General features: G+C 37.1%; 2 protein-coding genes, 1 long non-coding RNA gene and 1 other non-coding gene across 17 annotated transcripts; 2 read left to right on the forward strand and 2 right to left on the reverse strand.

Moving 5' to 3' along the window:
• Positions 1-15,400: 15,400 nt before the first annotated feature.
• On the reverse strand, positions 15,401-15,472 carry TRNAE-UUC (transfer RNA glutamic acid (anticodon UUC)). The gene has a single exon. It is a non-coding gene; the product is annotated as a tRNA-Glu (tRNA).
• A 36,739-nt stretch (positions 15,473-52,211) lies between these two features.
• On the reverse strand, positions 52,212-180,522 carry CNOT6L (CCR4-NOT transcription complex subunit 6 like). Of its 8 annotated transcripts, none has more exons than XR_012332078.1 (13): positions 134,186-134,307; positions 131,573-131,759; positions 130,151-130,236; positions 106,555-106,644; positions 95,753-95,821; positions 92,935-93,092; positions 91,434-91,588; positions 81,723-81,836; positions 80,963-81,114; positions 77,924-78,151; positions 75,540-75,742; positions 62,279-62,415; positions 52,212-53,985 (listed from the first exon to the last, which is right to left on the reverse strand). XR_012332078.1 is itself a non-coding variant. In XM_019932767.3 (13 exons), the coding sequence occupies exons 2-13, from the start codon at positions 134,295-134,297 to the stop codon at positions 70,571-70,573; spliced, it is 1,767 nt and encodes a 588-aa protein (XP_019788326.1). In that variant the 5' UTR covers positions 134,298-134,307; positions 180,388-180,522; the 3' UTR covers positions 63,464-70,570. The 8 variants fall into 8 exon arrangements, 7 of the variants coding, with proteins under 7 accessions (XP_033713046.2, XP_019788326.1, XP_019788323.1 ...); XM_019932767.3 differs by lacking the exons at positions 52,212-53,985; positions 62,279-62,415 and adding exons at positions 63,464-70,783; positions 180,388-180,522; XM_019932764.3 differs by lacking the exons at positions 52,212-53,985; positions 62,279-62,415 and adding exons at positions 63,464-70,783; positions 180,095-180,220.
• On the forward strand, positions 127,128-163,464 carry LOC141278802 (uncharacterized). Its single transcript, XR_012332080.1, has 3 exons — positions 127,128-127,153; positions 148,519-148,656; positions 163,347-163,464. It is a non-coding gene; the product is annotated as an uncharacterized lncRNA (long non-coding RNA).
• Positions 180,523-213,239: 32,717 nt separating the features above from the next.
• MRPL1 (mitochondrial ribosomal protein L1) lies at positions 213,240-283,503 on the forward strand. 7 transcript variants are annotated; one of them, XR_012332079.1, is made up of 13 exons: positions 215,188-215,370; positions 223,935-224,046; positions 230,891-231,149; positions 233,540-233,623; positions 234,987-235,058; positions 238,419-238,530; positions 244,542-244,648; positions 268,404-268,485; positions 269,844-269,888; positions 271,760-271,813; positions 274,969-275,011; positions 278,559-278,598; positions 282,101-283,503. XR_012332079.1 is itself a non-coding variant. In XM_033857157.2 (12 exons), the coding sequence occupies exons 1-10, from the start codon at positions 215,331-215,333 to the stop codon at positions 275,007-275,009; spliced, it is 954 nt and encodes a 317-aa protein (XP_033713048.1). In that variant the 5' UTR covers positions 215,188-215,330; the 3' UTR covers positions 275,010-275,011; positions 278,559-278,598; positions 282,101-283,503. The 7 variants fall into 7 exon arrangements, 4 of the variants coding, with proteins under 4 accessions (XP_019788330.1, XP_033713048.1, XP_033713049.1 ...); XR_004526705.2 differs by having other exon boundaries at positions 282,659-283,503; XM_033857157.2 differs by lacking the exon at positions 271,760-271,813.
• The last annotated feature ends 4,855 nt before the right edge of the window (positions 283,504-288,358 follow it).

Here is a 288,358-nt window from a genome sequence, read left to right on the forward strand (position 1 = left end):
ACCAGGGCTCGAACCCACGTCCCCTGCATTAGCAGGCAGATTCTCAACCACTGCGCCACCAGGGAAGCCCCCTGATTCCCTGTTTTGATTGTCCTTTTAAATTCATTTTCTTGGTTTTCTATGTACCTATCATTTATTAATTCACAAACCCCCTAAGAAAATGTTGGTCTTCATTCAATAATTTCAAACACATCTGATAATCATTTCACCTTTTTCTTGGTGACATCTTTCCTGTTCTAATCTAGACTGGTTGGTGCACAGTTGTCATTCTAGGCTCTTCCTTCACCCCTTCCCATGTTGGAGCCACCAGCTACTCCCTTCTTTTGTTGGAGCACACTCTCTGATAGCTTTCTAAAAAGGAATGAATTTTTTTTTGAGATTTTGAGATCTAAAAATGGCTTAATTTTTGATTGATTGCATGAGTATCAAATTATAGGTTGGAATTATTATTTTCCTCATAAATTTAAAGACATTGCTCTTTTTTTCCAGCCTCCAGTGTTGGTATGAGTAAATTTGATATAATTCTAATTACTGATCATTTGTATATGACCCATTTTTTTTCTCTCTGAGAAGTTTAGAGATCTCCCATTCGACTCAGGGTTCAAATATGATGCTATGCCTTGATGTGAGTCTCTTCCCACAACTATTGTGTGAGGTTTTATGGAATGAATTGTCCCTCTTCAGGGTTTCCTCTTTTTTTCTTTTCTTTTTTTTAATAGATCTTTATTGGAGTATAATTGCTTCACAACACTGTGTTAGTTTCTGTGGCACACAAAGTGAATCAGCCATATGCATACATACACATGTCCCCATATCCCCTCCCTTTTGAGCCTCCCTCCCACCCTCCCTATCTCACCCCTCTAGATCATCGCAAAGCACGAAGCTGATCTCCCTGTGCTATGCTGCTGCTTCCCACCAGCCAACTATTTTACATTCAGTAGTGTATATGTGTCGATGCTACTCTTCAACCCAGCTTCCCCCTCCCACCCCACGTCCTCAAGTCCATTCTCTATGTCTACCTCTTTATTCCTGCCCTGCAACTAGGTTCATCAGTACCATTTTTTATTTTTATTTTTTTTTAGCTTTTAAAGAAGATGCTACTTTCTCTGGTCCACTAAGTCAGTTATCACTTGTCAATTTGTTATATAGCTTCCTTTTCCTCTCAGCATCTTTGCTCTTGGGTTTTTTACTTTTTAAAATGTTTTTAATAGCATTTTAGTGGGAGTTGAAGATTTCAGTCTCTGTTGAAGGATGGGCCACAGCACAACTGGAAGAGGGGTGGTGCTTGTCTGTTGGGGCCCAGGACAGGCTGGGCAGTTCCCCTTCCCTCTCAGAGCCAGGCTCCTCTTGCTCTATGATTTCTAGTGAGGCCTGAGGCCTGTGTCAGGCAGAACCAAGGCACTCCATTTCCAGGTTGCGAGACGGCCAAGGATGCTTCGGCCAAATCAGATGTTGACAGTTCTTCTTTTCAGTTCAGGCTTTTCTACCACAATATTGGAATTGAACACATTGGCCAAATAAAGTTGAAAATTCTTTTCAAAGGCAGAGTGAGAAAAAGAGGGACCTCGTTCAGCCTTGAAATCTATGGGCTCAGCCCCCAAAGCACTGGGAATCCATCCTCCCCAGTGAACAAAGGCAGCTACAGCTTTTTCTCCCCTTGGTCAGTAGTTCCAAATATTTTTGTTATCATAGTTCCTGTTTGTTGTATATAAGCTACCTCTTGCTACCTGCATTGTTTCTCACTTTTTTTTTACTGAACCCATCAATTTTCCTTTATTTATTTAACTACTCCCAAGCAAAAAACGAAAAACAAAAAAAAACCCAGTATGCTCATTACATTTTTCTTTAGTCAAACCAAGCTGTTAACAAGGTGAAGAGTGAATACACAAAATATTCAATAAAAATTATACAAAGCCACTCTAAAAATATCATTAGTGCAAATCCACTTGTGATTCACATTCTAAATAACTGGTGAAACCCAATGATCAGCATTTCATCCACCTTCAGCTTTTCTGCAACCATACCACGGATGGAATTATTGGCAGCTGCCTGATGACTGTGGCATGCAAAAACATGATGGATTTGGGGTAATGGCATATTCATCAGCTTCCCCCTGACAGCTGCTTTTCCTCGGAACTAGTCTCCCTCCCAGGACAAATGTGCTGCCTGGGTACAGAGAGCACCCAGCTGTCTCCTATCAACATCAAAGTGACGATAATACAGGTGGACAAAACTCACCCTGACTTACTCCCACGTGGGTCTCTCAGCCGTTTCACTCAATATCTGCTCTGAAGTCTGGGGAGGAAACATCTCGAGCCACCAAGCCAGTAACATACAGTGGAAAAAAGCAGGAATAACTAACCTGTCCTGGGAGAAAAAGTCCAGTTGTTAAACCTATTTATGCCCAATTTATCATTTTCAACTGGAAGATCCTATGTTTAGAATATTCCTGACCGACCTATTGGGTTGGACCATATTAAATTACCAGTTTCTGAACTATAAGAATGGTAATTTCATACAGTTCAACCCAAATCACTTCTACCTGTCCTTCAGGACTTGGCTCAGCTACCCCCTCATCAGGACTCCTTCTCTGGCTTCTCTGATTTAGATGCTACAATTCTGCTCCCATTGCATGTTGGGTATATCACTATGTAGTACTTATTTCTTCACAGTGGTATCTTGTGTTTACCTCTGTCTTTTCCACCAGAATTAAGGAACCATGTCTTATTTAACTTTGAATACCCTGCATGTAACTCAATGACTCATAAACAGTACGCACTCAATAAATGCTTAAGTAAATGAGAATATAAAAGAGAACAGCTAGCTGGACAGATTATGGCAGAGATCTATAATCTTCTCATCTAAATAAGGTCCAGGGGTGGATGAGTCTCCTTGGGTGTATCTCCTTAAATACAGCTACTTTGAGTACTGTTCCTCTCAATCTACAGATCTGTGAAACTAAAGAGATAGTTATCTATGTCACATACACCAAAATACAATGATCATGCAGGCATAGGGCAATTGCTACAGAAACTCCTACTCAAAAAGTGGGAAATGGGATACACAAAGGAGTTACTGCCCACAGCAATTCTGAAATCCAACAGAGGGAATGTTGCAAGCTCATCCCTTTGTTTTCAAGGCCTGGGAATAATTCTCCAGGGCTCTGAGCTCTATTCTGTAGGCTGTTCCACCCTCTGAGTCATCCTTACTTTTTCAAGAAAGGTAGCACTTGTTTGTGGTTAAATAATTTTCTCAGCCTGCTTCCTGCCAGTAGAATTTTGGAGGCTCAGTGGCCTCTTTCCATTCTGTCCTGTCTCTGTCCCTTTCAATCCAAGCTAGCAGTGTTTCTGTATATACAGTTTTCTCAAAAACTTTGTGGGACTTCTGTGCAATTCATTGGGGTTCACACCATTAGACACGTGTCACATCCATAAATCACTTCTAGATCAGCTCTTCTCTATGCTGGGCTCCTGCTGAGAAGAATGAGAGCCCACATTCTAAGCTTCCCTTGTTCCCTATTGTTTGAGAAGATTTGTGAGATGTGTCTTTAATCTCTTCAAAGGGCCCTTTGTGGACTAAATAACCTGGTCCTTTGATCTTTCGGGGGGCGTGATAAAATGTTGTACAGTTACTCCTTTGGCTTTATCTCTAGACCACATTTTCCTGATAGTACTCAGAGGTCATTTCTTTCTTTCTTTCTTTCTTTTTTTTTGTGGTACGCAGGCCTCTCACTGTTGTGGCCTCTCCTGTTGCAGAGCACAGGCTCCGGACGCGCAGGCTCAGCGGCCATGGCTCACGGGCCCAGCTGCTCCATGGCATGTGGGATCTTCCTGGTCCGAGGCACGAACCCGTGTCCCCTGCATCGGCAGGTAACAATTTTGTCATGCGGCAGATACACAGGCCAATTCAATGTATTTAACAGTGAAAATGTAATTCCTAGATAATAATTTACTAATTTCTGGGTCTCTTTGCAGAAGAGTGGCATATCAATTCTTCTCTTTTGCAAAACCTATTCCAGATAACTGTGTGTGGGGTGGAGGATGGGAGGTGGAGTCTGTGAATTTCCACCCACTGATTTCTTTTTGCTAATTCTTGCATTTGACCTCAGTCCTAGAAGGGATCATACAGGAGAAGTATAATTGATTTTATTAAACAATCAAACATTAAACAATAGAGTCCTATAATTGGGAATATCTTGAAAGAAAACTTCATGCTGCTAGAGCAGGGTAAAATGATTTCTGGCCTTGGATTAGAATCTAATACTACAGAGGGGTTTCTTCTGCAAATGACATGGGTATTAAATGCGATAGCCCAGGTAAATTAGTAATAGCACGAACGTTAGCTCCTATTATTATTTAGGTAAACACAAACGCATTACAGGTTTATGTACAGAATTCTCTATGAATGTATAGACTAAGTTATTGCCAATACTAATTCATACACATCTCACTTCTATTTATACAAGTACAGCTACTACTAAAATCAACGGTTCAATTCAAACTAATAAAGTAGTAGTTAAGCACTGCACAACCAGGGAAGCCCCCAGAGGTCATTTCTTAATTTTAGCATTTTTTGTTCTCTAGAGAGGAGAAGAGTTTTCAAAACTTTCAAGTTCAGGCTTCTTTCTATTTAACAGTCCTTCCCTCAAGTTATCTCTCTCCTCTTGCATTTCATTATGCGCAGCAAGGAGAAACTAGGCAGCACCTTCCACACTCTTGGAAATCTCCTTAGCTAAATTACCAAGTTCGTTCAGCACTTTTCCTGCTTTCCATCTAAGTGCAGATGACAGTTGACAGTGTTGCTAAGATTTCTGACAATACATAACAAGGATTCCCCTTCCTCCGGTTTCTAGTAACACGTTTCTCACTTCCTTTTGAACCCTCACAGGCAGCATCCTCAAGGTCTGGATTTCCACTGCCAGGTTGTTCAAGGTGACTTACGCTTCCTGTATCATGCTCCTCAAGATCTTTCCACCTCCCTCCCACTGCCTGGTTCCAAAGCAACTCTGAAAATTTTAAGTATTTGTTACAAAGGCACCCCACTTCTAGTAGCAATATATGTATTGGCTATGTAACACCACGTAACAAATGATCCCAAACTTAGTGGGTTAAAATAGCAAGTTACCGGATTCCTGGGTCATGAATCCAGGTGCGGCTTAGCTGGGTCCTCTGGCTCAGTGTCTCTCACAAGGCTCCAATGAAGGCATCAGAGGGGCTTCAATCATCTCAAGACTTGAATAGGGAAGAACCCTCTTCTCAGCTCACTTACATGTTTGTTAGCAGGATTCAGTTCCTGGCAGGCTGTTGGCCAGAGGACACCCAGTTTCTTGCCACATGGGACTCTCCATAGGGCAGCTCACAATGGCAGTTTGCTTTATCAGAATGAGCAAGAGGAAAGAGTCAGAGAGAGAGGGAGTGTGAGGAGACAGAAGTCACCGTCTTTCATGTCCCTATCTCGGATGTGACAGCCCATCACTTTTTCCATATTCTATTAATCATAAGCGAAACCGTGGGTAATCATTAGTCAAACCCATTTCACTTGCCTTCACTAATCAAGGTAGTTTTAAGACTTGCATGTTCTCCAAGCGGCATGTAACCTAAACAATAAGATGTTTGTCTGTTGTTTTCCAGGAACTTGGAGTCAGCTGTGTCTAGTTCGAGCTGAGCTGGTTAAGATTGGATAGGACCACCTACCCTCCAGCTGGGCATGTGCGAGTGTTCGCTTAGAGACTTTTTGACATCAGAGGGCTGAAAACTCCACCCTCAGATCGTGCTAAGTGCCTCCATTGTAGCTTAGTTACACCTGCCCGGAACAATGATTATCGCTTCTTTTTCCAGTCACCTTTCCCCACTCCTCCCCACACTCACCACACCTCAGACCGCCCTGCTTCTTTATTCTTTATCCCATAAAATCCCCGAGCTCCTTGCTTTCAGAGGGGCAGATCTGAGATGTGTTCTGCCATCGCCTCACTTGCCTGCCTTGTGAATAAACCCTCTCTTTGCTGTGAACCTCGGTATCTCAGAACTTAGCCTTGTTGCTCATTGAGCAAAACGAACCTGGGTAACTTAAGCAAGCCTGTCAGTCCAACCCACACTGAGGGAAGGGGATTACACATGAGCATGAATAAAAAGAGGCAGGGATCATGGGGACCCGTTTTAGAAGCTGCTGAACTAGAGCTTCATAGAGATGCATGAATGGGCAGTTATTATTATTTTAAATTTAATGTTTATTCAGAGTTTATTATGTGCCACACATTATTCTAAATGTTTTGCATACACTCATTCGATGCTTAAAACAACCCTCGGAGGAAAGCACTATTATCACCCCTATTTGACACATGAGTTATCTCAGGATTTAAGCTTAAATAATTTAAAGTTAAAGACCATAAATAACTTGCAAAGGATTTCCAGCAAGTAAATAGTTAAGCCAGTATTTATTTGTTTGTTTGTTTATTTATTTTTAAAATTTATTTTGGGCCACCTTGTGTCTTTGTTGCTGTGCACGGGCTTTCTCTAGTTGCAGCGAGCAGGGGCTACTCTTCATTGCGGTGGGCAGGCTTCTCATTGTGGTGGCTTCTCTTGTTGCAGAGCCCGGGCTCTAGGCGCGTGGGCTTCAGTAGTTGGGCAACAGATGGGCCCTAGAGTGTGTGGACTCAGTAGTTGTGGCACGCGGGCTCTAGAGCACAGGCTCAGTAGTTGTAGAACATGGGCTTAGTTGCTCCGCAGCATGAGTGATCTTCCTGGACCAGGGATCGAACCCATGTCCCCCTGCAATGGCAGGTGGATTCTTAACCACTGTGCCACCAGGGAAGTCCCTAAACCAGTATTTAAACCCAGGCAGTATGGCTCTAGAGCCTCTTAACCACCACAATCTACACCTTCTTATTCAAAAAGGTAGGACACTAGGGAGGAATAGATTTACAGCTGGATCCAGACATTGTGGAGTGCCCATTAAGTAAACAATTCTAGAGCAATTTTCTTTCTTCTGAACTTTTCATGGTGCTGTTGTAGAAGAGACAGGATGATAAATATCTCTATATTAACTTTAAATTTTCATAAACATTCTTTTTATAGGAAAAATTATGATTGGAGAGATTTGAGTGACTCGCCCTAAGACAGTACACTATGTGCTGCTTTTCTCATATTATATTCATAAATGTTTTCCCATATTATTAATCATTCTTGAAAAATGACAGTTAATATCTGTGCTTCTTGAGCTTTAATTCAATATTCATATCACACTCTTCATTCTGAGAGTGCTTGAAACATCTGGATTAAATTCTTTAAAGTCACAGTGTGCTGCTATGCAGAATTAGAAATTCTGGAGGAAAAATAATGTTTACAGCACGTTGGTAAAACACAATAGAGTGCCAGGCAATATGGAAGCTAGACTCTTCCCTCCCATGCCCTTTGAAATTCCCATTGAAATGGAGGACCCATTACAAAATAAGGGGGGCACAGCAACAACTCTGGAACCACTGTCCACATATAGGATTCTGTGAGGAATTTCTGTTAGATGCCATGGGGTGAAAATGGATTTTTATAGCACTGATTTCCTTCGTGAAATTATTACACAATAACGTTAAAGGTTTAAGAAAAATACATGTACTCAGGAGATTTGTGATATTACTGGAGACTCGCAGCATGTCTGCAGTCAAAGACCCTCTGCAAACTTCACCTATTGGGACAACCATAGTGAGGGGGAGCTGGGGCCACTGGAGGAATCCGCGAGTAGCTCCATCCATGTGGGTCAAGCTGGGGTGCAGATGGGCAATGAGTGCTGAGAGCTCTACTGCCTGAAGCCCCACATCCGGCCCAAGGGCACCATGCCCAGCGATACAGCTCTAGGGAGCAGCAATAACTCCAACACCTTCAATGAGACAGGGGCCGTCTTTGTGACCCTGTCATAGGTAGGGTAAGAACTGGCATATATAGGCAGCTCTTCCACCCTGAGCAGCTGAGGTATGACCAGGAAGATGCTGCCAGCAACTGTGCTGGAGGCTGCTACACTGAGGGGTCCCAAGGAGATGGATCATCAGTCGGGTGCTGGAGCAAATCCAAAAACTGGTGAGTGGACCAAGTGCTGTTAGCACCTGCAGGAGATCAATACATTCTTAAACCCCCCTCCCTGGCCTAGGAGGCTAGACACGTGTGGAAAAAGGGGACACCACAGGCCTGTGGCTGTGACTAGCATCTACAGTGCCCGCATGGTTCCTCCAGCCTGTCCCTCCACTTGGCTTGCCCTAGGGGTAGCTGTGTGTCCTGGTTTGGATCTAGGGTTAGAAGCTGGCTCTGCCCTGAGTCTGTGGACTCGGGCTTCTGCCCTGCCGATTCCTCGCTTTGCCAGGAATGATTGTCTGATCCAAGCCTTCTTTGAACTTTGATTCATCTCTAGCCTCAGCAGGTGGGAGGAAGCTGCCTGGCTGCTCAGTTGATTGTTCTTAGACTCCCAAGCAGAACTGCCCAGCTGGGAGAGGCTTCTGCTTAGCTTTTAACCGCTTCCCCAGTTCACCCCATCCCTTGCCCGAGAAACTAAGAACCAGAAGTAAGGCCAACTAGGAGTCAGCACTTTGGCAACTGGTCCTCTAGAGGGACTGTCCAGACATACTCCCTGCTGCTCAACAGACTGAGCATGAGTGGGAGGCCTGAGGAATGGGATTCTGTGTGAAAATAAAACAAAGCATCCCCTAGCCTTAGACCTTTCTTAAATGGAGAATTTGTTTTTAGTTATCAATTTGCATTAAGCCCGCTTTTCTTTTTTTTAATTTATTTTTACTGACATATAATTAATATATAACATACTAGTTTCAGGTGTACAACACAAGATTTGATATATCTATAAATTATGAATAAATGGAAAATTTTGTATTGTCCAAAAAACCCAAGTGCTTGGAAATTTATTTTCTTTTTCTAGTTGCTACTTTCTTTGTACCATCTAAGAAATCTTTTCCTACTCTAAAGTCACAGAGAATTTTCCTGTGTTTTCTCCTAAAAACTTGATAGTTAGCTTTTATGTTTAGGCCTTTGAGTCATCTCAAATTGAATTTTGTGCTAGATGTCAGGTAGAAGTCTAGATTCATTTTTTTAAAATATGAGCTTATTTTTTAGAAGCTGAAGATATCTTTCTGCCACACACTCTTTAATTAAAAAAAAATGAAGGCAATTCTCACCTTTTTATTTTTTTATTTTCCATGTTAAACATAGAAACTAATCTCAATATTTGTATCAGTTATGATTAGGTTTGACTGAATAATAGAGATCATAAAAACAGTAATTCAAGAGAGTTAAATGTTTCTTTCTCTCTCACATAAAACCAATCCAGAAGTTGACAGTCTCAAGCTTATATAGCACTTTAATGGTCATCAGAAACTCAGGCTCCTTCAAGCTTCATCTATGCCATCCTAAGCTGTTGCCTTCATTCTCATAATCCAATGTGGGGATGAATATCCAGCCAATATGTACATCTTCTCAACAACAGATTAGAGGATGGAAAAAAAGCATTTGAGCAACCTTTCAGGTGACTGACCAGAAATTCCATTTATATACCATAGGCCAGATTTTAGTCATTTCATCAAATCTAGCTACAAATCAGTATTTTAGCTAAGTGGCTAGCTAGGTTATCAACTAAAAGTTGGGGTTCTATTGCAGCATTATTCACAATAGCCAAGATATGGAAGCAACCTAAGTGCCCATCGATAGGTGAATGGATAAAGATGTGGTATATATATATATACAATGGAATATTTTTCAGCCATAAAAAAGAATAAAATCTTGCCTTTTGTGATAACATGGATGGGCATAGAGGATATTATGCTAAGTGAAATAAGTCAGACAGAGAAAGACAAGTACCATATGATCTTACCATATGTGGAATCTAAAAAGACAAAACAAATGAACAAACATAATGAAACAGAATCAGAATCATAGATACAGAGAACAGACAGGTTGTTGCCAGAGGGGAAGAGTAGGATGGGGTGATGAGTGAAATGGGTGAGGGAAATTAAGAGGTACAAACTTCCAGTTACAAAATAAATGAATCGTGGGGATGAAACGTACACCATGGGGAATATAGTCAATAATATTGTAGTATCTTTGTATGGTGAAGAAGCTGGTCAAAAGGTACAAACTTGCAGTTATAAGATAATTAAATACTAGGGATGTCATGTACAACATGATAAATGTAATCAACACTGCTGTGTGTTATATATGAAAGCTGGTTAAGAGAGTAAATCCTGAGTTCTCATCACAAGGAAAACATACATTTCTTTATCTTTTATTTTGTATTCATATGAGATGATGGACGTTCTCTAAACTTATTGTGGTAATCACTTCATGATGCATGTAAGTCAAATCATTACGTTGTTATACCTTACACTTATACGGTGCTGTATGTCAATTTATCTCAATAAAACCAGAAGAAAATAAAGGTAGAGGTTCTATTGAGAAAAAGGAGAGAATGAATATGAGAAGCACTTAGTACTCTCCTAATGGTATACAGCACTGGGACACTTTAGAAAAAGTGTCTAGCCATTCAGCTTTAAACAAAACAAAACAAAAGAGCCCATAAGCTTTTCTTCTTGGAAAAAAAATTAACATTTGTTTTTTTAATTTTCAATTAACTTTTCCAACATGTAAAGCCAATTAGAACAAAAGGTCATTTTCCTTACTTTGGCATCATTTCTATCCTTCCACAGCCTGTTAGAAGAAGCTTTAGAAAAAGTGTGACAACTAAGCAGCCCTGTGTGGAGAGAGGCTATTTATTTAATATCCACAAGGAAATGACCCCAGTAAAAACTGAACCTAAGGAAATAAAGCATCTGAGATCATTCTTAACCTCAATTTCCCTAAAATAGCAATTCATAAAATCTTAGAGGGGTTAATACCCTGGAGTTAAGGACTCTATAAAGCTTCATGACAAATATATACTGTTATTCCACTTTGCTTTGTTTTATTATTGCTGTTTTCCTGTCTCCCTGGACCCTAAAGAACTGTTTTGAAATCTCAACTGCTGTCAAATGTTGTCCAAAATGGTTGTATACACCAAAAGCACAAGCAACAAAAGCAAAGGTAAACAAGTGGAACTACACCAAACTAAAAAGCTTCTGCACAGCAGAAGAAACAGTCAACAAAATGAAAAGGCAGCCTACAGAATGGGAGAAAATATTTGCAAGTCATACATCTGATAAAGGGTAAATATTCAAAATATGTAAAAAACCCATGCAACTCAATAGCCCCCCAAAAATATGATTCAAAAATAGGCAGAGGAATTGAACAGACATTTTTCCAAAGAAGATACACCAATGGCCAATAGTACCTAAAAAGATGCTCAACATCACTAATTAGGGAAATTCAAATCAAAATCACAATATCGCCTCACACCTTTCAGAATGGCTATCATCAAAAAGACAAGAGATAAAAAGTGTAAGCAAGGGCACAGAGGAAAGGGAACCCCTGTACACTGCTGGTAGGAATGTAAATTGGTACAGCCACTGTGGAAAGCAGTATGGAGGTTCCTCAAGAAATTAAAAATAGAACTACCATATGATCCAGCAATCTTACTTCTGGGTATATAACTGAAGGAAGTGAAAACAGGATCTTGAAGAGATATCTGCACCCCCATATTTATTGCAGCATTATTCACGATAGCCAAGATATGGAAACTACCCAAATGTCCATCAACAGATAAATGGATAAAGATGTGAGATACAGCCATAGAGAAGAGACATGTAGTTGCTAAGGGGGTGGGGGAGGGAAGGATTGGGAGTTTGGGGTTAGCAGATGCAAACAATTACATATAGAATGGATAAAAACAAGGTCCTACTGTATAGGGAACTATATTCAATATCCTGTGACAAACCATAATGGATAAGAATATATACTTTACTGTATAGCCGAAATTAATACAACATTGTAAATCAACCATACATCAATAAAAATTTTAAAAAAGAAGATGTGAGATAGATACATATAAAATTATTAATATTATTATTATTATATGAAATATTATTCAGCCATGAAAAAAGGGAAATCCTGCCATTTGTGACAATATGGATGAACATAGAGGACATTGTGCTAAGTGAAATAAGTCAGACAGAGAAAGACAAATACTATATGACATCACTTATATGTGCAATCTGAAAAAAGCTTAACTCATAGAAACAGAGAATCGAGTAATGGTTACCCAGGGCCTGGGGGATGGGGAAATGGAAAGGTATTAGTTAAAAGGCACATATTTCTAGCTATACGATTAACAAGTTCTGGGAACAGCTTGGTGACTGTAGCTAATAATACTGTACTATATACCAGAAAGTTGCTGAGCGAGTACATCTTAAATGTTCTTACCACAAAAAAGAAATGGTAATTATGTGATGGGATGGAGGTGTTAGCTAATGTTATGGTGGTAATCATTTTGCAACATAAGTCAATCAAATCAATACATTGTACACCTTAAACTTATACAATGTTATATGTCAATTATATCTCAATAAGGTTGGAAAAAAATAAATGCAAATATTAAAGTCTAAAAAAAGGGGTCTTATAAACAACGTGTGGCAAAGACGGTAATGCTTACCAAATAGTACATTAGCTTCCTCCATACTCAGCCCCCTAGTCCTTCAGTTCACTCCATGTTCAACACCCTGGTCTGTTGGTTCCACATGTGCTCAGTCCCCTTGTAGTCAGGGAGGGGCAGGTGACTAGTTCTGACCAATGGGCTGTGAAGGAAGTGAATGTGCATTACTTCTGGGCTATGGCAGTGAAAGTCCACTTGAACTCTCCAGTGCTCTTCCCCATTCCTCTATGGATGCAGAAGAAGCTCCTTATTCAGAGAGAAAAACAAGAGGGTCAAAGCAGCTTAGATAGCTGAACCATTGCTGGAAAACAGGTGCCCTGAAGAGCCGTCTAGATTTACAGATGACTTTGCATTAGCAAGAAATAAACCCTTGTCTCCTAAAAAAACTTCTGTTTTGCAGTTGTTCATTGCTATAAACTTAGCTTATCCTAACATGCAACCCAACAGAGCAATACAAATGTTCAATAATAGGGAGATGGTAGGTATAGTATTCCACAACTATTTGATGAAGTATTATGTAGCCACTGAAAAGAACTGTCACAAAACTATTAACAACATTAAGAATTATTGGGCTTCCCTGGTGGCGCAGTGGTTGAGAGTCGGCCTGCCGATGCAGGGGACACGGGTTTGCGCCCCGGTCTGGGAAGATCCCACATGCTGCGGAGCGGTTAGGCCCGTGAGCCATGGCCGCTGAGCCTGCGCGTCCGGAGCCTGTGCTCCGCAGCGGGAGAGGTCTCAACAGTGAGAGGCCCGCGTACCGCAAAAAAAAAAAAAAAAAAAAAAAAAGAATTATTATATTATTAATTGGAAAAAAACACAAAAAACAAAAATATGATTAGAAAGGTAGATGGGAATAAAAGGCAGGGCTTTCCCAGTAAAATTGACAGAATGGATGAAATTGTGATTCAGAATTCTCCATAAAATGTTTTCCAGAAAACTACTGACATATCAGAATATGTGTATTTACTGGGGAGGGGGAGTGAGGATGAAGAACGGGGTGGTCCCAGCTGAGACTAAACCCATATTCAGGCTTGTTCAGATATATGTTGACTTTCTGCTAAAGAAGGAGCTTCTAGGAAAAAACCCATTTTAAGGACGGACAGAATAAAGACACACATTTTGTTCAATAACAATTTATCAGTCTTTGGCGTGAAGGAGAACTCATGCCTGAGCCCTTGAATTTGTTCTCTGACCCAGATTCCTTGGACTCATGTCAACACTTGAGAGCTGTTTGTCACATGTCTCGGTGTGCAATGTTAGAAGCCCAAGGCTGTGTTACTTTGGGAACAGGGTAGGGGTGGGAGTCAGAAATTCACTTGGATTCAGTGAAGGACAGCACTGATCCAGCATAACCTGGAGTCGGGGTGTAACAGAAGGTCGCCAATGTCAAGGGCACTGCAATGCCACCAGCAAGCCAAATTCCGGGGGCAGCAGGAGGGCTATACATGATAGGCTCAGCATGATCCCAAGGGTACCTGTGGCTGAGAGGTGCCAGCTAACTCAGCAGCAGTGGGAAGCAGGTTTTGAGCAAGGGGCAGCACTCCTAGTGCAGACATCAGTGTTGTGGATGGCCACCCTTAGTTCCGGGACGGTAGTGACCTCAGAGGTCAGTGGAAGCTGCAAGAATTTATTCATGAGCTTTTGTGAGTGGTATCCTGGGAACTCTCAGAAGACAGGGCAGGAAATTTGCAATAAGTCAGAGAGACACAGAAGAGGGCAGGAGATCCCACAGTAAGTGGGGAGAGCTAAGCCTAGCAACCTTGTTTATTATTGCAGTGACCCCCATTTTCTGCCCAGACCGAACAGCTTAGGACATGTATGTTTCCAAATGACAGATACTTTAACAGAAGAAAAGAGATTAACCTGGAAACGGACAAATGAGAGTCAGGGAGGCAGCATTTCCTAGAACTTATCCCTCCAGCACCGTCCACAGGAGAGAAACTGATCTGGGGAAAAGGCTTTAGATCACCAGAGAAGGGTTTGTCAGGTCTATATGGAATCCCCCTCTACTAACACCCATTTTGACATTCCAGGTTCGCTGATACTTGAAATATGCTGCTCAGGAGAGTAACATGAATATTTCAATCACTGCAAACGAATCCACTGGTATGGACAGTGAATGATCAATGATAGTACAAAGTACATGGTCCCTTTCATAATCTTTAAAAAATAAAGAGGCATTCTGGTTATCAGGTCAGTCTCTTGGTTAAAAAGAACCTGTTCTCAAAAGACTGAATGCCCTTGGGTTACACTGATCAGATCATTTTTGAACCTACAAAGCTGAGATTTGTGACTCCAAAGTAATGTCACTAGGAGAGATCTGATCAGAGCTGCTGTCTAAATTGCTGATATCATTGGCATACTCTATAGCTGCCACAAAAATTGTAAAAAAAAAAAAAAAAAAAAAAACAAAATCATCATTATTCAAATTTCTATAATAAATTAAATCGACATATATATGTACACATATATAAGAGAACAAAGGAAAATGCAGGAAAGAGGTGTGTTGGATACTGTTCCTCCACATTTAATCTCCACTCTTCCCCGCCCTTGGTGGATGGCTTCCACTGACTATATGAACCCAATCTTTTCTCTGTGAACTTTGTCTGTGATGTCCTTCCAGGAACAGTTGATAGGGTCAGTTCCATCAACATTTTACCCTACAGTTTATGCTTTTAGGCCCTTGTTTTAAAAGGCCTTTCCTATTCCAAAAATTACAAAAATATTCTCCTGTGCCTTCAACTATTAGCTCTATGGTTTTATTTCACATTTATGTCACTTTCGTTTATTTGTTTGTTTTGGCAGCACTGCGTGGCTTGTGGGATCTTAGTTCCCCAACCAGGGATTGAACCTGGGCCATGGCAGTGAAAGTGCCAAGTCCTAACCACTGGACCACCAGGGAAATCCCATATTTATGTTTTTAATCCTTCTGGGGTTCACCTTTATGTGGTGTAAGGCAGATATCCAACTTTTTCTCTACATAGTGAGCTACATATATAATATTTCTGGACTTTATTCTTTCATTATATTCTTTCCTCTCTATTTTTTTTTTTTTTTTTTTTTTTTTGCGGTACGCGGGCCTCTCACTGCCGTGGCCTCTCCCGTTGCGGAGCACAGGCTCCGGACGCACAGGCTCAGCGACCATGGCTCACGGGCCCAGCCGCTCTGCGGCATGTGGGATCTTCCCGGACCGGGGCACGAACCCACGTCCCCTGCATCGGCAGGCGGACTCTCAACCACCGCACCACCAGGGAAGCCCCTTTCCTCTCTATTTTGTTTCATTAGACTCTTTCACTGTTTTTATGAATACAGACTTAAGTATTCCTACTATCTGTCATATTTTCCAGAGTTGGCTTAGCAACTTTCATGGACCTTGATTTTTCCAAATTTTAGGATAAATTTGTTAAGTTTCTCAAATAAACTTGCTAGACTTTTCATTGGAATTGCACTGGGTTTATCAATCACTTTAGAGAGAATTAAATCTTTATAATACATACTAAATGAAGTAAGTCAGACAGAGAAAGACAAATATCATATGATATCACTGATATGTAGAATCTAAAAATATGATACAAATGAACTTATTTACAAAACAGAAACAGACTCAGAGACATAGAAAGCAAACTTATGGTTACCAAAGGGGAAATAGGGTTGGGGGGGGAGGAGAGATAAATTAGGAGTTTGAGATTAACAGATACACATTACTATATATAAAAAAGAAAAACAACAAGGACCTACTGTATAGCATAGGGAACTATATTCAATATCTTGTAGTAACCTATAATGGAATAGAATCTGAAAAAGAATATAATTTTGAATCACTTTGCTATACACCTGAAACTAACACAACATTGTATATCAACTATACTTCAATTTTTTTTTTTTTTTTTTTTTTTTTTTTGCAGTACGTGGGCCTCTCACTGTTGTGGCCTCTCCCATTGCGGAGCACAGGCTCCGGACGTGCAGGCTCAGCAGCCATGACTCACGGGCCCAGCCGCTCCGTGGCATGTGGGATCTTCCCGGACCGGGCACGAACCCATGTCCCCTGCATCGGCAGGTGGACTCCCAACCACTGCGCCACCAGGGAAGCCCAACTATACTTCAATTTTTAAAAATCTTTACAATATTATCTTGCCCTATCCAAGAATATGGAATGCTTCTGCATTTATGCCAGTATTCCTCTTTGTCACCTAAATGATTTTTAATTGCTCTTTTTAAAGGTATTGCGCATTTTTGTCAGGTTAACTCAATAATTTACATGTTTCTTGCTATAGGTAACAGTAAACCCTCTAAAACTGTTATAAAGAGGGTAAACTTTGGAAGTACATGTATACTTGAGAATTCTTTATTTCACTCTAAACTTAAATGATAGATTAGCTGGTTATAAAATTGTGGCTTCAGCATTCTTTTCATTTACTAATTTGAAATATTTTTTTCTCTCCAATATGTGTTTGGTATAATTCTTATTCATGGTTCTTAGTAGGAGGCCTTTATCTCTTGAGGTTTTGAGAATTTTTTTTTTTATCTTTGATTTTTTAAATTTCACGGGAATTCCCTGGCAGTCCAATGGTTAGGACTCCATGCTTTCACTGCCGTGGCCTGGGTTCAATCCCTGGTTGGGAAACTAAGGTCCCATAAGCCATGTGGTGTGGCTGAAAAATAAAAAATTTCACAATATAATGTACCTAAGGACTTCTAGGAAAAAACACTTTCAATCTGAGGTCTTTCACTTTCTTTAAATCTGGAGAAATTTTGGTCATTATCTCCTCAGATATTTTCTCTTCTTTGTATATATATATATTTTACTCTTTTTCTAGCTCTACAATAAAACAGATGTTTACATAACAACTATGATCTTCTTAATTTTTTCTCTCATATTTTCTAACTCTTTATCTCTGTCTGATACTTTATGGAAGAATTTCTTGGTTTCATCACCCAGCTCATTCATTTATTTTTCAAATTGCATGCATTTTGGGATTCATCTCTATTACTGTTTTCTATTTCAATCATTTAATTTGTATATACATTATATGAATAGGCTGTCTCTAATAAGCATCTTTCACCCCACATGGTCTCAGGATATAGAAGGTGAGGTCAGGGTGAGGAAATGTCCAGAGGCTGAGGGTCTGTGGTATCTTTGCTATCGCGTTTTCCTTCCAATCAAACTAGAATACTTGTCTGATATCACCCTATCATTGGGTTTGCTCTTCCTTTCAAGACCAAGTTGGTAGAAAAAAAAGGGCATGGATTATAAAGATTTTCCCTGGCCTTTCTGCATCAAAGGCACTAGATCCTCTTCCATTCTGGGGTACCATTATCTTCTACACCAGGACTCAACTACCTTTATAGTTTTACCTTAATTTTTCAGCTTTGTTGACTTTCTTCTACTTCTGTGGCTTCCACAGGGCTAAGTTTGAGTGAGGGGGTAACCCTTCTGGTTAGTTTGCCATCTTTGTTGAAGTGGAATGGGGAAATCCTTTCTAAGTTTAAATGCAGAATAGAAGCTGTTTTATAGATATGAATCTGGCAACATTTTGTAGACATTCCTTGGGAATTCGCTGGTTAGCAGACCTAAGTCCATTCACAAAGAGACATGTTAGCACTACTTAAAAAAAATAAAGTTATCTTCAGGGACATTCAATACAATTAGGAGTGTTGACTTTGGTAGTAGAACTCATCACTAAAAATGCTCTATTATAAAACTTCCAAAGAAAAGCTTTGAGAGTAAATGGGAGAAGAGGAATGTCAAGGGGTTCTCCTTACATCCCGTGGAGAACAACGGAAACAAAGGACTGGAGCTTCTGTGTTCTACTGTGCCCCACAGAGGAATAGTATAGCGAGCAGGTGGGGACTGAAGCCTTGGCAGTCACTACTAGCTGGAAGGTGGGTTGAAAAAGAGTGGGAGTGAAGAAGGAAGAAGACAGGATTGAGCAGCAATATGGTGGAAAAAACATGTATATGAATAGAACAGGAGATATATTTAATGGCTGGATGAATGTAGACATTTAGGGAATGGAAAGAATGATTAGAGGAAATCATTAGGAAGCCGTCTATGAGGTATGCTGTATAAACCCCCATAGGAAAGTCTATATTATTCCTCAAGACACCTGGAGTCTTATTTGTGTTTTCATTTCCTGTGACTCTATGTAGAGGCTAGGCTGCTAGATCCTTGGCTTTTATTAAAAATATTGATAAATAAAACCCTTGTCCAGGTGCAAATTTGTTTTACTTTGCTTTTCCAAGTCATCAGATCCTGAGTATCTCGTGTGTATACTTTAACACAGCACTTGCCAAAGTGAGTCCAGCAATTATAAATAAAGAGGGTTCTAGAGTCAAATAAGTTTGGGATGTGTAGGGTTATACAGTATTAACATGAGTTCTTTGCTTGCAGGATTTCTCAGAGCCATTAATATGCAAATATTACTATCATTTTCCAAGAAGGAGACATGGTATGCCCTATTTCTCAAATTTGACCATAGAATCATTTTTCTCAAGGCATCTTAAGATGCTACGGTTCCATGGACCAAACTACTCTGATGGATTGCCTACCTTTGCTTGAGTTATAATGTGGATTTAGCAGATGTAGTCAAGGGCAATTTTTTTGCAGCTGTTATGAAATAGCACCTTGCAAGATGCATTCTTCATGGTATTACAATCTAGCAATTGCTTTAACCATGAAAGTGTTATCTGTCATTTCCATCAATATGCATGATTATATTCAATTAGGTAATTTATTTCAAAGCCACTTGTATTGTTCTCTCTTTGTGGCACCTCATGTGGTTAGTCTTATTTTCCTAAGAGCGTGTAAGCTCTATAAAGGTAAGAATCATGCCTATTCCTTTACTGATTATGCATAGCACCTGGTGCAGTGCTAGATGCAAGATCAAGATTCAGTAAGTACACTTTGACTGGAAAAAATAAAACTTAAAATGCAGCAGAAGCAAACTATTATAAACTTCCTATGTATTTGGTAACATATCATCTAAATACTTTTGTGCTTTAATTATCACTCACCACTTCTTTTTTCTCTCTGTTCCTTTTCAGCACTAAATACACCCTGGAAGGAAAATGGGGACAATAAATCTAAGCAAAGCAGCCCTGAAAAGTTTTTTTCTATTTGTTCCAATATTAAGAATAAATCTTCGGCTAACAACTTCAAACTATTCTGACTCATCTTTTTGCTTGATTCCCTCCCAGTTTATTCATTAATTGTTCAACATTTTTGCTCCTACTTTTCCATGGCTGTGTTCTCCTTTAAATATAAAATTCAGTATCTTTCAGAAAGCTTTCTTTGCTTTGCAAGTCAGGAAAAATTTCCCTACCACCTCATTCTGAAAGCACTTGGCAGGTAAATTTCTATTATCATATCACTGTATATGAAGATCCTTAGCTTAGTCTAATGATGATTTGCCAAGTAAACAATTTATAGTCTATTATTTCCACTGGAAAGTCCCCTTTTCAAATTGAAGAATTTCACAATTAAAAAAAAAAACACTGGTCAAAGAAACCCCAAGTTCATCTTAGCATTGGTATTTGGGGTTTCAACTTAATGGGGTCATCATTCATAAGACCAGGTTGATGACACCAATATATCAAATTTACAATGGAAATTTAGGACCAAACAGTTCTCTCAACAGCTCCATTGTTCCCAGTTCCCTTGTCTGCCTGCTCCCTCCCACATCTCCTTCATCGATGGGCTCATTGGCCCCTCCATGGGAACCTCTCCAGATCCTGCCCTTGCTATTCCCTCAGCCTTACCCAGCCCGGAACTTGTCTCTTACCCTTGCTTCTTCCCATTATTGACCCTTGCTGGCTTCTTTCATTGTTCCTTCCCTTAACTCCATTAACTGTCCACATACTTCCTCTTTCTTCTCAAGTCTCTCAATTAGTGAGAGACTGTCTCCAACCCCAATCTAAACCCAAGCCAAGAGATGTGGCTGACATACTCCTCACTGGCGTTTCCAGACCATAGCACCAAACACTTTATCAATAATCCCACTTACTCTGCTCATGGATTCTTCCAACATTCCTACCACTGTCATTTCAGCCTCCAGGGCCAACCCTCAGCTTCGTTGATGCCAAGCTCACAGTTTTCATTCCTACTGCATTTCCTACCAGAGATGGAGTAGAGTATCAAAGTTGACTGTCCAACCAACATCCTGGCCTCCCAGCTTCAGACTTTTCCTCTTCTCTGACTTCCCAATCCACTCCAGCATGGTACCTCCCTACCACACATGCAAACACAGTCATGCCTTAGAGGTTTATATTGGGTGCTGACTAGGTCAAAGATCTTGTAATTGGCCTATCAAACAAGCTGGACTCAGTAGGGGTGACATTATAAACTAGCTTAATGTTTATTTTCACACAGCTGTCTTTGACTCCATTGCGCTTTTTCAGTCTTTGCCCTCCTGAATGAAATTTCAGGCAGATTCCACGTTTTCTCTGATTACTCTATTCCCAGCTATTAATAAATAGCTCCATCTTTGAGTTAGTAAAAAAATTCAATTAAATCTAAATCAAAACTTCAGTCTCTCAGTCCGTTCAAGTGTTTCCCTTCCCCTCTGTCAAGTTACTCTCCCTATTAATCTCCATCACAGGTTAATTAGCCACTCATTCTGATCCCTTGGGAAAATGAAGGGGATAGAAGGGAAAGATTTAAGGAAAAGGAGAAATATGACACTGATGCCACTGAAATCTCTGTGTTGCATGCCCCAATTCTGGCTCTTTTTCTTTTTAGTGTTTTATGAGTTTTTAGGAGACTCATTTACATTCTTTGGGCAAGGCTGATGTCTCCTCCTGGACTGTCACACATGGCATAGCTCTGCTCCTAACTTCTTGTGATCTTTGCTGGTCTGACCTTCCCACTCTTCCTAGGAGGCCTGTATGGCAGAGATTCTTTAAGACAACTCAGAAACAGCTACCCATAGCTCCACAATAACAAGACAAATGATCTATTTTTTAAAATGGACAAAGGGATTTGAATAAATTTCTTTAAAGAAAATATATAAATGGTCAGTCAACACGTGAAAAGATGCTCAACATCAATAATATTAGTGTAATGAAAATCAAAACCACAACCATATGTCACTTTATACTAAGGATAAAGCCACTAGGGTGGCTATAATTTTAAAAAGGTAGAAAATAACGAGCGTTGGCAAAGATGTAGAGAAGTTGGAGCTCTCATACACTACTTTCTCATTGTTGGTAGAATGTATAACGGTACAGAAGAACAGTCTGGAAGCTCCCCAAAAAGATGAACATAGAATTACATATAACTCAGCAATTTCACCCCCGGGTATATACTCAAGAGAATTGAAAACAGGCATTTAAACAAAAACTTGTAACACAAATGTTCCTAGCAACATTACTGATGAGGTCAAAAAAGTAGAAATAACCCAAATGTCCCTCAACTGATGAATGGATTAAAAATGGTATATCCGTACAATGGAATATTATTTGGCCATAAAAGGTCATGAAGCACTGATTCATGCTATGACATAGATGAAACTTAAAAATATTATGCTAAGTAAAAGAAGCCATACCCCCTCAAAAAGGCAATATATTGTATAATCCAGGGGTCCCCCAGGCTGTAGACCACTACTGTCCTCAGCCTGTTAGGAACCGGGCCGCACAGCAGGAGGCGAGCAGCGGGTGAGCAAGTGAAGCTTCATCCGCCGCTCCCCGTCGCTCGCATTACCACCTGAACTACCCCCTCCCCTCACCTCCCCGTCCGTGGAAAAATTGTCTTCCATGAAACCAGTCCCTGGTGCCAAAAAGGTTGGGGACCGCTGGTGTAATCTCACTTATATGAAATGCCCCAAATAGGCATATCTATAGAGGCAGAAAGTAGGTTAGATATTGACTAGGGCAGTGGGGTAGGAGGAATGGGGAGTGACTCTTAATGGGTACAGGGTCTCTTTTAGTGGAAATGAAAATATTCCACAATTAGAAAATGATGATGGTTCCATGACTCTGTAAATATATTAAAATACACTGAGTTACACACTTTAAAAGGGTGACTTTTCTGCTAAAATAAAGCTGTGAAGAAGGAGGATAAGGAAGAGAAGGGGAGAGCAGTGGCTATATCAGGTCCATATCGTCACTGCTGTGGTCCTCTCCTCACTCTAATGCCATTCACTCTCTAACAAGGCTTTCTCTTCTAGACTTTTTTTTCAGGAATGACTCAGGAACCAGTCCCTGTGTTATCCCAATTTCAGGAAGCATATGTTAAGCTCTCAAGTGATTCTTTTGATGTCTCCCTCTCTTGGCTTCAGTTTGAGAATGAGGATGGGGAAAGCATCGCTTTGCTTTGCCCCACGGAGATGTAGCACACTAATTCTCCAAAGGAATCCTTACTGTGTCTGAGTGATTGTGAATTCTTAGCCTCCTCTTAAGGAGCTGTTAATGGGCTACTGGTGGGAGAGTCGGATTAGAACCACCCTCTTTGCAAGTCCTTCATAGATGGTGTAGCGCATGGCTAAATCAGGGGTCGGCAAACTTTGTGTCAAGAAGCAGACAGTAAAGGTTTCAGGCTTTGTAGTCTCTATAGTCTCTGCTGCAACTCCTCAACTCAGCCACTGTAGTACGAAAGCAGTCATAGACAAAACGTAAATGAAGGAGCATGGCTGTGTTCCAACAAAACTTTCATTACAAAAACAAGTGGTGGCCAGATTTGGTCCATGAGCCTTAGTTTGCTGACCTCTGTTCTAGGGTCACTTGGAGGAGTTTAGATAGTGAAAGGGGATACTTGACGCCTTTTGTTTTGACTGAAGCAGAAGAGCCCATTTTAACATCCTGTTGTAGCATCAGATGATGAAAATCCTCTCTCCAACCATATTCTCTGGTCCAGCACGCTCAATGTTTTCCCAACCCTGAGCTTACACTGTGCTCTCCTTACCCGTCTTACAAGACGGCTCTCCTTACCCATCTTGTCCCTTCACACTCTCCCATTTAGCTGATTGATGAGGTAACTGCCTCATTTCAGTCAATTCCTCACATCCTGGTCTATGATCTCAACTTTGCTATACCTTCCTCCTAGATTCACTTAGCCCCTTGACCTCCTACCAAACCTTAAGAATTCCCAACTTTTAGAAAATCCAGCTATGTGCTATTTTTCCTGCTCCTGGACTGCCCAGAGCTGCCAGGGTAATCTCACAACCACAGTAGTAAATTCTAGCACATGGTTAACCCTCTAGCTACATCAAGGCCTTGTCATAAACCAGCAGACTTTTCTCTAACTCTCAATCAGGATGTTTTTTAATTGAAGTATAGTAGATATACAATATCATATTAGTTTCAGGTGTACAGCATAGTGATTGAGGATTTTTGCGGATTATATTCCATTAAAAGTTATTACAAGATAATGGCTATAATTCTCTGTGCTATACAATATATCCTTATTGTTTATCTATTTTTTACGTAGTAGTTTGCATCTGTTAATACCATACCACGAATGTGTCCCTCCCTCCTTCCCTTTCCCCTTAGGTAACCACTAGTCTGTTTTCTCTGTGAGTCTGTTTTGCTTATACATTCATTTGTATTATTTTTTAGATTCCGTATATAAGTAAGATCCATATAGTATTTCTCTTACTCTGTCTGGCTTATTTCACTAAGCATAATATTCTGTAGGTCCATCCATGTTGTTGCAAATGGTGAAATTTCATTCGTTTCTATGGCTAATATTCCATTGTATGTATGTGTGTGTGTATATGTGTGTGTGCGTATTTATATGTTGGATATTAACCCCTTGTTGGTCACACCATTTGAAAATATTTTCTCCCATTCCATAGGTTGTCTTTTTGTTTTGTCGATGGTTTTCTTTGGTGTGCAAAAGTTTTTAAGTTTACATAGGCCCTCAACCACGACTTTTGATCTCTCTTTTGCATTGATGGTAGAGACCACCTTTATGAACTCTCATCCTCCGATTTAAAAGTGCTCTGTATCTTAATCTATACCTGCATGCGTACCAATATGGTGGCCACAAGCTACTTGTGGTTACTGAGTACTTGAAAAACATCTAGCTTAACTGAGGAGCTAAATTTTAAATTTTTATTTACTTTTAATTCATTTAAATGTAAAAATTAAAGCAGTGTAAGATATTTTCTGCTAAACACATGTATTTGTTTTAGTTGGACTGTTTCACTTTAACCACTGAAAATGTAGCATCTGAATTAAGATGTGCTGTAACTGTAAAATACAGTTAATCCTTGAAGAACACAGGGCTAGGGGCACCAGTTCTCCACACAGTCAAAAATCTGGATATAACTTATAATGGGCCCTCTGCATATGTAAGTTTCCTCCCTATGCACAGTTTGGCAACTGCAGATTCAACCGACCGTGATCATGCAGCACTATGGTATTTACTACTGAAAAAAAAATCCACGTATAAGTGACCCACACAGTTCAAACCCATGTTGTTCAAGGGTCAGCTTACACTGAATTTCAAAGACTTAGAAAGAAAAAAAGAATGTAAAATAATTCATTAACAGTTTTATATTGATTACCTTTTGAAATGATCATTTTTTGGATATTATTTCTATTGGACAGTGCTATGCTATACTCTTCTCAGTTCTTCCTGTATCAGAAGAATAAGTCACTTCATTTTTTTCCTTCAGGGCTATCCCCCACAAAATTTATGAATCCTGAATCCATTTGCCCTATAGAATGTCACATAGAATTCCTTTTCTCAATTATCATCAATCATTTGCTCTCTACCAGTTCATTTTTATCAACAAAATATCAAAAAAGAAGGAAGGATGTTTAGTAGCAAGTTCTGCTGAGACTTCCAGGAGGCATGAAGAAAATGACTTGGAATCAACTCAAAGAGCCCAAAGCTAAGGGATGAAAGTCCAAATCAAATTTCTTTCCTTACCCAAGTGATTAGATATCAAAAACTGAAGGGCCCATTCCCAAAGACAAAATTGAAGAGACCCTCAGTACATGTGCATTACTACTGCATCTAGTTATACTGAGCTAAGTAATAAGGAGCTTGAATCAGAACTTAATCCAGAGTAGATTCTTAAAAATGGACTAATATTGTCTGCTAATTGGAATTTTGGAAAGGTGGCTACAAAAGGACATAACTACCTCCATTTCAGTGAAGGCCAACAACTATTAGTGTTTTGGGGCAATTTTTTACTGCTATTTCTTTTTTAATTTAATTTAATTTATTTTTAAAATCTTTATTAGAGTATAATTGCATTACAATGGTGTGTCAATTTCTGCTTTACAACAAAGTGAATCAGTTATACATATACATATGTCCCCATATCTCTTCCCTCTTGCATCTCCCGCCATCCCACCCTCCCTATCCCACCCCTCAAGGTGGTCACAAAGCACCAAGCTGATCTCCCTGTGCTATGCTGCTGCTTCCCACTAGCTATCGATTTTACATTTGGTAGTGTAGATATGTCCATGCCACTCTCTAACTTTGTTCCAGCTTACCCCCCCTCCCCGTATCCTCAAGTCCATTCTCTAGTAGATCTGCATCTTTATTCCCGTCTTGCCCCTAGCTTCTTCTGACCATTTTTATTTTTATTTTAGATTCCATATATATGTGTCAGCAAATGGTATTTGCTTTTCTCTTTCTGACTTACTTCACTCTGTATGACAGTCTCTAGATCCATCCACCTCACTACAAATAACTCAGTTTCGTTCCTTTGTATGGCTGAGTAATATTCCATTGTATATATGTGCCACATCTTCTTTATCCATTCATCTGTTGATGTACATTAAGGTTGCTTCCATGTCCTAGCTATTGTAAATAGAGCTACAATGAACATTTTGCTACATGACTCTTTTTGAATTATGGTTTTCTCAGGGTATATGCCTAGTAGTGGGATTGCTGGGTCATACGGTAGTTCTATTTTTAGTTTTTTAAGGAACCACCATACTGTTCTCCTTAGTGGATGTATCAATTTACATTCTCACCAACAGTGCAAGAGGGTTCCCTTTTCTCCACACACTCTCCAGCATTTATTGTTTGTAGAATTTTTGATAATGGCCATTCTGACCAGTGTGAGATGATATCGCATTGTAGTTTTGATTTGCATTTCTCTAATGATTAATGATATTGAGCATTCTTTCATGTGTTTGTTGGCAATCTGCATATCTTCTTTGGGGAAAGGTCTATTTAGGTCTTCTGTCCATTTATGGATTGGGTTTTTTGTTTTTTTGATATTGAGCTGCATGAGTTGCTTGTATGCTTTGGAGATTAATCCTTTGTCAGTTGCTTCATTTGAAAATATATTCTCCCATTCTGAGGGTTGTCTTTTCGTCTTGTTTATGGTTTCCTTTGCTGTGCAAAAACTTTGAAGCTTCATTAGGTCCCATTTGTTTATTTTTGTTTTTATTTCCATTTCCCTTGGAGGTGGGTCAAAAAGGATCTTGCTGTGATTTATGTCACAGAGTGTTCTGCCTATGTTTTCCTCTAAGAGTTTGAATGGTGTCTGGCCTTACATTTAGGTCTGTAATCCATTTTGAGTTTATTTTTGTGTATGGTATTAGGGAGTATTTAATTTCATTCTTTTACATGTAGCTGTCCAGTTTTCCCAGCATCACTTATTGAAGAGGCTGTCTTTTCTCCCCTGTATATTCTTGCCTCCTTTATCAAAGATAAGGGGACCATATGTGCATGGGTTTATCTCTGGGCTTTCTATCCTGTTCCATTCATCTATATTTCTGCTTTTGTGTCACTACCATACTGTCTTGATTAATGTAGCTTTGTAGTATAGTCTGAAGTCAGGGAGCCTGATTCCTCCAGCTCCATTTTTCTTTCTCAAGATTGCTTTGGCTATTTGGGGTCTTTTGTGTTTCCATACAAATTGTGAAATTTTTTTGTTCTAGTTCTGTGAAAAATGCCATTGGTAGTTTGATAGGGATTGCACTGAATCTGTAGATTGCTTTGGGTAGTAGAGTCATTTTCACAATGTTGATTCTTCCAATCCAAGAACATGGTATATCTTTCAATCTGTTTGTATCATCTTAATTTCTTTCACCAGTGTCTTATAATTTTCTGCATACAGGTCTTTTGTCTCCTTAGGTAGCTTTATTCCTAGATATTTTATTCTTTTTGTTGCAATGGTAAATGGGAGTGTTTCCTTAATTTCCCTTTCAGATTTTTCATCATTAGTGTATAGGAATGCAAGAGATTTCTGTGCATTAATTTTGTATCCTGCTACTTTACCAAATTAATTGATTAGCTCTAGTATTCTGGTAGCATCTTTAGGAATCTCTATGTATAGTATCATGTCATCTGCAAACAGTGACAGCTTTACTTCTTCTTTTCCAATTTCGATTCCTTTTATTTCTTTCTCTTCTCTGATTGTTGTGGCTAAAACTTCCAAAACTATGTTGAATGAGAGTGGTGAGAGTTGGCAACCTTGCCTTGTTCCTGATCTTAGTGGAAATGGTTTCAGCTTTTCACCATTGAGGACGATGTTGGCTGTGGGTTTGTCATATATGGCCTTTATTATGTTGAGGAAAGTTCCCTCTATGCCTACTTTCTGCAGGGTTTCTATCATAAATGGGTGTTGAATTTTGTTGAAAGCTTTCTCTGCATCTATCGAGATGATCATATGGTTTTTCTCTTTCAATTTGTTAATATGGTGTATCACGTTGATTGATTTGCGTATACTGAAGAATCGTTGCATTCCTGGGATAAACCCCACTTGATCATAGTGTATGATCCTTTTAATGTGCTACTGGATTCTGTTTGCTAGTATTTTGTTGAGGATTTTTGCATCTATGTTCACCAGTGATATTGGCCTGTAGTTTTCTATTTTCATGACATCTTTGTCTGGTTTTGGTATCAGAATGATGGTGGCCTCGTAAAATGAGTTGGGGAGTGTTCCTCCTTCTGCTATAATTTGGAAGAGTTTGAGAAGGATAGGTGTTAGCTCGTCTCTAAATGTTTGATAGAATTTGCCTGTGAAGCCATCTGGTTGTGGGCTTTTATTTATTGGAAGATTTTTAATCACAGTTTCAATTTCTGTGCTTGGAACTGATCTGTTCATATTTTCAATTTCTTCCTGGTTCAGTCTCAGAAGGTTGTGCTTTTCTAAGAATTTGTCCATTTCTTCCAGGTTGTCCATTTTATTGGAATATAGTTGCTTGTAGTAATCTCTCATGATCCTTGGTACTTCTGCAGTGTCAGTTTTTACGTCTCCCTATTCATTTCTGCTTCTATTGATTTGAGTCTTCCCCCTTTTTTTCTTGATGAGTCTGGCTAATGGTTTATCAATTTTGTTTATCTTCTCAAAGAACCAGCTTTTAGTTTTATTGATCTTTGCTATCATTTCCTTCACTTCTTTTTCATTTATTTCTGATCTGATCTTTATGATTTCTTTCCTTCTGCTAAGTTTGGGGTTTTTTTGTTCTTCTTTCTCTAATTGCTTTAGGTGTAAGGTTAGGTTGTTTATTTAAGATATTTCTTGTTTCTTACGGTAGGCTTGTATAGCTATAAACTTCCCGCTTAGAACTGCTTTTGCTGCATCCCATAGGTTTTGGGTCGTTGTGTTTTCATTGTCATTTGTTTCTAGGTATTTTTTGCTTTCCTCTTTGATTTCTTCAGTGATTTCTTTGTTATAAAGTAGTGTGTTGTTTAGCCTCCATGTGTTTGTATTTCTTACAGATTTTTTTTCCTGTAATTAATATCTAGTCTCATAGTATTGTGGTCGGAAAAGATACTTGATACAATTTCAATTTTCTTAAATTTACCAAGGCTTGATTTGTGACCCAAGATATGATCTATCCTGGAGAATGTTCCATATGCACTTGAGAGGAATGTGTATTCTGTTGTTTTTGGGTGGAATGTCCTATAAATATCAATTAAGTCCATCTTGTTTAATGTGTCATTTAAAGCTTGTGTTTCCTTATTTATTTTCATTTTGGATGATCTGTCCATTGGTGAAAGTGGGGTGTTAAGGTCCCCTACTGTGATTGTGTTACTGTTGATTTCCTCTTTTAGAGCTGTTACAGTTGCCTTATGTATTGAGGTGCTCCTATGTTGGGTGCATAAATAGTTACAATTGTTATATCTTCTTCTTGGATCAATCTCTTGATCATTATGTAGTGTTCTTCTTTGTCTCTTCTAATAGTCTTTGTTTTAAAGTCCATTTTGTCTGATATGAGAATTGCTACTCCAGCTTTCTTTTGATTTCCATTTGCATGGAATATCTTTTTCCACCCCCTCACTTTCAGTGTTATGTGTCCCTAGGTCTGAAGTGGGTCTCTTGTAGACAGCATATATACAGGTCTTGTTTTTGTATCCATTCTGCTAGTCTATGTCTTTTGGTTGGAGCATTTAATCCATTTACATTTAAGGTAATTATCGATATGTAAGCTCCTATTACCATTTTCTTAATTGTTTTGCATTTATTTTGTAGGTCTTTTCCTTCTCTTGTGTTTCCTCCCTAGAGAAGTTCCTTTAGCATTTGTTGTAAAGCTGGTTTGGTGGTGCTGAATTCTCTTAGCTCTTGCTTGTCTGTAATGCTTTTAATTTCTCCATAAAATCTGAATGAGATCCTGGCTGGGTAGAGTAATCTTGGTTGCAGATTTTTCTCTTTCATCACTTTAAATATGTCCTGCCACTCCCTTCTGGCTTGCAGAGTTTCTGCTGAAAGATCAGATGTTAACCTTATGGGGATTCCCTATGTGTTATTTATTGTTTTTCCCTTGCTGCTTTTAATATTTGTTCTTTGTATTTAATTTTTGACAGTTTGATTAATATGTGTCTTGGCGTATTTCTCCTTGGATTTATCCTGTATGGGACTCTCTGTGCTTCCTGGACTTGATTAACTATTTCCTTTCCCATATTAGGGAAGTTTTCAACTATAATCTCTTCAAATATTTTCTCAGTCCCTTTTATTTTCTCTTCTTCTTCTGGGACCACTATACTTCAAATGTTAGTGTGTTTAATCTTGTCCCAGAGGTCTCTGAGACTGTCCTCAATTCTTTTCATTCTTTTTTCTTTATTCTGCTCTGCAGTAGTTATTTCCATTATTTTATCTTCCAGGTCACTTATCCGTTCTTCTGCCTCAGTTATTCTGCTATTGATCCCTTCTAGAGAATTTTTAGTTTCATTTATTGTGTAGTTCATCTCTGTTTTTTGCTCTTTAGCTCTTCTAGGTTCTTGTTAAACATTTCTTGTATTTTCTCCATTCTATTTCCAAGATTTTGGATCATCTTTACTATCATTATTCTAAATTCTTTTTCAGGTAAACTGCCTATTTCCTCTTCATTTGTTAGGTCTGGCGGATTTTTGCCTTGCTTCTTCATCTGCCGTGTATTTCTCTGTCTTCTCATTTTGCTCAACTTACTGTGTTTGGGGTCTCCTTTTTGCAGGCTGCATGTTCGTAGTTTCCGTTGTTTTTGGTGTCTGTCCCCAGTGGCTAAGGTTGCTTCAGTGGGTTGTATAGGCTTGCTGATGGAGGGGGCTAGTGCCTGTGTTCTGGTGGATGAGGCTAGATCTTGTCTTTCTGGTGGGCAGGTCCACGTCTGGTGGTGTGTTTTGGGGTGTCTGTGGCCTTATTATGATTTTAGGCAGCCTCTGTGCTAATGGATGGGGTTGTGTTCCTGTCTTGCTAGTTATTTTGCATAGGGTGTCCTCACCTGTAGTTTGCTGGTCATTGAGTGGAGCTGGGTCTTGGCGTTGAGATGGAGATCTCTGGGAGATTTTTGCCATTTGATATTACGTGGAGCTGGGAGGTCTCTTGTGGATCAGTGTCCAGAAGTTGGCTCTCCCACCTCAATGGCACAGCCTTGATGCCTGGCTGGAGCACCAAGAGCCTGTCCTCCACACGGCTCAGAACAAAAGGGAGAAAAGAAAGAAAGAAAGAAGATGATAAAATAAAATAAAGTAAAATAAAATAAAGTTATTAAAATAAAAAATAATTATTAAGAAAAAAATTTTTAAGTAAAAAAACAAAAAAGAAAGAAAAAAAGCCAGACAGACAGAACCCTAGGAAAAATGGTAAAAACAAAGCTCTACAGACAAAATCACACACAGAAGCATACACATACACACTCACAAGAAGAGAAAAAGGGGAAAAAAACATATATATCGTTGCTCCCAAAGTCCACCTCCTCAATTTGGGATGATTTGTTGTCTATTCATATATTCCACAGATGCAGGGTACATAAAGTTGATTGTGGAGATTTAATCCGCTGCTCCTGAGGCTGCTGGGAGAGATTTCCCTTTCTCTTCTTTGTTCGCACAGCTCCCGGGGCTCAGCTTTGGATTTGGCCCCACCTGTGCGTGTACGTCGCCTGAAGGCATCTGTTCTTCGCTCAGACAGGACGGGGTTAAAGGAGCAGCTGATTCAGGGGCTCTGGCTCACTCAGGCTGGGGGGAGGGAGGGGAATGGATGTGGGGCGAGCCTGCAGCAGCAGAGGCCGACATGACGTTGCACCAGCCTGAGGCCCGCCGTGCGTTCTCCCGGGGGAGTTGTCCCTGGATCACGGGACCCTGGCAGTGGCGGGCTGCACAGGCTCCCCGGAAGTGGGGTGTGGATAGTGACCTGTGCTCGCACACAGGCTTCCTGGTGGCTGCAGTAGCAGCCTTAGCGTCTCATGCCCGTCTCTGGGGTCCGCGCTGATAGCCGCAGCTCGCGCCCGTCTCTGGAGCTCCTTTAAGCAACACTCTGAATCCCCTCTCCTCGCGCACCAGCAAACAAAGAGGCAAGAAACAGTCTCTTGCCTCTTCGGTAGTTCCAGACCTTTTCCCAGACTCCCTCCCGGCCAGCCGTGGCGCACCAGCCCCTTCAGGCTGTGTTCACGCCGCCAGTCCTCTCCCTGCGATCGACCGAAGCCCGAACCTCAGCTCGCAGCCCCGCCCACCCCGGCGGGTGAGCAGACAAGCCTCTCGGGCTGGTGAGTGCCGGTCGGCACTGATCTTTTGTGCGGGAATCTCTCCGCTTTGCCCCCCGCACCCCTGTTGCTGTGCTCTCCTCCGTGGCTTCGAAGCTCCCCCACTCCGCCACCATCAGTCTCCGCCAGCAAAAGGGCTTCCTAGTGTGTGGAAACCGTTCCTCCTTCACAGCTCCCTCCCACTGGTGCAGGTCCCGTCCCTATTCTTTTGTCTCTGTTTATTCTTTTTTCTTTTGCCCCACCCAGGTACATGGGGAGTTTCTTGCCTTTTGGGAGGTCTGAGGTCTTCTGCCAGCGTTCAGTAGGTGTTCTGTAGGAGTTGTTCCACATGTAGATGTATTTGTGATGTATTTGTGGGGAGGAAGGTGATCTCCATGTCTTACTCCTCCGCCATCTTGAAGCTCCTCCCACCACTGCTATTTCTTATTGTTAATACTATTATTTTTTATCCTCCTTTGAGGATGTACGATGGGAGGAAATTATTGATATATTTCTCTCCCCCTGAGACTGACTGGGAGCTTAACCCAGCTTCCAAATGGAAGTAGAGGCCAACAGGTCAAATACCTGGGGCTACCATAAAAAGGAACTGCTAATCTTTACAGAGATCCAAGCTGAGCTCTTGCAGGTCCCTGATTCCTTTACAAAAAGGAGTACTGGATCCATATTTTGCTATCATCTTATCGAAAGTCTATCAAAAAAATGGCTAATAAAAATTAAAAAATAAAGGGCTAGCAGATTGTTTCATCTCTGAGTTTCATCTTTGAATGTACCTGAATTTTAAACAATTTCTTTTCAAATCTATGGTTTCAATCTATAGTCCCTGATAAACTTCTGGTATAGAGAAAAGGTCTTGTTGTTGGCAGCCTGGATTTTGAATTTTGAGACCTCTTTGTGTAGACCTTTTTGGATTTCTTTATGTAGAAATAAGAGAGAAGGAGGGAATTTGTGTATTTACACATGTGCCTTCATGCATACCTATGTATGACACTGTACAGAAACTAATGCCAGAATAAAATTAAAATAGAACTGGCATTTCAGAGAAATTTGAGCTGCTCTCAAAAGTAGTTCATCTGACTTCCTTCCAAAGAGAACAGTATGGAAAGGGGGAGAAGGAGTGTCTTTACAGTAAAGAAACATGATAAACACTATCACCAAGCAGGTAGTCCAGTCAACATCAACAGTGATAAGCCATGTTGATAGTATGTACCCTTGATATGATGTAATGAGAATGGCCCTTTATCTCTGGGGCTTTCTTCCCCAAAACACATAACTCCAGTCTAGCCATGATTAAAAAAAAAATCAGAAAAATCCCAAATGGGGGACATTCTGCAAAGTATCTGATGAATACTCCTCAGAAGTGTCAAGGTCATCAAAAACAAGGAGAGTTTGAGAAACTGTCACAGCCAAGAGAAGCCTAAGTAGAATGACAACTATATGTAATGTGGTGTCCTGAATGTCATCTTGGAAAAGAAAAAGGATATTAGGTAAAAAACTAAGGAAATCTGAGTCAATTACAGATTTAAGCTAGTAATAATGCATCAATATTGATTCATTCATTATAGCAAATGTACCATACTAATACAAGATATTAACAATAGGGAAACTGAGTGCGGGGTATATGGGAACTCTCTATACCCATATTGTTCTAAAATGAAGTTTATTAAAAATTAAAAAAGAGAAATACTGCTTGTTTGTTCCAGTGTAATTTTTTTAAAAAAATTAAAAAGAGAAATGCTGCTTGTTTGTTTCAGTGTAATGCTGCTTGTTTGTTCCAGTGTAAATTATTAAAAATTATTTAATAAAGATTATTTATTAATATTTATTAAATAAATAAAATATTATTTATTTAATAATCCCTAGTAGATTATTAAATAAAATGAATATAAATGACTTGTTATGAACCTTGCTATAATAATGTCCTTGAGTTCATGCCATAGAACTACCTTATAAATATGATCATTGTAGGACAAGCTTCTGTTAGTGCCTTAGTAATTAAAAGTCCCAAATAGTATTACTCACCCCCAAGAAAAAGTGATGGATCCCTGGGTCACACAGGACTTAAACAGATAATAGCATCACCCTGGCCCATTGTATTGCCCATTCTGCTGCTGGCTGAAACCTACTGTTATTCATGACATTAATAATTGGATTTTCTTGGAAAAAATATTTCTCACTGTAATAAAAATACCATGAAATTCAACTCTGTGTAGTAACTCTTAATAACCCAATCTGCTCTCCATTGCAAAGTGAGCAAATTTGGAAAGAAGCTTGTAGACATACAGAATAAAGTATTTGTTTAATTTGCTAACCACAATTTTCTGTTCAGTTTTTCTCAATTTAGCTAATAAATTAAAGTTGCAGATTAACTAATACTACTTTCCAACTAAAAAGCAGAATCTCTATAATTTTAACCATTTCTTTTTTTTTTTTTTGCGGTACGCGGGCCTCTCACTGTTGCGGTCTCTCCCGTTGCGGAGCACAGGCTCCGGACGCGCAGGCTCAGCGGCCATGGCTCACGGACCCGGCCACTCCGCGGCATGTGGGCTCTTCCCGGACCGGGGCACGAACCCGTGTCCCCTGCATCGGCAGGCAGACTCTCAACCACTGAGCCACCAGGGAAGCCCCTTAACCACTTCTTTGATTTTAGAAAACAAAGCTAGAGATTTTTTTCAAAAGATGTTGCAAATTGAATAATTTGGTATTATGATTTCATGGAAGATTGCTTTCAGAAAGAGTTTAATTATCATTAGGAGTGTGTGCAGTTTTTTTTATTTAGAGCGCAGAAATATGGTAATGAGAAAAACAGATCATTCATGCTGCTTATTCAGCAAATACTGAAACAGTATCTGCTATGTCCCAGGCCCTGTGCTGAGCACATGAACATAACGGGGGCCAAAACAGATGCAGGCCATGCCTCTTGGTGCAGGATGACATTAACCAAGTAATTTATGTCAGACTATGTAACTAATTTGACTGAGCAGTCTCAACAACTTGGGTATAAACACAGAACTGTTTTATTTTTCCAGTAAATGTTTTCAATTCTGCTCTGTTAATCCTCCTTTTTACTGGGTAGTAGGACCCCTAATATCATCTCAGTTCTGTCCCTTTCAGTTGTTAAAACAGGATGTCTTTGGTTATTAGGACTCAGTTCTCTTTTTAAATTTCAATCACGTTTGATAGAGGCTCTCCTTTCCTACCTTGAAAGCTGACTTACAGCTTAGGTGGGTAGAGGTGGAATGTGATTGGACCTTTCACACCACACCCCTCCTTCCTTGAAGTTTCCCTCCTTCCAAGCCCAGAGTGATAAGAGAAAAAGACTTCTGCTTATGGGACAGACCAGGTGATGCTGATGTTCCCTTTCTCCCGGTCATCTGTACTGATCATGCTTGCTGCCCATAGACATGGTATTGACAACCAGTGCCCAACAAGTTCACTGATGAGGAATTTATCCCAAGTAACCTGCCTAGGTTTAGTGGTCCCTTGGGAGATTCAGCCATATCTTCCAGCTGGTGGCCTCAAACTGTACTCCTCTGATGTGCATGCCCCTGAAACAGCAAGCCTGCCACTCCAACTCTGATCCATGGTCCCAATTCTGGAGTGCATAGGAATGGGCAAAATTCATTTTCTGTACCTATCTGGAAACACAAATTTTCTACCTGGCTTGACATGACCAAACCTTATTTCCTCTCAGACCTCTTTCCTGATCTTTACCCTTCTTGGGCAGGAACAGGTCAACAAGTCTAGTAGCGAGAGTACATCCAAATAGGAAAGGAAATGTCAGTCTCCAGATGCCCTTTTAATTACCAGCAATTCTCTTGCCCACCACTCCCCACTTCCTGAGTTTCAGTGGAAACTAATCAAGCTTACCCCTTCCCTACAGAGAGATGAAAGAAAGGAAATATTCCACGCTGAGGCTTTCAATGGTCACTTAGTATATCAGCTAATTATGCAGTGGCCCATGCCCAGCCTGTGAGCTGCCTGAAGCTTCTGGGCCTCCAGAGAGGAAATGTGGGAAATTACAGATGAAACGTATGTGAAATGTGCGCAGGAAACAGAGCCTGAGCAATCCAGATGCAAAGCATCTGTTTTTCAGTATCTATTAGAGCTGAACACATGCCCACCATATGACACAGTGATTTTACTCCTAGGTGTATACTCAACAAAAATGAGTACATAAGCACCCCAAAGGCACAACAGTGTTCATAAAAGCATTTTTCATAATAGCCAACACTGAAAATAAATAGTAGAAATTTATTAGAAAGGCTAAACAAATTGTGGCATTCTTTGAAGCAAAGAAAAGAGACAAACTCCTGCTATATGCAACATGGATAAATTTCACAAATTATAATACGGAGAGAAAGAAACCAGAAGCAAAAGAAAAATACATAATGTATGATACCATTTATATGAAGTTCAAAAGTAGACAACACTAAATGATAGTGCTAGGTGTCAGGATAATGATTACCCCTGGGGAGGAAAAGTGTATTAAAGTAGAAGAATGGGTGCTTCAAATGCTCTATTTCTTTTTTTTTTTTTTTTTTGTTTTTTGTTTTTGCGGTACGTGGGCCTCTCACTGTCATGGCCTCTACCGTTGCGGAGCACAGGGTCTGGACGCGCAGGCTCAGTGACCATGGCTCATGGGCCCAGCCGCTCCGCGGCATGTGGGATCCTCCCGGACCAGGGTACGAACCCGTGTCCCCTGCATCAGCAGGTGGACTCTCAACCACTGTGCCACCAGGGAAGCTCCAAATGTTCTATTTCTTGATCCAAAGTGTTCACTGACCTCTACACTTATAATCTGTGCAGGCTCTTATGAAGTGCATGAATTACACTTCAACAGAATGATTGTTAAAAAAAAAAAAATTTAATTCCTTCTCAAAAAAGTTAGTAGCTGCTATATAAAAACTATGCCCAAAAAAGCTGATTTAACACACGCAGCCTCAGAAGTTAGTATTGATACTTATATATCTTCAGGTGAAGCATGACTTTTCATTTCATTTCATTTATGAGCAAACTCATAAATTATCTTGTTCTTTTTCAATTCTAAGTGTTCTTTGCATGTACCAAAGTGAAGTGAGAATGTGTTGACTCCAACAGCAGAAAAAGTGTTCAATTATGTCAGTTTTATATCAAAGACTCCAGATGCTTCAGAGAGAAAGTCAGTTAGGATAAGTCCAAGAATAGTTCATTGTTTTCCTCCACTGCAGGGGATCAAGGCTGGAAGTTCATTACAATAAGTTCATTCACAATTGTGAAGTTCATTCACAATTGTGAATGCTATTGTAAATTCAGTTTAAAATTTCAACATTGAAGATAAATTTACTTGGTTTCTACAGTTACAATATTTTGGTTTAATGCACATATATTTTTATTGTAAGTATTTTAAAATAGGACAATTTTATAGCCTATCAATATAACAAAACCAATATGTTACATGGTTAATAAATTCAAAAAAATTATATAATTTTAATGATTTTAACCATCCCCTCTCAATAGTGTACCAGTTATCTTATATGTTATATATAAAGTTCACTTTCAAAAGTGTCCCAAGGGCTTCCCTGGTGGCGCAGTGGTTGAGAGTCCACCTGCCGATGCAGGGGACATGGGTTCGTGCCCCAGTCTGGGAAGATCCCACATGCTGTGGAGCGGCTAGGCCCGTGAGCCATGGCCGCTGAGCCTGCGTGTCTGGAGCCTGTGCTCCGCAACGGGAGAGGCCACAGCAGTGAGAGGCCCGCCTACAGCCAAAAAAAAAAAGTGTCCCAAATAAGGAGTGACATGAACAAGATAACAGAATAAGAAGCCCCAAACCTCATTCCCCCACAGAGACAATTAACAACAATGTATGGTACAAAGGCTTTTTGAGAACTCCAGAAAATTGTTAAGAAGTCACAATACCCCAGGCAAGTGCAAAGCAAGAACAGCTGTATTGAAATGAGTGAAAAAAGCCGTTGCTTTTCACCTAAGATAAGCTTTCCTCCAAGCTAGCACACCTCAGTCTGATCAGGAGAAACTGCTCAGCTCATGGCTTCTCCCTCAGGAGGGAAAGACTAGTACATTCATCCAACATTCCAGCTTTTCAGGGGCTACCAAGGACTATTATCTGTCTAGCCTGATTTGGAACGCTGATGAAGAACTGACATACTTTGGGTGCCTGAGGGCCACTGAAAATGAAAGAGAGCTCAGTGGCTTGGTGCTGCACCAGAGAGCCTGAGGTCCAGAGAGACATCAGAGGGAGCAAGAGATTATGAGTGCCAGAAAAAGAAACAGGCAAACCTCTCTACCTGGGAAATTACATGTACAAGGCCAGAGAAGACATATCCTCAGAAAGTTTGAAAGGGCTCCAGAATCTCTACCCAGGCTGATTGGTGAAAGTCTTCCCCTGTACAAAGGCAGTCTGTAAAGAATAGGAGAGGTGGCTGTTCTTTCAAATACCCAAATCCCAGCAAAATATAACAAGGCATATGAAGCAACAGAGAAACATGACACAGTCAATGGAACCAAATAAATCTGCAGAAACTGACCCTAAGAAATGGAAATCAGTTAATTACGTGGTAAAGAATTTAAGATAACCATCTTAAAGAAGCTCAGTGGGCTACAAGATAACACAGACAACTAAAAAAAAAAAAAGAAAAAATCAGGAAATGATATACGACCCAAAATCAGAATATCAACAAAGAGACAGAAACTATTAAAAAGAACCGAAGAGAAAGTCTGGAGCTGAAGAATACAATAATTGAATTCAACGATTCAGTAGAGGGTTTCAAAAGCAGACTTGATCAAGCAGAAGAAAGTATCAGTGAACTCAAAGAATCTATAGGAAAGGAAACATTCCACTAGCAAAGGCAAACACATAATAAAAACTGTGGATTAACCACTTAAATAAGATAGTACAAAGATTAAAAGACAAAAAAATTGTAAAATCAACTATAACTACAATAAATAGTGAAGGGATAAACATGAAGATATAAAATATGACCTCAGAAACACAAAAGCAGGGACATCCCTGGTGGTCCAGTGGTTAAAACTTTGCCTTCCACTGCAGGGCGTGTGGGTTCGATCCCAGGTCGGGGAGCTAAGATCCCACATGCCTCATGGCCAATAAACCAAAACATAAAGCAGAAGCAATATTGTAACAAATTCAATAAAAGACTAAAACTGGTCTACATCAAAAAAAAAAAAAAGCTTAAAAAAACCCCACAAAAGTGGGGGAGGTGAGTAAAAAAATGTAAATCTTTTAGAATGTACTTGAACTTAAAGGACTACCAGTTTAAAACAAATAGATATAGTTATAGGTCAACACACGTGAACCCCGTGGTAACCAAAAACCAAAAACCTACCATAGATACACAAAAACAAGACATAAAGGAACACAAGTATATCACTAAGGGATCCATCAAACCACAAGGGAAGAAACTAAGAGAAGAAGAAATGAACAGAAAAGAACTAAAAAAACACCCAGAAAATAAGTAACAAAATGGCAATAAAAACATACCTATCAATAATCACTTTAAATGTCAGTGGACTAAATGCTCCAATCAAAAGACATAGGGTGACTGACTGGATTAACAAACAAGACCCATCTATATGCTGCTTACAAGAGACTCCCTTCAGAGCTAAAACACAGACTGAAAGTGAGGGAATGGAAAAAGATATTTCATGCATATGGAAATGACAAGAAAGTTGGGGTAGCAGTTCTCTCATATCAGACAAAATTGACTTTAAAACAAAGTCTATAACAGAAGACAAAGAAGGTCATTATATAATGACAAAAGGATTAATACAAGAAGAGGATATAACGCTTGTTAACATATATGCACCTAATACAGGAGTACCTAAATATATAAAGCAAATATTAACAGACATAAAAGGAGGAATTGACAGTAATAAAGTAATAGTAGGGGACTTTACCACTCCACTTACATCAATGAATAGTTCTTCCAGATAGAATCCAGACAGAAAATCCATAAGGAAACAGTGAACATAAATGACACATTAAACCAGTTGGACTTAATAGATATCTACAGGACAGTCCATCCCAAAACAGCAGAATACACATTCTTTCAAATGAACATGGAATGATCTCTAGGGTAGATCACAAAAGAAGTCTCAACAAATTTAAGAGGATAGAAACTATATCAAGCATTTCTTCTGACCACAGCATCATAAAACTAGAAATCAATTACAGGAAGAAAAATGAGAAAAACACAAACACATGGAAACTAAAACACATACTACTAAAAAAACCCACAATGGATCAATGAAGAAATCAAAGAGGAAATCAGAAAATACCCTGGGATAAATAAAAATGAAAACAAAACTTTTCAGATCTATGGGATGCAACAAAAATAGTTCTAAGAAGGAAGCATATAGCAATACAGGCCTACCTGAAGAAACAAGAAAAATCTCAAATGAACAACCTAACCCACCAACTAAAGGAATTAGAAAAAAAAAGAACAAACAAAGCCCAAAGTCAGCAGAAGGCAGGAAATAAAAAAGATCACAGAGGAAATAAATAAAATAGAGACCAATAAAACAATAGAAAAGGTCAATGAAACCAAGATCTAGTTTCTTGAAAAGATAAACAAAATTGGTAAGTCTCTAGCCAGGCTCATCAAGAAAAAAAGAGAGAGAAAATAAAATAAAGAATAAAATAAAGAAATAAAATAAATAAAGAAAATAAAAAATGAAAGAGGAGACATAACAATCAATACCACAGAGATTCAAAAAATCATTAAAGAATACTACAAACAGTTACATGACAACAAACTGGACAACCTAGAAGAAATGGACAAATTTCTACAAACACACAACCTTCCAAAACTGAATCATGAAGAAATAGACAAACTGAAAAGACTGCTCACTAGCAGTAAAATTGAATTTTTAATAAAAAAAAAAACCTCCCAGCACACAGAAGTCCAGGACCAACAGCTTCACAGAGGAATTCTACCAAAAATATAAAGAGGTAATACCTGCCCTTCTCAAACTATTCCAAAAAACATTAAAGAGCACAGAACATTCCCAAATTCATTATACAAGACCTCCATTACCCTGATACCAAAAGCAGACAAAGATACTTTTTAAAAAAGAAAGAGGGTTTCCCTGGTGGTGCAGTGGTTGAGAGTTCGCCTGCCGATGCAGGGGACGCAGGTTCATGCCCCGGTCCAGGAAGATCTCACATGCCGTGGAGCAGCTGGGCCCGTGAGCCATGGCTGCTGAGCCTGCAAGTCTGGAGTCTGTTTCTCCACAACAGGAGAGGCCACAACAGTGAGAGGCCCGTGTACCACAAAAAAAAAAAAAAAAAAAAAAAAAAGAAAAGAAAAGAAAATTACAGGCCAATATCTCTGATGAGTAAAGATGCAAAATCCTCAACAAATTATTAGCAAACCAAATTCAACAATATATAAAAAGGGTCACACACCATAATCAAGTGGGATTTGTTCCAGAGATGTGACATTGGTTCAATATTCTCAAATCAATCAATGTGATACATCATAATAACAAAGGAAGGATAAAAATCACATGATCAACTCAATAGACGCCAAAAAAGCATTTGACAAAATTCAACATCCATTCATTATAAAAACTCTCATCAATGTTTGTACAGAGGGAACATATTTCAACATAACAAAGGCCATTTATGACAAACCCACAGTTAACATCATACTCAAAAGTAAAAAAAGCTGAAAGCTTTTCCTCTAAAATCAGGAACAAGATAGGGATGCTCACTCTCACCACTTCTATTTAACATAGTATTGGCATTCCTAGCCACAGCAATCAGATAAGAAAAAGAAACAAAAGGCATCTAAATTGAAAGGGAAGTTAACTGTCACTATTTGCAGGTGACATGATTATATATATATAGAGAGAGAGAGAGAGAAAACCCTATAGTCTCACACACAAAAAAACTATTATAACTAATAAATTCAGTAAAGTTGCAGGATACAAGATTAATATACAGAATCTGTTGCTTTTCTATACAGTAATAATGAACCATCAGAAAGAGAATTCAAGAAAACAATCCGATGTATAATTGCATCAAAGAAAATAATATACCTAGGAATAAACTTAACCAAGGAGGTGAAAGACTTATACTCTGAAAACTATGAGACTGATAAAGGGAACTGAAAATGGCAGAAATAAATGTAAAGATATGCCATGTTCATGGATTGGAAGGATTAATATTGTTAAAATGTCCATACTACCCAAATGTAAACCCACATAAAAATACCCATGATTTTTTTCACAGAACTAGAACAAATAACCCAAAAATTTATATGGAACCACAAAAGACCCCAAATTGCCAAAGCAATCTTGAGAAAAAAGGACAAAGCTGAAGGTATCACACTCCCTGACTTCAGACTATACTCCAAAGCTCCAGTTATCAAAGCAATATGGTACTGGCACAAAAAACAGACGTAGAGATCAATGGAACAGGATAGAAAGCCCAGCAATAAACCTACACATCTATGATCAACTAACCTACAACAAAGGAGGCAAGGATATACAATGGAGAAAAGACAGTCTCTTCAATAAGTGGTGCTGGGAAAACTGGACAGCTACATGTAAAAGAATGAAATTAGAACCTTTGCTCACACCATATACAAAAATAAAATCAAAATGGTTTAGAGACCAAGTGTAAGACCAGAAACTGCAAAACTCCTAGAAGAAAATATAGGCAGAACACTCTTTGATGTAAATCATAGCAATATTTTTTGCACCTGTTTCTTAAGGCAAAGGAAACAAAAGCAAAAATAAACAAATGGGACCTAACTAAATGTAAATGCTTTTGCACAGGAAAGGAAACCATCAACAAAACAAAAAGTCAACCTACTCAATGAGAGGAAAAAGTTTGCAAATGATATGATTAATAAGGGTTTAATATCCAAAATATATAAACAGCTCATATAACTCAACATCAAAAACACAAACAATCTGATTTTTTTTAATGGGCAGAAGACCTGAATAGACATTTTTTCCAAAGAAGACACACAGCTGGCCAACAGGCACATGAAAAGATGCTCAACATCACTAATCATCAGAGAAATGCAAATCAAAGCCACAGTGAGATTATCACCTCACACTTGTCAGAATGGCTATCATCAAAAAGTCTACAAATAACAAATGTTGGTGAGGGTGTGGAGAAAAGGGAACACTTGTACACTGCTGGTGGGAATGTGAATTGGTACAGTCACCATGGAAAACAGCATGGGGTTTCCTCAAAATAATGAAAATAGAACTACCATATGACCCAGCAACTCCACCCCTGGGTATATATTCAAAGAAAACAACAACACTAATTCGAAAAGATACATGCACCCCGATGTTCATAGCAGTGTTATTTACAATAGCCAAGGTATGGTAGCAACATAAGTGCCCATCACCAGGTGAATGAATAAAGAAGACGTGGTATATATATACAATGAAATATTACTCAGTCTTAAAAAATAATGAAATTCTGCCATTTGCAACAATGTAGATGGACCTAGAGGGTATTTTGCTTTGTGAAATAAGTCAGAGAAGACAAATACTGTGTGTTATCTTATATGTGGAATCTAAAAAATAACACGAATGAATATAACAAAAGAGAAACAGACTCACAGATACAGAGAACAAACTTGTGGTTACCAGTGGGGAGAGGAAAGGGGGAAGGGGCTAGATAGTGGTAAGGGATTTAGAGGTACAAACTACTATGTACAGAATAAATAAGTTACAAGAACATATTGTACATTACAGGGAATATAGTATTTTAATTTTAAATATAATGTATAAAAATTTTGAATCACTATGTTGTACACCTGAAACTAACATAATATTATAAATCAACTATATTTCAATTTAAAAAATAGATTGTTATACTATAAAATGTTTCAGATAATCTCCATGGTAGGAAAATACCTAGAGAATGAGAACAGAATCACAGTCTGCACTGTAAAAAACCAACCAAACACAAAGGAAGACACTGAGAGAGAAATAAGACATAAAGAAAAAATTGACAAAATGGCAATAGTAAGTCCTTCCCTATCAGTACTTTACATATAAATGGATTAAACGTCCCAAATCAAAAGACATCAAATGACTAAAATGGATTTTAAAAAAAGATTCAACTATATGCTGTCTACAAGAGACTCACTTTAGATGTAAGGACACACATAGGCTGAAAGTGAAAGAAGAGAAAAAGATAGTCCATGCAAATGGTAACCAGAAGAGAGCCGGGGTGGTAATAATTATGTCAGCAGAGACTTTAAGTCAAAAACTGTCACAAGAGATAAAGAAGGACATTATGTAATTATAAAAGGTCAATTCATGAGGAAGATTTAATAATTATAAATATATATGCACTAACATCAGAGCACTCCAATATGTGAAGCAAACATTGACAGAAACGAAGGAAGAAATAGGCAGTAACACAATAATAATAGTAGATTCCACACCCCACTTTCAATAATGGATAGACCAACCAGACAGAAGATCAGTAAGGGGAAACAGTAAGGGGAAACAGAGGACTTACACAATACTAGAGACCAACTGGACCTAACAGATATACACAAAATTCTGTTCAATAGCAGAACACAAATTCTTCTCAAGGATACATGGAACATTCTACAGGATAGAGCACATGTTAGGCCACAAAAAAGTCTTAACAAATTTAAGAAGATTGAAATCATACTAAGTATCTTTTCCTTTCACAATGGAATAATATTAGAATTCAATAGCAAAATAAAAACTGGAAAATTCGCAAATATTTGGTAATTAAACAACACACTCTTGAACAACAAATGGGTTAAAGAAGAAGTCTCGAGGGAAATTAGAAAATATCATGTGATGAATGGAAATGATAATACAACATATCAAAACTTCCAGGATGCAGCAATAGCAGCACTAAGTTTATCGTTAGTAAATGCCTACATTAAAGAAGAAAGATCTCCACTCAATAACCTTACTTTATATTTCAAGGAAATAGAAAAAGTAGAACAAACTAAGCCCACACTTAGCAAAAGGAAGGAAATAATAAAGATTAGAGCCAAAATAAATGAAATAAAGAATAGAAAAAAGTCAATAAAACTAAGAGCTGGTTTTTGAAAATATAAACAAAATTGACAGACTCTTAGCTAGATTAAGAAAAAAGAGAGAAGGCAACACAAATAAGAAATGGGAGAGGAGATGTTTCAACTGATGCCACAAAAATAAAAAGGATTATAAAAGACTACTATGAACAATTATATGTCAGCAAATTGAATAATCTAGGAAAAATGAATAAATTCCTAGAAACATACAATCTACTGAGACTGAATCAGGAAGAAATAAAAAATCTGAACAGACTTATAACTAGTAGGGAGACTGAATCATTAATCAAAAACCTCCCAACAAAGAAAAGCCCTGGACTTGACAGCTTTACTGGAGAAGTCTACCAAACATTTAAAGAAGAATTAAACTAATCCTTCTCAAATTCTTCTAAATATTAAAAAGAAGGGAGCACTTCTAAACACATCTTATGAGGCCAACATACCAAGGCCAGACAAAGATACTATAAGAAAAGACAAATTCAGACCAATACCCCTGATGAATATTGATGTGAAAATCCTCAACAAAATACTAGCAAACTGAACTCAACAGCACATTAAAAGGATTATACACTACAACAGAATGAGATTTATTACGATCCTGGAATGAGATGAGATTTATTACTACAGTCCTGGAATGCAAGGATGCTTCAATATACAAAAGTCAATCAATGTAATATACTACATTAATAGAATGAAGAGGGAAAGGCCACATGATCATCTCAATTGAAGCAAAAAAGCACTTACGAAATGTAACACCCTTTCATGATAAAAACACTCAACAAAGTAGAAGGAAACTACCTCAACAGAATAAAAGCCATATATGAAAAACCCACAGCAAACCTCTTATTTTTCTTATTTTGTGAAATAAGCCAGTCATATGAAGACAGATATTACATAATTCCCTACGAGGTATGTAAAATAGTTGAACTTTTAGAAACAAAACAATAGAATTGTGGTTGCCAGGGACTAGGGGGAGGAAGAAAAGGGGAGTTTCTGTTCAGTGAGTACAGAGTTTTTGGTTTTGCATAGAGTTTATACTATTGTATCGTACACTTAAAAATGGTTGAGAGTAAATTTTGTTATATTTTTTTTACCACAATTTAAAAAAAGTGTCCCAGTTAAGTCATATGTTATACCTAGGTTAAGTTATGTTATGTTATATGGTCTCCCTACCAATGACACATAGCTAAGTCATTCAAGTAATCTGAAGCAAGCCATCTCCAACACTCCTCCCCAACTTACTCCAGAGAATGAATCACTCAGATCTGTGTTTTATGATAAATCTGCCTGAGGTGGGGGAAATATATAAACTTCCATGACTTTCCGTGCTCTTTGCGTGTGCTCTTCCCCAGTTTGAAAAGGGCATGGCTTATCTGGGGAACTAGTCCATCTGTTGTGGCAGGGAAATAAGGGCTGAAGGGTTAGGAAGAAGGTGAGTTTGGAAAGGTCCAACGTTGTGCAAGTCCTTTCAAAATCTGACCCCGTCCAAAAAGTGGGAAGTTTATCCTCTAGTCAATGGAAAAATCTCTAAAAAGTTTCCACAGCAGTGAGTGACAAGATCCCATTTGTGTTTTTAGAAAAATAATTCTGACAACTGCAAAGGATGGATTGGCAAGGGCAGAGTTGGTATGACTCAGCTGGTGTCATCTATACTTTTGCAAAAACTTCTTAAAGAAATTGTGGAAGGGATGAATTTAGGAGATGTTTTTGAGGTAGGATTAAGAGGATATGGTGACTGACAGTAATGGAATGAACTGAAAAGCATTTGAAGGAATAAATGTAATTCACCTGGCATAGGGCCTGACACATAGTAGCAACTAATACATATTAATTTCCCCATTACTTAGAAGTACATATGCTTTACAAGTAGCATAATTGTTCTGTTACTTGGTTGCTGGAATAACTAGGATTCTTCTTTTAAAAATAAATACACGCATACCACATTTTATTGCACTTTGCTTTATTGTACTTGGCAGATATTGCATTTTTTAGAAATGGAAGGTTTGTGGCAACTTTGTGTTGTCAGATGACGGTTAGCATTTTTTATCAATAAACTATTTTTTAATTAAGGTATGTACATTGTTTCTTTTTTTTAGATACAATGCTATTGCACACTTAATAGACTATAGTATAGTGTAAATATCACTTTTTATATGCACTGGGAAACCAAAAAACTTGGGTGCCTTGCATTATTGTGATATTTGTGGTATGGAATCAAACCTGAATTACCGCCGAGGTATGCCTGTAATATATTTTCATCTGGGAAAAAAATTTTAATACAATGGAAATAGAAACAACCAGTCAGGAAAACTTTTTGTAATCTTTGGCAAAATTGAGTCAAATTGAATATACTCATATCCTAAGACCATGCAACTCCACTTCTGTTTATAATCCCTGCAGAAAGTCTCATGTATGTGAAAACTGAGAACCAAGAACCAACCAAAATGTCCATAAAGAGGAAAATGGATAATGAACTGTAGACTATTCATATAATGGTATGCTATATAGTACTTATGAGCATGGATAAATCCCAAAAGTATATTAGGCAAAACAAAAAAGTTGCAACGAGATATGTATGATACCACTTAAGGTTTAAAACCTGTTAAACAATACTATGTAATAAATAAGAGAAGAGGCTTGTATAAAGGAGGAGTGCATAGAAGGTCTTAATTACAATTATGACATTTAACGTCTTTGAAAGAAGGGCTTGCACAGATAGAGCATAATGTTAAGATTTGATAGAGGTACATACACTGGTGTTCATTACCAGATTCTCTATACTTTTTTTTTTAACATCTTTATTGGAGTATAATTGCTTTACAATGTTGTGTTAGTTTCTGCTGTATAACAAAGTGAATCAGCTTCACTGATGTATACATGTATCTCTATATCCCCTCCCTCTTGCATCTCCCTCCCATCCTGCCTATTTCACCCCTCTAGGTGATCAAAAAGCACCGAGCTGATCTGCCCGTGCAATGCAGTTGCTTCCCACTAGCTATCTATTTTACATTTGGTAGTGTATATATGTCAATGCTACTCTTTTACTTCATCCCAGCTTACCCTTCCTCCTCCCCGTGTCCTCAAGTCCATTCTCTACATCTGCGTCTTTATTCCTGTCCTGCCCTTAGGTTCATCAGAACCATTTCTTTTTTTTTTTTTTAAATTCTATATATATATGTGTTAGCATACGGTATTTGTTTTTCTCTAACTTACTTCACTCTGTGTGACAGACTCTAGGTCCATCCACCTCACTACAAATAACTCAATTTCATTTCTTTATATGGCTGAGTAATATTCCATTGTATATATGTGCCACATCTTCTTTATCCATTCATCTGTCAATGGACACTTAGGTTGCTTCCATGTCCTGGCTATTATAAATAGAGCTGCAATGAACATGGTGGTACATGACTCTTTTTGAATTATGGTTTTCTCAGGGTATATGCCCAGAAGTGGGATTGCTGGGTCGTATGGTAGTTCTATTTTTAGTTTTTTATGGAACCTCCATACTGTTCTCCATAGTGGCTGTATCAATTTACATTCCCACCAACAGTGCAAGAGGGTTCCCTTTTCTCCACACTCTCTCCAGCATTTATTGTTTGTGGATTTTTTGATGATGGCCATTCTGACCAGTGTGAGGTGATACCTCATTGTAGTTCTGATTTGCATTTCTCTAGTGATTAGTGATATTGAGCATCCTTTCATGTGTTTGTTGGCAATCTATATATCTTCTTTGGAGAAATGTCTATTTAGGTCTTCTGCCCATTTTTGGATTGGGTTGTTTGTTTTTTTGATGTTGAGCTGCATGAGCTGCTTGTAAATTTTGGAGATTAATCCTTTGTCAGTTGCAAATATTTTCTCCCATTCTGAGGTTTGTCTTTTCGTCTTGTTTATGTTTTCCTTTGCTGTACAAAAGCTTTTAAGTTTTGTTAGGTCCCATTTGTTTATTTTTGTTTTTATTTCTATTTCTCTAAGAGGTGGGTCAAAAAGGATCTTGCTGTGATTTATGTCAAAGAGTGTTCTTCCTATGTTTTCCTCTAAGAGTGTTTTATAGTGTCTGGCCTTATATTTAGGTCTTTAATCCATTCTGAGTTTATTTTTGTGTATGGTGTTGGGAAGTGTTCTAATTTAATTCTTTTACATGTAGCTGTCCAGTTTTCCCAGCACCACTTATTGAAGAGGCTGTCTTTTCTCCATTGTATATTCTTGCTTCCTTTATCAAATATAAGGTGACCATATGTGCGTGGGTTTATCTCTGGGCTTTCTATCCTGTTCCATTCATCTATCTTTCTGTTTTTGTGCCAGTACCATACTGTCTTGATTACTGTAGCTTTGTAGTATAGTCTGAAGTCAGGGAGCCTGATTCCTCCAGCTCCGTTTTTCTTTCTCAAGATTGCTTTGGCTATTCGGGGTCTTTTTTGTTTCCATACACATTGTGAAATTTTTTGTTCTAGTTCTGTGAAAAATGCCATTGGTAGTTTGATAGGGATTGCACTGAATCTGTAGATTGCTTTGGGTAGTATAGTCATTTTTACAATGTTGATTCTTCCAATCCAAGAACATGGTATATCTGTGTTTGGATCATCTTTCTTTCATCAGTGTCTTATAGTTTTCTGCATACAGGTCTTTTGTCTCTTTAGGTAGGTTTTTTCCTAGGTAGTTCATTCGTTTTGTTACGATGGTAAATGGAAGTGTTACCTTAATTTCTCTTTCAGATTTTTCATTAGTGTATAGGAATGCAAGAGATTTCTGTGCCTTAATTTTGTATCCTGCTACTTACCAAATTCATTGATTAGCTCTAGTAGTTTTCTGGTAGCATCTTTAGGATTCTCTATGTATAGTATCATATAGTGAAACTTAATGTCTTTTCTGATTTCTATTCATTTTATTTCTTTTTCTTCTCTGATTGCTGTGGCTAAAACTTCCACAACTATGTTGAATAATAGTGGTGAGAGTGGGCATCCTTGTCCTGTTCCTGATTTTAGAGGAAATGGTTTCAGTTTTTCACCATTGAGAATGATGTTGGCTGTGGGTTTGTCATATATGGCCTTTATTATGTTGAGGTAAGTTCCCTCAATGCCTACTTTCTGGAGAGTTTTTATAGATTCTCTATTCTTATTCATATGTTTGAGACATTTGCAGTAAGAATTTTAAAATGAAGTACAGTAGTCAAATGTCTACTGTCCTCTAAGCTGCAGAATAATATTGTGTCCAGTATTTGCTAAAGCTGCAGGACAGAAACTAGGTCACATTTTTAACCTTGAATGGTCTCTGTAGAAACAGCAAACACCTTGGTGCACCGGACATGGAGTTCTGAGAAACTAGTGCTCATCTGGCTCTGATCTTGGGCAACTCAATAATTCTCTTGTGACCTTGAGCAATTCATTTAACTCTGGTCATCAATTTCCTCCTCTTCTTCAACCAGTACAGCTTAAATCCCCTTGAATTCAGAAGAGAGCCTGAATGTTACAGTGAATCTTAAAAATAATAACAAGGATAGCTTACCATTATTGCTACATGCCAGAGATTCTGGTAAGCACTTTAATTAGGAGGATTAAAAGGTACAATGCATTTGTGTCCTGTTATTATCTCTAATCTATACATCAGAAAACTGAGGCTTAGAAAGGTTAAATAACTTGCCAGTGACACACAGACAAAGCAGGAATTTTAACCCAGATGTATCTGTCACTTTCTCACTCTAATACCCATGCATGGCCTTAACCAGACCCGAGGATCTTTGCTTGGTCAGACCCACACTATTAGTAAGTACCCCTCCTAATATTCGGAGTAGGGTGGCCACGTAACTTATTTGCCAAACTGCGACACTGAGAGTAAAAGGGGCACTATTAATAATTATGCCAGGCATAAACCAGGACTGTCCCAAGCAAACTAGAACACATGGTCAACACAGTTTTTACTCTCCAGCAAACAAGTTCCAGCAGGCTTTTTAGAGATTCCATACAAGCACAGTGGTTTTCTAGTAGCAATCAAACAGGTCATTTAGATGCCCAGTCTAAGCGTCTGCTGCTCTAGTAGCACCAGAAGTCCTCCCAACCCAGCTGACAGAAATAGATGCTGGAATGGTGCCTTCTGATGATGTCTTCATACACAGGTGTTGCCCACAGAGGGACCCAGCAGCTGTCCTTCCACAGTTTCTCTCTTACTGCCCTATTCATATTCTAGAACACAGTTTCTGCTTCCTCATTTGCTGAGGCATTTAGAAAAATCCTGTCTGCTGAGCAGGCTCTCACTCCTGGAAGCCTTGGATGGGATAATGTCGCCCTCTAGTGCAATCAAGGAGGCAGGGAGCACAGACCTGGTCAGGAGGAGGGTGCCTTACAGAAGTGAAGGCGAGGAAAGCAGTTTTTTTTTCAAGCAAGTATATTAACAAGTTTTCCTATTTAATTCTTACAACAACTTTGCAAAGTCCATTCTTATGTTATCCATTTTTAGAGATAATAGCAGTGCTCAGAGAGACTGAGTAACTTATTCCAGCTCACACTACTAGAAAATGGATAGAAATGTAAACCCCACTCTCTCTAGTATTAAAGCCCATGGTCTTTCCTTGTAACATTCTGTAGGCCATATAAAAACTGGGTCTTCAAATATTCAAAATATATTTTGGAACACTATTTAATGCCAGAAATTGAAGTTGAGAATAGATTTATTTATTCCATAAAGAGACCTCAGAGTACTTTAAGATGAAGTATGTGTACCCATCTGTGTGTGTGGGGGTGGGGAGGACCGGGGTCGGGGAGGAAGTGGAAACAGTCCCTAGGTGCCTTTCTTTATGTGATTCTTTCACTTATAATGGCCTTCTACATCTTTGTTAATATTTTCCTATATCATTCATAAAAATTCAGCGTTCCTTGCCAATCCTGTCTCTCACTTCTGAAGCACCTACCACTTTCTCTGTACCAGTTTTCTTAGTGAACTCAGTATTACAATCATCATCACATCGAATTCCTCCATCCACCATCCCTGTATTACTTAGTAGACTACCTGAGAGCCGAGACTGTCTTACTTCTTTTCCACTTCAAACCCTTAAACTTCTATCACAGTGCTCCACAAAGAACAGACCCTCAAGGCATTTGCAGAATTTGGACTGCAATAGGTGTTAGTCACTGTCCTTGACCAGATCTTAATTCCAAGACATTAATAGCTTCTTCCAACTTGATAACATCCCACTGTGTCCTCTTACAGAGCAAATTAGCCAAGTTAAATGTCTAACAGTCTGGCAAGATCAAAGCTCTGCTAACTCACATCCACATACTGGTGAAAATATAGGTCAATGAAACTTGGAGTTGGGAAATGGGCTGGAGCATGGAGGATGTGGGCCAGTGTTCCGCCATGCCTGTCTCGGTCTTCTTTCATTTCCTCGTCCTCCTCCCTCGGTATATGGTGGTTCTGTTCTACCCTAGCACCATCTACCCTCTCATTCAATTGCTCCCTTAAATAGAACCCCTCTGCTTTTTCCTTTCCCTAAATTGCTTTCACTGATCCTGACTGGTTTGTCCTCTATGTTTAGGGAAATGTGACTAACCTCCCGACCTCTAATTCTGCCACAGACCAGCTGTCTTCCATGTATTAACCCTGTTTAAGCAAGTATTTAAATTCCTGGGATGCTCAGTCAGCAGCATCAACATCAGCAGCACCATCTGCTGGGAGTTTTAACCCCTGGCTCCCTGGGTTGTAATGGTGGAGGTGGATTAGATACCCAAGTTTCACATGGGGCTAGGTCTGAGCCACATAATATCTTAATGCTCCTCTGCAATTCCAATCATTCTAAATGTTGGCAAAGTAAGTTTTGATATTGAAAATGTAAAATTTTAGTACATCTATGTTAGTCTCAGCGATATATATTAGCAAAATATTAGAAGCAATTTATATGTTCATTAAATATAAAATTCAACCGTATGAAAGCACAACCAAAACATTTTGAATGGCTTTATAATATTCTGTGGTTTTGAAGTTATATTTATTAACCTGGAGAAATGCTTAAGTTATAATGTTAAGTGGAAAAGAAGTAGGATATAAAAATGAATTAAAATCTAGTAACCATTTTGATGTATTTCCATCCATTTTTTCCTGCACCAATATTCTTAAAAATATAAAAAGAGAACTTCTGTTAGTTTAAAAAGCACTTTTACATATTCATAGTAATAAATCAATGCAATACGATAGCTCTGCTATAGGTATAGCATGTTAACCAGCATAAACCCACAGCTAACAGGCGAGCTAAACCATTTTTATTGTTTCCTCCAGTTCCTAGAACTCTTTTTTCTACTACCAATTTTTCAACACTACCACCATAAAAAAAAAAAAAATCAACCCTTTCAATTCTCTTCTTTCTTCTTTTTCTTCCCAAAGTCATCCCAGGCCCTCTTTTTTGCACCTGAGTCTCAGATAAGGGGAATAGAAAAGCGGATCACAGCAAACATTTCTCCCATTTCATCTTTTCACCAAGATGCTCCTCCTTGCATCCCTGAAAATACACAGGGCACTGTCACTAGAGAAAAACTGGTGGCCCATGAGTTCACAATTCCACTAGAGATGACAGTCCCACCACTGCAGTTTCAGACAAGATCAGAATTTTGTATAGTAATTGTGTAATTGCCTAATTCTGGCAAAAAGACAAATATTATACATGCTTTTAACAACTGTACTATAATAAGGCACTCTCAGACCTTTGGCATGTATGCTGAAAGGATTTCTTATTCCTTTCTCCTGTGTTTGTTTTCAGGATAGGAAGAGACACTGAGAGCTCATATGACATAACACTTGTCCCTCCAGACAGCTGAGTATTTTCCACAGATAGACAACGACATTTACTTGGAGAAGCTTCTTTAATATGCATTTAGACAGCAGATGTTTAAAACACAGTTCAGCCCTGTCAAACAAAGAGCCATTTCCAGTTGTTTCACTTGTATTCAGAATGTAATCAGGTCAGAGGAATACCCCTAGATAACATTAGAGTAAAAAAGACGTTCCGTATAGGCCAGTAACAAAGCCCACCCAATGTGGCTTGGATTTGAGGAGGAAGTATGCAGAGAAGAGGGACAAGGAGGTATAGATTTAATCAACTCTTTGATAAGTTTTCCATTTTTATGAAACCCCACACTTGATTATTTTTTCATTGCTCATAATCTATTATAGCACGCACACATATACACCACCTCCCAACTGTGGAGATTAAGCTCCCAAATATCTACAAAATGGGAGCAGTTGAATTTGAGAAACTTAAAAGCCTAAAGCACTAAGAGTTGGCAGACCAAGTTTAGTATTGAACTTTTAGAAGTCCTTTACAAATAAAACTATAAAACAGCACAGTAAAAAAAGACTATCAATGACTTTTTGTTCAATTTAAATTAGTAATAATAGATTTGTACTTAATAAAATAGAGAAGAGAAAGATAGTACTTATCAAGTCCTACTGGTCTTACATCTGTAATGTTTTTGACTGACCTCTTGCTTTCCATGGCTCCCCAAACCTTGGCCTACTCCTGACTGGAATCTTTTACTCACCCTACCTAAGAAACCAAGAGGAGGAACAGGACAAGTGATGGAAAGATTCATTTGGAATATAGTGAAATTCGTGTGCCCAAGAATTTCACAGAGGCAGTCAGAAATAGAGGACTAAAAATAAAGAAAGAGGGCTTCCCTGGTGGCGCAGTGGTTGGGAGTCTGCCTGCCGATGCAGGGGACACAGGTTCGTGCCCCGGTCTGGGAGGATCCCGCGTGCCGCGGGGCGGCTGGGCCCGTGAGCCATGGCTGCTGGGTCTGCGCGTCCGGAGCCTGTGCTCCGCAACGGGAGAGGCCACAGCAGTGAGAGGCCCGCGTACCGCAAAAAAAAAAAAAGAAAAAGAAAGAAAGAGATTGGAGTAGAGTTAGACGTTAGGGAGTCATCTATGGATGGAATAATGAAAAGGAAAGGAAGCACTAGGGCTGATGCTTGGAATAAGTCGAAGGTAGTGGAGAGAGAAAGAAAAGGAACAAACAGGGAAGAAATAATTTTTCCTGAGTCTTTTTCAACTCTTCTGAAGGTTCACAAAGGCCAAGAGAATGGAATTTTTAAGAAGTAATGGATGCTTATCATGAGTGAATGTGACACAAAGGTTGAGGGAAATAAGGACCAGGGTCATTGATTTGATGTCTGGGAGTTGGCCGACCACCTCTGGGTTTCTGGACCCACTACTCCACTAAGCCGCTTCTCTCCAGGTCCAGAGGGTCTAAAGAGTGAGTGAGAGAGGAGGGAAACAACAAGAATTTTCCTTTCCTTCACTGTCAAATTTGTTATTTCCCTTTCTTTTGTCTTGTCTTTCAAGATGAGAAGGTAATGGAATCAAATGAACATTCTACAGAATGAAAGAGGCTTAATTACGTCCAGTTAGGAGTTGAACTACTTATTCAATTACTCATATACATAAATAAATTGGCCATTACATTTCCTTCAGTCCCAGTTATATTTTAATTCTTTGCATACTTCAAAGACGTTTTTATTAATGACTATGAACATAACTATCTGAATGATAATGAAAATTGAAGATTCTATGAGTCTAAATGCCAGAGTTGGGAGGCCAATTAGTGGTCATCTAGACTTACTGTCTACAGAAACCATATTTTCTTCTATGGTGTTTCCAGAAGTAGTAGCAAGGAAATCTCTATGTGGTCTGTTTTTAAATACTTCTAATAATTTTAAAACTCTCCCATTTATTGTTCTGTGTGTCTTTAAAGGGAGGAAAACTAAGAACAGAGGGTGGCTATTAAAGAGAGGCTCAATAATTCCTCTCCCATGTGGTAACAGTTTTCAAACATTTGAAGGGCTGTCATATTTCTAAGTCTTCTTGAATGAATTCATTCTATAAACATTTTATTGAGGGCACTGTGCAAAGATGATAAAAGCTGCTCCACCCTTTAAAAATGGGAAGTTGCAAAAGGAACCTAATTTTTTGTATCCTCTCACATCCCTCACTTAGCCTACACATTTCCTAATGGCTCCATGCCTTTTTTTTTTTCCCCCCGGAAGTATGCCTACAAGCTGGCCTGCATCAGGACAGGAGAAGAAACATTTGTCTTTTGCCATCTTCACATTGAATCCAGTATTCAGTGTCATGTAGTTTGTACACAGTGAGTTTGTCAAGTCAGATGTTTGTGGTGATTGCCAAAGATATCCCCTTGATTCTAATGGAAGGCATTACTATATACAACTGAAAACCTGGTCATGTGGAGAGCATCCAAGACTGTTCAGAAACAACTGCTTGGCCAGTTGTGTTGAGGAGAAACCCAATCTGGAGGGTTAAAAGAAGTAGCACATTCTCATGCTGTCAGCCTCTCTAGCAAATCTTTCCTCCCTCCTATGGGGGAAGAAAATGGAAGCTGTCACATGGATCATTGGGTCAATGCCTGAATCTAACTTCCTGATCACAGCGTAGAGAATTCACATAGTCAAAACATAAAAGTCTTTCTTTTTTAAACCTGGTATAGAATGTAAACTTTCCAAACTTATCTGATTTTTGGTAGATACAGTTGACAAACCATCAAGGGTATAAGCAAAAAGTTTGGCAAGAGTATTTTTGGCTTAGAATAAGACTCTTAAAACAAAAGAGTTCCCTTTTTTCCCCTCATAGAATATTTCATAGATGTGGAAATAATAAAGATTAAAGTTTCCACAGAAATAAATATCTCACAGCAGGATTCTCCATACTATTACCTCTCCATATGTTTAGTACCTCATTTTGACGCATCATTTGTGGTCTACTAAATTTAGACAAATCACCTTGGCTATGTAGTTGCAAATTACTAAAGAAAGCCAAGCTCATGGAAGGGAAGGTGTGTGTTGTTCTCTGGGTTTTCTTAATTTTCTCTATTAACAGGTAAAATATTGAATAAAGTTGTCAAAATAAGGAAAGTACTTAGAATCGTATTTAAAAGCTTGCTACTTCAAGTAATTTCATGCCTCTCATAAGATGCTATTTATGGTGATTTCTTCTATATATAAAAAATATGTAGGTAGCCCTACCAGAAAATTAATGCTAGGACGACATAAGATTCATCTGGCATTCATGCTGTTACTACTAATGACATACAAATATAGCCATATGTTTGCAAGCTTTTCTGAAGCAAAGTCTGTACTGTATCGTCTCTATGACTCCACCTACAGCACCAAGCGTGTACATAATTACAAAAAAAGGGATATACTTCTTGTGTTGGTCATTTGCCTGCTTGCTCTCAGATTCATTCCCATTCTTCCTTAGTTCTGCCTGTATCTCAGGATCTACATTTCCCAGAGTCCCTTCACAAGTGGTTTCTCAGTAGGTTTGGCAAATGGGAAGCCTTGCTGGATTACTTAGGGGTAGGAGAGAGAAGTAGTCAGGGTATTTTACCCTCTCCTTCTCTGCTTTGGTGGCATCTCTGGCATTGGCTATGTTCCCTCCATAACACCAGTTCTCATGGGATAATCATTCCAATATATTTCAGATCTCACAAGATAGCCACTGAGGGGTTCCGGCTCTCAGTAGATGGCTCAGCTTCTGAGCCCTGGTAGCACTCTGTCCTCCCTACATTCCATCCACCCGAGTGGTGGTAGCAGTATCCTGCTTTTCCAAATTTTTTAGGATTGTCTCAATACCTTCTTATTTGGCTTCCCAGTTCTTCCATTTCCTGTAACCAATTCCCTGCACGAAATTTCTTCTGTTTGCAATGCCCAAAGTGGTTTCTGTTTTTCTGAATGGCTCCTTACTGATACAGCTCTTGGTATCAGGAATGGTTGCAGGAAACTGATATTCAACACGGAACCCTGAGATTGGGTTGTTATCTGTTTGACCAGGCATACAGTGAAGACCTCTTTATAGGCAATAAATGAACACCAGTAAGTTGTGGCGTGCAGTAGCATCATGATGACTTAGTAAGTTGTGGTTTCTTGAGACTAGTACAGGGTTAAGACAACGCTTTGGCCAAGTAACTGATGCACTTGACCATTATGATAATAATCATGATTAACAAGAATTATTAGATGGTATAGATGCTTCTGATTGCTCTGAAGAGTATACACAAAGAAAAAGATAAACCTAACACCTTAAAGTTTTAACATAAAACCTTAGGCTTCGTAGCGACATTCCATTGCTCTGGAGTCACAGGGCAGACATGGCTGATAATATAGATTGAAAAAGTTGCAACATTACTTAAATGTATAGTCCTATTAGTTATTTTATGCTAAGATAAGGGCTCTGGATGCAAAGGAGCATTTCACTGAGACTTTGGAATGGTAACATTTGCACAGAGATGAGGCTGCAAACTCTGAACTTTCCAACTTCCTGAATCTTCCTAGCTAGCAGAAATAGTTCTCCCCTTGTCAATTTGTCAACTTAACATCCCACCCAAGGCAACCAACCTTCACTTGCATTAAACCTTTGCATGACTTCACTTGTGGCATTTGCCGGAGAAGAGGTTGCTTATTCCCCACAGAACCCATTCTAACCACCCGTCATTGTCTCTAGCCTCATAACAAAAGTTCTATCCCAACATAGCCCAGATGGAAAAGCTGGTACAGGACCTGCTCCAGTGAAAGACAGCAAATACACCAAAGGAGTTGCAGAATTTTGTCAGTTTGTATTGAAAGAAGTCTTGAAAACATGTATAGGAATATGTCTTAATCCATTCAGGCTGGTATAACAAAATACCACAGACTGGCAGCTTATAAACTACAGAAATTTCTGACAGTTCTGGAGACTGGAAATCCAAGATCAAGGCACCAGGGACTTTCCCTGGTCGTCCAGTGGTTGGGCCTCCGTGCTTCCACTGCAGGGAACACGAGTTCGACCCCTGGTCTGGGAACTAACATCCTGCAAGCCACGTGGCGTGGCCTAAAAAGACAAACAAACAAAACCAAGATCAAGGCGCCAGTGTGGTCACCCTCTGGTGAGGGCCCTCTTCCTAGTTCACAGATGGCACCTTCTTGCTGTGTTGTCACATGGTGAAGAGACAAAGGATCTCTCTGGAGCCTCTTTTATAACGCACTAATCCCATTCATGAGGCATCCAACCTCATGGCTTAAGCCCCTTCCAAAGGCGCCACCTCCTAATATCACGAACCTTGCGGGTTAAGATTCAAACGTATGAGTTCTAGGTGACACGATCATTCAGACCACAGCAGAATATATTCTAAGACTATTCAGAAGAATGAAATTCAGAAGACTGAATCAGTGTGAACGTATATGACATGGGTACACCTGCCTGGGATTCAGGATTAAATGTGTTGATTGAAGCACCAGGGGGTGGGACTAACCCTGTTAGGTTAGTAAAATAATGCCAAAAACATGTGAGGCAAAGATGGCAGAACGTGTTTGGCACATTGAAGAACTATCAGACAGAAATATGAGCCACATATGTAATTCCTAGCTTTCTAGGATCCATATTTTAATCTAATATATTTTTTAAACTATCATTTCAAGTGCTCAACAACCACATGAGGCTACCTCAGTAGGTAGCACAGGCATAGGCAAAGGCATCTGGAGAATCCTAGAGATGAGACTCTGGAACGGGTTCAAAATGTACAAGCTGCTTAGCCGCTCCCAACCATACCCTCACCTTGAAGGGCCCAGAAGACATTCTTTTGCCAAAATATTAAGAAATACATCTGTGACAGGAGCATATTCGTGTAAAGGACACTGGCGTCCTGTTACATAGCAGCATTAGGTTGTGGTTGTATTGACACTAAAAATGGTTAGACATGAAGGAGGGTTCTAGGAAGATGGCAGAGTAGAAAGCACCAGGAATCTGCCTCCCCACCTAGACAACAATTACACTGGCACAATCTATCTGAGAACTCTGGAGTCTACTGAAGACTTGAAACTTCCAGGGGAAGGCTTGGAAGGTAAATCGGGGTTAATTTTGGTCAGTGTCAGCTCTTAGCATAGTAGCAGCTACCCCACCCCCAGCCTCATGGCAGGCAGCTGTGCACCTGTTCCTGGAGCAGCCAGCACACAGCTTGCAGGAGGCAGGGTGAGCAAACAGAACCCAGTTCTCCAAATATTGGGGCTCTGTGCTCTGAATGCCAACTGCTGCCTCTGATCACAAAGGTGCAAACACAGGGAGATCAGCTGGGTGCTTTGTGACCACCTAGAAGGGTGGGATAGGGAGGGCGGGAGGGAGGGAGACGCAAGAGGGAGGAGACATGGGGATATATGTACACATATAGCTGATTCACTTTGTTATACAGCAGAAACACAACACTGTAAAGCAATTACACTCCAAAAAAGATGTTAAAAAAAAAAAAAAGATGCAAACAAAGTAACAGGCAGCCAGTGCTGTTGCACCTCCCCTCATTGTTGCAAGCCCCTCCCCCTCGGGCTGAAGTGACTTCCAGAAAATGTAAAGGGTTGGTGCCCTTCCCCCTGGAAACATCACAGCACAGCCTGTGCAGAGGAATACACCAGAAGAAAACCACTTTCCCAATGAATTATAAGACCTGGGCTAACATGACCAGGAACTGGAGAAACATGTGGAAGTAGATTTTGAAAGCGCTGGGCCAGAGAGACCTCAGTAAGAGTACATAAGAAACAATTTATTGACACAGTGGCACTCTCTAATGATTCAAAATTTAAAGTCTTAGCAGGGAGTCCTGGAGGCAGTCCTAATATGCTTCTGGAATGACTCCTTAAAACTTGGTGTGGCAGGTCCTGTCCCTTGGGAAGCATACTCTGAGACGGAGATTAGTGTTCAGGAAACTTATTACTTTAGGAAGTGCTCTCAGAATCACACCCCGTGAAAGGAATTAGAACTGGACCAAGGGAGAAGTTGGGTTACAGTGAAGTCTCAACAGAGGCACCATGGGGAACTCTGAACATCTGGTGGGTTGGCCCTTCAGAGTTGCTGAGGTGTGGACTGAGACCAGGCCCTCACGCCCACACTGCCCAGGCACTGGATGTAGGTTGCCCCCAGGAAGGGGCCATGTGGGGCTCACCATGCTAGTGTTAAACTGCCATGAGAAAATACGGGTGCTACTACTAGAAAATGGGAGGCAGGAAGAAGCATGTCTGGAATCCACGGGATTCACTGGGCAGCTCTTGGTAATTTCATGCCCAGGTATGGGTTAGCAGGCTGTTTACCAATGGCCCAACAAGCATAATACATCTTGTCGGGATGAAGGTCTGGGTCACCCAACGTTAGGGAAGCAACCTAGACTGCTGATGTGGCGGTGCAAAGCTAGATGTGGAATGCGTGATGGAAGAGGGAGGATGACATTAATCATATATTAATTGTAGCCTCAGCTCCACCAAATGTTTCTCGCTTTCTGCACCATCTCCCACCCCATTTCTCCACTATTATTGTATGGGATACCTGCAGGAACCTGCTTAGTGGATTTGATAGGTGTACAAACATGGATAGGAGAAGGAATGAACACCCATGGAGCAACCCTTGCCTCATGGGAGATGAGACTCCAAAACAAACCCTCTCCTCTCCTACCCCTCATGAAGACAATTTTGAGGTGCATTCCATTCAGCTCTTCAGAAGGTCAGTGGCAGGTTTACGCCCCAGTTGCCCAGAGGATTAGCTCAACAGTGCATCCTTGACTTGACTTTCCCTCCTTCCCTGTTTCATTCTTCCTAGTGCCCTACTCTGTTTTCTTGGGATCCCTTCTTCAAACAGACCCCCTGCCTGCAAGCCCTCGTCTTGGTGTCTGCTTTTTGAGAGAACCATTTCATGGGATTTAGTTTCTTATATTCATTTTACCAGTGAGGATGTGTTTTGCCCAAGATCACATGGTGGAATGCAAGGTCACCTGGTGAATGTCTTGATTGCCCTGTATGTCTTCTTAGTAAGGCAGTATCCTGAAACCTGGTCCCTTCAAGATCCACTTCAGAGGTGAGTGATTCTACTTTTGGAGGACTTCCAAAATGCTGGCCAACATCAAGGCCTCTGTAAAGAGATGGTCCTCAGGGTCAGTGACAGGCTCACAATGGGTCCTTAGTAGAAAAGACAAATCAGTAGGCACTGAGCTTTCAGCCTAGAGATTTGATGTTCTTAGCAATCTGTTCCAATATAATCTGTCAGGATCTTCCCTAAACACTTGTTAAACTGGGCAGTTCAGTTTTTTATTATGTTTCACTCAATAATAATATTGAATTATTCATTTAAAAATAATCTGGTCCCAATCACACCATGTGTTAATATCATTTTTCTACTGAATATCCTTAAACATAGTTTTCAGAATTCCTAGTGCCTTTCCCACTCCTCTTCCAAGATTCTAAGATTTAAGATACCTTTAACAAAAACACTTCATTATTTTCTCCTTAATCGTAAATAGAAGAGGATTTGGAAAGTGAATTCTTGGAGAATGGGGAACCTGTCCATCTTGTTCATAGCAGATACTTAAATGTCTGTTGAATGAATTTACTCTAAGTCTTGGCAGGTTCACCAGCTGAGATTGGTCAATACTGGTAACTCGGCAGATCTGTCTGATAGTTGTCTATCAGTCAGGACCGGCTAGATTATGCTGTAATAACAAACGTTTATTGAATTAAGACACTGAGCTTTGGCGGTTGTTTTTCAGTCCCACTACATGTCCTATGTAGTTCAGCAGGGGAGCTCTGTTCATCATTACTCAAGGATCTAGGATGAGAGGTTTGATCTCAACATAGGTTTCTATGATCATCAAGGCAAGAAAAGGGAATATGACAAATTGCACACTGGCTCTTAGAGCCCCACTCAGAAGTGACACATGGCCCTCTGCTCAGATTTCTTCAGCCAAAGCAAGTCTCATAACTACGACTATCTTCCAAATCTATTCTAAACAAAGTGTTACTTAAGTAGTAATGTAGTTTTCACCAGGAAAAAAAAAATGTAGTATGAATTTGAAATTTTTGCCTGACCTTGACTCCCAACTTCACTTTAGAAGAGATATGCTGACCTTAAAGCAGACCCTTAAACTGCACACATTAAAGAGTAAAAAACCAAGACAAAGGTATGCAGTTGCAAAATGGCCATTTATTGCCTACAGGGGAAGGAACGGGAGGGAGAGAAGGGGAAGTACACAGGTGCGAGGAAACAAGCATATATTTAGCCCTATACATCATGTGTGAGCAGTACCCAATCTCCAAAATGGAAAAAAGTATTTTGTCATCTGACATAGTAGTTAAGGTTCTTAAGCACCTCCCTCCTGAGCTGCCACAAGATTTAAAAGGCAGGACTGCTTTGTTTAGTCAATGTTCACATTAATGAAAAAATACTACCACCCAACTGTGTCCTTTTGCACGCATATTTTGTACAGTGTCTATTGTGAAAAACATCTCAGCTGAGCAGTTTGGTCAAGATACAGACCTCATCAACTGTTTAACCGTAATAAATAGAAAAATAAAGCAGCTGGTGATTTTGTCAGAGAGAATGTGTTCCGTAAGAGTAGAACCACTTTCTCCGGGGATGACAGAGTGTTAAATGATTAGGACACCACAGAACCAGGCTATCAAACATTAAACACTAGTAACCCACGATTACATGGCACTTCATTAAATCTTCTGATTAAAAGAGAAGGAAGAAAATCTCAGATTTTAAATTGATTATTAGAACACGTTAACAAATTGATTTAGGGCTTGGCTTTTTCTTAGGACAAAAGCAAAGTAAATACACAACCTAAAACAGTAGAATCTGTCTTGGAATAGCATCAATAGAAACTACCAAGTTTGCAAGGAAACTTACCAAAACTTCTTGCTCAGTTTTAAACTCATGTGCTTTGCTTTCCAACCATGAAATTAGTTACAAAAACACTTTAGAGGCCACAGAATGACTCAAATGTATGCAAAACAATGGAGATTCATTTAATGCCAAGAAATTAAAATAAATGAGCCCTTCCCTATTCAAATGGTAAACTGAGTGGAAGAGTCAGTCATCTCACGGACAATTAGTTGGCACTTGTTTTATGGTTGAAAGAAATCACAATAGAAAAAAATATATAAATTAATCCACGGTGAATTTGACCAACACCCTGGCCCTTTCAGAGAGAAAAGGTACATACACACTCTCCAAAAAACCCCAAACAAAACCCACCTCCCTCCATGCCGCCCCACTCCACTCAGACAACAAAACCCAAAGGTGAAACATTCATCCCTCTCAAAATATACTAAGTACTCCAACGAATCCTACCCTTCAGCTTCTCCTAGATGAAAGAATTGCTTGCATGTGGACAACTGTACGAATGCCCATAGTGCACTTCTCAGTGCTGCTGGTGTTTAAGAAATTTGCCACTCACAACACTGAACAATTCCACACCCAGTGTGCAGCAACACAGCCATCCAAGCCACACCCCCAAAACCTGGCAGAGCACCGCTCAAGAATTTCAAAGGTAAGGAAATATATTTTAAGCAAATTAAGCACAGAGAAAGGACAGTACAGTTTCTGAATAAATACACACCCAGACTACTGCATCACTTACTGCGTCAAGATTTAAACAAGAAGCGGGAAACTAAGCCTGTTCGGTGAGAAGCAAAGCCATTGTTTGACACATCAACGCTGAGCCAATTGTGTGAGTTAACTAATTAAACAAATGTGGTACATATAACCATTGATAACTTGAAAGGAAATAGTCATATATCAGTAATTAGGAACTAACACAAAACTGGAATGAGCAAGAAAGGACCACTTCTGAGAGGGCTACCGTGATTCTTATGCTTTCGAGTTAAAAGTGACAGACATACAAATAGGGAAATTATCTAAATTTGGGGAGACTGTTGTAACAAAAACAACAACTAGTAGGCGCCAAACTATGGCTTCTGAAAGTTTCTGGAAGCTGAATACACCCAATGCTACTGTGCCAAAAGACTCATATCACTTGGCATTTGCAAACACTCTTCATGATGTGATTTATTTCTGATGACACAATTTCTCGTGTCAGTACAATGCTACTAAATTTTATACCACTGCCATAGAAAATTAACATTTAATATGCAGAAATGTCCTTATTTCACATGCTTTGAAAGTGAAAATTATTTTACTTAAAATTCCATTACTTCGATGTCATAATGTTTGTTGAATAAAACCTCAACATGCTTGTTTTCCTTTGGTTCCAAGAATAACCAAGTCTAACCAAACAAACTTATGCCAAAAGAAATTACTAACTAGGCTAATAAAGCTTGCTTTTCCTGGTATTTCCCTATTTCTTATAGAACTTGTGATTTAACAGAGAAACTTACACAAGGCATCTGGTTAAAAACAAGAAACATGCACGTTCTCCCTTACCACCTTCCTGAAAAGAACTACCTTTTTCTTTCTGTGGATCTTGTTCAGAACACCCTGCAGTGTAGGTATAAGAACCTTCTTTTTTCTTTTAAGCTTTAAGGTGACACACAATGAAGATGTATCATGTTGTAAAACACAAGATGTTCTTGGCATCCTGTTCTTAAACAGATTACAACTTTGGTAAGTAAATCAGGTTAAGATGAACTAATTTACTTAGGTTTGAATTCAAATTTAGTAATCATGATGCTGTTAAAAAATTACAATCACTCAAAGCAACCATAAGTATAAAGGTTCTCATCTGTCTACAAATTCAAAACTTTAAAGCTCCTAGCTTAGAAAAATATTCTAATTTCCCTAGTTAATTTGTGTACCAATAATTCACAGAGTTCTACAAACAGGATACAGTTCAGAAGGAAAAGGTTAAACAAATCTTCTACACATTAGAAAGGTGTTCTTTTTTTAAGGGGGAGGACAGGTAGAAGAGAAAGACTACCTTACAAATGTGAGAACTCACATTTCTGTGAGTGCTATTTTGAAAATGTGCACTAAAGTCTTTGCTTGCTATGAAACCATTATTCTCAGGGCCTGCCAAATTTATCAGAAACTGATGACGTTTTCTGTGACTGAAGCTACTGATCAGTCAGTGCATTTTACAAAGCTATTAAAATCCCTCAGAAACTTAGAATACAAGACCTTAGAAACAAAGAAGTAAGTACTGGGGACACAGTCAATTTTTATTGCTAGAAAATCTAGCCTTGGATTGGGAATGAAGAACCATATGCCTCTGGTTCCATCGAAGAACACATTTAACCTTTTTTTTTTTTCTTGTGCTTTCTCTATTCTTTGCTATTTGATTTGAAATTATACATGGCACTAGTGATTTTTAGAAACTCCTGGAAATGCAAATACAAACTTAATCTTTCACCCATTTAATGGTATCTACTTAGGAGATACAATTTTAAAATGGAACACCATATGATTGCCTGTGTTCCAGTTTTAATGTGTCACATCCTCAATTCTAATACAACCCACCGTAGAATCAAGTGATATGAGCCTTCAGGATCTTTCAACTTTCTCCCTTGCTTCTCTGTGATTTAATAAGTAACTTTAAAACACCAAATAGGGACAAATAAGAAATGAAGCTTTATATTTCTGCAAACTACAACACTAAAACACAGTGGCTTCTGTAATACATTCACACAGGATGCTTATTAGTAAAATTAAATATTTGCCTATGAATAGCAGAAAAGTAATTTGAAAAGAAAGAGCTTGGAACAAGGCAAATGGGAGGGAGGAAAAGCTGGTCTCAGAACCCATTGTGCCATACCTGACTTTAACATGTGATATTCAAACGAACGTTCACACGCCTTACATCAAAGAAATGAAACAAAAATATTCAGCTACGTTGTACAAAAATTTTTTTACATAAAACATCATAAATCTTGAACAGATTTACTATATTTGAATTCTAAAAAGTTGCCTATAGAATGGTGCTGGGATTCTGTTCTCTGCTTGCTTTTAGGCAGTGCTGTTGCTTAAAAGTTGACACCAGGCACAATATTTTAAAACAAAGTCAACAAGCAAGGAGCAGTACGTGGATTTGAGCCTTTCCCAGATGTCAGTCCTGAGGATGCTGCAAGACTCCCCATCAAAATGTGTAAAGCTATGAGGCGGATACTGATGCCTGAGAGAGTGAGTGACGACATGCACTGTATGACTGCTGTAATGCCAAACAGTGCAGTTTTCCCCTCCTCAAACAGCACGGTTTCAATAAATTTAAAGAACACTCCAGTTCTTAGAAAAATACCAGAAATCATATTTAACAGTTAAAAAAAAACATTATCACAATCTAAAAATGCCCAAATTTTCTCTTATCTTCAGATAAAATATGCAGCAGCCCCATGGCATAAAGCTTATTAACTTATTCTGAGAACCAGAAAGTATATGAGCATAAATATTTTACTTTCACTGAATATATACCATATGTCATTCACCTCTTCCTTTTGGCTTTTCATGCCAAAGGTCCAAATGGCATGTGTTTTTAACAAGACAATACTGAGGAGAGCAGCATTTCTGATCATCTGAATTGGCAGCTCAAAACAGATACCACTCCTTTTACAAAGGGAACAAAGGGTGAAGGGTGTGTGAAATTTGGGCAGTGGGCTGAAGGGAAACCGTGCACATGAAATTTGGGTTACCATGCCCCAAGTGTGTTTGCCACCCAAAACAGAACACAATTACCTACTTTAACAGAGCTACTACCAACATTTACTAAAACCACATTAAAAATACACAGGATAATGAATGGTTTGAAAGAGTGCATTTGGAAGCAGAGAGAACCCAATTACACACCTTCCTGCAACAGAGTGCCTCAATCATACACAAAATAAACTTAAGCTGTTTACAATGTTTCCCAATTTTTTTTATTTTTCCCTCTACATTTAACTATTAAAAAAGTTTTTTTTATTAATAAATGGGCTCCTCTGTGGTTCATATACAATCATAAGTGAACTTTAAATTCCATTTTATACAAACATCTCAAAAAATATTGGGAGTGAAGTATGGTAAGAAATATTGCTCACATTGCTAATTAACATGCGTAGATGAAAGGAGGAAAATGTTTTGTTAGTGCATATACCTCCAGAGCAGAAAACCCACCCAAAACAAAAGATTTAAAATAAAACATACAGTAGCTGATTACAAAAAAAGGTAATGTCCACAAAATTAAGTTTTTCATGCTATTCTACTTTCCAGTACTATGTAATCAATTTGCATGGCTAGATGTTGAATGCTTGAGGTATATAAGAAGGGATACCTGCACACTGAGGAAAATCTGTCATCTTAAGGGTTGTTTCTTTGTTTATTTTGTTTATTCTGATATCTTGACATTTTTAAAAGAATATTTTATTTACATCAAACTTCACTCAACTACAATGACATTCCAATTATAATAGATGACAAACAATGCCTCTATCACTAGGCACTTTTAAAAGGGAGTTTAGGCTTTACAGAACCCTTCTGATGCAATCCCATATATGACATTACATCAACCCACCTCCCTCGTCGCACTAAAATTACCCTTCAGGGGAAATAGCATATTATGTAGCCTGATTAATTTACTATGGAAGAAATTAGTATAAAATGACCACAGGAAATGCATCATTTAAGACTAATAAAACAGCCTAAGATGTCAGGTTTGAAAGAGGAGACAAATTGTATATATTTAAAACTAATTAAATAATTTAAATTTGACCTGTACTTTATATATTAGTGAAACACAAATATAGGCTATTTTCTTTTAAAATTTCATTCACATAATGGAAAGTTTCTTGTTTATTAAAAATATCACATTTTGAGACTAGAAACAGTAAAGTGCATGAAAAGTTTAAAATATAAATTTCAGAAAACTCTTATAGCAGCAAAAAAGCAGAATAAAGAAAAACTTAAAAACACAGACACAACCTTTTCCTGTTACTGTGCCATAATTAACATCAAGTAGCCAACCAATTTTTCCCCCATTAAATGGTATTTCAACCACTGCCTCTTGAGTCACAGATTTTCAACTGGCCCCTCCTGGGCGAAAAAAGGATTCTAACATATCTAAAGAGCATCAACAGTTGGGAATAAACCAGTAGCTTCTTAATTCAACCCTGACAGACAACGGAAACAAAGATTAAAAGCATATAATGGCCATTTGGCAACTAGAGTCAGGAAAAATGATCCAAGGTTTTCAACTACTCCCTGTTCTCTCTCCCAAATCCTTTCCACTGTCACCTCAAAAAGCCAAAACCAACAGCCACTTGACCTACTCTGGGAAACACATGGAATATTTGTAGCTTTCTTCTTCTAAAGCTTTGATCAGGGCCTTTTCATTCGGTAGTTATTTTTTAAACATTTGACCATAACAGCAAAAATGATACAGATCATATAATATCTGTTTTTTCCAGCACAACCAGGCAGAAAAGCGTGGATGGAAACAATAAAAAATACTGGACACTAATTTTGTGGGCATCCTAAATAGACCAAATTCTATTTTCAAGATGTGTGGCAGTAGAAATTACCCGTTGTTTTCCTATAAAGAAACTGAACAGACAGGCTTAGAATTAACACTTCTAGTAAGGTTATAACTAATAGGGGTACAAAATACAGAACGATTCCTCAAAAAACAAAACAAACAAATAAAAAAAACCAACCAGCACTTCCCCAACAAATTGTTGTGTGCTGTTAAATGCTTGATTTTGAAACCATATTGTGCAATCACCTTTCATTTCTCAGTTTTTCTCATTATGGCTAGTTTATGTACAGATCTAGCAAATTTAAGTGCTTTGTTAATGTGCAAATGACTGGGGAGCCAAAAATCAGTTTGTTATCATGGAAAACAGAAATTCAAGGCAGTTTCCTGCAAGGCATGCCATCATTCAGTTTAAAATCTTTTATTTACAGTTTTTAAAAACTGCCTTTCACAAAAATGAAAAATGGTTGGCTCACTTGAAACCATTCAAAAGAAAGTATTTGTTCTGGAAAAACAAATACCCTGTTGTTGGGCCTTGAATTGGTGATTTATCAATTATGAATGCTGACTCCTAATATAATATGAAGAAGGTCCAACTTAAAAACATGTTAAATTAAAAATTTGGAAAGAGAGTGATAATACTTTGGTTCCAGCCCTAGTGCCAAATGATACCAATATGCACAAAATTGTACAAAATCTTATAGCAAACACATAATGAAAGGAACCTGAAGAAGCAGCTTAAGGATGGCCATACTTCACTCCTACATACTTTGATTTACAACTGTACAGGTCCATAGTAACAGATCCCCGTCTTTGCGGGGCAGTACTCCACTACCTCCGATTAGGCAAGTGAACACCATTGACAAGAGGCAGGAGTGGAGGGTGGAGTTCAAGTTGTGTTAACAGTGAGAAGTGGTCTGAAGGGATGTGAGGGTGTGGACACCCAGTGATGTTGTTCTCAACCAGCCATTGAGGATCTAAAGGCCCCAGGACACCAAGCACGTTCATATGAGTCTTGGAATAGAAAATGTAGTCAATCACGCCCTGAAAAGAGATTGGGAGTTGGGAAAAAAAGAAAAATATATGCTTAGATAAAAGAAAAACTTAAGATATATAAAAGAACAATTCATAATTTGTAAAAGCCAAATACCTGAGTAACCTGTGTTTCTGGTACACCTGCTGTCTTCACAATGGGTCAAATAGAGCTCAAATCTTGAATGGGTATTACATGACATAAAGGTGGCTGGACAGGGAAACACAGTGCCCTAGTGGAATCATAAAGCCTTGCACATGTGCAAAAGTGGTAAGCAAACTGAGAAGCTAAGCTCACCAAATCATGTCTAGGCATCTTTAGAACTGGCTTGCTTGGGTCAGTGAAATCTAATTTATCAGTAATAAACAATATGGAAACTGCACTGACTCTGTTACAATAAACAGAAAATCAGAATATTTATACAAACATATACAAAGTTAATGAAAAGTTATGACAAGAATAATTCTTGTAATGATAACTGGTATGATATTCAGTTATTTGTACATCAATCAAACACATCTGAATGAAGCCACTGTAAAGCATCTTTTCAGATTTGCTAATCCTAGTTCAGCTTTCCCAAATTTTATACATATATACAAAATACTGCACACATTTAATCATTCTAATCCGTTCTTAAGTTTAGAATATTCATTTTCACAAATCCTGGTGTACTATAAATTCTGGATTTCTTGCTGCACAACAGTACCTCTGTAAAAAACATTCAGTAAAGACCTATCTATGTATTCAGTTGTATCTCTCAGAGCTAGATGATTCTGTTTATCTGATCAGTAAGTTTCAAAACTAGTGTGCTTTTTTTTGCCCCAGGCTATGTATGCAAGAGTGTGAAGTCAGATTTCTTCCTTCCCACATCAAGAGAGCCTGAGCCCAAGTATGAAGAAAGAGTTCCACACCTGGAAATACCTATTCATAAATACTATACACAGGGAGTTCTAGCTAATATTTTTAAATGGTATCACAGTGAAATGGGCTACTTTATTAAAAGAAAAAAAAAAGAATTCAATGAAAAAAATTATACTGTGAAATTTCGGAAACAATTACCTTAGTTTGCTGATTTTGACATGACCAAGACCAAAACAACAAAACAGTTCTTTTGAGGGAGAGGGCCTTATTCAACATTAGATACTATAACCTTACTTTACCACAGATTAAGGAATCTACGTGAATCCAGGGGAGTACTTTCTGCCATTAATGCTCCAAATCCAAATAGTCAAGAAATATTAGCGCAATGTATTTTTATCCCTTCATTTTGGCTAATGCCTAGTTTTGCAGTGACATTTTAGGAAAAGGTTTGACAAGAGTTTCAGTGGTTTTACTTTCTTTTATGAGACCACCCTTTGCTTCAGCAAACACATTTAAAACATTTGTGTTTTAAACAAAACACAAACAAAACATTTTCAGTTAGTTATGTTGAATAAAACCTCTTATATCTTATCACTTTATTATAAAGTAGCATTATGCACATTAGCTACTAGAGTCAGAGAATCCTTTGCAAACATAGGCCCCAATAAAGATGTTAAACATTCCAGAAAGTAAGAACTGGAGATATCACTTGTAACTGTTTTCTTGGTTTGAAACATCCAGAGTAAAAGCTCTTATCCAAATCCTTAGCAAGTTCATGTCTGAACTCGCCCAAGTATTTATACATATATACACCTGGTACACTGTATCATATTCACAAAGAAGGTTATAGACTAACGATTCTTAACCTTTTCTGATTCAAACTGTTTCTTTTTTTAAAAGATCATAAAAAGGTGGGAAAAGTCTTTATATTAGTAAAGTCTATAGGTAAGTCTATAGAAGTGTATATGAGAAAAAAGTAAAAACAATGAAAATAGTTTGAGGTAACGTTATGCTAAATTTTGTTTTGTAAAAGAATGCGAGAAAATTATACACTATAAATTTCACAATGTGTAACAGAAAGATTTACTACTTGACATAATAGGAAAACTGTCCTTCCTCTTTTCATTAAATGGTTCAGACACACCCTTAGATTGGCGCGGGGCAGGAGGGGGGCCAGGTGATGGTGAAAGCAGCGGCAAGTTTGAATTAGGCTGTTTATTCAACTTATCTGATGTTACGAACTGAATGTTTGTGTTCCCCCCAAATTTCTATGTTGAAATCCTAACCCCTAACCTGATGGTATAAGAGGGTGGGGCTTTTGGCAGGTGATTAGGTCATAAAGATGGAACCCTCATGAATGGGATTAGTGCTCTATAAAAAGAGACCCCAGAGAGCTCTCACTCCGCCATGTGAGGATGCAATGAGAAAACAGCTGTCTGCAACCCAGAAGAGGACCCTCATTAGAACGTGACCATGCTGGCACCTGATCTTACACTTCAAGCCTCCAGAACTGTGAGAAATAAATTTCTGTTGTTTTATAAGCCACACAGTTTATGGTATTCTGTTATGGCAACCTAAACTCACTAAGATACCTTGTGTACAAGTAATTCTCCTAACTGCTTACCCTTCAAGTCATTCCAAATCAGTTCTAGATTAAATGACTCTGAGTTCTAAATACCACGTTTCTACATTTCTAATTTATTTGAGAACCAAGTAAGTAAGAAATGCTAAGCCAAGTAAACAAAGTTTAACAGTACTCCATTGATGCAATGGCAGAATACTATACTTCGATCTGTATTTAATGCTAATCACATGACATTTTTACATTTGATGTTACCTATCCCTTTTTACCAACTGCCTTCAATATTGGCACAGCACTAATTACATAAAATGTTTTGTAAGAAATTGAAAAGTTTATTGTCTGCTACTTGGACCAAAAGCTTAATTCTCTCTAGTCAGGTATGCCCTTAGTTTGTTCTCTAATCATCCTTCTTTTCCATCCTATTCCACCCTCCCATCCATCTATCCAGCCAGCCAGCGTTATTTATCCTCCCCATTCATGCCTCTCTCGCACGGATTTACAGTTCTGCCATTTCTCATCCTATCCTACATATGCTAACATCAAACACTCTCTGAACCATGCACTTTTGGTTCTTTAACTGTACTTCTTCAGACAACATAAATGCTTCAATAAGGTTCTTTTATTCACTTATTAATACATGTAAGTTCTTTTGAAGGAACATCAACAAAAGATTTGAAAACAACTCAGACGATCGAGGAAGATGGCTTAGATTAATATTCTAAACATTATTTCCCTAATTTTTACTTTGTGGATAAGGTAAAAGTAACCTTTATAAAAGCCTAGTTAAGGTAGAAATGATTTGGTCTTTTTACCTATACACAAACCAAAAGAACAATAAGAGTTGTAGAATTACTGAACACTTATTTTAAGGAACTTTATTTTAGGTTTTCTGGGTTGTGCTGTGCTGGCAGAGCTGTATTATATACCACTGTATAGGATTTAACCTACAGTAATCTGTGTATCATTAAGTCCCGAGGTTTTCCTTTAAGCTTACACAAGAAGCCGTGGTGTGATAGAGTCAGCTAGAACTTGCTTTCTTAGCACTTCATCCCAACTCTGTGTTCAATGGTATGACGTTGGGAGCTTGAAATCTACTACAATGGGAGTGCATGTACCGCAGAAATCAGCAAACACTACAAATTCGGGCTTCTTTTTTTTCTCAGAAAACTGATTATTAAATATTTACCAGCACATTACTGCATATGAGTGATCTGAACAAAATCAATTATCTCTGAATAGTATTTTCTACTCTAACAGCAAAAATACTAAAATTAGATTCAACTTCTAAACAATTCTTTTCCACTTCTTGATTACAAAAACTGACCAATAACATAAGCACACAAATTTCCTTTCTTCCTACTATCTGTTTCTTGGAAAGGGGCTAACAAGCACTGAAAATGGAAAAAGGTTATCGGAGATGTGTAAGAGCCCAATTCATAAATTTCCTTTGGTATTTTATTAAATTCCCCATCTAGGATTCTTACTCCTAACCACTTTCTAACATCTACATTTTTTCAGGATAGTATAAGACTTTAGGATAGATGCCTGAAATGCCAGAAAGTCAAACAAAGGTACAATAGAAGAGCTACAGGCAGAGTGATTAGAAAACTGGCAAAGGGAAAGGGACTGATTACAGAAAATCACTACCAATCAATGTTTCAAAAGAACAACTGGTTTTGTACAACTGGCCCTCTAATTTTTTTTTTTCTTATTTTGCAAAAAAAAAAAAAAAATCTTTCTTGTCCTTTTACTAAGCTGGAATGGTCTACTGCCTGGGCATTGATTAGTATGACAACATGGATATAAAATAGACCCTAAGCACAACTTTCTCTAACCCATCTCACCAAGAAACCTGGAAAATTTAAAGATAAATAAGATATCAATGGAAAGTACTAAGAAAATTTTGAGGGAATACTCCACAAATTCATTCAAGATGAATGTAGCTATATCAGGTTGCTTATTATTTGGATCCTTACTGAAAGTTAGGGATGGTATGGACAAGTGAAGATTGACTATATTCATAAATATAAAGTGCTTTTGAACAGTGCCTGGCATACACAAAGTAAAGTATTTCGGAATTTTTTTCCATTATCATGGTTATTTGAAATTCGAACAAATAAGGGTTCAAAGAGAATTCTCAAGTCAACAATAACCACCACAAAACCTAAGAAACCTCCTTACGTTACGTGCACACGTAGCCAAGACATTTTGAGAATGTAAAAAATCCTGAAGATTACACTGTTAAGCATAAATAACACATATCTTTCCTGTCACGTGTTTGCATTTGACATAATTTCTGTGCCAACCCAGAGGCTGTCACTTACTTTGAAATCAAAGGTGTAATTGGTGTAAGGCATCAAGTTATTTTCATAGGCGCTCTTCAGTTGGAAGCCATGTGTGATTCTCCCTTCTGAGCTTCCATTCTTTCCGTTGCAGCTGAAGTTCATAAGACACTCATTGTACCTTAGTTCCTTGAAGTCTTTATGGTTGTCAGCTACTCCTCCATTGCTTAAATATTCCACGACACCTAGTAGAATAAAGAAGGAAGAAACACTACCATTTAGCACTTAGACCTTACAGAAGACTTCATGGCCAAAATCTGTTGCCAGGTGCATGCACCAAGTTCAGAGTGGTTTTATTATACTGAATATTTACTTTTACATATGAAACTGCCTTTTTGTGGTTGATGCTAAAAAAATCAAATACCAGCAATTTCGTATGGTTCCATCAAACTGAGGTGTATTTGCCTACTCCAGAGCAAAATATCCTGATCACCCAGAAATATCTTCAGTTCTCTTAATGGTTCTTCAAGCTGAAGATGATTCCCAGGGTCTAGGATGGCATTCACCAGGAGGGTCTTGACCCTAAATATTTTTAGAATGTTATTGCAAAGCACTATCTCTTTAGCATTTCAACATTCTATGCAGTCCATCAACAACTTCTGGAATATGTAAAATATAGCATACATAATAAAAAATTTTAAATCATTGACAATAAAAATAGATTTTGCATCTTCAACACTGCAATGTCTAGCTTCAGCTAGGCCACATCATTCTTTGTTTTGAGCTGCAGTGACACTAAACAGTACATTATACGCTGGAGGTATACCACTTGCTCAAAAATATTAGATGTGTCTAAAAAGCTGAAGAGAGCAGAAGCATTCAGAAAAAGCTCACCACTTCCACTGAATAAGTAAACATGAAAAAAGTACCACAACCCTTCTTATGAGGATGATGATTACTAAAGTTTGTCAGTCATCGCTTTCTATTTGTGATCAGGAATGACAGCAACATATATAATGAATAAATGATGAGCACAACATCAGTATTGTGAATAGCTGAAAAGGAGCTATCATTTATCTAGCAGTTACTACATGCCAGGCACTGGTGTAAGAGCCTTACACACTTAAACCTTACAAACAACTCTATGAAGTGGACAAAATGATTATCCCTTTATTTAAAAATGAGGAACTTAGCTATAGATTGCATAGCTCCTAAGTGGCAGAACCAGGATCCAGCCCTGACAGTCTGGCTTGAGTCAACTTGGCATGCTGTGATGCCAAATGATTAACCAAATCAAATGAGATGGGGGAAACCTGTGCTTGAGAGCAATTTACTCTAAAAAAGAAAAGGATTAAAAAAGGAGGACATAGTTAAGGTGTCAATGAGCCTAGGGGCTGAATACAAACATTTGTGAAAGGATGATTTCGACATTTATTTGCTAAGGAGAAAAAGCAAAGGTGTTTTCTAGATTTGAGACTTTTATTAATATTACAGTTGTAGGCATTTGGGTTATGTTATATTTATTCTTGAGTGGTTATTTTAAACAATTTAAAGTAGCTTATTGAAAATATACAAAATTTAGAATATGCCTCAGTAATAGCAAAACTGATACTATAATGTTTTACATTTGAATTTTAATATCTAAGTGCAGAACTGATTTTTTACAAAGATCTAAAATAATTTAAGTTAGGACATAAAGTAGTTAAGTGCAGCTCAAGAAGTAATGTGAAATCCTAAGATAATTTTGATTACTCTTCTGCACCTAATATCAGAATTCAAGCATCATTTAATGAATTCACTTAAAGGTTGCCAACATTATTAAACTAGATAGCTACCTGTGCTGAATATTTTCTGGTTGCTTCTTCAGGTCACCCTTCTCCACTGCATTCTGTGGGGCAGGAGGCTGACCTTTACTTGCATCAACTGCAAACCCCTCGCCGCTCTAGCTTCTAGTTGGATTTGGTCAATGGACAGCAGTGGCGAGAGATCAGAGGACAGTAGCAGAGTGAGGCAGGGATATATATTCCCCTGGCTTGTCAGTTTGCAAGGGATTGATCGCATCCCAATTCAAATCCATCACTCCCATTACATGGCCCTCTCCTTGTAACTATTTTTTCCAAGTTTTGATAACAACTCCCACCACTTTTCCCCCTTAGGTGTACAGGTGGTGAAGGGTCCCTATCTCCCCTAGTAACAGGGTACTGCATCACTCATTGTTTTGTGTCCCTAACCCTGCACACATCTTTGGAAATAGCTTAACTAAATAAACTCTCCTCAATTACTCCATGTCCCATTCCTGGGATTCTTACTGATACACTCTCTAATTTAGAAGAGAAAGTCTCTACTCAAAAGTTAAGAGCTAACTGACCTTTCAACTAGAAGTAAAAACAAAACTGAAAGCGAAGAGGAAATGATGTTATAAATACCTGAATCTGGCAATGAGTTAAGATCTGCACATAGCACCAGCGGGATGGAATTAGGATCTGCAGTTGGGCTGCCAGGCCTACTTGAGGCTTTCTCCAGAATGTTTTTAACCTCTGAGACAAACATCATGGTCTGAATGAGTTTCACATCAGAATACTCTGGGTCCCAATGCATGTGGGCATTTGCCACTATAAGCAGCTGTTTGTCTGCAGCATGAATAGGCTTCATACCTAAATTTAAGCATTAGGGAAACAAAGGTTAAGATTATACTTTATGTATCAAAAAAGCAGTATCTTAAGGTTTTCTCCCCCAAACCCATAACCACTTCTTTATTCTTTTCCATTCATTTATATTTTCCCCTTTATCTCATAAAGTAGTTCTTAGAAGCTAAAGTGCTGAGATTCTGGTAATCCCAACATGGGGGTCGACAAACTGCAGCCCATGGGCTAAGTCTGGCCAACCACCTGTTTTTGTACAACCTGCATGAGCTAAGGCTGGTTTTACATTTTTAAAGATTCTACCAAACATTTTTTAGAAGATTGTGATAGAGGCCATATGTGGCCCTCAGAGCCTAAACTATTAACAACCTGGCCCTTTACAGAAAAAGTTTGCCAACTCCTGCTCTCTACCCAAGTTAGGAACTATACTGTGATGTAACCAACAATTAGTTAGAGTACCTTGATTTGCTGAGCTTAGTGTGAACAAGCAGCTTAAATATCTCTGTCATTTAAACATCACAATAACCTAGTGAGGTAGGTTTTCAGTTACTTGAATCACCTAAACCTTAATTTAAGTTCTTCCTACTGCCCAGTACGTATTCACCTTGCATTTCCTGAGCACACCAGTGACAGGGTCAGCAGTAAGAGGCAGTAACATTATATTAACCTATACAAAATAAAGTAAGGCAGTGAATTTGCTATGAATCTGCTACCAAAACAAATTCATACCACACACCCAAAAGAAGTAATTTAAAAATTGAGAATTAGGGAGTAGTGTGCTCTCAAAGTCTGGACATGGGTTTCAGACTTGGCTTTATTACTAATTACTAACCTTTATTTCTAATCACTTAGCCATTCTGGTGTTCAGTTGAATACCTCATTTGGACAATGAGGTATTCAACTATAAAATCTCTAAGGTTATTTTTTCCCCTAAAATACTGTTTTATAATTCTGTCAAAATAAATATTAACATGGTGGATGAGGATAACACATTAAAAAACTTGCCCTTTCAAAGAGGCCATAAGCACCTCTGAAGGGGCAAACTGTGAAAACTGTGTACTGACAGAGAAAAAAAGTGTCCATAAAGTTTTTAAGGCTCAAAACTCAATATGCATGGTACGATGCCATTTAAATAAAACTATACACATACACGTTAGTAATGTGTAAAGAATGACTAAGAGTTACCCCGAGAGGGTATGAATAAGATGAAAGGACTCTCACGTTTTACTCTATATACTTTTGTACTGCTGGAATATTAGATACATACAAAATTATTTTTTCTATAGAATTTCTATAAGTATCTCTTAACATTTTCTATTAAAAATATAAACTCTGCAGAAAGACCTGATTTTCTTAGCCTACTATTTTGGTAAAGTTTCCGTCTTACCAAGCTATAATTATCTTTAATGTTGAGTAAACAAATAACTGAAGTATCTTTCATATGTGACAGAAATGGTCATTTTTAAAGCAATCTGATCGTTCTCTAAGCTCTCTTCTTTCCCTAGGAGTTTTACAGTGTCACTTTTGGCTGTAGATTAAATGTTCACTACACTAAATATTAAAAACTTGCCCCTTCAAAAAGGCCATAAGCACCTTCTATAATATTAAATTACTCTTCCAGGAGTATAAGAGAGAGGTATTTCAGAATGTGAAAGTTTTAACTATATAATTTGTAATTACTCTTCTGCAAATTAAAAGGAGAGTAAAACTAAAAGAAATTCAATGTTCGCATTACCAGAAAAAAAGTACCAAACTTTTGAGAAGAATGAGACTGGAAAGGACATAAAAGTCAGTAAAAATGGAGAGGCTACAAAAGAAGACGGAATTTAAAATCTCACATCAAAGACTGATTGTCTTTGATGATGGATAACCTGAAGAACAGTGAGAAAAGGAGGTTTGACAGATATGCATGGTCTGAATAATTCTATCAGTACTTAAGGCAAAAATCTTTTCTTCTACAGGTAGAAAAAAAATCATGGACATATATACACTACCAAATGTAAGGTAGATAGCTAGTGGGAAGCAGCCGCATAGCACAGGGATATTAGCTCCGTGCTTTGTGACCGCCTGGAGGGGTGGGATAGGGAGGGTGGGAGGGAGGGAGACGCAAGAGGGAAGAGATATGGGAACATATGTATATGTATAACTGATTCACTTTGTTATAAAGCAGAAACTAACACACCATTGTAAAGCAATTATACCCCAATAAAGATGTAAAAAAAAAAAAGCCCTGATGTGGTCTTGACACCTTCTCCTTGCTCTTACCTAAAATATAGTTAAGTAAACAATGAAATACTGAAAGGCAGGCAGTAGAGAGGGGGAAAAAAAGGTCTGGATATGCAAAGTACATAATGAGTTTCTTACTTTGAAGGAAGCTATAAATATCTAAAGTGGAAAACAAAAGTACCAGGTAGATAAAAGATGCCGCTCTTACCCTGACAATGACTGAGATATAACAAAGAAATTAGAGAAACTGTGCCAAGTACTTAACCTTAAAGACAAAAGATTTCAGTCAAGAAGCTAAAAATATGGCTGAAAGGAGAACCAAATCATCATAATTTCCAAATTCAGCTTAAAACTATTCTTATTTCGAATAACCTTCTGGAATTAATGGCATAGTAAAGACTTTTCTTTTTACAGATTACCTGGCAAGTAATATTCCAAGATATAGATGACGTTTTACACAATTAGTGCTATTTTCCAGCCTGTTTCCCTTAACTTTCCTCAAAAGACAAGAAAGTAACTACGCAATAAATATCAACAAGACTCACTGCACTTCAGATGGTGTTTATTTTTTGTAAGAATATTTTAAACTGCACTCACCTGCTCCAAATAGTTCTTTGTGGACCTCTAATACCACAGCGACACCAATATTATCTTTTGTCATCACTCTGTTCAGCATAGCTTCGGATCCATCTGAATTAGCCATTGCCACTTGGTTAAATTCCACTGTATGCTTCTGCACCAATGTAAATCTAAAAGGTACAATGCATTAGTATTATGTTATTAGATAATTGGACTATCATGCTAAAAGCCATTAAATGAAGGGAGCACAAGATATAGATGCTACTCATTGTCTCCCTAGTCACTTTCTAGCTGCAAGAGGCCTTGTGATATAGTTCTGGCCAATGAGAGGAAAAAGGTCTGATTACTGTAGAAACTTTCTTGGAAGTGCCACCTAGCAAAGATGGTGTGTGTGCATGTATGTGTATGTGTGTATTCCTTTACCCTTTTATATCTCTGCCCCTGTGGTGAGAAACAGGAGGGTAAAAGACAGCCCACTCTGAATGGAGAAGCAGCTGAACCAGTTCTGGACTGCCATTTTTGGATTTCTTGTGTGAGAAAATTACTCTCCTCCTACTTCTTTAAGCTACTGCTGGGATTTTCTGGTATTCAAAGGTGAACACAACCTTAACTAAGTCAGCAGATCAATAAGAAAGAACAGCAAGAGGGAGGGGATATGGGGATATATGTGTACGTGTAGCTGATTCACTTTGTTATACAGAAGAAACTAACACAACAATGTAAAGCAATTATACTTCAATAAAGATGTTAAAAAAAAATAAGAATAAAATCTACCTACCCTGTTTGCAGTTTTATTCTCACCACATCAAGAAATCTGTCAAGAAAATGCAGGGACACACCCTTATCTCGGCTAAGTCGAAGCCGATTTTTCCATCTGGCTTTTACTAGAAAGCTGGAATTAGGTGAATGTAAGTGAACAGAAAGAAAGATTCTATAAGATGAGGAATGGCTCTCGCTGTGATTACAGCTTCTGCATCTGCACTAATATTTCCTTTCCTTAGTGCCAAAGTAGGTATTGTAGGATTTAATAGAATTGAGTCTAGCACTGTCATTTAATAGCAGTATGACTTTGGTCAAGCCATTTAACCTCTGTCAGCCTAGTTTTATTAAGTTTGTGGAGTATTTATAAACAACCAAAACCTACTAAATATACTGTCCACGTTTCACTAGGTTTTAAGTGGAGAAAAGACATCTTTGCTCTTATAAAAGGTCCCCACCCCATCTTCCTCCTAGCTTTGAAAGAGAAGCCTGCACACATTCCTTCAAAAATACTAACATCTTACTGTGTTGCAGGGCACTGCTAGACGAAATAATACTCCTCTCCTTGCTCCAATTCTGAATGTCTCAGATGCTCTGAGAAGAATAAAAGATCGGGTCAGGTGCCTACTCCTACGCCAGAGTGATTAAAGGGAGTGTAGTTTGCACCCTCTACCTTAAAGAGGAGATGTTTAAACTGAAACATGAAGGATGAGGAACTACCAAGGTGAAGAATGGAATCAAGAGCATTCCAGACAGAGGAAGAAGTGAGAGGTCCTGGATCAGCAAACAACTTTGTATGTTTATAGGTTAGAAAGGAATGGAAGGGTAGAAATGGTGTTGGAGATTAAGAGGAAGAAGACTGACTGAACAGGTTCGAAGCGGGGAAATGTTATTATTTGATTTATATTTTTTAAGATCACTGCAGCTGCATTGTAGAGAATGAATTACAGGAGCCACAGTTCAGGAATTATGAGAACAATTAGAAAGTTTCTGAGGTTGTTTGGATGACAGATGATGGTGGCTTAGGCTAAGGCAAGAGAAATAAAGAGAAGTAGGCAGATTCAAACTAAGTTCTACAGACAGAATTGATCATCCTCCATATCAGACTTTTAAAAATGTCTTTAAGCAGTGGAATACCTTTTTCAAACAATTTCTGGTAAGATTCTTATACATAAAACAGATAAAGGCAGTATTAGGTTTAAATAAATCAATCACTGAAGATGATGAATCTGTTTTGATGATTATAAAAATTTGAAATCAGAGGGTATAGATGATAATTATAGTCATATCAGTCTCAGTACCCAGTTTATTTCTCTATTCTGTTTTGGTTACACAGCATTAATAATAAAAATCCTGATTCACACAGACACACAGATGTAAGTGGTAAATAACTGACTTTGGACTCAGAAAAAGAAAGCAGGCAAAAACTCAATTCAGAGGTCTGCAACAAGTCAACTAAGCAGCATATCAGGAACATGTTATCAATTTCCAAAGTGTTAAAATCTGATATTTGAAACATCTGAGTGAACATGTTATTTTTAAATTACAGTTTAATTATTTGTATTTAATTTTTGAAATATCTTGTAAATATTAACTCTTAAGGCTTATTTATAGGAACCTAGGGTTCTGTAGGAAAGTTTGAAAATCCTATTTAATAGTTATATTTTTAATATTGGAGTATTTTTCTTCTACCAAAGTCAGGCTATTATTTGGTAGGGGTTCTAATAATTAGATATTCTCCCCCCCACATCTAATATCTAATTATTAGAACTAATATATCTAATTATTAGAATTGTCTAATTATTAGAACTGCTTTCCCTAACTAAAATGTTTCCCTGTATCTTTCTTCCATCAAAACTAGATCTATATCATTTCTTTACAGGAATATGGAATTTCTTTTCCATTTGACACTACTTTAAATATCATCCCCAAGTCTTCTCAAGAAAAGAAATTATCAATTCTTTATATGATATATGGTGTAAAACAGTTGCTCATTTGAAAAACTCAAGTTCACCCAAAGGTGCAGTACCTAGAGCTGGGCAAAAATGAACTACTGCCTTCCTCATTTTGGACTGTATTTTTGTTAATAAAGACTGAAATTGCACTTGGGGACAGCCATGCTATTTATAAGCCAAATAAGTACTAATATATATCTAAAACTTTCTGGTTCTTTTAGCTCTTAAACCAGGTCTCTTCAGTTCTGCATTTATAGATGCTTAAAAACAAACAAGTGAAAAAATGATTTTAGTAAGTTACATGTTTACTACAGAGATTTGGGGATGAGTTAAAAATATAAAGAAAATTTCAAGTCACTTGCAATCTAACACCCCCATCAACAAGTCAATATATTTCCCCAGACTTTTCTCCATGCACATGCACACAAACATTTTTTATACAATTAGAATAATACTCTAGGTCTATATTAATGAACATTCTACCATGGATGTTTCCCTATAAAATACTATATGTTTCAAAAATCAATTTTTATGATTGCATTATAGTCCACTATACAGATTCACCATAATTGAACTATTCTGTGTTGCACATTTACTTCTGATATGAGCTATTATAACTAATGCCGTTAGTTATAGTAATTAACATTTAGTTTAGTAATGAACTTTTTTGCATATAAATATTCTTCTGTGCTCTCAAATAATTTTACCTCTTCCTCTTTCCTTTCCTTTAATAATCTAAGAGTAGCAGACTTTATTTCTGTTGAGTATCATTTCATGAGCTTCTGCCCATTAGTTCACCCATTCAGATATTAAGGGTACTTGGAAACTACATTCTGTTTTTCCAAAAGATTAAATATCCCTGCCAGCTTTTCAGTTTTTATAAATCTTATATGTATATATATGTCTTCTCTTAAATAATCAAAATTCTCAATAGGACAGTACAAATAATAATAATAAAAAAAATAAGGGGTCCGTTATTGAGGATCCACTTTGTATCAAGACCTGTGATAGGTACTTCATACATATTAGTCCTAAAATTTGTTAAAACTTTGCAAAGGGGTGGACATGAAGAGATGCTGCCCAGATTCCTCATCAATTCTTCAGGAATTGCTCCAGTTGCAGAGAGCTGCCTCACCAAGGTCAAGTACTTCTGGGAGTGGCACGTATCCAATTACAGATCAAAAGCAAAAGATAAAGGTCTGGGGATTTTGGTTCCTCCTGGGTTAACTCTCACAGGCCATTTCAGCTCTAAAGCTACAGGGTGGGGTCAGCTGAGGCTGTCCCAGTCTGCAACACAGCTCTACTCTCTATGCTAATTTCTGCTTTTTCCCCTTCCTTTCCACAGCTGTTGATCCTTAATAAACTCCTAAACACCAAAGTAACTTGGAGTCTTCTTTCTGGAGCACTCAAATTGCAATAGACAGTATTACTATTACCATTACGAAGATGAGGAAAACTGAGGCTTGCCAATTTTTTGAAAAATGAAGTGGTTTATTTGTCCCCAATATATTAGAACTTTTCCTATACACCAATATTTATGCCATCTATTGGGTTGGCCACAAAGTCCGTTCGAGTTTTTCTGTAACATTTTATGGAAAAAACCCCAACGAACTTTGTGGCCAACACAATACTCCTCTAATCATACTTTGGCAAGATATTTTAATACTATGGGGACATGGGATATAATTATATTGATATGGAAACCTAACTAGTTAAGGCACTTTAGAGACTCTCTTGGCTTACCAATCTCTTCTTGGTTTGCCAATCTCCTCCTTACCTGGTCTTAGTCTTTCCACTTTGAAAATAATTCTCCTCAACAGAGACCATGAAAGCAAAATAGAAGTTGCACACCTCTGGTTTTTTCTTGATCGTCAATTAGTGATGGCACAAGCCACATAGGTATACCCCTTTACAGTGCACACGTTATTTAAAATATCCTCCTCGTTGCCTTAACACTTTCACCCAATTTTCCCTTTTTCTTAATTTTCATGGCAAAGAACATAGGTTCATAAACTCTTTTTCTTCAACACATACTTGGTTATTGACTTTTTTAATCAAAAACAACAACAACAAAAAAACCCAAAACAAAAAACACTCCTTTTAAAACGAATCCTGAACAATTACCCTGTTCATTAGATGCCTCCAACTACCCCTCCAACTTTCTTCCTCATTGTTAGTATAATTTATAATTGTATTGCCCTAGTATTGCCCTAGTTGACTTTTGAAACTTCCCAATCTTCTTGAGGTATCTGCTTTATAATGTCTTTGGTTTCAAAAAGTTCAGAAAAATAAAACCAGTTTTCCTAAATAGAGCACATGTCATTATAACTTACACCTCCCTCCTTGGGGCTTAGAGATTCTAAAAGGGTCAGAGTTATACGCTCAATTTTATTATTTCAGCTTCACCAGTAGTTGAAGAACCAAAGAGATAGTTGAGAACTAAGGAAAAGAAAATTCCTTCTTTCCAGTGAGAATTAAATAAGAGCATAGATATACTCCTTGAACCATAAGAAATTTTCAGGGACTCTGCCTTTAGAAAATGAGATTTCTAGCACCAGTATAGGGAGTTATAATCTCCTATAACTTATCTTGTGTTTATTTTATTCTATATTTATAATACATTTATAAAACAGTAAGAAATAGTTATCCATATTCTATCCATACTACTTTAGAACAATACTACTTCTTACTTTCTCCCCTCCTACCTACAACCAAATAACCTTCACTCTGCTTCTACTTTCTGTTAACTACGACCCTTTCTGATCACGTTAAACTCACTCTTAAACCTAAACCAAATAGAAGTTTTTATTGTATATTCAGCATAAGATGCTATAAAATGTGTTCTTAGGTCCTTTCAAGTAATCATGGGAGCGCCAGAAAACAATCTGCTAGAAAAGGTAAGCTTAGAGAGTGAGATAAATAGGGAAGAAAAGAGGGTATTCACCATCCTACCTATATTTGTACAACTCTTTTAACCACTAAAAGCATTTTCACATTCTTGATCATTTTAGCCCCATAAGAAACCTCTGAAGTTAGGCAGAACAGTTATTATTATCCATACTGGAAAGGTAAAGGAAACTGGCATAAAGCAATAATTTTATGTTTCAGATTAAATTAATGGGAAAGCTAACACTGGAAACCAGAAACCACAATCTCAGATTTTAAAATTCTAAACACAACCACCACCTATGACAGAAAAAATTAGTAACTGAGAAACTAGTAAGACAGGATTATCACAATAGGTCATTATATATAACCTCTGAATGACCTCTTCTCAACCACAAAACCACCTGTCATAATATAGAAGGAAAAACAAGGACTTGGCCTTACCTGGTACCTCTGAGACAGACAGCAGAGGCAATACAGTAAGGACTAAGCACCATGACAACCTAGTTCCCAGTCCTATTGGAAGAGACTGCCTCTTCACAGTGTAATGGTCCCACTGTTCTAAAACTGCTGTTTTCATCTTTCCCTTTCTCACTGATTTGAAACAAAGCATGATCAGATCAGAAATGCTAACCTCAGGAAAAGCAAGCAACTCTAGATCTGGTTTCAGCTCCATTTTTCAACATTTTGGATTTCTTCAAATTGCATATCGGGCTCCAAGACTCCATTTCTACTAACTGTTCAGTCTATAGGATAAAACATGGGAAAGAGAAACTTTCTGACTCTAAAAAACTTATCTATAATAACAGTCTCTTCTTACACACACACACAAAATACAGACCTATATGTATATGTCTCTTTTATAAAATATTTTGCACTGAAGAAAACACTTATTAAGATAAAGGACAAAGAAAAGGTGATTTCTGGCATCTTATCAACCCAAATTTCCATTTTCTGGTATCTTTATGCACCTAATTACCCAAAAAATGATGTTCGTAATGACCAAAAGGTGCTACCAAATCTTGAAGTGCCTTCTGAATCCCCAAAGATTAAACTAGAATGTATACAATATAAAGTATAATGTATACAATATAAAATATAGGGGTTGGGCTTCCCTGGTGGCGCAGTGGTTGAGAGTCCACCTGCCGATGCAGGGGACATGGGTTCGTGCCCCGGTCCGGGAAGATCCCACATGCCGCGGAGCAGCTGGGCCCGTGAGCCATGGCCGCTGAGCCTGCGCGTCTGGAGCCTGTGCTCCGTAACGGGAGAGGCCACAACAGTGAGACGCCCGCGTACAGCAAAAACAAAAACAAAAAAACAATATAAAATATAATGTATTCTAATTCTCTGAATAATGGTCTGTGTCCCAGCCATTACTAAGCAATATACTATCCTTCCATCATGATGGATAAGAGATTTTTATTGTAATATTTTGCTAAAAATAGTGATTATTATAGTTTCCATTTATTGTTACCCATTCTGTACCACTGTTTTCCATGAAGGGAAAAATATTTCATCAATGAAGATGAGAAATTATCTGATACTCTGGTTTTAGAAGATTAAGACCTTGAGAATGAGTACAGAGAATTGAAGCACTCTTCTACAGCTATCTTTTAACTGTTAGTCTTGTAAATCATATAAATTCTCTTACAAGGTAATACACAAATATGTACAAATGAGAAAATAAGCCCAGAAAGGGTAAGTGACTCATTCAAGATTATACAGCTACATAAGCAGGAAAACCACCTGGCTTCCAAACAGTCTTTTCTTTGCACTGCATCATTTCTCCAATCTGAAGGAGTAGAAGAAATGCAGCATAGTATACTTTGTGTTAAATTCCAAATAGTTTGGCATTGGACATATAACATGACATCAGCAAGTTATTTGGCACTGTTCAAAACAGGTGGAATTTAACAACATATCACACTCAAGGTCTTCATCTGTTGCTGGATCCATGTTACTGTTTAGGCAAAAAGTTGAAGAAGGAAAGAAATGCAAATGATGCATCGAAGTATTTCCTATGTATTTATCTCTTAAATAATTTACAGCATTTTTAATAATTCAAGTATCAGTTTTCAAATACTTGGTTGTTTAAAGTTTCCTAGACAATTGTTAGTTCAAAATCTTAATTACCTCTAGTAAATTATCAAGGCATTTTAGATTTTCCTCTCAAAACTGTAAAGGGAATGAAAAAAATTTTATATATTATCATCTTTCAGAAAGAAACAATGGCAAATGGAAAAACAGATTGATGTTACATGTCTCAATGTTATCAGTAATTCTTTTTTTAATTGTTTCAAGGAAATTTGTGCGTGAATACTGGTAACAAATATCAAATTCAAGGCAGTATTTCCCAAATGAGGTAACCTTTTAATAGGTACAAGTGATATCGGAAGCTGAAACAGTAAGTCTAAAGATAAACAACAAGGACATACTATATAGCACAGGGAGCTATACTCAATATTTTGTAATAACCTATATAAGAATCTGGAAAAAATATATATATATATGTAAAACGGAATCACTTTGCTGCACACCTGAAACTAACACAACATTGTAAATCAACTATACTTCAATTAAAAAAAGTAATAAATATTAAAAAAAAAAGAAATCTAAAGATGCAGTTTAGTACAGTGGTTAAAAGCATTGACTGTGAAGCCAGCTAATCTCTATGTCTTGGTTTCCTCATCTATAAAAATGAGGAAATAGCTCTATTCCTACCTCTGAGGATTGCTTTAAAAATTAAATAAGATAATCAGTATAAATAAAAGAAACTGGCGGACATGTAAACACTATGAAAGTAATAGCTATTGTTATTCTAAAATTTGTTAAAAAAAAAAATCAGCAACCCACTAGAAGAATTTAGCATATCCTGACCTCAAATACTTCAGGGCCCTGTACTAATTATTAAACAAATGAAAAATCTCTATTAAAAAGTCACAGAAAAGATATGAAAAGTAGGTACAAATAAGTGAGAAGAAGGGGTTCAAATATCTTTCAAATTCACTTAATTCATTTACTTAAAATAACATGCCATGCTGGTAATAAATAGGCTTGTATCAATAAAAACATTGAAATGATTTGTTATAATAGGCACCAAACAGGAAAATATAGGAAAATAGTCACAGGCGTTTAGTAGATGATTCCCTATCTAATGTATCAAACCTAAGTTATTAACTACAGGATACAATCTCTATGAGAATCCATATATTTCAGTCTTCTATTGGAGGTTCCTTCAAATTTTCCACTGTAAAACTGGCAGCCTTTATGAGGCAAAAATATACTTCTCTCTTTTCCTCAGGATGATAACCAAAGGAATCTGCCTCTAACCATCTAGTCACTCAGCCAGCGTTCAACAGATAGCCTTCTATGAAATAATGCCATTTGCAGCAACATGGATGGACTTAAAGGTTATCATACTAAGTGAAGTAAGTCAAAAAGAGAAAGACAAATACCATATGATATCACTTATATGTGGAATCTAAAATATGACACAAATGAACCTATCTATGAACAGAAATAGACTTACAGACATAGAGAACAGACTTGTGGTTGCCCAGGGGGAACGGAAAGGGGGAGGGGCAGTGGGGGAGAGATGGATTTGGAGTTTGGGGTTAGTAGATGCAAACTGTTATATATATAGAATGGATAAACAAGGTCCTACTGTACAGCACAGAGAACTATATTCAATATCCTGTGATAAACCATAATGAAAAAGAATATAAAAAAGAATGTATGTATGTATAACTGACTCACTTTATTTTAACTCAACTATACTTCAATAAAAATAAATAGATAAATAAAAGAATGAAATAAACAGTCACAAAATAAACTCTTCACAACTCCAAACCAAAAAAAAAAAAAAAAGGGAGAGATAGCCCTCTAAGTGTGTTACGGCTCTGCACCCTCAAGTAGGAAATGCAGTTCCTAAATCCAATGCGCACAATATCATAAACCCAGTAAGAGAGAAATACTAATATTGCAAAGGATTACAGAAACAGAGAAATATGACAATAATATAAATATTTCCAGGACACTTAATGATTTATGAAGTACCTATCCATTCATTATCTCCTTTAATTCTTGTCACTAACTCTGAACAGATAATCTTTTCCATTTTAAACTCAAGAATACTAAAAGCACAGAGGTCTCTACAAGATTGTTCATGTATTTTAATAAGCAGTCATCATCTTATCTTTGACTGTATTTTCATCAACTATATTACAGCCCTGAAAAAACAAAGGTCATGTTTTCTGTTTTCCATTTCAGGTCATGACCGCTTTCCATTGTCCTGTCTCAGTCAATCCTTTAACTCCCTACCTCCATAAGCTCTGTGCGTGTCCTCCCTTATCTATCCTTGCATATCTCCACCTCATATATACCATACTAGATTGTGATTTTCCTACTAGAGCTCTGAGTGGGATAGAAACTGTATGTCTTTGAGACTATTGTGACTAGCACAGCATTTGTCACGAAGCAAATGCTCAGTAAACATTTAGTGAATGAATGACTAAATAAACATATAGAATGTTAATTTAAAAAGATGAAAAGTTCATAAAATGAATGATTCTGAAAAAGGTCAACTAGCAAAAAAAATCTACTTTCTTTTTTACACAAAAACTAATATTTTACTTCATGAAAATATATAAATACAGTATCATATTCAAGTATATACTCTTTAATATTTTTAATGTAATTTGGCAAAAGAAGCATAAAGAATAATACAGTAAACATTCTTATTTTCAATACACAGCCTAAGAAATAAAACATTACCAGTAGTTTTAAACTTTTATATTACCTGTCTATTTCAGGGTCAAACCAAAGACAATTTCAAATGTGTGGGAATTAAAGAAATAAGTACACTATTATGCTTCATTGCCTTAACTCACTTTTCTGTTTTGAAGAATATTGCACAACCATCCACATGCTTTCTCTCCTGCTCAGACATGATTTTGGCACGTGACTTTGGAGAAAAAAATCCATCATATCCACGCTCCTTCAATGCTGGCAGAAAGAGAGTGAAGTATTGCTCTGTTTCCACTTCCTGAGATGACAAAGAAACATTATCATTGACATGACAGAGGAAAACTAAGATATAAAAACGTGCAGCATTGTGAGTAAGGTGTGACCAAGTTAAAATACTTCACTTAAAAAATATTATCTAAGTACCTTATCTTATTGATAGCAGCCACCATTTGACAATGGCAGCTTTTTAAAACCTAAGAGAACCAGAAAATAACGTGATTTTCTCATGCTCACACAGGTAGTTGTTCCCAAGTCTCTTGACTCCCAATTTAGAATTCATTCCACTATACTTCACTTCCTCAACTGGTAAATGAACAATTGAAAGTTGGTCATATTATAGATTAGGTGGTATGGAATAGCAAATTTTATATTATAAAGAGGTAATTTTAAAAATTATTTCAAATTTCTCAACTGTGGTAGAAAGAAATGATACTCAAGAGTGAAAAGCTTAAGATCTACCAACAAAAAATTCTACTTAAGGAATTTTTAGGTACCTGAATACCAATAATCCAATGGTCTGTGTTAAAGTAGTAATTATTAAGTTAGACCCATAACATATTTTTAACAAATCTTTCCAAATGAAATAATCAAGTGTAAAGATAATGATTTATGTATGCTAATGCTCATAACAACATGATTTTGTAACAGTGAAAACATAAACAGCCTGAATGTCCAACAGTAGGGAAAATGCTAAATCAATTAATATATATTCATATAATTGGCTTTGAGGAATTTTAGTAACATGGGAAGTGTATTAAGTGCAATAAACAAGGTACAAAATACATCAATGGTGTGATCTCTATTTTGAAAACATATCTGTACATATCTGTAAATAAATAGGCAAGTGAATTTTTTTAAAAGTGTACAAGAAATACTTCAGAAGTTTTAACCCAGCAACTATATTTGGGATATGGGATTAGGTGTTTTCCTCCATTATTCTTTTTTTTTTTTTTTTTCGGTACGCGGGCCTCTCACTGTTGTGGCCTCTCCCGTTGCGGACCACAGGCTCCGGACGCGCAGGCTCAGTGGCCATGGCTCATGGACCCAGCCGCTCGGCGGCATGTGGGATCTCCCGGACCGGGGCACGAACCTGTGTCCCCTGCATCAGCAGGTGGACTCTCAACCACTGCGCCACCAGGGAAGCCCCCTCCATTATTCTTTATATTTTTTCAAAATTTCCAACTACTCTAGAAGTTGTAGAAATATCTGACGTGCTTATTAAAATTGTCCTTTTTTTTTTTAAGAGGAGAGAAAATAATTGCTTTGGGTTTTCCTTCGAACACAGGAACTCTCCCAAAAGTAAGATCTTCTATAATTTTTAGGTTCACCTTTAAGTTAAAGACAATTTAATTTCTATAGTGTTACCTGAAGACTAATGATATCTGCGTCACAGTTAACAATTTCTTCCATAATTCCCTTTTTCCTGTATTCCCAGTTTAATGCCCAGGATGGGCAATAGCCATATAGCTGCCGGGTGGCGTATTTATCACATAACACATTGTAACACATAACCGTGAATGATGCTAAGAAGTGGGAGAAAAAAACAACAGACAAAAGGGAGAAAATTAGGCAATGTTTTCTAAAGCAATATCACATATACACCTACACAAGCACACATGTCACACAAACATACCCCAAATATCATCATCGTGAAATGCCTTGGGCAAGATTCCATTAAACTATACCTATAAAACTTCACTGGAATCCATCACATCAAAGTCCTTTTACCAGAATTAGACTAATACTTCATATTTGTGATTTTTTAGAATATTTTAATAAAAATTCAACTTTTAAATCAGAATGCCATTTTTTTGCACATAATTTACTGAGCAAAACTTTATAAATGGAATAAAAGTAAATTTTAATTTTTCTCGTTAAAAGGCTCTAATTTCATTAACTTGTATTAACAAAATATCCATACTTAATACTTTTTTGGGTCTCTTAATGCTCTCACTGCTCTAAGCCAGAAGAATATGGACTAACAAAGTTCAGTCATAAGAGAATCCTTTTTTACCAAATCAAATGTTCATTTCTAAAACTAAATTCTCATTTTAAAATGCCTATAAAAGGACTACAAGCAAACTAATAGGAAAACGCAGCTTGTATCCCTGCTACTCAAAAATGTGCTCTAAGTACCAGCAGCATCAGTTATCACCTAGGAACTCAGTACTGAAGAATTTCTGCCTTCACAAAGACTTAATGAATTGGAACCTGCAATTTAACAAACTCCCCAGGTGATTCATATGCACATGCACACCAGTTTGAAAAGCCCTGATTTTTATCATTAATTCTCTATCCCGGCTGTCCATTAGAATCAGTTTGTAGAACTTTTTAAAAAAAATGCTGATACTCAGCGCCCTACTCCAGACTAATTAAGTTAGTATATTAGGATTTGGGTATTAATATTTTTAAACAGCTTCCCAGGTGATTATAATGGGCAGACACAGTTGAGAATCAAGTACTTAATAAAAGGTGAGGAATCCAAGAATGAAGTAACACTTGACTGAAGTTGATTCAAAGTCAGATGATGGGAAAGGTATTAAGAGAAACTTAGTTCAACGGTCCCCTGGAAATCTGACTGGTGGCCATTTTGTATACTGGTACCTCTTTTCACTATCTGGGATTAATTCTTACATAGTTTAATTACCATTATAGTTTTGTGGCTATAAATCACCCTTAACCATTGTTAGTTATTATACACATCTCCCTATGCATCAGAAGTAAAAGGCATTTTTAATATCTTTTTTTTTGTTTTTTGTAGCACTGATTCTACTCACGGAAGTCAGACATCCCAAGAAAAATCCATAGTGGTTTTTCAAAAAGGAAAACCCAAGAACACATTACTTGAGAATTCAACAACTAATGAAAACTTGTTTCTGTTGTTCCTCTTCTTAATGGAAATGAAGGTATGTGATATTAGGAAAGATCTTCTTCAAGATTATGTTAACTCGTGCTCAGAAAGGGATTACTTTGAAGAACTAGAAAATGGTGTTTTTAATATCATTTTAATACCAGAAAGGGAACAATTAATTACACATTAAGGAAGGCTAAACACAAAATAAATCTGCCTAACTTAAGGCTTTGTAGAAAAACTGAGGTATTCGTTCTACTCAGACCATCAATGTGAATCCTGATAACAGAAGTGTTATTCTTGATAACACTGATACAGTACCTCTTAGAACAGGCTGATACTATGGCTCCAGAGTGTGGTGGTTTTAAAATTATTACCTCTAGAAGATACAGAAATGTACTAATATGATAATATTTCTCAGTGTTATTAAAATATAAATAGAACCATGAACACATTACACTTCGCACATCTCCCGATACCTAAGCAAATGATTTTTTCTGAATCCTTCCACTTCTTAGCTTAAATTAAAAAAAAAAAAAAGACGGGCTTTATATTGTTGTAAAAGTACATAATAAATTCTGTGGTTTACTCTTTAAAATTAATTATCAGTATTCAGTGATTGGTTTGCCTTCATATTAAAACAGTAAAATTTTCATTTTTAAAACAAAATTAGGTATCATGAAAACTATCGCTTGTGATTAAGAAGAATATTAATTCATAACAACTTATTTTAAGCAGAATTCCCAATCATAAAATGTCTAATGAGCAGTAAGAAGCCCTATAAATGTCAAATCATCATTGGTCTGCACCAAAAGACAAAGGTTTCTATTTCCTACATTACTGCAGTTCTAGAAATGCTAAATCATATAATTAAACTGCTCAAATCTTCACCCTATATCATTTCTATACCCTTGGCCTGGTATCGTATTTTGTTTCCAATACAGTAAATTGAACTCAGTCTAAATTATCCTTCTACAAAGCATTATCAGCCTACCCACTCAAGAAAGATAAAGTATCTAAGTAGTTTAAAATTTTTCAGAAGAAAATTCATTACTACTCATTTTTCTTAAATCACCAAACCCTATGTGAAGATGCCACTTGGAAAGCTCTATTACAAGAACTAATTTTAAAACCAAGAGCTGCATCATTGTGAAAGGTATGAGATCCCTGTACATAAGCCTTAGGGTAGACTTTTAAGTCTATTGATCAGTATTTTAAAACGCATCTACTCAGGGGAGGTAAAATGAAGGCCTGTCAATTTTATCACAAAGCCCAAATGGCATTTCAAGTATATCTGAAAAAAGTCAAGGAAGAATAAGAAAAACTATTTACCTGATGGCAGAATTTGGTCTCGTTCTTTTAATGTAATCCATGGCCTCGGAGGAAGCTGCTCTGGATGAACTGGAAAAAATATATATTCTTTTAAACATATTTTCATGTCTTTCTAAAATCAGTATCATTTGCTTTGTAATGTCAAATCAGCTTCTGTTTTCTCTTCAGCTATAATGCCTCACAAACTGACTTAAAAATATAGTACTGAAATATAACGAAGATTTAGAAGCTGAAGGAAGTTGACGAAGAGTTCTGCATAAAACACGTAACTAATATCCAAAAAGAACATGAGGAAATTCAGTAGTGGCATTTATACTTACACAGTATTTATAAAAAAGTACCTATTTAAAACCTTAAGTAAGGGTGCTTCCATGTCCTGGCTATTGTAAATAGTGCGCAGTGAACATTTTGGTACATGACTCTTTGAATTATGGTTTTCTCAGGGTATATGCCCAGTAGTGGGATTGCTGGGTTATATGGTAGTTCTGTTTTTAGTTTTTTAAGGAACCTCCATGCTGTTCTCCATAGCGGCTGTATCAATTTACATCCACCAACAGTGCAAGAGGGTTCCCTTTTCTCCACACCCTCTCCAGCATTTATTGTTTGTAGATTTTCTGATGACCGCCATTCTGACTGGTGTGAGGTGATACCTCATTGTAGTTTTGATTTGCATTTCTCTAATGACTAGTGATGTTGAGCATCCTTTCATGTGTTCGTTGGCAATCTGTGTATCTTCTTTGGAGAAATGTCTATTTAGGTCTTCTGCCCATTTTTGGATTGGGTTGTTTGTTTTTTTGATATTGAGCTGCATGAGCTGCTTGTATATTTTGGAGATTAATCCTTTGTCAGTTGCTTGTTTGCAAATATTTTCTCCCATTCTGAGGGTTTTCTTTTGGTCTTGTTTATGGCTTCCTTTGCTACGCAAAAGCTTTTAAGTTTCATTAGGTCCCATTTGTTTATTTTTATTTTTATTTCCATTTCCCCAGGAGGTGGGTCAAAAAGGATCTTGCTGTGATTTATGTCACAGAGTGTTCTGCCTATGTTTTCCTCTAAGAGTTTTATAGTGTCTAAAGGCAGGACAGGAATAAAGACGCAGACACAGAGAATGCAGTTGAGGACACGGGGAGGGGGAAGGGTAAGCTGGGATGAAATGAGAGAGTAGCACTGACATGTATACACTACCAAATGTAAAACAGATAGCTAGTGGGAAGCAGCTGCATGGCACAGGGAGATCAGCTGGGTGCTTTGTGACCACCTAGAGGGGTGGGATAAGGAGGGTGGGAGGGAGACGCAAAAGGGAGGGGACATGGGGATATATGTACACATATAACTGATTCACTTTGTTATACAGCAGAAACTAACACAACATTGTAAAGCAATTATACTCCAATAAAGATGTTAAAAAAACAAAAACAAGAACTTAAGTAAGGTGTTATGTCTTAATTACACATATAAATTGTGTTGACCCAGCTTTGTTCCCAGCTGGTAAATCAAAGCTATGTGAAGTTTCAACACACTGACGAACAAAATATTCAAATATTTTTAAAATAAAAAAACAAATATGCATGCATAATAAAAATTACTGAATTTTCTAACAGGGCTTTAATTTCCTAATTTTACTCTTTCTCTCTTTCATAATGTCAATGCAAAGCAAGAGATTAGAGCTACATTATACAGAAAAAAGGAAGGCACTGGTTAAACATTAACTGCTCAGATATGATTGTCAATACTATGGAACTAAATGTTACCAAACTATCAGATGAAAGAAAATTCCTAAATTAAGATTTAACTTCCTCTTTTTCTTCTCCCTTTTAAACACATTTGCAGTTACAGAACAATTTGATTAGAGTTTACAGATTTACCCAGGGAATCAGTGGATAAGAAATGTATTCCTTTAAAACAAAAACACTCCATCATCATCCAGCCATAGAAATTTTGACCACAGTATCCAAGACCTTTAAAAAAGTTTCACTTTACTAATCATTTTGATGTTCTGAAGTCTACCTAAAAAGGATGCCTGTTTTAGCAGCCATGCTTTTCACAAAGTGAAATGAACGTTATTTTGCACAGTCCATATGAAGGTCATCATAAGATGACAAACAAACCATCCAGCTGGTCCAACACACTGAATCCTGGAAAATAATCATGCCTGCTAGGAGTGCCATGCCAGAATCTTGGCAACTATCTCAAAAAATGGAAAGCTCATTATGTAAATATAATGAAGAGTAAACAAGGAACTTTTTAGCTGCTGGGATCCTTATTAGCAAATAGTTAAACATTCAGACAGCACAAAAGATATCAAAATAAGACAAGTAAGGTGATGTCAACATTCTGACGCTTCCCATATCTTAACTGATACAGCACAATATATCAGTGTAAGTAAAACGTATAATATTCCCCAACAACAACCAAAGAACAAAAACATAGGAAAAAATACTCTATCTCACCAGTAACCAGGAAACATTAAAAAATGAGATAGCATGTCTTTATCCAAATTGACAAAAAAAAATTTTAAGTTTACTAACATCAGGGTTGGTGAAGGGGATAAGAAACAGATACTTGCACGTACAACTGGTGGGAATACAAATTGGTACAGCTCTCTGGGAGGACAAACTGGCATCATCTTTTAAAATTTAAAACATTCATGTCCCTGTGACCCAGCAATTCTATTTCTTGGTATCAACCCTATCTGCTTAAAGCAGCATTCAAATAGATATTCATTATGCCACTGTTTGTGACAGCAAAAGCAATGGTAAATGGTTATTATCCATTTCACAGAAGTCTATGCTACAGTTTAAAAGAAAAAAGATACATGTGTGCTAAAGTGGAAAGGTATATAAGAAATACTGTTGAGTGAGAAAAAAGTAGAAAAATATATATGATACATTTTAATTAAATAATAAGATACATTATAATAATAGGATATATTTTATTAGAAAAAAATTTAAAACACACATGCAAAGTAATACCATAAAACTTCTACTGGTATAATTTTTATATGTAATGTCTATAGACATGCCTACAAGGATACACATCCAACTTACAAGTGTGTTTACTTACACAGAGGGGACTGGAATTAAAGGTAGTGGTCAAAGGAAAATCTAGTCTTAACCGGAATTTAAGTATTTCTTACAAGGAGAATAATATATTCATGTGTGGCACATACTTAAAATTGACTTTTTTCAAAGATAAAATTGCATAGCCGATGATATGACAAAGGAGAGGAATACAGAGTTATATGGGCCAACTATCAAATCAGATAAAGACTGTTTAATAGATAAATCTACATGGTCCTAGACACAGCACAAGGATTTGGATCAAAATTGAAGATAAGTCTATTCTCATTATGAAAAGAAGAACAGCAGTTGACATCTTAATACGTCTTTCAGCATCATACCTCTAAGGTGATAAAAACAATTCTCCCATTTTTATCTCCCACACATGCCACACTAAGTGCGAGACAGCCCTGAAGCCACCAGGAATAGACCCAGGGTGGCGAGGCATGCAAGGCAAGTTCTGATTTCCCACACCTCCCAGTGGCTGGCAGCACTGGGCCTGGTCTCCCCACAGAGAGGGTGCCAGCTGAGCCTGGGAGGACCAACAGAACCCACATGCTAAACCTAAATTGGCTGCCTGCTATTGAGGTTTTTAAAAGGTCATGAATCTCCTAACAGAATATTCAAACTATCCAGGGCACAACTGAAAATCACTGGTCATACCAAAGACCAGGAAAATCACAACTTAAGTGAGAAAAGACTACCAACAGACAACAACACAGAGATGATTCAGATGTTGAAATTATCTGACAGAAATTTTAGAGCAGCTATCATAGAGCTGCTACGAAAAGTAATTACAAATTCTCTTGAAAACTGAAAAAACAGAAAACCCTAGGGAAGAAGTGGAAGGGCACAATAATAATGATAACCAAAGATAAAATGATTGAATTTGAGAACACATCAAGAGAATTTACTCAATAGGAACAATAAAAAGGAAACTGAAAAAAAAAAATGAACAGAGCTTGAGAAACCTGTGGGACTGTAACAGTAGATCTAAGATTCATATCATCAGAGTTCAGAAAGAGAATGCAGACTTAAAAGTATTCTAAGAGATAATGACTAAAAACTCTCAAATTTAATAAAAACATAAATCTACAAGTTTAAGAGGATGTGCAAACTTCAAACAATAAAACCAAAGTAAGCCACACCAAACACATCATAATGAAACTGCTAAAAATTAAAGACAAAAACCTCAGAGAAATGACACATTACCTAAAGGGGAACAATAAGTTTCTTTTCTAAAACCATGGTGCCAGAGGAAGTGATAAAGTGCTAAAAGAAAAGAACTGTTAACCTCAAATTCTGTATCCAGCAGAACTTTCCTTCATAAATCAAGGAAAAATAAAGATGTTATCAAAGGAAAACTACAAGACTTTGTTGCTAGCAGACCAGCCCTTATAGAATGACTAGAGGAAGCTCTCTAAACAGAAAGAACGTAACAGAAGAAATGGAACATCAAAATGGAAGGAACAGAGAATGACTAATAATAAGGATAAATATAACAGATTAATCTTCTCCACATAAGCTTCTTAAATCGTATCTGATGGCTGAAACAAAAATTGTAACACCTGTGTGGTACCTAGTACAGGTAGAGGAAATACTAGGGACAATAATATTTTAAAAGTGGGGAGGGTGGGGGGCTTCCCTGGTGGCGCAGTGGTTGAGAATCTGCCTGCCAATGCAGGGGAGACGGGTTCGAGCCCTGGTCTGGGAGGATCCCACATGCTGCGGAGCAACTGGGCCCGTGAGCCACAATTACTGAGCCTGTGTGTCTGGAGCCTGTGCTCCGCAACAACAGAGGCCGCGATAGTGAGAGGCCCGCACACCGCAATGAAGAGTGGCCCCCGCTTGCCACAGCTAGAGAAAGCCCACGCACAGAAACGAAGACCCAACACAGCCATAAATAGATAAATAAATAAAAATTAAAAAAATTAAAAAGTGGGGAGGGTGAAGGGACACAAATGGAAGTAGGGCATCAATAATTCACTTAAAGTGATAAGACACCATTATCAATAGACTGTGCTACGTATGTATATTGTGATATCTAAAGTTACGACTAAGAAAACTATACAAGACAATATACTCTAAAACAGCATAAATAAAATATGGAATCCTAAAAAAATGTTTAAGTAACCCACAAGAAACCAAGAAGAGATAAATGAAGGAGAAACAAAGGAAACAAACAGAATACAAGTATCAAAATGGCTGATTCAAGTTCTACATATCAATAATTATTTTAAATGTACATGGTCTAATAAATACACAAATTAAATGAGTGGAATCTTGGCAGAGTAGATAAAAATCATGACATATAAGTCAACTGTACACTAATAAAAGAAATTCAGTTCACATACACATAGTGAAGCTGAATCTAAGAGTACGTAAACATTAAACAAACCAAAAAAAAGCAGAGTGGTTATGTTAACATCAGATAAAGTAGACTTAAGAGCAAAAAAGATACTAGGAACAAGGGAGGTTATTACACAATGATTAAAAAGATCAATTCATCAAGAAGATGTAGCAATCCTCAATATGTATACATAAACAACACCACTTCAAAATACATGAAGCAAAGACTGACTAAGCTGAAAGGAGAAACAGACAAATCCACAACTATGGTTGGCAATTTTAGCACTATAACATCTGGTAAGACTACTAGACAGAAAGTTACAAAAAATATAGAGGAATTAAATACCACCAGCAACCGGCATGATCTAATTTGCATGTGAAGAATACTCCACCCAACAAACCACAGATAGACAATAAAACAAACCTCAAGAAATTTAAAAGAATTGAAATAATACAGAAGGTTTCCCAACTGGTCCCAAACTGGAATCAAACAAAAAGTTAGTAACAGACAACAGGAAATTAAGTAACATATTTCTAAATAATCCATGAGTCAAAGAGGAAGACTCAGAGGAAATTTTTTTTAAAATACACTGGACAGAATGAAAATGAAAATACAACATATCAAAATGTATGGAATACAGCTAAAGTAGTTCTGAGAGGGAAATTATAGTGTATAGTGCTACATTCTTACATTGAAAATGAGAAAAGATTTCAAATCGACAGTCTAAGTTGTTACTTCAAACAAGAAAAAGAACAAAATAAACCCGAAGTAAGAAGACAGAAGAAACTACTAAGATATAGGGATACAAAAAAGTTTAACATAGAAAAAACAGAAAAAAGATATACAGTGCAAATTCTAACCAAAATAGAACTCACGCAGCTATATTTTTTCATGTAGCTATATTAATATGAAAGTAATAAGAATAGCATAATGATAAAAGCTTCAAATAACCAGAAAGATGAAACACATGAAAATATATTCTCAATATATATAATTAAAAGTTGCAAGAACTACAAGAAGAAATAAACAAATCTGTAATCAAAGTGGGATATTTTAACATAGCTCTATTAGTAATGAATAAAAACAAAGTAATCACTAAGTATATATAACACATTCAAATTAGCAAACTTTAATATACATAGGATGCTGTACCAAACAACTACAGAATTCACATTCTTTTAAAGTACATATTTAACATTTATAAAAAGTAATTAAGCATGAGCTTGCTAATATATAACATATTTTTAGAATTTAAACCAGAGTACGTTCCTTGACCACAATGGAATTAAGCTAGGAATCAATGACAAAGAAAACTAGAAAAACTCTCCTAAAAATAAAAAAATAAACTTCTAAATGACTCATCAGTCAAAGAAGAAATGAGTGCTTGGAGAAATATGCTGAACTGAATGATAATGAAAATTATACAAATTAAAACTTGAAGGATACAGCTAAAAGTCATGTTTAGAGGGAGATTTAATAATGAATACATCAGAGGAAAAAAATGTCTAAAAGTGAAAGATTTAAGTGTTATAAGAAGTTAGAAAGAAAACAGCAAATGAAACCCAAAGAAAGCAGAAAGTAAAGATAAGAAATTACTGATAGTGGGAAAAAAAGTATGATAGAGATGACCAAAAAAGCTAAAAATTGGTTCTTTTCTTCAAAGAAAATATTGATAAATCCCTGGACAAGACTATTCATGAAATAAATAGAGGCAACACAAACAACTAGTATCTGGAATGGAAAAGAGACATCACAATATATTAAATGGACATTAAAACCTCATAAAAAGATATTCTGAACAACTGTATGCCAATAAATTTGAAAAATTAGATAAAATATTCAAATTACCAAAAAAAACTTTCAGAAACTGATAAAAAGAGAAATGGAAAATCGGACAAGTATTATAGTTATTAAAGAAATTAAATCAGTAATTGAAACTGCCTACAAAGGAACCCCAGGCTCAGATGTATTCTACCAAATATTTAAGAAAGAAAGAATACCAATCTTAAATAAATTCTTCTAAATAACAGAAAATGATAAAATAATCCCCTAAAACTTTAATGAGGCCAACATAACCTTTATATTAAAACTTGACAAGAAAAATTACTGGCCAGTCTCGCTCAAACACACATGCAAAAAATCCTAAGTAAAAGATCAGCAAATAGAAACAGGGATATATAAAAAGAATAATAATATATTAAAAGTTACTTGGGCTTATTCCAGGAATACAAAGGTGGTAATATGAAAAACCATCAATGCAATTACCAAATTATCAGAATAAAGGACAAAAATTTTATACTCATCTTAACAGAAAAAAAGCATCTGATAAAACTCAACATTTATTCATATTAAAAAATAACAGGGCTTCCCTGGTGGCGCAGTGGTTAAGAGTCCGCCTGCCGATGCAGGGGACACGGGTTCGTGCCCCGGTCTGGGAAGATCCCACATGCCGTGGAGCGGCTGGGCCCGTGAGCCGTGGCCGCTGAGCCTGCGCGTCTGGAGCCTGTGCTCCGCAACGGGAGAGGCCACAGCAGTGAGAGGCCCGCGTACCGCAAAAAAATAAAAAAATAACAGACTCTCTTAGCAAACTAGGAATAGAAGAAAACCCTTAATCTGATTAAACTATCAATATAAAAACTACAGTGAATGGGCTTCCTTGGTGGCGCAGTGGTTGAGAGTCCGCCTGCCGTTGCAGGGGACACGGGTTTGTGCGCCATTCCGCAAGAATCCCACATGCCGCGGAGCGGCTGGGCCCATGAGCCATGGCCGCTCAGCCTGCATGTCCGGAGCCTGTGCTCCACAACGGGAGAAGCCACAACAGCGAGAGGCCCGCGTACCGCAAAAAAAAACAAACAAAAACTACAGTGAACGTCCTACTTAAATATAAATTATTAAAAGCTAATAAATTATGAAATTAAATGATAACCATTATGACCACTTTTAGTTAGCAGTTTACTGGTGGTCTTAGCAAGTGCAATAAAGAAAAAGAATAAAGGATATAAGAATTAGAAAAATAATATTAAAAGTAGAATTTACAGATGATATGCTTGCGTAAATTGACATTAAAATGCATTAGGATTAAAATGAATTGAGCAAAGTGGTTGAATACATATTTAGCAAGTGTTCAGCAAGGTGGGAATACCACGAAGTATACAAAACTCAATTGCACTCCACAAATCAGCAATATCCATTAAGATACTATTTATTTTCAAAAAGACTATAAAAGCATCAAAAAAGTCAATACCTAGAATAAATGTAATAAAAACGCACAAGACCAATACACAGAAACCTAAAACTAAATAATGAGATAAATTAGAGAAGGCACAATAAATAAAAGAATATTCTACACCGTTAGATTAGAAAACCCAGTGTTGCAAACATGTCAATTCTTTCCAAAGCAATCTACAGTTGACCCTTGAACAATACAGGGGTTAGGGGCCCTGACTCCTGTACAGTCAAAAATTTGCATATAACCTTACAGTCAGCCCTTCATATCCACGGTTCCACATCCACAGATTCAACCAAACGTGGATCCTATAGATCCTATTTTTGAAAAACAAATCTGCATATAAGTGGACCCGTGCAGTTCAAACCTGTGTTGTTCAAGAGTCAACTGTATCCCCAATCAAAATCCCTACACTTGGGTGAGGGGAGAAATTTGAAAAGCTGTTTCTAGCAATTTTAATGAAAATACAAGGCAAAAGAAGCATGGGGCCAAAACTAGCCAAGACTTTATAATCAAATCAAGAGGGAAGACTTACTCTACTGTATCTCAAAACATTTTACAAAACTGCCATAATTAAGAACAATGTTATACTGCCATAAAGACTAGATGAAGAGAACAAAAAATAGAGAATCTAGAAATACCATAAGAACACTGATGATTCATGACAAAGATGGCACAAAAAAACAGTAATGAAAGGACAGTCTTTTCAATAAATGGCTAAGGGTTAATTTAATACACACATGGAAAAACTGACTCCTGTGTTACACAAACTCAATTCTGGGAAGACTATAGCTCTAAGTGTTGCAAGTAAAAAATGGAGTTTTTAGATACTAGCATAGGAGAATACATTCATGAGCTTGAGGTAGAGAAAAATTCTTAAAGAGAACACAAAAGCAGTACCACACTAGAAAGATCAATAAAGCAGAGTATGTTAAATTTTTTCTGTTCATCAAGAGACAAATTAAGAGAGTGGAAAATCAACAAGAGCACCAGAAAAGGTATTTGCAACATATGTATCAACAAAGAGCTTATATCTAAAACACATGAAAAACGCCTTAAAAATTACACACACACACACCACACGTGCCATATGGCTGGGTCAACAGGCTATATCCATAGAGACAAGAGATACTTAATTTTTAAACAAGAAGGAAATAACATACACATGCTTTGTATACAACTTAACAGCCACATATTCTTACTTTCTTACTAAAAGGACTTCTCTAATAAGTTTGTTATCTCTCTCTCATCAATCAACCAAAAAACTTTTAAATTACATTAATTTGATTTCACCTTATTGTAAATCTTACGATTTTTTTAAAATTTTGTATGTAGGTGGGTGTCTTCTATAATACAATTAAAAAGAGTACAGCCAAAATATTGTGATGATGGCCTCTATTGGGATCTAGATTTCTCTAACTCTGTTTTAAGATTCTGTATTTCAGAAAGGTATTATTCCAAGAAAAATATCTGAATTTAGTAGCATCTCCATTCTTTTAAATATATTTTGAGTGTTTAAACAAACAAACAAGTTTTAAGTCAAATACTTAATAGCTTTCTTACATTAAAAATTTTTCATTTGGAATACCACTATTTTGATCAGATAAATCTGGTGTTCTTAATTAAAATCTTGCTTTCAAAATTTCCACAGATGTGTAGTGAATCAAACAAGTCATTTCATTCATGAAAAATGTGCACAATATGTAGGTTCCAAACATTCTGCATCAAATTCAAACAATTGATAACTATGTATCTTTGTGATTAAGAGCAAGACAATCTTGAGTTCACAGCTCTGGCATTAATCAGCTGTGTACTTAGGTAAATTACTTTATTCTCTGACTCTCAGAATTTGCATCTGTATAATGCCAGTAAAAATTCCTACCTCCTAGATTCCTAAAAAGATTCAATAAGATAATGTAACTAATGATCCTAACATAAAGCACTCAGTACGTGAAAAGAAGAATGTCCCACTACCATGGAATATACTAATGCCAGGAACTTCAATCCTACAAGCAGTTATAAAACAATGGTCAGATGCCTCCAATAAAAAAATTTTAAAAATAATAATAACAACAACTAAAATAAAATGGTCAGAAGCTCTTAAGCAACATGTGATCTATTAGCTAACGGTAATATCTGTAGAGTTTACTGCTTTGTCATTAATATTTACCTGCAAGATTGTCAAGCATGAAGTTCAGTAGCTTTCGGGTTCCATCTGGGTCCTGGTATAAATTGAGAATATCCTGTGATAAAGGATTGCCTAAAGACAAAGAGAAAAATAAAATCTGTAAGAGTTACAATTGGAAGACAAAACAAATATACACTATAAAACAAAATACTAATTTTCTAAAGTGAATTTTACTGTACTTAATCTGTTACATAAATTTAAAGAAATCATAGGAACTAAATACTCTTTGTTGAGCAAGTCATAAAGAAAAACTTCAGAAGAATTATTTCTTTCCAGATTTCAGTTTATACTGTACACCTGTAATTTGGGTGTGTCAAATCACATATATACATACATACATACATACACACACACACATATACACATATTAATCTCGGTCAGTTCTGAAGTAATATCAAAACTTGGCACCCTTAAGTAACCCATAGGTTCTACATTTATCTTTGAAGATAATACTCTAACTGAAAGAAAAACAGCCTTGTATGAGAAAGAACGAGTGATATAAACGAGGGTCTTCCTAGTTAGAATATTTATACTACACATGGAGAAAAGGAAGGTATTTCAAGTGAAAAGAAAACCTATCATTACCAAGATGAGTTAATGAAATGTAGAGGGAAATAAGAATTTTTTTTATGACAGTGATCAGGGGTATCTGAATACTGAGAGTACAGATTTATCAAATTTCAAAAAACAAACTACTGTTAACAGTCTATATATTCTCTTAAGAAATAAAGGCGGTATTTATTAAGACAAGCATGCAAAAATAGTCTAGCAAACAGATTTGAAAAAAACAAAAATTGAAGACCTTTCTGAAATGAAGTTTATAACTATTAAAAAAAATCTTTGGAGGAAGACGGGAAGATGGCAGAAGAGTAAGACCTGGAGATCACCTTCCTCCCCACAGATACACCAGAAATACATCTACACGTGGAACAGCTCCTACAGAACACCTACTGAACGCTGGCAGAAGTCCTCAGACCTCCCAAAAGGCAAGAAACCGCCCCCCACATACCTGGGTAGGGCAAAAGAAAAAAGAATAAACAGAGACAAAAGGATAGGGACGGGACCTGCACCAGTGGGAGGGAGCCATGAAGGAGGAAAGGTTTCCACACAGAAGGCCCTTCGCAGGCGGAGACTGCAGGTGGCGGAGGGGGGAAGCACAAAAACAGAGGTGCAGAGGGCAAAGCAGACAGATTCCCGCACAGAGTATCAGTGCCGACCGGAACTCACCAGCCCAGAGAGGCTTGTCTGCTCACCCGCCGTGGCGGGCGGGGATGCGAGCTGAGGCTCAGGCTTCGGTCGGAGCGCGGGGACAGGACTGGGGTTGGCGGCGTGAACATAGTCAGAAGGGGGTTAGTGCGCGACAGCTGGCTGGGAAGGAGTGTGGGAACAGTCTGGACCTGCCAAAGAGGCAAGAGACTTTCTCTTCCCTCTCTGTTTCCTGGTGCACGAGGAGAGGGTATTAAGAGCACTGCTTAAAGGAGCTCCAGAGACGGGCACAAGCCGCGGCTAACAGCGCGGACCCCACAGACGGGCATGAGATCCTAAGGCTGCTGCTGCTGCCACCAAGAAGCCTGTGTGCGAGCACAGGTCACTGTCCACACCCCCCTTCCCGGAAGCCTGTGCAGCCCGCCACTGCCAGGGTCCCGTGATCCAGGGACAACTTCCCGGGGAGAATGCACAGCACGCCTCAGGCTGGTGCAACGTCATGCTGGCTTCTGCCGCCGCAGGCTCGCGCCGCACGAAGTGCCCCTCCCTCCACCCCCCCCACCGGCCTGAGTGAGCCTGAGCGAGCCAGAGCCACCGAAGCAGCTGCTCCTTTAACCCCGTCCTGTCTGAGCGAAGAACAGACGCCCTCTGGCAACCTACATGTAGAGGCGGGTCCAAATCCAAAGCTGAGACCCTGGGAGCTGTGAGAACAAAGAAGAGAAAGGGAAATCTCTCCCAGCAGCCTCAGAAGCAGCGGATTAAAGCTCCACTATCAACTTGATGTGCCCTGCATCTGTGGAATGCGTGAATAGACAACAAATCATCCCAAATTGAGGAGGTGGACTTTGAGAGCAAGATTTATGATTTTTTCCCCTTTTCCTCTTTTTGAAAGTGTGTATGTGTATGCTTCTGTGTCAGATTTTGTCTGTATAGCTTTGCTTCCACCATTTGTCCTAGGGTTCTATCCGTCTGTTTTTGTTTTTTCTTAATAATTATTTTTTATTTTAATACCTTTATTATATTTTATCTTACTTTATTTTACTTTATCTTTTTCTTTCTTTCCTTCCTTCCCTACTTTAGACAACGAATCATCACAAATTGAGGAGGCAGACTTTGAGAGCAAGATTTATGATTTTCTCCCCTTTTCCTCTTTTTGTGAGTGTGTATGTGTATGCTTCTGTGTGAGATTTTGTCTCTATAGCTTTCCTTCCACCATTTGTCCTAGGGTTCTATCCATCCGTTTTTTCTTTTTTGTTTTTTAATTTTTTTCTTAATAATTATTTTTTAGTTTACTAACTTTATTATATTTTATCTTACTTTATTTTATTTTACTTTATCTTTCTTTCTTTCTTTCTTCTACTAATTCTATCTTTCTACTTTTTCTCCCTTTTATTCTGAGCCGTGTGGATGAAACGCTCTTGGTGCTACAGCCAGGCATCAGGGCTGTGCCTCTGAGGTGGGAGAGCCAACTTCAGGACACTGGTCCACAAGAGACCTCCCTGATCCACATAATATGAAATGACGAAAACCTCCCAGAGATCTCCATCTCAACACCAGCACCCAGCTTCACTCAACAACCAGCAAGCTACAGTGCTGGACACCCTATGCCAAACAACTAGCAAGACAGGAACACAACCCCACCCATAAGCAGAGAGGCTGCCTAAAATCATAATAAGGCCACAGACACCCCAAAACACACCACCAGACGTGGACCTGCCCACCAGAAAGACAAGATCCAGCCTCATCCACCTGAACACAGGCACTAGTCCCCTCCACCAGGAAGCCTACACAACCCACTGAACCAACCTTAGCCACTGGGGACAGACACCAAAAACAACGGGAACTACGAACCTGCAGCCTGCAAAAAGGAGACCCCAAACACAGTAACATAAGCAAAATGAGAAGAAAGAAAAACACACAGCAGATGAAGGAGCAAGATAAAAACCCACCAGACCTAACAAATGTGGAGGAAATAGGCAGTCTACCTGAAAAAGAATTCAGAATAATGATAGTAAACATGATCCAAAATCTTGGAAATAGAATAGGGAAAATGCAAGAAACCTTTAACAAGGACCTAGAAGAACTAAAGATGAAACAAGCAATGATGAACAACACAATAAATGAAATTAAAAATTCTCTAGAAGAGATCAATAGCAGAATAACTGAGGCAGAAGAACGGATAAGTGACCTGGAAGATAAAATAGTAGATATAACTACTGCAGAGCAGAATAAAGAAAAAAGAATGAAAAAAATTGAGGACAGTCTCAGAGACCTCTGGGACAACATTAAATGTACCAACATTCGAATTATAGGGGTTTCAGAAGAAGAAGAGAAAAAGAAAGGGACTGAGAAAATATTTGAAGAGATTATAGTTGAAAACTTCCCTAATATGGGAAAGGAAATAGTTAATCAAGTCCAGGAAGCACAGAGCGCCCCGTACAGGATAAATCCAAGGAGAAACACACCAAGACACATATTAATAAAGCTATCAAAAATTAATTTAGAAGAACAAATATTAAAAGCAACAAGGGAAAAACAGCAAATAACACATAAGGGAGTCCCCATAAGGTTAACAGCTGTTCTTTCAGCAGAAACTCTGCAAACCAGTAGGGACAGGCAGGACATACTTAAAGTGATGAAAGGGAAAAAACCTACAACCAATATTACTCTACCCAGCAAGGATCTCATTCAGATTTGATGGAGACATTAAAACCTTTACAGACAAGCAGAAGCTGAGAGAGTTCAGCGCCACCAAACCAGCTTTACAACAAATGCTAAAGGATCTTCTCTAGGCAAGAAACACAAGAGAAGGAAAAGACCTACAATAACAAACCCCAAACAATTGAGAAAATGGGAATAGGAACATACATATCAATAATAACCTTAAATGTAAATGGATTAAGTGCTTCCACCGAAAGACACAGACTGGCTGAATGGATACAAAAACAAGACCCATATATATTGTGTCTACAAGAGAACCACTTCAGACCTACAGACACATATGGACTGAAAGTGAGGGGATGGAAAAAGATATTCCATGCAAATGGAAACCAAAAGAAAGCTGAAGTAGCAATTCTCATATCAGACAAAATAGACTTTAATATAAACACTATTAGAAGAGACAAAGGAGGACACTACATAATGATCAAGGGATCAATCCAAGAAGAAGATATAACAATTGTAAATATTTATGCACCCAACATAGGAGCACCTCAATACATAAGGCAAATACCAACAGCCATAAAAGGGGAAATTGACAGTAACACATTCATAGTAGGGGACTTCAACACCCCACTTTCACCAATGGACAGATCATCCAAAATGAAAATAAATAAGGAAACACAAGATTTAAATGATACACTAAACAAGATGGACTTAATTGATATTTATAGGACATTCCATCCAAAAAAACCAGAATACACTTTCTTCTCAAGTGCCCATGGAACATTCTCCAGGATAGATCATATCTTGGGTCACAAATCAAGCCTTGGTAAATTTAAGAAAATTGAAATCGTATCAAGTATCTTTTCTGACCACAATGCTGTGAGACTAGGTATCAATTACAGGAAAAAATCTGTAAAAAATAGAAACACATGGAGGCTAAACAATACATTACTTAATAACCAAGAGATCACTGAAGAAATCAAAGAGGAAATCAAAAAATACCTAGAAACAATTGACAATAAAAACACGACGACCCAAAAACCATGGGATGCAGCAAAAGCAGTTCTAAGAGGGAAGTTTATAGCAATACAATCCTACCTTAAGAAACAGGAAACATCTCAAATAAACAACTTAACCTTACACCTAAAGCAATTAGAGAAAGAAGAACAAATAAAAAACCCAAAGTTAGCAGAAGGAAAGAAATCATAAAGATCAGATCAGAAATAAATGAAAAAGAAATGAAGGAAACGATAGCAAAAATCAATAAAACTAAAATCTTGTTCTTTGAGAAGATCAACAAAATTGATAAACCATTAGCCAGACTCATCAAGAAAATAAGGGAGAAGACTCAAAATCAATAGAATTAGAAATGAAAAAGGAGAAGCAACAACTGACACTGCAGATATACAAAGGATCACGAGAGATTACCGCAAGCAACTCTATGCCAATAAAATGGACAACCTGGAAGAAATGGACAAATTCTTAGAAATGCACAACCTGCCAAGACTGAACCAGGAAGAAATAGAAAATATGAACAGACCAATCATAAGCACTGAAATCGAAACTGTGATTAAAAAAATCTTCCAAAAATAAAAGCCCAGGACTAGATGGCTTCACAGGTGAATTCTATCAAACATTTAGAGAACAGCTAACACCTGTCCTTCTCAAACTCTTACAAAATATAGCAGAGGGAGGAACACTCCCCAACTCATTCTACGAGGACACCATCACCCTGATACCAAAACCAGACAAGGGTGTCTTAAAGAAAGAAAACTACAGGCCACAGGCCAATATCACTGGTGAACATAGATGCAAAAATCCTCAACAAAACACTAGCAAACAGAATCCAACAGCACATTAAAAGGATCATACACCATGATCAACTGGGGTTTATTTCAGGAATGCAAGGATTCTTCAATATACGCAAATCAATCAATGTGATACACCATATTAACAAATTGAAGGAGAAAAACCGTATGGTCATCTCAATAGATGCAGAGAAAGCTTTTGACAAAATTCAACACCCATTTATGATAAAAACCCTGCAGAAAGTAGGCATAGAGGGAACTTTCCTCAACATAATAAAAGCCATATATGACAAACCCACAGCCAATATAGTTTGCAATGGTGAAAAAGTGAAGGGATTTCTTCTAGGATCAGGAACAAGACAAGGTTTACCACTCTCACCACTCTTATTCAACATAGTTTTGGAAGTTTTAGCCACAGCAATCAGAGAAGGAAAGGAAATAAAAGGAATCCAAATCAGAAAAGAAGAAGTAAAGCTGTCACTGTTTGCAGTTGACATGATACTATACATAGAGGATCCTAAAGATGCTACCAGAAAACTAATAGAGCTAATCAATGAATTTGTTAAAGTAGCAGGATATAAAATTAATGCACAGAAATCTCGGGCATTCCTATACACTAATGATGAAATATCTGAAAGTGAAATCAAGAAAACACTCCCATTTACCATTGCAACAAAAAGAATAAAATAACTAGGAATAAAGCTACCTAAGGAGACAAAAGACCTGTATGCAGAAAATTATAAGACACTGATGAAAGAAATTATAGATGATTCACATAGATGGAGAGATATACCATGTTCTTGGATTGGAAGAATCAACATTGTGAAAATGACTCTACTACCTAAAGCAATCTACAGATTCAATGCAATCCCTATCAAACTACCACTGGCATTTTTCACAGAACTAGAACAAAAAATTTTGCAATTTGTATGGAAACACAAAGGACCCCGAATAGCCAAAGCAATCTTGAGAACGAAAAATGGAGCTGGAGGAATGGGGCTCCCTGACTTCAGACTATACTACAAAGCTACAGTAATCAAGACAGTATGGTAGTGGCACAAAAACAGAAATATAAATCAATGGAACAGGATAGAAAGCCCAGAGACAAACTCACGCACATATGGTCACCTTATCTTTGATAAAGGAGGCAGAAATGTACAGTGGAGAAAGGACAGCCTCTTCAATAAGTGGTGGTGGGAAAACTGGACAGGTACATGTAAAAGTATGAGATTAGAACACTCCCTAACACCATATACAAAAATAAACTCAAAATGGATTAAAGACCTAAATGTAAGGCCAGATACTATAGAACTCTTAGTGGAAAACATAGGCAGAATACTCTATGACATAAGTCACAGCAAGATCCTTTTTGACCCACCTCCTAGAGAGATGGAAATAAAAACAAAACTAAACAAATGGGACCTAATGAAACTTAAAAGCTTTTGCACAGCAAAGGAAACCATAAACAAGACCAAAAGAAAACCGTCAGAATGGGAGAAAATACTTGTAAATGAAGCAACTGAGAAAGGATTAATTTCCAAAATTTATAAGCAGCTCATGCAGCTCAATAACAAAAAAACAAACAACGCAATCCAAAAATGGGCAGAAGACCTAAATAGACATTTCCCCAAAGAAGATATACAGACTGCCAACAAACACATGAAAGAATGCTCAACATCATTAATCATTAGAGAAATGCAGATCAAAACTACAATGAGATATCATCTCATAGAAACAATAAATGCTGGAGAGGGTGTGGAGAAAAGGGATCACTCTTGCACTGCTGGTGGGAATGTGAATTAGTACAGCCACTATGGAGAACACTATGGAGGTTCCTTAAAAAACTAAAAATAGAACTACCATACGAACCAGCAATCCCACTACTGGGCATACACCCTGAGAAAACCATAATTCAAAAAGAGTCATTACCAAAATGTTCACTGCAGCTCTATTTACAATAGCCTGGAGATGGAAACAACCTAAGTGTCCATCATCAGATGAATGGATAAAGAAGATGTGGCACATATATACAATGGAATATTACTCAACCATAAAAAGAAACGAAATTGAGCTATTTGTAATGAGGTGGATAGACCTAGAGTCTGTCATACAGAGTGAAGTAAGTCAGAAAGAGAAAGACAAATACCGTATGCTAACACATATATATGGAATTTAAGAAAAAAATGTCATGAAGAACCTAGGGGTAAGACAGGAATAAAGACACAGACCTACTAGAGAATAGACTTGAGGATATGGGGAGGGGGAAGGGTAATCTGTGACAAAGTGAGAGAGAGGCATGGATATATATACACTACCAAACGTAAGGTAGATAGCTAGTGGGAAGCAGCCGCATAGCACAGGGAGATCAGCTCGGTGCTTTGTGACCGCCTGGACGGGTGGGAAAGGGAGGGTGGGAGGGAGGGAGACGCAAGAGGGAAGAGATAATGGGGACATATGTATATGTATAACTGATTCACTGTGTTATAAAGCAGAAACTAACACACCATTGTAAAGCAATTGTACTCCAATAAGATGTGAAAAAAAAGCTTTAATGCAACACACACCAATCAGAATAGCTAAAATTAAAATGCAATGACCAACGAAGTGGTTAGAAAGAATGTGAAGTACCTGGAACTCTCAGAAGTTGCTGATGAAAGTGTAAAATAGTGCAACTATGGTGAAAATCTGGCTAGTAGCTTCCAACTGACTTGAAAGTGGGAAAAAGAAACTTCCTGGGTTGATGGAAATGTTCTACATCTTGAGTTAGGCAGTTACTTTTGTCAAAATTAGTCAAGCAGCATACTTAAGTATTTGGGTATTTTACTGTATGTAATTATAATTCAATAAAGTACTAGGGGAAAAAAACATGAGTGAGTTAGGCAGTAGATGACATACAGCTGAAAATAAAATAAGTGAACAGGAAAACTATATTCAAAGAAATTACCCAGAATGCATCACTGAGCATCCAGAAAATGTAAAATATGAGACAATAAAAATATGGGAGTTAGAACAAGAAATCTTAATATACGTTGAATTGGAGCTCTAGAAAGAGAGAACAGTACTTTGGTTTCTGGTCTGACGTGTAAAGAGACTGGAAGTTGTCACTCCCACCTCCGCAACTGAGGTCACAGGGCAAACTGCTGTCCTGAACACAAGCAGGGCCCCACACTTTGGTGCGTTTTACTCCCCAGGGTCCTACTGGGTTCTCACTATAAATACTGGAGAAAAATCCCCCTGTGCTTCTGTTAGGGGAGAGGGAAAGTAATGTTCTCCTTAACCAATTCTGCCCACAAGGGAAACCATTTTACCAGAGTACAACCACGTGAGGTTTTACCAAAGCCTAACCAACCCAATATTTCTCTTATCCCACTCCAGCCCCCTCTAGTGTGTGGGGAGGGAGGATACCCAACTCAGACTCACCAAAAGACTGAGACCTAATCACAGGACTAGAGGACTCTTCCTCTCCTTCACACTTCATCACATCAATAGAGCTCCTATATATATATAACAAAGGGTTATATATATATAACAAAGGGTTAGAGGTCAAGAACTGCAAGCCTCAGACCCTAGCTAAAGAGTCTCTGGGAAAACCCAAGGATAACAGAGGCGACAAAAACAAGGATATGAGAGGAAATTTTAGACTCTGACACACAGATGGAATAAACAGTAAACACATTCCGACTCCTAGCCAGAAGGAGATTAGAGAGAGAGGAGAAATGAGAGAGGCAATATTCAAAAAGAAAAAGGCTGCAAACTTTCAAAAGCTAACTTTTTAAAAATTGAATAAACTGATACAAGAAGCACAACATATACAAAGAAGTTTACGAAAACTTTCATTTTACATTGTACTGCAAACTAGAGAATGCCAATGGCAAATACAAGACTTTAAAACCAGATAGGGAAAAAGGATCAATTACTTCTAAAGAAAAAAATATGAGAATGCCAACAAAATTCATTAACAACAGAATACAGTACAGTAACAATACAGTAGAATAATATCTCTAAAGAGTTGCAAGATGGTATTTGAGACTTTAATACTCCTCTACCAGGCACCAATATAAAAAGTAGACAGAAAATCAACAAAGATGAAGAAGACCCTAACAACACTGTTAAACAACTAACTGATATCTACATAATACTCTACTCAAAAACAGGAAGATATACATTCTTTTCAAATACACATGAATATTCACCAAGAGAGACCATACTTTGGGCCAGGAAACAAACTATAACATATTTAAATGAAATGAAATCACACAAAGCATACTATCCGACCATAACAAAACTAGAAATTGACAACAGACAGACATCTGGAAAATCCCCAAGTACTTTGATACAACTAAATCAGTGTTTAGAGGAAAATAGTATCAAACGCTTATATTAGAAAAATCTAAAATCAGTGACCTAACCTCCATATTAAGAATCTAAAAAATAGAAGAGCAAATACACCCCCAAAGAAACCAAAAGGAAGGAACTAATAAAGAGCCAAAATCTATAAAATCTAAAAATAGGAAAACAACAGATTACTACTGAACCCAAAAGATGGTACTTTGAAAGAGGCAATAAAATTGACAAACCTCTCTTTGACCAGGACAAAAAGACACAAACTATAAACATAAAAAACGAAAGATGGAACAGCCCTTGATACATTAAAAGGATAGAGAATATTAAAAAATATTTATGTGCATAAATTCAACAACTTAGAAGAAATGAATAAGTTCCTTCTAAGACAGAAACTACCACACCTCAAAAAGAAATGGAGAACAGCAAAAATGGCAGAGATGAACTCCAAAATTTTGCCCCTCCACAAAAGCAGTAACAAAACCCAAAAAAGCTAGCAAAAATTGCAGACTCAACTATGTCAGAACTCTGGAAATTAACTAAATGATTACGGCAACCCAGGGGGTATTTATTCAAGAAAAAAAGGACAGTGATTTGTCAAGTTTTAAACCTTCTCCTGGTCCCTCATTGCCAGGGCAGCTTGGCAGCCACTGGAGCAACCAAAACTGAGCTGGAGCACTCTCAAAGCCTCATTCACAAACACTAGTCATTATCTGACCTGTGTGGTGGTTCCTCTACTCTTGCATAGTGTTAAAAGACTTCTTCCTGGAGGGGAAGGAGGAAACTATTACTGGAAAATGTTTTAAAGTTGTAGGTGTCCAAGGTCATGGAAACAGCTGGGGCAAACAACTGACTAACCAAAAAGCTTAAAAGGAAAAACTTGGGAATGAGATGTCACTACGTGGTCCAAAAAGCTCTGACATACTCCTGGGACTCTAGAAGGTCATATGGACATGGAGGCCTATGCACATGCTTAGGAAAGACCTAAAAATAGCCTAAGCTCTCACCTCTGTCTGACCTTGAGGCTTTGCAATGAAGGAAGTGAAGGACAAGGCGGAGTTATAAACTTCTTGACTGAGTAATGAAGGTGAGCCCCAAAACACACACCAAGCCTCTTGGCCAGGAGTGGGAGACTTACTGGTTACAGGCAGTTAAGGAAATCTCTGTCCACCCATTAGCTGACCATAAACTGAATAAAAAGGCTTCAATGGCCACACATGACAAAGCATACAAAATTTACAGAATTAGTTCTGAAAAGTCACTAAAGCAACAAACAACAAATAAAACAAGCAGCAACAACAGACAACCCTGGGAAGGGGAGAGAGTCTAATTCCAAAGTTGCTGCATTATTTTAAATGTCCAGTTCTTAACCAAAAAAACCCTATGAAACGTACAAAGAAACAAGAGAGTATGTCCCATACAAACGGAGAAGAGCCATCAATAAAAACTGTCCCTAAGAACAATAAAAACTGTACCCAAGGACTTAATAGAAAACACTTTGAAAATCCAGTATTTTAATATGCTTAAAGAGCTGAAGAAAACCATGTCTAAAGAATTAAAATGAAGTATGAGAATGATATCTCACCAAACAGAGAATATCAAAAAAGAAACCGAAATTATAAAAAGGAGCCAAATAGAAATTATAAAACAAAACAAAACAAAATCACTAGAAGGGCTCAATATCAGTATTGAACAGGTAGAAGATCTGTGACCCTGAAGAGAGGTTAGTTGAAGTTACACAGCCTGAAGAAAAGAAAAAAGAATGAAGAAAAATTAACAGAGCTCAGAGATCTATCAGACAACAAGTATACCAACATATGCAAAATGGGAGTCCCAGAAGAGGAGGAGAAAAAAGAACAGGAAAAAAATGTAAAGAAAAAATGGTCAAAAGATCCCAAATTTAATGGAAATCATTAATAGAAGAAGCTCAATAAACTCCAAGTAAAATAAAATGTAAGTGAGATCTACTCCTGGACAAATTATAATAAAACTGTGCAAAGTCAAAGACAGAAAGAGAATCTTGAAAGCTCTAAGACAGAAGTGACTCATCGTATACAGACCCTCAAAATAAGATTAACAGCTAGTTTCTCATCAGAAACCATGGAGGCCAAAAGGCAGTAGAATAACATATTCAAAGTACTGAAAGGGGAAAAAGAAACAAAAAACAAACAAAAAAAACTATCAACCAAGAATTCTATATCCAGCAAAAATGTCCTTCAAAAATAAAGGGGATACTAAGACATTACCAAATAAACAAACAGAGTTTCTCACTAGCAGACCAACCCTGCAGGAAATACTAAAGAGATTCCTCTAGCTGAAATGAAAGGACACAGAACAGTAACTTGAATCCATATGAAAAATCAAGAGTACCAATAAAGGTACTTTACATAGCACATATAAAAGACAGTATAAATGTAATTTTTGTTTTTATTTTTTTCTCCTGATATGAGATAACTGCATATAGCAATAATTATAAATCTATGTCGATGGGCACACAATGTAAAAAGATGATATTTGTAAAGATAACAGCATAAAAGAGAAGTGAATGGAGTTACAGGTGCAAAGTTCTTTTATATTATTGAAACTAAATTGCCATTGATCCAAATTAGATTGCTGTAAACTAAGATGTTAATTATAATCCTCAGGGTAACCACTAAGAAAATAACTCAAAATAACATAGTAAAAGAAACAAGGGAATTAAACTGTACACTGGAAAATATCCATTCAGCACAAGAGAAGGCATTAATTGAGGAACAGTGGAACAAAAAGGACACAACACATACAGAAAACAAATAGCAAAATGACTGACGTGAATCCTACTTTATCAGCAAATACATTAAATGTAAGTGGATTAAACTCTGATTAAAAAGCAGAGATTAGCAGAATGAATAATTAAACATGATTCATTATATGCTATCCAGAAGAGAGACACTATAGATCAAAGACATAAATAGATAGAAAGTAAAAGCACAGAAAAAGGTATGACATGCAAACAGTAACCAAGAGAGTTGAAGTAGCTACACTAAGACAGGGATTACCTCAATGTCTTATATCAATGAAAGAAACTGAATTAGTAGTTAAAAACTTTTCAACAAAGAAAATTTCAGGCCCATATAGTTTTACTGGAAAATACTACCAATAATATAAGAAAGAAATAATACAAATGGAAATGCTTCAAGAAAATAGAAGTGTTAGTAACACTTTCCAACTCATTTTACGAAGTCAGTAGTATCCTTATCAAGCTAGATAAAAACATTGTAAAAAAAATACTACAGAATGCCTTACAATCATAAATGTATAAATCCTCAACAAAATACTAGCAAATTCAGTAATATATTAAAAACAAAATACATTATGGCTAAGTGGTATTTAAAATGGGAATAGAAGGTGAGTTCTACCTCTTGATAGAAGTCTGATTATTAATGAAAAACCACCAATGTAAATCAGCATATAAACAAGTAAAGAAGAAAAGTTATGATCATTTCAACAGTTGCACAGAAAGTATCTGACCAAATTCAACTTGCATCAATGACAAAAATCCTCAGCAAAAGTGAAGAAATAAAAGGAAAATTTATTTAACCTGAAAAAGCACCAAAAAACTTGCAGTTGATATAATTCATGGTGAAAGACTGAACACTTTCTCCCTAAAGTTAAGAACAGGGCAAGGACATGCACTGTCATCACTTCTATTTAATATTGTCCTTGCCAGTGTGATAAGGCAAAAAATAAGGAAAGGAAGAAATGAAAAGGTCTCTATTCACAGATTAAAAGGTTGTAAAAGTTCCTAGAAGTAATAAGTTTACAAATGTTGCAAGGGATAAGGTCAATATACTTTTAAATGAATTGTGTTTTAGTTCTATAAAATATCAATGAATAACTGGAAATTTTAAAAGTAGTATCATTTACAATAGCATCAAATATCAAATAAGTAGCAAATCCAGCAACAATATATAAATCTAGCAAAATATTTGCAAGATCTGCATGCTGAAAACTACAAAACATCAAAAAAAAATAAAGAAGACCTGCGTAAATAGAGAGGTACACTGTATTCACAGATTGGAAGACTCAGTATTAAGTCTCAAGATTAACAAAATGATTCTTCCTCCAAACTGATCTACATATTCAATACAATTCAAATAAAAAATCTAGCAGGATATTTTGCAAAAATCACAATCTGATTCTAAAACTTATATGGAAATGCAAAGCATTTAGAGGTGTCAACACAATTTTGAAAAATAACTACAGAGTTGGAGAACACATACTATATAATCTCAGGGCTTACCACAAAGCTGCAACAATCAAACATTTTGGTATTGGCATAGATCAGTGGACAGTTTATGTATCTAGCAGTAGACCCACCCACATAAATTTGGGTCTAATGAATTTTGACAAAGTTGCAAGAAAATCCACGTGGAAAGCATAATCTTTTCAACAAATAGTGCTTGGAATGACTGGATGTACATATGCAAAAGAACTAACTTTGTACCATATTTACAAAAACTAACTTAAAACAGACCACAGACCTATATGAAAAACCTAATTATAAAATTTCTAGAAGAAAACCTTCATGTACTTGGGTGAGGTAGATATATCTTAGATGTACTTGGGTGAGGTAAATACATCTTCGGTGTATTTGGTAAATACACCAAAGACATAATCCATAGATGAAAACGAGTGATAAATGGGACCGCATCAAAACAGAAAATTGCTCTTTAAAAGGCCCTGTAAAGAAAATAAACATATAAGCCACAGACTGGGAGAAAATATCTGCAAAACATACTTTAAAAAGGACTTGAATCCAAAACATATAATAAACTCTCAAAATCTCAGTAATTAGAAAAAAAGCAACTCAATAATAAAACTAGGCAAAAGATGTGAATAAATACTTCCTTCACCAACGAAGACATACAGATGGCAAATAAACACATGAAAAGTATAATTACTCATTAGAGAAATGACAAGCTAAACCACAATGATATTACATCCTACTAGAATGAAAACTTTAAAAAAAAAATTGATAATACCAAGAAGTACTGACAAGGATGCAGAGCCAACTAAAACTCTCTCATATTTTTGGCAGGAATACAAAATGATAAATCCACTATGTTGGATTATTAGACAAACAGTCTGGCAGTTTCTTATGAAGTCCAACATACACTTACCATACCACCTGGCAGTTCCAGTCCTAGGTATTTACCCAAGTAAAATATAACTTAGTTCACACAGAAATCTATACAAATGTTTACAGTGCCTTTATTCTTAATCACTCATAACTGGAAACAACCCAAATGTCCTTCAACTTGTGAACAGATAAAAATCGGTGGTATATCCACACAATCGGATACTACTTGGCAACAGAAATGAGCTACTGAAATACACAAGATGGATGAACCTCAAATACATTATGTTAAATGAAAGAATCCAGACTCAAAAGGCTACATACTATGTTTCTATATATGACATTCTGGAAAAGTAGTTGCCAAGGGCTAAGAGTGGGACAAGGTGTTGACTTCAATGAACACAAATGAATTCTGGAGGGTGACAGAACAGTTCTATTTCTCAATTGTAGTGGTGGTTATGCAACTGCATACATCTGTCAACATTCACCAAATGTGAATGTCTGTCAACAAAGAGGTCAATTTTACTACATACATATAGTTCAGTAAAAAAAAGTTGCTAAAAATTTAATTTTTCAAAAATATATTCAAGGTATAATTTCAAGAGTGACCACTGAGAGTCCAGAAATAGAATGTACAAATCCCACACCAACAGAAGTATATAGATCAAGAAACAAACAAGGGGGGAAAAATCTGTTTTTAGAAAGGCAAAAAGAAAACAAAAAAATCACACAAAGAATGGAATCAAAAAGTAGGATGGCAACCAGACAAAAATATCAATAATTGCAATAGAGGTAAGGCAATTGGTCTGAACCCACATATTAAAATAAAGTCAGACAGGATTAAAAACAAAGACCAGTTATATACTTTTTGTAAGAGACACACCTAAGCATAAGTACACAGAAAGGTTGAAAGTAAACAAAGGAGAAAAGATGTATTATACAAACATTAACCAAAAGAAAACTTGCATAGCTATATGAGACAAAAAAGATCGTAAGATGAAAACCCTAACAGGAGGCTCATGACCTAATATCAGGTTCAATTTACCAGAAGGTATAGCAATATATAGGCATAGTTGGTATACCTAATAAAATAAACTCAAAGGCTGTAAGCAAAAGCTGACTGGACTACATGGGGAAATGAACAAATTCAGCATTTAAATGGAAATTTTAGCATATATACCTTAATTATTAAAAGAGCAAACAGTCAAAAATTTATAAAGATACAGAAAATATGAGGAACACAGCTAACAAATTTGATCTAATGGAGAAACATATAGATCTGTACCTAACAATTAGAAAAACAATACTCTTTTCAGATGCAGTAAAACGTTTATAAAAATTGATCACATACCAGCCCATAAAGCAGGAATCAACAAATGTAAAAGAACTTGTTCATACAGGTTACCCTAACAGCCTATAATGCAATTAAGTTTAAATTTAACAATAAAGAAAGGTAAATTTAAAATCACACGTGCATGGAAATTTTAAATAACTGATGAGTCAAAGAAGATATGATAACCTATATTAATAATACTTAGGCAAAAATGATGAGAATATTTCATATCAAAATCATGGGTTGCCAAATAAATTTATAGTCTTGCCAAAAAAATTTATGGCCTTAACTGCTTATATTTATTTGAAAATAAGGAAATCTAAATATGAATAAGCCATATATCCAACTTAAAAAGAGAAAAAAGGAAAAAAACTATAATAAATCCAAACAAAACAGAATAAAGAAAAACAAACAAACCAGTTTTTTAAAAATAAAAGCCAATACTGACTCACTGAAAAGAACATAACTGACAAATCTCTGGGGAGACTAAATCAGAAAAAAGATAGAAAGCACAAATAATCTTACTAATGAAGAAGGGGGTAATATAAACAAGAGTCTAAAAATATATCAAGAGAATATTATGAACGTTTTTATGCAAATTTGAAAACTTTAAAAAGCTGAAAAATTCCAATATTACCGATACAGTCCAAAAAAACTGACTCATCAGCAATTAGAAAGATTCAATGATTCTTATAACTACAAATACATTGAGGTGATAGTTCCACCAGGCAATGGTAGTTTTATAGTCTTGTTCCACCAAAATTTCAAGGAACAGATTAATTCAATATTATACAAACTCTTTGAGAAAACTGAGTAAGAACAGTAAGAACACATGTCTATCTTATTCATGAACATACATGAAAAATTCCTTTAGAAAGTTATTGTGAAAGGCAGTCCATCAGGGTCCCTGTGCTTCCCCCCTTCATTCTTTGTGAGTGCAACAGATTCTGAGACTTATCTGTCTCTTGATACTGAGCAGTTTCCATAGCTAGTTAAATAGGGAACTAAACAGGTCAAGGCAACCAGAGCAATACTTCCATATAACTTTTTGTACCCCTGGAGAATCAGGATTAGTTGTTTTGTTTTGGTTTTTTTGCAGCTAGCTACAACATTTGCTGCTTGCTTGAAAAGTGCTGCACCTTTGGACTTAGATTACTCAATTGCAATGCAAACTCTTTGTGTATACAGCATGTGTCTGGGTCCACCTTGTTGCTTGAGTGATAACGTTCTTTGTCTCTGACCCAAGAGTCTCATGTCTTCTACCATTATCCATGAAGCAATAATTGGCTAACTTATTAGCTTGTAATAGGGTAAAATCTCAGAGCCTTAACAGTTCTTGACAAACACTATCAAAATAAATCCAGCAGTGTATAAAAGCACCAAGTTGGGTTTACCTCAGGAATCCAAGTGTGGTTTAAAGGGGCAGGTTGGGGGGACGCTTACATATAATTTACCACTTCAATATATGAAATGAGAAAATAATGTAATCATCTCAATAGATGAAGAAAAGCATTTAATAAACTTCAGCACCCAAATAAGGATTAGCAAAGTAGAAATAGAAGGAAACTTCTAGAACCTAAAAACTTTTTACCAAAAATATAGAGCAAATATTCTTAATGGAAAAATATTGGAAACATTTCCTTTAAAATTGTGATTAGAAGCATGCCCAGTATTAATGCTTCTATTAGATATTGTATTAAACACGCCAGTACATTACAATAAGGAAAAGAAATTATAAGAATTTGAAAGGAACAAAGTCTTTATCAGCAGATGAAATCATTATCTGCATACAATACCTAAAGAATTTGTAAACAAACTTTTAGGAAGAATTTAGCCAAGAAGGCTTATTATAAGATCTTTTTTCTTTTTAATGGTAATTCGTATACCCCAACAGCAAACAGGCAGAAAAAGCAACTTAAAAAAGACATGGTTTATAAGAGGAACAAAGAAACTTATAAAGTATCTAGAAACAAATCTACAAAAGATATGCCTGAACAGTGTGCAGAAAGTTATAAAATTTTATTCAAAGACATTAAATAAGATCTAAATAAATGGGGAGAATGCACAAATTCATGGATAGGAAGACTCAATGTAATTAACATGTCAATTTTTCTTAAATTGATCCAGACATTCAATGCAGTTCCAAAGTCCCAACAGCATTTTTTGTGAAACTTAACAAGCTGTTTCTTATGTATGAGGAAGATTCAAGGCACCCAAACTGCCAAGACATTGCAAAAGTAAAATGTAAAGAGACTTCCCAAAAGAGATATCAAATCTTAATATAAAGCCATAGTAACAATTATGACAATGTAGTAATCAGTGCAAGGTGAGACAAACTGACTGGGTACAGACTGGGTACTGCTGGGTACAGAGAATGGAGATCCCAAAACAAGCCTACGACACATTGCTGATATATGAGAGAGGTGACTTTGCTGATCAGTGGGAAAAGGGAAAACTAGTCACTAAATGATGTTGAGACAACTGGTTATTCACAAGGAAAAGACAAAATGAGATCCCTCCCAAAATTAGACCTCTCATACCATATTAAAAAATCAACTCCAAATGAATGAAAGAATTAACTATGAAAAGCAAAACTTTACAACAACTTTTAAGAGATAATATAGAAAAACTATTTATGACTGGGGTAGGGCAGGATTTCTTTAATAAAACATAAGATGCACTAGTCACAAAAGAAAAGAATTTTAAATTCAACTACAATAAAAAAAAATCAAGGGCTTCCCTGGTGGCGCAGTTGTTGAGAGTCCACCTGCCGTTGCAGGGGACACGGGTTCGTGCCCCGGTCCGGGAAGATCCTACATGCCGTGGAGCAGCTGGGCCCGTAAGCCATGGCTGCTGAGCCTGCGCGTCCGGAGCCTGTGCTCCGCAACGGGAGAGGCCACAACAGTGAGAGGCCCGCGTACCGCCAAAAAAAAAAAAATCAAATCTATTCATTAAACAATACCAACAAAGAAAACAGAAAGAAAAGCCAGAGTGGAAGAAGACATTTACAATACAAAATAGACAAAAGTTAAAAATTCCAAGTGAAAATAAGCAAAAGATATCAATAGCAATTTCAGAGAAGAAACGTGGCCAATACATATATGAAAAGATTCTCAGTTTTATTATCAATTAGGAAAATGTAAATTAAGGTAGGACTAGAAACTGTTTCACACTTGATAACTGGCAAAACTTTAAAAATCTGACAATACTAAGTAAGTGTTGGGAAGAAGACAGAAAAATGGCAACTGTATTACTTTCGGGAGTATATTTTAGTATAGCTACTTTGTAAAATATTATGGCATTACCTAATAAACCTAAGAATGTATAAGCTTCTTTCTATAACCCAACAATTCCATTCCTAGGAACTCTATCAGGAGACATGTACAAGAATGTTCATGGCTACATTGCTTATAGTAGTCAAAAAAAGGTGGAAACAATCTAAATATCTATAGTAGAATGAATTACAGCATATTCATATAACAGAATACAACACAGCAATGAAACAGATTAACTACAATTACACGAATGCATAAATGTATGAATCGTAAATACATAAAGTCAAAACCAAGTCACAGAAAATTACATTCAGTAGGATTCCATTTATATAAAGGTTAAAACACCCTTAACAGATACATATATAAGCTCAGTATCTGGCACATAGTATGTGCTCATCAATACCTGTTGGATGACCGAAAGAAAACTAACAGAATTTAGGACAGTAATAACCTCTGGGAGAAGTGATGAAGATGTAATCAAGAAAAGGCACACAGGAAACTTAAAAGATACAGGGGATCTACACCAACAAGGTTTGATTGTGCCTATTTCCCAATAATCTCACCTACAGTTAGTTTATCAAATTTTTGGAATTCATCCAATCTGATAGGTAAAAATTGAGTATAGTCTCAATTTGCATTGTTATTATTATATAATGTTGATCAACTTTCTAATTTTACAGCCATTTGTAAATCCTCTTATATGAATTATTAATATGCTCTCTAATAGACTGTCTTTTATTTACTAATTTCCAGAAGCTCGTTATACAATACAGAAGAAAGTACTTTGCCTCCTATATGAGTGGCAATCGGATTTTTAAATGCATTTTTTAAAAAGGTACTGAGAACGTTAGATAATGGGTGTGTAGTTACTTATTTTATTTTCTTTAAAATGTTACTCTGTGTATATTATGATATATTTCATGAATTAAAAAGTTTACATAGTAAAAGAATCTTCAACTGCCATGGTCCATTTTATTTTAAGGGAGATAAGTAATTCTTAGAAGGAAGCTAGAAATCTTCACAATTATTGAAGTTCTAAAGTTTTTATTATTTGGGGACATCAATGTTTAATGCCTGAGGACAACTGTTCGGCCCATATGTCAGAGAAAGTATTGCTTTATACCTTAGGACATGAATTCTAAATTATTTAAAAATAACTATATGAGAATTGTTTTCACTTACACCTTTTCTTCCATAAAACTAATACAGTTTGGATTTTTCTTTTAAGTGACTTAAAAGAACATTTCCAACTTCCTGGACTGGCCATGTTTGTAGTTTTTAAATTGGCCTTCTTATCCTAACTCTTCAAATACCCTACCCACCACACATACTCCTCAAGTCTCAAAATAGCATTTCTAAAAATTAACTTGTTGAGCCAGGATGATCAAATTCATTATCAAAATTTCAGTATCTATGTTTCAGAGGAAGACAGGAAATGGAAGAAAGGCACTCCTTTTTCTGGTTTCAAGACAAAATGGAATCTTAGAGGCCATCCATTTTCATTGTTTCTTTTAAATATATCACAGTGCTATTTTAAGTGCTCCACTCTACTCCCTCCCCCCTTTTTTGGGCACAAAGTACCACTATGTGGTTATTAAAACTGATTAAGAAATTATTTCAAGTTTTACCTTCCTAAGAATATAAAGCTACCATTCATTAGGAACATTTTATTCCTTCAATTCCTTCATAAAATCAATCCTGTTTTTACCACCTTAAAGTTTTGAAAGATGGCAGGGAGGGCTCTGGCTTTCTTTCATTTCTAAAAGGTCTCTGCTCTTCTGTACTGATCACCTGAACACAAAATAGCACTGCCAGAAAAACAGATTCTCACAGAAGAGGAAAGCCTGCAGATAGGTATTTATATTGAATTTAAATTGAAGTTTAATGAAAAGGAATTTATCCATAGGCACGGACAAAGCTAAGTTACAGCTGGTAAAGCAGAGCTGGTGCCTGATTTGAAAGTCTAAAGTGAGATTTTAACAAATGTGAATCATCAGTAGACAAGGGACACTAGAATCAAAGTCCAACCAAAGACAGTAGTTTGGAAGACTAACATTTTAACTAGTAAATGAAGAACCCAGGAGATAAAGGATATTCAGAAAGATTCATTCAGTTGATACTAAGCTAAATTTTCTGAGAACATGTCTCTTTTTTCTTTTTTTTTTTTTTTGCGGTATGCAGGCCTCTCACTGTTGTGGCCTCTCCCGTTGCGGAGCACAGGCTCCGGACGTGCAGGCTCAGCGGCCATGGCTCATGGGCCCAGCCGCTCCATGGCATGTGGGATCTTCCCGGACCAGGGCACGAACCTGTGTCCCCTGCATCGGCAGGCGGACTCTCAACCACTGCGCCACCAGGGAAGCCCAGAGAACATGTCTCTATATGAGATAACATGGAATAGAGTTATGAAACAGTAAGATATATAATATTTGCTTTTCCAGGAATGTTATGTGGTATGAAGGGTAAGTCCAACTGGGTTCAATAGCAAGGTATTCATTTGTCATTGACATGCTCTCCATCAAGATTAGGAGGAGGAAAACAGCTGTTCTGATTGATGTTGAAAGTAAGAAACAATGGTTATCCTTGGAGACAAAAAATATACCATTTATTATAATCAGTATGAAAAGTGTGAATTCTGAAATCTAAGATTATAAAAATGACAACCATTCCATACTTTGTAATAGGCATGAACAGACCTGCCCCCATTCCAACTCTAGCTGGATGGCTGTTTCAGCTACATTTACAAGAATAAGATTTAGCACACAGAGAGTAAGGCGAAATATCCCAACAGTTAAATTTCAAATGCCTTGGGTTAATCCTCAAGAAAATACTTTAGATAAAAAGTATTCCCCATATGTCTAATTCATACATGATAAAAAGCATCAGTAAATTCCTACAAAGAACCTAAAATCACAAGAGTTAGACCATTCATATAATTATCCAACTTACGAAGGGTTAACTGTATAAGGAAGCCTAACACCACTTTTGTCATTTCAACAAATAATGTCAGCAATCTTACCACTCTTATTCAAGCTTCTTTCTTAATGCTCCACTATATGATTTAAGCAAACGCAAACAACACGTTCATGAGACTCAGTAGTCTTTGAAGAAGGAAAATAAAACATATGAAAGTGTATACTTCATAAGGCTTTAACGTTCCCTCCTCATTAGCATGGAAAATGTTTAACCAATAGAGTAAATCTGTATTTAGTCCTCTGCATTCAAAATAAACCCTTCTTCTTATGCTATGCTATAAGAGAAAAATATACAAATCTCAGTATTTATGTGATTTGAGTATGACTTTCATTCCAAACTGAGATGATATCATCAGAGGAACATGCATTTTGGATTAATACACTATTTACAATAACTACACTTATTAGACATAGCTCATTTTTACTGTAATGTTTTCCCTCTTATAAACCTAATATGCCAATGCTATCTACTCTATCAAAACCAGACATTCTGGCTGAGGTTAAAATTCATTATGTTACATCACTGTTTTCAATTTTTTAAAAAAATGGGAAAAAAAACTACAGTGCTAAATGTTAATTTAAACTATCTCCTCTAAGAAATTTCAGTAAAATATAAAAACAAAACAAAACAAAAAAACCCGAAGTTTCCCCCATACAAGTTTGTTAAAATGATGGCAGCTTGTTGAAATCGTGAAGTTCAATTTGATAGAGAAGAACCACTTTTCTTTCAAGAGTAATCTATAGTTACACTCTCGAAATTATACTAAAACCTGGCCTAATTGTAACCAAAATGGTCTTTAAAAGGCTAAGAAAACCTCAATGCTGAGTGCTAATGCTATCATTTTTAAAAAATCACTCACCTTTCAAACCTAGAGTTTGTAGCTGGAAGAGCCGACCAAGTTCATAAGGCAAAACCCGTAACAGATTGTTATTTAAAAGCAATTCCCTGTTTTTTAAAAAAAAAAACACAAAAACTGTTTTAGTTTAATATATCAAACTTTATTAATACCTACAGTCGTTGTTCTTAACCTGCCTTCTAACATAACATGAGTGATGTCTACATTCAGGGTATATTTCTCTACATTCATCCAAAAATGTTGTAGCTGCCACAATTATTAACAGTGTTTCTATGATTTACTCATTCTCTAGCACAGATTAAAGTTAAAGGTATAGGAACTGTATGTCATTCTCAGGCTAAATATGCTCCCTTTTCTCTCTCACCCAAAATGCCTCTCAGATGCAAATCAGAGTGACACATATTTTATGTACCCAAAGACAGCAGATATCCTTGAACCTAGTCTCATTCGTAGAAAAAAGTAATCTTTTTAAAATAAACTTCAGGATTTAACTATAGTAGCCAATCCCCTGTATCAATTTTTATAACAATACAACTATTATCACTTCAAGATACAACAATCATTGACACAGAATATAAACATTAAAAATAAAGCATAGGATAGTATAAATAGGATAGCACAGGTGAGATCTGATTTATGATTGTGAAATTTTGGGCAGACTACAGAAAAAATAAACAGCCCTTGTAATTAATTAATGACCAAAAGGTATAAAATAAATGACTAAAAAATATAAAAAACAACAAAAACACACAGTAAGGGGATGGCAAAGAACAAGATTTTTAAATGATATTAAATATTTAATTTTAAACATGTGATGGCAATTTTTTAACATTACTATTCAGCAGATAAGGTAGAAAAGCAATCCTTGTTTTCATTGGGAACATTTATACAAGGTCTCAAGATTCCTATACAATTTTCTCCTATGAAGAAATTTCTTAAAGAATCCTGAAAGACTAGAAATAAATCCATTTATTATCAGGTTTTAAGATTTCCTTAAGGAGTTGTAATATATAAGCATAACTTGCCTTATAAAATAGATGTTTCTAAAACCTTTACTTATAAACAAATCATTTTCCCAATTATTTCTCATTAGTCTAGACTAGTCTAGCCCCAATTAATTCTGATGAGATTTGTCACTTGGGTGTAAAGCGAGACTTAGGTATTTTATAGCCCTATCCCACCTCAAGTCTGTCAAAAGAAATTGGTCATACAAGCACATTTCTAGCCAGAAACCTCCAAATTTAAAGGAAGAAAGGAAAAGAAGCGTTCAATGGAGCCCAACTCAAGCACTCTGCTTAGACAATTTATATCATTTAACCTTCACATACATATGGAACTCCTACTGTAAGATGAGTAACCTTCCATAATATTCTTATTTGGTAAATTTAGAATTTTATACAGTGAGTCACATTTATATTTCCTCACCTGAGAGACACCATGTTTCCTAGTTCTGCTGGTAAACTTCTGAGTTTATTGGATGACAGATCCAGGTAAACCAGATTATGAAGCTTGGCAATATCAGGTGGAATGCGACTAAGGTAATTGTCATTTAGGTGCAGTGCTGTCAAGTGTGTCAATGACCAAAGTGATGTACTTAAGCTCCGCACTCTACCTAAAAGGCAAAATATTGATGCATTAAACTTTTGGCCCAAGACAAAGACTGAATTACAAGGACTAAAAAGTGGGAGAAGAGCCCACAAATACATACAGATATTGTGACTCTGGCATTTTAATTTTGTATTTAATGCTACTTGATTGCTTCCAAACACACCTGGTCCTTCTTTAATTTCATGCCACTTTTTTCCGACAACCATTCTTTCTCATGAATCTTCCATGTATTAAATAAGATGTGGCATAATGAGGAGACCCTTGGAGTCAGGGTGATCACATGGTCTCAAGGAGAAAGCATGGGGCTGAATTGAGCTTTTGTAGTAGAACAGTCCTGAATTTTTTTTCTCTAAGTTATGATCCTCACAAAAGCACTTCTCACATACTTCGTGAAAATTAATAGTGCAAGGTTTATCTATATCTAGGGCCTGAATTAGTCCACAAACTTTAAATAGACAGGAGTAATTGCTATGATTTAGAACCAACCTTAGATTAGCCGCCGGGAAAACCATTTTACTCCCAAAGGAGACATCTTCCCCAGCCTTCTCATATTTCAATTATACATTAATAACTCTGGTTTAAGATTTTGCATTTAAGTGCAACATACTCAAGGAAATAGTCACTCATTAAGCTTTACCTATCAGTCAGCATCTGACAGCTATGGTAGAACATGTACTGGAAAAAGAAGACTTGGTTCACAGTCCTGATTTTTACCATTTGTTAGCCATATAAGCCTAAACAAATCACATAGCTTCAGCTTCTGTAAAATGTGATGTTATCTTAACAATAAACTTATATGAAGAGACTCTGAAAACTTTACCAAAGTAAAATGCTAACAGATATTGATTAAAAGAGCAGTGGAAGGTAGAGACGGCAAAAAGTCTCAATAGGGAAATGTTATTTTTCATATGGCTATCAAGCAGTAGACTCGAACTTAGATCTTCTGTTCAGGGTTCACAGGTTCCTTCATGCTGTCTATAATCAGGCTTAAAGTGCCAATTAGGATTTTGCATTTTAATAGGAAACAAAGGTTTCAAGTGAAAAGAGGCTCTAGTAAAAAAGAAACTTATTTCAGTTTTACCCAGGGTTTAACCGAATGGTTCTCGAGCAGGGGCAATACTGCTCCCCAAGGGACTTTAGCAATCTGGAGACATTTTTGGTTGTCAAAACTAGAGGGGTGCTACTGGCATCTAGTGGGTAGTGGCCAGGAATGCTGCTAAACATCCGACACGCACACAACCACTCCCAACCACAAAGAACTGTCCAGCCCTAAGTGTCAATAGTGCCAAGTTGAGAATCCCTGGGTTAACCTAATAGGATTTGCTCATATTCATTTTTTTTTAATTATCAATCACCTAACCACCACCTTTTAGCTAAAGATACAGGTATTTCTTGCTATTGACACCATAATATGCGTTTAACTCTTCCAAATGAAAGCTTACTGGGGAAAAAATTACATTCTAAATATAATCTGTATTGTATCAATTCATAAAAGAAAAACTGTACTTATATTTTATTTTTAATAAACTTTTAAGTTTGTGATAATTTTAGATCTACAGAAAAGCTACCAAGATAATACAGTTCCTATAACCCCCTCATCCAGTTGCCCCTAGTACCAGCATCTTATATTACCACGGTACATTTGTCAAAACTAGGAAACCAAGATTGGTACGTAGTGTCAATATTAACTAATTTATAGACTTTATTTGATTTCACCAGTTTTTACACCCTTTTGTTCGAAGATAACTACTTTATAGACTTTATTTGAATTTCACCAGTTTTTACACCTTTTTGTTCGAGGATCTGGAAGATCATATTTTTTGCATTTAGTCATCATGTCTCCTTAGTCTTCTCTCATCTGTGACAGTTTCACAGTCTTTCCTTGTTTTTCATGACCTTGACAATTTTGAGGATTACTAGCTAGGAATTTTGTGGAATGTCCTTCGGTTTGTCTGATGTTTTGCTCACTATTAGACTGGTTATGAGTGTTTAGGAATCAGATTCTACTTTAACAACTCCTAAACATGTAATTTATAGAATAAACAGATAGCTCCTAGGTTTCCCATTCTACCAACAATGGGATGACAGGAGGACGGCAAAGATATCAATTTGCAAAAATGATTACTCTGCAATAGCCAAAACAAAATCTATTATATCAAAGAATCTAGTTTTACTTAGAAACTGAACTCCCAATGCCTTCAACTTTAGATGCCAACTGTGGCCCACAGTATTAATCTCAAAAGAAAGAATGGGAACAAAGATATTTAGTCACAGATAAATCAATAAGTTAAACACTAGTGCCTCAGCATCTTGTATTTTCTCAATTAATTCATCTAATTAAAAATGTACAGCAAAGAAATAAGTATAACACTCAACTCTTGTTCATCATTGCTATTATAGCCCAGATTAAGTATTTCAGATTCCACTCACCCGAGATTTCTAATTCTGCCCAGTGAGATTTTTTCCCATTGGCTACCTCCTCTGCTGACATGATGGTATAAATTCTGCGAGGATCTGGAGGGTCATATTTTTCCTTTGGCATCCCTATTAGTCTGTAAGGGGAAAAAAAAATCAACAATTATAATCTAATAGAAAAAAAAGAGAGAAAGAAAAATGAGATGGTAAATTTTCTTCTTCTCCCCCCTTGCCAAGTTACTACTAAATTCTCACTAGAAGGAAAACACATCTAAAGTATGCTAGGCTATTGCAGGTACTCAGTAAGAGATGTCTCAGGAAAAATGCAAAGAAGCAGGGACACTGGACTTCACAGAAAACATGGTGGTTGCTTCCCAAACATCCATTGCACCCCTTCCCCTTCATTTAGCTGCCTTGCTTCCCAAGACAGACTGACCCTATGCAAGTTTCCTGAATGGACTCTGACTGGCCTAAGAGAATCAGAGTAATCCTATCCTCCTCGTCTCAGTGATATTCAGATATTCCATATCTAAGACAATTAGCACATGACATTCCTCTTGTCACAGAGATTAGTTCAGAAATATTTAATAATCACTAGGCTTAAGACTCATTTTATGTTTATGGGAGGAGCAGGCTTCTCTCTCCTGCTGGTCATAAATGAAAAAGAATACAGCCCCAGCTATTGTTGGCAAGCATCCAACTATAAGGAAAGCCAGCCGTTTCAGTCAAAGATGAGAAAATAGAGAAACAAAGCCAGAGTCCTCACCAAACCACGCCTGTAGCACTCTCAAATACTGGGCTTTTTGGATACACAAGTCAATCTATTTTACTTATTGTTTAAACTACTAGTTCATGTTTTGTTACTTGCGATCAAAAGCATCTAATTAAGATTATCATGTATCTTGGTTTGCAAGGACCAGTCTTGGTTTATATCTGTTATTCTTAGGTAATTATTGATAACACTTCTTCACTCCCAAAAGTGTCCAATTTGGATCATGAGTTACATGGCCACCCTAATTGAAACTAATATTAAACAGTTTTCTTCAGTTAACTGCCAAAATAATCACTGAACAATCATCAGTGATGACCAGCTAGACATAAACTCCTCAAGAATGCAATGTATGGATCAGATGACAAATGGCCATAAAAGTAATCATTCAAGAGGTCTAATACAAGAGTTACTGCTCGGTAATTGGCAGAAAATGAAATCCCGTTCAGATCTAACAAGAATAGCAAATTACAAAATCCTGAACCTAATTAAACTCCTGCATGCTATCAGTAAATACCCTCATAGTATTTATAGTTGGTTCTTTGCTCATATTTTAACACAGAGACATACAGACACACACGAAAACCAACTGCCTAAAACTGGGAGTGTTTCTAAGTAGTTTAGAAGTTCTATCTCAATGTAAGAGTTACTTTCAGATGGTCTGAAATTTGTTACATAAAGAGAACAAAGAAAAACAGGAAGTATTCTATCATGTATCAAGAAATCAAAGCTAGAAAAGAATACAATCAAAATTTCCCATACCATAATTTGTCCTCATATTGCGGAAGGAAAAACAGTCATTCCTTCCTATTTACTAAAAGAGGCAAAGAGAAAGTTTTCCAGATTTTTTCATCTGTTAACAGTAATTAGCTTCCAAATTTCCAGGTTAAGCTCTTCTGCTCTAACCTTATCACACAACTGGGTGATACGGAAACATATTTTATTTTCCATAAATGTCCCGGATCTTCACACAGCACAAAGAGTATGATCATTTTCCTCGGGAAAAGCTTGATTTTTACCACTTTTGGCCTATGTAAATTATTTCTGAATATAAAATTTTTAGGTAACAAGGTTTTCAGAATTTCTGCTATGCACCATAAGGTACACGTGTCTCTGTGGATACTCCTGCACACTAATATAAAATTCTACAAAAACACAAGTTAAAGCAAAACCAAATCAAACAGATTCAGATCCAAAGACATGCTACAAATCCATCATCTACAATGAGAATGGATAAAAAATTAAGACTGTGACATTTGCAAAAACTATGTTTCATTAATTTTAAATCACTTTTATAAAATATAGTGCACAGGTCAACTTAATTTGGCAGTTTTAATCATGGCTCCCACTAGATGGTGTGTTATTTAAGGGGACAATAAGTTGTTTCTGTGTGGAGGCATATCCTTTTTATAACTCTATACAGTTCCTACCACATAGTAGGCACTGAATATGTATTTGTGGAATGATCATATATGCTTTATAATCCTAAAAACTACCATCTTCCTCTCACCTTTCCCAATTAACAGTCAATGCTCTTCTAAAAATTAATCTCATGAAATGGTCATTAATCCACATGTTCAATTTCCCTAAATATTTACAAAATCTAGATAGGAGATTAATCATCATCATCTCTTCTGGCCCACTAATGCTAATCTCTAAAACAGCTACTATATAAGAACTATATTTCTTTTTCTTTAATTTTTCATAAGTCTCCATCTTTGTAGGTCCAATAAAATTTATAAAATCTGTTCCTGCAAAACATATCCATAAAATGTTTACCAGTGTCTATAATATGTAAAAACCAAAGTAATATTAATACTGCTATGTTAGGGGTCAAAGGTCTCCTTTGGATTTGATTAGGAAGTCAATAAAATTACAAGTCACTTAATCCTTCAAAATGAAACTAAATTTGGATAGTCTAACTGAAGTTAAAACATTTTGCATTTGCATTAACTAAGTAATTTAGTAGAGTCTATAGATCTGGTGATCACTACTGTCCCAAACATCAGGTTTTCAAGCATGCTACTAAAAACTTAGCTCAAATTTAGGAAACTGGTATTATTGAATACTCCTATTCAGCTTTATCTTCCCTCTCAGTTCCTCAACATCAACCTTCCGTCCTGGAGACATACCATAAAAACCTAATTCAAAATAAATATATAAAATAATAATTCAAACGTAATTTACACTGTTAATGTGCTTTCTCAACAGTCTAAGATATAGGTCAGTCCAAGGCTTAAATACTGGATTGACACTTTTCATCCAAGAAAGAGAAATGTTTTATTTTGTAAAGCCTAGCAGCTAATTTCCTTTTCCTATCTTCTTTATCAAATTGATGAAGAGGCAGGTTTTTTAATTGTTTTTTCCAAGAGTTTCTAATTTCTGCAATATCTTACATCAGTTCCTGCTATACACCAAAGATCCTCCCATTATATCAACCTAATTTATATTGGGGATCCTGATCACATAACAAAGTAAACTAAAAGCCCCTTCACAACACAGCCTTTTTAACTTCCAGTCTTCAAACCCCATTTTGACACTATGAAAAATACTCCACATAGCTCCCCAAATACTGACTACATAAGCTTCTTTGAACCTACTATCCTCTCCACCCCATTCCTTGAATCTCATTTTATCACCAACGCAGCCCCCTCAGATTCTAGGGCAAAATTTCTGAGAGCAACCGTCAGTCCTGGAAAAACAACCTGATTATCTCCTACTTCTTAGTTTCTATGAACTATCCTGAAAGTAAACAAGTCTTAATCTCTGTAACTGAAGGATGATTAATTACTACATATAGTGAAGATTTTCGTTAATTTAGTTCTCAGTCTTCTGTATAATTAAGCAAAAACTTCACGTAAACCTGTAAAATACTGACTTCATGGAAAATGTATTCCAATCTTTTTTTAGCTGCAAAGCAACACTGTATGTAACACTAGGGCTACTTTGCCTTAAAAAATTTACCTTGGAGTTTCCAAAACTGTAAATAAAATACAAGATACCGACATAGCATCGTGTTCAGTGAATAGCATGTTACAATATATATATATGAGTTACGCCCAAATACACTATTGCCAAGGATTCCCAAATCTCAGGTTTTATATCTGGGGCTAGGAAAATAATGTAAAATAACTCCTCCCTGCCCCATCCCCGAATAATAATAATCTGAGCCAAATCAGAGCAAACTGTTAAAGGCCAGAACTAAACTTCTGCTAATTTTGGTCATCTGAAGCATCTTATTAAAAAAACAGCGGGCTCTATAGTACATATAAAGATGTTAAGTCCTTATGGTGTTAAACCACAGCTTTCCTCCCACCACCTTCTCTAAATTTAAGATCATTTTCTCTCAGTCTATAGTTCAACACAATTAATACTATTTCATTTAGAACTCAGAATAAGAAAGAGAATGCTACAACCACCGAATAGTGCTTCATAACGAACCAGACTTCTAACTCAATGAATCCAAACCTAAAGTACAAGCCAGTAGATATGCACTTATATCCATAGAAATATTAAGTGATCGTCTCAACAGTAGTTTGCAAAGCAATCTTAGGCAGAGATGCAGAGTTCCCAAAGTTGAAAGAAGACAAAATTAAGCCTACATTAGATATTTCTGCTTCCATTTTGGAGCAAGATGTAGTGACTTATTACACTTTACATATTCTCAGATAAATCTGTCTTCTATCAGCATTTATTTCCAAAGGTTATGAACACATTGTTTGTTATTTATTGAATACCCACCTTGACTAACATCCATCCTTCCCAACTGCTCTTAAACATTAAGACCATTTTCCCTTCTGAGAAAATATGTCTAAGTTTACCTTTTTTAATAAAGCAAACTAACCCTTGCACTACAGCATTTCTGAAGTTTCTATTTCCTCATCAACATCTATTTTTAGCTATACACAAGTATTAATCATTACAACTGTCATACAAAATCTATACCTTCCCTAAATGAGCTCAAGAGCTGATACTAAAAAACAGCACCTAGCAAATCACACTGCATATAGTAGAATCATACTGATAAAGATTGATGGCAATCACAAGAGCTGAGAAGACACCCTGAGATAAATAACAATTTCATCCACATTTCCACTCCTCTTCTATACCAAGGGCCTCTGAATGGCATTTGTCTTCAATGACATATTCAACTCAAGTCCGTAGATGATGACAATGCAAACGTTCAGAAAGAATCCATTCAAAGTTTTCATGATATCTCCCAATCTGTCACCATTCTAAACAAAAACAAAGCAAAATAAAATCCGTGTTTTACAATGGTAAAGCCACCCATCATTATGGAAAAAATAACCTTCAGACTTCTGGAATTTCATGTTTCTGATCAGTTTAACATTTATTCAAACATTTACTGGAGGAGTACTGATTGTAATGTATTATACCACGCACTAAGACTCCGACAGTGAACAAGCTGAACAGCATCATTGCCCTCAGGTAGCTTACATCACTTTAATGGCACTACTTGAAAAATAAAGTAATAAAATATTCTACTTTCAAATACTTCTACGAAGAATTTGGCATTTCTTCTTGTTACTACTCTTTTCCCCTTTATCAGGTAATTGCCACTGCATAGGCATATATAACAAAAAATCCCCTGAATGAAAATGAGATAACTGTAATGATTGTTATACTCCTTTATAAAGGTAATCTGAAGAAAACTTTAGAGTAATCCAGAAAGATAACTTCTGACTCTGTAAAAGGGGAAGTGTCAGGGTTAGTCTAACTTGTCAGTTAAAGTACTATCATGAGGGAGAAAAAAGGCAGAAAGAATAAGAATGTAACTCCTTTTCTGCATATCTAGAAATTTTTTCCCCATATGTGGGATACCAGAAAACAAGAGCAGCAGCAACATAAAACATAAATAAATACTAAAAGGAAAAATGAAGACCTGGAATTACAAATCTACCAAGCACTTCAAAGCTCCAAAATAATGCTATTATTGGACAAGTTTCATTTTATTTCACTAGCAATCAATTTAGACAACCAAAGCTTATGATTCTATCATAATGTCCTATCATCCCAAATTAGGTCTTAGTCTCTAACAACGACAATGCTTTAATGTTTCTTGTATTTAATGCCTCCCACTTACCTAAAAACAGTGAATACAATCTATCTATCTTACAGAAAACAGGAGGTAATTAGACTAGATTAAAAATTTCAACATCAATTTTCTCAGGACTATGACTTCTTCCCCAAATCTCTATCTTTCCATTTTTTTCGTGTAGCCTGTGTTTTCTACTTCCTCTGGTATACACATTCTCATCTGTTTCAATGATGTCAAATTCCTATCCATCCTTCATGGTTTAAGTCATCTTCCATCTCTTTTTTAGAATATTTCCCAACCTAAAAATCAACAAGCTGATTCTAAAATTTATGTGGAAGGACCTAGAAGAGCCAAAACACTTTTGAGAAAGAAATATAAACTTGGATGTGCCCACTATCTGATGTCAAGCCTTACTAGAAAGCAATGATAATCCAGACAGTTTGGTACTAATGAAAAGACAGACACATATAGTTGAAAAAAATATAACTGAGAAACTAGAAATAGACCCATGCATATACAGTCAATAGACTTTCCACGAAGGTACAAAGGTAATTCAATAGAGAAAGGATAGATTTTTCAACAAATGGTGCTGGAACAACTGGACATCCATATGCAAAAATAAAAAAATAAGCATCAATCCACACCTTGCACCATACACAAAATTAACTTGCAAGGATCATAAGCTTATATGCAAAAGCAAAACCTATAAAACTTATAAAAGAAAACGTAAGAGAAAAATCTTTGGGACTGTGGATTAGGCAAATATTTCTTCAATAAAACACAAAAGCATGATCCATAAAAGAAAAATACTGATAAACTAGATTCCTTGAAAATTTAAAACATCTACTCTTGAAAGGTGAATGAAAAGACATGCCCAGAGATTGAGAATAAATACATGCAAAACACTTATATGAAAAAGCACTCTGGAATATACAAAGAATTCTCAAAACAAAATCATAACAAAGTCTAATTTTTAAAAAGTGGCAAAAGATTTTAACAGATACTTCACCAAAGATACACAGATAGAAAATAAGCACATGAAAAGATGGTCAACATTAGGCATTAGGGAAATGCAACTTAAAATCACAATGAGATATCACTACACAGCTATTAGAATGATTACATTGAAAACTTACGATAGGACTGACAAGGAAAACACACACGCGCACGCGCACACACACACCCCATATCCTTGTGTGTATGCTTACAAATATATACATATTTGTACATAAATACACACACACTCACAACCTCAAATTTTACCAATGGGAAAGTACAATGGTACTGTCACTTCAGAAAACAGTTTTGTAATTCCTCATAAAATTAAACATACGCTTATAGAACCCAGCAATCCCATTCCTAGGTATTTACCTAAGCAAAATTAAAACTTATGTTCATACAAAAGCCCATACATAAATGTTTTCAGCAAATTTATTTATAGTCACCCCAAACTGGAAACAATACAAATATCCTTCAACTGATGAATAAACTGTGGAATAGCCATACACTGAAATACTACTCAGCAATAAAAATGATTGAATTACTGACACACACAACATGGATGAATGTCAAATGCATTATGCTAAATTAAAGACGCCATACTTAAAATGCTATATACAGTAAACTTCAACATAATAAAGGCCACGTATGACAAGCTCACAACAGACACCCATACTCAAAGGTGAAAACCTGAAAGCTTTTCCTCTGAGATCAGGAACAAGGCAAGGATGCCCACTCTTGCCACTTTCATTCAACATGGTACTGGAAGTCCTAGCCAGAGCAATTAGGTAAGAAAATGAAATAAAAAGGGATCCAAATCAGAAAGGAAGTAAAACTGTTTGCAGATGACATATTATATGTAGAAAACCCAAAAGACATTAGAATAAATGAATTCAGTAAAGTTACCGGATATGAAATCAGTACATAAAAATCTGTTGTGTTTCTATACACTAATAACAAGCTATCAGGGAAATCAGGGAAACAATCCCATTAACATTTGCATCAAAACAATAAAATACTTAGAAAGAAATTTAACCATGATAAAAGACCTGTACCCTGCAAACTGTAAGACACTGATGAAAGAAAATAAAGACACAAAAAGAAAGACATCCCATCCTCATGGACTAGAAGAATTCAATGCAATCCCTATCAAAATTCCAATGCCATTTTTCACAGAAATAGAACAAATAATCCTAAAATGTACATGGAACCACAAAAGATCAGAAGAGCCAAAGAAATCTGGAGAAAGAACAAAGCTGGAGGCATCACTGTGAAATCACTTCCTGATTTCACAGTATATTACAAAGCTACAGTAGTCAACATAGCAGGTTTGGGGCATAAAAACAGACACACAGATTAACGGAACCAAGTAGAAGGCCCCAACATAAACCCAAAAATGTATGATCAGTTAATTTATAACAAAGGATCCAAGAATATACAATGAGAAAGGACAGTCTCTTCAATAAACAGTGTTGAGAAAACTGAACAGCCACATGCAAAAAAAGCAAATGGACCCCTATCTTACACAATTAACAAAAACCAACTCAAAATTAATTAAAGATTTGAATGTAGACCTGAAACCATAAAACTAGAAGAAAACATAGGGGGTCAGCTCCTTGACATTGGTCTCAGTAATGATTTTTTGGATTTGACACAAAAGTAAAGACTACAAAAGCAAAAATAAACATATTGGACTATATCAAACTAAAACACTTCTGCTCGGTAAAGGAAACCATCAACAAAATGAAAAGGCAACCTACAGAATGGGAGAAAATATCTGCAAATCATGTATCTAATTAGGGGTTAATATCCAAAATAAATAAAGAACTTACACAACTCAATAGCAAAAAAAAAAAAAAAAAAAAAAATCCATAAATGGGCAAAGCATCTGAACAGACATTTTCCCAAAGAGATATATAGGTGGCCAACAGATACATTAAAAGGGGCTCAACATCACTAACCATCAGGGAAATGCAAATCAAACCCACAATGGGATATCAACTCACACCTGTTAAAACAGCCATTATCAAAAGGACAAGAGATAAATGGTGAGGATGTGGAGAAAAGGCAACCCTTGTGTACTGTCAGTAGGAGTGTAAATTGGTGCAGCCACTATGGAAAACAGTAAGGAGGTTCCTCAAAAAATTAAAAATGTAACTACCATACGATCTAGCAACTCCACTTCTGGGTATTTATCCAAAAAAAACAAAATCACTATCTAGAAAAGATATCTGAACCCATGTTCACTGCAGCATTATTTACAATAGCCAAGACACAGCAACAACTTACGTACCCATCAATAGATAAATGAATAAAGAATATGTGATACACACACACACACACAACACACAATGAAATATTATTCAGCCATAAAAAAATAAGGAAATCCTATCATTTGCAAACGGACCTTGAAGACATTATGCTAAGTAAGTCAGACAGAGAAAGACAAATACTGTATGCTCTTACCTGTATGTGGAATCCAAAATAAAGAAAAATAGTCATAGATACGGAGAAGAGATTGGTGGCTGCCAGAAGTGGGGGTGGGGGCGTAGGCAAAATGGGTGGAGTCAAAAGGTAGAAACTCCCAGTTACAAAACAAGTAAGTCCTGAGGATGTAATGTATAACATAGTAACTACAGTTAACAATACTGTATATTTGAAAGTTGCTAAGAGAAATCTTAAAAGTTCTCATCACACACACAAAAAAATGTAACTGCATGGTGATGGATGTTAACTACACCTTTCTCAGTGCAATCATGTCACAATATACACATATAACAAATCGTTAACGTTGTACACCTAAAACTAATACAATGCTATGTGTCAATTATATCTCAATTTTTTATAAAAAGCTATGTAGTATACAAATCCATTTATATGACATTCCACAATAATCAAAAGTATGGGAACAGAAAACTGGTTAAGTGGTTGCCAGGGGTTAGGGGTGGAGGGAGGGATAGACTATAATAAGCATAAGGGAATTTTTTTTTGTGATGATGTGAACTACATATACTGGTTAATCTATAATTACTCACAATATCATCATCAGAAAGACTCTTAGGAAATGAAATAATTTAATCATTCACGTCTCTTGGTAAAGCAAAACAACTTGGGGAAAATTGCTTTCCCATCCAAAACACCACTTAAGTGAATAAAAAAGGAAAATAAACAGAATATGATTCCATATCTCTAGCTTTACCACAAGGCATTTATAAATGTTAGCCTAAAAAGAGCATAAATTGACTTTAGCAAATCAAATCACAAAAGTTAAATCCATAGCATTTTGCAAACTCTTAGTAACAATGCCAAAGAGCTGTAATAAGTCAACTTTATCATTGAGTAATAAATGCTAACAGAGTTTATATGACCCAGGCCATCTGAAGAGAAGATCCCTCCCCCGCTACTCCCCCACCCAATCCACACACACACACACACACACACACACACACACACACACACACACGTGCATGTGCTTGCAGGACAAGGGGATTACAAGCAGTTCAGGGTTGCTAAAAATATCACTGGAGGCATGGAGAGATGGTGCTGTATAGGTGGACAGAGAAAAGATCATGGAAAGTTCAAAAATCTGTTTATGCTTTCCTACAGAACATTTTCCTAACATGAAAAACTGTCAGCCATAGAGACTCTAATAATAAACATGATAACTATAATCCTGGTTGCCTCCTTCATTCATTTCCTTTTACTTTCTTGCTCAACAGCATTTCTTCTAGTCACACTTCCAAGAGGTCCTATATCCTCTACTGATTCAGCTGTCACATTCTTAAATTACAAATTTATTAAAAAATAAAAATGAATAATAAAAATGCATAAATCATCTGAAAAAATTATAAATGCATTTAAAACCCTGTACTTATATGAAATATAAAATATTCTTATCACTTCCCATCATAAAAGCAAGACTATATAGCACGGTATTTGACTGTTATCACATTTAACCCAAGTTTTTCAGCATGCACAATTATAATGACTAGTGTAGTAAATAGATCCAGTTAGCCTAAGACCCAATTCTAAAATATGTACTCATACTCTTCTTTGAAATTGAGAGAATACACTTAGAGCAGACTAGCTCTAAATTCAGGATTCTTTAGAGTCAGCAACTAGCCTATATTCTAGTTCTAAAATACTGTAAATCCTTTCTTTCAGGTTTTGAAAACAAATGTAAGGTAGAAATCCAGATTTAGATTATTCCATCTAAAATCATGATTTTATGCCACAGAAGAAATGAAACAAAACCTCAAGCTTATGTCCCCAAGGTTTAATTTAAAATTCCCACTTAGTGATGGTTGGCTATAATTTTAGAAAGTTTCATTTATTAGGCTATCCCAGCAAATTTCTCTTCAGAAATTTCCGAATTAACACATATTTAATGAAAAACACTATTATTTAATGGCTACATTAAAAATATCATAAAATTTCTAAACTAGTATTTAATGAAAGACACCGTAATTTAATTTTTATACGTAGATACATCAAATACAGGACTAAAAAGAGCTACAGCAATCCAAGTCCATAAAACTGAACTAGACAAATAAATTGTTTCAGGGGGAAAGTTTCTTCTACAGTTCAGTTTCCTCATGATTCTCTTTGAACAGGGAAAGTTATAATATACCAAATAATAAACTTCCTTGTTCTCAGGAATCAATTCCAAAGTGAATAAATGAAAAGGGACTCTCCCTTTGATGGTTAGGAAGTGATGCTAGTCATTCCAAAATGGTGACCAAAAATATGTATAATAGTAACTAAAAGATCATATATTCTATACAGTCTCAGTAAAATTAACTTTAACCAACATACATTGTTGTTTGTTATCTTTGCTTTTAAGAACTAGCCTCCAATAAAACTAGTAGCTCTTTTACACTGATAACAGCCTAATATAAGTTTCCTTTAATAACTACCTTAAAATCCCATGATTTACTTTAAAAAACACATGGTATTCAAATGACAGTTTTTCAAAGATACACAAAATATAAATACTACGGAAATTGGTTTAGCCAGAATTCTATTATTTGACCCTCTCTAATACCCAACATTTGTGCCAATCTACAATTCTACAATAAATAATCCTCAAGAATAACATTTATAATCAGTATAGAGTGGATGTTTATTTTTTTGTAGCCCAACCTGAAAGGTGGTAATCTATATTTAGCAAAAAGCACCTTTAAAAATCAGAACAGTCCATTCTCCAATTGTGAAAGGGCACTAACTCATATTTTTTTACTTTTTTGAAGATTTAAATCTGTGGGAAAGTATTCAAGATGTACTGCTAACTAAAAACAAAAACTGATTTAATATATAATAATCCCATCTTTGTAACAAAACAATGTGTATATGAAATCTGTATCAATGTGCATGAAAAAGTCTAAAAGAATAGGATTATGAGTAATTTTTATTTTTCTTATTTAGTTATATTCTCTAACTTCAATATTGACAATATATTGTTCTTGTAATATGACAATAGAACTTTTTTATTATTAATAAACTTTAATTTTAGGGCAATTTTAGGTTCACAGTAAAACTGAGCAGAAAGCACTGAGCTCCCGTTTACTTCCTGTTTCCACACAGCACAACCACCCCCAACAGTTATTTATTATAATCAAAGAACCTACACTGACACGTTATCAACCGAAGTTCATAGCTTACAAAAGAGTTCACTCTTGCTGTTTTACATTGTTACATTCTGGCTATTTGACATGTGTATGATGACAATTAACTACCCATGTAGCACGGTAGAGAATACTTTCACTGCCATAAAAATCCTCTGTGCCCTGCTTATTCATCCCTTCCTCTCCTCTAACCCCTGGCAACCAATGATCTTTTTACTGTCTCCACGGTTTTGCCTCTTCCAGAATGTCTATAGTTGGAACCATATAGTATGCAGCCTTTTCAGACTTGCTTCTTTCACTCATTAATATGCATCTAAGGTTCCTTCATGTCTTTCCATGGCTTGATAGCTCATCACTTTTTAGCACTGAATAATATTTCCATTGTCTGGATGTGCTACAGTTTATTTATCCACGCACCTACTGAAGGACATCTTGGTGGCTTTCGAGTTCTGGCAATCATGAATAAAGGCTACTATAAACATCCATGTACGAGTTTTTAGGTAGACATAAGTTTTCAATTCATTTGGGTAAATACCAAAGAGCATGACTGCTGACTGGATCATATGATAAGAATATATTTAGTTTTATAAGAAACTACCAAATAGCCTTCCTTCCAAAATGGCTGTACCAATTTGCATTCCCAACAGCAATGAAGAGTTCCTGTTGCTCCAAATCCTCGCCAACATTTGGTGTTGTCAATGTTTTGGATTTTTGGCCACTCTTACAGGTGTGTAGCATTCACCGTTATTTTACAAAGAGTTTTTTAATTAAAATTTTCAAAGACACCTGACATATATTTGAAGATATATGTAAAACTTTCACATTTTAAAAAATAATTTCTTCCATAATTCAGATAATAACCTAGCACATTATCAATGCTGATAAAGTTATATCCTACAGACATCTGCAAAAATATTAAGATAAATAACAAGCTCATACTGTAAAATACAAAGACTAATAAAACAAAAAACAAAATTCTGCCAAATAAGAAAGATAATTTAAGAATACCTAGATTCACATAATTAATGAGTCTTGTAAAGAGATCATTGCCCATTTAAACAACCATATTTTCTTTGATGAACAGCAGTAAATTCAAGCATTTTTATGCTTAATTGTTTAGTTATTATAAGCCTAACACTATAGAAGTATCCTATGTCATATAATTTATCTAAGGTTTATTCATCTGTTGCACCAATACTTTTCTAAATTTTTTTCCATATTCTGGTTAAGGAAATTAACCTGTTTTGCTTAGTATTATTTAAACTATAAATATAGGATATTTTAAAAATCATTTGGTATTATGAAAAATATTCTGATAAGGCAAACCACAACTAAAAGAAACACTAGCTGGGGACTTCCCTGGTGGCGCAGTGGTTAAGACTCCACCTGCCAATGCAGGGGACACAGGTTTGAGCCCTGGTCCAGAAAGATCCCACATGCGCGGAGCAACTAAGCCCACTGCCACAACTACTGAGCCTGTGAGACACAACTACTGAGCCCGCGTGCCACAGCTACTGAAGCCTGCGTGCCTAGAGCCCATGCTCTGCAACAAGAGAAGCCACCACAATGAGAAGCCCACGGCCCACAACAAAGAGTAGCCTCCTTTCGCCGCAACTAGAGGAAGCCCACGCACAGCAACAGATCCAATGCAGCCAAAAATAAAATTAAAATAAATTTAAAAAAAACACTGTTTTTAATTTATAGATTCAAAACCACATTCTTCCCAGAAAATGTACATAAACACACACATATCTGAAGCATAAAGATCATATTCAAAAGCATGTTTAAAAACTTACTGCCAATAACACTTTTCACTGTATTTACTCTTAAGTTGTTCAGTAATTTTAATTCAAATAGAATACCTTGCATTGTTATTTCTTTTCTTTTTCTTTTTAAGATCCTGTTTAAAGGTCACTTATGAATACCTAAGGACAACAGACTACCTCCAAGCAAAAAATTTCCTTTTTGGGGGTAGGATATACTTGTTTTCCCAGCCACCTCTGAACACAGCATAAGAAGTGGAATCATAAGACAGGTGACTTCCTATCTCTTTTTTTGAAAACAAAATGCAATAACATACAAAAAAGTTTAGACCTGGGTGCTGTTATCCATTGAAAAATTCCCTAGATGCCTAAATCCACTGCACCTTCATGGGCAAGAAAAGATTTTTTCAAGCCATCAGTTTGAGCAGTCACCAAAAAAAGAGAGATACCCTACCGACCAATCCCAGTAGCAGCAACTAATCAAGCAGCTATGCTAAAGTGAAAATATGAGAAAGATCTATTGAATAAAATTAGTGGCAATCTTGAAAAATAAGTACTGATTAATAAAACTGTCATGGCTCTCTCCAAGAAATACTAAAACAAATCACAGTCTCATATCACAGCACACACCTGAAGTCCCCTCTAAAAAAGTAGTTCTCAACCAGGTGTGATTTTGCCCCTCGGGAGACATTTGGCGATGTACAGACTTATCTTTGGTTGTCATGACTTGGGGGGTATGCTGCTAATGAGTAGAGGTCATGGATACTGCTAAACATCCTACTCAGGACAGGCCCTCACACAAGAAATATCTGACTCAAAAGGTCAATAGTGCTAAGGTTGAGAATCCTGCACAAAAACTGAGTCCAGAGTATAGTGTATGTTAAACAAGTGTTTAGAGAAATCAAGTACTACTGCAAAAAAATCTCTTATGATAGAAAGGAAAAAGTCAAAGGTTATGAGTTAAATTATGAGTTACATTTATTCCTAAATTCTTGGCTAAGGACATCCTAGCCAATTAAAGTTGTCTCCAGGTGCTAAGACAAGCAGATAGTTATTCCACCAAAGGCTGAGTATCTCAGCAATTTCCACATAGAGACAAATATCAGGCTATAGCTACTACTCAATGAGCACCAACCATCTGAAAACATTATCCACAGTGTTTTACATATATTAATTCACTTAGTAATCACAAATACTCTAAGTTGTAGGTGCTTTAATTATTTCTATTTTGGAGAGGCAAGACAAACTTGCCTCTGGTTACATGGCTAGTGGGCAGCAGAGCTGGGATTTAACCCAAGCAGTCTGGTCCTACAGTCTCAGTCTTATCCAACACACCATTACTGCTTCATATGCTGGACCTGGGAAAGTCTGAGAACAGAGGAAGAGGGCAAAGAGAAACTTCACAATAACTAGAGCCTTCTCTTGAGTATTAAAGAGTAGCCATCAATTGCTGAGTGTTGGACAGGGAAGCTGAGAAAGACACAGCCAATATAACTAACTACAGGAATTGCTCCACTTCAGATGACAGATAAGCTCTTTTGGTGGGGAAGAGTGTGTGGTGTGAGGATGTGTATGTGGGGGGTGTGTGTGCAATTTGTTATGAATTTCACTAAATTAAAATGTGCCACAAAATTAACAAATAATCAAAAAATATACAATACTCATTATTGTAAATTTCATGTAACCAATTGACTCACACAATGTTTCAGTTCATTTGTTACTGAATTCTTGTTTCTGTAACTAACGTATGGTAGCAAATGACAAATGAATGCAGTTCCAACATGAATTATGGTTAACAATTTCATTTACATTAAAAAGATAAACAATAAATATCAGAACTTTACTTATTTTTGTCAATAACATGAGAAATTTCTTTGCTGATAATGGTTGTCTAATACTGCAAAAATATTTCCTTAATTTTTTTGTGCTACTCACAACAGACTCAGAACATTAAAGTTTAATCTGGATTAATAATATTTGCTCCATCATTTCCTAACAGTACACAATTAACAAACTGAGCTCTATTTGTAGCATTTGCTTATCTGTAAATCTCCCACATGAATAGCAAATTTCAAGTTATCAATAGGATACCCAGTAAACACAGCTTTAGGTTGTATTTCAGAAGTAAATAATCTCAAGAGTATAGACACAATAGCAAAATAATTAGTAATTGATGAGTTTTGAGTATTATCTTTGTTTCTAATATGATTTAATTATTACATAATTTAATTTTCAATAGGTTGTATTTAATAACTGGCTTGCAAAATACCTTAAAAATGAACAACTGGCCATCTCAAACAAGCACAAGCCAACTCCAGCACACCACTGTAGCACACCACTGCCTTCCCCTCTCTTACAGATCCTCCGTTCCTTGGAGTCAATTCTGCTTCACTGAAAAATCCAAATCAAATCCAAATCCAAATCCAAATTAGTTTTCCTGTACCTAGCAAAACTAATTTACTTCTCCCACTCCACCTCCAAAGAACTTCATTCATTAAATAATAAAACACAGGAACTGCTCTTTATTTATAAGAATGTATGCATCCTATTACATGAAAAGAACAAAAGTAAATTTTAGAAATAGAAGGAAACAGAGATCATATGTAGTCCAGTACTTCTCAACCACAGTTAGTCTTTAAGGAAGACAAATACAAATTCTACCCAAACTCTTCCACAAAGTTGAGATGAATATTACCCTAATACCAAAACCAGACAGTACATGAAATGTTTTTAAAATTTTTAGCAAATTGAATCCAGTAATATATCAAAAGGATGATATATCATAGCAAGTGGTGATTATCCCAGAAATGCAAGGTTAACAGTAAAAAAAAAAAAAAAAAAAACTATATAATCCACCTATATCCAGACTAGTATATACAATAAATACACACACACACACAAAATCCTCAACAAAGGCACAAAATACATTTTAAAAAATCTAACAGCCATTCCTATTTGAAAAGAAAAAAACTCTCATTTCAAAAATAAAAAGAAACATACTCAGCCTGATAAATGGCATCTATGAAAAACATACTTATAGTGAAACTCTGAATGCTTTCCTGCTAAGATCAGGAACAAGGCAATGTTTCACTTCTTTTCAACTTTGTATGGATGGTCCTAGCCCATGCAATCAGGCAAGAAAAAGACATAAAAGTCATTGTGACTAGAAGGAGGAGTAAAAACCGATCTTTATTCTCAGATAACACAATTGTTTATATGTAGAAAATCCCACAGATTCTACAAAAAAAGCTACTAGACCTAATAAGTTTAGCAAGGTGGCAGGATATGATACAAATATATCCCCCCTCCAAAACTGCATTTTTAAAATACCATTTATAGTAGCACCAAAAATTATACAATACTTAGAGATTAATATGAAAAAAGAGATGTGCAAAACCTGTAAACTGAAAACAACAACACTGCTGAGAAAACTTAGAGCTAAAGTAAATGAAGATATACAGCATGTTCATAGAACATAAGACTCAACACTGTTACGATGTTAATTCTCCTCATATTCACCTACAGATTCACTATAATCCCAATCAAATCCCAGCAGGTAGTTTTTATAAAAATTGACAAGCTTATGCTAAAATTTATATAGAAATCTTAAGGACCTGGAACAGCCAAAATAACTTAGCAAAGGAAAAATAAAATAGAAGACTTATACTATCTGATTTCAAGAGTTATTATAAAGGTACAGTAATCATGGTGACACGGTATTAGCATAAAGACAAACAAATAGATGAAGAGAACTGAATAGAGAGTCCAGAAGTAAATTCACATATATATGGTCAATTAATTTAAAACACAGACACCAAGGCAATTCAATAGGGAAAGGATAATATTGAACAAGTAGTGCTGGAGCAATTAGATTGCCATACTCAAACTAATGAATCTCAAACTTTACTTCATACCATATACAAGAATTAACTCAAATTCGCTAACAAGTATTAATTTACATGTATTATTAATTCACTTAGTAATCAGAACTACTCTAAGTTGTAGGTGTTTTCATTATCTCTATTTTAGAGAGGCACAGAGAACTATAAACATAAAAGCTATGGGTTTCCCTGGTGGCGCAGTGGTTGAGAGTCTGCCTGCCGATGCAGGGGACGTGGGTTCGTGCCCTGGTCTGGGAAGATCCCACATGCCACAGAGTGGCTAGGCCTGTGAGCCATGGCCACTGACCCTGCGTGTCCAGAGCCTGTGCTCCACAACGGGAGAGGCCACAACAGTGAGAGGCCTGCGTATCACAAAAAAAAAAAAAAAAAAAAAAAGCTAAAATTACAAAATATCTAGAAGAAAACACAGGAGAAAATTCATAATCATGAGTTTAGCAAAGATTTCTTAAGCAAAAGAATAAGAACATGACCCATCAAGCAAAAAACTGGTAAGTTGACCTTGATAAAAATCAAGAACTTTCATTCTTTGAAAATCATTAGTAGGAAACTGAGAAATCAATCCACAGACTGGGGAAAATATTTGCAAATCATATGTGTAATAAAAAAATGTACTATCCAGCATAAACAAAGCATTCTCAAAAATCAATAATAAGAAAATTTTCTTAACGGACAAATCATCTTAATATATACTTCACCAAAGAAGATATGCGGATAGCAAACAAGCACATGATAAATACTCAATGTCATTAGAGAAATTAAAATTAAACCACAATGAGATACCATCTACTAGAACGGCTAAAATTTAAAGACTGACCAGGTGAGAATGTGGAGCAACGAGAACTGTCAAACAATGCAGGTAAAATGAAAAATAGTACCACATTGGAAAACAGTTTCACAGTTTCTTAAAAAGTTACATGTTAAATACATACCTATCAAATGACACAGACATTTCACTGCTGGATATTTACTCAAGAAAAATTAAAACACACGTACACTCAAAGACTTAACTGAAACCAAATGTTCTTGACAGTTTTATCTGTAATAGCCAAAAACTGGAAATAACCTAAATGTCTATCAACAGCCTAATAAATAGAATGTGGTAAACACAAAAAATGAAGTACTACTCAGCAATAAAAAAGGAATGACCTATACTATTAATACATAATGATCAAAGGATCAATCCAAGAAGAACACATAACAATTGTAAATATATATGCACCCAACAGAGGAGCACCTCAATATATAAGGCAAATGTAAACAGACATAAAAGGAGAAATTGACAATAACACAATACTAGTGGATGACTTTAACAACCCACTCACATCAATGGATAGATTAGCCAGACAGAAAATCAACAAGGAAACACAGGCCTTAAATGACACATAAGACCAGATAGACTTAACTGATGCTTACAGAGCATTCCATCCAAAACCAACAGAATACATTTAGTGCACATGGAACATTCTCAGGATAGATCACAGGCTCGGCAACAAAGCAAGCCTTGGTAAATTTAAGAAAACTGAAATCATATCAAGCATCTTTTCCAACCACAATGCTATGAAGCTAGAAATCAACTACACACACACATAAACACAACCTGCAAAAAACACAAACACGTGGAGGCTAAATAATATGCTACTAAACAACCACGAATCACTGAGAACATCAAAGACAAAATAAGAAAATACCTAAAGACAAATGAAAACAAAAACATGACGATCCAAAACCTACGGGACACAGCAAAAGCAGTTTTAACAGGGAAGTTTATAGTTATACAAGCTTACCACAGGAAACAAGAAAAACCTCAAAAAAACAACCTAACGTTATATCTAAAGCAACTAGAGAAAGAAGAAAGGAAACCCAAAGTTAGTAGAAGGAAAGATATCATAAAAATTAGAGCAGAAATAAATGAAATTGAGACTAAAACAACAATAGGAAAACACCAATGAAACTAAAAGCTGGTTCTTTGAAAAGATAAACAAAACTGATAAACCTTTAGCCAGACTCATCTAGAAAAAAGGGAGAGGGGCCAAATCAGTAAAATCAGAAATGAAAAAGGAGAAGTTACAACCGACACCACAGAAATACAAAGAATCATAAAAGACTACTATGAGCAACTACTATGCTAATAAAATGGACAACCTAGAAGAAATGGACAAATTCTTAGAAAGGTACAGTCTCCCAAGAATGAACCAAGAAGAAATAGAAAATACAAACAGAACAATTGCCAGTACTGAGATTGAATCAGTAATTTTAAAACTCTTAACAAACAGAAGTTCAGGACCATATGGCTTCAGGAGAATTCTATAAAACATGTATAGAAGATTTAACACCTATTCTTCTGAAACTATCTCAAAAAAAAATTCCAGAAGAAGGTTCTATGAGGCCACTATCACCCTGATACCAAAACCAGAAAGCTATCTCACACACACACACACACACACACACACACACACACACATCACAGGCCAATATCACTGATGAACATAAATGCAAAAATCCTCACCTAGCGGTCTTCCCTGGTGGCGCAGTGGTTGGGAGTCCGCCTGCCGATGCAGGGGACACGGGTTCGTGCCCCGGTCCGGGAGGATCCCATATGCCGCTGAGTGGCTGGGCCAGTGAGCCATGGTCGCTGGGCCTGTGCGTCCGGAGCCTGTGCTCCGCAACGGGAGAGGCCACAACAGTGAGAGGCCCGCGTACCGCAAAAAAAAAAAAAGAAAAAGAAAAAAAAATCCCCACCTAGCAAGCTAAATCCAACAATACATTAAAAGGATCATACACCATAATCAAGTGGGATTTATTCCAGGGATGCAAGGATTTTCAATATGTGCAAACCAATCAGCGTGATACACCAAACTGAAGAACAAAGAAAATATAAACAATATATGCAGAAAAAGTTTTTGATGAAATTCAACATCAATTTATGATAAACACTCTCAGAAAGTGGGCATAGAGGGAACATACCTCAACATAATAAAGGCCATATATGACAAACCCACAGCTAACATCATACTCAAGAGTGAAAAGCTTAAAGCATTTCCTCTAAGATTAGGAAGAAGACAACGATGGACACTCTCACCACTTTTATTCAACATAGATTTGGAAGTCCTAGCCACAGCAATCAGACAAGACAAAGAAATAAAAGGAACCCAAGCTGGAAAAGAAAAAGTAAAACTGTCACTGTTTGCAGATGACACAATGCTATACATAGAAAATCCTAAAGATGCTACCAGAAAACTACTACAGCTCATCAATGACTTTGGTAACGCTGCTGGATACAAAAATAATACACAGAAATCTGCTGCACTTCTATACACAAACAACAAAATACCAGAGAGAAACTAACGAAACAATCCCATTTACCACTGCATCAAAAATAATAAAATACCTAGGAATAAACCTACCTAAGGAGGCAAAAGACCTGTGCTCCAAAACCTATAAGACACTGATGAAAGAAATTAGAGGACACAATAGATGGAAAGACACACCATGTTCTTGGATTGGAAGAATCAATATTGTTAAAATGACCATACTACCCAAGGCAATCTACAGGTTCAATGCAATCCTTATCAAATTACCAAGTGCATTTTTTATGGAACTAGAAAAAAATTAAATTTGTATGGAAACATAAAAGACTCCGAATAGCCAAAACAATAGTGAGAAAGAAGAACGGAGCTGAAGGAATCACACTTTCTGACTTCAAACTATATTACAAAGCTACAGTAATGGCATGGTCCTGGCACAAAAACAGAAATATAGATCAATGGAACAGGACAGAAAGCACAGAAGTAAAGCAAAGCATCTATGGTCAACTAATCTACGATAAAGAATGCAAGAATATACAATGGAGAAAAGACAATCTCTTCAAATGGATTAAAGCCCTAAATGTAAGACCAATACTACAAAACTCCTAGAGGAAAACATAGGTAGAACACTCTGACATAAATCACAGGAATATTTTTTTGGATCCACCTCTTAGAATAATGAAAATAAGAACAAAAATAAAGAAATGAAACCTAATTAAACTTAAAAAGATTTTGCAAAGCAATGGAAACCATAAACAAAATAAAAGGACAACCTATGGACTGCGAGAAAATATGTACAAACACTGCAACCGACAAGGGCTTAGTTTCCAAAATATGCAAACAGCTCATACAGCTTAATATTAAAAAAACAACCCAAGCAAAAAATTGGCAGAAGACCTAGACATTTTGGCAAAGAAGACATATAGATGGCAAGCAGGCACGTGAAAAGATGCTCAACATTGCTAATTATTAGAGAAAGGAAAATCAAAATTACAATTAGGTTATCACCTCACAGCAGTCAGAATGGCCATCACCAAAAAGTCTATGAATAATAAATGCTGGAGAGGGTGTTGAGAAAAAGGAACCCTCCTATGCTGGTGGTAGGAATGTAAATTGGTACAACCACTATGTAGAACACTATGGATGTTCCTTAAAAAACTAAACATAGACTACCATATGACCCAGCAATCCCACTCCTGGACATATATCCAGAGACAACTCTAATGTGAAACTCTAGTGTGCACATCAGGACCCAGAGGAAGGAGCAGTGACCCCATAGGAGACTGAACCAGACCTACCTGATAGTGCTGGAGGGTCTCCTGCAGAGGCGGGGGGTGGCTGTAGTGAGGCTCACTGTGAGGACAAGGACACTGGAAGCAGAAATTCTGGGAAGTACTCTTTGGCGTGAGCCCTCCCAGAGTCTGCCATTTGCCCCACCAAAGCGCAGGGTAGGCTCCAGTGTTCGGTCACCTCAGGCCAAACAATCAACAGGGAGGGAACCCAGCCCCACCCATCAGCAGACAAGTGGATTAAAGTTTTACTGAGCTCTACCCACCACAGCAACACCAAGCTCTACCCACCACCAGTCCCTCCCATCAGGAAGCTTGCACAATCCTCTTAGATAGCCTCAGCCACCAGAGGGCAGACAGCAGAAGCAAGAAGAACAACAATCCTGCCTGTGGAACAAAAACCACTTTCACAGAAAGACAAACAAGATGAAAAGGCAGAGGGCTATGTACCACATGAAGGAACAAGATAAAACCCCAGAAAAAAAACTAAGTGAAGTGGAAATAGGCAACCTTCCAGAAAAAGAATTCAGAATAATAAGAGTGACGATGATACAGGACCTCGGAAAAAAAAATGGAGGCAAAGATCAAGAAGATGCAAGAAATGTTTAACAAAGACCTAAAAATTTTAAAAAACAGAGATGAACAATACAATAACTGAAAAGAAAACTACACTAGAAGGAATCAATAGCAGAATAACTGAGGCAGAAGAACAGATAAGTGACCTGGAAGACAGAATGGTGGAATTCACTACCACAGAACAGAATAAAAAAAAGAGAATGAAAAGAAATGAAGACAGCCTACAACAACTCTGGGACAACATTAAATGCAACGTTCGCATTATAGGGGTCCCAGAAAGAGAAGACAGAGAGAAAGGACCTGAGAAAATATTTGAAGAGATTATAATCGAAAAGTTCCCTAACATGGGAAAGGAAAGAGCCACCCAAGTTCAGGAAGCACAGAGAGTCCCAGGCAGGACAAATCCAAGGAGAAACAGGTCGAGACACATAATAACCAAACTGAAAAAAATTAAAGAGAAACAAAAATTATTGAAAGCAACAGGGAAAAATGACAAATAACATACAAGGGAACTCCCATAAGATTAACAGCTGATTTCTCAGCAGAAACTCTACAAGCCAGAAAAGAGTGGCATGATATATTTAAAGTGATGAAAGGGAAGAACCTACAACCAAGATTACTCTACCCAGCAAGGATCTCATTCAGATTCAATGGAGAAATCAAAAGCTTTATAGACAAGAAAAACTAAGAGAATTCAGCACCACCAAACCAGCTCTACAGCAAATGCTAAAGGAACTTCTCTAAGTGGAAAACACAAGAGAAGAAAAGGACCTGCAAAAACAAACCCAATAGGGCTTCCCTGGTGGCGCAGTGGTTGAGAGTCCGCCTGCCGGTGCAGGGGACATGGGTTAGTGCCCCGGTCCGGGAAGATCCCACATGCCGCGGAGCGGCTGGGCCCGTGAGCCATGGCCGCTGAGCCTGCGCGTCCAGAGCCTGTGCTCCACAACGGGAGAGGCCACAACAGTGAGAGGCCCGAGTACCACAAAAAAAAATAAAAATAAAAAAATAATTACCTTAAACATGAATGGATTAAACGCTCCAACTAAAAGACACAGGCTCGCTAAATGGGTTCAAAAACAAGACCCGTATATATGCTGTCTACAACAGACCCACTTCAGACCTAGGGACACATACACACTGAAAGTGAGGGGATGGAAAAAGATATTCCATGCAAATGGAAATCCAAAGAAAGCTGGAATAGCAGTACTCATATCAGATAAAACAGTATTTAAAATAAAGAACGTTACAACAGACAAGGAAGGACACTACATAATGATCAAGGGATCAATCCAAGAAGATATAACAAATATAGATATATATGCACCCAACATAGGAGCATCTCAATACATAAGGCAACTGCTAACAGCTATAAGAGAGGAAATCAACAGTAACACAGTAATACTGGGGGACTTTAACACCTCACTTACACCAATGGACAGATCACCCAAGCAGAAAATTAATAAGAAAGACAAGCTTTAAATGACACAATAGACCAGATAGATTTAATTGATATTAATAGGATGTTCCATCCAAAAACAGCGGATTACCATTTCTTCTCAAGTGCGCACAGAACATTCTCCAGGATAGATCACATCTTGGGTCACAAATCAAGCCTCAGTAAATTTAAGACAACTGAAATTATATCAAGCATCTTATCTGACCACAACGCTATGAGATTAGAAAACAATTACAGGGAAAAAAACATAAAAAACACAAACACTGGAGGCTAAACAATACATTACTAAATAACCAAGAGATAACTGAAGAAATCAAAGAGGAAAGCAAAAAATACCTAGAGACAAATGACAATGAAAACACGACGATCCAAAACCTATAGGATGCAGCAAATGCAGTTCTAAGAGGAAAGTTTATAGCAATACAAGCCTACCTCAAGAAACAAGAAACATCTCAAATAACAATCTAACCTGACACCACAAGGAACTAGAGAAAGAAGAACAAACAAAACCCAAAGTTAGTAGAAGGAGAGACATCATAAAGATCAGAGTGGAAATAAATGAAATAAAAACAAAGAAAACCATAGCAAAGATCAATAAAACAAAAAGCAGGTTCTTTGAGAAGATAAACAAAATTGTTACACCATCAGCCAGACTCATCAAGAAAAAGAGGGAGAGGACTCAAATCAATAAAATAAGAAATGAAAAAGGAGAAGTTACAACAGACACTGCAGAAATACAAAGCATCTTAAGAGACTACTAAAAGAAATTCTATGCCAATAAAATGGACAACCTAGAAGAAATGGACAAATTCTTAGAAAGGTATAAACTTCCGAGACTGAACCAAGAAGAAATAGAAAATATGAACAAACCAATCACAAGTAATGAAATTGAAGCTGCGATTAAAAATCTTCCAACAAACAAAAGTCGAAGACCAGATGGCTTCACGGGTGAATTCTACCAAACATTTAGAGAAGAGCTAACACCTATCCATCTCAAGCCCTTCCAAAACTTGCAGAGGAAGGAACACTCCCAAACTCATTCTATGAGGCCACCATCACCCTGATACCAAAACCAGACAAAGATACTACAAAAAAAGAAAATTACAGACCAATATCACTGATGAACACTGATGCAAAAATCCTCAACAAAATACTAGCAAATAGAATCCAACAACACATTAAAAGGATCATACACCATGATCAAGTGGGATTTATCCCAGGGATGCAAGGATTCTTCAATATAGGAAAATCAATGCGATACACCATTTTAACTAACTGAATAAAAACCATATGAGCATCCCAATAGATGCAGAAAAAGCTTTTGACAAAATTCAACACCCATTTACGATAAAAACTCCAGACAGTGGGCATAGAGGGAACCTACCTCAACATAATAAAATCCATATATGACAAACCCACAGCAAACATCTTCTCAATGGTGAAAACCTGAAAGCATTTCCTCTAAGTTCAGGAACAAGATAAGGATGTCCACTCTCGCCACTATTACTCAACATAGTTTTCGAAGTCCTAGCCACAGCAATCAGAGAAGTAAAGAAATAAAAGGAATACAAACTGGAAAAGAAGAAGTAAAACTGTCCCTGTTTGCAGATGACAAGATACTATAAAAAGAGAATCCTAAACATGCCACCAGAGAACTACTAGAGCGAATCAACGAATTTGGTAAAGTTACAGGATACAAAATTAATGCACAGAAATGTCTTGCATTTCTATATATTAATGATGAAAAATCTGAACAGAAATTAAGGAAACACTCCCATTTACCATTGCAACAAAAAGAATAAAATACCTAGGAATAAACCTACCTAGAGAGACAAGACCTGTATGCAGAAAACTGTAAGACACTGATGAAAGAAATTTAAGATGATACAAACAGATGGAGAGAGATACCATATTCTTGGATTGGAAGAATCAATATTGTGAAAATGACTATACTACCCAAACAATCTACAGATTCAATGCAATCCCTATCAAATTACCAATGGCATTTTTTTACAGAACTAGAACAAAAAATCTTAAAATTTGTATGGAGATACAAAAGACCCCGAAGAGCCAAAGCAGTCTTGAGAAAAAAAACGGAGCTGGAGGAAACAGGCTCCCTGACTTCAGACTATACTACAAAGCTACAGTAATCAAGACAGTATGGTACTGGCACCAAAACAGAAATATAGATCAATGGAACAGGATAGAAAGCCCAGAGATAAACCCACACACATATGGTCACCTTATCTTTTATAAAAAAGGCAAGAATACACAATGGAGAAAAGATAACCTCTTCAATAAGTGGTGCTGGGAAAACTGGATAGCTACATGTAAAAGAATGAAATTAGAACACTCCCTAACACCATACACAAAAATAAACTCAAAATGGATTAAAGACCTAAATGTAAGGGCAGACACTATCAAACTCTTAGAGGAAAACACAGGAAGAACATTCCATGACATAAATCACAGCAAGATCCTTTTTGACCCACCTCCTAGAGAAATGGAAATAAAAACAAAACTAAACAAATGGGACCTAATGAAACTTAAAAGCTTTTGCACAGCAAAGGAAACCATAAACAAGACCAAAAGACAACCCTCAGAATGGGAGAAAATATTTGCAACTGACAAAGGATTAATCTCTAAAATTTACAAGCACCTCATGTAGCTCAATATCAAAAAAACTAACAACCCAATCCAAAAATGGAGAGAGGACCTAAATAGACATTTCTCCAAAGAAGATATACAGATGTCCAAGAGGCACATGAACAGCTGCTCAACATCACTAATTATTAGAGAAATGTGAATCAAAACTACAATGACGTATCACCTCACACCACTCAGAATGGGCACCATCAGAAAATCTACAAAGAACAAATGCTGGAGAGGGTGTGGAGAAAAGGGAACCCTCTTGCACTGTTGGTGAGTAAATTGATACAGCCATTATGGAGAACAGCATGGAGGTTCCGTAAAAAACTAAAAATAGAACTACCATATGACCCAGCAAACCCACTACTGGGCATATACCCAGAGAAAACCATAATTCAAAAAGACACATGCACCCCAATGTTCACTGCAGCACTATTTATAATAGTCAGGTCATGGAAGCAACCTAAATGCCCATCGAAAGATGAATGGATAAAGAAAATGTGAGACAGATATACGATGGAATATTACTCAGCTATAAAAAGGAATGAAATTGGGTCATTTGTAGAGACGTGGATGGATCTAGAGACTGTCATCCAGAGTGAAGTAAGTCAGAAAGAGAAAAACAAATATTGTATATTAACGCATATATGTGGAACCTAGAAATATTGTACAGATGAACCGGTTTGCAAGGCAGAAATAGAGACAAAGACGTAGAGAACAAACGTATGGACACCAAGGGGGGAAGTGTCGGGGGTGGTGGTGTGATGAATTGGGAGACTGGGATTGACATGTATACACTAATATGTATAAAATGGATAACTAATAAGAACCTGCTGTATAATAAAAAAAATTAAATTAAAAAATTAAAAAAAAGAAGATATGGTACATATATACAATGGAATATTACTCAGCCATAAGAAAACATGAAATAAATGGGAAGGAAATCTGAAAAAGAGTGGATATATGTTTACGTATAACTGATTCACTTTGCTGTAGAGAAGAAACTAACACAACACTGTAAAGCAACTATAGTCCAATAAAAAAAATAAAGAATGAAATAATGTCATTTGCAGTAACATGGATGGACCTAGAAATTATCATATTAAGTGAAGTTAAGTCAGACAGAGAAAGACAAGTATCATATGATATCACTTATATGTGGAATCTAAAAAAATGATACAAATGAACTTATTTACAAAACAGAAATATACTCACAAACATAGAAAACAAAGGGGATAGAAAGGGGAGCAGGGAGATAAATTAGGAGTTTGGGATCAACATATACACACCACTATATATAAAACAAATAACAACAAAGACCCCCTATATATGTAGCACAGGGAACTATATTCAGTATCGTGTAATAACCTATAATGAAAAAGAATTTATATATATAAATCACTTTGCTGTATATAAATCACTTTGCTGTACACCTGAAACATATACAACACTGGAAATTAACTATACTTCAAATTTTTTTTGAAAAAAAAGGTTAAAAGAATAAAAACTAAAATAAAAGATCTTTATGGAATATGAAAAAAAGACAGACCTATTGATACACATGGCAACATAAATTTCAAAATAATTTTGCTGAGTGAAAGAAATTAATTTTTCTAATCTCAGCAAACTCATTCTTAGGCAAATTGATTTTCAAAAAGTTGATCTAGAAACAGAAGAGATGAGGAGTAGGAGGTCCATACAGGCCTTAATTTTAAACCAGCCCAGCACAAGGCCTATATATTAATGAATTGCTAATTCAATTCCCATTTTTCTTCATATATACAGTCCCCTCAGAAACCCCAAGGACAGAGGAATGGATAAAGCAGATGTCCCCAAGGACAGAACAATGGATAACGATTTATGGTTGGAATATTACTCAGCCATAAAAAAGAATGAAATAATGCCATTTGCAGCAACATGGATGGACCTAGAGATTATCATACTAACTGAAGTAAGTCATATCTGGAATCTAATTTAAAAATAAAGGTACAAATGAACTTATTTACAAAACAGAAACAGACTTACAGATATATAGAGAACTTATGGTTACCAAAGGGGAAACGTGGGGGGGTTGGTAGAAATCAGGAGCTTGGGTTGAATACACACACACTACTATGTATAAGATAACCAAGAAGGACCTACTGTATAGCACAGGGAGCTCTACTCAATATTCTGTGATAACCTATATGAGAAAAGAATCTAAAAAAGAATGAATATATGTATACGTATACCTAAATCACTTTGCAGTACACCTGAAACTAACACAACATTGTAAAATCAACGATACCCAGGAATACCCAAATCCTATTACAATCGTAACCCTAACATGCTGAATCCAAGTAACCTGAATGGAGTACATACTGACTCAGAAACAGTTCAATTTTCTGATACAGGCACAACAAATGTAACATCCATTACAGTGCGGCTTACTATTCAATAAACTTTGAGATAACACAGGGAAACAATGTTCCCATTTGTCTAATGAATTCTCACACTAGCAGTTCCTCTCTTTCATTTCCTACTTTAATCACAAATACAGACACTGACAAAATAAATAAGAAAAATGATTTGTGATTTTTAAAATTTGTACGCTTGTCCTCTAAATTCTCTATCAGCCTAACTCCAATATACCTCACATCCCTCTTTGAAGGGCAGTTGTAAGATATCCAGGATAAGCAGGAAAATTGCCACAGGATGACAACGAGGTTTCCACCCTGTTGTGTACTCAAGATGCTATTATGAAGTCAAGAGGGAACTATCCAATACATCTGGCAAGTGTTCAAGGATAAACACGCAAAGTCTATTCTCCAGCATTCTCCTTAACATACTAATCATCAAAGGTCACTCTATCTGAATGCTGGAAATTCTCCTTCGAAATCCTCTTCTCCACCATGGTTAACCTACTAAAGTTAAGTGGGAAGGGAAAAAACAGAAGCAAGAGTACTCTATTCACAAAGATGTCTACAATTTAAGATCAGAAAGTTTACTGCAAGCAGTCTCCTAAATCTCCTAATCAAAAAGTAGTACCCAAAGAAAAGTGTTCTCCTAAATCAGTTGTCTGTGCAATCTAAACGAAGAGTAAACAAGAATCCACAGCAACGTCTGTTGCTTCAAACCTACCAGAAATGAAAAGATCTTTGCTGCTGTAAAGAAAGAGTAAATATGTTCAGACCCAAACTAAGACAGGCTGCAAGGGCAGTTTTAAGAGGATCACAGATCATCTAGATAAGCCACACTTTTAAAAGTAAGCGTATCAAGGGAATTCCCGTGGTCCAGTGGTTAGGACTCCCTGCTTCCACTGCAGGGGCCATGGGTTCAATCGCTGGTCAGGGAACTAAGATCCTGCAAGCCGTGTGGTACAGCCAAAAAAAAAAGTAAGCATGTCAAGAGTATGAGAGTTCCTATGACTCAAAATAACAAATCCACTAGAAAAACTGGACTCAGCACAACGTGTTAAATGTGAAAAAAACTGAAGTAACATGCTAATACTTCATAACAAAATAAAATACTTCATCTTTTCTTTCTCCTACCTTCTAATTTCAGGCTCTGCCTCTCTAGCAGTATGTAAAATCAAATAATTCACTAATATTTCACAAATATAATGCCTTAAGTCTGTTTACATAAGCAAAAAAAATCATCTGTGTATAAATTATGAATGTTGTATTGCATCAAGAAAATTTAAACACTAATTCAAAAACTCATTTGGGGGGCTTCCCTGGTGGCACAGTAGTTAAGTATCCGCCTGCCAATGCAGGGGACACGGATTCGATCCCTGGTCCGGGAAGATCTCACATGCCACAGAGCAACTAAGCCCGTGCACCACAACTACTGATCCCGTGTGCCACAACTAGTGAAGCCCATGCCCACAGAGCCCATGCTCCCCATCAAGAGAAGCCACCGCAATGAGAAGCCCGCGCACCGCAACGAAGAGTAGCCCCCCGTCGCCGCAACTAGAGAAAGCCCCCGCGCAGCAATGAAGACCCAATGCAGCCACAAATAAATAATTTATTTTTAAAAAATCATTTGGTTTTCATTACTAGAAAACTGAACATGATAGTAGTATCAAAAACTAAGGATTTGGGCTTCCCTGGTGGTGCAGTGGTTGAGAGTCCGCCTGCCGATGCAGGGGACACAGGTTCATGCCCTGGTCTGGGAAGATCCCACATGCCGCGGAGCGGCTGGGCCCGTGAGCCATGGCCACTGAGCCTGCGCATCTGGAGCCTGTACTCCGCAACGGGAGAGGCCACAACAGTGAGAGGCCCACGTACCGCAAAAAAAAAAAAAAAAAAAAAATAAGGATTTAACTAAAGAACACTTTTCATAATGAACAGCTTTTCTAATTGTTTTAGCTTTTCTATTTCTTTGGGAAAACAATTTAATTAAATCTTGAATACAACGTTTTATTGACTAACATTAAAGTCTGACAGTAATCATAATAGTTGTCCCATACTTTTTGACCTGAACCAAATTGCACAATGTTCCAACGTTAGATATACATAGCAAAATATACATAAAGAGGTGTTAAACCTAGTTTTACTTATCTGAGAACCAGGGTTTAGAATTTAGAAAAACCATATCTAAATCTACAAATCTCCATTAAAAAGAGAAATAAAACAGAAAAGCCTTAGTAACTAAACTCTGTCTGGGATAAAACTCGATAAGGCACAAAGAAAAGCTCCATCCAGGAAAGGGTTCCTAGGTGCCAGCATCTTAATTATGAAAGAATTTAAAAGGAAAGGCCAATGCAGACTCAGGCTGATCCAAAACAGATAGCATTAAACAACAGAGCTAATCCTTAACTTTTTGACATGAATAAATGCCTAAGGAGAGTACCCACTCTACTCATACAAATGACTGCCAATAAGGTGGTGCTTTGTGCTGAGTGGAAAAGGTTTGAAGGGAAGGGGTGTCAGCTTTAAAACAGCTCCTAAAATAGTTGCTTAAAAGGATAAAGAAAAAGAGAACTTACAAAGGCTTTGAGTCACGCTTGGTTCCAGGAAAAGGATACTTTGGCTCTATGTGAAAGCAAAAACCAGTCATTGTAAAATACAGATACCCAGATTTTGTCAGCAAAAGGAAGAGTATTGTCCATTATTTCCCACAAAGGCAGCAGAGCCTTTAACTTGGATTCCTATTTTTTCTTGGCAGGTAGGTATTCTGCAAAAGCAACAAAGCAAACTAAATATAAAACTCTTCTGAAATTCAACCCCGCAGTCAAAATGCCAAATTCACAAACTCATCAAAGGTCACAGAGGAACAAATTTCCTGTTTTTTTACTTAAACTCATTACCTTCCTCCTGAGCTAACCAATACAGAATTTCCTTCTTCTTGTTCTGAGGCTGATAAAATGAGGACAGCATACTTACAACATACTAGGAACAATAGGCAGTTACCCAGAATCACAGAATCAAGGAATAAAATTTGCTATTTTCTAAAACCCAGTTGCACATAATGCATGTCTATTATTTCTCCATTTGAGAAGAGTGAATTGTTTTATTAACGGTTTTTAAAAATTTTATTTCGAAGTTGTTTTACAAAAAGACTAAAAGAAAATGTAATGCTTTATAAACATTTATCAAAAATCCATTACTTTTAATTATTAGAACTATGTTCCTTGCCCTAAACACCTTATAGTCTAGGAAAGATGAGCAAAAGGTAAACAATGATTATTATATTGTAAACATTTATGTATTTCCCATCTCTTTCTAAAATGTATTTAAAGTTGCTTTCCACAAAGAATATTTAACAGTGTTTACAAATAACTGTAGTTCAATGAATAAATGTGTGTAAATTCAATAAAAGAGCTGCTAAGAATAAAATTTGAATGGAGCAATAGTTCTTGACCAAGTTGATTAATCGTGAAATGTGCTACAAGTACTGTAACTTGTAAACTAATAAAAGTAAAAATGACCTAAGTTTGTGTACAATTTATACACACAATATATACTATATATGTATTAGTACTGCTAATCCTATCCTTTTTTTTTTTTTTTTTTTTTTTTTTGCGGTACGCGGGCCTCTCACTGCTGTGGCCTCTCCCGTTGCGGAGCACAGGCTCCAGACGCGCAGGCTCAGCGGCCATGGCTCACGGGCCCAGCTGTTACGCGGCATGTGGGATCTTCCCGGACCGGGGCACGAACCTGTGTCGCCTGCAGCGGCAGACGGACTCTCAACCACTGCGCCACCAGGGAAGCCCAACACATTCCTTTTTAATCTTATTTATTTCATTCACTAAAAATCATTATTCCAAAAACGCTCCACAGACTTCTGCAGACTGCCAAAGAGTCCATACAACCAAACATCCACCCATATCCAAACATAACACCCATGCATTAGAGGGAGGAAGGGGAAAACCAATCCTGAGGGTATTCAGGCATAAAGTAAGTAGGGCCTAAATTCAGGCAAAAATAGAAATAATTCCAATTTTAATCAATTTGTCTAATATAAAGTTCATAATTATCTTCCCCAAATTGTATCCTCCTTCTGATTTTTCAGTTATCTTTGATTTCTTCCTTCATATTCAACCACTGATGTCACTTAAAAGCTTTCTTTTCTATCCCAATTGACACATCTCTCTCCTGACTTACCACTTCATATTTTAATTTTAATTCTTTAAAAAAGAGCCTCCCTCCTCCCACACTGATCTCCGCAACTGATTCTGCATACCTCAACCAGATTAAACTTCTTAAATAATTATTTCCAAACTGCCACCAGCCTCTCAAAATCACTCAATGCTCCCAAGGTCTTTAATAGTAGTATTGATAATTACTTGATTCTAGAGCCATATCTGCAATAACTATTAATAACTATTAATCAAAACAATTATACAGCCATGTCCTATAAAACATCATCTAAACGATATTATGACATAAAACTCAGGAATTACTAAGAGAACCCCAATTTACAGATGTAAAAAACACACTTGGTGCTCTAGAATTAAACCTAGAATAAGACTTAAATTCCTCATTCAAACCCCTCCATAATAATCATGCTCCAATTTGCCTTATCACCTCCTTGTTCCCACTGAAGCTCTGGAAGTTAACCAGATATTAACTCAATGTCCCACTCCTCCTTGAATCTGGACTCATACCTTTTATTTTTCTTTTTAAAACATCTTTATTGAGGTATAATTGCTTTACAATGGTGTGTTAGTTTCTGCTTTATAACAAAGTGAATCAGCTATACATATACATATGTTCCCATATCTCCTCCCTCTTGCGTCTCCCTCCCTCCCACCCTCCCTATCCCACCCCTCTAGGTGGTCACAAAGCACCGAGCTGATCTCCCTGTGCTATGTGGCTGCTTCCCACTAGCTATCTATTTTACATTTGGTAGTGTATATATGTCCATGCCACTCTCTCACGTCATCCCAGCTTACCCTTCCCCATCCCCGTGTCCTCAAGTCCATTCTCTACATCGGTGTCTTTATTCCTGTCCTGCCCTTAGGTTCATCAGAAGCTTTTTTTTTTTTTTTAGATTGCACATATATGTGTTAGCATACGGTATTTTTCTCTTTCTGACTTACTTCACTCAGTATGGCTCTAGGTCCATCCACCTCACTACAAATAACTCAATTTCATTTCTTTTTATGGCTGAGTAATATTCCACTGTATATATTGTGCCACATCTTCTTTATCCATTCATCTGTCAATGGACACCTAGGTTGCTTCCATGTCCTGGCTATTGTAAATACAGCTGCAATGAACACTGTGGTACATGACTCTTTTTGAATTATGGTTTTCTTAGGGTATATGCCCAGTAGTAGGATTGCTGTGTCGTATGGTAGTTCTATTTTTAGTTTTTTAAGGAAACTCCATACTGTTCCCTATAGTGGCTGTATCAATTCACATTCCCACCAAAGGTGCAAGAAGGTTCCCTTTTCTCCACACCCTCTCCAGCATTTGTTTGTAGATTTTTTTTTTTTTTTTTTTTTTTTTGCAGTACGCGGGCCTGTCACTCTTGTGGCCTCCCCCGTTGCAGAGTACAGGCTCCGGATGCACAGGCTCAGCGGCCATGGCTCACGGGCCCAGCCGCTCCGCGGCATGTGGGATCTTCCCGGACCGGGGCACAAATCCGTGTCCCGTGCATCAGCAGGCGGACTCTCAACCACTGCGCCACCAGGGAAGCCCTGTTTGTAGATTTTTGATGATGGCCATTATCACTGGTGTGAGATGATACCTCACTGTAGTTTTGATTTGCATTTCTCTAATGATTAGTGATGTTGAGCATCCTTTCATGTGTCTGGTGGCAATCGGTATATCTTCTTTGGGGAAATGTCTATTTAAGTCTTCTGCCCATTTTCTTTTTTTTTAAGCATCTTTACTGGAGTACAACTGCTTCACAATGGTGTGTTAGTTTCTGCTTTATAACAAAGTGAATCAGCTATACATATACATACATCCCCATATCTCCTCCCTCTTGCATCTCCCTCCCACCCTCCCTATCCCACCCCTCTAGGTGGTCACAAAACACTGAGATGATCTCCCTGTGCTATGCGGCTGCTTCCCACTAGCTATCTATCTTACATTTGGTAGTATATATAAGTCCACCCACTCTCTCAATTCGTCCCAGCTTACCCTTCCCCCTCCCCCTCCCCGAGTCCTCAAGTCCATTCTCTACATCTGCGTCTTTATTCCTGTCCTTTCTGCCTATTTTTGGATCGGGTTGCTGGTTTCCTTGATATTGAGCTGCATGAGCTACTTGTAAATTTTAGAGATTAATCCTTTGTCAGTTGCAAATATTTTCTCCCATTCTGAGAGTTGTCTTTTCATCTTGTTTACGGTTTCCTTTGCTGTGAAAAAGATTTTGTTTCATTAGGTCCCATTTGTTTAGTTTTGTTTTTATTTCTATTTCTCTAGGAGGTGGGTCAAAAAGGATCTTGCTGTGACTTATGTCATAGAGTATTCTGCCTATGTTTTCTTCTAAGAGTTCTATAGTATCTGGCCTTACATTTAGGTCTTTAATCCATTTTGAGTTTATTTTTGTATATGGTGTTAGGGAGTGTTCTAATTTCATTCTTTTACATGTAGCTGTCCAGTTTTCCCAGCACCACTTACTGAAGAGTCTGTCTTTTTTCCATTGTATATTCTTGCCTCCTTTATCAAAAATAAGGTGACCATATGTGCATGGGTTTATCTCTGGGCTTTCTATCCTGTTCCATTGATCTATATTTCTGTTTTGGTGCCAGTACCATACTGTCTTGATTACTGTAGCTTTGTAGTATAGTCTGAAGTCAGGGAGCCTGATTCCTCCAGCTCCGTTTTTCTTTCTCAAGACTGCTTTGGCTATTCGGGATCTTTTGTGTTTCCATACACATTGTGAAATTTTTTGTTCTAGTTCTGTGAAAAATGCCATTGGTAGTTTGATAGGGATTGCACTGAATCTGTAGATTGCTTTGGGTAGTATAGTCATTTTCACAATGTTGATTCTTCCAATCCAAGAACATGGTATATCTCTCCAACTGTTCGTTATCACCTTTAATTTCTTTCATCACTGTCTTATAGTTTTCTGCATACACACACGTCTTTTGCCTCTCTAGGTAGGTTTATTCGTAGGTATTTTATTCTTTTTGTTGCAATAGTAAATGGGAGTGTTTCCTTAATTTCACTGTCAGATATTCCATCATTAGTGTATAGGAATGCAAGAGATTTCTGTGCATTAATTTTGTATCCTGCAACCTTACCAAATTCATTGATTAGCTCTAGTAGTTTTCTGATAGCATCTTTAGGATTCTCTATGTATAGTATCATGTCATCTGCAAACAGTGACAGCTTTACTTCTTCTTTTCCGATTTGGATTCCTTTTATTTCTTTTTCTTCTCTGATTGCTGTGGCTAAAACTTCCAAAACTATGTTGAATGATAGTGGTGAGAGTGGAGAACCTTATCTTGTTCTTGATCTTAGAGGAAATGGTTTCAGTTTTTCACCACCGAGAACCATGGCGGCTGTGGGTTTGTCATATATGGCCTTCATTATGTTGAGGAAAGTTCCCTTTATGCCTACTTTCTGGAGGATTTTTATCATAAATGGATGTTGAAGTTTGTCAAAAGATTTTTCTGTATCTATTGAGATGATCATATGGTTTTTCTCCTTCAATTTGTTAATATGGTGTATCACGTTGATTGATTTGCGTATATTGAAGAATCCTTGCATTCCTGGAATAAATCCCACTTGATCATGGTGTATGATCCTTTTAATGTGCTGTTGGATTCTGTTTGCTAGTATTTTGTTGAGGATTTTTGCATCTATGTTCATTAGTGATATTGGCCTGTAGTTTTCTTTCTTTGTGACATCTTTGTCTGGTTTTGGTATCAGGGTGATGGTGGTCTCGTAGAATGAGTTGAGGAGTGTTCCTCCGTCTACTATATTTTGGAAGAGTTTGAGAAGGATAGGTGTTAGCTCTTCTCTAAAAGTTTGATAGAATTTGCCTGTGAAGCCATCTGGTCCTGAGCTTTTGTTTGTTGGAAGATTTTTAATCACAGTCTCAATTTCAGTGCTTGTGATTGGTTTATATTTTCTATTTCTTCCTGGTTCAGTCTCGGAAGGTTGTGCTTTTCTAAGAATTTGTCCATTTCTTCCAGGTTGTCCATTTTATTGGCATATAGTTGTCTGTAGTAATCTCTCATGATCCTTTGTACTTCTGCAGTGTCAGTTTTTATTTCTCCTTTTTCATTTCTAATTCTATTGATTTGGACTCATACCTTTCTGCTACTACGTATCTGCTGATGTAATTTCTACCATCTGCAATGCCATTTGATTCATTCATTCATTTAATAAACAGTTACTAAGCCCCTAAAATATACTAAACATTTAGTATATCTCTGCCCTTAAAAATCTCAGTCTAACGAGAAAGCAGAGACATAAACCAGGTAAACAAAATACAGTCTGGTAAATGTCATAAAAGGGGAATGCACAGGATGCTAGGGGAGCGCAGAGAAAAAGCATAAAGCAAAGACTGGAAGTGTGAGGCAAGGTTTCCTGGAGTAGGGAGCATCTAAGGTGAGTTATTAAGAAAGTCAGTGAGGTCGTAGAGTATAAGGTATTGTAGGCATGTATAAAGCACAAACTAGGCTATATCTAAGTCACTCAGTTGGCTAGGCTAGAGAATATGTTTGAAGGAGGAGGAGTAATAAATGATAAAACTGGAAAGGTACAAGAGGCCAGTAACGTGATGGACCTTACATACAACGCCATGAAAGCGCCATTTTATTCTAAAAGCAATAAGCAGCAGCAGGATACACTGGGAAGTATACAAGTTGAGGAATTCCCATGACCTAAATCTGAATTCAATCTCTTGTGTCATTTACTTGCTATGTGACTTTCATCAAATTTGCCTCTCTAACCTTCAGTTTCCTCAACTATAAAATAGGAATTAATAATATCAACTTTGCCAGGATTCTAACAAGAAGTTAATTCATGTAAATCTCCTAGCACAAGGGTCAGCAAACTATAGCTTGGTTTGCCAGCAATGAATGGTTTTACATTTTTAAAGGATTGTTTATTTAACAAACAACAACAACAACAATATAGAACAGAAATCTTCCATGACCCACAAGGCCAAAACATTTACTATACGGCCCTTTACATAAAAATCTTACCAACTCCTACCCTTAAGCTCATAATAGGCAACCAAAAAACAGTAACATTATTAAGGATTTTAAGTAGGGAATTTCAGCAATATTGAAAGAATTTTAAAAGGATTTCTCTGGTGACAATGCCTACAAAGAAACAGAAGTTAAAGCAGCAATAATGGATGTTGGGAAATAAGCAAGGAGAATGCTGCAGTAATCCATTAATCCAAGGAAGCCCAGAAATATATTTTTTTTAACATTACCTAATCATGGGGCTTCCCTGGTGGCGCAGTGGTTAAGAATCCGCCTGCCGATGCAGGGGACACGGGTTCGAGCCCCGGTCCCGGAAGATCCCACATGCCACGGAGCAACTAAGCCTGTGCGCCACAACTACTGAGCCTGCACTCTAGAGCCCGTGAGCCACAACTACTGAAGCCCGCACACCTAGAGCCCATGCTCCCCAACAAGAGAAGCCATCGCAATGATAAGCCCGTGCACTGCAACGAAGAGTAGCCCCTACTCGCCGCAACTAGAGAAAGCCCACACACAGCAACAAAGACCCAACTCTACCAAAAATAAATGATTAATTTTTTTTAAATTACCTAATCAGAACGCAGCTGCATGCAATTGTGTAATTAAAATTTCAAAAAGTAAATGAAGGATAATCACCACATCAAGTGCATCATAACCTTACCTTGCAGAGCAAAATTTCCTAAGAAATCTATTAAACTTTTTAGAAAACTATGCAGAAAACTTACAAAAGTGAAACCATTGATGCTGAAATGTTTTGGGAAAAAGGTCAGGTGACAGCCAGGTTCAAAGTAAACATGGAATTCTTCATTAACCATACATTTTTTATCACAAAGGTTTGTTCCCTTCTTTTTAACTCTATGTTTAGTACTTCATTTATGATTTAGTTTCTCTCTGCTTCCTGTGTCCTGCTCCAACCTAGCTATCAAAACTAAAAAAAAAAAAAAAAATTCTCCACACTGTTTTTAATTAATGTTTTTCAAAAGAAACAATATTCTCCACTGATCAAAAAACCCAAATTATTCAGAAAATCTTCAGTAAAGGATTAAGGGCCCTCCAAATGTGTATAGGGATTAATGGGAAGACAATGAGAGATCATGAAAGGGGTAGGGAAGAGAGAAAAGAAGGGAGAGGGAAAAAGAGGGGGGGAAAGCTAGCCCCTCTTTCCCAAACAAGTTAAGCATCATTATCTGCCATGTATCACTGGACTTAGCATCTTCACTTTTCTAACTCATATTTCATATTTCCCTCAAAACTCAACCTTAACACCCCTTCATGATAAAAACACTCAACAAACTAGGAACAGAAGGGAACTTCCTCAACCTGATAAACAGCATCTATGAAAACCCCATTAGCTAATATCAAATAGTGGAAGACTGAATGCTTTCTCCCCCAAGATCAGGAATAAGACAAGAATATCTGCTCTTGACACTGCTTTTCAACAATGTTTAGCCAGGGCAATTAGGCAAGAAAATGAAATAAAATGCATCCAGATTGGAAAAGAAGAAAAACTATACTTATTTACAGGTGACATGATCCTTGTTACACAGAAAAGCAGATGGAATTCATTTAAAAAACTATTAGAACTAATAAACAAGTTCAGCAAGGTTGCAGAATACAACATCAATACATGAAAGTCAGTTGTATTTTTTCATACTTGCAATGAGCAGCCCAAAAATGAAATTAAGAAAACAGTTCTATTTACAACAGCATCTAAAAGAATAAAATATTTAAGAGAAAATGCAACAAAAAAAGTGTAAAACTTTGAAGACTACAAAACACTGTCAAAAGAAATTAAAAATCTAAATATATGGGAAGATCCCACGTTCATAAATAGGAAGACTCATTTAATACTGTCAAGATGGTGACGCTCCCCAAATTATCTACAGACTTAACACAATTCCTATCAAAATTCTCGCTGGCTTCTTTGCAGAAATTGATAAGCTAACCCTAAAATTCATATGGAAATACAAGTACATCAGTGATTGCCTAGAATTAGGGGTATGGGAGAATGAGTGATAACTCAAAAGAATACAGGATTTATATTTCAGGTGACTAAAATGTTCTATAAATTTTGGTGAAGGCTGCACAAATGTGAATATACTAAACACTACTGAGATATTTTTTAAATGGGCTACTTCTATAAGTGAATTATATCTCAAAAAAGCTGTTACCAAAACAAATCTCTCAACTTTTGAGTAGTCTCTGGCCCACTCACCATTCCATTTTACGTTACTCCCTCACAGAATGTCTGCAAACAGTTTATATTGTAGTGACTCGCACTTGTTCATTTATTGTTTTGAAACAACTAAATTATATGCTTTATTTACCTTATTCATAAGCTATAAGCTTCACAAGGGTCTCTTCTACTTTCTTTTTAGAACGAAGTATAATAATGGGTACAGAAGAGGCTCAAAATGCAAAACATTAGAAATACTTAACATGGAGAAGTTAGCCAGACTACTCAAAAATCTTTCTTTTGGAGAATACAGACACATATAAAACTCCCCAGATTCCTAACCAAACTGTTTAGAATAAAGACAAATAAAAGCATACCCAGAACTGAGGTTTCACTTTACAATAATCCTAGGCAGTAAAAGAGTAAGCTGCAATTCAATTAAAATTAAAGTCCAGAAATAAAATTAATGTATTATGGTTCAGTATTAGTGCAGGTGGTCAAAGAAAGTTGTAGTATTTTCATTATGAAACATGAACACAAGTTAATAATTGAGCCTTTGTTGTTTACTTGATGATTTTATTGTTCTTTCTGGGTTAAGCCTCACAAATATTAATTATAATGACTTTAGAATTACAAAAAACAGCAACAGAAAACACTAGAACACAGTAAGGTCCATCTAAATGATATTTTAAAACAATAATAATAGTAATGCTCTATCCCAACAGAAAAAAGAAAATTTAAAAATATGTTTCCCATGAAACTATACCTCAGAAACTGAAATTCAAAGTCAACTGATTTCAAAGTACAAAGAGAAATAACTCAAACAGCCAGAACCCAGTAGACCACAACGGCAAGCAATAACTGGATGGCAAAGGAGAGACCCACTAAAGGTTATAAAATCCAATTGTAATGGTCTTTGTAAAATCTGTATCTTTAAATAGCTGCTCACGTTTACTTGTCATTCAAACCTACCTTGGAAGAAATGTCCTTCTTCTCCTCCTGTGGCTCTTATTCCTTCCTTCTCTTCCCACTACTCCCCACCCCTTCACACAATTTTACGCTTTGAAGATGGAAAGCAATTTTTAGTATTATAATTTACCTTTCAGACATAATTTCACAAATATATGCTACCATCTAAAATAACATCATGAAATGCCCCAAGTTGTCCACCACCCAGGGACTACATTCCCATCCCCCTTGCATTCAAATAAGGCTCTGTGACAAATTATCACCAATGAAATGTGGGCAGATGTTTGTCTTTGGGGGTTCTTAAGAAATGTCCTGTGGGTAACAGGCAGGGCTCCAAGGCTCCAGGGAATGGTGGAGACATAAGATGTAAGGCGTCTGGGTTCCTCAATTACCACATGGAGGTAAGCCACAAGCCTGCTAACAAGGAGCACCTGCACTGGACTGTTATGTGAGCAAAATACAAACTTACATGTGTTAAGCCACTGAAATTCTGGGGTATATTTATTACCCTAATTAGCATTACCCAAAGTAAAACATGCATAAATCTTAAGTATTTCAATTCCCCCTAATTAAAGACATTTATAAGGGATATTTTGGAAAGACTGTTTAAAAGCCCACTTAAGTAACATTAAATTTTAAAACCTAAACAATTTTCCACCTTGATTTTACTGTAATTACTTTAAAATGATAGCAAGAAGAGTCCACTGTTAGTAATAAATTTCACTCTTCACATATCTTAACATATTATTTCAGTACCACCTGTTTTCATGATTATTACAGAAAAATGTCCTCCTCAATTCTCCCAATTTAAAAAAAATTACAAAGTGTTTTAAAATACCATAATTCATAATGTCTAATGAAAATTATCAAATACCTAGTTAAGGGCAAAATTCACTTCCATTTTATTGTTTTTAAAGTATTAAAAATTATCACATAGTTTTTAAATTAAGAATTCTTCCTTTCAATATAACCATATGGCAGATAATTCTGTTCACTGTAAATGCACATACACCCATAACAGATACACTTTAACAAAACCATGACATTTTGCATTCTAATAAAGTTCTCCCGCCTATCCTTCACAAAAATACTTCAAAAATGTGTTGAAATTTTAGTGCTTTACTAGGTTTTTTTTTTAAGCTTAACATTGCTGATATAAATAATAATGATATAAGGCCTAAGGAAACCTGGTGTTAGTAAAAGAGAAAAAGAAAAAATGCTTTATTTAACCTTTCTGTTGTCTTTACCTTAAACTCCATACCATTATTTTTTCCAGCACAATACAATTAAAATTAAATGAACAGCCCACTTACCACTCCACACAGAATAATAAAAATGGAAAATTACTGAAAGTTGATAGAAGATTTTTGCTTCCACTCAGGAAAATATTCCAAAAGTTTTTGTTTTGTTTTCTCCAGAATCAGTCAACATGAACTAAAACAATTACATAGCAATTCTGTGGCACTTATAGTTTGTGGATTTATATAAATAAACTCTAGGTCCTTGATCCTTTTTGATGTTTGATTATATTGGAACATATATGTGCTATATATAGCTTAAACAATTTTTTCCAGGGCTACATAGCAAGAACTCACAAAAACAGTAATGAAACTGAAAGATGGCCTATTCGAAAATATGAAAACAAATCAAGTATGACTAGATAGTCTCCATAAACTGGTACACTAGGCTATTTTAATGACAGTCAGTTCAAGGAAAAAGGACTTCTAAAATACATTTAACATTGTTTATATATACTTTATGCATATCAAAGGACTCAAATGTTCTGTTGTCTTGATTTTTAACTTAAGGTGACATAATATTTCTCTCAGTAATCCAGTAAGTATTTGTACTTATACATGTTTTTCAATGCCTACAGTCAGGGCTGCAAAAGGAAGAACTAGTATTTAACTAAGCAGCTATTATGTGCCAAACATATGTTTTTTCAATTTATCCTCAGGACAACCTTACTATAAACGTCTTATCCCCTTGTTACCTATGAGAAAACAGACTTACAGACATTAGGTACCTTGCCTAAGGTAAAACAGCCAAGAAAAGTGGCATAGCCAGAGTTTTGAGGACCCTAAAACAAGTCCTTTTCCACTGAACAACATGTGTTGTTTTTCCAGTAGTGTTCATAGAAAACAGCTCTCCACCCCTCCTGCTCTTCTGCTCACTTCCCAGTGAACAGCAGGAAACATTTCTTTGTGAGACCAGGTTCAGAAAGGAGCAATCTCTGACCATTACACAGAGCATGGCCTGCAAGGATGGAATCTGTATGACGACTTCATCCATAGGGTTTTAGCTAGATGAGCTAACTAGACGCAAATAGAGGGTGGAGTAGATAAAGTAAAGAGCAAATAATCATTCAAATACCATTTATATTTGGTTCTGAAATGCACTGTATGCCTACTGACAGCAGATTTACCTCTACAGTTGCGTTCTGCTTAAACTACTCTCAAAATAGCCTTCGAAGAGCACACACTTGGAGTAGACCATACGGGCTGCCTGATCTAGGTTTCGGATACTGTGAGGGAAAACTTGTTTATACGTGACTATCTTGACTGACAACTAAGACAACTAGAGGCAATAAGGTAGTATCTCCTAAAATATAGTACTGTGCTTCCCATGTGTACAAAAGGCTCAGCTAAACTCCCTGAACACAATGCATCTAAACAGCCTAAGCTGAAGAGTCGGCTGTGCTAAGGAGGATGACAGCTCCAGTAACTTCCTCTTCCTCACCGACCTCCTCAGCTCGGCGTGTACACCCCTTTCCCCCTAGGAGGCAGGATAAAACAATTTCAAATGCACGAAATCCATCCAATCCTACCAACACCATAGGGCAGGGAAGCCAGCTTCCATTTCTTCCCCCGCCCCTCCGAGAAAAATTTTATCTTAAAAAAAAATGCTTAAGTATTATCAACGAAAAAGTATTTGCAACGAAAAAAGAGCTGAAAATATGTACTCAGTCCCTCCACACAGCCTTAAGGAAAGGATGAAAAGAAGGGATCTCGACACCGCGTCTTCTCGAGATTTACTGCTTTGATTCACTTTCCCTCGGGTCCCACCGCCGGCCAGAGGGTAGAGCTTGCGGTCGGAACGCCGAAATATGCCTTCGCCTCTCCTCAGGAGACGTGGGGGCGGCCAAGGCGACGGCGATCGGTGCGTCCCGCCTCCGACCCTCACCTGCCCAGGCCCTAGGCAGCGCCCTGGGCCCGCGCGGGCCCGGCGCCCCGGGAGGCGTCCGGGGAGGCTGGTGAGAGGCAGGCAGGCGGGCGGGCGGACGCCGAGGCGGTTAGGCCGCGCTGCAGGCCGGCGCGCTTCCTGCCGCGGCCCCGGGAACGGCGGCGCGGCCCCGACCCACAGCTCCCGGGCCCCGCTGCTGTGTGTGTGCGGAACACACACTCACCCTCTCCGGACCCCGCGGAGCAGCTCTCACCTGCGAGGCTCCTGAGCCTCGGCCACAAAGGGGGAGGGACACGCCACTCGGGGGTCCCAAATACACGGAACCCGCCCCCAGAGTCCCAGGCCCTGGGCGCGGACCACCCCCCCCAAACACACACACGCACGCACACCCCGGAACCTTCGCCGCTTCAGACAGAGACGCGGGTCATCCCCGCACCCGACACACACCCACTCGCTGTGGGTCCTCAGGCCGCCTCCCCGGCCGCCGAAGTCCCAACTCGCACACCCCCAGGCACATCTGTCCTTCTCCCACCTCATTTCCCCGGGGACGCGCTCCTCTTCCCAACACTCTCGATCCTACTCGGAGGCACAAAAACACTCTACCTCATTCTCTTCCTCTGGCCCAGAAGGAGCAACAGCAGCCATTTCCCCGCGGCAGGGGAAACACACACACACAAACACGCGCGCGCGCGCGCGCGCCAGGCCCCCACAGATGCTTCCCCTCCGGAGCCGCGGCCGCAGACGCAAACACAAACACCCACTGGCGGGCCTCGCTACCGCCCGCCCCGAAGGGAATCCGCGGCGGCGGCGGCGGGCAGGGCCCGGATCCCGACTCGCGGGCGGGCGCGCAGGGCGCCCGGGCCTGGGGTCGCCGAGGGCCTGCGCCCCCTCCTCACCTGCATTCAGCGCGCCGGGGTCCGGGCGGCGACGGCGGCGGCGGCGGCGGGGCGGCTGCTGCTGGTGCTGGTGCTGCGGCGGCGGGGGAGGCGGCGGCGGCGGTGGCGGCGGGGCTGAGGGCAGCAAAGACATGCAGGCAGCCCGCCGGGGGAAGAGGCACCGGCCGGAGGGGACGCGGGGCGGGCAGGCCGGGCCGGGCCGCCGAGAAACGGCAGAGGCGGCGGCGAGGAGGACGGCTGAGGGGAGCGAGGAGACGGATGGGGGGCTGGGAGGGGGCCGCGCCGCCGGGCTTCGGGGACGGTGACCCTGGGCGCGCAGGAGAGGCCCCGCGGCCGCGGCCGCCGACGCGAAGGGCCCTGCTGGAGGAAGCTGCGCCCCCGCAGCCGCCGGAGCCGCGGCTATTACTCGGAGAGCCGCACAGAGCCTGGCCTTGGCCTTGGCCTCCTGGCGCCGGGGCTGCCGCCGCTGCGGGGGTTGCTGCTGCGCCTGCTGCTGCTGGAGCCGAGGCTGCTGCACAGAGACGCCAGCTTTTGGTGCCTCCGCTCTCGCTCACACACGTTCACACCCCCGAGGGCCGGGGGAGAGGCGTCCGCGCGCTATCGGTATTGAGATTAATAAGAAGGTGCAGAGAGTGCGAGAAGGAGGAGGGTTGATTGACGTGGAGGGGCTGGCGAGAGTCAGTCACTCCCAGGCGCGGAGGGGTGGGGTGAGGGGGAGAAGGCGGAGCTCCAGCGCCGCGCCTTGGCCCCACCTCCGGGGCGCCGCGTTGGGTCGTGGTGCGCGTGCGCGCGCGGCTGCCAGCTCTCTTACCCATTTTCTCCTTTACCCTTGCTGTTTCCTTACTCGCTTTTCTTGGCTTGAGTGACGAGCAGAGCCGGAGAGGCTGGTAGGTTATCAAAAAGCCACAGCCGCAAAGCTATGGGGGTGGCGGGAAGACACTGGTGATCCCGCCTCCCCCGGTGTTCGTGCCCGGACTTGGCGCTGTTTACTGCCCGCTCGCCGGAGGCGGCCTGACCGCGAAGCCCAGCGCTGGTCTGAGTGGCGAATGGGACGCCAGGTGAGGTGAAGGAAGTGACCTGAAGGAAGAAAATGTTTCCTGACACCTTCAGTGGTTTAATTTTTTTTTTTTAGCGTATAATGCCTGTAAGTTACATAGCGAGGGGTACATAAAAGAACCTGTGACGCTCTACGATAATCCCGTCCTGTTTATTTTCTGAGACTCCCCTCTCACGGTAGAAGTACATTTGTTTGGCCGTGCCAGTTACAGAATGAAAACGGCAAAATGTAAACTAGGAATAGTAATGTTTACTTGGCGAATGTGGCCTTGACATCTGAAGTTTATGGGGTTTAATTTTGTTTTCGTGGGTCAGCTTCGGCTTTTACCACGAGCAGTCCAAAAACAAATTATACCAGCTCTAGAGGCAGAATACTGCTGTTGCAGTTTTGCATAATCTCTTTCCCAACGCATGCCCCGGGCTTGCGTACTTACCAGTGTTGGTCAAGGGTATATTAGCAGTGTTCAGGATTTCCCCCCCCTCCCCACAGGGGTGTTGTTTAGCACACCAAGCACGTGGTGTTGGTTGCAGTTAATCTTAGGTCCTATTATTGAACGTGAAAGGCCTTCATCTCTTGGGGGGGAAAGTTGCGGTAAAAATGCAAATCATCATTTAGCCAGAACGGATAAGTTATTGAAAGAGTCCACCAGAAGAACAGTTGCATCATTTTCATCTTTGTCACCCGGAAGTGTGAGTGAGTAATTGGAGAAGCCCCTCAAGACATGGAAGACCGCAGGCTACTTTGTTTCCCCGCCCCCCCCTCCGTTAAGTTTCCATTTCCCTCCCTAGCAATATCACCCCCTTACCAGCTTCTGCAATGGATCTGAAAATGGCCATAATCCTAGAAGAAGTCCCACTTATTCCTAACTATCTTGATTCTAGGCTCACATATAATGAATAATCACCTTTGGCTTTGTAAGCAACAAAGCCAAACAAGTCACTGCAGGAGCCCAGAATAGGAAACCTGCCCCAGTGGCATCTTGCCACGGCATTTCTCCTTGGCGCAGAAACACTTGCCCCACGGAGAAATACTACCAAATGTTGAAGAAAAGAGGAAAATAAACACCTGAAATATATAAATCAGATGATGGGATATCCTCACACATTTAAGCTTCTTCAAATACCTGTAAGTATATAGATTCCTAGCTATTCATCCATATACCATAAACAAACATCTCTGGAGGGTGTATTATATTCCAGACATTGTATTTAGCATCAGAGACACAAAAATAAGCATATGTAGTCCCTATTCTTAAGTAGCTCACAGCCGTTGTAGGGGAAACAGACCCATAAACAGGAAATTCTCAGAGAACAAACCAGAAACGAAAGTATGAAAGGTAACAAAATTAATAGTCACAATGATGCCCAGGAGGATAAAGCTGATGGCACTAGCAATTTCACTTGAGCCACGTGATACCTGCCAATCTCACAGGCCGAGTAGCTGTAGTGACTGGGGTGAGGAAGGAGGAGAGAGCCTCTGTGGATGTTAAAGAAGCACAAATGAACGGTGCGGTTTGCTGGTCCTGAAGCTCATGTTTATATAGGCCATGTTCATTGTTGGCCTTTAAATTTTAAGTACTAAATGCGTCACAATCCATTGAATACTTATAATTGTGACATTCAGAGTTAAGAATAGTGGATTTTATTATAAAAAGGTCAGTTGAATGCAGGTTAAGTTTAAATAATCTCTACTCTCTGAGTTCTGTTTACACCATAGAAAATAGATTGACTCACTAAAAACAGGAAAGGAATATTTTCATATATTAATGAGTATAACCGTATCATCAAAAAATAGCTTGTTATTTTTCTCATTTGCAAGGAGATTGACGTTAAAGAAATAATAATTTTTAAATAGTTGGCCCTGTACAAATGCTGAGAAATTAAGTCTTTGCTGATATTTTTTAAACTCCCTCATAAGACTCCAATTCAAAGACATTCCAACAACAAAAGAGTAGCACTTAAGTAGTTTTTAAAAAGTAGTTTTATAGTAGATCAAAGTTTGCAACAGAATAGTAACTTGATTTTGATAGCTTATTTCATGGGACTTTTTCATGTTTGACAGATATTGCAATGTTTAAATTAAGAGTAAAAAAGAACAATTCTATGAAAGAGAAAGTATAGAAAAAAAGTAAAGAGCTGATTTTGAACATTGCATTTTTAGGGAACTGAAAGAGAAAGAGGCATATACTGAAAAAAATTTTTTAAATAAAATAACTCAATAAGAAAATATCTCTTTAAAGAAGCGATTTATCCAAGTAAAAACTTCTGGCTTACGTAAGGTCTTTTTGAACAAAATGGTTTAATAGCAGCACTGTGTAGGTACAACTTGTTCTGAAAACACTTATGTTTATTTGCATCATTACAGAATTGTTTCATTACTTCTCAAAAAAAAAAAGTACTTGATGTTCTAGTGACCACCTGCGTCTTTTTCAAATTAGCAATTAATATTTTATCTGAGTAAATCTGATCTCTCCATGTTTTTTCTGTTGGTAGCACAGGTAGCTAGACTTATAAGATCCCTTGTAACTATGTTCCTTTGTCTGTTTTCTGAAATTCTGTTGAGCAGCTTGCTCAAAAGGCAAAGATTTAAATTTTGTAATTTAAGAACTTTATTACTATTTTATAGAGAAACAAATTTGATTTTACTGATTTTAGTACACACTTTTATACTAATAGCTACAAAGCTTTTCAAAAAAAGTGTTACATTTAAATTATTTAGTAATGTATAATTAATAAAATAATTAAGGGCTTCTCTGGTGGCGCAGTGGTTGAGAGTCCACCTGCCAATGCAGGGGACACGAGTTCGTGCCCCGGTCCGGGAGGATCCCACATACCGCAGAGCGGCTGGGCCCGTGAGCCGTGGCCGCTGAGCCTGCGCGTCCGGAGCCTGTGCTCCACAACGGGAGAGGCCGCAACAGTGAGAGGCCCACGTACCGCAAAAAGTAATAATAATAATAATTAAGTGTAATTTACCTGATATTCATTAGTACAACTTTTAAATAGGTATTAATCAATATGATCTTGAATTTTTACTTCCCAGACCTCCTGACAGGGTCTCCAAACTATATTCCAATGACATATTCTACCTTTTACTGAACTACATTCCTCTCCAACTTCCCATCTTTACTCATCTTATTCCTCTTCCTCTCTGCCCCTCTATCCCCATTTCTAATATTTTTTGAGGTACCAATATACCATGGGTATATTCATCCTAGAAAGGTGCCTTTACTCATTGCCTCCACCCCTCTTCCGGTCCATCAACTCTCTGTTTCCATCAACGTCCCATTTGTTCCTTTCTCTAGAATGACTGTGGATGACACCAAGGACAATTCCACTCTCTTGGCCAAAGATAAACATTTTCCACCATTTTTAATAGTGTGCCATATGATATGCTTATCCTAGATAAAATGACAAAGTAGGCAAAGTTCATTTTGGTGTCCTCCTCTCTGTTCTTTCTACACTCCCAGTCTCCAGTCCCTTGAGAACATTCAGAATCTCCACTCCAACCCCATCTACATCAGCACCATTCTTTCCAGTACTTCCCTACATTCCAAAAATGTTCTAGAAGGTAAGTACCACCACCACAAATAAATATCTAGTGCTACAATTTTTCAAGGATTTGGAGGCACCTGGCATACTAGCCAATAATAAAATCAATTATTTTAATGTTGTACTCCAGTGATCTTCATGGGGCCTTCAGAGTTATGCTTCAGAAGCCATCTAGGGTACACAGAGAGGACCAGATAGGTGGATCTCAACTAGAAAGCCTCTGTTTTACATATTGACCATCTAAATTGACTGCATTAGAATTTTCCTTTTTTCATTTTCATGGTTCCATGAACCATACTCCTTTTCTTTGGGGAAACTATTCCTTTCTGTACTATAAACAGGTGAGTCTAGTGGCAGTTGCAGCTCAAGAGAGTCCCCCAACTTCTTGACTACAGGGTGGACATATGACTCAAGCAAAAGCAAGCAGACTTCTTCCCCAGAATGTTTTCAGATAGAACTAAGGGAAGAAGGGCTAGTTCACCATAGTGGTAGTCTGAGGCAAGAAAGAAGGAAAGAAAAAGGAAGCCTTGAGAGTAGCCAGCAGCTACATTCTGCCTTGTGTAGAGTGAATCCATCACACAGAGATGAGAAGTGTAGAGAGTGAGTCCTGGTGGTGCACCAGTGTCCGGTTCCAGTCGTCCTTGCGGTCCAACTGCACATAGTGTAGTTAAATTAACTAGTAAATTCTCTTCAGATAAGTAACTTGAGTTAGACCTCTGCAACCAAACATCCTGACTAATACGTTGTGTTTCTGCATGAAAGGTCTTTCAAAGAAGGCTAACTGCTGCTAAATAAGTCTGAAAATTACTGAACTACAACAGGACAGTATTATTGTTTGAATTGTAGTCTTCAAGCGTTGAAGGTCACCTGGTCTTACTTCCTCATCTTCCACATGAGGAACCTAAAGCAAAGTGACTTGCTGAATATCACCCAGGCAGTCAATGGCAAGTCATTGGGTGATATTTCTAGATATCTAGTTCAGTTGTTCTCTTCATTATACTACCCTGTCATCTTAGTCTAATTCTCCCCAGTGGTATTTTTAAGAGGCAGTTACTCAGAGATACAACTGTAACTTAAAAGTATAAATCACAACAATGGCAATTTCAGACACTGCTTAGTGAGAAGATAGTTGGTGGCATAAGATGAGGCCAAAATAGACGCGTTTTCCTCTTTGAGACTTCCATATATTTTTCTTATTGGAGCCAAGCACACTCTTGGAGTCTTAGATAGTCATATTTCCAGGTTTTAACTACCATCTTTATGCTTGTAACTCCCAGATCTACATCTCCAACTTAGGGTTCTTGCCACACATTCATATCTATATTGTCAATTTCCTCCTGGGTATTTCCATTTGGGCAGTCTTCATATGTCAAGATTAGTATGTCTAAAACTGAGCTCATTGTCTTTCCTCCAAAATCTATTCCTGGCCTTGTGTGACCCTCTCTCATTAAAAATGGTACCACCATGCTAATGGCCCTGTAATCATGTACATAGTCACCCAATGCAGAATCCTAGAAAGCATCCTTACCTTTTCTTCCCATCCTCCCCATGATCTACCAATGGACCTACTAAATATTTTCATTACTCTAGTCCCTCCGTCCCAATGCACTGCTAATATCTTAAGTTAGCCTGTCATCTCTTACCTGAGCTTTTGCATTTTGTCTATTAATGTACCCCTACTAAGTATAATCCCAGCATCCTCCAAGAATATATGCTATTCATGTGACTCTGCTCTTTAAAATCTTTCAGTGACTTCCTGTAATTGATAAACTAAAACCTAATTTCACAAGCATATCGGTCCCTTAATGATCTGCCTGTCACTTACCATCACCATCTGCAGCCACTTGACCATCTCTCTCACCCCTGGCCTTTAGTGAACTATTGCCATTTCTGAAACAGGACATGCTCTCTTACGTATCTTTTTTTTTTAATTAATTTATTTATTTTTGGCTGCATTGCATCTTTGTTGCTGCACACAGGCTTTCTCTAGTTGCGGCGAGCAGGGGCTACTCTTCGTTGCAGTCCACGGTCTCCTCATTGCAGTGGCTTCTCTTGTTGCAGAGCACGGGCTCTAGGCGCGCAGGCTTCAGTAGTTGCAGCACACACGCTCCGTAATAGTGGCTCGCGGGGCTCTAGAGCGCAGGCTCAGTAGTTGTGGTGCACAGGCCTAGCTGCTCTGGGCATGTGGGATCTTCCCAGACCAGGGCTCAAACCTGTGTCCCCTGCATTGGCAGGTGGACTCCCAACCACTGTGCCACCAGGGAAGCCCTCTCTTAGGTATCTTTGCACATGATATTTCCTCAGTGTGGTGTGCTCCTTCCTATTGTGTCCTCCTCTTGAAATCACCCTTCATGATTTAGCTCAAGCATCCCTTCCTTTGTGAAGCCTTCTCTAAAAGCCCCAGTGTGTACCTCCTTAGCACACTATGCTCACCTCTATTACAATAAGTGTGATTAAATTAAGTAGTAAATTCTCTTCTACATCTAATTTGAGTTAGACCTCTACAACCAAAACATCTGAACGAATACATGGCGTTTCTGCATGAAAGTTCTTTCAAAGAAGGCTAACTACTGTTAAGATAAAATTGGAAATCACTGAACTAAACGACAATAAGGCATTATTATTGGTTGAATTGTAATCTTTTAAAAAAAGCATCCCATTTGTGGAGGTCAACTAGAAAACCTCCGCCCTCTGGGTGAATGCAGTCTGTCAGAGCACAGCCCCCACTCGACTCTTGGCCAGATGTTTTATGCAATATGCAAACTGAACAACACTATCACAGTGTACTGCAATTATCCATGTAAGTACACATCTGTCATTCACGTCCTAGACTGCAAGCTCTGTCTTTATCCCTAGTACATCACAGCATCACAGAGTGTCTGACATATAATGCTCAAGGAACATTTGTTTAATTCATTAATTAATAGTAGCACTTCTCAAATCATACCATGTGTCTTAATTTACTAGCAATTAGCTGCTAGTAAAAGAAATCAGAAATAATAGTCACAAACAAAATAAATTTTATTTTTCTCTCACATAAAAGAAGTCTGGAAATAGTCAATTCAGGGCTGATATGGCACATCCATTGTCAGCAGGAACCCATCTCCTTCTCTCTTTGGCTTTGCTGTCTTTAGAACATGCCTTTCTTTCCTGCCTAATCGTCCAATATGGCCACCAGGGCCACCTGATATGGTTGTGCAGTTTGTTTACTGCAAAGGTACCCAACCAAGAAGTGAGTGGTGCATCTATGCAGAGGAGGAACTTTTTCTAATTCATCTGCTAGGATGGGTGCTTCTTTCTATCAGAGAGATTATGGCCGTTGGGATCCCAACTATCCTATCCATTTTCCTGGCAGGGCAAAAATTATCCCCACTCCTAAGCACTGTCCTGGAAGGCCCACCCAAAAAATATTTGGTTCGACTTCATTGGCCAAAACTTAATGACAGGACACAAATAGCTGAAAGGGAAGCTGGGAAATAGTGTTTTAGTTAAACACACTGACACCAGAAATAAACTACTGGGCAGCCTCAGTATAGGTACAGCATATATACAATCCATCACCTCAACATTGACTGGATTGTGGATGAGTGCAAAGAAATAGAGTTAAAGCATTGTATTGAGTTTCATAACTAGTTTTAACTCTAGCAAACTTCTAATTATGTTTATCTAAATTAAAGCAAGATACTTTCACCAAAACTTTCATGCTCTGTTTTTAGAAACCAATAATTAATCTCTCTCTCTCTCTCTCTCTCTCTCTCTCAAAGGTCAGTAAACACGATCTATATTTAAATTCTCAGTCGTTAAGTAGAAGGACTCCATTACTCTTTGCAAACCAAACAAACAAAAAACTCCTCTTAAGAGGGTCATTCTCCTAACCCAGATACCATTGAAATTTTAGGACTCTTTGTTTTATATTCATACCCATATTTGTAAGCCACTGGTAGTAAAGACTCTCTACTGCCTTTTTTTCAAGGATCTTTATAACGTCAAACACCTTTCCAAATTTAGCACATTTACACTTCACTCACTTTAGGTTCCATCCAAACTTGTTCTCTACATACGCTCTGACTTTCCCACTCTGTATCTTTGTTCACATTGTTCCTGGCTTACACTTCTCAACCTTTCATTTGCACATGATCAAAAGAATCACTTCTTTCAAGCACCAGCTCCAATGCTCCTTCATTCATAAAGCCTTCTGGATCCCTCTCCACCTCTACCCTCGCCCAACCAGATATACCTTCCTCCCCATCTGAACACCCACAGCACTTTGAGAGAGGAGACTCTGGCATGTTAACTTGGTGTAGTAGAAGTCTTGCGGCTTTTGGAGTAATACCATTCTGGGTACAAATTCTGGCTCTGCCATTTACTATATGATTCCAGGCAAATTGCTCAACTTCATCTGAAACATAAGTATAATATGTACTTGCAGGGTTGGCATGAAAACAAGTAAAATAGTAAATGTTAATCTTGACAAGAGTAGACAATATTTCTTGACGAAATTAATAAATATAGTATACAGGTTTGTGCTGACTTGTGTTAACACTGTATTTTTCAAAGGTATTTTCAAGGAGCAACTACCGTGCTTTCTTTCATAAGATTTTATCTAAAGTAAAAAAAGAAAAAAAATTATAAAAACAAAACACTGACATAATTAAAAGACATAACCACAAGTTGAAAATACTTAAAGCATGTGTTTAATTCATAAATCTCTTCACAAATAATCTCTAGGTAACCATAGCCTGAAAACTTGTAGAAATACACGTATCTGTTTGCACTGGGTTGGGAGGCAGGCATGATGTGTTCTGCTTCCAATTCTGTCATTACATAGTTTTACTACCTTTGGCAATTTGCCAGGATTTTCATTTCACAGCTTCTTTGTCTATCAAAAACAGGGGAACAAAAACAGGATATTACATACCCTAAACAACTTGAAGATGAAGATAGCCAAGTGAAAATATTATGAGAAATAAAAATAACAAAAAATGCTATATATTAAGTCTTGTAATTATGTTATTATAATAAGACAAATACATGGTTTTTAAAAGTATGTCTCTTTTGGCTCTCTTCCTGCGATGAATTTCTTTATTATCAGCTAAAATGACTTGCTTGCTGACAGCACACCCTAAGCAGTTCCCCAGAACCAACCTACCCACCTACCTTACTTTTTTCTTCCTCCTTCCTTCCTTCCTTTAATAGCACAGGATTTACAATTGCCTGATAAATTAATGTTTTTACCTGACTAACCCTTTTGGTGGATGGAAGAAGATTACATGCTAATGCCTGGGTTGACCCACATAACTGCTTTACCAAAAATACCAAATGTCACCGTGTTCTCTGGCTAAAAGCACTGAGGAAGGACATGCTTTTCTGTTTTCCTTGTTCTTGTTTTTCAGGGCAACCTGCAGTTCTGTGTGGCAAGCATGAGTTAGGGATTGAAATCCGAGAATGATTATATGACATCAACCCAGGCTTTACACTGTTATGTGAATCTGTTGATAAAGTTATAGTCAGTTGCTATAGGGATGATTTTTCAGATGAGAAATTTCCATGAAATTTCAAATTTCCAAAAGAATAAAGATGTTCAACCTTTGGATTTATTTTCGTTGGTATTTTTATTGCGTACTTTTAAATTAAAATATCAGCCCATTCAATAGAGAAGTAGAAGTGCCTAAAGAAACCAAGAAGTGGGAAGACAGTGTACGTTTATCAAGATTTCACTGTCTGCCACATTACTCTGAAAGCATGCATGGTACCATAATTTCCCTGAAGGATTGTTAAGAATTGATATTTCGTGTTCTCTAAACATTCCATTTGAAGCTTTTTTTTTTGACTGCACTCCGAGGCTTGTGGGATCTTGGGATCGAACAGGGTGCCCTCTGCAATTGAAAGCAGGAGTCTTAACCACTGGGCAGCCGGGGAATTCTGTGAAGCATTTTTGTATTTCTTTCAGAAACCAAGGACATTTTGGGGGGATTTTTCCCTGTCAACGAAGGACATTTATCATATAGCCTCTAAATATATGTCCCATACTGTGCTACAGAGACTGTTGAACTAGCTACACTATTTGGGCTGAGGCCCAAGTCAGGGATTCTTTCCCACAGAAATGAAAATGGCCAGTTGGCTGACTTACCCTGCGGCACGTGAGAAGCTGGATCAGCAAGATAGAGAACGGTGGACAGGCAGGGACAGGTGGGACAGAGAGAGGATGGCAGTACACGTCCTCATAATGAGAGGCACTGAGGAAGCTCTGCCCAGATGTCCAGCTAACATCTCGGAGCTAGAAATACAGTCTTCTCCATCTGATGTGAGAAAGAATGTGCGGAGCTGCACTTTAGATCCCAGCAGCCCTTCGCATCTTGTTAATATGGCTAAGTTCTCTCCTTATTTAACACTGTCAATTTTTTATGACCCTGACTTGTTGAAGGAGCCAGGAAAATTGTTCTGGTTTGTCTAAAGCTTCCTTGTGTTCTCACTGAGTTTGTTGCACTATCCCCTGTGTTTTCTGTAAACCGAATGTTACATCCAAAAGTTTATTGGATTGAAATTAAACATTTTTGGCTCGACTACAGCACAGGTACATTCGGTGTGTCTTGTTACCTCCCATCGGAAGACACATACTACCTGGTTGACTCACAAGAAATGACAATGAATCTGGACCCTGGACTAGAGTGATTACAGTTTTCTCCCCCAGAAATCTAGCTCAATGACATTTTGCCTGTAGAGACCTAATAACTATTTGGTAAAATATAGACTTCTGTATTGTTTTTGCCCTTAAGGACTTTCTACGTTAGTTAAGCCTTAAGTTGGTTTTAGAACCCATTATCTGAGTGTTTTGTTTTGTTTTTATTTTGATGGTAGACTTACCTTCACGATTAAGTTTTACTTGGTATGTTATTAAGATTGGTTTTCATAAACCATCTTGTGCAGTAAACTGTGGCCCAGAAGCACACTGTATGGCAGGGCCAATAAACTAGATGTTAAAATTTTTCAACAGATATTCCACTCATTAAATAATTTGCAGTTTGAAATTTAAAACATGTAATCTAAAATAACTCTTGAAATGTCAAACACTGGGTTTTTTTTAACTGCTGATATACCTACACAAAACAAATTCAGTGAACTTCCACCAGCTGACCTTTAAAATAATCATCAGTTAAAGGAATAATGCTCTTTCTGCGTCAGGGATAATCTTGTTATTTGTGTTTTTTTTAGAATTATTCTCCACTTTTGAATTTAGGTTGTCTATATTGGTGGCCTAATCCCCCAAAATAACCAAGAAAGCACAATATTTCTAATATTTCAGATAATCTAATTTCTTCCTATCTACTTTCCATATATAATATTACATTCCTTCTGTATCTACACTGTGCAGTTTTTCTATAAACAACTTTCAGACTTAACTATTTTGACTGAATGGACACACCAAATCTGGTTTGTTTTGTGTTTTTCTTGGACAGATTTTTTTTTTTTTTTTGAAATAGATCAATCTTTTTTTTTTGCGGTACGCGGGTCTCTCACTGCTGTGGCCTCTCCCGTTGCGGAGCACAGGCTCTGGATGCGCAGGCTCGGCGGCCATGGCTCACGGGCCCAGCCGGTCCGCGGCATGTGGGATCTTCCCGGACCGGGTCACGAACCTGCGTCCCCTGCATCGGCAGGCGGACTCTCAACCACTGTGCCACCAGGGAAACCCTAGATCAATCGTTTGATGTGTAGAGAGCCTCTATGTCACCTTTCAGCTCTAAAATGACTCATGCTCATCTCACATTACAATTTGTGTTCTTTTGTTAACCTTTTCGTTTCCTTCCTTCTATTAACCTGAACTTAAAAGTTCTAATTTCGACATATTTAAGACAATCACTACACAAAACTTTTTCCTATTGCTTGTTATAATTTCTGAAAATTAACCATGGGGAGTCAGTCTTTTGAAAATAAAAACTTCTGTAAAATATATTAAAATATATATCATCCTAAGTTAGTGTGTCCCAACACCTGCTATGCAGAACACTATTTCCTTGAGATTCTCAGGGTATAGGGACCAAGGAGATTCTGTGGTCAAATATATACAGGAAATGCTACACACTGTACTTCTCTTGAAAACTCACAATATTCTTAAGCTTAACAAAAAAATTGAAAAGTCCTACCTACAGAAACATGTTTTACTTCATTTACCCCAGTGTTTTCTCTGATATATTGACCACAGAACTCTATTTACTTAATATCCATAAATGTCTCCAAGTAGAGCATAGCTGGGGAAACACTACCTAAACCTATAATCAGCAAACATTTGCTTTAGAATCATTGAACCAGAAAGCTGGAAATCTTGTGTTATTGATCATGTATCTTAAAGTTTTTCAGATTAAAAAATAGACCTTTAAGAGTTAAATGACTTGGGCTTCCCTGGTGGCGCAGTGGTTGAGAGTCCGCCTGCCAATGCAGGGGACGCGGGTTCGTGCCCCGGTCCAGGAAGATCCCACATGCCGCGGAGCAGCTAGGCCTGTGAGCCATGGCCGCTGAGCCTGCGCGTCCGGAGCCTGTGCTCCGCAACGGGAGAGGCCGCAACAGTGAGAGGCCCACGTACCGCAAAAAAAAAAAAAAAAAAAAAAAAAAAAGAGTTAAATGACTTGGCTTAAAAAATAAAGCCAAGATCAGAATCCATATTTCGTTCCCATCTGATTCCTGGGAACTCAAAACAATACGATTCTATAATTCCCTAATTGAAATTAAAAAATTATTTGGTCAAATTTCTGTAGAACTATAGAGCACATAGAAGAGACCTCTTCAGTTGGGTTGCTGTGATCCCATAAGATGTTACGGGAAAGGGAGTGTGAGTTTTTGTAAATTTTGTTTGTTTTTTGTGTATAAAAATGGGGTCAATCCATAGGTAATGCTTTGAATCTACTTTTTTCATTTGATTCTATATTGTTAATATATTTTCATGACATTAAATATAATTCTAGAGCACAGTTCTCAACCCCATCAAACCCAACACTCCCCTTTCATAGCAAATATTTTGTAATACTTTATTATCCTTAGATGAAATGCATAAATATATTGTATATATATAAACAATTTATAAGAAAGATAATGCCTTAGCTGTGATGTATAGGATAATTAAAAGCAAAACAATTTATAATGAAATAATATATGAGATGCTCAGGCATGACTTCATTGGAAGGCAGAGTGAAAAAGTTAGATGTTTGTACCTATAAGTAGCTTTGTTTTTTTTAATTTATTTTTTATTTCGGTAACACTAGTTTATAATACTGTATAAGTTTCATGTATACAAAGTTATATTTCTGCTTGTGTATACGCTACAGTGTACTCACCACCAAAAATATAGTTTCTGTCTGTCACCATACGGTTGACCCCTTTTACCCATTTCGCCTTCCCTTCCCCCCGCTTCCCCTCTCATATCCATTACTCTGTTCTCTGTATCTGCATGTTTGTTGTTGTTTGGTTTTGACTTGTTTCATTTTTGGTTTTGTTTATTTGTTTGTTTTCTATTTCACATAAGAGTGAAATCATATGGTATTTGTCTTTCTCCTGTAGTTTGAATGCAAATGTCGTGACTACGAAAGCAGACTGATGGACAGACGTGGTGATTTGTCATAGGAGTGACACTGGCAGGAGTCACATGATTTTACCAAGATGGTGAACTGCTCTGGGTAAAATTCCAAGCAAAACAAAATACGTTCTTTCTGTTATTTACATAATAACTGCAGTCCTAGAAAAGTTATATTAAAAACCATGAAAAAAAACATTTATGCTTTAGGTAAAATGGAGTTGAAGTCTCGGTTCAGATCATATATACACGGATTTTTTACCTACATGAATGTCTAGAGGGACATACGAAAATCACATAGGATGCAAGGGCATGCATCCTTTTAAGTGCAGAACTTTCCCGAGGATTTCAGAACATCTAGCATCTCCAGCCCCTGTCCACTAATCCAAAGTATCACTTCCCACTGCTACTCATGTGATTATGATGTCCAAAATCCTTCCCTACAAATTCTCAAAATGCCCTCACCCATGAGGGGGTACATACTAATTAAGGATTGCTATTGTAGAATGTGTTTTAAAGATTGCTTAACATTCCATTGAGTGGATTACCACCTCTTCACTAAATTCAAGGACACAGTCTGCTTAAATTACCAAGTAATCATAATTATTATTCTACCAACTGAGAGCACACGATGTCCCAGACATTTTATTTGCATTTGGTTATTTAACCTTTACAATTGCCATATTAAGAGGTATTATTTTCCCCATTTTACAGATGAGAAACCTGAGGCTCAAAGATATCAAGTAACTTTCTTCAAGGGAGCCAGGATCCAAATCCAGGTCTTTTTGATGTATAAGTGCATATACTTAGCCACAACAATATACTGTCAGATGTAGTTTGTATTACTTCTTAGAGCAGCCATTCTCTTTCTGTTCATTTCTTTTCTTACCTTCTGATTCAGCTTCTCTTCATAATTGCCTTTCCTTTCTGATCTTTCTGGAACAATTCTTTTCTGGAAACAAGAGGCTGTTCTGCAGTCCCTCCTTCCCCTGCCTTTTAAAGTGGAGATCTGTGTTAGATTTGGATCCGCTACAATTGGTTCTAATTAATATCCCTACCTTCAGGCTGTCTCTGAATAAATGACTCAATGTAACTGAGCAAATTCAATTTTTAAAGGAACTTGAGGATTTTTAACCTGAACTAACACATCCAGGGAGTATTCTATTACATGTTCATTGCTTATTTTTCCTCACCAGCCATTCATTTTTTAAATGACTAGATGGTTGCTTTCACTCCCCGACTATTGTCATATGAAATACTATTTCAGTGGCTATGAATGACCTCCTCATTAGTGGAGTGTTTTTTTCCTCCATTACTAGAGTGGAAGTAATTTGAGGACAGAGAACGTATGCAACTATGTTTCTACTATGTTATATTGTAATGCTTGGACCTAATAAATTCACAGTAAATATCTATTGAGTGATGACATGAAGCTCAATTCAGTCTAATTTAGCACAATAATTATAAGCTGAGCATGAATAGACTTCCTCACTTAGATCCTTGGTATTTTGTTTTCCACACCTATAAAATGAGCTGAATTCCTAGAACTGTTACTAAGACACATGAGGTATTTGTGTGTTGCTGGAACTATACTAGCACTAGGGGGAATTTGAGAAGAGTAGCTTCCTTTCCCCCTCTATCTTTTCCCTACAGTCCCCTTCCCTTCACAGAGTACTTTGAGCCAAAGTGTTCAGGATTCAAATTTTGGACTTGTGTACATACAGAGTATTTTTTCTTTGTGTGTGACATGCGTATGGAATTTGGTGGGATATATGGACACAATTAACAAACTTTTAGCTTTCTATTGTTATTATTTTAAAAGATATAGAGCACATTTCCCTAATTAGGAATGAAAGAAGACTCTAGAGCATATAGTACCCTCACTGTATGGACTAACTGTCTCATTATACTGCACTGTATGTATCTCTTGAGAGAATATTCAGCTTATTATGTTGTGGTACAGTCTGAAGGGCCAGGCTTTTCTTGTTGATAATTGTCAAGGCAAGAAGCTAGGTCTCAGACGGGAAAGTTTGATTGAGTGGGTGCGCCCAAAACAGATATGAAATGAAATTTGATCTCCAAAGATCAGGGAGTCAGAATGTTTGGAAATGTACTCTTCATAATTAATATTAAAGATGGCACCCTGGGCTTCCCTGGTGGCGCAGTGGTTGAGATGCAGGGGATACAGTGGATGCCGATGCAGGGGACACGGGTTCGTGCTCCGGTCCGGGAAGATCCCACATGGAGCGGCTGGGCCCGGGAGCCATGGCCGCTGAGCCTGCGTGTCCGGAGCCTGTGCTCCACAACGGGAGAGGCCGCAACAGTGAGAGGCCCGCGTACCGCAGGAAAAAAAAAAAAAAAGATGGCTCCCTGATCCCCCATATGGGAAACAAGAAGGACGGACACAGATAAGACCTGTTTGTGTTTTTTGTCTTTTTTCCACTCCAGGTTAACACATGAGCTTTGGAGGCAAGGTATAACTTCAACCCAGATTTTCCAAATTCATGCTGTTATTTAGCTTTATTTACCTTTTGTTATCCTCCAATCTTTAATAAACTATTTTAGCTGGATTACAGAAAATGAAGGGGTCATTTGTCCTTGCTTGGACCAGACTGCCAAAAGGAGACTCTTCACCCCATCCTCCACCCTCAGCATGACTGTCTCAATGGCAATCAGTTTAAAGACTCCAATGGCTATGGAAAGGCAGGGGAAACAGGCAGGGCCATGCGGTCTAACCGTCTCCTGATCATCTGGAAATTCTTCTAATGCTGAACTTGGAAGATCGAGGTTATATTTTTGTAAAGCAAAACAGAATCCAAGTACATATGACTCATTGCTCTATCCTCAGAGCCTTCCTAGTACATGGTGCTCACTAAGAATTTGTATAATAAATAATGAGCCAGCATATACTTACTGAGCTTTGTCTTTCTATGTGCCTATCACTGTGTTTCATAGCCAGCATCTAAACGGCAGTGCAGGCAACTTTTACTCCGGTTCAACTCAGTACCCTTTGAGTACCTTCTATGAGCAAGGAACTGAGTTAGCTGCTCTGGGAGACACAAGTATGAATAAAGTATGTCATCTTGCTTTAAGGAGCTAAGAATCTAGTGGTGGAGATAGACACAGACATAAATAACTCTTTCTTTAACGTGTAACCTCAGGGAGGTCTCAAGTTCCCTAACTCATTACCTTTCTCTCTTTTTGTAAGCATTTTTCAACTTCTCTTTCCCTTAAGAACACTCATGCTTTTGTGCTTCATCTTCCTTGCCTTTTTCACTCCCTTGGCACCATTCTTATGTTCTTTCCTATCAACAATTCTTATTGTTCTAATAGCTCCCTCCTCCCTTTACTTAAGCAAGCTTTGAGCATATCCTTCTTGACTGGAGAGAAGACTTCCCTGGAGGCTTTCTTTGATTATCTTTCAAGTTTCGTTTCTTTTCATTTTTTTTTCTTTTAAGTTTTTCTGTACTGCAAGTTGGCAATTCTTAACTTCTGGTAGAATAGCCTTCTGTATATTTTCTTTCTTTTTTTTTTTTTTTTGCAGTACGCGGACCTCTCACTGTTGTGGCCTCTCCCATGGTGGAGCACAGGCTCTGGACGCACAGGCTTAGCGGCCATGGCTCATGGGCCCAGCCACTCCGCGGCATGTGGGATCTTCCCGGGCCGGGGCACGAACCCGTGTCCCCTGCATCGGCAGGCGGACTCTCAACCACTACACCACCTGGGAAGCCCACCTTCTGTATATTTTCTCCAGAAGATATTTAGGAAATGTTTTATTAGTAAAGTGAAAAATCTGTACCTAGTGTGTTTTTCTCCCCCATCCTCCCTTAACACATAATATATTACAGAAGCTGTTTAAATTCTTCATGGTAAATGTATGCATGCTGTCTATTATAAACAGTGTTGCCTCATTAAAATCGGATGAGACAATAAAAATCATTATCTGACTTGTGTAGCAAAGATCCAACAAGATGAATTAAGGCAAAAAATATAATGCCATTCTAAACCTCACCAGTTTTTTCTAATTTTAGTGAAAGAAGAAAAATGAAATACTACTTTGCATTTTTAAACAAATATTTTATTACTATAGTTCTGATTTTGTAGAGCAGTTTACAATTTACAAAACTTTTTGATGTACTAGCAGCTCATTTGATCTTTAAAACCACATTGTTTTGAAAAAATCAGAGTTATGTGACAACTGTCATTTTTAGTAGATAAGAAAACTCAGAGATGCCAAATGACATCTTTAAACTCACAAGATCTGCTTATATGCAGCAGATCTAGATCTCAAATACAAGCATTCTAACCTTTAGAACATGATTCTTCTACATCTTCATGCTATACATTATTTCATAAGGCTATTTATATTTACGTTTAAATGAGATTTTAATTATGTCGAAATTTCTGAATCACAACCTCTATTGTAGAAATATTTTTCACTAAACACTTGTGTAGCAAATTAATATAGATTGTGTGGTTATCTAGAAGGACAAAACATTTCATCCTTTAGAATCCAGACTTTAGCAGCTGCTAACGCAGAGAGTGCTTCCTGAAGCACAGGAGCTGGAGGAACCCAGGAGACAGACTCTATAGGTCTAAATAATTGCCCTGAATCCAAAGAGAGCTCTCTAATGAGCTATATTTTGAAGACTGCATGAGAGTGAGAACACTTACCCAATTGTCTATGTCAATGAATTAGCACCAATTATCAAAATTTTGGAGAGTTAGGGGGCTATTATAGTATTAAATGAATAGAACAATGATCTGACTTTTCATTCAAATGAAGTTTTGTGGAATACGATTTATATCAGTGAAACAAATGGGGCAGCTACAATTACTTGAAATCAAGGTAAATGAATAGAAATCATCAGAGAGTTTTTAATTGAGATATAATTGACATAAAACATTAGTTTCAGGTGTACAACATAATGATTTTATACACACACACACACATATATATATAGCTAGATAATCACCACAATAAGTCTAGTTAGCATCCATCTTCACACATAGTTACAAATTTTTCTTTTTTCTTGTGATGAGAACTTTTAAGATCTCCTCTTTTCGCACTTTCAAATATACAATACAGTATTATTAACTATAGTCACCATATTACATATTACAAACCCAGGACTTATTTATGTTATAACTGGAAATTTGTACATTTTGACCACCTTCACCCATTTTGCCTCACCCCTTACTCCCCACCTCTGGAAACAATCTGTTCTTTGTGTCTCTGAATTTGGGGGTTTTATTTTTTCTTCTTAGATTCCACATATAAGTGAGATCGTATGGTGTTTGTCTTTCTCTGTCTAACTTATTTCACTTAACATAATGTTGTCCTAAATGGCTGGATTTCCTTTTTCTTTATGGGTAATAGTATTCCATTTTGTGTATATGTATATTCTCACATCTTCCTTAACCATTCATCCATCTATGGACACTTACATTCTTTCCATGTCCTGACTACTCTAAATAATGCTGCAATGAACATGGGTGCAGATATCTTTTTGAGTTTGTATTTTTATTTCCTTCAAATAAATACCCAGAGGTGGAATTGCTGGATCGTATAGCAGTCCTATTTTCAGTTTTTTGGAGGAACTTCCATACTGTTTCCTGCAGTGGCTGCACCAACTTACATTCCCATCAATCGTGCACAAGGGTTCCTTTTTCTCCATATCCTCGCCAACACTTGTCATTTCTTGTCTTTTTGATAGTAGACATTCTAACAAGTATGAAAGTGGTTTTGATTTGCATTTCCCTGATGATTAGTGATGTTGAGCACCTTTTCATATACCTGTTGTTCATCTATGTGTCTTCTTTGGAAAAATGTCTATTCAGATCCCCTGCCCATTTTTTAATCAGAGGTTGTTTGTTTCTCTGTTGAGTTGTACGAGTTCTTTAGATATTTTGGGCATTAACCCCTTATATGAGAGAGTTTTCTAATAGAAGGATTAGATGGGAATGACAAACTAAAAGTGAAGTAAATATGAAAGATCTTAAAATGTATTACCTTCAAAAGTCTTCAGTAGTCTTGTATATGTCTAAGTCACATAAGACTAAGTCTTATAAGTCTCACAAGTACATAAGTCTCATGCACTTAGCTGCTTGTCATTCTGAAAGGCAAACTGCAAATCAGCCAATGATAAACACATTTTTAAAATCTCTTTCTTTTCCGTATGTCTCACCTAATACCAGCTCCCAACTAACAAAAAAATTTCTTTCCAAAAATTTATTTTTAAGATAGTTGTCTGGGACTTCCCTGGTGGCGCAGTGGTTAAAAATCCACCTGCCAATGTAGGGGACACGGGTTCAAGCCCTCGTCTGGGAAGATCCCACATGCCGTGGAGCAACTAAGCCCGTGCGCCACAACTACTGAGTCTGCGAGCCAAAAGTACTGAAACCTGCACACCTAGAGCCTGTGCCGTGCAAGAAAGGGAAACCACCGCAATGAGAAGCCCGCTGGCCGCAACTAGACAAAGCCTGCGTGCATCAATGAAGACCCAACGCAGCCAATAAATAAATAAATAAATAAACTAAAAAGAAAAGAAAAGGAGTGGCAAGAAAGGCACCATATTAAAAAAAAAAAAGGATGGTTGTCTAACAGCCTATGTTTACATCCTGAGTGTTTGTGAACTGGATGTGTGTCACTCAGGGAGTACAACAATATCAAAATCAGGTAAGTAAATTCAGTAAGGTCATTCAAGATGTGTATTAAAATCTCTATCAGCTCTTATTTCTATTATACTTTTATTTCTATGATTATACATTTGCAGACTAAGCTGTGGCATAAAGCAAAGAAAGCATTAGAACAGAAATATATCGGCATCAGTTTTTCATATAATTGAGAAAACAGCCTGATCCATGACGCTTAAAAAATGCAACAGGCTCTGCATATACTCCTAGAATTTAATACTGGGTTTTGTTCTGGCTGCTGGAAAGTCTTTTGATTGAAAACATCTTATGAGCAGTTCACATGGGGCATATAGAATGTCTTACTCAGAAAGAAGACTAATTTGTTAATCTTGCCTTTGATGTCTATTGTACATTGCTTTGTTTTTCCTGCTCTCAGTAGTAATTTCTTGGAAGTCATAAAGGATTGTTAAGCAACTAATCATGTTGTATTTTGTATATTTATCTTAAAATTTTATCTGTTTTTTCAAATTTCATTTTGCTTTCTTTGGGAGTTAATGTCTCCTGGAAGCTTCTTTCCCTGCTATAGTACCCTAACCTGGGTACAGACCCAGGTCCTGAGTTGACTGCTTAACCAGCCAGATGTGTAATTTTGGAAGAATCTTTTCACCTCTTGGACCTCAATTTTTTACCTATAAAATGAGAAGTTTGGCCTTGATATCCTCTCAGGGTATTCCTTCTTAAATATTCACTGACCTAAAGCAGGTGTTCAAAAAAACGCATTGAAGGAATAAACATTAGCCTGTTTTTCACATGCATGTTTGGCCAGAATTATGAGGGTCTCTCAGATCCAAATGAGAGTATAAACTGGGAAAGGGGATATACTAAAGGCCTCCTTGCTGGAAATATCCAATATGTGGTATCATGAAGTTCAAGTCTAGCAATCACTAACAGGACAAGCTAAAGCCCTGTGAAGAGTGAAGACAAAATTTTGATACTGTGATTGTTTTGAAGTTTTCAACTCTTACTTTTATGGACATCAGTAGGACTGTGGAGGGGTTGGAGAGAGAGATATGTTCCTGTACCCTGCTACTTAAACACTAGAGTGAGAAGGAAATTCAACAGACCACTGATCAACTGGGAGAGGCACACAGTGTTGGCAATCTTTGGGTAACAAGATTCTCTTGGGCTTTCACCAATTATAGAAGAGGTTTAACTCTCCAATTTCCCAGTACTTTGGAAATTTCTACTCTCTTGGGTCACCTACTATAATTTAGTGCATAGGAAAAAAAGTGCTGGATGAATAAACATGCTAACAGTGGTTATTCCTAGGGAGTGGGATTACTGGAGAGAGCCTTCCATTTTTACTTTACACACCTTAGAATTATTATATTACTTTTGTTATAAAAGTAATCCAGACATCCAGATACTTCAGGCAATGGGTATGATTCTCAGGCTGAAAAAAAACATACTTTCTTTTTTTAATTTTATTTATTTATTTATTTTTGTGGTACGCGGGCCTCTCACTGTTGTGACCTCTCCCATTGCGGAGCACAGGCTCCGGACGCGCAGGCTCAGCGGCCATGGCTCACGGGCACAGCCGCTCCGCGGCAAGTGGGATCTTCGCGGACCAGGGTACGAACCCGTGTCCCCTGCATTGGGAGGCGGACTCTCAACCACTGCGCCACCAGAGAATCCCATTTACTTTCTTTTTTTAAAATAAATTTATTTATTTTTGGCTGCGTTGGTTCTTCGTTGTTGCGCAAGGGCTTTCTCTAGTTGTGGCGAGCCGGGGCTACTCTTCATCGTGGTGGCTTCTCTTGTTGCGGAGCACAGGCTCTAGGCGCCTGGGCTTCAGTAGTTGTGGCTTGCGGGCTCTAGAGCACAGGCTCAGTGGTTGTGGCGCACAGGCTTTGTTACTCCACGGCACGTGGAATCTTCCAGGACCAGGGCTCGAACCTGTGTCCTGTGCATTGGCAGGTGGATTCTTAACCACTGCGCCACCAGGGAAGTCCCTCCATTATGGTTTATCACAGGATATTGGATATATTTCCCTGTGCTATACAGTAGGACCTTGTTGTTTATCCATTCTATATATAATGGTTTGCTTCTAGTATTTCAATTTCTAAAAGAATTATTAAATAAGCATTTTATGTTGACAAAACTCTTTGATATTATTTAATTAGGTTTTCCTCATGACTACTCTTCTGGTGCTATTACCTGAGTTTTAAAAAAGTTATTAAATGAATGAATGGATGGATGAGTAAATACTTTGCTTAAGATCCCGAAGGTAAGAAATGGCAAAGACAGGTTAAAGTTCATTGACTCTGTGTCCCCAGACTACTGTTTGGCCCCCTGAGCCCTGTTGTTTCCCCAGAACAAAGAGGTAGTACTGCAATGCTTCTTTTCCCATGGCAGTAAATAAGTGGGTCATTTGCTGTAGTAAATGCTTGACAGGAAAAGATGAAAGAGTAAGCCAAATAAGAAATATCTACTTACTGCAGGTACAGCTTAGCATCTTGGTTATAACTTATCTATAAGAAATGTTATGGTCATCATTAGTAAGTCTTTACAGTCTTTAAATATACAAACTCACGTCTTCTCCAGTGCCAAAAAATAATTTCTCTGTGTTCTATGCCTGGGAAGAGAGAGAGAGAGGGATAGAATGAATAAAGTTAAAATGGATCTGAAATACTGAGATTTCTTTGCTATATTTTATTGAATTTCACATTTTAAAATTGAGTTGGAATTGTTCTTACTAAAAAAAATGGTATTGATGGATACACTTTGAAAAAAGAAAGGGAAAATTAATGTTTTGGCAGTAGGTCAGTTTTTACTAAATCTATTTTCCTTTCTTTTTTTCCCTTATTACATTTTTATTGAGTCTTTTCCTGTAGTTTTTTGGGACTAAGCTAGTAGCTATAGAGGGAAACTTGTTTGTATGCACAAATGAGTTTTTTCCCCTACTTCCTTTGATGTTCATATGAATTTTTATTAAATTTCTTTGGCTTTGGATATTTACCTCTCTAGATCTTTTGTGTTCTGAACAGCATTTTCCTTTCCATCTATTGTTCATGTGAATTAGGCATTCACAGTTGCATTTACAAACCGTTGTGGAAATAAAAATTTTTCTTTGTGGCATGCAACTCTTAGAGCACAGTCCACTCTTGGTGGGTGCCAGTTATGCCTGGTACCTATCCCAGTCTAAGCACTAACACAGGTGGTTGGCTGACACCGATGTTGAATTACAGCCTTCGACTAATAGATACAAAATCCCTATTGTTTCATAGTTCTATTTGGAAAAACAAATGTTCTTAAATGATTTGTTTTTGTTTTTTTTCTATTCCAAACTCTTTTTCTTAGCTTTATCTGCCTCTGAAATATTTGCCAGTGTTATGTCTCAGTATAATCACTGATAAATGTATATTATTATTGTGCTGACTTTACTTCCTTACTAAAATTTAAATATATTTGAGATATTATTAATACCCACTTACAATATTCTTTTGATTCTTAATATGGAACAAATCCTGCTGGATAACATTATACAAAACAGTGATTTGATTTACTAAAAGTAAACCTTAGTAATGAAAATTCCTACCCTTTGCGCTTATGAATTATTTTAAATGTCAAAATCTGCCGAGAAAAATCAACTGTATTCCCCTCCTAGGCAATTAGTTACGACCAGAAGCAAAGAAAAAATTGAAGTGCTTTTTAAAAAATATTGTTACAGCATTAAAAATTTATCTTGAGTTTCTAATACAGAATGCCTAATAGAAATCCCCCTGTACCAAAGATGCAACCCACTTGTAGACTTTTGTTTGGGAAAAGATCATTTAGAAATAATTGCTCTTTAGTACTGCTACATTAAGTTCTATTCTCATTTTTAATGGAATGTGGCAGATATCACTCACTTTCATGAGTGTCAAAGGAGTTTTGTGATGAAATTATTACAGTTTCTCCCGTCTTTATTAAAATCCTCAATCCCCAAGGATTACAGTGATAAACCAACTCAGTTTAGCAGGCCAGAGCTGCTCTTTCTGGTGGGTCTCCCACAAGTCTTCCCTGGTTTCCAAATTTCCTAAGCCACTTCCTTTCCCAGAATTCTCTCTGACAGTCTCGGCTCCTGGCAATGCCAAACCCCACGCAGAATCCCCTGTTGACCTTCCATTACAAACTCAGCGGTGAAATCCTCCCAAATACCAACCTTCTTTCCAGTTGGTTTGAGATTCCTCTAGGGCGGTGGCTTTCTAGTGTTTTCCCCTACAGGCAGCAGCAGTATCTCATCACCTAGGAACTTGTGAACAATGGAAATTCTCCTGTCACATGCTAGACCTACTGAATTTGAAAGGGGTGGGGCCTATTGTGTATTTTAACCAGCACTTCTGGAGATGCTGACCCACAGCGCTAGGGCAGAGATCCACTAATATCCATCTCACCCTCAGACTCTCACTTGTTTTCAGGGTAAGTGCTCAAGGAGGCTTTCATATGAAACCAATCCATCTAAACAAACAAAAACAAAAACAGTTGCCTAAACTTGGTTAACTGAAATACATTAATCTGAAGCTAATTTTCCCAAAGCTTATTACTTAATGATGACAGCTGTTAATGACCAATTTACCTAAAATTCAGCCTCCTTTGAGTATTTTTTACCACCTTATCAGTTTCCACACCTACACATTCTTCAAGTTAATAATGAAAGTTCTACTTTCATTCCAAACCTGGGATTCTCCCCACCTGGGCTTAGTCTTTTTCTCTTATTTGTTCCCATAGTGAGTTAGCAGTAGGTTTCTCCCTTGTATAATGTTATACGTATTTCTTGTGAGCAAAACGCTCTTAGTTTTCTGGTTATGTCTCATACAATGCATTATGCATATTAGACATTTGACACATGCTTGCAATGGCAGTACAGTATAATAGCTGAGAGTATAGCCTGGAGCCAAACCTTGTGTTCAGTCGCCACCCCCTTTACTTACTAGCTTTGTGACTTTGGGTATGTTTTTAAATACCACTCTATGCCTCAATCTCCTTACCTACAAAATGGGCATAATATACTAGTACTCAACTCATAGGCTGTCATAGAATAAAATGCTTTTATATGTAAAGCACCTAGAACAGGGCCAGCCATGAAGTATTATATAAGGGTTAGTTATTATTTCCTTAGTTTCCAAATTCTATTTCTGTTTTTATTCAACTATCTGTTTATGTCTTCATTTCCTTTTCAATGACCCTTCTTAATTTACACCCTCTGCCTCATTTGGATTTAATAGAATAATTTTGTCACAAAAAATAAAATGTTACCACTTTTAAAAAGTTAAGATGTATGCTTTAAATAGTTCCTATTCTCTGGTATAGTAATTGTTTTTCTAGAACTCTATTTTTTTTAATAATAAAAATACTTAGCAAAATCTATGGATGAAAATATTCATTTTAACATTATTAATAATAATAGAGGGCTTCCCTGGTGGCGCAGTGGTTGAGAGTCTGCCTGCCGATGCACGGGACACGGGTTCGTGCCCCGGTCCGGGAAGATCCCACATGCCACGGAGCGGCTGGGCCCGTGAGCCATGGCCGCTGAGCCTGCGCGTCCGGAGCCTGTGCTCCACAACGGGAGAGGCCACAACAGTGAGAGACCCGCGGAACACAAAAACAAAAAAACCAAAAAATAAAAAAATAAAAGAGTCGGTCACCAAAGATACACTTAGCAGGGTGGACAGAATAAAGAAAGGATATAGTTGGTAGCAAATAGAGTATAACCAGTACAGTATTCTTTTAAAATAAGAAATTATCAATAATTAGCAGATTATAGCAAGGAGAAACAATGTCAGGAAAAATGAGTATAAGATAATGAAGCATTTTTGTAGCAGGTGGATTTTTGGCAACATGATAAGGGCAGAACAGTTTTGTAAAAATAAAGCTTCCTTCTAATCTACTAAATTATTTGAAAGAGGCAACATAAATGACAAAGGAGGATTAGCCAGTGAGCATAATTTATTCAGATTTTGCCATGAATTGTGATAATGCTTTCTTACTGTAGACTATGAAGGATACTTAATTCTCATAGAATAAGAGATATGATAAATAGTCATAGGTAACTTGATAAGATTTAGGAAATTAGACCAGGATTTCGTATTAATTCAGTTAATAGTAAGTTAAGATACATGGTCCAGTATGTCATATTTTATTTTGTAAATTTTATTATATACTTTATAGAAAGGTACAAGGGAAAAAACCCTGCTAATCTTTGGCCAAAGAAAATTTAGGAGAATTAAACATTAAATGAAACCTAGTAAATAATTGCGCAAACTTATTGTAAAAAAATATAATCATACTTGCTTGTCTTACTCTCAGAGCATTTTCTGCACGCAGCTGGTGTTTTCCAGACTGAGGGTGAACTAGAATTTCAGTATTTCTCTGCCTTTAGGACATGGCCAATAATTATTGGTTCTATATTTCACCCTAAAATGCTCACAAGCTCTCCCAAGTTCTGGATGGATGTAAGGATCGTAACAAGGAAGCTTCTCGCTGGGTGTTCCCAAACACATTTGCTACTGCCTGGCATCGGCACTTTTTGTCCTCTTCTGCTGCTTTTGGTTGCTGTCTGTAAGAAAGGCGCCAAAGCCACCAAAGCTGTCCTGAGTGTGTCAATGCACATGGCATTGAAGAGTTTCTCCGATGTCCCCCCTGTTACCTGGTTCCCATAGACAAGAAGTTCTGTGCTCACAGGTCCCCCAGAGGTCTCAGTGCAATGTCTTTTATATATTTTTCTTTTGCCTCCCTGCCCAGATTCTAACGCTCGTCCTTGGAAGGCAGCATGTAGAAACAGGGCCCTGAAGAACACATCCAGAATTGCCTTCCCTTCACACTGGTCCTGTGCCCTTCAGATGCTCTCACCTCCCTTAGGATGAACTGCTCCTCAGAGCCATGCAAAACACACTGCAGGTCCTTTGTCCATCCAACACGTGTCTGGATCTTAGGGTGAACACCACTCGGGTTAAGTGGAACCCTCCCGTAACATAGCCACTACTTCCTGAATCCGTTATGTGTGCTGTGTAAATGGTGAATTGTGGTAACCCTGCAGAAATCCCAACCCTCACGGTCAGCCATGGAAGGGGTTGGGCCTTTTCCTATAGTGGAGCCTTGAGCACTAGGGTGTCTTACTCTCCCTAATCTTCTGTAGCCCTGCCCCGGAGAGGGTTCAGGAGAGCGATGCATTCTTGTATCTTCTTGAAGAATCACATGTTTTCTGCCAGTTATAATGGTTCAAACTAATGAAAGATAAGCAATTACCAGTACATATCTTAGAACCTAAATTATGACAGTTGAGAAGAAATTTTATTCAGTATAAAATTTCCATTCTTATCTCTATGCCCAGCCATTATTATTTTCCTTTGATTTTTGGAGAAATCTATTTATTTTTCTAAATACAATCTATTTTCCCTGATGGGTCAGAAATGCTAATTACTCCCACCCCTTGGGTCCCCGCATATCCCTTTGACCTGTTGTGTTTTTGTTTTTGTTTTTTGCTTGGGTTAGAGCTCTGTCATCTGTCCCAGAGGAGCCAGAAAAGCATCTATTATTTATCCATTAAAAATTAACCCTTATCAATTATCCATAGTTATTTAGCATACATTCACAAGGTGTCACTGAAGCTGAGGAACTGCAGTGAAGAATCAAGTGCCACAAAAATGTTGTCATTCCTATTTTCAGATGGAAAAACTGAGGCACTGGGTGGGAACACAGCTTGCTGGGGTTGGCCATGCCACGAAAACCTGAACTGAACCTCTGGCTTCTTGATTGTTAAAGCCCGCTCCACTCTGAGCCTCTTTTCTTCCCATGCCATCCCCTATTCCCTCCAACACCACCCCTGTTCTACCTCTTCCACCTGATAACCATGGGAAGAAGAAAAAGGCTAACCCAGTAGCAACAACAGCAAAACTGTTAGACGGAAAAAAATAATTTAGATCAAGATGAGATGCTGCTGTACATGGGTGAATACTGGAGTATTTGATTCAATATTTTTCAGATAAAAATAACTAAGAAATAATTACTTAATCTTAATACGAAGATTATTAACTCCTTATTAGTCCCTAATCAGACCTCGGAAAGGAACTCAGCCTCTGTCTGACCTAATTTCAAAGAAAGGACCTGAAAGGAGTGCAACAACAAAATGTCAGGTTCACTTCTAAGTCAACAAAACAATAAAGCCACACAGCACAGAAGGGAGGACGAGAGTCACATCCTTTTAATCCTTACTGCTTCCTCTCATGAGTTTGCACACTCTTCTATAAAAATAAAACCTCTTCCTGAGAATTGCTTTGTTGCTATTGTTACTTTTCTCAGATTTATAACATTAAAAAAATGCATTGCCATGTTTTAGATAAATATTTCAAACAAGTTTTACCTCTGCGTGCATTAGAGATAAAGAAAAACTAACTCCAATTAGTGTTTTGTTGGTGCTTGTGATTTCCACCCTTGGCTTTGAAGAAAAAAATAATGTATAGGTGCTTACATGTTATTTACTTTCTTCCACACACTCTGATATTACCTGGCCATTTTCTAATGTAAAACATTGGCATGAAAAATATTGAGTCAGGGCTTCCCTGGTGGCGCAGTGGTTGGGAATCCGCCTGCCAATGCAGGGGACACGGGTTCGTGCCCCGGTCCGGGAGGATCCCACATGCCGCGGAGCGGCTGGGCCCGTGAGCCATGGCCACTGAGCCTGCGCGTCCGGAGCCTGTGTTCCACAACAGGAGAGGCCGCAACAGTGAGAGGCCCGCGTACCGAAAGAAAAAGAAAACTGAGTCATAGGTGTATGTATGTATAAACACCAGAGTTTCAGGGTGGCAGTGAAGCAGGAGGCAGGCGGTGGTGGGGGGGGGGTGATGGTCAAATGCACTGACTGGGTTGTTAGGCTCGAACACTACTTGTGTGGCCTTGGGCAACTCACTAAGTTTTCGGAGCCTCAGTTTCTTTATCTTTAATTAAGCAAGCTACTACATGCTTAGCACAATGTCCGGCAAGAAATATGTGTGTGATACATGTATACTGCTGGTTACAAACATAGACTCTGGAGTCAGGCATCCTGGATTCAAATCCCAACTCAACTATGCACTAATTGGGCAAGTTACTGAACTTCTCAGTACCTCTGTTCCTTCATCTGTAACCAGAAATTTGAGTATCACAGAGAGGGTTTATACATCTAACTTTTCAAACTCTGAGATTCCATGATTAAGGCTTTGCTACTAATTCTGGTAGAGAGCTGCCAATTCATGCATCTTCACTAGAATAACTAGAGTCCCATGATTTTAATTAGGTCTTTGTTGGTTTAGAAAATAAAGACATTCACTGGTGATAGCTCAAGAAAACAGGAGTTGTTGTAGGGATATATATGGTAGATACGGATCTCACAAGAAGGTAGGGAGAGGAACAGTGATACTGCAGGCTTGACAGAAATAGGAACTGAGGCAGCATTTGCTATCTTCCTCTCAGAGGCGGGTAGCTCTCTTTCTTCTTCATGATATTTCTGCTTTCCAAGGCATCCTCACTCCATTCTATTCTTGAAACTGACTGGCTTCATGTGACTCTACTCAGGCATCATTTCTGCTTGCTAATAACCCCAGCTTGCCTTTCAAGGCTTCTCTAGCCTTGAATCTATGCCATGACCTTACAGCTTGAGTTCTCCCACCTAAATGTTTCAGCCCTTCATTTTCCCAATTCCAGTTCTGTGAGAAGGATGACTGGCCCAGCTTCTCTTTTCAAGCCGGATCACTGGCTACAGTATGAACAGATTTTCCTTGAGTCAGATGGTTTCCACTGATCCAAATAGCTGGGGCTTGTGGAATTTTATTTATGTGGGAGAGGAAAGTTTCCAACAGCAGCAGATGTAGGCAGGGCAGGAAGTTATTGATATTTCTAGTATCTCCACTGAGTGATGGAGGTCATGGAGTTTGTACCTAGAAATTTGGGAATCCACTTAAGTTTATACTCTGTATTAGGAAGAGACCTATTCAGAAGGTTCTGGTTTGGGACTAACGATGGAAATATGAATTTTGCTCCAGGATGTGTTCTAGGGCCTTGCTACTCAAAGTGTGGTCCACGGACTAGCAGCCTCAGTATCACTTAGGAGCCAACAGATTTCTAACAAGAAATCAGAATCTCAGGCTCTACCTCAGACCTACTAAATTAGAATCTACATATTAATAAGATTCTCAGATGATTTGTATTCACATTAAAGTTTGAGAAGTGTGGCTCTAGGATGAATTGGTTTAGTGTAGGCCTTCTAAAAGTAACCAAAGGCTTTTACTAAGAAACTTCCAGTAGTGCTGTAGTCATGTGAGAACCAAGTGCTATGTTGTCAGAATTTTGTGAGTTGGTTGATTTGATGTATGACAGCTTGAAATCACCTATTCTGGGAATGTTTACACCATGGAGATTGGCAAATACTATAAATTTGTGTCTTTTGTACTGGAAGGCTGGTTGTCAAACATTTACCAGCATTCCACTGGACAGTTCTAAACCTCCTAATTCAATCTGGAATTAAAACAATCTCCTAGGGTTTGTTGGACAGAGAAACACCCATATATGGAAAGGACAAGACAAAATGAGTTTCAATTCTTCACCAAACTTTCAATCTTCTAAGAAATTATTATTCTAGATGGTGATTTCTTTATTAAAACAATAATCTGAGTATAAAGTAAGCACAAGGAGGGAAGGGAACCTAGGAGCTGGTAATACTTAAAATCCAGATAGGTAGACAGGCAGACATTGAAAATTCTCCAGCTGACAGCTGGACAGTTTTGGAGCTGAAATCCAGATGTGGAATAGCAGTTTCTGTATAAAGGAGAAAATAAGAGTGGGTAGAGTCTGGTCCTAGAGACATATCCCATGGGGAAATTCATGCTTTTATTGCTTATATTATATCAAGTATAAAATTGTTAAATAAAACGACTCCTCCCCAAGTTAATGATCGGTATGGATGTAAATGTTTCGTGATATTACATAGGAAGTGGATTTTAAAGTGTGGTCTCTAGACTAGTATATAAGGATCACCCAGGAACCTATTATAAATGCAAATTAATGAGCCCTGCCCCAGGCCCACTGGATCAGAAACTCTGGGGGGTAGAGCACAGCAATCTGAGTTTTAACAAGTCTTCTGGGTGATTCTGTTGCACACTAATGAAGTAGGAAATGTCACAGAGTTCCGTTTTTTGTCCAGAGTACTCATTTTCAACTTGAACTACAAATGGGAAGAGACTCTTCTTGCAAAGGAGTTTCCAGCTCAATTGGAAGACAGTTGAGAAAGGCAGAGAACACAGATCAAGAGAACTATAAGGTTGGGCAAATATTGAGAAACTTTTCCCAAGGAAATCAGCCAAGCAGGCAGCTGGCATGATGCCAAGACTCCTGGAGAGTAAAAACCTTCCTAGAAATCAATTGGGAAAAGTTGCTTTAAAGTGAACTTTGAGGAAGTACATAACCACAGCCTAAAGACTTTCTGAAAATACTAATGAGTTCTCATATAAAGAAGGTGACATCCTAGCACATATAGGAACAAGAATAGCATGTATCATATTAAGAATTAAGCAGATATTGGAAGAAAGGTTACTAGAACAGCGTATTCATTTTACCTCTCTGGTTAAGAGCTCTCCCTGGTTCCTTAGTAATGACAACATTTAACATTTAATGAGTGTTTACTCTGTGCCAGGTATGGTAGTAAGTACCTCAGTAAATTATCTCACAGGTGAGGAAACTAAGGCCCAGAAAGGTATAGTAACTTGCCCCAAGTCACACAACTAGTAAGTGATGATACTGGGATTCAAACCTGGGAAGTTTTGCTCCAGAGCACCACTGTTTAACTAAAACGCTCTACTGCTTCTCTTTAATGAGAACCTCATTGTGTGTTAAATATTTAGAGGCTTGGAGTTCCCATCTCAGAGTGTGCGTTTTTGTGGTTTTTACAAGTCTCAAGCTAAATAACCTCTTTATATATTATTATATATAGATAACTGGACTCTGGACCCCACCTGACTAATGCTATCAAGTTCTGGTGCCCAAAGTGGACAATCAGGTAAGCTGCACCTCTACAGGACATTGCTTCAATAAAGCTACTACTACAAGCACATTAAATGTTACTCTAAATCCTAATATCGGATGTTTAAATTCTCTTACTATAACAGGAGACATAAAGAAGCACACACATGGGGGCCAACTGATCCCAACTACGAAAAGGAAGGGATGTAGAGTCTAAGGACCAGAATCTCTAATCCGAATGTTTGGTTTTTGTCTGAGATAAATTAAGTGAAGTTGCTCTAATTCTGGCATTTACCCTTACATGAAATTCATTTTTAAGTATCATGAGAGCAACAGCTCTTTTATTCACCATATCTGTGCATAGCCAAGCACACTGCTTGACACATGGCAGGCACTCATGTATTTGTGAAAGGAAGGGAGGAAGGGTAAGGAGGGAGACAGGAAAGAAAGTTATAAAGGTAGATTCCGTTTTTTCTAATTTTTTTTTGTATAACAGCCATAAATGGGTGTGGAACTTTTGAAGTAACTGCTTAGGTGTTGGCAAGGCAGGCAAATAAATTAGAAATCTTATACTTCATGTAGATGAGTACAGTATACAAATACAAAATAAAGCATTTATGAAAATCCTACTTTGATCCAGTCCTATGGGCAGCTTCATAGAAGCAAATTTGCAAGCTTGCCATTCTAATCGAGTCAATAATTCATGTGTGCATATAATATTCACTTATTCAACAAATATTTGTTGAGAGCCTCCTATGTGCCAGGCAGGTAGTATGTGCTGAGTTTACAAAAATGAGTAAGACATGATTTCTGTTCCCAAGAGCTCAGATGATTAGTTGAGAAAAACAGATAACGTGGTGATGGTCACACAACTCTATAAATATACTAAAACCCATTGAACTGTACAATTTAGACTGGTGAATTGTATGGTATGTGGATTATAACTCAATAAAATTGTATAAAACAAACAGATAAACAAAAACAGGTGTAAGCCTTGTACAAAACCGGGAAGAGGTGGCCATAAATCAGCCTGGGAAAGGAAGAGGGAGGCTTCATTAGTGAATAAACCCTGAGTTGAAGTCTTAAATTAAAAAAAAAAAAAAAAAAAAAGTTACCGAGGTGATACGGTACAGGATGTTCCAGAGGGGACAGAGTGAACAAAGGCCTGGAGGTGAGAAACCGTGTGTGTGAATGGGGTTGAATGGGGGTGGGCTGCGGGCAGAGGGTTGAGGCCAGGGAGGTAGGCGGAGGCCAGAAGCGAGCTCGAGGTAGACACGCGAGGGTTTTATATTAAACTGGGAAGTGATATAATTCGTGATCAGATTTGTTTTAGATAAACTACACCGACAGTTGTGACGTAATGGAAAGGATACTGATTTTTTTTCTCTCCCCCCCGCCCCCGCCCCGGTCAGAATAACCTGTGCGTAGGTCTTAGATCTGCCATTTTAAAACTAGAAGTGTTATATAAATTTGTCAAGTTTTATTATTCAGTTGATCCTAATGGCACAGTTTGTCAGCAGCGGGAAAATGTAGAACTGCTTAATGTTCAGATTAACTGAAAACCACGCTGATCTTGCGATGAGTTCAAAAGAGTTTGTTAGTGACTGGGACACGTCCCTTGGGTGGTAGTGGACAGCCTGGTTAATTTTTAAAAGTCTTTACGAGGCTGGAAACGTGGCGGTGGAAGCTGGTGAGATTATTCAGATTTTCTGTTTTTCATGCTCTCCTGGGTACTCTCACAATTTAAAATGATCGTTCTGAGTACACTTGCAGAATCAAAAAGAAAAAAATAAAAAGGAATAAAATAGTTGGAGCATCGCCAACAGGACCGTACTTTCCAGGAAGGGCACGTTTCCCTGAAGATGGTTGAACTGTCGAACCGGAACCAGGAAACACTGGGCTCTGCACAGCACGCAGGACTAACGGGAACACAGCCACGGGGCACCCGCGCGGCGCGCCCTCCGGCGCCAGCTCGAAGGCTTACTTTGGTCCCACCTCCTTTCCTCTTGCTCCTTCGAATCCCTTCCCCCTCCGCCGTTTCCGGATAGGAACACTTTGTAAATTCTTTCCAGGTTGAAGCGTGGGACCAATTTCGTCAACACAATCCGGAATGGTCAACATGGCGGCGGCTGTAAGATGCCTCGGTAGAGGTAAAGCGAGGGGTCGTCTGGGCTTGCGGGGAAAATAGCTCTGGCGCCGGGTCTTCTGTGGCTGCACAGTGCAAGCCGGACTCTCCTAGGTGCGGGTCTGCACTGGGGGCCCGATAAGCCTCTACTCTTTCTGGACTCTTAAGTTCTCTAGAGGGTCGTTGCTACTTAAAAACGACCTTATCAGAGGTTTCACTCCTTTCTGGAGCTGTCCACCCTAGGACGGGAGTGGGAGGGGGTATACATTGACACCCTTCCAGCCACCCGTAGGGACCGAGGCAGAGACTTGGCTCTGTCTCCGATGCTGGGGATGTGGGCTGCGGGGGGAAAGGAGTTTGATACGTGAAGAGAGATCTGGAATGGAAAAGGTGGTATATTTTAGTGGCTTACAACCATAAACTTAGACTACTTGGTGCTTTCGGAGAACATCGTTGCAGGCAGTTCCAATTCTTAAACTTCCAGATGTTGTCCAGTTTGGATTAACATTTATCATTTGGAGGCTAGTTCTGTGATATTTCTTGCTAGCAACCCTTCTCAGCAGTTAATAAGGTCTAATTTGTTGGCTAGGATGACAACCCTTTTTGGGTACAATACTTAAAATTTTTTTATTTTGTGTTTTTGAAGTACAGTGATACGTATTGTTATTTAACTATGGTGGATTTTTGGGTGGAGGCAGCAGCCAGGAACACCCCCATTTTACAGAGGAAGAAACTGATTCTCTTAAGTATGTCGCCAAGTTCATATAACCAAGTGGCAGAGGAAGACTGAAGCTTAACTCCTAGACCAGTGATTAATTGATTTTTTTTTTTTTTTTTTTAACAGCATCATAGTCTTCTCTTTGAGCTTCGTAACAGGAAAGCTCAGTATAGAGACCAGCATTCCCTATTTGGGATAGTTGTTGCTTAAAAGATAGGGGTGACAAGAGATCACAACAGACCTTGATAACTGCTAAGTGAGCAAACTAAAAAGTATCTCTTTACTGAAAAGAGATTAATGGCACTATCTTCATGTATGACAGAAATAACATTATGTTAGACAAACTAAAGGAACCAAAAGGAGAATCAAAGGTTATCATTCTCTCCTTGCCACATTTTCTTCTCATGGCTCTCAGGATGTCTCACTCTCTTAATTTTCTTTTTATCTCACTTGTCACTTCTCACATTACTTTGCTGGTTCCTCCTCTTCTTCCCAATTTCTTACCTTGGAATTTCTCAGAATCAAGGATTCCATCCTTCATCCTCATGTCTGTTGTATCTAAATTCACTCTTTTAGTGATCTCATCCAAGTTTTGTGGCTTTGACTGTTGTCTGTATCTTAATGGTTCTCAAAATTATCTACAATCAGGACCTCTCTCCTGAACTTTAGATTCTTAAACTCATCTCTTTATTCTAGATCTCCACTTGTATATCTAATCAGCAACCTAACACTTGTCTAAAATCAAACTGATGGTCATCGCCTGGAGTCTTCCCCATCTCATTTGACGGTTACTGCATCCTTTCAATTGCTCAGACCAGAACCTCAGAATATCTTTGACTCCCTCTCTTTTTCTCACACATCACATTAAATGGTTGACAAATCCTTTCTGCTTTACCCTCAAAATAAATCCAGAATCTGACTTCTTCTCACTACTTCACTGCAACTACCTTCCAAGCCACTACCATCCCTCACCTAGATTTCTCTGCAGTGTACTCTCAACAAGTAGTCTGGTCCTTTAAGAACTTAAATCATGTTACTCCTATGCTCAAAACTCTGCAAAACCTCCCCATTTTTCTAAATCTAAAGTCCTTAGAATGGCCTACAGCTGTGCTGTCTATTTTGTTATCCACAATTGAACACTTCAAATGTGGCTAATCCAACCTGAGTGTATTAAATACACATTAGATTTTGAGGACTTAGTACCAGAAAAAGTAAAATATCTCAATTTTTTTTACATTGATAACACGTTGGAATGATATATTTGGGGGTATTAGCTGTAATAAAATGTTAACTTTTATTATTAATTAATTTCCCTGATTTCTGTTTCACCTTTTTTTTAATGTGGCTATTAGAAAATTTAAAGGTATGCATGTGGCTTATATTATACTTCCATTGGACAGCACTGGCCTAGGGTCTTCCATATCATTTTGTGCCTACCTTCTTCCACCTCCATTCACCCAGCTTACCACTCTGAGTTCTTCTCCAGCTGCCCTCCTTCTCACTCACTGTGCTGTAGCACATTGGCTGCTTTGTTCCTGAAACACACCAAGAACATTCCTTTGTTGGGAGGACTTTTTCTCCCAAGTGGAGTGGGCCTGGAACACTTTCTCTAGATATTTGCATGACCGACTTTCTCATTTCTTTCAAGCCTTCGCTCAAATGTCACTTTTTTTTTTTTTTCTTTTGCGGTATGCGGGCCTCTCACTGTTGTGGCCTCGCACAGGTTCCGGATGCGCAGGCTCAGCGGCCATGGCTCACGGGCCCAGCTGCTCCGCAGCATGTGGGATCTTCCCAGACCGGGGCACGAACCCGTGTCCCCTGCATCGGCAGGCGGACTCTCAACCACTGCGCCACCAGGGAAGCCCCAAATGTCACCTTTTTAAAAGGGCCTACCTTAACCTTCCTATTTAAAACTGCAACCCACTTTCCCCTTGATTCTCAATTCCTTTTACCCAGTGGGTTTCCTCTTACCAGTACCATTTTATGTTTGTTAGTATTGTCCATCCCTAGTAGGGTGTAAGCTCCGTGAGGACAGGGATTTTATTTGTTTTGTTCACTAAATACTTAAAGCAGTGCTAGCACATGTTTCGTTGGCATAATCGTTGTTTAATAAATAAATGAGTGAATGAATACATGGATCTTCAACAAAATGCCACCCCTCTTCCATGTATTGTAATGAATATTAAAGTAATTTGAATCCAGTTTTTGCTCTCATTAGTTGACATTTCCTTCTTTCATTCAACAGATGTTTATCATGTCTTCATTTGCCAAACACTGTGTTTTGTGTTAGGAACAGAATAGTGAACAAGTTATATACACTCCTTGGCCATGCATGGTACTTATCATCTATTGAAGAGCGGTCATTCATTGTATAATTACTTTTTAAATTACAGTTGTCCTGAGTGCTGTGAAGGAAAAGTACAGGTTGTTATAAGAGTGTATATGAGAGACCTTAATCTATTCTGAGTCTTCAGGGAAGTCTTTTCTGAAGGAGTAGCTTAAGCAGAGTCCCTGAAAGATCATTGGATAGTTACGAATTAGCTATTGGACGGGGGAGTGGGAAGTAGTAGGGGAGAATGTCACAGATGGAGGGAAGATTATATTTGAAAATCTGAAGGTTGTAAAAACCACGGTGTGTTCAAGAAACTGAAAGGATGCCAGTGTATTTGAAGTGTGGCAAGCATGAGAGAGAATGGTGTTAGATGAAGCCCGCTAAATAGGTTAGAAGCAGCTCATGGAGGACCTTTTTAAGAATTTACTTTATTCAGAGAGCAAGGTGAAGCCATCCAAGTGTTGTAAGGGTATGACGAGATTTCGTTTTTAAATCATCCCTCTTATTAGTAGGTGGAAAAGAAATGGAAAGGGCCGAGAGTAGAAGAATAGTTTGGAGTCTGTTGCAGCATTCCATGTAGTAGGTGATGGTGGCCTGGACTACAGTGCTTATGGTGGGAAGGCAAAGGCTACATAGATAAGATCTCCTGGGGAAAGTGAGGATTATAGAGTTAGGTTGAGAAACCCTGGGGAACTCTAACCTTTCAGTATCATGTTTAAGAGAATCAGCTAGCAAAGGAGATGGAGTTATTTCCATCTCATTGCCACAGGGTGGGGGTGAGGATAACTTTTGAGAATGAGTGCAGATTCAGTTACGTTCCTAAGTAGTGGAGGAAGTTCTGAGGGCTTCTGTTTTCTCTGAAGTAGCGAGTGAGGTTATTTGCTAAGAGTGTGAGGAGAAGAAATATATTAAAGGAATATAATAAAATACTACAGATAGATAAATTGACTACAGAAGGATTGAAAATACAGATATCGTGGCCTAGCAGTGCTATTTAAGTAGTGGTATTTTTGTAGTTTATTTTTTCTTAGTCTATAGCAGTTTGATTTCTGTTGAAAATTTTAATTTCTGGTTGTCATGACTGGGGATTCTAAAAGTAGTGGTTGAGTATTTTATAGCAGGTTGCAATTGATGTATTCAAGAGAATTATTATTTTAAGTATCCTGCCAGGGTTGTGGGGTTCTTGTTTAGTATAATTAGAATTATCTTTTGGAAGTGTTTTCCAAATCTTGAGTGGATAATTGCTCTTCCATCATTTACCATATGTGATTTTTCAAGGTAGTTGGCTTCTTTAAAAATGTGTAAATCTCCTCTTAGACTGTTGCATACCAGCATAGCCACTAAATTTGAGACTCTGGAGGTCAGGAACTGGATCTCATTAGTCTATTTCTCTTCTTTTTCCTAGCCGTTAAAGCCCCGGTTGTGGCTTTTGTGCCGCAGTAATAAACAGGTTTCCTATACTGTCCCAAATGTCGGACCCATATGTTCACAGAATTCACAGTCTTGGTGGTTGTCTTGTATTTCAACTTTGTTTTGGAAGATTAGAATTAGAGATGAAATTGAGTTGTTAGGCATGTGGCTTTGATGACGTTTGAGCTGATGATAAGGAGTAGACCAGGGGAAGATAACGGAGCTGGTGCATCCCTGTCAGATGTAACATTAACTGTAAAGGCCCTGAGTGAGGAATTAACTTGAGGGACTCTAGGGATTCAAGGATCTGAAAGAAGGTTCATAGTGAGCAAGTAAGAGAGTGATATGGAGTGACAGGCAGGGGCCGGCTCACATAGGGCCTGTAAACCACAGTGAGGACTCGGTAGCTCTTCTGCGTGCGCAGTGCCCTGCACTTGGAAGCTTAACTCATGAAATGAATTCATTTGATGTGTAGACAAGTCTTACAGCTTACATGCTATTGGTCTATATAATGAGTGGATTTTAAGATATTAGATTTTAATAGTAATTTTACATGAAAACCTAGTTGTAGAGCGCTAATTTAAAAAGTTGAGTTTAGAGAGTTCCCTGGTTGCCTAGTGGTTAGGATTCTGGGCTTTCACTGCCATGGCCCGGGTTCAGTCCCTGGTCGGGGAACTGATGTCCTGCAAACCACATGGCACAGCCAAAAAAAACCAAAATTGAGTTTAAGCCCAATTAAACAGAAAAGAAAATATAGATGACCAAACATGAAAACATATTCAGCCTAATTCATAAGGAAATTTAAATTAAAACAACTCTGCATACCATCTTTCATCTACTAGGTTGACGAATATCAACGTGTTTGGTAACATACTATGTTGGCATGAGTGTATGGAAACAGGCAACCTTTTCATTGCTGGTTGAAATGTATATGGCACTGTTATTGTAGAGAGCAGTATTTATCAAAATTACAAACGTTCATATCCTTTGACCCAGCAAATTCCCTTCTTGAATTTATCCTATGAATATACTTGTATGTGTGCAAAATGATGTTTGTACAAGGTCATTCACTGCAGCACTGTTTATAATAGCAAAATATTATAAATGAACTAATGGCTGGTCACTGATTATGATACAACCACACAGTGTAGTACTTTTGCAGCTCTGAAGAGATGAAGTCTTTATGAACTGATATGAAATTATTGCTGTAATACATATGTATAAACGTACCTTTGTGAAAGGCATACATGAGATTATATATACACATCTCTTACAAATAATGTGTGTACATCTATATCTAATATATGTGTGAAAATGGGCTCTAATACCTTTACATGAAAAATAAAGGTATAGAACAGTGAGTAGAGTGTGCTACCATTTAATAGAAGAGTAGGGAAATAATATTTCTAGAGAGATGCATAAGAAATTACTAACGTGGGAGGGAAGCTGGGTTTTAGGGGTTGGAGGAAGACTTTACTTTTGTATATTCTTTTGTAACCCTTAAATAAAAACATTTTCCTAGTATTTCTACATACAAAAGATATTTATAACATATAAAGAATAATAACTTAAAATTCTGGATACTTACTAGTAAGCTTAAAAAAATAAAGAACATTATCAATACCTTCAAAGGCCTAAGTGCTTTTGTCTTATTTGATCTGTTTCTTCCCCAGAGGTAAGGCACTTTTCCTGAATTTCTATTTTATCACTCCATTGTTTTTCTGTATAGTTTTTTTTTTTTTTTTGGCGACATTGGGTCTTCGTTGCTGTGAGCAGGCTTTCTCTAGTTGTGGTGAGCAGGGGCTACTCTTTGTTGCAGTGCATGGGCTTCTCATTGTGGTGGCTTTCTTGTTGTGGAGCATGGGCTCTAGGTGCATGGGCTTCAGTAGTTGTGGTGCGTGGGCTCAGTAGTTGTGCTTCGGTTCAGTAGTTTTGGTGCATGGGCTTAGTTGCTCCACAGCATGTGGGATCTTCCCAGACCAGGGCTCGAACCCATGTCCCTGTGTTGGAAGGAGAATTCTTAACCACTGTGCCACCAGGGGAGTCCCCTTCTGTATAGTTTTAACACACACACACACTCTCTCACACACACACACACACACACACACACACACACACACACACACACACACACACACACACACACACACACACATACTCCTAAATACAATATTGATTACTTATGCATGTTTTTGAATTGAAATAATCCCAAATGAATTCTTTTGCCAGTGACATTTTTGCTCAAATTATGTTTGAAAGATCCATCTATATATATGGTATATAGTTTATTCATTTTTACAGTCCTGTAGCTTTCCATTATAGGAATATACCACAAATTATTTATCCATCCTACTGTAGATACACACTTGGGTTCTTTTCTTCAGTTTTGCCATTTCAACGATGTGATGATCATTCTTGTTTCTTAGTACACGTGTGCAGGAGTTCCTCTAGGGTACATGCCCAGTAGAATTGCTGCATCATTGAGGTGTGCATGCCCATCCTCTTTGGGTAATGCCTTATTGTTTTCCAAAATGGTATTCCAATTCATACTCTTAACTGCTATGTGTAAAATTTATCCTTATGTGATATTTTCAGCTATACAGGACTTTTAAAAAAGTTTTGCCAATTTGCTACATGTAAAACAGTGCTACTTAAATTATCTCATCTACAAACTGTTACCTGTCCAAAATAAGATCAAAGCACACTTCATTGAGAAAGTCTTGTGGAAAAAAATTTTGTCAGCTGCACTAAATAATATACTTACTTAGTGATGTGTTTGATTTACATGCTGGGTTAATTTTAATTTGGTAACAGATAGGCTGTAACATGCTCACAGACCACTCTTTAAGTAGCACCGTAAAATGATATGTTACTGTGGTTGAAATTAACATTTACCTGATTACTAATAAGACTGTACTTTTTTTTTTTTTTTTTTTTTTTTGCGGTACGCGGGCCTCTCACTGTTGTGGCCTCTCCCGTTGCAGAGTACAGGCTCCAGACGCGCAGGCTCAGCGGCCATGGCTCACGGGCCCAGCCGCTCCGCAGCATGTGGGATCTTCCTGGCCCAGGGCACAAACCCATGTCCCCTGCATCGGCAGGCGGACTCTCAACCACTGTGCCACCAGGGAAGCCCAAGACTGTACTTTTTTTATATGTTTATGCATCATTTGTATTTCATTTTCAGTTAGAAGTCTATTCATCTCTTTTGTTTATTTTTCAATTGGGTTGATCTTATATATTCTGGATATTAATCCTTAGTCCAGTATGTATGTTACTATTATAATCTCCCAGTTTTTGGCTTGTCTTTTCACTTTCTTTAAAGTATTTTGGTATTCTTAACACTAATGTAGTCACTTTTCGGTTACTGCTTTTGGATTTTGTTTGTGAAATTGTTCCCTTCTCAGAGGTCATAAAGATATTTTCCTACATTCTGAAATCCTTTAAGTTTTGCCATTCACATGTAAGTCCTTAGTCCGTCTAGATTTGATTGATTGCATATGTGTGTGTGTGTGTGTGTGTGTGTGTGTGTGGTGTGAAATAGGGATCTAAATATACTCTTTTCCCTGTTGATAATCACTTGTCTTAGCACCACTTATTGAATTCTTTGCACAGTGATTTGCAATAACATCTCTGTCATATTTCAGTATCCATATGTACATGGGCTTGTTGCTGGGCTGTTTATTGTTTCATTAGTCTATTTTTCTTGTGCCAATACCAAAGTGTCTTAATTACCATAGCTTTATAACAAGTCTTGACCTCTGGTAAGACAGTACCCTCCACTTTCTTATCCTTCAGAAGTACCTTGGGCAACTTGAATGTATTATCTATACAAGAAAAAAAAAGACTAAAATTTAAATTAAAAATTCAGGATACGTATTTGTAATCTATAATAATAGAGCTAACATACTTTGAGCCTGAACTAGACTAAGTTAAAAATAAATTAGGACAGAATTCTTCAATTAGATATGTCTACTTGACTTTAGTTTCAAGAAGTACAGTTTCCATTTTTACACTTTTTAAAGATTGTGGTTAACTCACAAATATTGAATATTTTTGTTTTAGAAAACACTGAGAATGTAAAAACTGTGTATGTAGTGATTAATATTTTACATGTTTGTTTTCTTTCAAGTCTTGATACATCAGCAAAGGCATAGTCTTTCCAAGATGGCTTCTCAGACATCTCTTTATCCTTGTTCTGTGTACGTTCTGGTGCCCAACAGACATTTTGCTGCTGCTACAAGGTAAGTTTTTTTGTTTTGTTTTTATTTTTTTAGTTATTTCATCTGCTATCATTTAAATCTTTGATTAAAAAACAATATGCTTGGGGGGCTTTCCTGGTGGCACAGTGTTTGAGGATCTGCCTGCCAGTGCAGGGGACACGGGTTCGAGCCCTGGTCCAGGGAGATCCCACATGCTGCGGAGCAGCTGAGCCCGTGTGCCACAACTACTGAGCCTGAGCTCTAGAGCCCACGTGCCACAACTACTGAAGCCTGCGTGCCTAGAGCCCGTGCGCCGAGGCAGGAGCAGTGGGAGGCCCGCGCACCGCAGCGGGGGGTAGCCCCTGCTCTCTGCAGCTGGAGAGGGCCTGCGAGGCGGCAGGGACCCAACACAGCCAAAAATAAAATAAATAAATTAAAAAAAAAAAAGAAATATGCATGTTTTTAAAAAATTGTGAAAATTTATTAGCAGATAATTTTTTCCATGTCTAACAATGAGTTATTCAGTAGCTTGATGAGAATCATAGTATTCGCAATTTTAATTGTGGTTTTAATATTTTAACGTATTGACTTTATGATATACTAAAAAAATAGTTTTTTCATGGCTGATTTTCTGTCAGGATCTGAGACAGGGTAGAGGGGCTTGTGCTTGCTTCTCTCTTCTCTCTTGCCACTCTGAATCTCCTCTCTTCTGCGTGTATGTGCATATACTCATGGTTTGCCAGTGGCATCTCTGACTCTGGTTTTGCTTCTCTCTTGACAATAGGTTCTTTTTCTTGCTTCTTTGTATATCTCAGAATATTTTATTGACTGCTAGATATTTTGTTCGAACAGTTGAGACTAAAGTACATACTATTTATGCCTGGAAATGGGCATGCCTCTTCTGTCACAGTGTTAAGTCAATCCAGTCAAAAGTTGAGCTGGGGTTTGGTTTTGTTACTGCTATGGTTACCACCACCAGCTTCAGATTTCTGTACTGTTACCTTGTGCTTAGGGTGGGGGCTGGGTTGCTGGAAGGTTTTTTTTTCTCAGTGTTGCTGTTCCGTGCTCAGTTTTCAACCTTGCCTGTGCAGCTGTGCCTCAGAAGGGGGTCACTCTCCATACTCTTGCTCCTCCCCAAGTAGAAGACTGCTATTGCTTATTACTCAGTGCTTGTCAGGCTGGTGATGGGTGCAGAAGGGATTCTGTGTTTTCCAAGTTCAGCCATTGTCTTAAGTAGGCCCACTGTTGCTGGTCCTTGGGCATGAGGTTTTCTCAGTATTTCTCTCCCTCCCCCCATGGTATGTATCTATTGCAGGTCTTGTGCCGTAGTGCCTGGACCCTTCCATAGCTTTATTGGTAGATGATACTGCACTCAGGACTATTTCCTGCCCCACCCCTGAGGATAAAAGTTTTAGTGTTTTTTCTTCTTTCTAGTGTTTTTTTCTTCTTTTATTTCCGTACATACAGTGGGTGTTTACCTGTGCCCTAGAGGGCTTCAGGGTTACTTGCCTTTCCGGCTGTAGTAGCTGATCTTCTCCATACTGCACCCTTGAAGGAGGCTCCCTAGTCCCCTGGCCTGCTCCCGTCTTTCCCGGGAGCATCTGGTGGAGGTCTGTGGAAAAGGCCCACGCAGTAAGTGTGAACTCCCCTTGTGTCTGGATCTCTCAGGGGGTTTATACGTTAGTGCTAAAAGTTTAGCTGATTTTTTTTCCTTCCTGCTTGCCTTCCTCTTATTCTCTGCTACAGGTGAGACCCTCCTGGCTGTATGCATATGGAGTGGGGTTGTAGGGAGATTTCAGACCTGTTTGGTTGCCCTACGATCTCAGCTCTGTGATGCATTCAAGAAAAGTTGTGATTTTATCTGACTCTGTCATTGTTAATGCTCTTTCCAGCTTTTATTTGTATTGACAGGCTTTATTCTGTCAGTTTTTACATTTTAGGTATAAGCAGAACTTCTGCATTTATTTTATTTTATTTATTTATTTATTTATTTGGTTGCTTGGGGTCTTAGTTGTGGCAGGTGGGCTCATTAGTTGTGGCACTTGAACTTTTAGTTGCAGCATGTGTGTGGGATCTAGTTCCCTGATCAGGGGTTAAACCTGGGCCCCCTGCATTGGGAGCGCGGAGCCCTATTCACTGCGCCACCAGGAAGTCCCTGCATTTAAGTTTAATGAATAAACCAGCATCAAAGGTGGGTGTTTGTGATTTTATTTATGTGATTACACTGAGAAGTAAGAATTCCAAACATTGGCATTCCATTAATAGTTATATGCCCTAGGCATTTTCTCTTTAGTTCTGTTCAGTTCAGTTTAGTTTGACTGAGGTTGTGTACCCTCCTACCTCCACCCCAATTCCTCAAAGTAAAGGCTTCTTCAGCCTTAAAAGGACTTGGATCTCTGGGGTCACAGATCTTCAAGGATCTTGAAGTGAGCTTTATTATAGCACTGATTTTTTTCTTATCTTGTTTTATTTGGGTATGACCGTGGAATTATTTTTTCCTTTCATTCTCTTGGACGTAGGAGACAGGTGAAGCAGGGAGAAAGTTATTACCTGAAAACAGTCTCTTATTACTCATTTAATCTGTGTGGTTTAGTTACCCAGGTAACTACAGCTAAATTCTGTTCTCTCTAATTCAGACTGCCAGGTGTTTCTCCCTCACCTTCCCCAAAACCTTTCTAATATGATTATTTTATTCTCTGAGAATAATAGTATTTAAGTTCTCCTGATAGGGCCTTACATAATTGCATGAACAACAGAGTTCTTCTGGATGTGATTCTTATGAATAAAGGCAGACAATTTTTGGAGTGTCATGGAAAACAACAGGTGGTGGGCTTATAAAATTAATTATTATTGACAGATTTTATTCAATTGCAGTTTTTTATTAATTTTGGAAGACAGTATTTTCCTTAAAGTCCTATTTGCTCTGTGTTATAATGATGTACTTTATTTTTCTTTTTACTAAAATAGTGTTCTGTTTGTAACTTAATATTTTCACTGAACCGTCTCAAATATTTTGTGAAACAAGGTCTAAAGTATAAATAAGTAAACTGCTGTATATCCCAACCCAGTCTCATTATGTATCAGACTTATATTGGGTTTTGCAAATATTTATTACTTTAAAAATCATATTTTAGCCTCTGGGGACTTCATATTACTAATTGCAAATTAAATGGACAGGTTCAGTCATGGTTAAAAATATAGTGGTGAAATCAGCATTTACATAAAGTAAATCTGTAGGTTACAGTTACAATATTTATTCCTTTGTTAATCTTAGAGAGTTTATTACTAAAACAGGCTCTCTAGGCTCCTTCTTCTATTGGCCCCACTGCTCTTTTACTAAATATAAAATGTGATTTCTCCAGTTTGGAAGGTTTCAGGATTTTGTGGTGTACTCCCAAATACCATTGGGGCATGTCGCATCATCCACCCAGGCACCTACTTAGACTTGTCAGCAGTCCAGTGGTAGGACACCTGTGTCCCATTAAAAATGAGCACTGTAATTATCTGCTATTTGGTCAAATTGCTTATTAGTTGGGAGGATACTCTTATTAGCTATGGTAATAAGGATTCATCCAGTGCTATAAGTGACAGTGGAATTATATGTTGGATTGGTTTTTGAGGTTCTTTTTTAAAATATCATTTTACTGTCATCCATTTCTTTTGCATAAATTTTCTAGGACCCCATATTGGTTTTCTGTTGCTGCTGTAACAAATTACCACAAACCTTGTGGCTTAAAACAACTCAAGTTTATTATCTTGCAGTTCCGTAGGTCAGAATTCTGACATGGATCTCACTGGACTAAAATCAAGGAGTCATCAGAGCTTCGTTCCTTTCTGGAGGCTCTAGGGGAGAATCTGTTTCCTTGCATTCCCAGGTCGAGAGGCTACCCATATTCCTTGGCTCATGGCTCCCCCTTCCTCTGTCTTCAAAGCTAGGAATGGCATATTGAGTCCCTTTCATGCTCAGATTTCTCCTGTCTCTTCCCATCTCTATCAGATGCGGATGAGAAAGGGGAAAGTTTCTCTGCTTTCAAGGACTGTGTGATTTGGGCCCACCTGGGTAGTCCAGGATAATCTCCCCATCTCAAGTTCTTTAACCTTAATCCCATCTGCAGAGTCCTTTTTGCCAGGTAGAGACGGACATCTTTGGGAAGCCATTATTGTGTCTACCTTAGAACCCAGACATCTTTCTAAAATATTATTTCACTAATTTAAAACTTTTATGGTTAAAAGATTAAAGGTGTGACTTGAATGAATGCTGAGAAAATATATCATCTCTAGCTCTGACTTCTTAACTTCAAACTCTTACCTGTAATTTTCTGTTGAACATATTTTCTTAGTTTGGAAGCATCTTGTTAGCATTTGCTATGTAACAAACTCCTTTATAATTAATTATCATTGCCCACACATCTCCGGGTGGGCTGAGCTAAGCTAGGTTTGGATGGGTGTCTCTGATGACCTTGGCTGGGCTTGCTGTGCCTCCATGAGTCCACTGCAGGTCAGCTGAGAATTGTCCAATCTAAGGGCTCTGTGGGGCAGCTGTGTTTCACACTTCTCGCCTCCTCCCACCTTGGGCTACCCCGGTCCTGTTCTTATGAAAATGGCAGAAATACAAACTTACAAGTGGAAACAGATGAAGCCTCTTATGCCTTAAGCTTAGAGCATAGAAACTGTCACTTTTGCTTTATTCTATTGGTCTACTAGTCACATGACCAAATCAAGGCACTGAGAAATATACTCCACCCTTTTAATTGGGAGGAACTGCAGAGTCACTTAGCAGAGGAACTTGAATAGAGAGAGGGGGTAAGGAATTGGGGCCAGTGATGCAACTAACCCCACACTCAAACTCTGTTTACCCAAACTGAACTCATCTCTGTGACTACCTTCCTCATAAGAAACCTGTTCTGCTTTCTTTATTTCTGGTTTTAGTTAATGATACTACTCTAGTCACCCAAGCCAGAACCCTACGAAGTATTCTAGAGTCTTCTCTTTCCCCTTTCCCTCTCTTCAATATTTACCTTGTAAAATATCTCTGTAATCTGTCCAGCCTATTACCATCACTGCTCTGGTTCAGGCTGTCATACCTCCTTAAGAAGAGAGGGAGCGAGTTGTCTCTTAATTGTCTCCAATCTAGCTTCCGTCAAATCCATCCCTTATATTGCAGCCAGAATACTCTACCTGGAATACAGATCCCACTCCTGTTCAGTGGCTTCTCATTGCTTCTAGAGGAGGCTCTCTGTGATCTAGATCTGCCAGCCTCATGTGCTGCTGTTTCCTGCCTTTTGCTTTACCTTTAGTTCAGGAGTCAGCAAAATATGGCCAGTGGGCCAAAAAATCTGGCCTGCCATCTATTTTTGTACAGTTCATGAGCTGAGAATGTTTCTCACATTTTTAAGTGATTGGGAAAAAAAGGGAAAAAAGGAACAGTATTTTGTGACACATGAAAATTATAAAATTTAAACCAGTGTTCATAAATAAAGTTTTATTGGAACGGAGATACACTCATTCATTTTTGAATTGGCTGTGGCTGCTTTCACATTACAATGGCAGAGTTGAGTCATTGAGACAAGAGACCGTAAAATATTTGCTCTCTGATCCCTTACAGAAAAAGTTTACCAACCCCTGCTCTAGTCAGCTAGAACTTATAATAGCTCCCCTTATGTACCATTCTGTTTATCATGCCTCAGTACTTTTATTACATTGTTTCTTTGCCTGGATAACTCTATAGCTTTATTGCTATATAATTTACATACCAAACAATTCACCCATATAAAGTGTACAATTCAGTGGTCTTTGGTATATTCACAGCATTGTGCAACCATCACCACAGTCAGTTTTAGAACATGTTCATTATCTTCCCGCAAAACCTCATGCCCATTAGCAGTCGCTCCCCATTTCCTTAACCCTCTCCCCTGGCCCTAGACAACCACCAAATCTACTTTCAGTTTCTATAGATGTGCCCATTCTTGATATTTACTATAAATGGAACCATACAACATGTGGTGCTTTTGTGACTGGCTTCTTTCACTTGGCATAATGTGTTTAAGGTTTATACAAATTATAGCATGTATCAGTGCTTCATTTCCTTTCATTGCCTATTAATATTCTGCTGTATGAATATACCACATTTTGTGTATCCATTCATCAGTTGATGGACATCTGGGTTGTTTTACTTTTTGACTCTTTTGAGTAATGCTGCTATGAATATTTGTGTACAAGTGTTTGTGTGGTCATATATTTTCATTTCTCTTGGGTATATATCTGGGCTAATTCTTCCTTATCCTTCAGGAATTGATTTTGGGGTCATCTCTTTCAGAACTCTTCCCTTCCTCCTAGGCAGGGTTAATGTCTTTTCCCTATGGCCCTGATAACATTCTCAAAGTATTTACCACATCATATTGAAATTATCTCTTTGCATGTCTGTCTCCTCTAAGTTTCTGGAGAGCAACATCAATGCCTTATCCAACTTTGTATCAATTGCAAACAGTTCAAAAGTTCACTTAATATTTGTTGCACTAGAAAAACTATAAAATAATCTATGCTTTTGAATTAAAATAAACTTTATCTTTTGTCTTTTTTTGGTCTAATGTACATTGCCTTTTTTTTTTTTTTTTTTTTTTTTTTTGGTATGTGGGGTTCTCACTGTTGTGGCCTCTCCCATTGCGGAGCACAGGCTCCGGACGCGCAGGCTCAGCGGCCATGGCTCACGGGCCCAGCCGCTCCGCGGCATGTGGGATCTTCGCGGACCGGGGTTACGAATCCATGTCCCCTGCATCAGCAGGTGGACTCTCAACCACTGCGCCACCAGGGAAGCCCCACTGCCTTTTTTTTTAAGTCTCTTGGACTACATATTGAGATAACTGATCTTGAATTTTTTTTTTTTAAGGCCTGCAAAGAAAACAAAAAAAGGTGCCAAAGAAAAAGCATCGGATGAGAAAAAAGATGAGATAGAAAAAATAAAGTCATATCCCTTTATGGAAGGTGAACCTGAAGATGATGTCTACCTAAAACGCTTATATCCAAGGCAGATATACGAGGTTGAGAAAGCTATTCACTTACTTAAGAAATTTCAAGTTCTGGACTTTACTAATCCAAAGCAAGGTGTCTATCTTGATTTGACACTGGATATGACACTGGGGAAGAAGGTATGTAGACTCAATTAAAATTTATTTGTGAACAGTGGTTGAAAGAATTGCCGTTTCTTCATTTAAACAATTTTTGTCTCCTGTAATAATTTTTAGAAAATCTTGTGCTCTTTCTGAACTTTAGGTTGAAAAATATGTTTGTTTGTCTTAATTTTCCAAATATAAGATAAAATGTTGAATGTACTCTGCAGAGTTGCTGAACATATATCTCCTCTTCATCTGAAAGTCACTGGTATAAATTTCAGTAAAAGTAGTGTTAAAATTAATTGAGGTATTGCTGTAACTTTGAAAAATGACTTAGGCTGCCTGGGTATGTTGTTCCTTCTCTGTAAATGAGGACTTTGGATTAGCTTAGTAGCCTTCAGATGTGTTCCTTAGAATCCTAAAGTTGAGAGTAAGTTTGGGTGGAGTTCCAAGCCCCTTACTCTCATCTCAGCCAGAACCTTTCTACTTTGTCTGTTTATATATTGCAGTTCCATGGAAGACTTGTTTATAAAATTCTGAAAGTGGGAAAAACACTAGATTAGATTTGAGGTCCATTACAGCTCTAAATTTTATAAGCTTCTCACTTAAGTCTGAGTTTTTTGGAGATGATATTTTAATTTTTACTCCGAGAATGTCTTTTTTGGGTCCATCTAGAAGGTATATAGTTTTGAATACAATTTAACAACCTCAACGACAACAATTAATTGAGCACGTAGAAGGAGGCAGCACAGCATAGTGCTTAAGAGCATAGGCTCTGGAGTCGGGTTACAGTACAGGCCAGAATCCTGGCATCACCAGTTACCTGCGCTTTAAGCTTCTGGTTTAACCTCTCTAAATCTCAGTTTTTTCCTCTCTTTATAAAGGGGGATAAAATGCTTATTAGTTCATTTGGTTATAGTGAGGATTAAATGAGATGATAGTGAAGGATTTGGTAAGAGTTTAATAATAACGATCAACATTTACTGGAAACTTTCTGTGTACCAGCCACAGTGCTAAATGCTTTGCATGCATTTGCTCATTTAATTCTATAATAATCTCAGAAGAGGAAGCTGAGACACAGAAAGTGAAGTAACTTGCTCAAGGTCACAGAGTAGGGGGTGGAGTTAGGATTTGAACCAAGGTCTGTCTCATTTCTTAGTTCTTATTTATTATAGTTCATACCAGCCCTGTTGTAATTTTATTTTATACTATAGTGTTACTGTTCTTTTATTTTAAATTGTTGTACTGTCCAAGATAATCACTTTCTCAGTCAACCATTAATGTAGTTTATAACGAAGTCTTGTATGACCACAGGTTTCATTTCATAAATGGAAGCCGCTTGTAAACTAATAACATTGGAAGGGTACAGTTGTTTTCCTGAGACATTTTTTGTTATTGATAGAGTGCTTGTAAAACAAGCCAGCATTCCCCCAGGGGATGCTATTGTGATTGCTTGCCATTGAAAAATTTACTGAAGTCAGTTGTGACATGTTAATGGCAAAGGAATGCCAGTCAGTAAAACTGAGTTGCATGTCTGATACAAAGTGTGCTTAAGAGTTTGTGCCTTCTTGTCTGAAAAGAAATTCTCAGGAGGTTATTTCTATGCAAAGCTTTTCTAAAAATATCATCTTTCAATCAGTTTAATTAGGGAGCAACTCCTTTTCTCTTTCTTCCAGACCTTAAGGCCGCACCAAAACTATGGGCCTAGAACTTGTTTCCCTGCGACATCTCCCTAAGAGATCTGAGCCATAGGCCTAGACAGGTCCTTGACCCAATGACTGAACATATTAGTTTTGAGGCCGTGTAGAAACTCCACCTGTATTAGGGCGCCTCACATGCATTCCATTATTTATTTGGGATTTTCCAACTGGCTTCCCAAATATATCTGAAAGTGGTGGGTGGTCCAGGTAATTTCAAAATAGACCCACTCAGAAGAGCCTTTCAGGTTTGGCAATCAATCTTGGATTTAAAGTTAATATCATCTGATTTACCTGATTGTTTAGAGCCAGTGATGGAAATTAGGGGTGACCTACTGAACAGATCAGCTGGATATTGTTCAATATGCGTAGCTATATACATGTCCTGCTTGATGCTATTAAAAAAATTACATGTTCTTTTGAATTTAATTCAGGGCAGCAAACATTTATTGGCATCCATCATGTGGAAAGCATTGTACTAGGTGCTGGGGAAGATATGGATTGTGCAAACTCATCTGTTAATATGTGAGAGACTGTGATGAATGATGTAGAGATAGAAGCCAAGTGCCGTGGAAGTATGGAGCTGGGGAGAGAGATTTAGATTTTTATTAGGATTTCTTACAAAAGAAATATAATCTCTTATGCCTTAAAGTGTAACCAGTGAATATTTCAGATATAGAAAAGCTGAATGAATTTTTCATAATTGATTTTCCATTGTTGTGTATTTAGAAAAAAGTGGAGCCGTTTGCCAGTGTTCTTAGTTTGCCATACCCATTTGTTTCAGAGACCAGTAAAGTTGCTGTATTTACAGGGGTGAGTAACCTTTGTCAACTTTTTATATCGTCTAATTTTTTTTACATATCACATTAGTCAATGATTAGAATAACTGAATGAGGGCTTCCCTGGTGGCACAGTGGTTGAGAGTCCACCTGCCGATGCAGGGGACACGGGTTCGTGCCCCGGTCCAGGAAGATCCCACATGCCGCGGAGCGGCTGGGCCCGTGAGCCATGGCCGCTGAGCCTGTGCGTCCGGAGCCTGTGGGAGAGCCGTAATGGGAGAGGCCACAACAGTGAGAGGCCCACATACCGCAAAAAAAAAAAAAAAAAAAAGAATAACTGAATGAGTAGAGTTAGAGGAAACCTTAGCATTCCTCTAGACTTATTTTCCCCACATGACGCTCAAAGCAATTAGATGACTTATTTGAGGTTGGTCCTTCTGATTAGCTTGAGAAAGAGCTAAGCCACAATGTTAACTTCATCATTATTCATCTACCATATTATGTTTCTCACAAGAAACTGAAGAGAAGTATAGAATTTATCCTACTAGCTGCTGCTTCCTACTGAAGCTCTTCAAACAAGAATAACATTGACATTAAAGCAGTTGGCCCATTTAGTGCTATGAAGACATAGAAACCACACTTTTAAAATGGTCTAGTCTGGAAAGTCAAGAAAGTCAGGGCGATAACAAGTGTAGTAATACAGCTCTTTGTCATTCTTTTTGTATTATAAACATTTGTTTATAACATATTCATGAATTTGTTTTATAAGGTGTTTTGATTCCTCTCTATCTGTCTCACTTTCAATGAAGAAATTCTTTACTCTTTTCCTAGGAAAGTAGAGAATATAGCTCTTGGAATGCCACAAAACTTGAGTAAATAAGGGAGTGATATGTTTTCACAGTAAAACCAAATGGCATGAATGGAACATATAGAAAAAAAAAAAAACCCTAAAACTGTGCATTTTTCTTTGAATTTTCAGACAATAGGCTAAATTTTGGTTCTCGTTTCTTAAATTAAAAAAATTTTACTCTTGTATATTGGTTTGATAAAATGTCTCCATTTAAATTAGCAAAACTAAATATATTTTAATCTTTTACTTTTGGAAGATGATGTATTGATAGCATTGGAGACTAAGGACCACTTGGTGGGTTCCTAATATGCCATTTTGATGTGTTTCCTCATATGTTAAGTCAAGAAACACTTTAATCACCTCTAAACTAAACTTGTTCTGGATGTAATATCTCTGATGCATCTAGTTGAAAATTGATGCACATTCAATTAAAAGTAAAAAAAAAAACCCAGTTTTTATTTTGAACTGTGGTATTATTTCTGACAAATACTTGAAAGCAGACTGAATTTGCTTAAAGATTGATGTTCATACTATTGTGTTTTGGTAGAATGCATCAGAGATAAAAATAGCAGAAGAAAATGGAGCTGCATTTGCAGGAGGAACTAATCTGATTCAGAAGGTACAGTATTGTTTTCATGTTCATTAGTTATAGAAATTGTTCTGTTATCTTTGCCATCTGTTGATTTATTACATGTGGAACATAACCACTCTGTTCATATCTGTTGATCAATGGTTAGTAGAGCTTTACAGAACAGGGGAAAATTTTCCTACTCTTCTGGGTCTCAAAATCAAGCTAAGAAAATACTATCCAGACTTTCTTATATTAACTATGCTTGATTTATATTGTGATTTATTTTTCTTTGCTTCCTATATGTTTGTGAGAGTTCTGTGGGTAGACTGGAAAGGGCAGTATGACTCTTTCTGGTTTTGAATGTGAGATTTGAGAGGAAGTGCAAAAGGTAGCACACATGGATATCTCTATTCACGTTTTGAAGGTCGGATATTTGTTTTGCTTTCTTGGAGTGAAAAGTGTGATTTGCTTTAGTAGATCACAAAGGATAGTATCTGACCTCTATAGTATGGTACTTTTAGTTACTCTTAACTTTTACCTCCCCAACTTCATCAGTTCAAGTAATGTAGGCTTAGCATGGAGGCAAAAAAATGATTATATAGCCTGCCTTGGGAAAATAACAAAGAATTTGTGGAGCCCATTTGAAACAAAGACAACATTTTTTTTTTTTAAAGAGGTGGGGAGGGGAATTTTCTGGTGGTCCAGTGGTTAGGACTCCTCACTTTCACCGACGAAGGAACTAAGATCCCACGTGGCCAAAAAAAAAAAAAAAAAAAAGACGTGGGGAGAAGAGGCACATCTGTTGAATTTTGGGAGTTATTTCTGAAATACAAAAGATTTCCCTAACATTCTCTAAAATCTTCTCTTCTAAATTTAATCCTTTAGACTGTGGAATACTTATTGTTTTGTTTTTAGAACTGGAGGAAGTGATATGAAAATTTATCTTTTGTCCTGTATCCAGATTTTGATTTGGGGGAAGTTTTAACTGGACCATTAACTGGACCAAGCACAACAGTGCTTGTAGTGTGTTTTTTTCTACCCCAGTAGTTCTCTAAATTTGGTGTGGATTCTGGATTTTTAAGGAGAATCTCTAGAATTATTTTGGGGAGCAGAACTAATGGAAAATATGAAGAGATTGTACTTTCATACAGCTTCTAGGTCAAAGTCAGAGGGTGGTACCCAATTCTCTCTCATGTATCATAAATTTTAATTTAGTAAGATTATTAAAATTCTTTTAATATTAAAAAATAAACAATACCACATATTCTTTGGAATTTGAGAGTGTAGCTTGGACCCCAGAGTCAGAGAACGAACTATTCTTATTAAACTTGTGTACTGCCTTCCATCTGTTTTCTTCCGCAAGCATAAGAGTATCTTATAGAACAGTCATAGCAACAGTGGAGTTTGAATAGATATCTCCACTTCTTAAATGTTAAGTAAGAAGTTACTTCTCAAGAAAGAAATGGTATGGGAGCAGAAAGTATTCTGTATCATTAAGTTCATTAAATAAAATATTTTGAAAAAAGTAACCCAAATAAGGAAACCAGGTGCATTTTGAAATTATTTGGTAAGTAAAATTTTACAGGTACAGAATTTCTCTTTAGGTGCCCCACTGATGATCTATTATTAGAGGGAAAAATGCCACCTATATAAGGCATAAAAACCAATATATTCTTGCAGATTACCCCCTGGTATCTTTTAAAACTCATCCATTTTATTTTCAAAAGGTATTCAGGTTGTGAAGTAAATTCAGTACAGTTTTGTAAATAGTGTCATGGCTGCAATTTTTTTTTTACACATTCTTGTATTTTTAAATTAAATATCAATACTGTTTTACTTAGTGCTTATAATAGGTAAATGTAGGATGAATTTACTGAACTTTTAGTCATTTCTTAGGTAAGACTTTATTTACTAAATTCATTTTGCTTTAATTACAATACTTGTGAAATATCACAAGTATGCTTGGTTCTGAGGGATTTTTAAATAGTTTCATTTTTACTTGTCTCTAAAGCATGCATGCTTTTCATCCATATAGTTTTATATTATTCAATGATATGACCTTAAGGTTAACTATCGCATAACTTTCAAACATAATTTTAAATTTAATTCAAAGGAACATGTTTTAGAATCAGTATTAGAAGATGTTGGAGTAGAAATGTCACATACAGTTCTTTTACATTTCAAAGTTGCCTGTGCTTTCATGTTTCTAGTGATGAGGGCCCTGGTTCTGGAACCACACTGCCTGTGTTTCAGTTCTGGGTCTGCCTCTTAAAAGTGCACAGATTGACTCGTCCTCCTTAAGCCCTCCATTTCCTTATCTGGAATGTGTGGTCAATAGTACTTTCTCTGTAGATTTATTGTAAAGACTTGATGAACTAAACCATGTATGATGCTTAGCAGAATGCTTGGCATGTTATAAGTTCTCTTTTAAAGTAAGTTGTTATTGTTTAGGGGAGCACAGTATGTTGTTTAGGGAGTAAAGAATTTGTAAAAAGAAGAAATAGTAACAGGAAGATAAAATTCCAGAATCACACTTAATTTTGCCAGGGTCCAGGTTTTTACAGTTCAGTGTGTAACCCCAAACCAAGGCTTTGAATGACATACTGTGATAAGACTTTATGCAAAAAAATCATTGGTAAAATGTTTGTTGTCCAGGCAGTATTGTTCTAAAAAGTTGCTTCATTTTATAATCAACTGAATTTTTAAATGGAGTATACTGTAGGAGTAAAACAATTATTTTGGGTGCCTGCCTGAATTAATTTAAAATGTCTTTTAAAAATTGAAATTATTTTCTTTGCTCTTAGAATAGAAATAGAGTATGGATAATAAACTATAAGTAAACTTGTCTTTGACCGTTCCACTCCTCTTTCATTTTTTGGAGGCAAAGAGAATTTTGGTTTCAATTCTTTGTGAAAATAATTATAGATTCAGTTCTCCTGATGCTCCAAATTTAAGGAAACAGTGTAGTTGCTAGTGATTTGGCAGCTAGTGGTTATTAATTTTACATGTGATCTATTACAAAATTTTCAACATACTCCTTCAGTTTTGATGGACATATGAATTCAACTTTGTGGGACTGTATGAGCCGTGTACACATCAGTGATATGTTCTAGCTTGTAACACTTTGCCACACATAACGCCATGGAAGAATTAAGCCCATTAAATGTTTGTTTATTTGTTTGTTTTTAACGGATGTGGCTATTTTTAAAAGAAAACATCAGAAAATGTTTTGCTTCTGATGGTTTTTATAATTGATAAATGTGTTCAAATGATCCTTGTGGTTAAAGAATTGTGCTTAATAGCTGTTTTCTAAATTATAAGGGAAATTATTGCTACGTTAGACTTTATTTTTAGAAGGATAAAGCTTTTTATACAATCTAAGGATATCTTTTCCCCCCTGATTTTTAGATTTTGGATGATGAAATTCAACCAGACTTTTATGTAGCTGTTCCAGAAATAATGCCGGAGCTTAATCCATTAAGGAAGAAACTGAAAAACAGATTTCCTAAGCTTACTCGAAGTAAGGGAGAATTCTTTTACTATTTCAACATGCTATCAACAACTTTCTATATATATGTTTAGTTAGAAAACAAAATTGCTAATATATGTGTGGAATAAATAATATGTTCTGGTGTTTGAGTTTTGTGTTATATAGGAACATATGGATTTAATATTTTTTTTCCTTTGGCATTAATATTGGTGATTTAATGTAATTTGAAGACCTAGTGACTTTATAATACCAGATCTTTAAATTTAGGCCATATTCTAGTTTTAAATTAGTGGAACATATTACCCACTACGTATGTTATCATCATACTATTTTATACCTCTTTATCAATATAACATGTATTCTCATTTATGTTAGCATTCAACATATATGTATGAATGCTTACTGTGTATGGTTCTGCAGTTATTTCCCTTGAGCAACTTTTCCCTTGTGGATATTTCCCCCTTATGAAACCTAGTAAGAGAAGTAAGGTTGCTACATAAATAGCCTTGTTATAAAGTATGAAGTAGTATATGATAAATTCACAAGGTGCTGTAGGTGTTCAGTAGAGGAGGAATTTATACATAGGAGGGGAAATCAGAGAAGGCACCCTGAAGGGGGTGACATTTAAACTGTACCTTGAATAATTTGGTGATCAGATTAAGGGGGATTTTATTTTAAGTGGAAAGAATCTGTTAATCATAGACACTGAAGTAAGTTAGAAATTATAGGCTACATCCCAGAAATATCAATTAGTTCTCTTTGGCTGTAGTGAATGGTACCCCTATGAAATGAAAGAGAATATGTTGGACAGGTAGATTGATGCCATGTTGAGCAGAATCTTGAATAAGATCCTAATAAATTTGGACTTCTATTCTGTATTCAGCAGGAATCTCTTAGAAGTTTTTAAGGTGGGGGATTCTCCAGAGCTTTAATTTAGCAAGAGTTTGTAAGATGTATTGGCATGAATCAAAAGTAGATGCAGGGAGACCAGTTCAGGTGCAATTGCCAGAGACTGATAAAGGTAATGTTTAAACTAAAGTCTTCATAATGAGACTGGAGTGAAGAGGACAGATGTCAAAGATAATAGGACTTTGCACTAAGTAGTTAGGAATGGACATGTTGAGAGAGAGAAAGGGAAGAGTCAAATGATGCTGAGATTTAAACCCTGGAATCTCTCCTAATAAGTTGATGTCATTAATGGAAACAGGGAGTAGATCTGGGAAGAAAAGTAAGTTCATTTGCAGACATTGTTTCTTTTAGATGGTGCTGGATATCTGCTATAGATAGAAGTTATTTCAAATAAAATTTTATGAGGTAAAAGAGCAAGTATTTTAAAATCATTTTAGTAGATTGGTCTTCAAATTTTAACTCTAGTTGAGCTAAAAAAAATTCTTCATACGTGATAACCACTAATGCTCATCTGAATTATAGATCATGTTCTATGCTGTAAGCAAATTCAAATGTACTCTTCAGTTTTGTTGTACTAGTGTTTTGTTTATTCTTGATAGCCTGCATTGAATAACACATCCTTTTGAGATATTGGACTGAGGTTTGACACTTTTTGTTAGGGATTTCCAATACAGTAGTGTGTGTTTTCATGGAAGCACACTTACATTTTTTCCTAAGTAGGACCTGAAATTGAACATTATTTTAAAAATTAAACCAGAGTTGCAGTTGAATTTGAAAATAATTCTCATATTTTTTTCTAATTAAATTCAAGCTCAACAAAGCCAAACAATATTAAATATAGTCAATTAAAACTGAAACTGAATACTGAATATATCTGTATTCAGCTTGCTCCTCGCTTTGCACGGTTAACTGGTTTTTCACAGAAATTAATTTTGTTACCTTTGCTGCTTTATCCATTCTTTGAATAACTCTTTTGGCCTCAATTCTCTTTAGCGTTGAGGTTTCTTATTACCATTTTCATTGCAAAATTTGGGACTGAAAGGTTTTCAGATAACTTATTTCTTTATTTCAAATAAGAAAAGTTTCTTTTGAAAATGTTTATTTTTACTAGTGGGCTTTGTTTCTGCTTTCATAATGAATCATAGCTTGTGTATACCATGGTCAAGTTACCTAGGTATGTTCTCTCCGCCCAGCCTCCCCAATTTGCTTAACAAATCATCTTGGAAAACCAGGCAGACCTTTCTCCTTCCCTAACTTTTTCTTTTCAGCCCCACACGATCTGCTTAACAGCACTGGCAAAACATTTGTGTTCTTTAAACATGAAGACAAATGATTAACCTGTCAAAAATGTGAAAGCAGAATACACCAGATGTGCATTAGAACAAATGAAGCTTGTATTATGCATTTTTAGAGCTTATTCAGAATCTTGTTTAGGAACATTTGATTCCCCTTACATCCAACAAAAGACGTAGGGTAAAATAGAAATTACGTTTTGAGCAAATGGATGGAATTAAAAAACAAACAAACAAGCCCCTGCAGCTGAGCTCATTAGTTTCCCATTTTATCTTGCATTTTGTTTTTCTAGTGGGAGTGGGTGTAACCAACTTGGCTGGATTGAATGTGCACATTTTGCAGCATGTTTAATGCTGCAGTTTTATTTGTTTTATTTTAATTGCTTACGTAACTATAGGCAAGTTCTCTATTTTTCCAGTGCACATTTGGCTTGTTTTCTGAGTATTTCTTTTTTATCTTATTAAAAAAACGACATTTAAAACTTGCTTTTTAAAATTTCTTGGAAGAAATTGGCCTTCATTTTGCGTGTCAACTTAGCTTTTTTTTCTCCACAATACAAATGCCCTCTGAAATTCTTTCATATCTAATATAGATACATCTTATTGATATTTTTTGATTTTCTTTATTCCTAATCTTATTTTTTAGCATTTACTAAACAAAAAATACTAGTATGAAAAATATCTTGACTTAATGGAATCAGTTTTCTATTACGCATATTAAGCCATAGTAGGTACTATGACGTATGTGGAAATAGTTGAATTCTTTTAAAGCATGCTAAGTTGTTGGCAGGTAAGGGATATAATTAGAAAACTGGACCCACTACTGTGTGTTCCTCTTAACACATAGTTCTTAGGATTGAACATCAGTGCTCCAGCTGGAGTCTTGTCAAAAGGATATTCCCGCAGACTTGTCCAAAGAGTATTCACATCTACTGAGTAGGACACGGCTTTCTGTATGGAAGTTGGTATTGTATCATATTTGAGAGTAATGGATATAAAATTATTGAAATCTAATGTAAATTATTTTTAACTCATAGATTGACATGCTGTACTTCAGAGTATTGCTTGCATTATTGAAACAATTTGATTATATAAAGAAAAATGCTAAAACACAGGGAATTTTTGCAGGGTAACCAATTTGAAATTTTTCTAAATTTCCCTCTCTCATGTGCTAGTTTAAAAACTATGTGTAAAAGACTCCAATGATGATTAGGTATGATTATAATTATTATAGATGAATTATTGATATATTACAGCTGGTTCTGTTGCTCTCCTTCATTTCCCTTACTCCAGCCATAGTGGCCTCTTTGCCCTTCTTTATATGCACTAAGTGTTCTTCCTTCTCAGGTCTTTGGACTCATTGTCCCATCTGTCTGTAATGCTTTTTGCTAATTTGCCTGGCTCACATTCTTATTCAAATATCACATTAAACAGAGAGCCCTTCTGTAACCATCCTATATAAAATATTAATCTCCACTTCCCATTATCATCGGATTTCTCGTTATTGTGGGTTTTTTTTGGCTGCGTTGGGTCTTCATTGCTGTGTGCAGGCTTTCTCTAGTTGCGGTGAGCGGGGACTAGTCTTCATTGAGGTGTGCAGGCTTCTCACTGTGGTGGCTTCTCTTGTTGCAGAGCACGGGCTCTAGGGCATGCGGGCTTCAGTAGTTGTGGCGCACAGGCTTAGTTGCTCTGCAGCATGTGGGATCTTCCTGGACCAGGGCTTGAACCTGTGTCCCCTGCATTGGGAGGCAGATTCTTAACCACTGTGCCACCAGGGAAGTCCCCATGTATTTTTTTGAATTATAGTTTTGTCTGGATATATGCCCAGGAGTGGGATTGCTGGATCATATGGTAATTCTATTTTTAGTTTTTTGAGGAACCTCCATACTGTTTTCCATAGTGGCTGTATATAATGAGATTTTCATATTGACTTATCATGGGAAGAGCTGCTGGAGACACACTGAGAGTGGTGTGTCTCTAGTGGTATGTTCCTTATTGTATTTCTTACCCTTCAAATAAATCACATTTTCTAGGTACACAATTGAAATTTTTTCAGGTTAAGTTTTGGTATTGTGGAATATTAGAAGTATGTGTGCAACTAGAGATTATCATACTAAGTGAGGTAAGTCAGAAAGAGAAAGACAAATACCATATGATATCACTTATTTGTGGAATCTAAAATATGACACAAATGAACCTGTCTGTGAAACAGAAACAGAATCAGGGACATAGAGAGTAGACTGGTGGTTGCCAAGGGGGAGAGGGATGGGAGAGGGTTGGATTGGAAGTTTGGAATTAGCAGACGCAAACTGGTATATGTATAATGGATAAACAACAAGGTCCTACTGTACAGCACAGGGAACTATATTCAATATCCGGTGATAAACCATAATGGAAAAGAATATATATATGTATAACTGAGTCACTTTGCTGTAGAGCAGTAGTTAACACAACATTGTAATTCAACTATACTTCAATAAAAAACAAATTTAAAAAAGTTTAAAGTAAAACTAAAAAATATATGTTATTTTATGTGTTGAATTTGAGTTAAAATGTTAATGATTAAAGATTAAGAAGGTATAGTTTATGTTTGGAGTCTCCTCCATGGTCCTTTGAAAATTCTTAGTTTTTACCTTGATTCCTTTTTTCTCCTTTCTTTAATTCAGTTGCATCTTTTTTTCCACCCTAATGGAGGACAAAGTGACATTCGAATCCAATAAAGTCTCAATTCTTAACTCTTTCTTCCTGCCAGCTTCTGTAACCGTTTGTGCAGCAATGAGCTGCTTCCAGATTGTACCACTCACTGAGGTATTATTTCTACTGCTAGATCTTGCTACTTTTCTAGTTCCTTCCCTTCTTTATGGTAAGGCAGGTCAGACAAATTTCACACAAAGTAAAAAGTTCTTCAAAGATTTCAAGACTCCACTGTCAGCTTTTATCATGTGTTATTTTATAGGTTTTATTTTAATTTGTCATCAGTGTTTCTAAAGTATAAGCATCATCATTGTATATACTTATTTATTAGTTATTTATTACTGTACAACAGTATCACAAATTTAGTGGCTTAAAACAACACACATTTACTATGTCAGCTTCTGTGTGTCAGGAATATGTATACAGCTAAGCTAGGTTCTCTGCTTCAGGGTCTCATAAAGCTACAATCAAGGTGTCAGCTGGGGCTGTGATTTTATCTGAGACTTGACTGGGGAAAGTTCCCTTCCAGATTCATGTGGCTTTTTGGCAGAATCCAGTTCCTTGCAGGTTTCTGGACTGAAGATCTCAGTTTCTTGACCCATGGCTCTCCATATGCCCTCACAACATTGTAGCTTGCTTCTTCAAAGCCAGTAGGAAGAGAGACTCCCCCAAGATAGGCATTGCAGTTTTATGTAATGTAATCAGGTATGCATAATCATACTGTCTCTTGCTTAGAAGCACGTTGCAACTCTCATCCATATGCAAGGGGAAGGGGTAACACAAAGGCATGAACACCAGGAAATGGGCCCCCCTAAAGGCTCTCTGCCACAAATCATTTTTTATATCTTAACTTGGTTGAATGTTTCTCTCTCTTTTTTTTTTTTTTTTTATATTTTGCGGTACGCGGGCCTCTCACTGTTGTGGCCTCTCCCGTTGCGGAGCACAGGCTCCGGACACGCAGGCTCAGCAGTCATGGCTCACGGGCCATTCTCCCAGACCGGGGCACGAACCCGTGTCCCCCGCATCGGCAGGCGGACTCCCAACCACTGCGCCACCAGGGAAGCCCTGAATGTTTCTCTTACTCAGTAATTTTTGCTACTTGTTTAGATGTAATGGTAACTTTGGATTTTCTCCTTTTCTAACCAGATTCCATTGGCCGAGACATCCCCAAAATGCTTGAATTATTTAAAACTGGACATGAAATTAAGGTAGATGAAGAAAGGGAGAACTTTCTGGAGACCAAAATAGGAACAGTAAGTTATAGTGAAAATTATTCAGTAACCCCTTTTATTTTTTGCTTAAGTGATTCATTAATAATTTATAACATACCAGCCCTTTGAACTTGTCCTTGTCAGTAGCATTAGAAGTGGCACTAAATATATACATAGATAATTTTTTTTATGAGTTGAATTCATAAATTTTAGTGGTGCTTTAGAATTCCTTCTTTTCTAGAGTTATGTGCCACTCTCTGACATTTACTTGTACTTTGCCTTATTAGTCTATTCTATGTTATTTTTGCTAATATTTTAAGCATTTTGGGAGTTGGGTCTAGATCTTACATGTACCTTATAGAGTATTGCATAATGCTGAGTCCATAGTAAGTATTTAATGCTACTTTAATGGAATTGAGTAATTTGCTTTATTTTAATGAATTGTTTCTGATTATCCCTGCTTGTGTTTTAAAAGCTGTTTGCCCACTTACAGAAGATGCTGGAAATTAATTTCCAAAGCCATTTTTGGGATACTAATATAGCTAAATCAGATTTTTATAGGACTGTGTTTCAAAAGATATAGTTTTTTGCCAATATTTCTTAATCCTACAGAATTTCTAACGTGCCTATTTAATGTATGTAATTTTTTCCTGTGCAGTAACTATAGGAATAATAATAATATTGTTAGCCAAATTTAAACAGTGCCTACCAAGTGCTAGGTACTATTCCAGACATTTTTCATATATTCTGTCTTTTAATCCTGAACCCTATAAGAGGTAAATTATCATCTGTAATTTATAGGTGAAGGGATGGAAGCCCAAAGAGGTTAAGTAATTTTTCCAGTGTCTCACAGCTAGTATGAGGCATACTTGGTATTTACACCTTGGGAGTCTCCTCAAGAGTCCAGGCTCTTCAGCCTGTCTTGCCTCATGACTGGGGTTATTTGAAGAGCTATTATTCCTCCTCCCATCCTACTCCTGAGAGCAATTCTGCATTATAGCCCACCACTGGTAGTCCAAACTCATTGAGCTGTACCTATTGTAAATCATCAGAAATATATAAAAGGAACTTATCTAGTTTTATGGAAGGAAAACTTGCTTTAGAAAGGGGGCAAAGCAAGTTTAATCCAGTCAGGGATTGGGAAACCCCCCTTCGCCTTCATTATCATCAAAGCTTAGCTCTAATTCAGTTGGCGTTGAGCTCTGCTTGAATCTGATGTTGGAATTTCCTTGTTCCCAAAAGGCCCTTGGCAGTGTGTCTTGTTTCTCAGGGATGGCAACATTGCAATGTGAAACACAAACAGAAAACCAAATACAAATTTTAAGAGACTATTCTAGAGCTGTAGAGACTTGGGCTTGAATACCTGTTCTGGTACTTAAGGGATGGCAGATTTTAGACAAGTTTCTTTTCTTCTTTTTTTTAAATGTTTCTTTAATTGAAGTATGGTTGATGTACAATATTGTATAAGTTACAGGTGTACAATATAGTGACTCACAATTTTTAGAAGTTATAATCCATTTATAGTTATTATAAAATGTTGTTTGTATTCCCCATGTTGTACAATATATCCTGGTAGCTTATTTTATATGTAATAGTTTGTTCCTCTTAACCCCTTACTCCTATATTGCCCCTCCTCCCAAACAAGTTTCTTAATGTTGTGTGTCTCAAATTTCCTCATCTATAAAATTTATATAGTAATATCTATTTCACAATGTGGTATCAAAGATTAAATAAAATTTTAGAATGATAACACCTATTGTTACTGTTTTAGTTGGTCTGTTTAGGTCTGTAAAGTATCTTTATAAGACTCTTTCTTCCTAGATGTATCTTTTTTCTTAAGTAATGTTTTCAGTATATTGAGTAGTGTTAATAGTTTATATAGATCCTAACTCAGTGTATAAGAAACAATGGCATCTCATTCATTCTTTTTAACAAATACCATAGTGATTAAGACATGGGCTCCAGACCAGACTACCTGGATCTTTTAGATATATAATGCTTTTTCTTAATGAAAAAGAAATTAATCTGTGTGTCTCAAGAGAATCTTTTCTGAGTACTATTTAAATAGTATAGTATAGTAGGAGGTTAAGAGAATGGGTTTTAGATTCAAACGTGTGGATTCAAATCCTAGTTGCAGATTAGAACTGTGTTACCTTGCTCTCTGAGCCTCAGTTTTCCCCCATTCCCCATTTTCCCTATATGTAAAATGATGTTGATAATGATATATACTTTCTAGATTAGGAAGGAGTAGATGAGATAATGACCTAATAACTATTAAACAGAATTCTACTTCTGGCTAAGATGGAGTAACAGGGACCTGATTTACTCTCCCACCTAAAGCAATTAGCATTACCTTGATACCAAAACCAGACAAAGGAAATGACAGTCCAGCATCATTCATGAATGCAGATATTAAAATTATAAACTAAACTTTAGCAAATAGAATCCAGCAATGTGTAAAAAGAATAGCATATCATGATGAGTAGGGCTTATCCTAGGAATTCAAGGTTAGTTTAACATTCAACAATCAATCATTATAATTTACCACATTAACACACTAAAAATCAAAAGTCATGTGATCATCTCAGTAGATACAGAGAAAACATTTGACAGAATCCAACACTTGTTCCTGACTAAAATGTCTCAGAAAACTAGGAATAGAAGTTAATGTCCTCAACCAGAAAAAGGGCATCTAAGAAAAAGCAACAGCTGATATCATAGTGATGAAAGGCTGAATGCTTTCCTCCTAAGATCAGGAACAAGATAAGGATATCCACTCTCACCACTTCTGTTCAGCATTAATCTAGGGATTCTAACTGGTGTAGTCAGGCAAAAAAAAGAGGCAGCAGATTAGAAAGGAAGAAGTAAAACTCATTTTTCAAAGGATGACATGATCTAGATACTAGAACAAGGAAGTGAGTTAAGTAAGTTGAAGGATACAAGATCAATATACAGAAATCAGTTTGCTTCTATATAACAGCAATGAACATTTACAAATTAAAATTTAAAACTAAGGAATACCATTTATAGTGGTATTAAAACATATGAAATACTTAGGGATAAATCTGACAAAAGATGTGAAAGATCCATACACTGGAAACTTCAAAACATAGTGGAGAGAAATTAAATAAAGAAGATCTAAATAAATGATGGAATGAATCATGTTCAGGGATTAGTAAACTTAATATTGTTAAGGTGTCAATTATCCCCAAAGTAATGTATAGATTCAGTACATTCTCAGTCAAAATCCCATTAAGGTTTTTTGTAGAATTGACATGATTCTAAAATTCATGTGAACATACAAAGGATCTAGACTAGCCAAAACATCTTTAACAAAAGACAAAGTTGGAGGTCTATCTGATTTCAAGATTTATAAAGCTACAGGAATTAAGACAATGGGATGTTGATGTCAAAAGAGACAAAACAATCAATGGAGCAGAATAGAGTCCAAAAAAAAAAAGTACAAAACATATATGGACAACTGATTTAAAACAAGATGCAAAAGCATTTTTAATGGCGAAACAAGTCTTTTCAACAAACGACACTGGAACAATTAGATATCTGTATCTGATAAAATGAACTTTGATCCACACTTCATACCATATATAATTACCTCAAAATGTGTCAAAGACCTAAATGTAAAGCTTAAAATTATAAAACTTCTGGAAGAAAATGTTGGGTCAGGGAGTAATTTCTTAGATATGACACCAACAGCATGATCCACAAAAGAACAAATTGATAAATTGTACTTTTTAAAAATTGAAAGCTTTTTCTCTTTAAAAGATACTGTTAAGAAAATGAAAAGGTAAACTGCAGATTGGGATAAAATATTTGTAAATCATCTGTCTGATAAATCCACGATATATAAAGAACTCTTAAAACTCAACAATAAAACAATCCAGTTTTAAAAATCAAAAGATTTGAACACAACTCACTAAGGGGTGACAAACACACGGCAGACAAATGACAAACATATTGAAAGATGCTCAACATTATTGTTGTTAAGGAAATACAAATTAAAATCACAATGAGATATCATTACACATGTATTGGAATGACTAAAATTAAAAAGACTGATCATACCAACGTTGGTGAGGATGTGGAGCGACTGGAATGTTCATATGCTGCTGTGGGAATGTAAAATGATGCAACCTCTTTGGCAAACAATTTGGTAGATTAAGAAGTTTAATACCCACCTACTATATGATCCTACTACTTCACATTTAGATATTTACTCAGGAGAAGTGGAAACGTATGGTTATGCAAAGATTTGTAAACAAATGCTTATATCAGATTTATTTGTAATAGCCAAAACCCAGAAACATTTCACATGTCCATTGACAGGTGAATGTATAAACAAACTTTGTTATGTCTATACAATTGAATATTCTTTAATACAGTAATAAAAAGAAACAATTGATGCATGCTTTAACATGAATGAATTTTTTAAAAATCATGCTGAATGAAAGAAGCCAGACAAGAAAGAGTACATACTGTGTGATTCCATTTATGTAAAATTCTGGCAAATGCAAAGTAATGTATAGTGACAGAAACTAGACTGGTAGTTGCCTTGGAGACAAGGTGGCTGGGATGGGGTGGGGGAGGAGGGATTACAAAGGAGCACAAGGAATTTGGGGGATGATTGACATGTTTGTTATCCTGACTGGTGATGGTTTGAGTGTATACATATGTCAAAACTTAATAAATTGACACTTTAAAAATGTGCAACATATCCCTTGCAATACTGTTTAGCAATAAGAAGGAACAAACTATGGATACATGCTATGATGTGGACGAACCTCAAAAACATGCTTAGTGAAAGAAAGCAGATGCAGAAACCACATTTATGTGAAATGTCCAAAAAAAGGGTGAAACTGTAAAGACAAAAAGTAGATTAGTGGTTGCCTAGGGTGAGGGGTTGGGAGGAAACAGGCATTAACAGTAAATGTGCCTCAGGGATCATCAGTTTTAAAACTGATTTATGGTGTTGGTTGATAAACGTACTAAAAAATCATTGAATTATAAATTAGAAAATGGTGAATAATGTAATATGCAAAATATGCCTCTATAAAGTTATCAAGTATACCTCAATAAAGTTGTTGAAAAAGGAATAAAAATCTGTCTACAATTGTATCTAATACAATATAACTATTCCATAAAAATATTTATTTTTATAATTATCAGAGGTAACAGATTTTTTTAAAAGATTTCAAAGAAAGTAATATATCTTCCTTAAAAGTTGGCGATTTCCACGAGTGATGTTATTCTTATTACATAGTTGGAAATACTAAAGGTTTATTTTTGTTGTTGCTTTGTTTCTGTTGTTGCCACCTGTATGATACAAGGATTTGATTTAGAATGAGTGTGCAGATGAAGGGGCACTGACAGCATTACATGCCCATTCAGGGTCCGCCTCATTTTGGATAAAAGGGGGCTATCCAGAGCAGGGTCAACAAACGATGTTCGGCCATGGGCCAAATCCAGTTGTGGCCTGTTTTTTTTTTATAACCTGTGAACTAAGAATGTCTTTACAGTTTTAAATGGTTTTAAAAAGCAAGCAAAACAAAGAATTTGCAGAGATTATATGTGGCCTACGAAGCTTAAAATATTTACTGTCTGGATCTTTAGAGAAAAGTTTTGCTGACTCCTAATCTAGAAAGATGTTTTGAGGGAGAGTGAAATGTATTAGTTTTGTGTTTTTATTTGCCTGTATGGGAGAGACTATCTTACTTTAGTTAAATCACCTAGAATTCCCTTGTTATAATTCTGTACTGCCACATTGCTTCAGGATCCAGTTCTAATACTGCTGTAATGTGAAATTGCTCTTGAGTAGTTTAAGCTGGTTTTTCTTCTGTATCAAAGTGATAAATACAATCAGTTGAATGATCTTTCTTAATTATCTGACTTGAGGATTAGCATCTTGGGTATTAGAACTCAACCAATAATGCCTTTGTATATCAGAACTCAACCACTAATGCCTTTGTATATCAGAACTTCACTAATGCTCTTATAGCCAGCCAGTATCTAACATTTGTCCGCATTACTTGCAGGTAAATTAGTTTCCTTCTTAATCTTTCCTACCATTTGTACCTATAGTTTACATATTCATGAAATTGTTTATGTCTGCCCGCACTATCAGATAAAATACTCATATCAGTGGAAATGTCATTCAGATGATATATTGAACATCATGCTGACAGAACAGACTATTGTTGGAATATTTTATTTTTCAGTCTCTTATATTGCTGTTATGTAATCACCATTTATTTTCTCTCTTGGCATGAAGAATAAATTGGTTGGGATAAAAGTGAGTTGCTAGGTGATCAGATTCAAGGGAAATGTCTTAAAGCATAAAACTAAAAATAAAGTTTACAGGGGAGAAAAAGCACATTTCTTCAACTGGACCTTAAGTTTTTTAAAAATGTAAATTATGACTCTTTCCACGAAATAGAAATGAAACTAAGGCAGATTCTCAAAAAATGAAATTGAGACATAATATGTCTCAGTATATATATTCTAAATGGCAGTTTAATTTCAGGTAGTAATTAGATAATTTACAAATGATTAATCTGAGTTTAATATTTAGAAAACAATATCATAGTAATAATTCTGCTGCCCAGATAAACCTGTTGACATTTTAAAATTTTCAAATTAAAGTATTCACTTGGTTAAATTAAAGCGGTTTACAAAACTGTATAAAGGAACACTAAATCCCATCTGTCTGCAATTGTTTTCTTATGGAACTCCTATTAATAGTTTTATCTTGTGCTTCCAGAAATGTTACAGCCTAAACACCCTTGTAAAAATATATATTATATATGGTGAATCAGTATTTTATTTTATAAAAATTTAATTTACACTAAACTTTTCAAACAGTCCTTAAAAGTAATATTGAAAGCGAAAATTTTCATTCCTGGGATTTCATAAATGAGAGTCAGAGTTAAAAATCTTGTCCTTTATTCATTATAAGAATGTTTAGTCAGGTGTATATTTTGACATTACACAAAAAAACTAAACAGTGTCCAGATATTATAGCAGAAACCTGCCAGAATAAAGACTTTGAAGTAATTTTCAAAGGGTGTCTGTTAGTATTTTATAACATACCACAAATCCATTTTATGTCAGCTATGAGGCTCTCAGAAACATGCTTTGTTTTTTCTCAGTGATAGATTGCTTGTTTGATTTAAGAATCTTGGCCTCCAGCCTGCTTTTCCAGATCACTTGTAAGTGTAATTGTAAGCGAGTAAGATTGGTTTTCTTAACTTGTCCTTTATTATAAGGTAAAAGTTCTTTCCAAGTTTCTATTAATGTTGACTTTCCCATTTTACAGAGGCACACATAATATCATTATATTTGTCAAAAACTAAAATGTTCTCTCTCTCCCCCTTCTTTCACTTTTGTTAATATTGACTGCTTCACATTGTTTTGTTTTGTTTTGTTTTTGTTTTGCGGTACGCGAGCCTCTCACTGTTGTGGCCTCTCCCGTTGCGGAGCAGAGGCTCCGGACGCACAGGCTCAGCGGCCATGGCTCACGGGCCCAGCCGCTCTGCGGCATGTGGTATCTTCCCGGACCGGGGCACGAACTCGTGTCCCCTGCATCAGCAGGCGGACTCTCAACCACTGCGCCACCAGGGAAGCCCTGCTTCACATATTTTAAAATCAAAGGTGATAGTGTTGTTAGGTTTCATTTGCTGAGAGTGGTGGAGATCAAGAGATAGAACTTTTCACTAGGAAAAAAAATTCTACAGCTGTAAAATACGGTACATTAGGACTTGTAGTAGGGAGCATTTATCAAGAAGAAAGGACATGAACTGTAGTTTAAAGGAAGATTTGGAATGTGCCTATTTGATGTATTTAACCTATCATAGTATTTCTTACCATAATAAATTATGACTCTCATGGCCTATTATATATACTCCTAAAAGAGCCTGTAAAATTTGACCCATGTTTCTGTATATACGTTTTCAAGTAGCAGCTAACTTTTATGTCTGAATCCAGTTCAATAGAATCTCACATATGTAGAAATAGTTACTGTAGTTTTCATGGGTTTTAGACTTTGATTTTCAAATCAGGTCTAACCTAGAAATCTTCTGGGATTAATAAAGTTAGATAAAGTTTGAGGATAAAAATGTAGATTTGTGTTATAATGCACAATGGACCTTTTAAAGGGTGCAGTGTACTATAAAATCTACTCAGTTTCAGATCATTTTTTGTAGTTTTGGCCCCTTTATAAGTGCTTTGGTGTCAGCACAGAAACTTAGTGGGATTTTCCACACTTTCAAAAGAATGTTTAGTGAGGACCTGCTATATTTCCAATCAACCTTTTTTTTTTATTGAAGCTGATATTTATGCAGATATTTGAGTTAGAATATGATTGAAATCCACATAAAGCCATCTAGGGAAATATTACTTCACATTTCACTTTATAGAACATTAAAAATGAATAAGTACAAAGAAGAATGACTTCTGCATACCAGCTTTTATATTTACACAATTAAAACATCTACATATTTTTATTCTTAAATGCTTACAAAATCTCTATAGGATCATGTCCAATCAACTTTTTCTGTTTAATTTTTCACTTCAAAGTAATTCAAGTATACATGTACATGTATACTTTTAAAGTATACATGTATACTTTATACTTTTTAAAGCTTACATGTAAGCTTTTAAAAATGACTTTTCACTGTAATATTTTCTGAAACACCATAAAATCAGGAATCTTGATGATCTATCTTCATTTTACCTTAGAGCATTGGGGACTCCTTGGTTCATAGCACTTTAGAAAAGAAAATCTAAAGAGAAATTAAATCATATTCATAACATTTTAGGTAAGAAAATAATGAAACATTACATATTTTCTTGGAATTTATTGCTTAATAAAGCTTAGTTAAGCTCTTACTTGAAAGAGCTTAAGCTCTTATTTTTAAATACCCTCAATGTTAGCATATCTTTTTCCTCAGTTTTTTATTTCGCAAAATTTTAAATGAATGGAAAGGTTGAAAGAATAGTATAACAAACACCTATATACTCATCACCTAGATTCACCAATTTTGTCACATTTGGTTAGAAAAACTAGGATAAGTAGTTTGCTTAGAGAAAATAGTAGATATTCTTTTATATTTTCTAAACCACTTAAAATTAAGTTGCAGACATCATAACACTTCATTCATCATAACACTTTTATTTGCATATAAAATACGCAAATATTTTATATGCATAATTTATATGTATAGCCTAAGAATAGGACATTCTTCTGTATATGTTTTTTTTAATTTATTTTATTGAAGAATAGTTGATTTACAATGTGTTAATTTCTACTGTACAGCAAAGTGATTCCGTTATACATATATATACATTCTTTTTCCTATTCTTTTCCATTATGGTTTATTGCAGGATATTGAATATAGTTCCCTCTGCTATCCTGTGTATGTTTTTTAAAGTACTTTTGTTTTTTAGTGTAGTTTGTAGAATTTATTGCTATTTTTTTCTATTTATAAATTATTGATTTGCTTTTTCTTTATTATATTATCTTGAGATTTGTTTTGTTTTATAATTTTCTAAGTTTTATATGAGGTTTGTGAGGGTTTTTTTTTCTTAATAAGAGTTTAAATTTGTGAATTTGCCTCTAATTACATGTTTGATATTTAGTTTTCTTGTCATTGTTTTCTAAATAATCTGCCGTGGGACTTTTTAGTCTTATTTGGGAGAGTATTTTAAAATTTTGGAACCTTTTTTGACTTTTAAAATTTTTACTATATTCTAGTTTGACTGCCTTATGGTTGAAGACTGCATCCTTTTTAGTTTCTACTTTTAAAAAATTCCTCAAGACTTTCCTTGTGGCCCATAGTATAAGATTAATATTCTTTTTCCAAGTATCACATGGACACTTGAAAATAACATGTGCTCTGATGCTTCCAGGTAAAGATGGATTGAATGCATACCACAGTAGTAACTGATTAGAAAATGTCAAATCTTAAGTCAGCAATGGAGAAAGCCAAAATATTAATATAATTTAAATTTCAGGATCTTTAAAAAGGCTAGGATCTGGCTCTAGATATCTCTGGAACTGAGTGTTAATGGTATGTGTGGGGATGGGGCAAGAACCTTCTGAAATAGGATTAGTTGAAAACTCTTGAAGAGTTTTACATATTTCATGACTCTGGGTAACTGCCCTTTCCCATGCTAGCAGATGGTGGGAAAGATTAAAACAAAGGTCTCTTACTGGGGGAGATCAGGAGTTGAGAAAATTGAAAACAGGGAGATTAAGTGAATATATGTATATGGAATGTTGAGAAATCCTTCCCTCCTCCCCACCCAGTCCTCTTCCCTTACCTTGCTCTCAGAATTCTGGCCACCAATCTAGGCAGGAGATTAGATGAGGATTAATTCAAGAATAATTATAATAGGCTTTTGAGCAGCTTTGTAATATTTTCCTTACCATTTGAACATTCATGGTGGTTTTACTTTTTCAGTCTCTGGATGAAGTAGTAGTTCATTTCTGGTACTCTGATGAAAATTGACATGATTTAAAAATAATTGTTATTATTTGTAGGGGTTTTTTTTAATGTAGTTTTTTTTTTTTTTCCCGGTACGCGGGCCTCTCACTGTTGTGGCCTCTTCCGTTGCGGAGCACAGGCTCCGGACGCGCAGGCTCAGCGGCCATGGCTCACGGGCCCAGCTGCTCCGCGGCATGTGGGATCTCCCCGGACCGGAGCACGAACCCATGTCCCCTGCATCGGCAGGTGGACTCTCAACCACTGCGCCACCAGGGAAGCCCTATTTTTTCCTTCTTTTAATAGCTCTCTGAAGTTTTTCTTTTCTATTTTCTTTTTTTTTTTCTCTTCTCTACTCTTCCCTACCTCCTTGTTCATCCACCTATATGTTGGAAAGACATGAAAAATAGAATTAAATTTATGGGAAAATTAATGTGAATTAGTTGAAAGTGAATACCACACACTAGTTTTTCAATGAAATACAACTAACTTTGATAACATAGAGTATCTAATCCAAAAATGTTGCTTGATAGATGCTGCCTCGTTAATTATGCTATGTAATTAACAAATCAATGGTTTATATTAAAGAGTGTTTTTAATGTAAATGTTCCCTAAAGATGTTTAAATATTTTCCTGTAATCTCAATTCATATTCATTATATCACATTCATTACATCATATTCATTACATTCACATTCATTACATATTTGAATGTAATGAATTCATTTGAATGTAATGAATTAAAACATATTTGACAGTCTTTGAATTATTACTAATTCCAAATTAGTGGCGTCAGTAAGTTTATTTGGAAACATTGATTCCTCCTGTGAGTGGAGTCCTACTTTTCCTATTTATTTTCTTATGTCACAAGACAGATTCCTACTAGTATCCTGTGAAATCAACTTAAATAAATAAAAGAGTAAAGTATTCTGAAGAAACTATACTTTCAAAATATGTATGCCACTTGTTCTGTTTTAATTTAGAAACTACTGCTATTTCTTTTAATTTATTAATATTGAATTAGAACATAAATTCTTAAATAATTTGGATTGAGGAAGACTTCTAAAAACTTCATTAAATATAATTGAAATTTTGAAGAACATCTTTTAAATGTAATATAATAGCCTAGCTTTGACATGAATGGTTATCATAGCATTAAAGGAAAAACAACTGGAACCCTTTTACAATCATGTAAATATCCAGATTTTGAAGACTTGTAAATAATAATGCTATTGGCAAATCAAACCATTTTCTTAAAAGAAAAAAAAAAAAACAGGATAGGACATCTCAGATTTCTGTTTATAATAAATCATGCCAAGACCTGATTTAATTACTGTTTCTTGTCTGGGTTTCAAATATACTTGGATCTTTGACATACTTAATATAAAGGCAGTGTCTTTGATGTGCTTTTCCCCCCTCTTTTTAAAGTTGTAGACATGGTCCATTCATAGGTGTGTATCACTATGTTTTGCTTGTGTAATAGTGAATTGTTTTGTGGCAAGAATATTGTCAACTTGCCAGCTGATAAAAGGTGATGTATATGGTAACAAAAATAAACAAGTTCAGGGCAAGGGAATATAAACATAGTAAAATCTTTTGTTGAAATCAGAGCCTTCAATTTTAGCGAACATGTTAGAACAGGAAAAGTGAACGTGTTGGAGTTCAGTTAAACCAGTTGTGAGTAGTGTAGAGCGTGGAAAATGAAGCCTTATTTTGAAGCATCTAGATCCACAAGTTGAGAAAGTGGCAAGCAAGGAGTATTGCTTAAATCAATTAGATACAAACAATAGTTGGATACAAGGAGGCAGCTCATTGGTTCATGGCTCATTGCCACTTCCCCTCCTTTTTCCTCCATTTCTTCCAGTTGATGATTAACTTTTCTTTCATTGCATTATTTTTGGTATATTGCAGTGTACTGTGTCATAGATAAGGAAATTTAAAGGTGGAAAATAAACTGTAGAATATAAAAGTCAAATTCTGTACTTTTTAGTTCTCAATAAAAATAAAGGAGGTAGACTGGCAGTAGATCTTAGATTTCTAAAAGTATGGGGCTAAGAAAGAGGAGAAAATAATGTTTATCCTGGACCCAGTAATGTGCCAGCATTTTGCTTGATGCTTTATTGTGAGAGATGTATATTTATTTAACTGGGATGAATAGTCTTTGTAGTATTTTAGGGTATATCCATTGTATGGATTTTTATCAGTGTTCTTACCAGTAGTCATATTAGAATTAAAAATAGTTTATTATCATTTTTAGTTTTCTTATCTATACTGTCATGAAATCAGATGATAATTTCCCAGAACTTCAATCAGATATAAATAATAGCATAAGAAAAACCATACCATTTGAGAGAAGCAGCTAACTTTGCTTTTTAATTCATTGCAGTAACTCAACAATATAGTGATCATTGATCAATAGAATAACACATGATGAAAAATATGTGACATAACATGCAGTAGGGAAGTAAACTGACTTGCTTTCCTTTGTTTGCCAACCCATTTGTTAATAAGTAATTGTCAGTACACTGCACACACAGCTTTCTTTTGTTAGCTTTATTTCAAAAAGCAGTGAAAAGTATGATAGCTTTTACTGAATTCTGTCTTTATCCAAATCCTTGTAGAAGAAATTGAATGGATCTGAAAGATAATTCCCTGCGATTTTCATTAGTGTTACTTCTAAACAAATAATAGCATTTAGTAATATAGTATTTACAGTAAACAATAAAACATCTATAAGATCCTATTATGAATTATTAAATATATTAAATGTAACACAGAATTACGGATTTTTCAGACAACTTTATCATGAGCAATGATGAAGGCTGCTTTTGCCTTACAGCACCCATAGATTTTGGTAAAGATATTGATTTGTTAAAGTGATGTAAAGCATAAATCATACTACAACTTGTCTTTGCATGAATTTTTGTATACTTGGAGATAAATAATGTATTCTAATACAGGAGTTGGAAAACAATGGCTCTGTGGTCTGTTTTTGTACCACCTGTGAGCTTAGAATGGTCTTTTAAGAGGTTGTATAAAAAAAAGAATATGCAGCAGAAATCATATGTGACCCTCCAAGCCTAAAATATTTACTCTTTGGTCCTTTACAGAAAAAGTTTGCCAACCCTAAAATATAAACATATAAAACCTAAGCCTGAGAAGTTCTGGTTCCAAGTGAGATGGTGTAATAATCACATGACACCCTATCTCTCTCAGTGAGTGCACCTATTATAAAACCTGGACAGAAGGCATGGAGCAGCTATTTGAAGACTCTGAAAAGTCAATAGTAGCAGGTGAATTAGGGAAGACCAGAATTTGAAGTACCACCAAACTGGCGGTGAGTTTGCCATTTTTCCTTTTGTGTTGTCACATGGCCTGGTCTCAACATAGCCTGAAACCGGGAAGCAGACATCAATGCAGGCAGAGAGCCCCAGGAGAGCTCTAGGAAAAGCCCTCTACCTCAGGCTTGGGAAATAGAGATCATGGCTCCTAACAGTGACAGTGGGTGCAGAGGAAGACACAGGTATCTAAAATTGAGAAATGGGGTTGCCTCACTTTCTGATTGGAGGATCTATGGTCTCAAGAGGTAGGGGCATGCACCCATTTCTTATCTTCTCTGTCTTCCTGCCAGTTGGCCCCCACTGCCAGAACAGTTGGAGGAAGTAAGAGGCAAAATGTAAATAAAACCTCAGCTTTCTGGGCAGAGTGCTGAAAAGGAGAGCCTCAGGGAACCAGAAAGTACTGGGGATATCAAGGGGCAGGGTACTTAGGAAAGGGATCTCATAAAAATTATGTGTTAACTTCTGGAGCTGAAATTAATGGAGGTGACAGAGGAAAGAGTCAAAGAACTTGAAGGTAGATCATAAAAATTATTCAATCTAAAAAACAGAGATGAAAGATAGGAAAAAAAAAAAGACCATCAAGGCCCTATGGGACGATAACAAAGATCTAACTTTCATATCGGTGTCTCAAAAGGAAAGGAGGAAATATTGTGCAGAAAATTACTTTTTTAAAAAATGGCAAGATTATGGAGAAACTCTCATACATTGATGGTTGGAATACAAAATAATACAGCCGCTCTAGAAAACAGTTTAATAATGTCTTGTAAAGCTAAATATACGTTTACTGTAAGGTCCACCAGTTCCATTCCCATAGAGTTGAAACATTTGTGGTGAAATCAAAACTTAACGTTCACACAAGTATCTGAACACAAATATTTATAGGAACTGTAGTGATAATCATCAAAAGATGGAAAAATCTCAGTTATCCTTCTATGTGTGAATGGATTAAAAAAAAAAACGTGGTACATCCGTATAATGGAGTATGACTCAGTGATAAAAAAAGGTATGAACTATTGATAGACACAACAATTTAGGTCAGTCCCAAAAGGTTACATACTGTAACCTGAGTGAAAGTAGTCTCAAAAGGTTACATACTGACACCAAAAGCACAGGTAACAAAAGAGATAAATTGTATTTTATCAAAACAAGACTTTTGTGCATCAGAGGACACTATCAACAGAATGATATGGCGAGCCACTGAATGGCAGAAAATATCTGCAAACTATATATATACCTGATAAGAGACTTGTATCTAAAATATATAAAGTACTCTTATAACTCAATAATAAAAAGATAAAGTGAGCAAAGTATCTGAACACACATTTCTCCAAATAAGATATACAAATAGCCAATAAACACATGAAAAGATGCTCAGCATCATTAGCCATCAGGAAAACGCAAATTAAAACCAAATGAGATACTGCACTACACCTACTGAAATGGCTGTTACCAAAAGAACACACATTAGTGTTGGCGAGAATGGGGAGCATTGCTGGTGGGGATGTGAAGTGGTGCAGCTGCTGTGGAAGATGGTGTGGCGGTTCCTCAAAAAGTTAAACAGAATTACCATAAGATCCATCAATTCCACTTATAGATATATACCCCAAAGAATTGAAAGCAGGGACTCAGAGAGGTATATGTATACCCATGTTCATAGCAGCATTGTTCACAATAGCCAAAAGGTGGAAGCAATCCAAGTGTCCATCTAAGGCTGGACGGATAAACAAAATGCATATGTACATACAGTAGAATATTATTCAGCCTTAAAAAGGCAGGAAATTCTGACACTTGCTACAACGTGGATGAGACTTAGAGACATCATGCTAAATGAAATAAGCCAGTTACAAAAGGACAAATATATGATTCCACCAAATATTTGTCCCAAAGGACAAATATTATATGATTCCAAATGTGATATGAGGTACCTAGAGCAGTTAAATTCATAGAAACAGAAAGTAGAATGGTAGTTGTCAGGGGCTGGGGGTTGAAGGGAATGGGGAGTTAGTGTTTAATGGGTACAGACTTTTAGATGCAGGAGATAGGGTTCTAGAGATAGATGGTGGTCAGAGTTGTACAACAATGTGAATTATGGAGGAAAGAAAATGAAGGTTACATGTAATTATTCCTTTTGTGTGACATTTTTTTTTTTTTTTTTTTTTTTTGTGGTACGCGGGCCTCTCACTGTTGTGGCCTCTCCCGTTGCGGAGCACAGGCTCCACACGCGCAGGCTCAGCGGCCATGGCTCACGGACCCAGCCGCTCTGCGGCATGTGGGATCTTCCCAGACCGGGGCACGAGCCTGCATCCCCTGCATCGGCAGGCGGACTCTCAACCACTACGCCACCAGGGAAGCCCTGTATGACATTTTTAAAGAGATGAAAAGTTGCCAGGGATTAGGAGTGGCTAAGAGAGGCCACATCAGGGATGAGGAAGGATTTTTTGGGTTCTGTGTCCAGTACTGTGGTAGTAGTTACTCAAATATATGCAGGAGTTAAAACTTATAGAACCGTACACCCCCAAAAAGGTTACTTTTACTGCCTTTCAATTCAAAAAATATAATTAAATATATACATAAGTCTGTAACAACATAATTAGCTGTTAGGACCCATGGTGGTGGGGGGATGTGGAGGTCTGGGTCTATCCCTCCGTACCAAAAGTGAGAATGGTTTTTATTTTGTTTCAGCGAAACGTGAAGAAATAAAGTATGCCTTGTCATTTATAGCATCTTTTTTTTTTTTTTTTTGCGATACGCGGGCCTTTCAGTGCTGTGGCCTCTCCTGTTGCGGAGCACAGGCTCCGGACGCGCAGGCTCAGCGGCCATGGCTCACGGGCCCAGCCGCTCTGCGGCATGTGGGATCTTCCTGGACCGGGGCACGTGTGCCACCGTGTCCCCTGTATCGGCAGGCGGACTCTCAACCACTGCGCCACCAGGGAAGCCCCATTTATAGCATCTTAAAGGACTGGTTTTATAGTTTAAAATGCTAAACTAAAACTAGTTTTTTTTTAATCAACAGGTGATAACATGCACATAATAATAATATTTGAAAAATACTGAATAGCATAAATAAGAATATAAACGTTATTTTAAAATTGCAATTGGTAACATTTTAGTGCTTTTCACTACTGCTCTTTCTCTATGCATGCATTTGTGTGTGTGTGTAGCAGAGCAGAAACCTTATTCAGAAACCTTGATGAAGGAATGGAAAAGGGAAGCCTCGAGCCCTAAAAACACCTTCTCCTTGAGGGGAGGGGAGTAAATGAATTTTAAGGGGTAGGAGGCAGGCATATCATCAGGGCTCTAGGAAAGGGGAGGAGATTTCCAAGGCACTATGCATTTATTTTTTATGTAATTGCTGTCATACTATATATTGAGTTTTCTATTCTCTTTTCCTTAAATACTCTATCTTAAATATTCTCCAAAATCATTAAAATTCTTACGGAGTATTATTTTCATAGCTGTATTGTGGATATATCTTAATTTATTCAATTTTACTCCTTTTCTTGGGCATTTAGGTTGTTTCCAGTATCACTCATTATTATAAGCATGATTCCTTTGAACATAAATTCACATAAATTCTCATGTGCACAGAATGCAGTCTGTGTGTAAATGTACAGCTCTGTTGAAAAGTCTGAATTTAATGGAGTACAAACATGAAACAGTCTTCTCCATCCCCCGATTCCAAGTGTGCCATGTACAATTTTTCTTCTCTGTTATGCACAGGCATGTTAGGTGACAGGCATGATTCTAGTGGCTCTCAGTAATTAAAAGTGCAGTGAGATTCAGTTCAAAAATGTGGTCTGCTATCCAGAGATTTTCCTTGTTCAATTTGGAACCAGGCTTTTATAGCTCGTGATCTGAAGCAGGGAGGGCTTAGTAAAATTTCACTCACACCTTCTCCCACTCTAGACTGTAGAGTGCTGCAGTGACTTGATGCAGTTCTAAATACCTCACCCTACTCCCTGTTCCAGGCCTAACTCTTCTGTGGTAGAGGCTTAACAAAGGGAATAAGGGAGAAGTGGCAAATTCCCCGTCTTATCTGCCTGTATTTGTGGTCCCCACTTTGGTTGTTGCCACTTCTCTGGCCAGTGACCAGCTCTTACTTATTTGATGTCCTTCAAGCATATGTTCAGCAAACTAGTATATTCTTCTGGCAGTGCCCCCAGTCTCTACACAAGAGCCTCTTGGAGCCTTGCCTCTTGGCCTGCTTCTCCTTAGCGTGGTTGTTGATTATGGTGAGAACTTTTCAGCCTTAATTGTTGGCGTCTTTCTTTAAAATATAGGGCACGCAGTACATGCCTTTTTTGCTTTCAGATTTAGGCCCTGGTCATCAGTCCTGAAGAAACTTCCAGAAAGGCCCCATGCAACATCTTGTTTCAAGTGCATATATAGAATATACGGCAGTTGTTGAAACAGTTGCTAAGCATTTTTCCTACTTTTATTTTAAATGGCAGTGCAATTCTTAGCTTGACAAAACATTTTTTTGCCTCGTCTGCATAATAGATGCATTGTACGATACCAAAAGTCTATCAGCACCCAACAAAGCTTTCTGTTAAACACAACAAAACAAAAATCTTTTCTGCTTTAGCAAAAAGTAATGGTTTCTTTTGCCCATTCACTTTCTCAGACATACTTTGGTCTATCTTCCACAACAGAGGTCTGCAAACTGTGGCCTGTGGGCCACTTCCAGCTCTCCAGCTGTTTTTGTAAGTAAAGTTTTCTTGAAGCACAGCTGTGGTCATTTGTTTATGTATTGTCTGTGATGACTTTTGCACCACAACAGCAGAACTGAGTATTTGCGACAGAAACCGTTAGGCCTGCAAAGCCCAAAATATTTACTGTCTGACCATTTACAGAGAAAGTTTGCCAACTCCTGTTTTACACCCTTCCTCTAAAATTCTTTCCAAAACGTAAACCAGAAATACCATTTGTCTGCTTAAAAACATTAAGTAGCTTCTCACTGTTGACAGAATATATTCTAAAATCTTTAGCTTTACATTCAAATCTTTTTATAATTTAGTGTCAAATCACTATGTCAAGTTCAAATTCAGGATTTCCTGTTATTTTCAGTGATGCAGCTTGAAGTCTAGAGTTACAAATTGGCAGCTTACAGGCTGAGTTTGGCCCCCAGACTTGTTTTGTTTTATTGATTCAGCATTTAAAAACTAGATAATGTCACATAGAAATCCAGGTTTCTAGTTGTTCTTCACCAGTCAAGAGTTCTGGTAAACCGGCCTCAGAGCCCTCAGTGTAACATTCTGTTAGCACTCAGTGGCTGCTGCCTCTTCCCTATGGAGCAGTGCTCTCCACCTATGCACAGCCTGTGCCCCGTGGGTCCTGTATGCATATGCACTCAAACCCAGTCCTCTTCAATCATGCATGTTACCTGCTGTGGCCACTGTAGCCATTTGAGTTTGCAACCCTGGGCCTAGATATAGTGAGCTGCCTTCTGGTCACCTGATCCACCTGTTCTCACATTACCTCTTGCTGCTCCATCTGCCTAGAAGATCCTCTTTGTCCTTCAGAATTCTTCATCCTTTAAGACTCATTTAAAATATAACCTTTGTGAAGCCTTCTCTGCCAAAGGCAGTCACTTCTTCCTCTCTACCCTTGTGGCACTTTGTTCATTTGATTAGAGTAGCACCTGTCATGTTGTATTTTAGTGACCAGATGGTGAGCTCCTTGACGTTAAGGTTTGTATCTTACTCATCTTTCTGTTCCTAGTCCCCAGCATGTTGCCCAACAAAGAGTGAAGGCCAAGTAAATGTTGCTGAATTGTACGCCGTTAACATCTAAAAACTGGGAAGGTAGGAAAGGATTCATTAGGTGCAAAGAAAAATTCATATTTTTCCCACTTAAATGTATATTCTTTCCCTTTCAGTATTTCACTTAGTTTCCTCTTTTTCTCCCCTTAGTTTATAACCAACTCATTTGTGTTTCCCAGACAACTGACACTTTAATTTTCATTAAGGATTACCAACACTTACTAGCTGTGTCCAGGGTTACAAGCTAATAAATGGTGGAAATGGGGTTCAAAGTCACATTTCTCTGCCTTTAGAGCTCATGCACATAGCTGCTGAGCCACTCCTTATCATGTGCATGCTTTTGAATAAGTTACAAAGTTTTCTAAGTCTCAGTTTCTAATTGTAAAAGAGGAATGATAGGGCTTCCTTGGTGGCGCAGTGGTTGTGAGTCTGCCTGCCGATGCGGGGGACACGGGTTCGTGCCCTGGTCTGGGAAGATCCCGCATGCTGTGGAGCGGTTAGGCCCGTGAGCCATGGCTGCTGAGCCTGCGCGTCTGGAGCCTGTGCTCTGCAACGGGAAAGGCCATAACAGTGAGAGGCCCGCGTACTGCAAAAAAAAAAAAAAAAAAAAAAAAAGAGGAATGATAATGGTTCCCATCTTTTAGGATACGTGGGAGAAATGAATGAGAATATCTATGTAATGCTTAGAACAGAGTTTGTCTTAGAGTAAGCACCCAATAAATAGAGCTGCTCTAGTATTATTATTACTATTATTATTACTGCTGCCACTGCTGCTGCTACTACTTCTACTACTACTGTTACTTAATGTATAGGAGATACACAGACTGTCTTGTCTTCCTTTTCTTGGTTTAGACTTTCAGGAGTCAAGGAAATTGAGTGTTGGCCCACCTGCAGAAACCATTGCCAGGCTACCCTATTTGTAACCCTAGAACATTGCACTTGGAAGGTGTTTTGGAGGTCAGGTGTTCTAACAAGTGCTTATCCAAAGCAGCAGTCCTCTCTGCAGTTCCCAGCTAGAGATGATCAGTCATCTAGAGGCTGTTACAACATTTACAGTGACAGAAGCTGGCCACTTTAGGTGGAAAATATGATTGTTTAAAAACTATGCACACACACTTTGCTTTTTCTTTTTCTTTTTGTCCTCTGTAAAATGTAGAAAATTAAGTTGAATCCTTTTTCCATACTGTTGTCCTTAGTCCTTCAAAGTATTTGAGCCAAATTAAACAGCGACACTGGTGGTTTTCAGAGTGTAGCCCTTTTAACTTGAGCCCCTTTCCTCAGGAGCCTTTCTTCTCTCTTCCCCTTTCTTTTATTCAAAGAATCCTCAAAGACCCTAAAAGCATAGGCTAAAATTTTTGTGTGCCTGTGTGCATTTTTCTGGTGCAAGTTTTGATAACCCGAAAAAAGTTTAGGAATCACTGTCTTAGACACTCTCATGACTATAGTTTATCCTGCATATGTCTGCATCTCAAAGGGACAAACAATAGTTAAGGACCACAGTTTTTTAGTTTTCTCATAATGGTAGAGAGTGATTGAAAACAAAGGTTAGGAATTGCATAGAAAGAGGAAAATCTGAGAGTTAAAGCAAAGAGGTATAGTTCAGCTGTATCGATTGAGCCACCTCCCTGACATCTTTGGGAAGTCTTCCGTCTAGTCTGCTTAGGGAATTATTTCTGATATAATAAGGATGTTAAGCAGAAGGGAGGATTCAGTAAATCAGTCTTTTCTTAAAAACGTTTATGCTACAGAACAAGGAATAACTATTTTGCCCTGTAGTGGACAATCACTTTAGCTAAACATAGGTACTGTTATGACTATTATATATTCAAATACACACATATGTACACACAGAAATACAGTGCTTAACATAGTTCAATATCGCCTTCAAGGTCAACCCCTTCCACTCCCCCAGCCCCCACTTTTTTCCTGCTTTGCCAAGTCTAATGCTCTGCTATTGAGAATCTAACAGATGATATATCCTCAAAATGGTCCTCCTTACCTTTGTCAGGCCACAGAATGTTACGGTGTGGAAAAGCACTACTGGAAGAACAGAGCAACTGAGATATAGATGGAGAAGCTTGTAAATGTTGCTTTCCTGAGTTATCTCTAGATCATTGTCGGCCCAAATAAATTTCCTATGCAAGTTTTGATAAATGCATGCATGCATGCATACATTTTTTTTACATAGCTCTTTGTCATCAGTAGTCAATTGTGTAATCCAAGTTATGCCCATAAAATATATCTTTTTCATAATTTTACAAAATATCTAAAAGAAAAAGTAAAGTGAGGTATTATGGCTAAAAATATATTTTAAGATTCAGTAGAGGACATAGTACTGATAATTAGAGGTGCTAAAATTTGGACAAAAGTGTAAACTATATTTTTGGGTTTTTTTGTTTTTGTTTTTTGCGGTACGCGGGCCTCTCACTGTTGTGGCCTCTCCCCCTGCGGAGCACAGGCTCCGGACGCGCAGGCTCAGCGGCCATGGCTCACGGGCCCAGCCGCTCTGCAGCACGTGGGATCTTCCCGTACCGGGGCACGAACCTGTGTCCCCTGCAACGGCAGGCGGACTCTCAACCACTGCGCCACCTGGGAAGCCCTAAACTATATTTTAAAACAATTTGTATATTTTAAAACTTAATGAAACCATTGAAGTCATCTGTTTTGCATTTCTTTTTTGTTCTTCTTGTTGTTTGGGTTTTTTTGTTTTGCATTTCTAAAGCCTTATGTTGTTAGGTTATTGTAAGAATGGCAATATAAGTCTGCAGAAAGTATAGTTACAAAAATCTGAGAAGTTTAGTATATACAGTCCAACAAGTATAGCTTGTAACTATCAAGGAAGATATACTGGAACTCTTGCTTTTTCTTGTATCTATTGCTTTCCCAAATCTAAGGTAGGTATAGGTCTTTACAAAGGGTAAAGGAACTCCTTAGAGCTGTGTTGGTTACTTAAGTTGATAATAGAAAGGAGGACATTTTGAGGGAAAGTGGAGAATTAAGAGAGGAATGAAAGGACACATGTTGATACTCTTGGTGTTTTGTTTTGTTTTCTTTTTTTTACCATAGCAAATGTAAGGTGCCCTGTCTGTCAGTGAACTACGTACTTCAATACAACTTAAAGTCTATAAGTTCTGTGGATTTAATAAGGAGAACTAAGCATTGCTTGATTTTTTTCCCTCTCCAAACTCCCACTTGTGGATTGGCATAAAGTGAAAATTCCTCCAGTAATGCCCAAGCCTTCTCATTTAGGGTTTGGTACTGCATCATGCCTAAGTGAATGTCGAATAAATGTTGTCTGATGATGATGAGAATAATTTGTTTCAGGAGGAATTCTCTTTATGCTTATGTACTACATTTCTCACAGTGGTCTCAAGAGTCATTGGAAAACAGAATTCTTGTTTGAACTCTTACTGTCTAATTTTTGCCAATTACACTATTATAAGTTTTATATGAATTTTAAAAACTGGATTCATTTGGCAAAGTGCAAAATCCTCTAAACTTAGGAATGCAATAGAACTGATTTTAACTGGTATATTTAAGAAGAATAACATGCACTGAATTTGAATGGTAAACTCAAGGACTTTCCAAAGATGTATGCTGGGTTTAGGTGTTTTATGAATAGGGCTCATTCACTATATATTTACTTACTGTAGCTTTTACTAAGTAGCAGGATAATTGTTATTGCAGAGTTAGAGTGTTAGCATAGCATCTTGAAAATGTCTCTGTGTGGGATACGTTATGTGAATGTGCGTTGTCAAGTAGTTTCATTTTGGACTTTTGAAAGCGTTAACTTCTAAATATTTTCTTAGTTTATTTTAAAAAATAAACAACTTGAAAAAAAAATATCACTAATTCCTTGGTGGTAGGGAAAGGGTGGGGGGAATGGTGTATTCTGCCCCAGGATATGCTTTGGGGAAATTACTTGGAATTCAAGGAATCACAAGTGGAGCAACTTTAAAACACTTTGCTATAACGTGTTCTAAAAGGTAATTAAGTCTTGACATGTAAAGACGTGTTAATGTAGTATTCTGAAAAAAGTTATGGAAGTTTTTTTCTTTCACAGTAGGGTCTCCTAATACATAATTTGCACTAGTTGAATATTTGAAAAAACTGTCTGGAACAACTACTGATACAGTTACCAAAAATTGTATTATCATCTCACTTTCACATCATTAACGTTACATATCCTTTTCTTTCAGCTGGATATGTCAAGTGACCAGATAGCTGCCAATCTGCAAGCAGTTATCAGTGAAGTTTGTAGGCAAAGACCGCTGAATTTGGGTAAGTGGTTCCCTGGGGTAGATTTCCTTGTAGCTCTGTGATACTTTAAAAATGTAAAATATTAAGAAAACAATGCAGTTAATATGCAACTGCAATAGCAATAATATTTCCAGGGATTAAAGAAATACAACTTAATTCTCCAAAGGATTCCTAATGACCTTATTAAGAAGTTGTAGTTGTTTGGAGAGGAGACCTCTTTAACATTAATAAGGAATACATTGTGAAACCTTTATAAATTCCCACATTATTTCTACCGTTAAATGTAATAAAGTTTGAAAGAAAACTGTAACGGATTGCCTTAAACTTACAATAGTGTTTAAGCAGAAACTAAAGTCATTTATGAGATAGATGAAATTTTGAAGCCAGACCATTCACTTTGTCACTGGTACTAGCAGTTGGCTTTCTTAATCTTATTTATTTTAGAAAAGAAACAAGGTTTTTAATCATGTCACAAGAATCACTATTTATAAATGGGGTGATTCGTGGAGAACAGTGAAACTTGATGTGGAAGCTGTGTCATAGGCTAGGAACACATGTAGTACCCACTGCATTACCTGCCATTCACAGTCCTTCCTCAGGCAAACGTGTTCTCTTTCCGCTGGTTGAAAGCAAGAGTCTGTAACCCTCATTTAACTATGCACTTACAGGCTTACTATTATAGGAATCTGTCATGTTTCATTTTATAAACCAAGTGTATAATTAAAACACACTGATGAATAAATACCTCATTTGTTAATTCTATTGTGCTAGATATGACCATAGTACTTAGTGATTGTATGTGTATAGATTCTTCTCTTTCATGGAGAACTTTGTTTTGAGTATAGGAGCCTCTGAACCTATATCAGGAGTAGAATGATGAACAGTAAATCTCTAAAAGCAATGTAGTTACCTTCTCTTTGCCATTTTAACTGAGGGTCCCTTAACATTGTTCTTATGAAACGCTTTTTAATTTTTAAGGAATTTTACTAAATGTTTGGTAACACAGAGTTAGCATCTGTGCTGTTTTAAATAAATATTTAGAATCTTGCCATCAAATGTAAATATCATCACCTGTTCCCTTTACTGTTGACTTTGCAATGAAATAAATTCTAGGTGATCACCTTCTGAAAGAGAGAAATGAATTATTAGTGAATATGTGTAGTTCCATCTGTAAATCTCTAATATACTATGGTACAGCTAGTTTGTCTTCTACTCTAGAAATGAAGCGATCTTCCCTTTGTTATAATAATATAGTAATATCAGTACTTTTCACGTGAAAATATAACACGAGTCCTATAAAGTTTCTTGTTGTATGTTTGTATTTGCTCATTAGGTATCTATGGAATAAAATGAAAATTGATTCTTGTCTTTGTTTTCAGGACCCTTTGTGGTACGTGCTTTCCTTCGAAGTTCAACAAGTGAAGGTTTGTTACTAAAGATCGAGTCATTATTGCCTAAAGAAGTAGAACCCGAAGAAAGTGACAAAAAAGCTGCCTAAATGTGTTACATTGAGAAATTATTTTCAGTGGATCAAGAAACAACAGAGAAAATTAAAAACTTTAATTTCTAAGTTTGGTGTCTTGTTATTTCTTGATCATCATACTTGAAAGTAAATTTTAACACTGGAAAATCTTATAATACTTCAAAACTAAGAAAATAAAATTTGCTCTGTGTCTGAACCTAACTTTTAGATCATGTTAAATTTTCTTCCTTAGTATTCAGATTCTACAATCTGATAATTATAGCAGCAATTTCTAGCTTAATAACTTTCCCTTGAGAGTCATACCATCTGAGGGAAAAGTAACATCCTCAGTTCCCATAAGACAGAGAATGGCAGAGTCATGAGCTACATCACAAATATGACTGTTTTCTGAAGAAAAAATATGGAAAATCTTCATTCTAATAATTCCTTAATGTCTTTTGTGATAGCATGAATATAGAAAATGATTAAGCCCTTAAAACAAGTGGGTGGAAAACTTTTTTTTCTCTTAGGAATCAATTTATAGTATTTGTATTTTTTTGTAATAAGAATATTGTATATTTTATTTTTTTTAAATATTATATATTTTAATGGTGCTTTGTAATATAGAAGGCACTGTGTATGGTGTTGTTATATACTTTATTTGATCCTGAATTCCTCTGCTTAATAGCAAGTTGTTAGTGTTTGTTGAATGAATATCCCATGAGGTAGATAAAACAACTTAATTTATGGTTGAAGGATCAGGCTGCCAGTTTGCCTACTGGTGTTGGTCCTTAAGTGTTTACTGGTATGTGACAAAACAAAAAAAATAAGGATAATTTTGTCATGCAGTTGCCAACTGTCCTTTCTTGGGAACGATTTCTTTTACTCTACGACTGTCTTCCACTTTTTTTAGGGGATGTTCAAGGGCTTTTTCTTATATGAAAAAATAGTCCTGATAGATTTGTTGGTGGGTTTTAATAACACTCACTTTGTAAAGAATATTTTGACGGCTCCATATAGGTCTCCCCAATTGTTTTTGAAATTTTAGTGGTCTGACAAGTCCAAAAGACTGTGAACAACCATTGTACTCCACTAAGCCTTTTTTCCCACAGGAAAATTAAAATTTAAGGGCTGTTTACCAAAAGCAACTGTAGCATTAACTACAAAACAGTAACAGCAGTTACCTTTTATTGAGTGCCTACTACTATCTTATGCTTTTTATGCATTCTCTCATTTCATCCTCGCAGGAGTTTAGTAAGAAGGGCGGTACTCTCACTTTACAGTTAAGGAAATTGAAACTTGTGTGAGGTCCTCTAAGTGGCAAACTAAGATTCAAACCTACATTTGTCTGATTTTGAAGCCTGTTCTCTTAACCATTAGGCTATTTTACCTCCTTTTTATGTGTTCTAAGATAAATTAAACTATTTAACCAATTTAAAATTTTTTAAATATTGAATAATTACACTTCAGTTTCTCGGTATGTCTAGCTATGGGGTTATGGCACAGTGATGTGAAGAAAGTTGAAATAGAAGGGTTGGAGGAGTGGGACGAGAAAAAAGCAGTGCAGGATGGAGAGAAAAAAGATACCTACTTGTTTCCCACATTTATGGTCTTCTGAAAGCATACTGATTGTTATTTAAAGACCCTAGATCACAGAGTAGAAACTCTATTACTGTATTTATGGGTTTTCTGATTAATAGAGTAAGTATACTCTTATTATAGAGAACTTTAGAAACACTAATAAATATAAAAAAATAAATCACTCAGAGTCCTACTACTCAGATAACCAGTATTAATATTTTGGTGCTTCCCATTATCTTTTTCAATTGACAGAGAATGAGAGACAGAGAAACAGAGGGAACATGTACGCACATGATGTTATATAAAGTAAGCATTTCCCCATATTATTTAAAATCTTATATGAAAAACATTTTAATGATTGAGCAATATTTCATCCTATTGATGCTCTAATTTATGGAGTCAGTTCTTAGTTTTGGGGCATTTAACTTGCTTTCAGGTCCCCCTTAACCTTATTATTTACAATACTTTGGAGAAAATCTTTGAGCATAATTTAGTTTCCTCTATATTTCTAGAACTGACCTTCCTGAGTTAAAAGGTATGATATGGCTAAAGGTTTTAATTATGTCTTAGAAAGATACCTTTCTGAGCAGAACAAACCAGAACAAGGAAATATGGTTGGAAAACTTGCTCTGGGCAAGAGCATTCCAGGGTCTTATTAACTGGCCTATGACTAAATTATTCCCTAACCTTCCATTAGAGCGTTTTTCCTATTGGCTAACTAGAACTAATGTTGAGTGTTCATAATGGTATATGCTTCTGGAAAAATAGTAGAATTGCACTAGATTACTCTTCACATAAACCTCTCTCTTTTGTGTTATTAATGTATTTTCTTCTTTCTGAGAAAACAGTAAATTAAAATCTTGTATTTAAAAAGAGTAAAAAGTTTTAAATAATTATGGTAAATATCAATACTAGTAATTCTCAAACATTAGCCTGCATCCAAATTACCTGGAGGGCTTGCAGGCACAAATTGCTTGGCACCAGTCAGCATCTGGGGTGGGCCTTGAAAATTTACATTTCTAATGAGTTCCTGTTGCCAAACCCAATTCGTGCACCTGGTGCACTGTGAGGCCAAACAAACCAAAATGTTGGAGTTTGGAGCAGAGAAAGGTTTATTTCACGGGCCAAACAATGAGAATGGGCTGCTGGTGCTCAAAAAGCCTGAACTCTCCCAGGGTTTTTAGGGAAGAGTTTTTATGGGCAAAATGTGGGGGGAGGACTGAAAGGTGAGTGACCTTCCCCTGATTGGTTGGTGATGAGGTAACGGGATGATGTTCCACAAAACTCAATCATTAGCCTTCAGGTTCCAACGTGTCTGGGATCCAGAGCTTGTGCTCTGACTGAAGTTACCATCCTCTACCTGGGTGATTTTAGTTCCTGGAGAACTATCAGGTTATGTATAGCCCTTGAGGAGGAACTGGGACCCTGCCCCATCGCTGCACTGTTTCTTGACTGCCTTTCCTTTATTTCTGCATTCCTTCACTCTTCTGTTTGCATCTGCCCTCTGGAACTCAGGGAACATCTAGGAGGCTAAACCTTTTTCCTACAAGCAAGGAAGTGGAGGACAAGGAAAGGCTTTTGTCCACAGGGTCCTGCTCAGTTTCATTCGCAGGTGATGATGTTGCTGGTTCAAAGACTGTATTTTGAGAACCACTGATACTTACTAATGGATCTTTAAACCCTGGATAAAAAAAATCTCTGGCTTTGGTATCAGCATTAGTTTATTTTCAAATTTGACAGGTAATTCTTGTGCAGCAAGGTTGAGAATCACTGCTGTATGCAATTAACCAAGTTATAAGAGGTGAAAATTTTTTAATAAAAGTCAAGATTTTAAAAGACTGAGAAGAAAAAAAAGATAATGCACTGAATTTAAGAGCCAGGACTAGTTTCTAGCTTCCTGGTCTATCCCTATGTGTAAACAATTTGAATTCCTATGGGAAAACAATTCAAAATCTGGGATCTTCTGTAAAACAAGGACATCATAAGGTGATCATCAATGTACTTTCTAACAAAAATTTTATGACACAGCTTTTGTAGTTGGCATTTCATGTTGTTAGAAATGATGTGATAAAACATTATTAATTAACACTACTAATATAAACACACGTAAACATAAGTTTAATGGTATTACTTATCATCTTGTTAAAGACCAGAGAGGCTTGTGGTGGGATGGGGAGACCTACTCAATAGTGACTTTTTTTAATAGCAAGCAGTAATCACAGTGTCCAGTAGGTGGCAATAGTAACCTTTCATACAACTTTTAAATAGTTGTGTACTTATTGGTAAATATTTGTTTTCTCATTTGACTATACAACTAAAATAGCAAAAATACTTTATAGACCCCTGGAGCTTTGTTTATTTATTTAGTTTTTATTCTGTTTTGGGCATGTTACAGAGGTTGCTTTAGTTGTCACTCTGCAATAATGCATTTTTAGAATTTAAAGAATTCGTTTCTGTTTTAACTTTTATTATAGAATTTTTTCAGATATACAGAAAAAAAGAACACCCATTTACTTACCACCCAGCTTCAGCAATTATCAACATTATGCTCTTGTTCTAGGTACATCTATCCCTTCCATCTACCTACCACTCCCTAGCTCGTCCTCATCCTTGCTAGAGTAATTAAAAGCAAATCCCTATAAAGAGTTTTAAGAATAATCAAGCTATAGTTACAAGAAAATTTTAGGTCCATTTTTCAGAACCCAATGTTTTTGTGTTCTACTCTGGCCATTGAGGGCATTTAGGTTCTTTGGATTGTATTTTTCATGTAATGGGCAAAACACCTATTTCTAGTGCTTTGAGAACTTAAGAGTACATAGTAACAGAACTAGCCACAAAAGGTTGTATATAAATATCAATATTTTAAAAAATAAGAAGGAAGAAATTGGTATCTTCACTTAAATTTTTGTTTTTGAATCAAAATATGAAATTGGAAATGTAACTATTATAAGGGATAGGTTGAAATAATAGTTTTCATTCTGAAGGTATTCAAAGGAACAAAGTTTTACTGTATTGCTTTATTTTTAAAAATAGAAGGACATTAAATAAATTGGGCAAGTAGAGAAAGGAAGAACACAATAAAAAATTTAAAGAAAACAATGACCCATAATTCCTTAAATAACTGCTTAACATTTCGTATACGTCCTTTTTTTCTTCTTCCCATGGGGAGGTCTCCTTTTTCTCCCTGAAATAACATGGTTGTGATCATGTTGGGTATAGGGTAGGAAGGGAGATGTCTTGGCTTTGGCGGTTTCCCACATCTCCAGCTCTTTAGTCACTTTTATTTGAAAAAAGCCAACCAAAAGCATTTTCAAGTATTTGCTAAATGAAAGGTTTAACACTTCCTATATCTTGTCATATGTTGCATAAAACTTTATAGTATTGTTTCCTAAGTTGGTAATTACTTTAATGAAAATTAATTCATGTAAATTTTAAGTTGAATAACCCAGTGTTTCCCAAAGGGCAACAAGTGTACCAAGGAAGACAAAGAAATGAATTTTGATGGTAAGTGAGCCACATCTTTAAGGGTTTAGTATGTTTTACTATATTATAGGAAAATATAACTTGCACCTAAATGACCATGACTTCATGGGCATTGTTGCCTAGGATGACATTGCCTAGATGATTATTTGTAAAATCTATTTAAAAATATTGTGTAAATTATGTAAATATATAAACTATATAAACTGCTTTCCAAAGTGGTTATACAATTTTACATTCCCTCCAGTAGTGCATAAGGGTTCCAGTCTCTCCACGTCCTTGTCAACACTTGGAATTGTCTGTCTTTTTTATTATAGCCATTCTAGTGAGTGTGTAATAGTCATATATGTTTTAATTTGAAAATAGATTATTTTGCTGAGAAAGTGTTTGGAGATAAATGATAGAGTTTTAAATGTGTGCCATTTAGAAGATGGAGTATATTTATACTATGAAGCTCCAGAAGTAGAGGTAGGACTAATGTAGACTTTATAGGGAAGCAAATTCTGGCAAAAAGTTAAGCAAAAGTTAAATACTAATGACTTTCTTGCAAAGTTTTAGTAAGCTTTTTATTGAATATATTTACATCCAGCTGTCTCAGTGTTTCCTCAGTTACAGTCAACAGAAATTAACCAGAGAAAAAATGTAATGTAAGGATATGTAGTGATTCACAGAATCTAAGGAAAAGTGAAACAACTGGTACTTGGAAAGGATAGGAAGCAGTGCAGCTTAAGGGATCTAAGTAGCAGGAACCAATGGACAGCTTCTTCAGAGAGCTACTGTCAAGGTGAATTTGTTTTCTGACCTTGTGTCACTCTACTTAAGATTTAAATTTTAAGGAGAAAGAGTCTGTTTGGCCTAGTTTAGTTTACACGCCCACTCCTTGGTCAGGAGAAGGCAGAATTGATAATCTCACCAAAACTGCATGCAGTAGGGTAGAAGAAATTGCCGAGGGGGAATATTGAAATGCCTTTAACAAAAGAAGGGGCTCACTGGGTGCTGGGCAGGCAAGACCAATAGATGCCCACTATACCACATCACTATCTCTGATGAATGACTAGGAGGAATTAATAGCAATGATAGGAGGGTCAACAAATCTCTAAGCGTCATTCATTCCTTGAATATTTATTAAATGCCTCTTCCTATGATTTCTATGAAATCAATGTATTTCTGTGAACTAAAAACATTTACTTTGTTACTCAAAGTATTTTTACATACATAGCAAATATTCTTTGAATGCAAAAAAAATGTTGCCCATTTATTTTTTGGAGGGGAGAAATGTCAATTTCATTTTATTAAACATAAATAGGAACACATGAACAGATTCCCATGGTAAAAAGTTTAAATCAGATATAGCAAAACTTCTATGATTCTCCCAGTCAGCCTCCCTTGTGGTGTGGATCTTCTATACTTGTACAAATTATGTTCCTACATTTACAGTTAATTGCCTGTTGACATATGTAGGTTTTTCATATTTAAAAATAGATAGTATTAACAAGTACTTCTTTAAGGTAGATTGCTAAAATAGTATAGTGGTTAAGAGCACAGACCCTAGAGACAAACTATAAGGATTCAAGTTGTAGCTCTCTTATGTAGCTGTATATTGTTGGTATTGCCCAGTAATTTTAAGGAAACTTTTTATTGACTTACAACACAAATTTATAACTATGAACAACTTGATGAATTTTCCTAAAGTGAACATGTACCTAGCATATAGGTCAAGAAGTAGATAATACCAGTACCCCAGAAACCCCTTTGTTCCCTCCTTGAAAAATACTCCTCTTCAAGGTAACCACTATCATGACTTCTAAGAACATGTATTTGTTATTCCTCTTTTTGAACTTTATGTAAATGGAATAACAATTACCATATGCATTTTCTGGGGGAGGCCCAGGTTCACTCAGTATGTTTATGAAACTCATCCATGTTGTATGTATTTATATTTTATTAATTCTCATTGCTGTTTTAATATTCCATTGTGTGAATATATCACAATTTATCCATTCTACTGTTGATGGACATGTGGATTCTTTACAGTTTGACGTATTACAAATAATGCTATTCTGAACATTCCTATACAGTTTTTCGGGGGGAGATTTTAGGGATTTTACAAATAATGCTGTTTATTAACATTCTTGTTCACTTCTTTTGGTGAACATATGTATGCATTTCCCTTAGATATATACCTAAGAGCAGAATTGCTGGATCATAAGTTAGGTGTATGTTCATTTATAGTAGATAATGCTTCACAGTCTTCCAAAGTAGTTGTACCAATATTTCCAACGGTGTGTGAGAGTTCCCACTGATCTATATCCTTGCCGGTAATTGGTTTATCTTTTTCATTTTAACCATTTTGCTGAACGTGACGTGGTCCAGTAATTTTTGAAGAATGTAAAAATCCCATTAGTGGGGAAGACAGAATGTAGGGTGTTACTCCCCAGTGACTGAAGTTGGCTCTGAGGTCGGGCAAGGCCCAGGCTGGGCAGACCTGCCCTAGGGGTGAGGGGTTGCTGGCATGTCAGCACTCCTGCCCTTCTTCATTACCCTCTCTCTGTATTGGGGCCCACATGCCCTTTGGAAAAAGGGATCACCTGAGAAGCACAATACAAGGGCTTGTCCCTTGCATCTGGGCTGGTGATCTGGGCAGAGGCTGGGACAGGAGCCACAAGAGTCAGATAGTTTTCCCAGGAGAGGCCCAGTGCCTCCCTCCTTCCAAGGGTCACCACCTTCCTGGCTCCTCCTGCCTTGTGCCCCCTCAGGCCTTCCAGCCCCTTATACCTTTACTGCTGTTTGGTTAAAGCCTCTATTTTGTTTAAAAAAAAAAAAAAAATTATCAGGTGATCTAGAGTTTTATGGGATTTATAAAATAACTTTTTCTTTAAAAAATTAAAAGAGATGGAAGAAATCCATTATTCTCTGACTCCAACAAGTTCCTATCTTCTAGGGAAAGGATTAATTTGGTTTGGATTATCCTATGTAATAAAGGGCCCTCCATCAGACTCTAGAACCTGGTTTTGAGCATTACCCCTTCTTTATATCTAAATCCCATGTTTGGTAAAATTAGGTGTTTAAGGTTTTAAAATTATTGTTCCTGGTATATTATGCAATTTCAAATATTACTACTCTTACCCTAGACTGGAGACTGCAAATACCTGGCTCACATTCTGTCATCCCTTGTTTCCAACCAGGCAGACTATGACAGATGACGTGACTCACAGAATGTTCTCCCACTGATTTCTATGTGGTCTCAGATTTTTTTTTCTCAGTACAGTGCTCCACGTAATCACACTGTTGAATAGAAGTGTGATGGAAGATTAAAACGCTCTTTTCATCTTGTACCTCAAGGTACAAGGTGATCAGCTGAGTCTTAAAATTTTCTTAAGTATTGCCATTGTTGGTTGGCCCTGTATTATACTGAGAGAAATGGGACTCATTCTTAGAAAGCTGTCATTTAAATCTATTACTTAGTCATGCTAACTGAGGAGCTGGCTTACTTTTATTTTATTCTTGTTTAAAATTTTTTGTTTTCCTTTCTATTTTAATATTTAATTGATTTTTTTTTCTTTTGGACTAGGAAAAATTCTGAGAAGTTTGCTGCAGCTTCATAGGTCAAAGTAAGTTAGGGGAAATGACTTGAAAGAGGAGGAAAGATGATGCAGATACAGGGTTACATGTGAATACTGACAGTTTGGGGGTTAGGGAGACCTTTAGAGGCCTCTATAGTTTGGGAGTATATTGGTTATGGTATGATATATATTGATTATAGCTTGCCACTTGAAATTAAAATTAAAAATAATTTATGGTAGTGAATTACAAAGTAGCATTTTTCAAAGCGATATGTTAGAGAATAAGTTGCTTCTTTAAAAATTTTGACTATGCTAAAATGATAAAGCTGATGATTAAAACCTAAGATGAAAGATAATTAAAACCTGAAGGGAATCAAGACAGTATAGTACTGGCACAGAAACAGAAAGGAAGATCAATGGAACAGGACAGAAAGCCCAGAGATAAACCCACGCACATATGGTCACCTTATCTTTGATAAAGGAGGCAGGAATGTACAGTGGAGAAAGGACAGCCTCTTCAATAAGTGGTGCTGGGAAAACTGGACAGGTACTGAGAGTAGAGATTAGATCACTCCCTAACACCATAAAAGTATGAGATTAGATCACTCCCTAACACCATACACAAAAATAAGCTCAAAATGGATTAAAGACCTAAATGTAAGGCCAGAAACTATCAAACTCTTAGAGGAAAACATAGGCAGAACACTCTATGACATAAATCACAGCAAGATCCTTTTTGACCCACCTCCTAGAGAAATGGAAATAAAAACAAAAATAAACAAATGGCACCTAATGAAACTTCAAAGCTTTTGCACAGCAAAGGAAACCATAAACAAGACCAAAAGACAACCCTCAGAATGGGAGAAAATATTTGCAAATGAAGCAACTGACAAAGGATTAATTTACAAGCAGCTCATGCAGCTCAATAACAAAAAAACAAACAACCCAATCCAAAAATGGGCAGAAGACCTAAATAGACATTTCTCCAAAGAAGATATACAGACTGCCAACAAACATATGAAAGAATGCTCAACATCATTAATCATTAGAGAAATGCAAATCAAAACTACAATGAGATATCATCTCACACCAGTCAGAATGACCATCATCAAAAAATCTAGAAACAATAAATGCTGGAGAGGGTGTGGAGAAAAGAGAACACTCTTGCACTGCTGGTGGGAATGTGAATTGGTTCAGCCACTATAGAGAACAGTATGGAGGTTCCTTAAAAAACTACAAATAGAACTACCATATGACCCAGCAATCCCACTACTGGGCATATACCCTGAGAAAACCAAAATTCAAAAAGAGTCATGTACCAAAATACTCATTGCAGCTCTATTTACAATAGCCCGGAGATGGAAACAACCTAAGAGCCCATCATCGGATGAATGGATAAAGAAGATGTGGCACATATATACAATGGAATATTACTCAGCCATAAAAAGAAACGAAATTGAGCTATTTGTAATGAGGTGGATAGACCTAGAGTCTGTCATACAGAGTGAAGTAAGTCAGAAAGAGAAAGACAAATACCGTATGCTAACACATATATATGGAATTTAAGGAAAAAAATGTCTTGAAGAACCTAGGGGTAAGACAGGAATAAAGACACAGACCTACTGGAGAACAGACTTGAGGATATAGGGAGGGGGAAGGGTAAGCTGTGACAAAGTGAGAGAGAGGCATGGACATATATGCACTACCAAACGTAAGGTAGATAGCTAGTGGGAAGCAGCCGCATAGCACAGGGAGATCAGCTCGGTGCTTTGTGACCCCCTGGAGGGGTGGGATATGGAGGGTGGGAGGGAGACTCAAGAGGGAAGAGATATGGGAACATATGTATATGTATAACTGATTCACTTTTTTATAAAGCAGAAACTAACACACCATTGTAAAGCAATTATACCCCAATAAAGATGTTAAAAAAAATTAAAAAAAAAAAAAAACCTGAAGGGAATAAAGAAGGAAGGAAGGATGGATGAAAAATAAAAGAGTTTGGTGATATAGATGAAACCAGGAGATAAGTTTTAGCAGTAGTAGTTTATGCTAATGTCATATTCCCGGCTCCAACCCTTACTAAGTATGTTACCTTGAGCATTCACTTGCCTTGTGAGCCTCAATCGTTTTGACTGCAACACAATCATAAGAAAGGTCACCTTTATTAACTCAAAGTGTTGTGAAAACTACTCAGGTAATGTAAATGAAATTATTTTATAAAATGAAGGTACAATCAACTGCTGTTATCATAAATACTAGGATAATATGTGAGCCTCAACATGTAAATAGCTCAAACTAGGTTAAAAAAAAAAATTCTAGCTTTCCTTTTCTGCCCATAATGGAATAACGTATACCAGACTTGCCCTCTACCTGTGAACAGCTAGAAAACTGGAGAAAAATATTTGAAGCTACTGTTTGCTGACCTTGGAAAACATGCAGTACGGGTGTGTGTTCTCTGAATGGATGGAAACAAGTTGTACAAAAGCCTCAGCATTCTGCCTGATGTCACTTTCCAGACCCTGCACAGGAAGAGGGAAACCAAGGAAAGCATGGCGGTCTCTTTATAGAAGTCACTGAGATCAGATTTGGGGGAGGCTGTGGCAGCTTCAGTTTGTGAGGCATGACACTAGAGATGTAGGCGCTATGCAGGGAAGCTCCAGGACTCTGCAGGGGGGTTCATTGAGACTTCTGGTCTGTGCTAAGATGGGCCTGCATAGATTGAAATGCCACAAGGCTAGACTAAATGCAATTATTGGGGAGCTTTAAGTTGAACAATTCCTAGAACTTATATGTGGCTGAGAGACATTTGAGTTTTGACCACCAGAGTGGCAAGACATTGTTGAAAATCCTGGGCATTCAGTAGATACCCCAGAATTGTGCCTTCAAATAGGGCTGAAAGAGCTCTAGAGTAGAGGCTACTCTGGACCACCAATAACACTTTAAAAACAACCTCAAAAGGATCAAATTGACTGGCAAGGAAGTTAACTGCCTGCCAAATTCAACACTCTCTAAATGCAGAAAACAAAATCCAAAATTTTAAGAACATAACTTTTATGGTGTCTGGTACCCAATAAAAATTATGACATGCAAAATGGAAGGATTATGTAAGGAAGAAAATCAGTCAATAGAAACTCAGAAATTATGGAGATGAATGAAGTAGCTGACAAGGGCTTTAAAACAACTATAGTAAATATGTACACGTATATAATGAAAAACACGAGCATAATGAGGAGAGAAATGGAAGACATTAAAGAAGGCAAAGGGAGCTTTAGAGCTGCAATGCCCTTTGGAAATGCAGTATCTGAACGGAAAATTCACCAATGGATTAACACCTATAGCCACTGCAGAAGAAGCATGACTTAAAGATACTGCAATAGGAACTATACAAATTGAGGTACAGAATGAAAATAGTAATAAAAGACCAGATCCTCAGTGATCTGAGGAATATTCAAAGTGATCTAATGTACGTGTAATTGGAGTATCTGAAAAGGGCAGGGGAGAGGAGCCAGAAAATATATATTTGAAGTAATAATGGTTTAATTTTTAACAGGATGAAAACTATGATTTCTAAATCTAAGCAGATGAACTTCAAGCAGGATAATTGAAAGGAAAACCATTCTAAGGCATATCATATTCAATTTGTTGAGAACCAGTGGTAACATAAAACTCAAAAGCAGCCAGAGAGAAAAAGAAACATTAAATACAGGGGTACCAAGATAAGAATTACTGATTTCTTGTCAGAAATAATGCAAGCCAAATAGGGAATGGAATGATAACTTTAACATGCTTAAAAAAAAGTTAATGTAGGGCTTCCCTGGTGGCGCAGTGGTTGAGAGTCCGCCTGCCGATGCAGGGGACATGGGTTCGTGCCCTGGTCCGGGAAGATCCCACATGCCGCGGAGCGGCTAGGCCTGTGAGCCATGACCACTGAGCCTGCGTGTCTGGAGCCTGTGCTCTGCAACAGGAGAGGCCAGAACAGTGAGAGGCCCATGTATCGCCAAAAAAAAGTTAATGTAGAATTCTATGTCAAGTGAAAATATCCTTCAAAAATGAGAGAAGCATAAAGACTTTTTTGACAAATAAAACACAGAAAAATTATTTCCAGCAGACCTGAATTACAAGAAGTGTTAAAGGAAGTCCTTCTAGAGGAAGAAAACTGATACCAGTATAAACCCAGTTCCATACAAATGAATGAAGAATGCCAGAAATGGAAAATTTGTGGGAAACTATGAAAAATGCTTTTCTGATTTTTATCCTTTCTTTAAAAAAAATTACCTTTTAAAAGCAAATGTAATAACAGTGTATGGTGGGGTTTATAACAGTTTGAAGTAAAATGAAGGAAAATAGCACAAAGGTTGGCATGGTATATACTTATACTTGGCTTATTTCAGTTGTGTGCAGCTTTCTGTGTTCATCTTGTATTTTTAGTGGATGAAATCACAGGTAAAATCAAAAGTCAAGTTAATACTAAAAATTTTTGTTATCGTGTTAAAACAAGTTTGCATTTTTGAAAACATTGTAGTAGAACTGATTGTATAGTTCACCTAGTATGACAAAAGTTTGCATCCATGTTACCATGGTGAAAATCAAGATACAGAAAATTTCCATCACCCCCAAAAGTTTACTTATACACTTTGTACTGATTCTTGCCTTCAGCTCCAAGCAACAGTAGATTTGTGTTCTGTCACTATAGTTTCGCTTGCTGTAGAATTTCATATGGATGGATCATACACTGTTATGTATATGTTTTAATATTTTAAAATTCATCCACATTGCTGCATGTATCGAATAGATCATTCTTTTCTATTGCTGAAATATATTCTATTGTATAGATATGCCAAATGTATTTATCCATTCATTCACCTGTTGATGGGTATTTGTGTTGTTTCCAGTTTGTGGTTATTATGAATAAAACTTCTCTGAACATTAAAGTACAAGCTTTTTTTTGGTGGACATTTGCTTTCTTCTCCCTTGGATTAATAATGGAACTGCTAGGTCATATGGTGACAGCTTTCATAAGAAACAACCAAATAGGTCTCCAAAGTGTTTGTACTATTTTATACCCCCAACAGCAATGTCTGAAAGTTGAAATTGCTTCATATCCTTGGGAAAAGTTGGATTTTTAATGTTTAATTTTAGCTATTCTAGCGGGTGTGTAGTGATATCTCATTGTGATTTTAACTTGCATTTCCCTAGTGACTAATGATGCTAAGCATCTTTTTATGTGCTAATTAACTGTTCTTCTATCTCCTTTGGTAATTAGTACAAAGTGTCTATTCAAATCTTCCGATCTTTTGAAAAGTTGGATTGTCTGTCTTCTTATTGAATTGTAAGGTTACTTTATATTATCTGGTTTCAAGCCCTTTGTCAAATATATGTATTGCAAATATCTTCTTCCAGCTGAGGACTGACTTCATTTTCTTAGTTGTGTCTTTCAAAGAGCAGAATTTTATAATTTTCATAAAGACTATTTAATTAATATTTATTGTATGGTTAGAGCTTTCTGTGTCCTAATATATCTTTTCCCTCACAGAAGTTGCAAAATTTTTCTTCTGTATTTTCCTCTATTACATGTCTTTTATAAGGTTAATAAGTTTTAGCCTTTACTTTTAGATTTATGATTTATTTCAAATAAATTTTTTGCATGATGCCATGAAGGGAGTATATTTGTTCCATACTGATATCCAGTTGCCCCAGCACCATTTGTTGAAAAGACTGTTTCCCTAGACTTTGCACCTTGGTCAAAAATTTATTAACCATATATGTGTAGGTTTATTTTTGAACTCTCTATTTTGTTCCACTGGTCTATTTGTCTATCATCATACTACTACCACATTGTCCTAATAACTGTAATTTATGGTAAGTCTTGAAGTCAGAAAATAAAAGCACGCCAACTTTGTTCTTTTTTTTAAATATTTGTTCTGGCTGTTTTATATCATTTGTATTTCTACCTACATTTTAGAATCAGGGAATTCCCTGGCGGTCCAGGGGTTAGGATTTGGCGCTTTCACTGCAGTGGCCCATGTTCAGTCCCTAGTTGGGGAACTAAGATCCCGCAAGCTGTGCAGCGCGGCCAAGAAAAGAAAACTTTTTTTAGAATCAACTTGTCAATTTCTACCACAAGGTCTTCTGGGATTTTGATTGAGATTTCATTGAATCTACTATATTCTAATTTAGAGAGAACTGGTACCTTAACCATACTGAGTCTTATAATCCATGACTGGTATATCTCTCAACTTATTTAAATCTCCTTCAATGGCTCTCAGCAAGAAAAAGTTTGAGGAAATTCCTTTCTATGCCTAATTTGATGAGAGTTTTTGGTTGTCGTTGTTGTTCCTGAGTAGGTGTTAAATTTTATCAAGTGCTTTTTCTGAATCTATATAGAGAACCACGTGGATTTCCTTTTTTAGTTTGTTAACATGGTGAATTTCATTGATTATTTTTAAAAGGTTAGACCAACTTTCTGTTACTGGGGTAAATCCCACTTGGTCATGATGCATTATTATCCTTTTTATATGTTGCTAAGTTAGATTTGATAATATTTTATTAGGAGCTTTTCCAACTAGGCTCGGGAGAGAGATTGGTTTTTAATTTTCTTTTCTTGTGATAGCTTTACTTTTGGTGTCAGAGTAGTGGTGGACTAATAATAAGTTGAGAAGTATTCCCTCTATTTTCTGAAACTTTCTCTAAGACAACTATTATATCTTCCTCAAATGTTGGATAAAATTCACCAGTGAATGCATATGGAATTAGGGTATTTTTTGTTGGAAGATTTTAAGTTATTTCATTTATTCAGATGATATAGGGCTATTCAGGTATTTAATTTTTTTTTTTAGCCAGTTTTGGTTTTGTAAATTTTGGCTATCAAGGACTTGGTCTGTTTCTTATAAGTTGTCAAATTTATTGCAATAAATATGTTTAAAACATTTCTCTTTGACTCTTTTAATATATATGGAATCTATGGTGATATCCCTTTTTCATTTTTATACTGGTAATTCATGTCTTTATTTTTTTCTTGATTCTTCTAAGCTAGTTTATTATTTTATTGATCTTTTTAAAAAACTCAGCTTGAATTTCACTGGTTTTTCTCTGTTGTTTGTGCATTTTATTTTTAATTGGAATTTTCACATACCATGTAATTCCCCCATTTAAAGCATACACTCAGGGTTGTTTGTTTTGTTTAATTTAGTATATTCAGAGTTGTACAACCATCACCATAATGAATTTGAGAACAGTTTCATAACCCCAAAAAGGAATCTATCCAGTCACTCTTCATTTTCCCCACATACCCTTCCCTAGTACCAGGCATCAACTAAACTACTTCATATCTCTATAAATTTGCCAATTCTGGACATTTCATATAAATGGAATCATGTAATTTGTGGTCTTTTGTGACTGGCTTCTTTCACTTAGCATGTTTTCAAGGTTCATCTATGTAGCATGTATCAGTGCTTCATTTATTTTTATTGTTGAATAATATTCTATTGTATGGCTACATCACACTTTGTTTATCCATTCATCAATTGGTGGACATTTGGATTATTTCCATTGCTTGGCTATTGTGAACAATGGTGCTATGTTATTTGGGTACAAGTTCTGTGCAGACATATGTTTTCATTTTGCCTAGTATATATACCTAGCAGTGGAATTCTGGGTCAAATGTTAACTCTGTGTTTAGTCTTTGGAGGACATACCAGGTTGTTTTCCAAAGTGGCTGCATCAAATTATATTCCCATCAGCAGTGTGTGAGGGCTCCAATTTCTCCACATCCTTACCAACACTTGTTATTATCTGTCTTCTTGATTGTAGCCATCCTAGTGGATGTGAATTGGTATCTCATTGTGGTTTTGATTTGCATTTCCCTGATGGCTAAAGATGTCCTTTTTCTCCTCAGTTGGAGTTTTGCTAGAGATTGTGTTGAATTTGTAGATCAATTTGAGGAGTATTGCTATCTTGATAATATTAAGTTTTTCTATCCATGAACACAGGATGCCTTTCCATTTGTTTAGGTCTTCTTTATTTTCTTCAGTGATATGTTGTAGTTTTAGCATACAAGTCTTTCACTTTTGTTAAATTTATTCATAAGTATTTTCTTCTTTTTGATGTTGTTATAAATGGAATTATTTTCTCAATTTCATTTTTGGATTGTTCATTGGTATTGTGTAGACCTTCAGTTGAGTTTTGTGTTTTGTTCTTGTATCCAGCAACCTGTTGAACTCAATTATTACTCTTAATTGTGTGTGTGTGCGCGTGTGTGTGTATTCCTCAGGATTTTCTGTATTCAAGATTATGTCATCTGTGAATAGACATAGTTTTGCTTCTTTTTTCCCAATCTGGATGCCTTTTATTTCATTTTTTCCCCATAATCTGTCTGCTAGAAACTCCAGTGCAATATTGAATAGAAATGTCAAGAAAGGACATCCTTGCCTTGTTTCTGATATTAAAAGGAAAGCACTCAATTTTTCATCATTAAGTTTGATTACCTGAAGGATTTTGTAGATGCCCTTTATCATGTTGAGGAAGTTTCCTTCTATTCTTAGTTTGTTGAATATTTTTATCATGAAATGTTGAATTTTTAAAAATGTTTGTTTTGCATCTATTTGGAAGATTCTGTGGGAATTGTCCTTTGTTCTATTGACATGATATATTAATTGATTTTTGGATGTTAAATCAACCTTGCATTTTTGAGATAAACCCTTGGTTATATTGTATGATCCTTTTTGTATATTGCTGGATTAAGTTTGCTAGTATTGTGTTGAGCAATTTTGCTTCTATATTCGTAAGAAATATTGCTGTATAGTTTTCTTTCTTGTGAAATCTTTGTGTGGTTTTGGTATTGGGGTAATACTGTCCTCATAGGATGAGTTGGGAAATGCTCACTCTTCTATTTTTACAATAGTTTGTGAAGAGTTGTTTTTTAAAAAAATATTTGAATTAACCAGTGAAGCTATCTGGGTCTCAGCTTTTCTTCTGGGTGATTTTTTATTTCTAATTTAATATCTTCACTTTTTCTAGGTCTATTTGGATTTTCTTTTTCTTCTTAAGTTAGTTTTGGTAGTTTGTGTCCTTCTAGGAAGTTGTCTATCTACGTTACCTAATTTGTTGCCATACATTTGTTCATAGTATTTCCTTACTATCCTTTTCTGTATGGTCAGAAATTATGTCTCCCCCTTCATTCCTGATTTTAGTAATTTGAGTCTTCTCTTTTCTTTGCTTGGAGAATCTAGTTTAAAGTTTGTCAATTTTGTCGACTTTTTCAGAGAACCAATGTTTGGTTTTATTAGTTTATCTATTGTTTTTCTATTCTCTATTTGATTTATTACTACTCTAATCTATCATTTCCTTCCTTCTGCTTGCTTTAGATTTAATTTATTCTTCTTCTTCTAGTGTCTTAAGGTGTAAGTTTAGGTTATTGATTTGATATCCTTTTTATTTTTTAGTGTAGCCATTTAAAACTATAAAATTTTGCTTTAGCTGCATTCCATAAGTTTTAGTATGCTATGTTTTCATTTTCATTCATCTCAAAGTATTTTTCAATTTCCATTGTGATTTCTTCTTTGACCCATTGGTTATTTAGTAGTGTGTTATTTAATTTCTATATCTTTGTTAATTTCCCATATTTGTTTGTTATTAATTTATAATTTCACTCAATTGTGGTAGTTGGAGAACATATTTGGTATGATTTCAATCCTTTTACATTTATTGAGTTTTGTTTTATGGCCCAGCATACGGTCTATCCTAGAGAATGTTCTATGTGCACTTGAGAAGAATGTGTATTCTCCAATTGTTGAATAGAGTGTTCTGTAAA

This window comes from Tursiops truncatus, chromosome 5 (assembly GCF_011762595.2).
Source record: "Tursiops truncatus isolate mTurTru1 chromosome 5, mTurTru1.mat.Y, whole genome shotgun sequence".
NCBI classification, from domain to species: domain Eukaryota; kingdom Metazoa; phylum Chordata; class Mammalia; order Artiodactyla; family Delphinidae; genus Tursiops; species Tursiops truncatus.

Excerpts from the sequence above, each read along its gene's own strand:
- CNOT6L (XM_019932764.3), bottom strand. Across the intron at positions 95,822-106,554 it reads CATGCTTGACAATCTTGCAG|TTCATCCAGAGCAGCTTCCT; the intron begins GTAAATATTAAT and ends TATTTTTTCCAG. Across the intron at positions 81,837-91,433 it reads ATATTCTTCAAAACAGAAAA|CTTTCTAGTAAAAGCCAGAT; the intron begins GTGAGTTAAGGC and ends ACCTAATTCCAG.
- MRPL1 (XM_019932771.3), top strand. The coding sequence starts at position 215,331 with ATGGTCAACATGGCGGCGGCTGTAAGATGCCTCGGTAGAG. Across the intron at positions 233,624-234,986 it reads AAGTTGCTGTATTTACAGGG|AATGCATCAGAGATAAAAAT; the intron begins GTGAGTAACCTT and ends GTGTTTTGGTAG. Across the intron at positions 244,649-268,403 it reads TGGAGACCAAAATAGGAACA|CTGGATATGTCAAGTGACCA; the intron begins GTAAGTTATAGT and ends CTTTTCTTTCAG.